Source organism: Anarhichas minor, unplaced genomic scaffold (genome assembly GCF_050575085.1).
Source record: "Anarhichas minor isolate MPS153535 unplaced genomic scaffold, ASM5057508v1 ptg000035l, whole genome shotgun sequence".
NCBI lineage: Eukaryota > Metazoa > Chordata > Actinopteri > Perciformes > Anarhichadidae > Anarhichas > Anarhichas minor.
The window spans coordinates 871195-1154701 of record NW_027466481.1 but is presented as its reverse complement, the minus strand read 5'-3'; the positions used below and the strand labels follow the sequence as shown (position 1 = coordinate 1154701).

The window sequence follows — 283507 nt, the reverse complement described above, 5'->3', positions numbered from 1 at the left end:
CAGTATTGCACATCTTTACTGCAATACATCCTGTATTTTTGGTCTGTTTATATTTCAGTTTTTAAATGATTTTATTTGTGTTTCTATGTTGGTATAATGCATTATTTTTGCCTTTTCTAAGCATTATCTCTGTGTTTCGAAAGGTGCTATATAAACAAACCTGCCATGTGCTAGATTATGTATTTTTGTAATAAAGCATCTGATTAGTATGTGTGATTTGAATTCTAATCTTTAAAGCAAAAATAATAATGACTATCACAGTTACAGACGGGGCAAGATTTGTATCAACACTTTACTAAGTCCCCAATCTTCTACAAGGGTCCTGTCAGTAGTGTTTCAAGTGTGAATAGTTAATGAAGCAGAAGTGTTCAGACCACTGAGCTCTATTAATACCAGCTTGTACTAGATATGTTAGCAAGTGTACAACTCTGATTAGTTCATCAAATACAACGTGAATCACAGCTGGCTAGAATCCATTATTTACTTACTATCACACGAGCGTTACACAAACAGAATACACAAGATCTATCGGCGGAACAATGATTGCTCTGCACAAAGTGTTGTTGTAGGTTTTGATTCTGTTTTGGCACCATAGGAAAAAAATGTTAGAATTTGCAAAGATGATAGCTGCTACACTATTAGTTTTGCGTCACAACAGTCCCGTAAATTGTGACATGAATAGTTACACTCTGGCTATTTAGTACTTGACCCACGTCTACTCCAGCTGAGACATCTAGTGCACACTGATCTGAGCTTTCGGTTTGTTGACGAGGTTTTATCTTTGGTTATGAGACGTGAAGCCAAAGAAGTTGGTGGAGTGGCGTGTGGATTCTACTTTTTTCAGTCCATCCCTGCCATGTAGCTAATATTAGCTAGTCAGCTGTCTGCAAACGCAAGGCTGGTGCCTTGAAACACAAATAGCAGGAGCAGACGAATCAGTAAGTGGACTTTATGCTCGGCCTGTGATGAATCTGATGATTAAAGTGGATGTCTCTCCTTTAAGCATTTGGTACCGACAGTCCACAGTCGTATGGGATAACCTGTATCTTTTGAAAATGCATGATGATGACAGCCTTGCAGGAGGTGCAGGTATTTCACTATTCTTATTTTGTACTATGAAGTAGTACAAAATAAGACATCTAATGAGATCAGACGACGCAAAACACTACATTGACAACTAGCTTTTGCTGTGCTGTATGCCGAAGTATGTGCGTGTGTCAAGAACACCACTCACAAAGGAGGCAGCAGCAGAGACCGGGGCCGAGGCAGAGATGTTGGTGGGAGTCGTGGATGGCAGCGAGCTGTGGGAGCTGGGCGGACTGGGTTCGAGGGGGTCAGAGCTGAGTCTGCGTCCAGATGACGAAGGCACCTCTATGGGCAGACAGGAGGCGGAGGAAGGGGGAGAGGAGCCCCCGAGGTGAGTAGCTGAGGGTGAGCTGACTAGACCAAAGGGCATCAGGAGAGAGGGAGAGCTGCCCGTAGAGATAACCGACACGGAGCTCAGGTCTAGTAGATCCGTCACCGACATGGACTCGTCTCCTGGCCTGGGGAACAGAGGGAGAGGAAGTGAGAGTGAGTGAGACAGAGACGCATACACAGAAAGCCTGTGAGACAAAGACACAGAGAAAAGGAACCACTTGTTTGGTTAAAGAGCAACTAATATTAGTTTGAACTTGGCTACGTAAAAACATCATATTGGAATTCTAAATTAAGTTGGTGTTCCCCTTAAGCATGCCTGCACACACACACAAACAATACAAAACTCTCCGATAAGCATGTAATTACACATGAACACTCACAGTAGGCCGTTCATGTGTTCGGTGGTGGGGGAGACATAGTCATCGTCTTCACTAGTGAGGCCCAGCTCAGTGCCGTAACACTGGTGTACGATGTGCCACAGCTCTTTGGGGGACAGTGACTGTAAAATAAACACAATATTTATATTCAGAAGTTGATCAGGATCAATAACTGATTACTGATGGGCGACATCCAACCAGTCAAGACTCAATATCAGAATAACAAGGGTCATGCATCACACAATATTTTAGAAACAATGACGTTAAAAGAGTCAATCAACATGTTGAGCTGCATGATGACAAATTGAAACATTCATATTAGCAAATAAGTTAAAGTTAACACCTCTGATTATAATCACAATATACTATTTGCGGTTTGTTCTTAGGCAGTGACTGAAGTGTTTTGTTTGACAGCCTTTTGCAGGACCACTAAGTCAATACCTTTCAGCTAGACGCCTGTGTCCATGTGCTTTCATGCTACGCCGCTGTGTTTCTGCACCAGCGCTGTCCAAATAAAAATGTCTTCATCCAAACGCAGCAAATAACAGTGATTTAAATCACTCTCCGAAGCCTGCGTTTGTGGCCGTCTCACTGCTTCTCGACACCCTGTTCTATTCTAAGATGGTAACTACTAGCCGTGTTAGAACAGGCAGGAAGGTGGGAGAGAAGATTGTACCTTGTCCAACAGGGCGTTCTGCCACAGACGGAAAATCATCATGAAGCTGCGATCCCTCGCTCCGAAAGATGTGAAGAAGTGCTGAGAGGGGGAATATCAGCGGGACAGGAAGGAAGAAAGAAAGAAAGAAGAAAAATGTGATTTGACTGCTGGTTTCCGTCTGTCGGGATGTTTGCTTTGTCAGTCAGTGGAGATAAAAGTTGAGTCAGCTCACTTCATACTGCTTCACTAGCAAAAAAGGGTAATTTACAGTAAACAATATCAACAGCTAACACGCCATGCTTTTGCAGCAGCAGTTAACTTTAATTGTAAAGGATAGAGAATGTGTTAAAGTCTTAAAGTCTTTGAAAATGGGCCAAAAGTCGGGCTCGATGTTATTTGTCCTGGAGGCCGACCTTCTCATTGTCAGTGCTGATCTGGATGGCGTTTGGGATGAGCTTGGCAGTCTTCTCCTTGGTCATAGAGGTCACGTCTTTCAGCAGGATAGTGATCTGGAACGAGGAGGAGGGAGATTTACTGTGTGTGTGTGTGTGTGTGTGTGTGTCTGTGTGCTACACTCTTATCTCACCAAATGGCCTGAGCGTATCTATATTGAACTGCAAACAAGTGCATTAAAACGACTTCTTATCTGATTGCAGGTGTGACATTAACCAGGCTTACCACAGGCTTTTTTGATCGATTGTGCGCGTGTGAATGTGTACACAGTGTGCGCATGTCTTACAGTGGTTTCCCAGCGAAAGATGTTACTGTAGAAACAGAGCCAATTCTCCGACAGATAGAGGCGGCCCTGAAGCAGTATGTCCTTCTGCAGAGCGCAAGAGTAGTCTGCGGAGAGAAACAGGAAAAGAAGAGGTCAATTAAAAAAGAAAGAGAGAGAAAAATCATTTCAACAATTCAGGAGGTTGATTTGTAAGTGAGGGGTTTGATAAGTATCTAATCTTCTTGGGTGTTTGGTGCCACACGTGTAGCTCGCTTTATCACATGAGCTCTGCACACACGCCAACATGCTTTTGACACTCACCCACTATAAGTCGCTCTGTGTCAGGAAGTTTCTTAAAGAGTTTACGAAAATCCTCGTTCCGCTGTTTGTACGTCGGACTGAGAACCTGAGGTTGAGAACGGGAAAGAGAAAGGAGAACATGGTATTCCACTTCACAACTAGCCTGTTACAAGCCTTGGGCTAGACTGGGATGTTTCGGTTAAATAGCTAACGGATAAACTGTGTTCTTCAATGCTTAACATTTTAACCGTGTGGTGAAAAAGTCCAATGAGAGGTTGTTAATGTATACTTACGTTGTACCAGCTCTGCATTTTCTGTAAAGAAAAGAACAGCATATTTAGTCGTGAACAGCGCTCACACTTCTCTGCAACAATACAAAAAAATAATGAGGAGAATCTATCGGCATACATCTGGTAAAGTAACGCACTTCGATATCTGTGTGCATGAGATCCTGCCACACCAGTCCCGAGGCTGAGCTTTTTTTTTTTATGTAACATTGAGGTATTGGAGGTTGGAGTTTTCAGCACTTCTCCATTTTAAAAAGGTATGTGTCACTGACCAGCTGTAACGAACAGTCGTTAGTATAATAACGAGTTCCTTTCACAACAATGGGCCTGAAACAAAAGAGATGCGAAACCTCCAACAGAACCCTCCGTCACACGGAACTACAAACACTAGAAGTCAATGTACAAAGAGCAAACACGCTGACATTGTAACAGCTCGAATGTCGAAAATGGAAGGTAAAGAAAATGCAAAACAAACATTTACATTCACTCAGCAGTGGAATGCCCCCCCACACCTCACCTAGAAACACTTGGTATTCAACTCTGTTGTTTTTAGGGGGAGATAGCAGGTTAAAGGTGTACGCACATAGAAGTGGTGTGCATCATCTGAAAGCTGGGAACCTGAAGAATAAGGTTCTAGTTCTATAAAACAATTAACTGATTCATTAAAATGAATTGTGAAAGTGTAAAAGCGCTTAGAACATTAACATAGAAGTACATGATGGCCAGTCTCCATTATGTGTCATAGGTTGTTGCAGCAATAATTGGGTTGACATTTGGAGATTTCTGCAAGAATTTGCATTGTTATTGGAAGCCATCCACCCTCTGAATGCTAAAGGTCTCTAGTTTGTAGTTTTAAAGTTTCATGCGGATGTGATTATCCCAGAGGTCACAACATCGTATTAAGTGACGTCAAGTCTTAAAAAAAAAAAAAAAAAAAGGAGGACTCATGGGGACCAACATCATCACACATGAATAGAAAGAGCCTCAGCTTTACAGTCATACCCACGTTATGCAATTCCAAGACAGAAATATTTAAATACACCATTTTAGAAAAGGCAAAAATACTTTAAACACATGTTTGGTTTCGTCATGTCATTGCTCACTGGGATCACATGAAAAAGATACGAGTCTTTTACTCGCACACATAAAGCTCACACAGCAATCCTACTGCATCTAAAGACCTCCTGGCAGCAGTTCAGCTCTCTCGACATATTACTTAGATCAGGGACGTTCTAGTTACCTTTGCATTGCGGCTGAAGTGGCGAGAAGCAAGCGGGTAGGCGGATGTGAGGGAGGAGGCCGAGGGTATGGAGGGCAGGGGGCTATCTGAACCTCCTCCTCCACCTCCTCCTCCGCCGCCGCCGCCACCTCCTCCGCCTCCTCCTCCCCCGCCGCCTCCTCCTCCGCTCTTCTCTCCTCCTCCCTCGCCCTCGCTGGCCCTGCCACCCCCGAGAACCCTGCGCCGCAGGGAGGGAGAGCTGCCGGGGGTGCTGCGTGGAGAGTTACTGGCCGTACTGGAGACAAAAAAAAGACACGGAGAGAGGGAGAAGTGAGGAAACTCTTTCATATTTTATTGCTCAATTTTGCTCTAATATCTTTAATGACATGCTATGAAGACAGGCTGCGGGCGTTTCCTATTTGACAATAGTGAGTCATCTCAAACTGCCTCCTGAAGACCAAAGAAATATGTTCAGCCAGTGTTATCAGCATAAATGATTTTGATTTTAAATGGTCTGACAATAAGCCTCGGGGACAAAGCGGCATCATTTCTCCTCATTGTTTACAGTCAAAATAAGAGTCGTCTTTGTCTCTCTACGTTTGCACATAATGTCCGACCTAAATGCAGTTTTCAAATACATCGTTTAAATATGCTGCCTCAATTTCAACGTTCAAGTAGCAGTTTTAAAAGTGTCTTAAGTGTTCAAACTAATATATTAACTTGTAAATTTACATTACTGGCAGTTTTCTGCTATCATTCCTTGCCAACAGTGTTGAAATATTTGTTTTCATATTCTTCATATCCACTATAACGATCTGTTCCTCTTGACTAAAGTAGGCGGATCGGTCCATTTTGTGAGACATCAATATTTATTTGGTTAAATTAGGTAAAAATTCAAACAAATGGCATTAACTCTGTCCCTGTAAACTTGGTCGCAGCTCACAGTGACAGGAACTGGAGTGGAAACAGAAATTAGTCAGAAATCATCATCACCTCCTGCGCAACACACCACTGATGGCAGGGACAAGAAACTGTGCCATTACGCCACGTTATCTATTAGAGAGATGTGGTAACGATAAGTGCAACACTCAGCCAGCAGTCGCTCTGGAAAGCAGAAGGCAGCCAGACTTGTGACCGCCCTGTCCGTTGGAATTTAACATGGATTAGTTGTTCAAATGAATTATCCATTTATGTTGTCGCATTATGACAACATCACAAACATCTTCCTCCATGTTCTTGCAGCGCAACAATGATGTTTTTAATTAACAGATTTGAAACAACCTCTTATTTGTGTTGTAAACAAGCAAAAATCCAGACTAGGATACACGGACAGGGTATCCATCGACCTGGCTGCCTTCTGCTTACAACAGGACTCCTCACTGAGTGTTGCACTAATTGTTATCCTGTCTCTCTAATTGATAACAAAGTATCGAACAGGTTCCCCGGCATCACATCACGTGTTTCCACGCAATGATGAGTTCGAATCCCGTTAAAAACATTTTTTTTTTTTTTAACTGTTAAATGTGCTAAAGGGTTCTTCTAAGTGACACGTGTTTACCCAAAATACGATTCTGTGTTTTTAGCAAGTTCATTACTTCAGAAGGGCAACTTCTAACTAACAATGTCGCGTGTTGTTTATGTTTTAACACATAAACAACACGTTTCCCACTCCAACAATCAAAATCCGGTACGTTTTGACCATAGATTGTGTACGGGAAGGTTTTGACACCGAAACACCGGCTATACCCAAAAACAATCCAGTCCAGCACACTCGATGACCGGACACAACACGTGACAAACGCGGTCCATTTAGGAAGCACTGTTGTGCATGGGTGGAGGGTCTGCCGCGGTCAGTGTGACCAAAACGAGAACCGATAGCACGAACACAAACACACGGCTAGCAATCAGTTAATACAAGCTCATGCCAGCCCGCGGCTGCACACCTGTGCTTTTTGCATAAAACTATGTGCGACCCACCCGTGCGATCAGACGGATTTGCAAACGCTGTGACCACATCCAAACGTACCACGAGCAGGCTGTATGACGAGCAGACGGACCACCGCATAGCACAATGCTACCATCACACTACAGGAGACTGTTTAAGTCACTTACTCGAACATGTCGTGAGGCGATCCAAATGATATCCACAAAAACACACCACACGCGCGCGTTGCTGTCAACTATTGTATCAATATGGTGATCCTGGTGTCTGTGTCTGTGTGTGCGCGCGGCTAAAGCAAGCCCGACGCTACAGGGGTGTATGTCCGCTCTTTCTGCCTTGTTTTCTTCGCTTATCGTCGGGGTAGAAAAGCGCCCATTCGTCCACCGTCCCGCGGTCGGATATTAATTTCTCATTGTCGCTGACGGGCCCCCCTGCACCTCGCAGCCAGGTACCGGACGTACCGCGGCTACCCCTATGCCGTTAGCAGGACCCGATAACGGGCTGCAGTCTCTGCGTCCATCCGTAATCCTTTGCAACAAGGGAGAGGGTGGAGGGGAGGAGGAGGCAGGAGGGAGGAGGGAGGAGGCGGCTCCATGCGTGTGAGTGAGGCCTTGCTGTGAGGTGGAGCTGAACCGATAAGGATGATAAGGCAGAGTCCAAACTGAGAGGTTTTATCTGAGTTCGGAGGGACCAGTACTTCACAGACAAGATGTCACGAGAACATTTACCAACACTGTTATCTTTGCAATGAATGCCTTGGTCATTATTGAAGCTATTCTATCCTAATCTCAATCTATATGTTCCAAACAATCTGAATATGTAAAACATAAAAAGGGATGTTATTAAATTGCTAATCATTTCTGATAAATACCTTTATACTATCAAATAGAGGCCCTTAAGTGAAAAAGAAAACACGACTAGCATCGTAAAAATAAGTAACTAGAGACCATGGCGGCCTGTTGTGAATCCACCTGGACGAAGCCCAGAGCTCACGCAATCCCTTAACCCTCAATCTCTCCGTCCATCCCTCTGGATTAGAGTCCACATCATAATCCAGGCTGGGCTGAGCCAGGCCGACATCTCTACCATTCAGGCTCCCTCTGTGTAATCTGTTTTTCTGAGGTTCACCAAAGGCCCATAATAATGTCAAGAGTTTACTGGGCTGGGTGGACACTGAGAAATGGGCAAGAAAGAGACTGAACGCAGCTGGGAAGAATGGCTGAAAAAAAAGTGACAGGAAGTGGGTATAAAGATATAAAAGGTGTTGCTCTTATGCCGTTTCCTTCCTGCCAACAGAATGTCTCTTATTTCAACAGAGCAAGAAAACAGCTCTATATCTTGATTTGGGCTAATTTAGGAGATTGTAGCTTCTTCTTGCACACACATGGTGCAAAATCCAAAGAGCCTCGGGTACGCACACTATCCAATATATATACTGTATATATGTAAAACAAACTAGTGGATAAGACTATAAAAGTTGATCACTGAAAACGGGTTCAAAGTAAATAAAGGAAATGAGACACTAGCCAGCAACAGTGGAAGAAACTCCGGCCGAAAAATGGATCAATAATTATGGAGTGAATGTAAACAAGAATACGTAATCCACATGGATACAGTGTGGCAGAAAGACAAAGAGGTCACAAATACAATCAATCACAATCAGTCAACCGGTCACTGAGTTGTTGATGTGGCTGTGCTAAACATCCATGGCAATTATGTCATAGTTTGTCTCTCAGTGTGTCTACATCTTTGTAGTTTTGAAATAAAGACACCGGCTCCAGGCTTATTGTGACAATTTCACATGTTTACATCAAAGTAAAATGAATAAAGTCTCTGCATGCATATAGTGGAGTTAGCCTTTCAGCTGTACTGTATATAGACAATGAATCTGTGCTAGTTAAGCATAGCAAGTGAAGGCAGCTTTACCTTAGCGAGTCTGGTAACTGATGCATTCAAAGGGCAATAGAAAGTACAAATGTATTTGTATTTCAACCCAAACTTTCAAACACTGGGATCAAATAGTGCAGACATTTAGAAACTGCGCAGATTCCATCAGAAACAGTTATGCCTTTATTAACAATGTTCCATCTAGAAAACTATTTTGATATTAACTTCGTAGATAGTTTAAAAGATTTAGTCGTAAAAAACAGACATAGAGACCTGAACCGTTTCATCAATGTAGCAGATTTGTCACTTCTGGCCAGAGATGTCCTCAAATAAAATCGCTCAATTGCTTAAGGTGGAAACTGACAAGATACAACTAAATACAACCTTGAACACCACAACATTTGTTGAGGAGCTACAGCCACTCAAGCTCAGCTACTTGGATCTTTTGTCTGAACACCATCACTGACATCTCCACTGAGTAGGGCCTACTAGACGCTCACTCTGCATGAAGACTGAGACAAGTCTGTGCACTTGTCTGTTTAAGGAGCCTTCATAGCGGGCCTGGCTTTAGGGCATGATCGGGATAAACTGCAGCATATTGGCTCTGTTCAGACGTGTTCACCTCTCTGACTAACATAACAGTCTGAATAGTCAAGACGTCCTCCTGTACTCAATATCAAACATACTTGAACATGATCATACGCTGTGAGCCGTTGCATTAAGTTTAATAACACTTTGTCCCCACTGACAAGATGAAAGTAGAGTGTGAATATTGCCCCGACACAAATCAAAGATGAGAAGATCCAATGGTTTCTGTTTCACAATTAATCTCCAATGCATCTCGAGTGGCCTTTGTTTCAGCTCCACACAGCTGATTTTATCTGAAAGAAACTTTCCACTGTTGAGTAAGAAAAATAAACATTTGCAATAAGACTGTAGGGGCAGTTAAGCGCCTCCTCTTTGGGGAAGACGTTACAGACGTGTCCAGGTTGTTTGGAAAATGCAAATCAATCTTCTGCGTCTTGGGGAGCTTGCTCTACAGACATGTCAAAGTCCTCAATGTGTTTATCTTGCAGTCATAAGTTTGAATTTAAAGTTGTTCTGAAGTTAGAGTTGAAAACACAGGATTGGATGATCAAAGATTAATTTTAGTGCTAAATGTAAATGGGGGTATTTCTTTATTTTGTGGCTAATCTGATTTTTTTTGTCTTTTATATAATATATATTTTTTATGGTTTACATAACCCTTGGCACTTCTTTGCTTGGGTGTTACTCCAAAAAGGCATATTAAAAATGTACCACACATCGTTTAACCCTAAATCTGTCCATAGCTTTGTATATTTCACTTTAAAAAGACTGTCAAACAATCATTTGAGGAGTCACAGCTAGGATATTAAGCTTCATTAATATTCAGCAAAACAGTATAACTGGGTCAATAAAATGATGTGTAAATAAAGAGGACAAGGGCACAGCTGTTCACATGGAGCACAAGGGGAGAATCACCCTCTGCTTGCCCTCTGCAGTGGGGCCCAGAACAGCATCTGATTGGACTCACATGACATCATCAGATTAAGAGCCCACTCCTATTGGCTGCAGGTGATGTCATGCTTCAGAAGAAGAATAAATGGCGCATGAACCCCGCCTCTAGCTCCTTATGACTGATCCAGCTCTATTTTTTTTTTCCTCACTGCCACAACAGCAGTCTGACTTTCTTTGTGTACAGTTTATATAACATTGCTGTTTTGCAATTTTTAATAAGGCAATCTTTCTTGAAAGCTAACACTGTTCTTTTAAAATACTAATTGCAGGGCATATGAAGTATGTATATTTTCTACAGGGTAGCAAGGACATTTCTAGCTCATCATTGAAATTCAACCAGTGTTAACCTCACTTCTTATCTGTCGTCATAGAGCACCATAAATCAACTCAAGTCGGGATTTTAACATTGTAATCTGTCCTCACTAGTTCTAGCCATTAGCTAATTAACTCCACCCTGCTCCAAAATAGTTGACCTCATGTAGCATTTAAAAAAAAAAAAAAGTCGACCAAGCGTAAATCTGTCAGATGTAAGGCCTTTTAACTCTCCACCAACGTGCACAAATGAGCGGCTCCTCACTCCAGTCAGTCACTGCAGCCAGATCTGCTCTCAGAGGGCCTGAATGCAAATTGGCTGAGGTTGTGCAGAGCTACAAGCGTAGAATACCCATGAGACCGGCGAGCATATAGTGCTGAGGGAGTGGTTGCTCTGTTCTGAGCCACTGAACCCCGATGTGTGGTGCTGTAAGATAAGACCATCCTCAAAGAGAGAATCGTCAACCAAATGAATGAAGGTTAAAAAAAAAACACATTGGGGCTTCATGAACAAATGCTGCACACGAGTGCTACATTTCATTTTTGATTTCATTAACTGGCTGGTTATTGGAGATGAATCCAGCACACTAACCTGCAGCTCTCCCAGTCGGAGTCTCTGCTGAGCAGGCTCCTGAAGGACCAACGGGAGCGCCGGCTGGGAGAGGGACTACGAGACCAGGAGCGTGACGGTGGCAGGAGGAGGTCCTGTGAAGGGGTTTCCTGACCTTGCTCTTCCCCCTCTACCTGACTGGCCACAGAGTTGGAGGGCGAGGGGCTCCGATGTTGAATGGCAGCCTTCGCCGGAGTCTCCTCTATTACAATTTGAGGCATTTTACCCCATTGCCGCTTAGGAGTGCAGCCTTGCTCCTCCTCGTTTCGTTTCTTGGCACGGGTCCTGCTGCGGTGGGATCGACTGTGGCGACTAGAGCGTGGCGGTCTGGGGCTCGGTGAGCGAGACCAGGACTCTGTATCCGAGGACGGGGGCAGGATAGTCAGCGTTGGGACGGGAATGGGCTGAGTTGAAGTGATGCGCTCTGGGGCCACGGGAGAGGACATAGTCATCTTCAGAGCTTAAATGTATCTTTCAGTCAAGTCAAGGGCACAAACTAAGGGTTTGTTGCATCTTGAGAGTTGAGACTGAACCACGACGGACCGAGATGGCCCAATCATGCTTTCGTTTGATACATTTTAGAAACAGGATGGGTAAACGTATCAAAAACTCCCTTCGGACAAATCAGCTTTGCCATTTTAAGTAACGCTAACCATGAGTTAAGATGATTTCGATAATATTTCCTGTGAACTCAAAAAAGTGTCTTTCCATCAGGCAAGTAAAATCCCCCAAAAGTGGTTAAACCACAGAGCAGTTCACAGATGTAGGTGTTCCTTTACGATCAAAAATGAGGCAACAGGAAGCTGGGAGGTAGTCCCACAATTTCACAGGCCTTTGTGTTCATTAGGCAATCCTTTTCCAGTTGTCCAGACTCTGTGCATGCTGACCACAGAGTGACTAAAATGCTCTATCATCCATTTCTGTGTCAAGTTTACGGGCTTCACACCTTCCTCTGTCCAGTGTCACTCTCTGTCTTCGGTACTCCTCCCCTCTCCTCCCTTTGGCAGACTTCAAGCTTTCATTTGCATAACCATGCTCATCTTTGCAAGAGTTGAAGTCTCAGACAAAAGACAGATCTGTGTCAGGAAGTAGCTACCTGAGGAGTGACAAGAGCAGAAACTTTGCATTCAACCATACACCCGACTACTACTTTTCTTTTATTCTCAAACTATAAATTGTTTTACTTTCCAACTGAAACAAATGACTGCGAGACTAGGGCTATTTCTGTCTGGTCTTTGATACTGTACGCTCTGCCAGTTCTGGGAATATGAGGTATCATATGATGATGATGTATGTAATGAAATATTGTTCCCGTTAGAGGGCAGATCAATAGGATTTATTTATGGTGGGGTAGGTTGTGTTACATGTATACTTTTACCTAGGTTTGGGGAATTTAAATTACTTCAGCTCCATATTTCAAACTTTTCTCCCTTCACGTAACTCAGAAACAGCCTAAACTGGTTGGAAAGGACACCATCCCACTGCATTTATCACCAAGAGAAATCTAAACCCACGTCCCTGCAAGGAAAGCCCATAAAGATCAGACCCGTGGCAAAAAAAAAAAGCAGGTGCTCTACATAAATGCCAGAGTTTTCAAACCACACAATATCCCACAGCCACTGTCAAACACTGGAGCAGACATGAACAACACCTTTTGAAAATACATATTTCATACAGCCAATAAAAACGTCGAATTGCCACTATATCAAGGCCATAACTATGTAAACACACTGCAGATGCGTCCTCCAACAGGGAAGGGAGGTGAGGGTGTGTGTGTGTCACGCCATTGTTTGCCATCAAAGCAGACACTTCCAAGGCAAGGACCCAAGCACGTCTGAGAGTATTTGCTGTGATCTGTTTGAACAAGACAAATCTTGGCACCGACTTGTTTGTCCAGAGTAATCCACCATAATCCCCCAGCATGGTCTTTACTCTTTGGTACAAACAAGCCTGATCTTTTTTTGCCATAAAACACAGGCCACGTTAAAAAGGTATTATCGCACACAATCTCACACGGACCCACAGCCATTTCAGACGCGGGACGCTACGGTACAAAACCAGCAAATACAAGTTGCAGCGTGTGAAGCAAGTATTCAGGAACAGCTGTTCCTGTGATATCGGGTCTACTATTCAAAAGTGTTGTTGATCTGTGAATGATCTGCAACAACTGATATCTGTTTTCCTGCGCAGTTCAACGGATTGTGTGCAGTTTAACACACGAGGACAAAAGGCTTGCAGAACCGGGTTTCATATATATATTTATATGGCACAGAAAAAGAAACAACTTTTAGCAGTGGAGACAGAAGTTGGCTCTCCTACCTCCCATTGGATGAGTTTCCTCCGTTTCGGTTATCTTGCTCGGCCTCGAAAACAAGCCGAGCGACGGTGCGGGAGGCAATGTTAAAATCCACTTTTTCACAGGAACACATCAACATTCTTTGTTGCGTAAAAAAAGCATCTGTCGGCTGCAGCTAACGGTTAGCCTTCAGCCAGCTAACGCTAAACACAACCAAAGTGTAGCGGACGTTAGCCCCGACCTCCGAAGGCCGACAGCTCACTAAAGATGGCTAGCAGGCTTTAACTGCCAGCACATAAAATACTCCGCCGATGTCTTCCATTTCCTCTTTTAAAACCCACTGCGATATAAAACACTGTTATCAAACAAAATATAAAGCTAACGACCACAGTTAGCTTAGCAGTAACAGCGTGCTAACTTGGTTTTAAAGTAACACAATACTTTTTTTGTCGAAAAGTGAAAAGGAACGGCAATCAGTCGGCTTATTAACTTAGTACGTGTGGGGGGTACAATCAGCTTTATTAAAAAAAAAACATTAACCCTGCAACGAATTTCTAATAATACATAAAGCCGCCGACTTTTCAAATAGTGGCATTTTAAAATGTATGAAAGTAAAGCCATTATTATGTAATCAAATATACACAGCCACCAGCAAAAGAAGACGACCACCCCTCCAACCAACTTTATGGTACAGTCCGGGAAAATAACTGTCCAGAGGATGTTGCGAAAGAAGAAGACGAGTCAGTGTGTTGACATCAAACAAACTCACACCATTGGACATGTGTTTTATCCTTCAACAACTATAACCTCCCGATTAAGTTAAAACAAATCATCCACGTTGTAGGCGTGAATTGGGCCTGTTGTCACATGTCGCAGAGATACACATGAAGCGGTCCCATGCCAGTAATCGGATTTTTATATAATAAACATGATGTCACCTTAACGGGTTTTCTCAGTAACCTACATAATAAACAGTTTAAACTTAATGTCTGAGTTTATTTGAAGGGAGCTGTTATGTGACCGAAATCAATGGGCATACCGATTGCGACCCCTTGTGTCTAACACGGTCCCGTGCAGTCATTGGGATATTTGTAACCTGATAACTTGCCTCATCATTACCTCACTACATTGCTTTAACACTTTAGTTGAGGATTGTGAGTCCCTATAAAGCAGATATTCTCTTTTTTTTAGGAGCAACAAAAACGGCAGTGTGGTATAGTGTGTGTGGCATATAAGCATATTCATCTCACCTCTCGCCTCCTGCAGTAGCATCGCTTCATATGGTGTCATGGACTATTATTGTTAGGATGCAGCCTGTAAGAGATTGGATATCCTCTCCTCCAGGACACATACAGTAACCAGGGCCAATGACAATTCACCTTGTCTGAAGCTGAAAACAAAAGAACATACATTGACAAGACTTTTTCAAATGAACTCTGAGATTTTAACATACTGGTGCAAATGGGTTTAAAATCCACCCATAGATTATACAGATGAACTGAAATGTGAAAGTGAACATGGTCGATTTTAGGCTGATTCTTTTTATTATTGATTAATTGTTCAATTCATTTTCCAGAGTTATTGAGAAAGTAATAGTACGTTTTCCCTTTTAAAATAATGTGTGTTAACGATGAAAAATGCCCAAAGTGACATCTTCAAATTATTTGTTTTGTCTGACCAATAATCCAAAACCCAAAGATATTCTGCTTTTTATCACATAGCAACACAAATCTATTTCTAAGCCGCAGCTTAGATTTGTGTTGATCAGCTAATTGATTAATTGACAAATTATTTCAGCTCTCGTGGATTGAAAATAATGCTTGCAGTTTTAGTGTACTGCAGGCACTACTTCAACTTTATCAAATTCTGGTGCTTAAACGCCATCCTGTGTAACCACTTGTTTCAGTCTGATTTGCATAATGCTGAGAGGCTGCGCACTCAATGTACCAGACTTTTAAAAGAAATACACATTATGGCAGAAATCCTCATATTTTAACAACTAAACTTTAGAAGCTATTGAACAGAGAAATGTACAGCCCTGATAGAAATAAAGTCAGAGTTACCATCAACATTTTTAAAGGTATAAATAGTATTTAAGTAATAACATATATCCTGAAATGCTATTGTTGTAATGTAATTGCCTTTACCTGTCTGTCAATTTTGCTTTTCAGCCAGCAGTTTGCCTCTGGATCCTTTCAAATCGATGGCAGAGCATCACAATGACTTAGCAATTTCAAATTCTCCATAGGTTCACCAGGCATCCTCTGTCTACTCACTCAGTGTGACCGACTCCTGCAATCAACACGTCACCGTCTCAGAGAACCAACGTCCGTGTTACACATGCAGCCAAGAGGGCGAGAAACTGCTGCAGGATACAGGGAGTTGTGTTGCTGAGCACCTCAGGCTGCTGAATCGGGGGGACTGGAAACTCGATCTGTGCTAAAAATAAAGAAACATCGCCAGCATAGCCAGAAAGGAGGTGTGTCACTCTCTGTGTGTATACGTGTGTGGGGTCACAAAGGTGCAGCCCACCCCCCTATATACACAGCACACCTTATCATATGTCAACATTTCCTTAAAGCTTCCCTTCGTGTATGTGTGCCAATCCAAGGTCTTTCTCTCAACCTCTCTTGGTCACACGTGTTCATTTCAAGGATTGATCCGGCTGATTTTTTTATTGTCATTATCATTCGCAGGCTACCACAAGGTTAAAAGAGGCAAGGACCCTTATCAAGTGCTTCACTGTGTCATCTGGTTACAGCACATGACCTCCAGCGCAGCCAAGACAAGCACATAAACACAGCCTGGCTGGCAGGAACACAGTTTATACCCATGTACGCTGTACATCTTTTTTTATGTTTGTACGACCTCAGAGGGGGCCATGTTTAATTTGATCTGACATGTGACAAGGTATCCCCCCCCCCCCCCCCTTAACAACTCATTACATTCATCACGTCAACCTGCTGACTGTACTGTCCACGTGAATCTCTTTGTCACTGTAGTCAGCAGTCAAGTTGAGGCCTTCGGTCAATGTCAATGTTTTATCAGCCTTGACTTCAGGGGCCTTGTTTTTCTGACCGGCAAACTGGCATTGACTGGCTGTCAGACCCTTCGATGGCAGATATCAAAACTGATAAGAAGAGAGGCTGTGTAGTTACAAGATTAGACCTTTTATGGTTTTAGTAATCGAACCAGACGGAAATGTAATGAGTGAATGATTTATTGATATAAATTAATTAATAAAGTTTGAAGCAGCCCCCGCAGAGGAAAATCAGTTTTTATTTACTGATACCAAATTCATGGTTTGGTGATTCACCAAACAAGATTGATAAAGAAGGAATAACAAAGAGTCCTAATTGTCAGTTCAGCACATTCAAATATACAGTAACTATGACTATGATTGTATTGGCTACAGAGCAAGAAGTAAACAAAGAAACAAATGAAGCTTGTGTTTGTATAATTGTGGTGATGAGAACATTTTCAAATCTTTAAGTCTAATAGGAAATGAGCACAATCGTTTCCATAACACAAAACAAGTTACCACAGGACACATTTAATGTGTTTAGCACATACTTGATGTTCAGTACACAATCCCTAGCATTTGCTGTCTTTTAAACTAAAGAAGCTTTAGATTTAAGCAAAAAACTAATTGAGAAGAGTGATATTGAACTCTTAAAGAGATCCCCTTTGAATTTAAGATTTTGCATCTTTTCCGGTGAGATCTGTGGGTCAGAAAGCAAGGCTGGAAAGAGTCTGTCAATTTTCAAACAACCCAATCACACTTTGACAAGACAAGATAAACAGAAAACATCGCACTTATCAGATTGTTACTGGACAGCAAACAACTCAACATCCGTCACGTCCGTGACTGCATCTGGACATGCACGTCTAATCTAATAACTTAACATTGGAAACACTGGAGCAAACGCTTCTCTGCTTGTGTGTCCTTGAGCGAAGAACTGAATCTCTGCTGCAGGGTTCTCTAGCTGACCATGACCTCTGACCTGTGGGCAGGGACAGGAGATCAAAGCATTTACAAACAAAGAAAAAGCTTAGGTATAGCTATCCCTTTACGCCCTGCATGTGTTCGTCTGAAAGGATTTGTTTAACAAAACCTGTCGGGGACGATTTTGCATGCAAGACCTGCTACTTCTGTTTTTTATTCAATAACAAATACAAAAGTATGAATACATTTTGGTAAAGATAATATTAAGGCACGCAAAGTTAAAGCACCACTAAAAAAAGAAAAACATAGACATTTTTTGGGGATGCTGGAAAGTTTCCCTGAGAGAACTTACCTAAATCAACATGTTTGTAGTCCGGCTTCAGACGGTCAAGCTGTAGTCACGGATCAAGTGTCAACATCTCAGGTTTCCTGAAGGATTTCAACACTCACAACTTCCAACTCTGCTGGATTCACACGCTCTAATTATAGCTGGCTTAAAGTCAGAAGGGACTGCAGGGGAGACTTAAAACTACTGCAAAGAAACACGGACACTCAAGGGTTTTTTTTCAGCAAACATTTTCTATGTTCCGAGGCTTTCAGTCGTTTTTGGCCCTTGTGAAATGCAAGATTGCTGAACTAATGGACTGACACTGGAATAAAGGGTGAACTGTCATGAAGACCACAGAATTAATCAGGGATCAGGAGGCATTATGTCAGTAATGTGATCGCAAACTCCACAGATCTTTCTCCAGGTCTTCACAGGTTTATGTCGAGGAAAGTTCAACATTTTATCCAACAACTGGCCACAAGTCGCTCCAGCAGAAATGATTTGCCTCTTTACTCTTTTAGTTGTCTTCAATCTTTTAGGTAAGTCCAAAATCATTAATATCCTTACCTTTAGTTATGAGAAGCTATTGATGTTGGTGGTTGAAGTTGTGTGTTTTACAGTAAGTTTCTTTCTTTTCAGGGTTCTCAGAGCTTTCTCTCATAAAATAAAATACATTTTTTTAAAAGGGGTTATATTTTAATCACTGTAACAGGCTATTAATAGACTATAAAGTGCATTTATATTAAAACAGTTTAAGGTCTCGAACACTCAATCTCAAGCAATGCAGTCACTGTAAATTAAATGTGAAAACTCTCTCATATGAAAACTTAAATGAATAAGTAAGTAAGTGAATCTGTCTTTATTTTTATTTTTTAATAAATCATATACATTCCTAATTGATGATATTTCCACTGAACCTGCCTTTTGTGAAGCACTAAAGAAGTGAGACTGAGACTAATTCACACGTTCCTCAATACACATTTGTTTTGGTGTTCAATGAAACTCTCAGGCAATAATCTTGAACATAGGAGACAGACTTCATCAGATAAAATGGGAAGCTGTTATACTCTGAGACATGGAATCTTTATTTGTTTTTGGGCTGATAAATAATCTAAAAATATAGTATTCATTCATATCAAATTAAATATAAATGAAATAAAAAATGTGGACTACTTTTTCATGTTGATCACTGTAACTAGACTGTAATATTTATTTTCCTGTTTGTTTTATTTATATCTTCTATCTTATTTAGCCGTATTTAAATCATAATAATGTCTTTTTATATTGCCGTGTTTCTTCCAAATTGTTCCCTTTGCTTTGTCGTAGAAAGGTGCTACACAAATAAATAGAAAATATATTTTCACCACATTATGTTAAAAATATAGATATACAATTTTGTTAAGTTATTCCTTAAACATATTCTCCTGGAGATAAAGTTTATGATGATTGAAAGGTTGTCACTATAATAATACACTTGCATGTTCGTCGTCTCTTACTTCTCCCCTCTTTGTCTCCTTTACCTCTGCTTCTTGTTTTTACATAACTTTCTACTTCTGTGTCTTCATCTCTTCTTCCTCTCCCTCTTTAGTGTCTCAGTGCCATGGCGGCTGTGCGGAGGTGGACTCCCTGACTGAAGCCGTGGCAGGAGAAGGTTTCCTGCTGGGCTGCATCTCCTGTAAGATAAGAGAGGAGGTGTCTGCCCGGAGCACCGTGGACTGGCACTTCAAACCGCTGGGAGAGGAGGAGTTCAGGCATGTGAGTCCACCAAAGTCTTTGAGAGAGCTTTTACATCTGGTTTGGGGTTTGAGAATGAAAAGGGCTCTCTTTTACCATCAAGGTGTCTGGAGTGACTCTGAAACTGTGCAATGAAGTATTATCAAAGATGGAAGAACATTTTGTTAGGCCTCTTGTTTTAACTACTTTTAAGTCTTTCATTACTTCTCTACGTTTGTAATATGTCAGCTCTCTGTGAACTTTGGAAACTGTTAACTGGTCATTAAATACAAGAAATACAGATGTAAGCCGTTTGTTAGTATTTTTATATTGCAATTATATATATATATATAAAATGTGCAAACATATATTCATTTTAAATGAGCTTTTGCATTGAACCAGATAAATACCATATTATTACTCACACATTAATACAATATTTGTCGTGGTTCTTCTGTTTTAGGACATGCTACATTGTCCACCATTTGATTTACTATATTACTACAGTAGGCATATGCAGTATAAAGGAAGTTGTAGTAGTGTAGAGGGTCCTCAAACCTTCCTTGAATTACAGGAATATTCATAAAATAATATCCATTCTTTTCCATGACTCAGATTTTCCACTATGACCACCCCAGTGCCGAAATCCTCCATGAAGATTTCAGCGACCGTCTGGAGTGGCATGGGACAAAAACCAGAGACATTCAGATAGGAGCCATTTACATTCATAACGTCATCTTCAATGACACGGGGACGTACCGCTGCACAATCAAACGCACCCTCTTCCTGCCGCAGTATGATCAGCTGGTCGCTGTGGTGAAGGAGGTGGAGCTCAACGTGGTGGCTGTAGGTAAGGTGGGGTGTACCTGTGAAAAGGCTGTTGAGTCATCAATGCACAAGCAGCATTATTCTGTTGTAGCTGGTTGTGGTGAAGATAATTTTACCTTATATACAGTTTAATCTAGTGGTTCCCAACCTAGGGGTCGGCACCCTCATGACGAGATGAATCTCGTGGGGTTGTGAGATGATTGTTATGAAACAAGAGAGTTCTCCCACACTGATTTGTATTTTTCTCTAATCTGACTCAAGTAAAGAAGTAAAAAATACACTAGTTGCAGAAAGAATCATTAAACGGAGAGATTCAAGTAAAGAATAAGCACCTCAAAACTGTATTTAAGTGCAGTACTTTAGTGAATATACTAAACAATCCACCACTATCTGTAAGTTTTCTTCTCCATGTATTATCTCTCTAAAAACTGCATTGACCTTTTTCCTGGTGAGACAATTTTGTCATTCCATCATTTAATACCTAAATATAAGACCTTGGGTCCCTGTCCTCTCAGTTGCAAATGTTACACCAATTAATCAGTGTGTGGGTCCAGAGGACTTTCTGCGTAAGATTAGATGATAACCCGGTGAAAAAGGTCCACGGTCAATTTCATTCCACTGCTTCTATCAAACAGCCAATCTCTCAGGAGAAGGGCATTTCTAAAAGGAAAGACAGAGTGGAGAGTGTTTTGTCAAGGACAATTTTTCAGTACTTTATCAGAGTCAGGCCTTTACTATTTGTGTGTGGGCATGTGAATCCTTCCCAAAGACTTTACAAAAAGGACGAAGAGTCAACAGCCCCACTAGAAGCTCTGTGAGGCCGTAACTCATTGTAAAGAAAGACAAATTGTTGATGTTGAAAATTAAAATGTTGACCTGATGGTGGAATAAAAAGTCAGGGGTCCTCCAAAGTACAGAAACAATGTGCGAAATACCCCCGAGACCCCTTGATTGACACTTCAGACCCCCTGAAATCCTCAATAGCAAAATTTATTGTGTGTTAAGTCTGTGTTTGAACGGGTATTTAGCACACTGTTCACAGAGATCATGAACGAGCAGCACCAAATTGTATTGTATTAACTCTGTAGGATTCCTCCTCTGGGGAACATGAAAACCAAACAAAATTGGGCCAATCCGTCGTGTAGATGTTGAACTATTTCTGTGGCTAAATTAACATTTTTGTCCAAACGGCACTCGAGGTCACCAAAGTCACCAAAGTAATTTAATCATTTAGAATGGATCTGGGTTTTCAATTTGTCACTTTCTTGGTTCGTTTTCTGAAGGCACAAAGGGGAGCCTGGATGGAGTTGATGAGGGACAAACAAGAAGCAGTTACTACATTTGCCACGCAAGCAAACTTGATCAAAAACACAATTCAGCAACAACAGAGGCAGCCAAACTCTTTGTGCATGTTATGATCTTTTCCAACATGACATATTGTTTTACAAGCTGGTCACAAGCAAGCAAGACAACCCTGAAACCTATTGAGTCCCTTTACAAACAGACACTTAAAAACAGTTGAACGAAAGGCCAACAGCTATCTCCATTGCAATATAGTGCAAAAGTCCAATCTGTTTAATTTCGATAGTTTTAAACATTTTGCAGATGCTTGTTGTCTTTAAGGTTCTACATGCACCTCCCACACCGAATCACTTCATAATGCGGAAGGATAGTAGCGGCAGGGTAACAAGACACACCTGAGGGGACAAGTTTGGGCAAACAGTCTTCTCAGTCAGAGCCACCCACTACTAGAACAGTTCTCCTCTTGAGTTAAGAGAAAGCACTAATTACCCAATCTTTAAACAAAAACTGAAGAGATGGTTTAACGCAAAACAAACCTGCAATCACGAGTAATCATATTACCTCATCTCTGGCACTGCCATTATATACTCTCATTGATTTTACAAATCTGCTGCTTTTGTAGTGTATTTATGTATTTTATTGTATTGTATCATATTCTGTTGTATTGTGTGGTACAGTGTTGTACTATAGTGTTTGCTGTTGAATTGTACTGATAATATTAGGCCACTAAATTGTAATAACCTGCCCAGAGACTACAGATGGAAATTAGCTCTCTAGCTACCTCGGATGAAACTAAAATGTTGATTAATGTGCACTGTCCCTGGTGAATAAATAAATTAATAAAAATATTTTTTGCAGTCAGCATCTAGTGGCCATTTAAGAAACTGCAGCTCCAAACAATTAGCATCTTAATTTAGCCGTGCTGGTTGCCAGTTGATGTTTTCCTCCCCTGAAGCAATGCTGGCTGACCCCTTCAAGATCAGCCATGAATGCATTTCATGAATGAAGGAAGACACACTCTTAAACCTGGTGGACTTCCTCTGTAATTCTTCACTGTTTCTTCCTCTTTCCCAGCCAATCGGGAGCTGACAGTGGTGATCGCAGAGATTATGATGTACGTGCTGATCGTGGTTCTGCAGCTGTGGCTCGTTGTGGTTCTGGTCTACTGTTACAAGAAGATTTCGGAGGAGCACGAAGCTCGGGATGCCCGTAAAGCTCTCAAGGCTCAGGCAGAGTGAGTCATTTGTCTTTAATGTGAAGTATTACTAAGGTGATTCATTTCAGATCAATTGTTACGCCTTTAATCAATATACTGGGGTCAAGGGTCTTAATAGATGCCATACGTTTTAATACAGTATACTATGTACAGGGTTGGGCATTAACTGATTGCATATCAGATTACCAAAAATAAGAAACTATAATCAGCAAAATGTACAATCAGATTATAGTTTCATTGTCAAGTATTACTTCTTTAAAATATACGTTAATGCCATGTTTTCGTTAAAGGTGCAATATATGTTTGATTTTGAATTTATCCAAAAGTATTCAGATTAGTTTAAAAAAGTTGTAATCCAACAGATTATGTTACAAATTGCAAAAAAATTGACATGTAATTTGTATTTAGTTACATGACTACAAGACCCAACCCTGACTTTGTATAAATATTGTTAATTTTGAAATTGTCTTCACCACCATCAGCTTGATTTAGCAAACATGTATGTACATATTTTTTACAATGATGTTTAATGATAAACTTTCTCGCTGCCGTTTCTTACATCTAAATAATCCACCTTTTCTTCTTCTTTTTTATTTGTAGGCTGGTAGAATCAAAAGACATCTGTGACGGGGTGCAGCTAGAGTGACGTCACCGGTGAGTTACATTTATCTTTACTGGCCTGGACAACATCTGATTTAGGAAAATGTGATAATATGACGCATGTGAAAGCATGCTTTTTGCCTTTACTGTTTTGTTTTTTTACTTTTTACTTTGTATCCGACAGGTAAAATGATCATCTCTGCAGGAGTCAAGCTTCATTACAGTACCATGATATTGCTAACAAAGACACAATTACAGTATAAGACGTGGATTTTGAACGCCTTGGTCTCGCTCAGTCGTATATGCAACCTGTAGGATGAAGTGTAAATAGAAGCAGATGGCAATAAGCAGATCTCCTTTAGATGTCAGTGAAACAGGTATTAAAGTATTGAACGTTTGATATTTGTGGATTTGTAAAAGTTTTTAATTGAATGGCTTAAGCTGAGGTGGGTAAATATTCTGGGTTTAACGCAGCTTTTGTAGCAACTAAGTTCCTCGCTCGCACCTTATTTGACTACGCAACAGAAACGGCAAAAAAAAAACATCTTTTCAATGTTTTTATAATAATTCAAAAATTACAAGTAATAAATAGAGAGGAGGCCTCTATGTGTTGAATTATGACCGATGTCTTATTACCAAATGAGAGTTATTCAATGTCATTAATATGACCCTCCAGGTTTCTGATCTTTATATCTTTATATCTTAAGATTTTAATGTGAGAGAGTGGATACAGCAACTCTGACTTTGTGACATTGACGTCTCTACCTGTGAGCAGGATGTCTTTATTACCAGCATCAACAGGCAAAAACACTGTTCTAGTCAAACTAAACTTATCCGTGTTTGTAAATGTATCTGAATAAAAAAAAATTTTTTGTCCACTGCACTGCACTACTGCATTTACTATGCAGGTAAAGTCTTAAACGCAGAAACGAATGACCTTATTGTTGTTAACGTTGACGATGCTCCACTGTTGAAGGATTACATTTGTTTTTCCGGATGTTGCCTGCCATGTTTATTTGTGCAAATTCTGTGTAATGTGTTTTTAAAAATATACTTTGTCTGAAGATGTTTTGGGGGAAATACAACATTGATTTCTTGACTTTGCTGTGTCTAGTACAAACTAGGGCTGACCCCCCTAGTTGATCAGTAGATTAGTCGCCTGAGATTTCTTTAGTCATTTAAAAATACTTTTCCATGCTGAAGGACTTACAGTATTTCCAAGAAACTTATGAGCACATCTGACGGTAAACACAAGATTTGAAGTGATGCTTTTGTGTCTTTCTTTGTGGAGAGTTTTACTGACTGATAAGTCAAGAATCTAAAAATCAAAATCATACAAGTGAAGAACTTCTTTGGCCGTGGAGAGCCCTAGTACAAACATATACACTTGCATACATCTGTATCTTAAATACCACTTTTTTGTAGGTTTCAGGCCACAAACACACACACACACACACACACACACACACACACACACACACACACCAGCGAGCTAAAGGACATTTGGAGGTGATTGTATTGTAACTCAATCTAGTCTGAGCTGTGTTGCAGACAGTCCAAACTACCTCCGGTCTGAATGCAGCTTTGTTCTGCTTCTGCAGCCTGACATCGGCACCTCGTGCCCCCCCCCTGCAAAATGTGAACATGTTTTAACATCAGACAATACAACCAACCACATGCACTCTTCACAAACTGGGTGTTAACACTATTAAAACTATTAAAACTATCTACAAGTAAATCTTTACATTTGTTCGTCCCTGATTACTTGTGGGCAGTCTTATAAATAAATACATTAAAGCCAATTTGACATATTTGTCTCATGATTTTCATGACTCGTAGCAGATAAACACTTCAGGTCTTATGCAAAAACAATATAACTCCAAACATGGTCATCTACACTAAAGCTGCTACACTACTGCCTCACTACACTGAGCTGTTGTCCTTGCCCTGTGACCTCCTCATTTCATTAAAAGTGTTGACAAGTTGAACATGCTGCATATCTCTTCCACGTAAAAGCTCGAGCATGAAGGAGGGCACATTATGACCAAGACAAGGGGGGGGGGTATAGCTTCTTTTGGAGGTCTAGTTTGCAACCAGCTTCTTCTAGTCCTGCTGGAGATACATGACTTGAAGTGATCGATCATCTCAGCAGCAACTGATTCCAGATCCTTGAAAGGTAGGCTTTTCTTTCTCCTGAACGAAGCTTGAATAACACATAATTTGTGGGAGACAATGTCTATATCACATCACTTTCACTCTCCTAACACCACGAGTAACTCTGAAAAGGTGCTTATCCAGCATTCAAGCTCAGGTTTGTTGGGCAGGAGTCAAAGAATATATTTCTAATATCTTATTTTGACACATGACGACATATCAAAGTGTCACTTAAATACATAATTAGAAATTCAGGATAAATGGGTTGTATTTAAAATCACTGTGAGTTGTGGGTAATTTTCTCACTCATTCTATCAAAGTTGATTCGAACAGAAAACATTTTAGCAGCTTGTGAATTCAATAATCTCCAACTCAGAAACCACGATCTTCTTATTTGTCTGTTGCTTCTTGGGCTGTTGTGAGCCGGTTAGGGGGAATAATTTAGATATTAACTTAATAATAATAATAATACAATGGTGAAATATAGAATCATTTCTGCATAGATCAAGTAGGGGCGTTATCAATCTTTTTCGTATGGTCTCCTCTTCCTCCTCAGTTGCAGTTTTCTGAACGTCCAGCAGAGGTCAGGCATGTCCCACATCAACACCACCGAGCTGCAGTCGCTCCTGCTCTCCTTCCTGCAGCACTGCCTCAACAGCACCAGAATACTGTCTCCACAGTTGCCTCAGAACTACACTACCCAGCAGGCTGCGCACCACGTGGCTGGAGCCAGGGCCCACGGCGAGTCTCAGGGCATGATGTACATCCTTCTGGTGGTTGGCATGTTCAGCTTCTTCACATTCGGCATCATGTTCAGCTACATTCGCTCCAAGAAGCTGGAGAGCTCTCAGGATCCGTACCACCAGTACATCGCCCACGACTGGACCAAGGTGTCGACTCCGTCCTGGGCCGTGGCTCAGGCGCTGCACAGGGAAGCTGCCGGTAACGGAGCCAGCAGCAAGGAGGCCGTCGTCATCTGCAACCCTGCAACACTGGAGCAGCTGCCAGACTAGAATGAGACATTTAAACATCACACAGTCAAAGATGTAAAACTCTGGAACACAAGGACTTTGATTACCTTTACTTTTAATGTCACACAGCAACTACATCTTACAGTGTTAGGTTTGAATTTTCAGACCAGGAACTTCATAGAAACAACACAATCGTAAAATTGTCTCATGTTGTAATCTTTCCTTGTCAACACGTGGAGTTCCTCTCACTTTACAGTCCCGCAACCATGATTGCACCAAAACTGCTCTTCCCCGAACACCTGCTGACAATCCTGCTTATCTGGACAACAGCAGGAACACAGAGTAGAACTGGTAAAGTAGCACCTTTGTCTCCGACTTTGATTCAGAGTTTTCAGAAATAAGCAGGTGAACAAGTCTGTCTGAAGTATTGCTCCATGGACTGTAACGTTTGTTTGAAATTAAGAAAATAAAAATAAACCGCTGATCTCAAATCATTTTCTGTTCACTAAGATTTAGAGAGTTAGTGTTTCAATCTGAGCAAATTCTTCATCCAGGACATCAGGCCTTGTTTGGTATTTTTAGGCTTAGTTACTGCGTTGGCTCTTTTCTTCTCCTCCTTCTCCTTCTTCTTCTCCCTCTCCTCTTCTCTCTCTCTCTGCTGCTCCAGTCTGCGTTGGCGGGCTCCTTTCTCAGCGCGGTCAACCTCTCGTGACAGACTGAAGTGAACCATTTGCATGTTGAGCATCGGTACGATGAGGTTGTAATTGTCCACAGTCTTGTTGAGTTTCATCAACTCCTCCTCTACAGATGCACACAGCTGCTCCCACTGGCTGTGCTGTTTGGGGGTGATGGGGTCACCGAGCCTGGCCCTCCCCGTCAGTAACCTATTTCGGATGTGAGCAGCGGCCTCTCGGATGTCGCGCTGTGTGACGACCCAGGATGGCTGGTAACCATTGTCTATGAGGATGCGGTTGAGGTTGTGGGTCATAGGATCAGCGTATGGATTGTACTCAAACTTGTTGAGGGGCTTTCCAGCTCCACTCAGGTTCCTGAAGTCTCCTCGGGCCATGGACTCCTGGATCAGGTCCTCCACGAGCCGTTCCACAGCCTGGGTGATCTTGATCTTTCGGCTGCGCTGACGGATGTCCCGTTCCACCAGCGCCCCCTCTGCAGCGGCTGCCCTCTCGTGCTCCCTCTGCCGGTAGTTCAAAACCTGCTCGGATGCCCGGTCGACACGAATCTGCCGGTACTGACGCTCACGCTGGCTGGGCGTGCCCGAACCCACACCCTCGTAGTTGAGGTAGTGTCTGTGTGGAAGTGCTGTACCTCTTAACTTATCCTCATCGTCCACGTCCATTCCTCCATCAGGTTGCTTGGTCTTGCTCTGATGTGCCAGCACAGCACGGTAGGCCTCCTCAACCTGCGCAAACAGCGTTGCATCTGCAGTCGGAGCCCCCGAGTCCGGGTGATAGATTTTGGCGAGGCGCAAGTAGGCCTCTTTGACCTGCACAGGACTGCTCTCTCCCTTGCCCGGCAGTTGCAGAAGCCTGTAGCTCTGTAGCAGGCTGCGGCTGATCTGGTGCACGGAGCTGAGCGCTCTGAGCAACAGGGACCCTCGAGACAGGACGAGCAGAAAACGGCCATGGTAGAAGTCACTGCGGGTAACCAGGAGGTGGAAAGTGCAACTCATTTCTGGCACACTCCTGTGGATTTGAAAAGCAACTTATTTAAAAAAGACAACCAGTCATATAAATGATGTCCAAAGAAAGGAAACTCATTCAGGTAGGAGATATCTTACGGAAATAAAGTCAATATTTTGTCAGGAAGAAATGATGTATCCGAATATAACAGAAGTACAAATGGATGTTTTGCAATCTTAATTGGGTTTGGATTCACCTTTTATATTTTGGCTCTTTTTGGTGATACTTGTGTCTCAATGTCATCTGTCTGCAAACCAATTTGGGGGTGATAAAGAAATATTGATTAAAATATAGAGGGTACCTCAGTGTATTTCACTTTTCATGATAATGAATTTCCTTGTTAACACATTTATAATGCTGGTAGTTTATATTTTTCACTAACATTTACCACATTTTAAAATGACGTCTCACTTAACATGTTTTGTTGACTTTATATCCTCATTGCTCGGGGCCTCACAGACCTCTTAGCTTTGTGTGTAAATATATTTGCAATATGTATTTCTACAATATTTTATATTTTCTTTTGACCTTATTAAAACCCAATTTGTATAACATTACTGAAGTGGGAACCCATATTTTTGTCATAAAATGGGATTATATGCATTTGATGAAGGTGACAGTACATGTCATTTACTATAAGTAATAAAATAAGGATATTTCTCATGTGTTATGTAAATTGGGCTTTGCATGGACAAATACAATGTATATATCATGTATTTACCAAGAGTCATTTAAAGAAAAATAAATGCATAAAGAGAAGTGTCAACAGTAATCACATTCATGTAGCTTATGAAATATTAATATAATACAAAAATCACAGTACATGCACATTTTGAGATACATTTTCCCTTTAAGGCTCGAGATTACACGTTGGTCACACAAATCCACATCAATACCTGCTGACGTTACATGAGCAAAACAACTGAGTTTAACGTTGATGGGTGAGTCGCTGCTAGCTGGTTAACGGACCGACTAGAGGTGAACTAAACTAACGTTAATCCAGAACAACACATTAAACACCAATGAACACTGACAACTGAAGAAAACAAGCCTGTTTACGGGACGAAGGCAAGTTAACGTTACATGACCGACAACTTTAAACCCTGAAGACAACCAGGAGGTCACCTGTGTGTGTGGCTTGTTGTTACATACGGGGACCTTCGTCTTCTTCTTCTTCTTCTTCTTCGTGTATCATTTCTATGCATTTGTGTTGTTCTACCGCCCTCTATCGCTCTGTTCTGAATACTGCAGACACGTAGACCCCGTAGACCCGAAGGGGTGCAGTACAGGAAACGTCAGTTAATGAGGAAACACTATTCGAGAGGAGCAGACTTCTACTAAAGTCCTGTCAACTATACGAAGAATTATTTGCAGCCATTAGATAACAATGGACGGACTCTGACAGCTGAAGCTACAAGCTGTTTTAAAAAGGTTTGTGAAACAGCATTTAACAACCTTTTTTTCTTACTTTCACTTTCAAAGGTTTAACTTCCTGTTGAGCTTAAACTTTGACGCTAATGTGTGGAAAAAAAAACAGTTATCTTAACTAATTATTAACTAAATATACTAATGATACAGTAACTAACACAAGCATCTAAATTGCTCTGACAAGCCATTTTAGTAAAACAGAACCTAGAATAAAGGTAAAGACAGCGAGAGAGATGAAATGTGTATTAACATGAATTAAGCCACCCATACGTAGTAGTTAACATTACCTCCATCTTTATCTGCTGCAACATGAAAGTGATGAACACATTAATGCATCAATAATTATAATCCAGTGAAATAGCCTGTAATAGTACTTTTAATTGTGGTACTTATGTACTTTTACTTGTAACTATTTCTACCATGGTATTACTATTTTTACTTAAGTTAAAGATCTGAGTACCTCTTTCAGCACTGATGGTAGGACTGTTAGGATACCCTATATAGTTTAGTGTATCTACTCAATAAATTATATCTGGGAACCATTATATAGATATTAGCAAATGCACTTTTCATTGCAAAGTTATATAACTAATTCTACTATCTAACTATTTCTTCATATATTGTTTTTCCTGACCTTTAAAGCGGACATAATCTGTTAGTTAATTGAAAAGCAGATAGAAAATTAAACTGTTAAATATTTTAATAATCATTGTTTAAGTCATTTATCAAGCAGAAATGCCAAACATTGTCTGATTTAAGGATTTGCTGCTTTTCTATGTAATATTACCATCGACTGTAGAATATTACCGGAAAGTAAATAACTTTGGGTTGTGGACTCACTTTGGGCCCTAGGTGATGGGCATTTTATGCTTTGCACTACTCTTGCAGCTTTTTTTTTTTTTTGCACGGACTTTTATAAACTGTTTAAGATTGACAAATTCCTTCATGGACATTTTTTTATTGATTTCTTTTCTTGGGCTGAACATGGATATGAGACGACAGAGGTATGCACAAAGTCTAAGAACAATATATTGTTCTGAAGTCTTAATTGGACCTTTATTTTTACAGCTACTTCATCCTCAGTAGCAGCAACTGATGTGAACACAATGGCAGAAGGTAGGTGCACAGATGTTATGTACACAGTCATCTCACTGTTACTCACGAGTTCAGGTTGTCTACGACATAAAAGAAAAGAACGTGCAACTTATTGAACAAATGTGGTAACAAAACATATTCAGTGTATAAAAGAAAGAAATGTGTTCTTAAAAATGTATAAACTTTGCAAAAACAAAATACAGTGGAGAGATTTTGCAGATTATCAGTTCAGTTCTTTGATTTTATTTATTCAGTAATGCACCAATTCTGCAGCTGAAAACAGTCAATAACAAATGCAATATTTACTCCTGTTTCACTAAGGTTTGCAAAACAAACTACAGTGCCCAGCTGTTTTAGGACTTCTTTAGCCTTTTTAAAAACTATTTATTTGATTGACATCTCCAATAAGAACACATAAGCTTGGGGCTGAGTGCCACAGACGAAATGAACACTTGAGTCACTTTTGCTCTAAAACACAGTTGTATGTGTGATGTTTGTGTTTCACACATGCAGTTGAAATGCTTCAATAAATGCAATACACAAACAACTGAACAATAGAAATCACTGTTACAGAATCTTAATAACTTTTCTTAAAAGTCGCAAATTGTCGGTAATTTTATATTTGAAGAATCTCCGTTATCTACACTTTGAATTATATAAGTAGGAGTTTTAAAGCATCTTGTAATGAAACTTCTCTTCTAAAGAAATGTATTTTCACTGTTTCCTCAGGGGAGCACTTTGTGGAAAAACATCAAGTCAATCTGATCAAGAGAGTGAGCAACATTGCACCCTTTTTGGATGAGCTCCTCCACAAAAACATCATCCAACAAGATAGTTATGATGAAATCAAGGCTCTGCCTACCTCTCAGGAGAAGATGACGGCGCTCTTTAGTGGGCCTTTGGAATCCAGCGGAGGTCAAGGAAAAGCGATGTTCTACAGATTCCTGAATAAACATGAGCCAGATCTAATCGATGAGCTCAGTGGAACAGAAGTGCCAGTGAGTAAATCCTTAGTGATGTAAAGCGTTTTAAGAAGTGTGGAGATCACAGGTGGAACCTCTCATATAGTCAGTTTTTGAGACTCAATAGGTAAATACAATTGAGAATCAAATCTTATATGAATGTGATATAACAAATATTTTGTGAAAACAAGTCAAACTTTGGGTAATATTTCTAAAATCCCTAAAGGATCCTCCACTAGAAAATGGGATTTACTCGTCTCCTGTCGGCCTAAAAAGCGTAGCTCTGAACAGTTTACAGCGTGTTCCCTTATGAAGGTCAGCAGCTGTAGTCACATTCACACACGTCACAATGGATTTAAACACAGTCACGAAAACATCAATAGAAACTTCTCAAACTACTTTTGCTGCATAACTGAAAATCAGCATATTGCAAAACATCATAGATTAGCTGTAACTGTGCTGGAGAGATGAGCACCGACCACATGACGTGCATTTATTTGCTGTTTTGATGATGTTGGTTTAGAGCGCTGCCTAAACTTCAGTCCATAATCTCCCATAAGTGTTCCACTGAGTTGACCTGGTGTCTGAAAGTCAGAGCCTGTGATTCACATCATTTTACATGTGAACCATCCAATGACCCATCATGCTCTGTGTGGAGGAATTCAAGCTTTTCCTTTACAGAACAGTGGTTCTCATGAACATGTTTCCTTTATGAACATATAATTGGAATTTTCCAGGTGGAAACAATGATGACTGTTAAAGAGCTGCTTTTGGAAACTCTCAATGATTTGAGCTCCGAGGAGTTAAAGAAATTCAAGTGGTTGCTGCAGTTCATCTTCCTCCACTGGGGCCTTCCACAAATCTCATGGATACAACTGGATACGGCACACAGGACAAACGACCTGGTGGATGTGATGATGGAGATATGGAATCAACAGTCTGTGGAGGTGACCAAGGAGGTTCTCATGGACATGAACAGGACTGATCTGGTGCAGAGGCTGTCAGAGACCAGCTCAGAACCTAAAGGTAAGATTAAGATAACGGTCACATTAATGATATTTAATATGCACGGTTACAAATACAGCAGCTTATAGTATAAAGCAATGCAACAACACTATATAGGCCCACCATGACAGCAAAACTACCAAAGAGTTGAAAGAACACCTCTCAAACACATTCTCAACAAAAACTGAACTTTATAAGCTTCACAGAGTTAGTTGTTCGTTGTCTTGTTGAAGCGTCTACTTTAACTAATTAAATATACTTGTGCATACAAAATAAAGACCACATGTTAAATTAGACAAATATTACTTCAGAGGTGAATGTTTTGGATTTCAACTTCAAAGTGAAGATGTTCTGAGGGGTTCATGAGTCTGTTGACTTGTCTCCGTGGGCGGAGGCTTTATGTTCTCGGGTTGTCCATACGTACTTCCATCTGGTCCATTGTCGTGAACGTGATGTCTCAGGAACGCCTGGAGGGAATTTCTTCAAATTTGGCACAAACGTCCACCTGGACTCAAGGATGAACTGATTAGATGTTGGTGGTCAAAGGTCACTCTGACCTCATAAAACACGTGTTTGGCCATAACTCAACAATTCATATGTTAACTACTAGGGGTGCAACGGATCACAAAGCTCACGGTTCGGATCGGATCACGGTTTTTGAGTCACGGATCTTTTTTTGGATCAGCAAAGAAAAGGGGAGGAGACAAATGTAACTTCTTAAGTGCCGCAATGATACCTTGTTGTTGTTGTTGTTGATACACACATACACACACTCTCCCTCTTACCACAGTTTGTTGATTTTAGATAGTGTGCTCATAATTGTGTAGTATTTGTTGTTAGTTTTAGATATTAGTTGACTAGATCATTGTTATTGGTACTTAATAAGCTCTGTTGTACTTTAAAGAACAGCTGTCTGTGATAACTTGGTGCATGTGTATTGTGGTGGTAACTGGATATGTGGCCCGTGCTCAGATTCAAACCTTCACTTTCACTCTGAATGTTAAATAGTATTTGACTATTGACATTGTGAGTGAATACTAATCATGAGACTTAGTTTATAGTTTGGTCATTGGTCCCTGTTCGCAGGGTAGTGCCCCGTTATTATTACAAATTGTGAATAATCTTACTGACATTAATAATTCTATTGATGTCAATAATTCAGTTTTTCATATTTGCTGTTAGTTCAAACACGCTCCTTTTCGTTCCCAACATTTTCAACAGACATGGATGTAAACTGCATCTCGACTAGTTTCTAGACTAGAAATACAACTGAGAGTCAGTAACTCTAGTTTGTACATTTTGTGGTTTCAAAAGTCTCTCAACATCTATTCTTTGAAAACATTTGTCTTTATTGGGACACATGATCTTGTTTGTGTTTTGGTCCATTAAATGTGTGTATTTTTATTTCATTATCACCAGTCTTGTATTGTATATAACCCAATATGAATTTGGTTAATGTTGTCAACATAATTTCACATGAATCTGTTGAATATTATTTATTGAACTTGAAGAAAAATGATTCCTCAAAGCCATGAAGTTACTGTAATTTACATTTCAGTCTCGCAAATAAGAAGTTAGTTTATTTTTATTATGTTATTCAGTAGATTTTCTGTTCATTATGCGATCAATCCTTAACATTATAGCTCTTGTAGTCTGACAGTGTGTTATTATAAAGCCTGGTGTTAAATCAATCATCTATATTTATTTTCTCCTCAGAGAAACACACTGTGGATGAACATTGGCCTGGACTGATCCAGAAAGTGAGTAATGTCACATCTGTCTGACTTTAAACTAAAGCTGAAACAATTAATCAATCAGTTGATCAACAGAAAATAAATCACAACTATTATGACAATCTCTTAATCGTAGTTTTTGTTTAGCACAAATGTCAAATATTGTTGAGAAGATCTTCTTTTCTCTGTTCTGTTTCATTGTAAACTGAATATTTTTAGATTTGGGCTGTTGAGTCAGACAGAACAAGACTTTTAAAGATGTCAACGGGGACTTTAGGGAATTGTGATCTTTAATCTTTATAGACCAAACAATGAATCGATCAATTTAGAAAATAATCGTCACATTCATCAATAATAAGAATGATAGTTAACTGAAATGAGTGCACAGGAGTAAGAGTAAGTAGGAATCTGATGAATCTCAAGTACTGCAGGTGGATTTTATATTATGTTCTTAAAAGGATTAATGTATTTATGTTATTTTATAAATGTTTCTTAATTTTATTTATATGAAGGCACATTATTGATTGATTGAAATGTTGTTCATCTCACTTGTTCTTGGAGTTGCACGGGGTTGGGAGGGAGCAATGGAGAAGGACATAAGATGTATTTGTAGATATTTGTACACTGATTGTTTTGTATATTGAAAAATAAAAATTGCAAGTCATTAAACTATGAAAATAATAATAAGTTGCAGCGATACTTTAGACAATACAGCTTTTATTCAATAGATGTAGATTCAAAATGATCCTCACCTTAAATATTATAAATGATGAACAAAACCAACTTCATTTTTCATCAGAAGGTTTTTTCAGAACTGAACGGGTAGTGTGTATGAGATGAATTGGACAAATATTATCAATCATATCATGACCTTGTGTGATATGGCTGATGTACTCTACCACATCCACGTTTATAAAACAGACATTGATGAAATGTGAACAGAAAATGTTTTTCACTTTTCTCTCATGAACATTTCCTTTGAATACATCAGGTGGAAACGATGGCGTCTGTTATAGAGCTGCTTTTGGAAACGCTGGCTGGTTTGAGTGACGAGGAGCTCAAGATGTTCAAGCATGTCCTCTGGAGTCAAACTGACTTCTACAGTTACTCCTCATACATCTCATTGATGCTGTTCAGGGTAACAGACAATCAGGACATGATGTTTTTAATGGTGCTGATCTACGGCCAACAGTCTGTAAACAAGATCAAGGAGGTTTTAAAGATGATGAACCGGACTGATCTGGTGCAGAGGTTGTCACACAGCAGCTCAGGACCCAAAAGTAAGACAACAAAGACAAAAACATCTTAAAACCATGAAACTGCTACTTCACATGTACGTCATAAGTTGTGTCATAAGCTTCTTCTCTTTTCATTATGAATACTATGATTGATAATGTAGAGAAAAGACATCATGTTGTGTTCAAAATATATTATGACTATGAAGTATGAAAAATATTTTTGTATAGGAGACAACAATCACTGTTGTGGTGGTTTAAGTGTAATATTGTGTTGTGTAGATTTTATAAAAAGCAATGTTGCCTGTGAACAATGTTTATTGTCAGACGTTAGATCAATCACTCATGACGTTTACTACTTTTCTCCTCAGAGAAACTCTCTGATGAACACAGATCTGCACTGATCCAGAGAGTGAGTAATGTCACATCTGTCTGACTTCATACAACACAGCTTTTATTCAACCAATGCTGCTTAAAAAATGTTGTCATCTTTAGCATTTAAAAACATGATAAGACCCAAATTCGTGATTTACTTATTTATTTTATAAATGTATTGATTTTTTCAGGTAGCAACAAAAGCAGCTGTTAAACAGCTGCTTTTGGAAACCTTGAATGATTTAGATCATTCTGAGTTAAAGAAATTCCAGGAGTTCCTGCAGTTGATCGTCTCACAGAAGAACCTCCCAGACATCTCATCAATGTTGAGACGAACAGCAGACAGTGAAGAAACAGTGGATCTGATGATGCAGCTCTACGGCCATCAGTCTGTGGATTTAACCAGGGAGGTTGTTGAGAAGATGAACAGAACTGATCTAAAGTGGAGGTGGTCAGAGAGCAGCTCAGCACTCAAAGGTAAGACAAAGATAAACAACACATGACATAATCGTGTCTCAAAATTGAAAGTTTAAAGGTATAATATACAGTTACACTGTTTGTCAACACAACATTCAAAACTCGCCCCTCCAGCTCAACGAGTGAGAGAGAGAGAGAGAGAGAGAGAGAGAGAGAGAGAGAGAGAGAGAGAGAGAGAGAGACCACAGCAGTGGTCGAGCGAGCTAGAGAGTGAATGAAGGGACCTTGAGAGTCTTTTGGGATTTTTATTGTATCAGTCTTTAGTCCAGTGAAATAGCCTGTAATAGTACTTTTACTTTGGTACTTATGTACTTTTACTTGTAACAGTATTTCTACCATGGTATTACTATTTTTACCTAAATTAAAGATCTGAGTACCTCTTTCATCACTGATGATAGGACTGTTAGGATACCCTATATAGTTTAGTATATCTAGTCAATAAATGATATCTGTGAACCATTATATAGATATTAGAAAATGCACTTTTCATTGCAAAATTATTTAACTAATTCTACTATCGAACCATTTTGTTTTTTCTGAGCTGTAAAGCGGATATAATCTGTTAATTAATTTAAATTGATTATCTAGAAACACAGAATCTGACTCTGAAACCTCCTAATTTAACAGTTGGTCTGCTTCAGTACAGAACTCTATCTACCAGCACATCTGAAGCTCACCAATTAACATGTGAAATATTTTTTTATTGGTTCAATAAAACACAAACTTTGGACTGACTAGCTGTTCTCCCGTGCCTCCAGTCATTATGCTCAGCTAAGCTAAATATCTAAATGTATTTAGATACAAAATGTCATTAAGATCAAAACGATGTGAGAGCTTTACAGAAAGACATTTGGAGGAAACATCTCATAAATATAAAAAGTATCTTTCAGATGTAGTTTAAATCCAAAATTGTAAATTCACAACTTGAATAAATAAATACATAATTGAAACATCAAAATGAACACTTGAGTCACTTTTGCTCTAAAACACAGTTGTATGTGTGATGTTTGTGTTTCACGCATGCAGTTAAAATGCTTCAATGAATTCAATACACAAACAACTGAACTATAGAAATCACTGTTACAGAATCTTAATAACTTTTCTTAAAAAATCCATGTCGCAAATTGTATTTTTTTAATATTTGAAGAATCTCAGTTATCTACACTTTGAATTATATAAGTAGGAGTTTTAAAGCATCTTGTAATGAAACTTCTCTTCTAAAGAAATGTATTTTCACTGTTTCCTCAGGGGAGCACTTTGTGGAAAAACATCAAGTCAATCTGATCAAGAGAGTGAGCAACATTGCACCCTTTTTGGATGAGCTCCTCCACGAAAACATCATCCAACAAGATAGTTATGATGAAATCAAGGCTCTGCCTACCTCTCAGGAGAAGATGACGGCGCTCTTTAGTGGGCCTTTGGAATCCAGCGGAGGTCAAGGAAAAGCGATGTTCTACAGATTCCTGAATAAACATGAGCCAGATCTAATCGATGAGCTCAGTGGAACAGAAGTGCCAGTGAGTAAATCCTTAGTGATGTAAAGCATTTTAAGAAGTGTGGAGATCACAGGTGGAACCTCTCATATAGTCAGTTTTTGAGACTCAATAGGTAAATACAATTGAGAATCAAATTTTAAGTGTATGTGATAAAACAAATATTTTTTTTAATACAAATCAAACTGGGTAATATTTCTAAACTCCCTAAAGGATCCTCTACTAGAAAATGGGATTTACTCGTCTCCTGTCGGCCTAAAAAGCGTAGCTCTGAACAGTTTACAGCGTGTTCCCTTATGAAGGTCAGCAGCTGTAGTCACATTCACACACGTCACAATGGATTTAAACAGAGTCACGAAAACATCAATAGAAACTTCTCAAACTACTTTTTCTGCATAACTGAAAATCAGCATATTGCAAAACATCATAGATTAGCTGGAACTGTGCTGGAGAGATGAGCACCTACCACATGACGTGCATTTATTTGCTGTTTTGATGATGTTGGTTTAGAGCGCTGCCTAAACTTCAGTCCTAAATCTCCCATAAGTGTTCCACTGAGTTGACCTGGTGTCTGAAAGTCAGAGCCTATGATTCACATCATTTTACATGTGAACCATCCAATGACCCATCATGCTCTGTGTGGAGGAATTCAAGCTTTTCCTTTACAGAACAGTGGTTCTCATGAACATGTTTCCTTTATGAACATATAATTGGAATTTTCCAGGTGGAAACAATGATGACTGTTAAAGAGCTGCTTTTGGAAACTCTCAATGATTTGAGCTCCGAGGAGTTAAAGAAATTCAAGTGGTTGCTGCAGTTCAACTTCCTCCACTGGGGCCTTCCACAAATCTCATGGATACAACTGGATACGGCACACAGGACAAACGACCTGGTGGATGTGATGATGGAGATATGGAATCAACAGTCTGTGGAGGTGACCAAGGAGGTTCTCATGGACATGAACAGGACTGATCTGGTGCAGAGGCTGTCAGAGACCAGCTCAGAACCCAAAGGTAAGATAAAGATAACGGTCACATTAATGATATTTAATATGCACGGTTACAAATACAACAGCTTATAGTATAAAGCAATGCAACAACAGCATATAGGCCCACCATGACAGCAAAACTACCAAAGAGTAGAAAGAACACCTCTCAAACACATTCTCAACAAAAACTGAACTTTATAAGCTTCACAGAGTTAGTTGTTCGTTGTCTTGTTGAAGCGTCTACTTTAACTAATTAAATATACTTGTGCATACAAAATAAAGACCACATGTTAAATTAGACAAATATTACTTCAGAGGTGAATGTTTTGGATTTCAACTTCAAAGTGAAGATGTTCTGAGGGGTTCATGAGTCTGTTGACTTGTCGCCGTGGGCGGAGGCTTTATGTTCTCGGGTTGTCCATACGTACTTCCATCTGGTCCATTGTCGTGAACGTGATGTCTCAGGAACGCCTGGAGGGAATTTCTTCAAATTTGGCACAAACGTCCACCTGGACTCAAGGATGAACTGATTAGATGTTGGTGGTCAAAGGTCACTCTGACCTCATAAAACACATAACTCAAGAATTCATATGCTAATTATGGTTATGGGAGAATATGCTGAAGTGATGACATTTTCGACAGACATGGATGTAAACTGCATCTTGACTAGTTTCTTGACTAGAAATACAACTGAGAGTCAGTAACTCTAGTTTGTGAATTTTGTGGTTTCAAAAGTCTCTCAACATCTATTCTTTAAAAACATTTTTCTTTATTGGGACACATGATCTTGTTTGTGTTTTGGTCCATTAAATGTGTGTATTTTTATCTCATTATCACCAGTCTTGTATTGTATATAACCCAATATGAATTTGGTTAATGTTGTCAACATAATTTCACATGAATCTGTTGAATATTATTCATTGAACTTGAAGAAAAATTATTCCTCAAAGCCATGAAGTTACTGTAATTTACATTTCAGTCTAGCAGATAAGAAGTTAGTTTATTTTTAAGATGGTATTCAGTAGATTTTCTGTTCATTATGCGATCAATCCTTAACATTATAGCTCTTGTAGTCTGACAGTGTGTTATTATAAAGCCTGGTGTTAAATCAATCATCTATATTTATTTTCTCCTCAGAGAAACACACTGTGGATGAACATTGGCCTGGACTGATCCAGAAAGTGAGTAATGTCACATCTGTCTGACTTTAAACTAAAGCTGAAACAATTAATCAATCAGTTGATCAACAGAAAATAAATAACTATTTTGACAATCTCTTAATCGTTTCAGTACTTTTTGTTAAGCAAAAATGTCAAATATTGTTGAGAAGATTTTCTTCTTTTCTCTGTTCTGTTTCATTGTAAACTGAATATTTTGGGGTTTGGGCTGTTGAGTCAGACAGAACAAGACTTTTAAAGATGTTAACGTGGACTTTAGGGAATTGTGATCTTTAATCTTTATAGACCAAACAATGAATCGATCAATTTAGAAAATAATCGTCACATTCATCAATAATAAGAATGATAGTTAACTGAAATGAGTGCACAGGAGTAAGAGTAAGTAGGAAGCTGATGAATCTCAAGTACTCCAGGTGGATTTTATATTATGTTCTAAAGGATTAATGTATTTATGTTATTTTATTTATATTTCATAATATTATTTCTATGAAGGCACATTATTGATTGATTGAAATGTTGTTCATCCCACTTGTTCTTGGAGTTGGGGAAGGACATAAGGTGTATTTATAGATATTTGTACACTGATTGTTTTGTGTATTGAAAAATAAAAATTGCAAGTCATTAAACTATGAAAATAATAATAAGTTGCAGAGCGGCTTTAGACAATACAGCTTTTATTCAATAGATGTAGATTCAAAATGATCCTCACCTTAAATATTATAAATGATGAACAAAACCAACTTCATTTTTCATCAGAAGGTTTTTTCAGAACTGAACGGGTAGTGTGTATGAGATGAATTGTACAAATATTATCAATCATATCATGACCTTGTGTGATATGGCTGATGTACTCTACCACATCCACGTTTATAAAACAGACATTGATGAAATGTGAACAGAACATTTTTTTCACTTGTGCCTCATGAACATTTCCTTTGAATACATCAGGTGGAAACGATGGCGTCTGTTATAGAGCTGCTTTTGGAAACGCTGGCTGGTTTGAGTGACGAGGAGCTCAAGAAGTTCAAGTATGTCCTCTGGAGTCAAACTGACTTCAGCAGACACTCCTCAGACATCCAATTGATGCTGTTCAGGGTAACAGACAAGCAGGACATGGTGTTTTTAATGGTGCTGAGCTACGGCCAACAGTCTGTGAACAAGACCAAGGAGGTTTTAAAGAAGATGAACCGGACTGATCTGGTGCAGAGGTTGTCACACAGCAGCTCAGGACCCAAAAGTAAGACAACAAAGACAAAAACATCTTAAAACCATGAAACTGCTACTTCACACGTATGTCATAAGTTGTGTCATAAGCTTCTTCTCTTTTCATTATGAATAATATGATTGATAATGTAGAAAAGACACATCATGTTGTGTACAAAATATATTGTATGACTGATATGAAGTATGACAAATATTTTGAGAGAGGAGACAACAATGACTGTTGTGGTTTAAGTGTAATATTGTGTTGTGTAGATTTTATAAAAAGCAATGTTGCCTGTGAACAATGTTTATTGTCAGACGTTAGATCAATCACTCATGACTTTTACTACTTTTCTCCTCAGAGAAACTCTCTGATGAACACAGATCTGCACTGATCCAGAGAGTGAGTAATGTCACATCTGTCTGACTTCACACAACACAGCTTTTATTCAACCAATGCAAAGTCATGTTTAACATTTTTTTTAAATCATTAGACCCAAAGTCATGATTTAATTATTCATTGATTTTATGAATCTATTGATTTTTTTTTCAGGTAGCAACAAAAGTAGCTGTTAAACAGCTGCTTTTAAAAACCCTGAAGGGTTTTGATTATTTGGAATTAATGAAATTCCAGGAGTTCCTGCAGTTGATCGTCTCACAGAAGAACCTCCCAGACATCTCATCAATGTTGAGACAAACAGCAGACAGTGAAGAAACAGTGGATCTGATGATGAAGTTCTACGGCCATCAGTCTGTGGATTTAACCAGGGAGGTTGTTGAGAAGATGAACAGAACTGATCTAAAGTGGAGGTGGCCAAAAGGTAAATTAGCTTGAGATCCAAATCTATCATCCCCAATGTGTAATATAAAACTGGTGGCAGAGATCAATAAATAAATAAGTCAACACCTCGTAGACAGTCTCAAAAATATTGAAAGTTTAAAAGGTATAATATGTAGTCACACTGTTTGTAAACACAGCATTCGAATTTGGCCACTCCTATCCGGCTCAAGAACTGAAAGCGAGAGGGAGAGGGAGAGGGGGAAGGAGAGAGACCGCAGCAGTGGTCGAGCGAGCTAAAGATGAACATCAACCTTCACTATCAGAGAGCGTGAGTCTGACTTTACACATCACAACTTTCATTCAATAGATGCAGATTGAAAACCAGCCTGTTCTTGAACATTATAAATGATAATACAAACCAAACCAAGTGTTTTACATTGGTTCTCATGGCGTTAAGATTGAGCTCTTAATTAAGTAATAATGTTATCCACCATTGATGTTAAGATAGAAATGTTAAATGTCAAGTAGAGAACACAGTTCCTTTGAGCTACTGTAACAGAAACCAGATGTTGTGTTAGATCAGATGGTAGTAATCAGTTTACTGAGTTAAAGGGTTGAAGGATGAAGGGAATCATCTTTTGCTTTGAAGTGCTAAACGAATAAATACAAATACAATACCTTATATTTATGAAGAAAACAAGGTAAAACAAACAATAGAACAGATATTAGTGTATCATTGTATTGAGTGATCATGCAGAAAAATAACATAAATCTTATTACATCTTTACGATACGTCTAAAACACTGACAAGGAACATTTTTCCTCACCACAGTGGAGATATAACATGAATACACTCTGATTATTTTTAATCCATCAGGAAGCAACCATGACATCAGTTCAGGAGAAGCTTTTGGAAACACTACAAGATTTAAATTACGAGGATCTCGAGAAATTCAAACATGTCCTGCAGTACACTAGAATGAAGAAAGATCTCCCAAGAATCCCAAGACAGCGATTGGAGACGGCAGACAGAGATAAAATGGTGAAGCTGATGATGGAGACCTACGGCCAACAGTCTGTGGAGGTGACAGAGGAGGTTTTAAAGAAGATGAACAGGAAAGATCTGGTAGAGAGGTTGTCAGAACTCACCTTAGGACTCTCAGGTAAGATAATGAATACAAAAACTTTCACATTATACAATATGTTTCTCAGAAAATAGATCTTAGAATTCATAATAATCAAACTTATTTATTCCCTAATGTGACATATTAAAGAATAGAGGGTAGGCAGCAATTCAACAACACCACATTTATTAGTTCAACTGCAGAAATCACGGAATTGACATCATTACTGACCACATTTTGGTCCTGAGGCACAAGGAAAAACAAGTGAGTCGTAATCTCAGAAAAACAAAGTACAAAACTCTCTTTGTCGAGAAAAAGACTCAGAGGGGCCAAGGTATAGCTACCACTGAGCTGACGAAACAATCTGGCGATGAGAGTGAAGGAAGCCGGGGTATTTGAGCTGCATGTGCCTGAAGGTCTGATTGCAGGTAGGTGCGGAGATGAGCCCAGGTGCCGGGTGATGGAAGCCGCGCCCATGGCACACACACACATACACACACACACACACACACACAGAAAGAACAGAGGGGAGACACTAAGACAAGGGCTGGAGTCACAGCGGAGCCGTGACAGATATGGTGTCCAATGTTTCTTTCTTTCTCCCTCTTTGTGATTGGAGATTTTAGTGTTATTTTGCAATTAATTCTTTATACATTTTATTCAAAGGCAACTTAATCTGACAAGTTTGATTTTGAATCTGTCAGTCAACGAGTAATTTTCTGTTTTCTTTCTCCTCAGAGGAACATCCATCTAAACCAATCAAGAACGTGAGTAGTGTCAGATCAGACACACTTTACACAACACAGCTTTCATTTAATTGTTACAGGTTGAAAATAATCCTCATGTTGACAGTAAAGTGGTGGAAACCGTGTTTAAACCAGAAACATCACATCTGCTGTATAAGTGATGAGACCATGTGATCAGGTGGCTCATTCCTGCTTTTTGTAGCAAAGTGTGAGAGAACGTTAGAGACAGTCAGTGAAGCAAATTACTCATATCGGTGTTGTGATGATGCTACAGAGATTAGCACATATAGTAATCTTAAACTCAAAATGTGTCATTGTGCCTGATGTGGTAAATATACATTGTTACAATACTCTTAATGACTTGCTTAATGTTTCATTTCTACAATGGCGATATTACATAAATGCACACTCATTACTTTTAATCCATCAGGAAGTAACCATGACATCAGTTCGGGAGAAGCTTTTGGAAACACTAGAAGATCTAAGTTACGGGGAGCTTGAGCAATTCAAGCTCGTCCTGCAGCGCACTAGAACGAAGAAAGGCCTCCCAAGAATGTCAAGACAGAGAATGGAGACGGCAGACAGAGATGGAATAGTGGAGATGATGATGGAGATCTACAGGCAGCAGTCTGTGGAGGTGACCAGTGAAGTTTTAATGGAGATGAACAGGAGTGATCTGGTGAAGAGGTTGTCAGACTTCAGCTCAGGATCCAAAGGTAAGTTGTGGGGAAAAATCTGTCCCTTTTTTCTTATTTTCAATTTATTAATGATTAGCTATGCTACTGGCTCAATGGATGCACATCCAATGATGGATTGCCAATAAATGAGGGTGCCGGTCACAGATTGCTGGAAGCAGAATCCGCTGATCTGATCACCGATGAGGGGGTCTGTTTGAAGCCTTTTGTCATCGCGGGTCAACAAGCGATTCTGTGTGCGCGTGTGCGTGTGAGTGTGTGTGTAGATTTCAACATCACGGACAAATGGGAGAAATCCCGGTTAGATATTATCTGTGTTTATTTGAGTTTAAAATTAATTGATAGGCAGGCTATATAAAGAATGACATCATGAATGCTCAACATTTATGTTTCCTTTCGGTTGGAGCTACGTCATCAGCGATTTCAGTGACTGCATACTCGCCATCATTGTCATTAGACCTGCTAGGTTTCAGAAGGGCTGTACCGAGTACTTCATGTTAACGTTGACATTTGAATCCGAAAACAATATTTTTGGATGTTTATTCATTCTACATGAGTCAGTGTTTGTTTGCCCGTTATTAATTCTGCAGCAGGACACCACTTTGCTCTCGAGTGCGGCACGGCAGCCTCGGCATACAGCACGGAGCAGAGGAGAGGCGAAGTGGATTAAACGCTGTCGTACCGGTTACAAACCGGTAGTGAATATTATAGCCTACTATTTGTTGGGATCTATCAGGAGCGTGTTTGGTTATCAGCAAATATGAAAACTAAATTATTGACATAAATAGAATTATTGATGTCAATAACATTATTAACAATTATTAATAATAACGGGGCACCACCCTGAGAACAGGGACCTTAAGGAGTGAGCAAAACTACCCAAAATGGCGGATGTAGTCTAGTACGTCATGAAACATAATTTTTTATTTTTTTTAAATCTTCTGTGTCTTCACAAGGGCCTTCAGGAAGTTTAGAGCTTGAGGGTTGTGGAAGCATCATTGTAAGTCCTTCCATTTGTTTTATTTTTTCCTTCAAGGTATGTCGCAAAAAGAAACATCTTCACAAAATGTTTTAAATGATTGTTCTCTGCAGAAGGACTCCAGTGACTGGACTAAACTTGAACCTGAAGTGAACAGTGCAGGTGCAGATGAGGCTCCAACTTACAGGTAAAATATAACGTCCTAACTACTGCGTCACAGCAAACTGGAGCTGGAGGGAAACCAATGCAATATGAGAATTATAGTGGCAATACTTTTCACACTCTCTCGTTTTCTTTTTCATGACTTAGCCTACAGTCTGAAGCAGGACACTTTGAATGCAGCGTCTCTGGCTTGCGCTGGATCTGTAAGGGAAAGGTCCGCTTTCAGTACCACTTCAGCTCTGTGGAGGAACACATGGAGCGGATCAACAGCATGCAATACATGCCTGCAGGTCCCCTAATGAACATCACAGTCCTTGCTGGGAAGTTAGATGAAGTGCACCTGCCACACTGGATCTGCATAGGTAAGTGGACATGAGGAAATATTAACATAAAATGAACTGACCTTTTTATATTTCAGACAGCATGTTTTACAAATACTGATGCAGTGCATTTCTACTCACTAATTCTCTGTGCTTTTGTTTTGTACAGATGACAACCCTACGATATTAGACAAGTTTGCAGTCCTGCACATAGATGACTGTGGAGATGTTGTGGAAAATGTGTCTGAGGTCACATCGTCCCATGTCAAGCTGTGTGAACCAGTATTCTCTCTAAAAATGGCCATATTGAGATTTTTGGGCCTTTTAGTGGAAATATACTGTAACGTGTTAATATACAAGACCGACACAGATTTCCTCACACTCCATGCTTATCTGATCCCACGAGATCCTGGTCGACAACAGGTAATTTCATATCTTACTATCAATACCAATAATAATCAGATTTAGCTTGATAAACTCACAACACAGATAACAACATTGGCTGCTTTAACCTTGTAGCATCTTTGTGTTGAAAATGTTTGTTTTTTTTCTACAGGAATTGGACAAGAGAAATGAATCCTACGGATACAGAGCAATCCGAAAGTCACATCCAGAGACGTCTCTGAAACTGAATGATAGTTTCATCTTAACCACAGATTTGGACGGTGCAGAAATTGATCCTGAGGTACGTTTTTCACTGCTCCTCTATGTCTAAAGTGAACTGTGTTTTAGAAATGAGTTGGATACTATAGTACAAGTACAATATTTTAAACAAGAAAACATGACAAAATGACTGAACTTAGCAAACATACTGAAGTTTAAACTTCCTAAAACATTTGTGGTTTCAAGGCTTGTAAAATAAACACTCCACACAAGCTGTGTGACATTATAGGCTCGTTTCTTTCTCCAGCTGCTGTAGTGATGAAGTCTCAAGACTTGTCCACCCTCAAGGATCGCTTCTGTTCTGTTCAATCTTTCTAAATAAAAATACATTCAAATACATCTGCAATCATGTCCACCATTTTACCAATATACAGCATTTATATTCATATGTTTTGTCACTGTCTCTTTGATGTAAGTGAAATTACCACCACAATCTTTTTTATCTGAAAAACATGAGAAAAACGGGGGGAAAGATATTCTGATGCACTTTAGCTCAAAGTCTAACTTATTTCCCTTTTTCATTTTTATTTCCTTCACAGATGTTAAAGCTCAGGAACGAAAACCCAAATTTCTTCGAAGTGTTCATTGACAATCCAGACAAAAAGTTCAAGCTCCAGCTCACAAAAGAAAATGAGCGTCAACCAGTATGGACCCGTACAATTCGAAAAAGTCAGTTTAAGATAATATCACAATAATTTATCTACACTGCATAAGTACCACTTTCATTTGATTGAATATGCATCATGTAAGATAAAGGCAGTAAATCAGCTACATATATATTTTATTTATCTCTGCATTTTATTTTCAGATGAATACCAAAGCACTGTTCATTCACAAGGTAAGACATTTCTAATCATTTGTATTTAGAAGAAGTGCACTTTGGATGTCAGCCTGTGGAAAAGCTCTGCTAAGAATGACCCAAAAAACACCAAATCCAACAAGCTGGTATTTAACTCCACACTAGCTGACTGTTTAATGTTAGAATTAGGATTGATCCTAATCTATATTCTCCACACCTTGCTAAAGTTAAAATGTATAATAATAAAAAAATACAATAGCTGAACATTTCGTTGCCCGCCAACCGACCACACCTGAGTGGAGGCCACCACCAGCTGCAGTACTGAAAACAAAGAAAGACAGAATTAAAAGAACTAAAATTATCACTACAACAGTTGAAATCAGAAGGAAGTTTGGGGATATATGGATGTACAGTAACTGTTATTTAAGTGCATGTTAACACACTGAATGATCCCACCTGTATTTCCAGTATCTGCACATTTTCCTGGTAAATTATCAAAGCTGTTAACCGCTGGATTAATTATAAAACACCAATATTAATAATGTTCAAGCCTTTCCTGCTTACAGTATTATTACCTGACTGTATCGAAACAAAGTCCTGCTGAGCATGTACTCGTTAACATTTATGATCAAATTTTACAATGTTTTTCAGTAAAACAACCAAAACTATAACTTCAGATTAAACAAAATCAACTGTCCAACTCAAACAGTGACAAACCATTTAAGATCAACAGGGGACACTTGATTGGTGCTTTAACTTTATTTATTTTTTACTAGTAAGGCGGTTTGAATGTCACTTTGCAATTCACCCTTTCATTTTTAGAATCTTAAAGAAACTGATGTCACCAGATATTAACCTGAATCAAAATGTATTTTTCATCCCTTCTGCCCTCAGGGGAGCACTTTGTGGACAAACACCGGTGTGATCTGATCGAGCGAGTGAGCAATATAAATACCATCTTGGATAATCTTCTGACCGAAGGTGTAATCTCACAAGAAGATTATGACACAATGAGTGTCATCCCAACCACTCAGGAGAAGATGAGGAAGCTCTACAGAGGTCCCCTGAAAGCTGCTGGACATGACGGCAAAGACGTCTTCTACAAAATCCTCGAGGAGAAGGAGTCCTATCTTGTTGCTGATCTCAAGAGGAAGGGCTCATAAATACTTTGGTTGAATTCGCCTTTTTGACCAAGACTCTGGCTACCTGAACATGATATTTTTACACATTATATCAAGCATTTATGAAGATATTCCTCCTGGTGCTATATCTAAGTTTGTATGTATGTATTGTTTTTAAAGATAATACAAGGAACTTTCTTTTTATGTTGATTTTGGCGGTCCCTGTGGACAAAAGAGGAAGTGTTTCCAATAACCAGATTCCCTTTAACAAACTCATTTTACTGCAGCAGAGTCTGACAGTCTGCCCCGCTCAGACCTGGTTCTGGTTCTCCCCTGCCTCCCTTACCTCCAGCAGGCCCAGCAATAGACCTGGGCCTCTGACCCGCTGGCACCAATGACAACCATTGAGAATAACTTTATAGAAACAGCCAATCCTCTTGCTGATGGTCTCGTTTACTTATGTGGGTCATAGAGAGGATCAGTATCAAAGAGACTTTCATCAGCAGTTCAAAGTTCCTCAACTTTAAGCTTGGCTTTTTGTCACTGATAATGTAAAAGTAATCAAACATTTTATCTAAGATGTATTAAATATGTTATGTATATTTTTTTATCTAAATGACATTCAGGTTTTCACAAGTCTGCAGACAGAACAGAAACAGTGTTATTGTGTTATTGGAGCAGACCTTTTTTGTCTCTGATTTTTTTATTTTACTCAAATATATTAATTATGACGATGCCCTTTTAAAAAAACGTTTTTGCATATTGTCTAATTTTGTACAGCATTTGTTGCTTTTCAATAAATAAATCGTCTTGCTATGACTTCATTATTATGTCTGGTATCTTGTTTAACGTATTGCTCACTCATCTAACAACACTTTGAGTCATTTTGGTCTGAATGTACGTTCTGCATTTCATGAATCTAATGTGTGTCTCTTTAGCAGCTAAATGCTCCTCAATGGTCATCAGCTGGTCTCTGTGTCTTTCTGCTGTTTGTTGATGAGCAGGTAGAGTAAAGTGGGATTTTACCCACAGGTACATAAAAGAAACCCCAAATGAAAAGAAACTTCTTTAACATTGTTTATCATTTGGGCTTTTATTACGATTAAATCATGAGAATTGAGAAAGACGCTCCATGAAACGACAGCTTTGCAGGAAACATTCATGATTAAATATGCAGATGATTCTGTAATGAGTTCATTCATGGAGTCAGAGTCTGGCCATGGCTCTGTTGTTGGAGAAGCTGATCCCTATACTGTACTACTATGTAAATATCAATACATCTGAGCTCTCATATTGTTAGTGTTTGTATGTGTGCCTAACTCGTACAGTCTGCTACACTTACACATTAAAACATATGTTTCAGTATTTCTTTGAGGAGAAAAAGGTTTCAGTTCATTGACAAACACAAAACCACCAAATACACAAGCTCATACTTAACGGCTGATTGTTTAATGTTAGAATTAGGTTGGATCCTACAATATTTCTGTCCACACCTTGCAAAAGTTAAAATGTATGATAATATAATGTACAATAACTGAACGTGTCTCTGCCGGCCCATCTTTGACTCTATTCCACCATCAGCTGCAGTACTCAAAACAAAGAAAGACTGAATTAAAAAACTATACCATTTAAAATCTAAATTAAAGTTAACAAGATGAATAAAACTAAAGTTATCTGAACTAAAACAAGCATTTCTAACATATACGGTCACATGTACTGTCAACAATAAGCTAAATATGGATTTTGGTCAATACATTACATACTTTGCACCAGGTGACAACATTACTTGTTTTTTCACGTTTGGTTCTCAAACCACAGTTAAAGTTATGTCAGACTGACTTAATGATTAAAAAAATATTTTTTTAATACCTCAGGGTATTAAATTCATTCAATGTTCAAATTAATTTAAAAACATTACCTCAAGCACGAGAACTCGGAGCACAAGCTCTAAACTTGTGAAAATGCTCTCAACAAACTTTAAACCCCAAAGAAAATCAGGAGGTCACCTGTGTGTCTTCTTCTTCTTCTTCTTCTTCTTCTTCTTCTTCTTGTATCATTTTTATGCATTTGTGTTGTTCTACCGCCCTCTATCGCTCTATTCTGAATACTGCAGACAGGTAGACCCCGTAGACCTGAAGGGGTGCAGTACAGGAAACGTCAGTTAATGAGGAAACACTATTCGAGAGGAGCAGACTTCTACTAAAGTCCTGTCAACTATACGAAGAATTATTTGCAGCCATTAGATACCAATGGACGGACTCTGACAGCTGAAGCTACAAGCTGTGTTAAAAAGGTTTGTAAAACAGCATTTGACAACCTTCTTTTCTTACTTTCACTTTCATAGGTTTAACTTTCTGTCGAGCTTAAACGTTGACGCTAATGTGTGAAAAAAACACTAAGCTTATCTAAATATTAACAGCCTAAATATACTAATGATACAGTAACTAACTTAAGTATCTAAATTGCTCTGACAAGCCATTTTAGTAAAACAAACTAATAAAAGGTAAAGACAACGAGAGGGATGAAATATGTATTATCATGAATTAAGCCACCCATATACTTTAACATTACCTCCACCTGAGTGACGCCGAGATCGAAAAGTGGCCGATGGTGCTGTTGTTCAGCGGTATATACACCGATGCCTGGAGTGGTATGCCACTCCTTTTCTAACATCATACATCGTTTCCTGAAGGCAGGTGCCGTTTGAAAGTTCATATTAGTGAACTTTATATATAGTGACTATATGCCGTTGAATCAGAGTGGTATGCCAATTGCAAATCTGCAAATTGCTTAGATTTACGAACAGAGATGCAATGTATACATTGGCCATAACATCAGTTTCAGGGCACATCAGCAAATACTGAATCACTCTATTGTCATTTGAAAAGCCTTTCATATATCCGAACAAGACAATGGACGAGATAAAATAGATACATTCCTTTATTTAAGACGCTGTGTTGCGTTACTTTGTCAATGAAGTCAGAAAAAATACATTTACGGCATCACTGTTCTTGAATCAAACCAATTTGCATTAAATGTGCATATGCATCAGGAGGTGGCACTGGTGTGCCTGTCTGACAGTCAAGTGGAACCTGCCTTCAGCAAACGGTATTTGCCAGTTGGAACAGGAGAGGCATACCACTGCAGGGATACATGCCGCTGAACAACAGTAGCATGCCATCGGCCACTACCCTATAGTTTAGTATATCTAGTCAATAAATTATATCTGGGAACCTTTATATAGCCATTAGAAAATGCAACTAATTCTACTAGCTAACTATTTCTTCATAGATTGTTTTTCCTGAGCTTTAAAGTGGAGATAATCTGTTAGATAATTGAAAAGCAGATATTAAATTGAATTGTTAAGTATTTTAATAATCATTGTTTAAGTCATTTATCAAGCAGAAATGACAAACATTGTCTGATTTAAGGATTTGCTGCTTTTCTCTGTAATATTACCATCGACTGTAGAATATTACTGGAGAATAAATAACTTTGGGTTGTGGACTCACTTTGGGCCCGAGGTGATGGGCATTTTATGCTTTGCACTTCTCTTGTAGCTTATTTTTGCACGGGCCTTTAAAAGCTGTTTAAGATTGATTAATTCCTTCATGGACTTTTTTTTATTGATTTCTTTTCTTGGGCTGAACATTTGACTTCATCATTTAACTGAGCCTCCTAGTGTGTGGTGTATACTCTGTTTTAAAGGTGCCATGTAAATAAAGTTATTATTATTATTATTATATGGATATGAGACGACAGAGGTATGCACAAAGTCTAAGAACAATATATTGTTCTGAAGTCTTAATTGGACCTTTATTTTTACAGCTACTTCATCCTCAGTAGCAGCAACTGATGTGAACACAATGGCAGAAGGTAGGTGCACAGATGATATGTACACAGTCATCTCACTGTTACTCACCGAGTTCAGGTTGTCTACGACATAAAAGAAAAGAACGTGCAACTTATTGAATAAATGTGGTAACAAAACATATTCAGTGTATAGAAGAAAGAAATGTGTTCTTAAAAATGTATAAACTTTGCAAAAACAAAATACAGTGGAGAGATTTTGCAGATTATCAGTTCAGTTCTTTGATTTTATTCACTCAGTAATGCACCAATTCTGCAGCTGAAAACAATCAATAACAAATGCAATATTTACTCCTGTTTCACTAAGGTTTGCAAAACAAACTACAGTGCCCAGCTGTTTTAGGACTTCTTTAGCCTTTTTAAAAACTATTTATTTGATTGACATCTCCAATAAGAACACATAAGCTTGGGGCTGAGTGCCACAGACGAAATGAACACTTGAGTCACTTTTGCTCTAAAACACAGTTGTATGTGTGATGTTTGTGTTTCACACATGCAGTTGAAATGCTTCAATAAATGCAATACACAAACAACTGAACTATAGAAATCACTGTTACAGAATCTTAATAACTTTTCTTAAAAGTCGCAAATTGTCGGTAATTTTATATTTGAAGAATCTCCGTTATCTACACTTTGAATTATATAAGTAGGAGTTTTAAAGCATCTTGTAATGAAACTTCTCTTCAAAAGAAATGTATTTTCACTGTTTCCTCAGGGGAGCACTTTGTGGAAAAACATCAAGTCAATCTGATCAAGAGAGTGAGCAACATTGCACCCTTTTTGGATGAGCTCCTCCACAAAAACATCATCCAACAAGATAGTTATGATGAAATCAAGGCTCTGCCTACCTCTCAGGAGAAGATGACGGCGCTCTTTAGTGGGCCTTTGGAATCCAGCGGAGGTCAAGGAAAAGCGATGTTCTACAGATTCCTGAATGAACATGAGCCAGATCTAATCGATGAGCTCAGAGGAACAGAAGTGCCAGTGAGTAAATCCTTAGTGATATAACGCATTTTAAGAAGTGTGGAGATCACAGGTGGAACCTCTCATATAGTCAGTTTTTGAGACTCAATAGGTAAATACAATTGAGAATCAAATCTTATATGAATGTGATATAACAAATATTTTGTGAATACAAGTCAAACTTTGGGTAATATTTCTAAAATCCCTAAAGGATCCTCCACTAGAAAATGGGATTTACTCGTCTCCTGTCGGCCTAAAAAGCGTAGCTCTGAACAGTTTACAGCGTGTTCCCTTATGAAGGTCAGCAGCTGTAGTCACATTCACACACGTCACAATGGATTTAAACAGAGTCACGAAAACATCAATAGAAACTACTTTTGCTGCATAACTGAAAATCGTCAGATTGCAAAACATCATAAATTAGCTGTAACTGTGCTGGAGAGATGAGCACCTACCACATGACGTGCATTTATTTGCTGTTTTGATGATGTTGGTTTAGAGCGCTGCCTAAACTTCAGTCCTAAATCTCCCATAAGTGTTCCACTGAGTTGACCTGGTGTCTGAAAGTCAGAGCCTGTGATTCACATCATTTTACATGTGAACCATTCAATGACCCATCATGCTCTGTGTGGAGGAATTCAAGCTTTTCCTTTACAGAACAGTGGTTCTCATGAACATGTTTCCTTTATGAACATATAATTGGAATTTTCCAGGTGGAAACAATGATGACTGCTAAAGAGCTGCTTTTGGAAACTCTCAATGATTTGAGCTCCGAGGAGTTAAAGAAATTCAAGTGGTTGCTGCAGTTCATCTTCCTCCACTGTGGCCTTCCACGAAGCTCATGGATACAACTGCTTACGGCACACAGGACAAACGACCTGGTGGATGTGATGATGGAGATATGGAATCAACAGTCTGTGGAGGTGACCAAGGAGGTTTTCATGGACATGAACAGGACTGATCTGGTGCAGAGGCTGTCAGAGACCAGCTCAGAACCCAAAGGTAAGATTAAGATAACGGTCACATTAATAATATTTAATATGCACGGTTACAAATACAGCAGCTTATAGTATAAAGCAATGCAACAACAGCATATAGGCCCACCATGACAGCAAAGCTACCAAAGAGTAGAAAGAACACCTCTCAAACACATTCTCAACAAAAACTGAACTTTATAAGCTTCACAGAGTTAGTTGTTCGTTGTCTTTTTGAAGCGTCTACTTTAACTAATTAAATATACTTGTGCATACAAAATAAAGACCACATGTTAAATTAGACAAATATTACTTCAGAGGTGAATGTTTTGGATTTCAACTTCAAAGTGAAGACGTTCTGAGGGGTTCATGAGTCTGTTGACTTGTCTCCGTGGGCGGAGGCTTTATGTTCTCGGGTTGTCCATACGTACTTCCATCTGGTCCATTGTCGTGAACGTGATGTCTCAGGAACGCCTGGAGGGAATTTCTTCAAATTTGGCACAAACGTCCACCTGGACTCAAGGATGAAGTGATTAGATGTTGGTGGTCAAAGGTCACTCTGACCTCATAAAACACGTGTTTGGCCATAACTCAACAATTCATATGTTAACTACTAGGGGTGCAACGGATCACAAAGCTCACGGTTCGGATCGGATCACGGTTTTTGAGTCACGGATCTTTTTTTGGATCAGCAAAGAAAAGGGGAGGAGACAAATGTAACTTCTTAAGTGCCGCAATGATACCTTGTTGTTGTTGTTGTTGATACACACATACACACACTCTCCCTCTTACCACAGTTTGTTGAGTTTAGATAGTGTGCTCATAATTGTGTAGTATTTGTTGTTAGTTTTAGATATTAGTTGACTAGATCATTGTTATTGGTACTTAATAAGCTCTGTTGTACTTTAAAGAACAGCTGTCTGTGATAACTTGGTGCATGTGTATTGTGGTGGTAACTGGATATGTGGCCCGTGCTCAGATTCAAACCTTCACTTTCACTCTGAATGTTAAATAGTATTTGACTATTGACATTGTGAGTGAATACTAATCATGAGACTTAGTTTATAGTTTGGTCATTGGTCCCTGTTCGCAGGGTAGTGCCCCGTTATTATTACAAATTGTGAATAATCTTACTGACATTAATAATTCTATTGATGTCAATAATTCAGTTTTTCATATTTGCTGTTAGCTCAAACATGCTCCTTTTCGTTCCCAACATTTTCAACAGACATGGATGTAAACTGCATCTTGACTAGTTTCTTGACTAGAAATACAACTGAGAGTCAGTAACTCTAGTTTGTACATTTTGTGCTTTCAAAAGTCTCTCAACATCTATTCTTAAAAAACATTTGTCTTTATTGGGACACATGATCTTGTTTGTGTTTTGGTCCATTAAATGTGTGTATTTTTATCTCATTATCACCAGTCTTGTATTGTATATAACCCAATAATAATTTGGTTAATGTTGTCAACATAATTTCACATGAATCTGTTGAATATTATTCATTGAACTTGAAGAAAAATGATTCCTCAAAGCCATGTAGTTACTGTAATTTACATTTCAGTCTCGCAAATAAGAAGTTAGTTTATTTTTATTATGTTATTCAGTAGATTTTCTGTTCATTATGCGATCAATCCTTAACATTATAGTTGTTGTAGTCTGACAGTGTGTTATTATAAAGCCTGGTGTTGAATCAATCATCTATATTTATTTTCTCCTCAGAGAAACACACTGAGGATGAACATTGGCCTGGACTGATCCAGAAAGTGAGTAATGTCACATCTGTCTGACTTTAAACTAAAGCTGAAACTATTAATCAATCAGTTGATCAACAGAAAATAAATCACAACTATTATGACAATCTCTTAATCGTAGTTTTTGTTTAGCACAAATGTCAAATATTGTTGAGAAGATTTTCTTCTTTTCTCTGTTCTGTTTCATTGTAAACTGAATATTTTTGGGTTTGGGCTGTTGAGTCAGACAGAACAAGACTTTTAAAGATGTCAACGGGGACTTTAGGGAATTGTGATCTTTAATCTTTATAGACCAAACAATGAATCGATCAATTTAGAAAATAATCGTCACATTCATCAATAATAAGAATGATAGTTAACTGAAATGAGTGCACAGGAGTAAGAGTAAGTAGGAATCTGATGAATCTCAAGTACCCCAGGTGGATTTTATATTATGTTCTTAAAAGGATTAATGTATTTATGTTATTTTATAAATGTTTCTTAATTTTATTTATATGAAGGCACATTATTGATTGATTGAAATGTTGTTCATCCCACTTGTTCTTGGAGTTGGGGAAGGACATAAGATGTATTTATAGATATTTGTACACTGATTGTTTTGTATATTGAAAAATAAAAATTGCAAGTCATTAAACTATGAAAATAATAATAAGTTGCAGCGCTACTTTAGACAATACAGCTTTCATTCAATAGATGTAGATTCAAAATGATCCTCACCTTAAATATTATAAATGATGAACAAAACCAACTTCATTTTTCATCAGAAGTTTTTTTCAGAACTGAACGGGTAGTGTGTATGAGATGAATTGGACAAATACTATCAATCATATCATGACCTTGTGTGATATGGCTGATGTACTCTACCACATCCACGTTTATAAAACAGACATTGATGAAATGTGAACAGAAAATGTTTTTCACTTTTCTCTCATGAACATTTCCTTTGAATACATCAGGTGGAAACGATGGCGTCTGTTATAGAGCTGCTTTTGGAAACGCTGGCTGGTTTGAGTGACGAGGAGCTCAAGAAGTTCAAGTATGTCCTCTTTAGTAAAACTCACTTCCACAGACGCTCCTCAGACATCCAATTGATGCTGTCAGAGGTAACAGACAAGCAGGAAATGGTGTTTTTAATGGTGCTGATCTACGGCCAACAGTCTGTGAACAAGACCAAGGAGGTTTTAAAGAAGATGAACCGGACTGATCTGGTGCAGATGTTGTCACACAGCAGCTCAGGACCCAAAAGTAAGACAACAAAGACAAAAACATCTTAAAACCATGAAACTGCTACTTCACACGTATGTCATAAGTTGTGTCATCAGCTTCTTCTCTTTTCATTATGAATACTGTGATTGATAATGTAGAGAAAAGACATCATCTTGTGTACAAAATATATTATGACTATGAAGTATGACAAATATTTTTGTATAGGAGACAACAATCACTGTTGTGGTGGTTTAAGTGTAATATTGTGTTGTGTAGATTTTATAAAAAGCAATGTTGCCTGTGAACAATGTTTATTGTCAGACGTTAGATCAATCACTCATGACTTTTACTACTTTTCTCCTCAGAGAAACTCTCTGATGAACACAGATCTGCACTGATCCAGAGAGTGAGTAATGTCACATCTGTCTGACTTCATACAACACAGCTTTTATTCAACCAATGCTGCTTAAAAAATGTTGTCATCTTTAGCATTTAAAAACATGATAAGACCCAAATTCGTGATTTACTTATTTATTTTATAAATGTATTGATTTTTTCAGGCAGCAACAAAAGCAGCTGTTAAACAGCTGCTTTTGGAAACCTTGAATGATTTAGATCATTCTGAGTTAAAAAAATTCCAGGAGTTCCTGCAGTTGATCGTCTCACAGAAGAAGCTCCCAGACATCTCATCAATGTTGACACAAACAGCAGACAGTGAAGAAACAGTGGATGTGATGATGCAGCTCTACGGCCATCAGTCTGTGGATTTAACCAGGGAGGTTGTTGAGAAGATGAACAGAACTGATCTAATGTGGAGGTGGTCAGAGAGCAGCTCAGCACTCAAAGGTAAGACAAAGATAAACAACACATGACATAATCGTGTCTCAAAATTGAAAGTCTAAAGGTATAATATACAGTCACACTGTTTGTAAACACAACATTCAAAACTCGCCCCTCCAGCTCAACGAGTGAGAGAGAGAGAGAGAGAGAGAGAGAGAGAGACCACAGCAGTGGTCGAGCGAGCTAGAGAGTGAATGAAGGGACCTTGAGAGTCTTTTGGGATTTTTATTGTATCAGTCTTTAGTCCAGTGAAATAGCCTGTAATAGTACTTTTACTTTGGTACTTATGTACTTTTACTTGTAACAGTATTTCTACCATGGTATTACTATTTTTACCTAAATTAAAGATCTGAGTACCTCTTTCAGCACTGATGATAGGACTGTTAGGATACCCTATATACTTTAGTATATCTAGTCAATAAATTATATCTGTGAACCATTATATAGATATTAGAAAATGCACTTTTCATTGCAAAATTATTTAACTAATTCTACTATCGAACCATTTTGTTTTTTCTGAGCTGTAAAGCGGATATAATCTGTTAATTAATTTAAATTGATTATCTAGAAAAACAGAATCTGACTCTGAAACCTCCTAATTTAACAGTTAGTCTGGCTCAGTACAGAACTCTATCTACCAGCACATCTGAAGCTCACCAATTAACATGTGAAATATTTTTTTATTGGTTCAATAAAACACAAACTTTGGACTGACTAGCTGTTCTCCCGTGCCTCCAGTCATTATGCTCAGCTAAGCTAAATATCTAAATGTATTTAACAAAATGTCATTAAAATCAAAAAGATGTGAGAGCTTTACAGAAAGACATTTGGAGGAAACATGTCATAAATATAAAATGTATCTTTCAGATGTAGTTTAAATCCAAAATTGTAAATTCACAACTTGAATAAAAATATAAATGAAACATCAAAATTAACACTTGAGTCACTTTTGCTCTAAAATACAGTTGTATGTGTGATGTTTGTGTTTCACGCATGCAGTTAAAATGCTTCAATGAATGCAATACACAAACAACTGAACTATAGAAATCACTGTTACAGAATCTCAATAACTTTTCTTAAAAAATCCATGTCGCAAATTGTATTTTTTTAATATTTGAAGAATCTCAGTTATCTACACTTTGAATTATATAAGTAGGAGTTTTAAAGCATCTTGTAATGAAACTTCTCTTCAAAAGAAATGTATTTTCACTGTTTCCTCAGGGGAGCACTTTGTGGAAAAACATCAAGTCAATCTGATCAAGAGAGTGAGCAACATTGCACCCTTTTTGGATGAGCTCCTCCACGAAAACATCATCCAACAAGATAGTTATGATGAAATCAAGGCTCTGCCTACCTCTCAGGAGAAGATGACGGCGCTCTTTAGTGGGCCTTTGGAATCCAGCGGAGGTCAAGGAAAAGCGATGTTCTACAGATTCCTGAATAAACATGAGCCAGATCTAATCGATGAGCTCAGTGGAACAGAAGTGCCAGTGAGTAAATCCTTAGTGATGTAAAGCGTTTTAAGAAGTGTGGATATCACAGGTGGAACCTCTCATATAGTCAGTTTTTGAGACTCAATAGGTAAATACAATTGAGAATCAAATCTTGTGTGAATGTGATATAACAAATATTTTGTGAATACAAGTCAAACTTTGGGTAATATTTCTAAAATCCCTAAAGGATCCTCCACTAGAAAATGGCATTTACTCGTCTCCTGTCGGCCTAATAAGCGTAGCTCTGAACAGTTTACAGCGTGTTCCCTTATGAAGGACAGCAGCTGTAGTCACATTCACACACGTCACAATGGATTTAAACACAGTCACGAAAACATCAATAGAAACTTCTCAAACTACTTTTTCTGCATAACTGAAAATCGTCATATTGCAAAACATCATAAATTAGCTGCAACTGTGCTGGAGAGATGAGCACCTACCACATGACGTGCATTTATTTGCTGTTTTGATGATGTTGGTTTCGAGCGCTGCCTAAACTTCAGTCCTAAATCTCCCATAAGTGTTCCACTGAGTTGACCTGGTGTCTGAAAGTCAGAGCCTATGATTCACATTATTTTACATGTGAACCATTCAATGACCCATCATGCTCTGTGTGGAGGAATTCAAGCTTTTTCTTTACAGAACAGTGGTTCTCATGAACATGTTTCCTTTACAAACACATAATTGGAATTTTCCAGGTGGAAACAATGATGACTGTTAAAGAGCTGCTTTTGGAGCTTCTGCTCTATGATTTGAGCTACAAGGAGTTAAAGAAATTCAAGTGGTTGCTGCAGTTCAACTTCCTCCACTGGGGCCTTCCACAAATCTCATGGAGTCGACTGCTTACGGCAGACTGGACAGACGACCTGGTGGATGTGATGGTGGAGATATGGAATCAACAGTCTGTGGAGGTGACCAAGGAGCTTCTCATGGACATGAACAGGACTGATCTGGTGCAGAAGCTGTCAGAGACCAGCTCAGGACCCAAAGGTAAGATAAAGATAACGGTCACATTAATAATATTTAATATGCACGGTTACAAATACAGCAGCTTATAGTATAAAGCAATGCAACAACATCATATAGGCCCACCATGACAGCAAAGCTACCAAAGAGTAGAAAGAACACCTCTCAAACACATTCTCAACAAAAACTGAACTTTATAAGCTTCACAGAGTTAGTTGTTCGTTGTCTTGTTGAAGCGTCTACTTTAACTAATTAAATATACTTGTGCATACAAAATAAAGACCACATGTTAAATTAGACAAATATTACTTCAGAGGTGAATGTTTTGGATTTCAACTTCAAAGTGAAGACGTTCTGAGGGGTTCATGAGTCTGTTGACTTGTCTCCGTGGGCGGAGGCTTTATGTTCTCGGGTTGTCCATACGTACTTCCATCTGGTCCATTGTCGTGAACGTGATGTCTCAGGAACGCCTGGAGGGAATTTCTTCAAATTTGGCACAAACGTCCACCTGGACTCAAGGATGAAGTGATTAGATGTTGGTGGTCAAAGGTCACTCTGACCTCATAAAACACGTGTTTGGCCATAACTCAACAATTCATATGCTAACTACTAGGGGTGCAACGGATCACAAAGCTCACGGTTCGGATCGGATCACGGTTTTTGAGTCACGGATCTTTTTTTGGATCAGCAAAGAAAAGGGGAGGAGACAAATGTAACTTCTTAAGTGCCGCAATGATACCTTGTTGTTGTTGTTGTTGATACACACATACACACACTCTCCCTCTTACCACAGTTTGTTGATTTTAGATAGTGTGCTCATAATTGTGTAGTATTTGTTGTTAGTTTTAGATATTAGTTGACTAGATCATTGTTATTGGTACTTAATAAGCTCTGTTGTACTTTAAAGAACAGCTGTCTGTGATAACTTGGTGCATGTGTATTGTGGTGGTAACTGGATATGTGGCCCGTGCTCAGATTCAAACCTTCACTTTCACTCTGAATGTTAAATAGTATTTGACTATTGACATTGTGAGTGAATACTAATCATGAGACTTAGTTTATAGTTTGGTTATTGGTCCCTGTTCGCAGGGTAGTGCCCCGTTATTATTACAAATTGTGAATAATCTTACTGACATTAATAATTCTATTGATGTCAATAATTCAGTTTTTCATATTTGCTGTTAGTTCAAACACGCTCCTTTTCGTTCCCAACATTTTCGACAGACATGGATGTAAACTGCATCTTGACTAGTTTCTTGACTAGAAATACAACTGAGAGTCAGTAACTCTAGTTTGTACATTTTGTGCTTTCAAAAGTCTCTCAACATCTATTCTTTGAAAACATTTGTCTTTATTGGGACACATGATCTTGTTTGTGTTTTGGTCCATTAAATGTGTGTATTTTTATCTCATTATCACCAGTCTTGTATTGTATATAACCCAATAATAATTTGGTTAATGTTGTCAACATAATTTCACATGAATCTGTTGAATATTATTCATTGAACTTGAAGAAAAATGATTCCTCAAAGCCATGAAGTTACTGTAATTTACATTTCAGTCTCGCAAATAAGAAGTTAGTTTATTTTTATTATGTTATTCAGTAGATTTTCTGTTCATTATGCGATCAATCCTTAACATTATAGTTCTTGTAGTCTGACAGTGTGTTATTATAAAGCCTGGTGTTAAATCAATCATCTATATTTATTTTCTCCTCAGAGAAACACACTGAGGATGAACATTGGCCTGGACTGATCCAGAAAGTGAGTAATGTCACATCTGTCTGACTTTAAACTAAAGCTGAAACAATTAATCAATCAGTTGATCAACAGAAAATAAATCACAACTATTATGACAATCTCTTAATCGTAGTTTTTGTTTAGCACAAATGTCAAATATTGTTGAGAAGATTTTCTTCTTTTCTCTGTTCTGTTTCATTGTAAACTGAATATTTTGGGGTTTGGGCTGTTGAGTCAGACAGAACAAGACTTTTAAAGATGTCAACGGGGACTTTAGGGAATTGTGATCTTTAATCTTTATAGACCAAACAATGAATCGATCAATTTAGAAAATAATCGTCACATTCATCAATAATAAGAATGATAGTTAACTGAAATGAGTGCACAGGAGTAAGAGTAAGTAGGAAGCTGATGAATCTCAAGTACTCCAGGTTGGTTTTATATTATGTTCTTAAAAGGATTAATGTATTTATGTTATTTTATAAATGTTTCTTAATTTTATTTATATGAAGGCACATTATTGATTGATTGAAATGTAGTTTATCCCACTTGTTCTTGGAGTTGGGGAAGGACATAAGGTGTATTTATAGATATTTGTACACTGATTGTTTTTATATTGAAAAATAAAAATTGCAAGTCATTAAACTATGAAAATAATAATAAGTTGCAGCGCTACTTTAGACAATACAGCTTTTATTTAATAGATGTAGATTCAAAATGATCCTCACCTTAAATATTATAAATGATGAACAAAACCAACTTCATTTTTCATCAGAAGGTTTTGTCAGAACTGAACGGGTAGTGTGTATGAGATGAATTGTACAAATACTATCAATCATATCATGACCTTGTGTGATATGGCTGATGTACTCTACCACATCCACGTTTCTAAAACAGACATTGATGAAATGTGAACAGAACATTTTTCACTTGTGCCTCATGAACATTTCCTTTGAATACATCAGGTGGAAACGATGGCGTCTGTTATAGAGCTGCTGTTGGAAACGCTGGCTGGTTTGAGTGACGAGGAGCTCAAGATGTTCAAGCATGTCCTCTGGAGTCAAACTCACTTCCACAGACGCTCCTCAGACATCCAATTGATGCTGTTCAAGGTAACAGACAAGCAGAACATGGTGTTTTTAATGGTGCTGATCTACGGCCAACAGTCTGTGAACAACATCAAGGAGGTTTTAAAGATGATGAACCGGACTGATCTGGTGCAGAGGTTGTCACACAGCAGCTCAGGACCCAACAGTAAGACAACAAAGACAAAAACATCTTAAAACCATGAAACTGCTACTTCACACGTATGTCATAAGTTGTGTCATAAGCTTCTTCTCTTTTCATTATGAATACTATGATTGATAATGTAGAGAAAAGACATCATCTTGTGTACAAAATATATTATGACTATGAAGTATGACAAATATTTTTGTATAGGAGACAACAATCACTGTTGTGGTGGTTTAAGTGTAATATTGTGTTGTGTAGATTTTATAAAAAGCAATGTTGCCTGTGAACAATGTTTATTGTCAGACGTTAGATCAATCACTCATGACTTTTACTACTTTTCTCCTCAGAGAAACTCTCTGATGAACACAGATCTGCACTGATCCAGAGAGTGAGTAATGTCACATCTGTCTGACTTCATACAACACAGCTTTTATTCAACCAATGCTGCTTAAAAAATGTTGTCATCTTTAGCATTTAAAAACATGATAAGACCCAAATTCGTGATTTACTTATTTATTTTATAAATGTATTGATTTTTTCAGGTAGCAACAAAAGTAGCTGTTAAACAGCTGCTTTTGGAAACCTTGAATGATTTAGATCATTCTGAGTTAAAAAAATTCCAGGAGTGCCTGCAGTTGATCGTCTCACAGAAGAAGCTCCCAGACATCTCATCAATGTTGACACAAACAGCAGACAGTGAAGAAACAGTGGATGTGATGATGCAGCTCTACGGCCATCAGTCTGTGGATTTAACCAGGGAGGTTGTTGAGAAGATGAACAGAACTGATCTAATGTGGAGGTGGTCAGAGAGCAGCTCAGCACTCAAAGGTAAGACAAAGATAAACAACACATGATATAATCGTGTCTCAAAATTGAAAGTCTAAAGGTATAATATACAGTCACACTGTTTGTAAACACAACATTCAAAACTCGCCCCTCCAGCTCAACGAGTGAGAGAGAGAGAGAGAGAGAGAGAGAGAGAGAGAGAGAGAGAGAGACCACAGCAGTGGTCGAGCGAGCTAGAGAGTGAATGAAGGGACCTTGAGAGTCTTTTGGGATTTTTATTGTATCAGTCTTTAGTCCAGTGAAATAGCCTGTAATAGTACTTTTACTTTGGTACTTATGTACTTTTACTTGTAACAGTATTTCTACCATGGTATTACTATTTTTACCTAAATTAAAGATCTGAGTACCTCTTTCAGCACTGATGATAGGACTGTTAGGATACCCTATATACTTTAGTATATCTAGTCAATAAATTATATCTGTGAACCATTATATAGATATTAGAAAATGCACTTTTCATTGCAAAATTATTTAACTAATTCTACTATCGAACCATTTTGTTTTTTCTGAGCTGTAAAGCGGATATAATCTGTTAGTTAATTTAAATTGATTATCTAGAAAAACAGAATCTGACTCTGAAACCTCCTAATTTAACAGTTAGTCTGGCTCAGTACAGAACTCTATCTACCAGCACATCTGAAGCTCAACAATTAACATGTGAAATATTTTTTTATTGGTTCAATAAAACACAAACTTTGGACTGACTAGCTGTTCTCCCGTGCCTCCAGTCATTATGCTCAGCTAAGCTAAATATCTAAATGTATTTAACAAAATGTCATTAAAATCAAAAAGATGTGAGAGCTTTACAGAAAGACATTTGGAGGAAACATGTCATAAATATAAAATGTATCTTTCAGATGTAGTTTAAATCCAAAATTGTAAATTCACAACTTGTGAATAAAAATATAAATGAAACATCAAAATGAACACTTGAGTCACTTTTGCTCTAAAACACAGTTGTATGTGTGATGTTTGTGTTTCACGCATGCAGTTAAAATGCTTCAATGAATGCAATACACAAACAACTGAACTGTAGAAATCACTGTTACAGAATCTTAATAACTTTTCTTAAAAAATCCATGTCGCAAATTGTATTTTTTTAATATTTGAAGAATCTCAGTTATCTACACTTTGAATTATATAAGTAGGAGTTTTAAAGCATCTTGTAATGAAACTTCTCTTCTAAAGAAATGTATTTTCACTGTTTCCTCAGGGGAGCACTTTGTGGAAAAACATCAAGTCAATCTGATCAAGAGAGTGAGCAACATTGCACCCTTTTTGGATGAGCTCCTCCACAAAAACATCATCCAACAAGATAGTTATGATGAAATCAAGGCTCTGCCTACCTCTCAGGAGAAGATGACGGCGCTCTTTAGTGGGCCTTTGGAATCCAGCGGAGGTCAAGGAAAAGCGATGTTCTACAGATTCCTGAATAAACATGAGCCAGATCTAATCGATGAGCTCAGTGGAACAGAAGTGCCAGTGAGTAAATCCTTAGTGATGTAAAGCATTTTAAGAAGTGTGGAGATCACAGGTGGAACCTCTCATATAGTCAGTTTTTGAGACTCAATAGGTAAATACAATTGAGAATCAAATCTTGTGTGAATGTGATATAACAAATATTTTGTGAATACAAGTCAAACTTTGGGTAATATTTCTAAAATCCCTAAAGGATCCTCCACTAGAAAATGGCATTTACTCGTCTCCTGTCGGCCTAAAAAGCGTAGCTCTGAACAGTTTACAGCGTGTTCCCTTATGAAGGACAGCAGCTGTAGTCACATTCACACACGTCACAATGGATTTAAACAGTCACGAAAACATCAAAAGAAACTTCTCAAACTACTTTTTCTGCATAACTGAAAATCGTCATATTACAAAACATCATAAATTAGCTGTAACTGTGCTGGAGAGATGAGCACCTACCACATGACGTGCATTTATTTGCTGTTTTGATGATGTTGGTTTCGAGCGCTGCCTAAACTTCAGTCCATAATCTCCCATAAGTGTTCCACTGAGTTGACCTGGTGTCTGAAAGTCAGAGCCTATGATTCACATCATTTTACATGTGAACCATTCAATGACCCATCATGCTCTGTGTGGAGGAATTCAAGCTTTTTCTTTACAGAACAGTGGTTCTCATGAACATGTTTCCTTTACAAACACATAATTGGAATTTTCCAGGTGGAAACAATGATGACTGTTAAAGAGCTGCTTTTGGAAACTCTCTACGATTTGAGCTCCGAGGAGTTAAAGAAATTCAAGTGGTTGCTGCAGTTCAACTTCCTCCACTGGGGCCTTCCACAAATCTCATGGATACAACTGGATATGGCAGACGAGACAGACGACCTGGTGGATGTGATGATGAAGATATGGGGTCAACAGCCTGTGGAGGTGACCAAGGAGGTTTTCATGGACATGAACAGGACTGATCTGGTGCAGAGGCTGTCAGAGACCAGCTCAGGACCCAAAGGTAAGATAAAGATAACGGTCACATTAATGATATTTAATATGCACGGTTACAAATACAGCAGCTTATAGTATAAAGCAATGCAACAACATCATATAGGCCCACCATGACAGCAAAGCTACCAAAGAGTTGAAAGAACACCTCTCAAACACATTCTCAACAAAAACTGAACTTTATAAGCTTCACAGAGTTAGTTGTTCGTTGTCTTTTTGAAGCGTCTACTTTAACTAATTAAATATACTTGTGCATACAAAATAAAGACCACATGTTAAATTAGACAAATATTACTTCAGAGGTGAATGTTTTGGATTTCAACTTCAAAGTGAAGACGTTCTGAGGGGTTCATGAGTCTGTTGACTTGTCTCCGTGGGCGGAGGCTTTATGTTCTCGGGTTGTCCATACGTACTTCCATCTGGTCCATTGTCGTGAACGTGATGTCTCAGGAACGCCTGGAGGGAATTTCTTCAAATTTGGCACAAACGTCCACCTGGACTCAAGGATGAAGTGATTAGATGTTGGTGGTCAAAGGTCACTCTGACCTCATAAAACACGTGTTTGGCCATAACTCAACAATTCATATGCTAACTACTAGGGGTGCAACGGATCACAAAGCTCACGGTTCGGATCGGATCACGGTTTTTGAGTCACGGATCTTTTTTTGGATCAGCAAAGAAAAGGGGAGGAGACAAATGTAACTTCTTAAGTGCCGCAATGATACCTTGTTGTTGTTGTTGTTGATACACACATACACACACTCTCCCTCTTACCACAGTTTGTTGAGTTTAGATAGTGTGCTCATAATTGTGTAGTATTTGTTGTTAGTTTTAGATATTAGTTGACTAGATCATTGTTATTGGTACTTAATAAGCTCTGTTGTACTTTAAAGAACAGCTGTCTGTGATAACTTGGTGCATGTGTATTGTGGTGGTAACTGGATATGTGGCCCGTGCTCAGATTCAAACCTTCACTTTCACTCTGAATGTTAAATAGTATTTGACTATTGACATTGTGAGTGAATACTAATCATGAGACTTAGTTTATAGTTTGGTCATTGGTCCCTGTTCGCAGGGTAGTGCCCCGTTATTATTACAAATTGTGAATAATCTTACTGACATTAATAATTCTATTGATGTCAATAATTCAGTTTTTCATATTTGCTGTTAGTTCAAACACGCTCCTTTTCGTTCCCAACATTTTCGACAGACATGGATGTAAACTGCATCTTGACTAGTTTCTTGACTAGAAATACAACTGAGAGTCAGTAACTCTAGTTTGTACATTTTGTAGTTTCAAAAGTCTCTCAACATCTATTCTTTAAAAACATTTGTCTTTATTGGGACACATGATCTTGTTTGTGTTTTGGTCCATTAAATGTGTGTATTTTTATCTCATTATCACCAGTCTTGTATTGTATATAACCCAATAATAATTTGGTTAATGTTGTCAACATAATTTCACATGAATCTGTTGAATATTATTCATTGAACTTGAAGAAAAATGATTCCTCAAAGCCATGAAGTTACTGTAATTTACATTTCAGTCTCGCAAATAAGAAGTTAGTTTATTTTTATTATGTTATTCAGTAGATTTTCTGTTCATTATGCGATCAATCCTTAACATTATAGTTGTTGTAGTCTGACAGTGTGTTATTATAAAGCCTGGTGTTAAATCAATCATCTATATTTATTTTCTCCTCAGAGAAACACACTGAGGATGAACATTGGCCTGGACTGATCCAGAAAGTGAGTAATGTCACATCTGTCTGACTTTAAACTAAAGCTGAAACAATTAATCAATCAGTTTATTTACAGAAAATAAATCACAACTATTTTGACAATCTCTTAATCGTAGTTTTTGTTTAGCACAAATGTCAAATATTGTTGAGAAGATTTTCTTCTTTTCTCTGTTCTGTTTCATTGTAAACTGAATATTTTGGGGTTTGGGCTGTTGAGTCAGACAGAACAAGACTTTTAACGGGGACTTTAGGGAATTGTGATCTTTAATCTTTATAGACCAAACAATGAATCGATCAATTTAGAAAATAATCGTCACATTCATCAATAATAAGAATGATAGTTAACTGAAATGAGTGCACAGGAGTAAGAGTAAGTAGGAAGCTGATGAATCTCAAGTACTCCAGGTTGGTTTTATATTATGTTCTTAAAAGGATTAATGTATTTATGTTATTTTATAAATGTTTCTTAATTTTATTTATATGAAGGCACATTATTGATTGATTGAAATGTAGTTTATCCCACTTGTTCTTGGAGTTGGGGAAGGACATAAGATGTATTTATAGATATTTGTACACTGATTGTTTTTTATATTGAAAAATAAAAATTGCAAGTCATTAAACTATGAAAATAATAATAAGTTGCAGCGCTACTTTAGACAATACAGCTTTCATTCAATAGATGTAGATTCAAAATGATCCTCACCTTAAATATTATAAATGATGAACAAAACCAACTTCATTTTTCATCAGAAGGTTTTTTCAGAACTGAACGGGTAGTGTGTATGAGATGAATTGGACAAATACTATCAATCATATCATGACCTTGTGTGATATGGCTGATGTACTCTACCACATCCACGTTTATAAAACAGACATTGATGAAATGTGAACAGAAAAATCAAATTTTTTGCACTTGTGCCTCATGAACATTTCCTTTGAATACATCAGGTGGAAACGATGGCGTCTGTTATAGAGCTGCTTTTGGAAACGCTGGCTGGTTTGAGTGACGAGGAGCTCAAGATGTTCAAGTATGTCCTCTGGAGTCAAACTGACTTCAGCAGACACTCCTCAGACATCCAATTGATGCTGTTCAGGGTAACAGACAAGCAGGACATGGTGTTTTTAATGGTGCTGAACTACGGCCAACAGTCTGTGAACAAGACCATGGAGGTTTTAAAGAAGATGAACCGGACTGATCTGGTGCAGAGGTTGTCACACAGCAGCTCAGGACCCAAAAGTAAGACAACAAAGACAAAAACATCTTAAAACCATGAAACTGCTACTTCACATGTACGTCATAAGTTGTGTCATAAGCTTCTTCTCTTTTCATTATGAATAATATGATTGATAATGTAGAGAAGACACATCATCTTGTGTACAAAATATATTGTATGACTGATATGAAGTATGACAAATATTTTGGGAGAAGAGACAACAATGACTGTTGTGGTTTAAGTGTAATATTGTGTTGTGTAGATTTTATAAAAAGCAATGTTGCCTGTGAACAATGTTTATTGTCAGACGTTAGATCAATCACTCATGACTTTTACTACTTTTCTCCTCAGAGAAACTCTCTGATGAACACAGATCTGCACTGATCCAGAGAGTGAGTAATGTCACATCTGTCTGACTTCATACAACACAGCTTTTATTCAACCAATGCTGCTTAAAAAATGTTGTCATCTTTAACATTTAAAAACATGATAAGACCCAAAGTCATGATTTACTTATTTATTTTATAAATGTATTGATTTTTTCAGGTAGCAACAAAAGCAGCTGTTAAACAGCTGCTTTTGGAAATCTTGAATGATTTAGATCATTCTGAGTTAAAAAAATTCCAGGAGTTCCTGCAGTTGATCGTCTCACAGAAGAAGCTCCCAGACATCTCATCAATGTTGACACAAACAGCAGACAGTGAAGAAACAGTGGATGTGATGATGCAGCTCTACGGCCATCAGTCTGTGGATTTAACCAGGGAGGTTGTTGAGAAGATGAACAGAACTGATCTAAAGTGGAGGTGGCCAGAGAGCAGCTCAGGACTCAAAGGTAAGACAAAGATAAACAACACATGACATAATCGTGTCTCAAAATTGAAAGTCTAAAGGTATAATATGCAGTTACACTGTTTGTAAACACAACATTCAAAATGTGCCCCTCCAGTTTAACGAGTAAGAGAGAGAGAGAGAGAGAGAGAGAGAGAGAGAGAGAGAGAGAGAGAGAGAGAGAGAGAGAGACCACAGCAGTGGTCGAGTGAGCTAGAGAGTGAATGAAGGGACCTTGAGAGGGACTGTCTTTTGAGATTTTTATTGTATCAGTCTATACATTGTCTTTTGGGAAATTGCTGCATATTATACCTTTTAATGAGTTTAGTATTTGTTGCAGGGCTTTTGTCATTCTGTAGTGAATTTGTTTTATTCCCTTTTGAAGCATCTAAACCCCATTAAAGTCAATCTTACTCTCTATGTTTAGTTAGGTTTTATTCCCCTGATTCATTTTAAATGTATTTTGTCCTCAGAAGAACACTCTGTGGATGAACATCAACCTTCACTATCAGAGAGCGTGAGTCTGACTTTACACATCACAGCTTTCATTTAATAGATGCAGATTGAAAACCATCCTGTTACCAACATTATGATCATCATTTATAATGTTTGTATCATCATTTATAATGTTAAACATTATAAATGATGATACAAACCAAACCAAGTGTTTTACATTGGTTCTCATGGCGTTAAGATTGAGCTCTTAAGTAATAATGTTATCCACCATTGATGTTAAAAATGCTAAATGTCAAGTAGAGAACACAGTTTCTTTGAGCCACTGTAACAGAAACCAGATGTTGTGTTAGATCAGATGGTAGTAATCAGTTTACTGGAGTTAAAGGGTTGAAGGATGAAGGGAATCATCTTTTGCTTTGATTTGCTAAACAAATAAATACAAATACAATACCTTATATTTATGAAGAAAACAAGGTAAAACAAACAATAGAACAGATATTAGTGTATCATTGTATTGAGTGATCATATTACATCTTTACGATACGCCAAAAACACTGACAAGGAATTTAATGTTTTATCTCTACAGTGGAGATATTACATGAATACCCTCTGATTAATAATAATAATAACTTTATTTATACATCACCTTTAAAAACAGAGTTTACAAAGTGCTTTGACAGACAAAGCAGCAAAAGCAAGGCAATAATAACAATAACAGAAAGCTCAGTGAGATACGATAAAAATAAACTAAGAAATAAAAAAATTAAATAGAAAAATGTAGTAAAATAATTTAGTAAAATCAATAAATAAAACAGAAAAGTGAAGACATCACATAAAAGCCAGTTTGTAGAAATTTGTTTTAAGAAGTGATTTAAAAGAGATTACTGAGGCCGAGGGGCCCTGATGGCAAAAGCACGGTCACCTTTAGTTCTCAGCCTCGACTGTGGAACAGCCAGAAGGGCCCCACCTGAGGATCTAAGGCTGCGAGCTGCTCATAGGGGGCCAACATTTCCTCTTTATATTTTGGAGCCAAACCCATACGAGCTTTAAAAGTGATCAGTAAAATCTTAAAATCAATTCTAAAACGAACAGGGAGCCAGTGAAGAGAAGCCAGGATTGGGGTGATTTGATGTCGTCTGTTAAAACCAGTGAGAAGCCGAGCTGCTGCGTTCTGAACTAGTTGGAGGCGAGAGAGTGACTTTTGGTTGATGCCAGAAAGAAGGGAGTTACAGTAATCAAGTCTTGAAAAGATGAATGCATGAATAACTTTTTCCAGGTCAGGGGGAGAGAGCACTCCTTTGATTTTGAGGATGGTTCTAATTTGAAGAAAACAGGACTGTACAACGTTTGTGATTTGAAGCTGAAATCTGAATCAAATACTACTCATATGTTTCTGGCAGTGGACTTTATGTTAACAGACAGGGGGCCAAGGGCACTTTTAATGGGAGTGATTGGGTTGGGGGGACTAAATATTATGATTTTGAGTTATTGAGTTGAAGAAAATGTTGTGCCATCCAACAGTTGATGTCAATAAGACTTTACTTTTAATCCATCAGGAAGTAACCATGACATCAGTTCGGGAGAAGCTTTTGGAAACACTAGAAGATCTAAGTTACGGGGAGCTTGAGGAATTCAAGCTCGTTCTGCAGCGCACTAGAATGAAGAAAGGCCTCCCAGGAATGTCAAGACAGAGAATGGAGACGGCAGACAGAGATGAAATAGTGAAGCTGATGATGGAGATCTACAGGCAGCAGTCTGTGGAGGTGACCAGTGAAGTTTTAATGGAGATGAACAGGAGTGATCTGGTGAAGAGGTTGTCAGACTTCAGCTCAGGATCCAAAGGTAAGTTGTGTGGAAAAATCTGTCCCTTTTTTCTTATTTTCAATTTATTAATGATTAGCTATGCTACTGGCTCAATGGATGCACATCCAATGATGGATTGCCAATAAATGAGGGTGCCGGTCACAGATTGCTGGAAGCAGAATCCGCCGATCTGATCACCGATGAGGGGGTCTGTTTGAAGCCTTTTCTCATCGCGGGTCAACAAGCGATTCTCCTCCTCTGCTCTTTGCATGCGTGTATGTGTGTGTGTTAGGGTTGCACGGTGTATCGATACTAAAAAGGTACCGCGGTACCTGTACGTTAAAAACGATACGATTTTGCATATTTTTAGTATCGATACTTTATTAAAATAGCGCGCGATCAGAGCGCACTCGCTGCTCCGCTCCCTGTCATGCTGCCTGCAGGCATTGACTGCAAGGGGGCGGGGCTGCCCAGCGCTCACACAGCAACAGGCAGCGCGCACTCACAGAGAGTGACAGCAGGGGAGACATGGCAGGAGCTTTTGCCGACCGTCCTCTGCTTGTTGGAAAACAAGATGCCAGAAGTATCATCTGGAAGTACTTTGGCTATATTGCAGACAGTGAAGGAAAGCCCACTGACATACAGAGACCCGTCTGCGAAACGTGTTTCAAAGCCACAGAGACAAAGGGAGGCAATACGTCTAACATGGCAAAGCACCTTAACAACAGACACCCCGAACTTTTTAAAGAGTTCAAAGAACGACAGGTAAGCAAATGTGATTATAAACATGAACACCCCCAAGCTCACCCATAGACAGCTAACACAAGTAGCCTTAGCCTAGTTTGACGACAAGCCTATATGATCATGAGGTCACAATGCTCACAAAAGTGTACTATATGAAACACAATTGATGCAAAATGGCTACATGCTGGTGGAGCCTGAGGGTGGATCTTGAACTAATTATTTTTATTTTTAGTTGAGGAAAAATAATTATTCCATGAAGTAAGATAAAATATGAAGTGAAAATATCAAACTCACTATGCAAGTAAATTAAGCATTGTTTATCCACCCACTCCCACAGACGGTCAGACAGATGCCAGCAGAGTCAGCAGCAATCATGGCACCATGTAGTTTTCATTAATATCTTGCTGTAGGCTAATACTAATATTAATGCCATTTGTTAAGTGTTCAAAAAGCTGGGCAGAAACAAGCTGGTAAAAAAGGGAACCGTACAGATGTTTTATTTATTACTATAATAGATAAATATACCAGTATCGTATCGAATTCTGGTATCGTATCGTAAGTATCGGGTATCGTGATACTTATGGCAGGTATCGTATCGAAGTCATAATTTTGGTATCGTGACAACCCTAGTGTGTGTGTGTGTGTGTGTGTGTGTGTGTGTGTGTGTGTGTGTGTGTGTGTGTGTCGGTCCTCGTGTCCTGGAAGATTTCAATGTCACGGACAAATGGGAGAAATCCCGGTTAGATATTATCTGTGTTTATTTGAGTTTAGAATGAATTGATAGGCAGGCTATAGAAAGAATGACATCATGAATGCTCAACATTTATGTTTCCTTTCGGTTGGAGCTACGTCATCAGCGATTTCAGTGACTGCATACTCGCCATCATTGTCATTAGACCTGCTAGGTTTCAGAAGGGCTGTACCGAATACCTCGAGGTTTACGTTGACATTTGAATCCTACAACAACATTTTTGGATGTTTATTCATTCTACATGAGTCAATGTTTGCCCTTTATTAATTCTGCAGCAGGACACCACTTTGCTCTCGAGTGCGGCACGGCAGCCTCGGCATACAGCACGGAGCAGAGGAGAGGCGAAGTGGATTAAACGTTGTCATACCGGTTACAAACCGGTAGTGAATATTATAGCCTACTATTTGTTGGGATCTATCAGGAGCGTGTTTGGTTATCAGCAAATATGAAAAATAAATAATAGACGGGCTTATTAATCAAGAATAAAACATTTATAACTGTTGTTATGAACTGCATACTAATGAATTATTAATGTAGGAACAATGCTTTATAAATGATGAATTAAGTGTTTACTCATACTTAACTAATGCTTCATTGTGTGTAGTTATTATAGTGTTACCAAATAAATTATTGGCATAAATAGAATTATTAATGTCAATACAATTATTAATAATAACAGGGCACCACCCTGAGAACAGGGACCAATAAGGAGTGAGAAAAACTACCCTAAATGGCGGATGTAGTCTAGTACGTCACATAACATAATTTTTTTTTAATTGTCTGTGTCTTCACAAGGGCCTTCAGGAAGTTTAGAGCTTGAGGGTTGTGGAAGCATCATTGTAAGTCCTTCCATTTATTTATTTTATTTATGGTATGTCACAGAAAGAAACATCTTCACTAATTGTTTTAAATGATTGTTCTCTGCAGAAGGACTCCAGTGACTGGACTAAACGTAAACCTGAAGTGAACAGTGCAGGTGCAGATGAGGCTCCAACTTACAGGTAGAATATAACGTCCTAACTACTGCGTCACAGCAAACTGGAGCTGGAGGGAAACCAATGCAATATGAGAATTATAGTGGCAATACTTTTCACACTCTCTCGTTTTCTTTTTCATGACTTAGCCTACAGTCTGAAGCAGGACACTTTGAATGCAGCGTCTCTGGCTTGCGCTGGATCTGTAAGGGAAAGGTCCGCTTTAAGTACCAGTTCAGCTCTGTGGAGGAACACATGGAGAGGATCAACAGCATGCAATACATGCCTGCAGGTCCCCTAATGAACATCACAGTCCTTGCTGGGAAGTTAGATGAAGTGCACCTGCCACACTGGATCTGCATAGGTAAGTGGACATGAGGAAATATTAACATAAAATGAACTGACTGTTTAAATTTCAGACAGCATGTTTTACAATAACTGATGCAGTGCTTTTCTCCTCACTAATTGTCTGTGCTTTTGTTTTGTACAGATGCCAACCCTACGATATTAGACAAGTTTGCAGTCCTGCACATAGATGACTGTGGAGATGTTGTGGAAAAAGTGTCTGAGGTCACATCGTCCCATGTCAAGCTGTGTGAACCAGTTTTCTCTCTAAAAATGCCCCTAGTGAGATTTTTGGGCCTTTCAGTGAAAATATACTGTAACGTGTTAATATACAAGACCGACAAGACATTCCTCACACTCCATGTTTATCTGATCCCACAAGATCCTGGTCTAGAACAGGTAATTTCATATCTTACTGTCAATACCAATAATAATCAGATTTAGCTTGATAAATACACAACACAGATAACAACATTGGCTGCTTTAACCTTGTAGCAACTTTGTGTTGAAAAGTTTTGTTTTTTTTCTTCAGGAATTGGACAAGAGAAATGAATCCTACGGATACAGAGCAATCAGAAAGCCACATCGAGAGACGTCCCTGAAAATGAATGACAGTTTCATCTTAACCACAGATTTGTTCGGTGCAAAAATTATTCCTGAGGTATGTTTTGAACTGCTCCTCAATTTCTAAAGTGAACTGTGTTTTAGAAATGAGTTGGATACTATAGTACAAGTATAATATTTTAAACAAGAAAACATGATGAAATGACTGAATTTAGCTTTAACTTACATGTTTGGTGACATAATGAAGTTTAATCTTCCTAAAACATTTGTGGTTTCAAGGCTTGTAAAATAAACACTCCACACAAGCTGTGTGACATTATAGGCTCGTTTCTTTCTCCAGCTGCTGTAGTGATGAAGTCTCAAGACCTGTCCCTCAAGGATCGCTTCTGTTCTGTTCAATCTTTCTAAATAAAAATACATTCAAATACATCTGCAATCATGACCACCATTTTACCAATATACAGCATTTATATTCATATGTTTTGTCACTGTCTCTTTGATGTAAGTGAAATTACCACCACAATCTGTTTTTATTTGAAAATCATGAGAAAAAGGGGGGAAAGATATTCTGGTGCACTTTAGCTCAAAGTCTAACTTATTTCCCTTTTTTATTTTTATTTCCTTCACAGAAATTAAAGCTCAGGTACGAAAACCCAAATTTCTTCGAAGTGTTCATTGGAAAAGAATTTGAGCTCCAGCTCACAAAAGAAAATGATCGTCAACCAGTATGGACCTGTACAGTTCGAAAAGGTCAATTTAAGTTAATATCACAAGAATTGATCTACACTGCATAAGTACCACTTTCATTTGATTGAATATGCATCATGTAAGATGAAGGCAGTAAATCAGCTTCATATATATTTTATTTATCTCTGCATGTTATTTTCAGATGACTACCAAAGCACTGTTCATTCACAAGGTAAGACATTTCTAATGAGTCGTATTAGGAGGAAGTGCACTTTTCATTGCAGAGTGTGTAAAAGCTCTGCTCTGTCCATCAGTCTGCTGAGACAGACACACCCCCAAAAACCAACACAGTGTCTTCTATCAAGAAGGTCGGAGGTCAGGGAGAAATCTGATGAATAACTTGCTGCATGTATATACATGCATTTAAAGTAATCAAATTACTTTAAGGTGCGATTCCAATTCAAGACATTTTTTGTCAAGTTCAGTGAACATCTCCTCACAGTCCGCTAGCTGTTTGTTCTGCATGTGTGCGCCATGGCTCTGTAAATAGGAAACAAACTAAATGGCTCGGGCCAAATCACACGTCGCTGTTCCAGCCAACTTGTTCTTGCGTGTGCACATGACAGGGGAAAGATGAAGGCAGTGGGAGTGAGAGGGCAGTTCTGAAGGAGTAGTGATGAGAGGAGTGTATTTGTTTGGGTGTTGGTGTAAAATCTTAACACTCTTTCTCCAGAATAGCGGACTCCACCTTTAAGTTCATCAATATCATCCCACCTGCATTCCCGGTATCCGCACATTGTAGTGGCAAATTATCAAATCTGCCAAAACCACTGGATTTATTATACAGTAAAAATATGAATAATCTTTAAGCCTTTGCAGCATTAAGACGTATTACCTGATAACAAAACAACGTCCTGCTGAGCCTGTACTTAATGTGGCTTGTCAATAAAATGTTTATATTTCTCAAATTAGTTTGAATTTACATTTTGCCTTTGGAAAACAACCAAAACTATGACTTTAGAGTAGACCTGGGCATTGTATGGCCCCCGGGCCATACCCAGCCCTTTGGCTGTCGCGGGACGTCAATGGGAAATTAGGAATAAAATGTAAATAAGTGTACATCATGCACGGAATACAGCTGCTTTGCTTTTATTTTGAAGTCGACTGTTTTTTTTAAATTTCCGTATGTTAGTACGTTCGTGAATGTGTGCGAGCAGCAGCATCACTGGCCCAATCCCAATCTCCACCCTTACAGACTCACACACTTTGAGGCGCGCTCCCGTAAAGTCCGTGAGGGTTTAGGGCTGTCCCACTGTCAAATCATCGAGTGTTTGAGGGCTCTCTCGCAGACATTTTGAGCCCTTTATGAACCCTTTCCGACTTAGCCTAAGGGAATTACCCACAAATCATTGCAATGTGACGTTAAACACGGGGTAACCAGTGGACGCATGGAGACGTAAAAAAAAAAAGGTAAACAAAGAGGATGGCACACGTGTTCAGCCTGTCATCTTCAATTTACACAGAAACATTAAGGGTTAAAGATGGAACAAAAAATAAACATGAAATCAGAAGATATTTATTTACTTATATATTCATCAAATATTTGATTTTGTCATTGAAGCCGTTTTGACAAAAACGAGTAAATAGATTATATGAAGTAACCTCTCAACCTGTGAGGAAAGAGCCTGGAATACTTTCAAATCAGGGAGTACAAAGTATAAAATAAATACCCACAATTATACATTATATTTTTTGTCGTTTTCATGGTAACGTGATATGTTGCAGCAAAGTGCTGTCACGTTCCTATTTCCACCATCTCAAGCCCTCACAGTCTCTCACACTCAACCACTTACCAGGTGACGTCAATTAAGTCCTTGAGGGTTTAGGGTTTAGGGGGGACATTGGGATTTATCTAACTATTTCTTCATAGATTGTTTTTCCTGAGCTTTAAAGTGGAGAGAATCTGTTAGATAATTGAAAAGCAGATATTAAATTGAATTGTTAAGTATTTTAATAATCATTGTTTAAGTCATTTATCAAGCAGAGATGACAAACATTGTCTGATTTAAGGATTTGCTGCTTTTCTCTGTAATATTACCATCGACTGTAGAATATTACTGGAGAATAAATAACTTTGGGTTGTGGACTCACTTTGGGCCCGAGGTGATGGGCATTTTATGCTTTGCACTTCTCTTGTAGCTTATTTTTGCACGGGCCTTTAAAAGCTGTTTAAGATTGATTAATTCCTTCATGGACTTTTTTTTATTGATTTATTTTCTTGGGCTGAACATTTGACTTCATCATTTAACTGAGCCTCCTAGTGTGTGGTGTATACTCTGTTTTTAAAGGTGCCATGTAAATAAAGTTATTATTATTATATGGATATGAGACGACAGAGGTATGCACAAAGTCTAAGAACAATATATTGTTCTGAAGTCTTAATTGTACCTTTATTTTTACAGCTACTTCATCCTCAGTAGCAGCAACTGATGTGAACACAATGGCAGAAGGTAGGTGCACAGATGTTATGTACACAGTCATCTCACTGTGCTTCGGGATTTAACCTTTTATATCTATTGTAGAATAGAATAGAATAGAAGAAAACTTTATCTTCCTGCAGAGTGAAAAATTGTCTTTAGCTCACCTAAACATAAAAGCATACAAAGCAACATATTGAACAAATGTGGTAACAAACCATATTGGAGTATAAAGGAAAGACATGTTAAGGGAAAAATGTAAATAAAATACTGAAAAATATGAATATGAATCATTCAAACGTAATATAAAATCAAGTTTGATTTTGTAGGTTTGCAGCTCAGTTTTGGGAGAGACTAATGATAAATGAGTAAAGGGGCATTTTAATCAATATTTACACCACCAGGATGACATTTCCTGTGGCAAACTGCCTCCCTCTACATTTATGATGACACTGACTCGCACAATGTGTTTTAAAACCAGGAAGAGGAAGTTGAGGACAAATTAAGTGCAGGAAAAGCATTTGAGAGACAAAGTCTGTGGCTTTCATTAGTTTTCTAATTGTGTCATTAAATATGATATTTTTACTTGCTGTCTGTATAGAACAACAGTAGCATGTATGTATGACCACTAGACCGGTCCATCGTTAAGCAATTTTAATTTTCCATAAATTTGTTTCAGCTGTGAGACCCTCAGCCGGAGCAGAAGGTGGCTGCACAGGTACTATGATGTCTTCTTAGCTCATTTAACTCATGCTGCCTGTGATCAGTCACTGATCAGATTGTTTAGAACATTAGAAATCCAGAATCTGACTTTGAAACCTTGTTGCTGATTTGCTGCATGGTTGTATATGTAGAACAGGTCTAACTTGTTCTCCAAACAGAGCACAGGCTCAGGAGTGATGAAAGGAACAGATGAGTGCTGCGTATTATTATTACACTTTAAATGAATAGTTTGAAACTTTGGGGAAATATTATTTTTTGGTGTTCTTTCTTGGAGTTGGATGAGAAGACCTCTGTGATGTTTGTGCATCAAGAAAATAACTTGAGCCTGGAGACATTTAGCTTAGCTTAGCATAAAGACTGGAAGTGAAGGGAAACAGTTAGCCTGGCTCCGTCCAGAGTTTAAAGATCTATGCTAAGCAAAACTAAATGTCTATGCTAAGCTAAGCTAAATGTCTATGCTAAGCTAAGCTAAATGTCTATTCTGAGCTAAGCTAAATGCCAATCTCACTCGTGGCAAGATGCCAATAAGTGCATTTCCCTAAAATGTCATCATAGATAAAATGTGGGAATGACATTTGGAGAAAACTTCATTTTGTGACAGTAAGATGTTCCCTTATTCATTAGCTGTAACAACATGTACTCGTCCTGGGACCCACATGCAGTTAAAAACACTTCAATGAATGCAATACACATGCTACTGAACTATAGAAATCACTGTTACTTAATCTGAAGTCCTTTTCTTAGAGTTGTATCAAGTTGGCTTCATGTTATCTCCAAATCTAATATATCATTGTCATTTTTCCTTCTTTCCTCAGGGGCGGACTTTGTAGATAAACATAGAGCCGTGCTGATCGATAGAGTGAACGAAATTCCATCCATTTTGGATGAGCTCCTCGACAAAAAAGTCATCACACAGGGGGCTTATGATGAAATCTTGGCTCTCCCTACCAACAGGGAGAAGATGAGGAAGCTCTACTCTGGTCCCCTGTATGCTGCTGGACCTGAAGGCAAAGAAGTCTTCTACAAAATCCTTGAGAGAACGGAGAAATATCTCGTTGATGATCTCAAGAAAAAGTGAATGTTGTGGTGAAATGTATCTTTAGACCAAATATACAGTCTAACTGGGCCCAATTTTGTAATACAATAACAACGGGGGAATTTAATGCTATGTCTCTGGATGGGTCAAACAAACACTGGTGTTTCCTCCAGGAGGCCGCAGTTTGTGCCGTGTGTGAAAAGAGAAGCCAATGTTGATTTATTTGTGACGTGACTTCCGTAGATATTTTAACGCAAAGATGGAAGTTTATTTTGAAAAGACAGTATGCATGTAACAAGCGAAAACAGACTTATGTTGCTGGACTTTTGCAGGAAAAACGCACGAAAAATGAGGAGTAACTTTTCGTAAGATATCAATAAAACGGGGATGAATTTATATCATTGTAGAAAGAGAGTGACATGAGAAGATCAATCTCATGTCTGTAAGTTAAATCAGCTATAATCACTCTTTTAAAGTGATTAGTGACTCGTCTAAAACATTTAAAAAAGGAATAACTTCAATAGAATCATTCTATACACTGTAGCTTCTTTACATTCGAATATAATTGTCTTTTGAAGATGAACAGGACATTTTTCAGTTTCCAGTAATGACTGTGTTGTTACTTTCGGTGCTGCTTTAGTATTGATCATGTTTTGATATTTGAGTCATTTTGTGGATGATCAGATGGAGTTATGATGGTAGCAGTCGCCCAATTGCAGATTCAGCTTCAGCAAAACCTTTGCCTATTGTGTTCAAATCAGGCCCATAGGAGTTTACAAGGCAGGTGTCCTTTCTCACAACACTGACCTGATGCATCAAGTGGATATGTTTTGCTGAACACAACATTATGCATTTGCCCTCTACATCCTCTAGTTGGAATGAGCATACTTATAAACGCACTGTTACAACTCCTTCATAGTGTCATATTGCTTTTCGGAGAATTATGATGATAAGTTCATAGTAGATGCAAAAGTACACTTATGTACAATATATTATGCTGAACATTGTTGCTCCTGAATGGATCACAGCCAACCCAATTATTTTCAACACAGCTCCTTGTCCTTGGTCATGGTGGCCACAGCATTAAAAGAATAAACTTCATAATTCTCAAAATTCTGACTCTTTGCTTTTTTATTAACAGCATTTACTTGTACTTTTACTTTCAATACTTAAGTACATTTAATATCAGAAAATTACTTTTGATACTTAAGTACAATAAATATCAGATACTTTAAGACTTTTACTTTTACTGGAGTCATTTTCCAGTAAGGTATCTTTACTTTTACTCAAGTATGGCTTTTGGGTACTTTATACACCACTGCTGATTTGGAGGCCCAACGTCCTTGCTGCAGAAGGTGCAGCTGCGCTCTCAGCCGGACCTGTAGATGCTCAGCACCTCAGCGAGCAGAGCTGGAAGCAGAGCTTTTCACAGAACTGAGCCAACGCTGCTGGTTCTGCTTCCACGAGCCGGAAAGATCCTGCAAGTACAGAAACACATTTCTTTTGTCATTTACCACAACGTAAACACAACTAGATCCACATTATTCAATGTGCTACATGTCACACTTACAGTATAAAGTGTAGTGATTGATGGAATGTTGCAGGGTGTGTGTGTGTGATCAATTCTCAGGTGTGATAAGTTATGTGCATTTCTTTTAGGTTAGTTGATATATCTAGCTTGAGAAGAGTTTGCTCAGTTGATTTGAAGTGTTTTTGACTTCAGACTACGGAGAAGTACAGTGCACTGGCCACAACAGACTGGTAGAACATCTCCAACATCTTGCTGCACACGTTGAAGGATCTCATGACCTCTCAGATCTATCCAATAATTAACCAACAATTGTTTTCTGTGAAGACACTATGGCATTTCTCCTGCTCTACTTGGATGGCGCACACAGGTGATGTTCTTGCTGCACCTATACAAATTCTGAGGGCCCTGGTCTGGATAACATCTAGCTGTTTAAGTGTGGTTTCTGATGCTGAACCATATGCTCTATACTACTATAATATAATCTGGATTTAATTAGAGCTTTGTAAATGTGCATTAGGGATGCAATGTCTGCTCCCCAGTCCAACCCTAACAGACATCTCATTATATTTATAGCTTTTTTACACTTATCACTAACGTTTTTAGTCTGCTGTCAAAGTGTACTCCTAAAAACCGAAATGACTCTACTATTTATAACTTGTTTTCATACAGATTCAGCTGAAAGCTTCCCCTAGTTCTCCGTCTCGTAAAGAACATTACTTTCGTTTTTTCAGATGAGAATTTAAATCCCCATTTCTTCCCCCATATTTCAACTTGTTTTATCTCTTCTATTGTGTTGTATTTGTGTTGTTCTACCGCCCTCTACCGCTCCGTTCTGAATACTGCAGACAGGTAGACCAGGTCGACCAGAAGGGGTGCAGTACAGGAAACGTGTTAATGAGGAAACACTATTCGAGAGGAGCAGACTTCTACTAAAGTAACTATACGACGAATTATACGACTGTCAACTATACGAAGAATTAGATAGATTAGATAACAATGGACGGACTCTGACGGCTGAAGCTACAAGCTGTTTTAAAAAGGTTTGTAAAACAGCATTTAACAACCTTTTTTTCTTACTTTCACTTTCAAAGGTTTAACTTTCTGTTGAGCTTAAACGTTGACACTAATGTGTGAAAAACACAGTTATCTTAACTAATTAATAACTAAATATACTAATGATACAGTAACTGACACAAGTATCTAAATTGCTCTGACAAGCCATTTTAGTAAAACAGAACCTAGAATAAAGGTAAAGACAACGAGAGAGATGAAATGTGTATTAACATGAATTAAGCCACCCATACGTAGTAGTTAACATTACCTCCATCTTTATCTGCTGCACCATGAAAGTGATGTACACATTAATGCATCAATAATTATAATCCAGTGAAATAGCCTGTAATAGCACTTTTAATTGTGGTACTTATGTACTTTTACTTGTAACAGTATTTCTACCATGGTATTACAATTTAAATTAAAGATCTGAGTACCTCTTTCAGCACTGATGGTAGGACTGTTAGGATATTCTATATAGTTTAGTATATCTAGTCAATAAATTATATCTGGGAACCATTATATAGATATTAGGAAATGCACTTTTCATTGCAAAGTTATATAACTAATTCTACTATCTAACTATTTCTTCATTGTTTTTCCTGAGCTTTAAAGTGGAGATAATATGTTAGTTAATTGAAAAGCAGATATTAAATTAAATTGTTAAGTATTTTAATAATCATTGTTTAAGTCATTTATCAAGCAGAAATGCCAAACATGGTCTGATTTAAGGATGTGCTGATTTTCTCTGTAATATTACCATCGACTGTAGAATATTACTGGAGAATAAATAACTTTGGGTTGTGGACTCACTTTGGGCCCTAGGTGATGGGCATTTTTCACTGTTTTCTGACATATTTCAGACTAAACACGTAATCGATTAATCAAAAAATAATCAGCAGATCAATCTATAATGAAAATAATCATTACTTTTAGTCATAGTGTACCTCAATCACTGTGTTTCCCTGTCTGACATAAGTAACTGTGTCAGGCTGAATTAATACAATATTGTAGCTTTAAATACGACCACACGCTGCTTTGCCTTTGTACCTCTTTAATGGATCAAAGCTGTGAATCAGAGGCTCATTTTATGCTTTGCACTTCTCTTGCAGCTTATTATTGCACAGGCCTTTATAAGCTGTTTAAGATTGATTAATTCCTTCATGGACATTTCTTTATTGATTCATTTTCTTGGGCTGAACATTTGACTTCATCATTTAACTGAGCCTCCTAGTGTGTGGTGTATACTCTGTTTTTAAAGGTGCCATGTAAATAAAGTTATTATTATTATTATTATATGGATATGAGACGACAGAGGTATGCACAAAGTCTAAGAACAATATATTGTTCTGAAGTCTTAATTGGACCTTTATTTTTACAGCTACTTCATCCTCAGTAGCAGCAACTGATGTGAACACAATGGCAGAAGGTAGGTGCACAGATGTTATGTACACAGTCATCTCACTGTTACTCACCGAGTTCAGGTTGTCTACGACATAAAAGAAAAGAACGTACAACTTATTGAACAAATGTGGTAACAAAACATATTCAGTGTATAGAACAGGGGTCTTCAACTAAAATTCCAAAAGGTCCAGATTGAGAAAATCTCCTCGGGCAAAGGTCCAAAACATTACAATAATATCTAACTCGCGCTATTTAGTGCCATATATATATATATATATATATATATATATAAATATATTCAAGAAGCCTAGTAGTAGTAACAATGTATCTGTGTAGTCAACAACTGTCAAATCAAATAAAGATAGTACACATCAATTATATTTTAACAAATTATTATTCTCAGTTTTCAAATTTAACTGGATGGATTATAAATAATACATAGAAATACATAAATAAATGTTCTTCTCATTTCAAGTACAATAAGAGCTGGATTAAAGAATAACTGACAGAAAGCTTTTGAAAATTGTGCATCTTAAAATAAAGTAATTCATTTTAGAAAAATTTATTTCACTGAATTGTCCTGCAGCTTTAAATTCAGTTCATTCAGGTGTGAAGTGATGTCAATAGAAAAGACACAATATTATATTTTTGTCATCTAAAAAGAGAAATGAGTGAGCATGGACTTTATGTGTGGTTATTAACACTTGTTTCAGCTCTATTCTCTCTGTTAACATCATTGTTGGTCAGTGAATTCATGTGTTATTCTGATCATTGGGCTCTTAGCTTTATTTTCTGTGTCTTCATTTCAGATGTGAGTGGGTACGTTTGTTCAAAACAGTTGTGCTTTGTCTCGTAGTGCGCTTTATTTGCCTCTTTTATCAATAGTTACGGTTTCTGAACATATGAGACATGTTGGTTTTAACTGCCTGTGGGAAGAATTAACATATAATAGTCTGTTCATTCTTGCTTATAAATTCTGTTCTCTCTTAACACATTTCTCTTTTTGGAGAACGTCTTGTGAGATAACTTCTCTGATTAGCTCAATTTTCCTGCTCTTCTTTCCATTTCCTCGTCTCTCCTCCGTGTGTCACGGTGTGTGTAAACCTCGCTCAAGACAGGAAACGTGTCAGAATACTCATATTTGATTGGCTGAGCTGTATCACGTGATGTGATTTACAACGCATTGGTCGTTGTGTTTCCTGCACCGCTGAACAAGTGCCATAACGGCTGAATAAGATGCGCCGGTTAAAGTACAAACTCGCTGCCAAATATGTGTGAGTCCAAACTATCGATTTTAGGTCCTGGGTCCGGATGCAACTGGGTCCGGATCCAGACCGCGGTCCGCCAGTTGGGGACCACTGGTATAGAAGAAAGAAATGTGTTCTTAAAAATGTATAAACTTTGCAAAAACAAAATCGTGGAGAGATTTTGCAGATTAGCAGTTCAGTTTTTTGATTTTATTTATTCAGTAATGCACCAATTCTGCAGCTCAAAATAGTCAATAACAAATGCAATATTTACTCCTGTTTCACTAAGGTTTGCAAAACAAACTACAGTGCCCAGCTGTTTTAGGACTTCTTTAGCCTTTAAAAAAAATGAAACTATATATACGTATATATATATATAACTGTATATTTGAAGAATCTCCGTCATCTACACTTTGAATTATATAAGTAGGAGTTTTAAAGCATCTTGTAATGAAACTTCTCTTCTAAAGAAATGTATTTTCACTGTTTCCTCAGGGGAGCACTTTGTGGAAAAACATCAAGTCAATCTGATCAAGAGAGTGAGCAACATTGCACCCTTTTTGGATGAGCTCCTCCACAAAAACATCATCCAACAAGATAGTTATGATGAAATCAAGGCTCTGCCTACCTCTCAGGAGAAGATGACGGCGCTCTTTAGTGGGCCTTTGGAATCCAGCGGAGGTCAAGGAAAAGCGATGTTCTACAGATTCCTGAATAAACATGAGCCAGATCTAATCGATGAGCTCAGAGGAACAGAAGTGCCAGTGAGTAAATCCTTAGTGATGTAAAGCATTTTAAGAAGTGTGGATATCACAGGTGGAACCTCTCATATAGTCAGTTTTTGAGACTCAATAGGTAAATACAATTGAGAATCAAATCTTATGTGAATGTGATATAACAAATATTTTTTGAATACAAGTCAAACTGGGTAATATTTCTAAAATCCCTAAAGGATCCTCCACTAGAAAATGGGATTTACTCGTCTCCTGTCGGCCTAAAAAGCGTAGCTCTGAACAGTTTACAGCGTGTTCCCTTATGAAGGACAGCAGCTGTAGTCACATTCACACACGTCACAATGGATTTAAACAGAGTCACGAAAACATCAATAGAAACTTCACAAACTACTTTTGCTGCATAACTGAAAATCGGCATATTGCAAAACATCATAGATTAGCTGTAACTGTGCTGGAGAGATGAGCACCTACCACATGACGTGCATTGATTTGCTGTTTTGATGATGTTGGTTTAGAGCGCTGCCTAAACTTCAGTCCATAATCTCCCATAAGTGTTCCACTGAGTTGACCTGGTGTCTGAAAGTCAGAGCCTATGATTCACATCATTTTACATGTGAACCATTCAATGACCCATCATGCTCTGTGTGGAGGAATTTAAGCTTTTCCTTTACAGAACTGTGGTTCTCATGAACATGTTTCCTTTATGAACATATAATTGGAATTTTCCAGGTGGAAACAATGATGACTGCTAAAGAGCTGCTTTTGGAAACTCTCAATGATTTGAGCTCCAAGGAGTTAAAGAAATTCAGGTGGTTGCTGCTGTTCAACTTCTTCCACTGGGGCCTTCCACAAATCTCATGTAGACGACTGGATAAGGCACAGAGGACAAACGACCTGGTGGATGTGATGGTGGAGATATGGGGTCAACAGTCTGTGGAGGTGACCAAGGAGGTTTTCATGGACATGAACAGGACTGATCTGGTGCAGAGGCTGTCAGAGACCAGCTCAGGACCCAAAGGTAAGATAAAGATAACGGTCACATTAATGATATTTAATATGCACGGTTACAAATACAGCAGCTTATAGTATAAAGCAATGCAACAACACCATATAGGCCCACCATGACAGCAAAACTACCAAAGAGTTGAAAGAACACCTCTCAAACACATTCTCAACAAAAACTGAACTTTATAAGCTTCACAGAGTTAGTTGTTGGTTGTCTTGTTGAAGCGTCTACTTTAACTAATTAAATATACTTGTGCATACAAAATAAAGACCACATGTTAAATTAGACAAATATTACTTCAGAGGTGTATGTTTTGGATTTCAACTTCAAAGTAAAGATGTTCTGAGGGGTTCATGAGTCTGTTGACTTGTCGCCGTGGGCGGAGGCTTTATGTTCTCGGGTTGTCCATACGTACTTCCATCTGGTCCATTGTTGTGAACGTGATGTCCCAGGTACACCTGGAGGGAATTTCTTCAAATATGGCACAAACGTCCACCTGGACTCAAGGATGAACTGATTAGACGTTGGTTGTCAAAGGTCACTCTGACCTCATAAAACACGTTTTTGGTCATAACTCAAGAGTTCATATGCTAATTATGATGATAGGATAAAAGCTGCAGGAGCTGTGGCCGGAAGGCCATCGGTGCCTGTCGTGGTGGCAACCTGAGAACCCGGTGGTGGACACCGGAGGTGAGGGGAGCCTCAAGCTGAAGAAGGAGGCCTTCAAGGCCTGGTTGGCTCAGGGGTCTCCTGAAGCAGCTGAGAGGTGCCGGCAGGCCAGAAGGGCTGCAGCTGCGGTGGTCGCGGATGCTAAAACTCAGGCATGGGAGGAGTTCGGGGTGGCCATGGAGAAGGACTTTCGGTTGGCCTCAAAGAGGTTCTGGCAAACCCCCCCAGGCTGTTCTCAGCAGGGGGGGATTGCTGACCTGGACCGGGGACATCGTCGGGTGGTGGAAAGAGCACATTGAGGAACTCCTAAACCCGACGAACATGTCCTCCGGAGAGGAGGCAGCGCCTGAAGACTTGGAGGGGGGGTGGGGGGGGGGGGGGGGGGGGCGGAGGCCGCTAAGGTAATCAAAAAGCTCCTTGGTGGCAAGGCGCCGGGGGTGGATGAGATCCGCCCTGAGATGCTGAAGGCGCTGGACACTGTTGGGCTGTCTTGGCTGACACGCCTCTTCAATGTCGCATGGGGGTCGGGATCAGTACCCATGGACTGGCAGACCGGGGTGGTGGTTCCCATCTTCAAAAAGGGGGACCGGAGAGTGTGCTCGAATTACCGGGGTATCACACTACTCAGCCTCCCGGGGAAGGCTTATGCCAGGGTGCTGGAAAGGAGACTCCGACCGTTTGTCGAACCTCGGATTCAAGAGGAGCAGTGCGGATTCCGTCCCGGCCGTGGAACAGTGGACCAGCTCTTTACCCTCGCAAGACTACTGGAGGGGTTCTGGGAGTTTGCCCAACCAGTCTACATGTGCTTTGTGGACTTGGAGAAGGATTTCGAACGGGTCCCTCGGGGGTTCTTGTGGGGGGTGCTGCGGGAGTATGGGGTGCCGGACCCGTTACAACGGGCTATCCGGTCTCTGTACGACTGCAGTAGGAGCTGTGTCCACATTCTCGGCAATAAGTCAGACACGTTCCCGGTGGGTGTTGGCCTCCGCCAGGGCTGCCCTTTGTCACCGGTCCTGTTCGTGACTTTCATGGACAGGATATCTAGGCGCAGCCGGGGGGTGGAAAACGTCAAGTTCGGGGGTCTCGGGATCGCCTCTCTGCTGTTTGCAGATGATGTGGTCCTGTTGGCCTCCTTGGATCGTGACCTCCAGCATTCACTGGGGCGGTTTGCAGACGAGTTTGAAGCGGCGGGGATGAGAGTTAGCACCTCCAAATCTGAGGCCATGGTGTTCTGCCGGAAACCGGTGGATTGCTCCCTCCAGGTGGGGACGGAGTTCCTACCGCAAGCGAAGGAGTTCAAGTATCTCGGGGTCTTGTTCACGAGTGAGGGTAAGATGGAGCGGGAGATCGACAGGCGGATCGGTGCGGCTGCAGCAGTAAAGCAGGCGCTGCACTGGACCGTCTTGGTGAAGATCTCAATTTACCAGTTGGTCTACGTTCCTACCCTCACCTATGGTCACGAAATCTGGGTCGTGACCGAAAGGACAAGGTCGTGGCTACAAGCGGCCGAAATGAGTTTCCTCTGTAGGGTGGCCGGGAACTTGGAGTTGAGCCGCTACTCCTTCGCGTCGAAAGGAGTCAGCTGAGATTGTTCGGGCATCTAATTAGGATGCCTCCTGGGCACCTCCCACTGGAGGTTTTTTGGGCATGCCCAACTGGGAGGAGACCCCGAGGAAGACCCAGAACACGCTGGAGTGATTATATCTCCCAGCTGGCCTGGGAACGCCTCGGGATCCCCCAGTATGAGCTGGAAAATGTTGCGGGGGAGAGGGAAGTCTGGGTCAGCCTGCTTGGCCTGCTGCCACCGCGACCCGACCCCGGATAAGCAGAGGAAAATGGATGGATGGATAAAATGATGAAGTGAAGACATTTTCTACAGACATGGATGTAAACTGCAATTTGACTAGTTTCTTGACTAGAAATACAACTGAGAGTCAGTAACTCTAGTTTGTAAATTGTGTGGTTTAACAAGTCTCTCAACATTACAGTCATTTAGCAGACGCTTTAATCCAAAGCGACTTACAATTCAGATTCTAACACATCGTAGGCACAGCAAAGGGAGCAATTTTTGGGGTGATGTGTCTTGCTGAAGGATACATCACCATGTGACTAGCGTAGCCGGGGATCGAACCGCCGATTCCTCTGATTGAAGGACGGCCCTGCTCTCCACTTAGCCATGGTCGCCCACAACATCTATTCTTCAAAAACATTTTTCTTTATTGGGACACATGATCTTGTTTGTTTTTTGGTCCATTAAATTTGTGTATTTTGATTTCATTATTACCAGTCTTGTATTGTATATAACCCAAAAGGAATTTGGTTAATGTTGTCTACATAATTTCACATGAATCTGTTGAATATTATTCATTGAACTTGAAGAAATATGATTCCTCAAAGCCATGAAGTTACTTTAATTTACATTTCAGTCTCGCAAATAAGAAGTTAGTTTATTTTTATTATGGTCTACAGTATATTTTCTGTTCATTATGCAATCAATCCTTAACATTATAGTTCTTGTAGTCTGACAGTGTGTTATTATAAAGCCTGGTGTTAAATCAATCATCTATATTTATTTTCTCCTCAGAGAAACACACTGAGGATGAACATCGGCCTGAACTGATCCAGAAAGTGAGTAATGTCACATCTGTCTGACTTTAAACTAAAGCTGAAACAATTAATCAATCAGTTGATCAACAGAAAATAAATCACAACTATTTGGACAATCTCTTAATCGTTTAAGTACTTTTTGTTTAACAAAAATGTCAAATATTGTTGAGAAGATCTTCTTCTTTTCTCTGTTCTGTTTCATTGTAAACTGAATATTTTTAGGTTTGGGCTGTTGAGTCAGACAGAACAAGACTTTTAAAGATGTCAACGGGGACTTCAGGGAATTGTGATCTTTAACCATTTTCTGACATTTTATAGACCAAAAATCTGTACTCCAGGTGGATTTTATATTTTGTTCTTAAAAGGGTTTATGTATTTATGTTATTTTATTTATATTTCTTAATTTTATTTCTATGAAGGCACATTATTGATTGAGTGAAATGTTGTTCATCCCACTTGTTCTTAGAGTTGCACGGGGTTGGGAGGGAGCAATGGAGAAGGACATAAGATGTATTTGTAGATAGTTGTACACTGATTGTTTTTTATATTGAAAAATAAAAAATGCAAGTCATTAAACTATATATATTAACATATTTTTCACTTTTGCCTCATGAACATTTCCTTTGAATATATCAGGTGGAAACGATGGCGTCTGTTATAGAGCTGCTTTTGGAAACGCTGGCTGGTTTGAGTGACGGGGAGCTCAAGAAGTTTAAGGATGTCTTCTGGAGTCGAACTGACTTCAGCAGACGCTCCACAGACATCCCATTGATGCTGTTAGAGGTAACAGACAAGCAGGACATGGTGTTTTTATTGGTGCTGATCTACAACCAACAGTCTGTGAACAACACCATGGCGGTTTTAAAGAAGATGAACCGGACTGATCTGGTGCAGAGGTTGTCACACAGCAGCTCAGGACCCAAAAGTAAGACAACAAAGACAAAAACATCTTAAAACCATGAAACAGCTACTTCACATGTACAGTATGTCATAAGTTGTCATAAGCTTCTTCTCTTTTCATTATGAATACTATGATTGATAATGTAGAGAAAAGACGTCATCTTGTGTACAAAATATATTGTATGACTGATATGAAGTATGAAAAATATTTTGAGAGAGGAGACAACAATGACTGTTGTGGTTTAAGTGTAATATTGTGTTGTGTAGACTTTATAAAAAGCAATGTTGCCTGTGAACGATATTTATTGTCAGACGTTAGATCAATCACTCATGACTTTTACTACTTTTCTCCTCAGAGAAACTCTCTGATGAACACAGATCTGCACTGATCCAGAGAGTGAGTAATGTCACATCTGTCTGACTTCACACAACACAGCTTTTATTCAACCAATGCAAAGTCATGTTTAACATTGTTTTTAAATCATTAGACCCAAAGTCATGATTTAATTATTCATTTATTTTATGAATCTATTGTTTGTTTTTTTCAGTTAGCAACAAAAGTAGCGGTGAGACAGCTGCTTTTACAAACCCTGAAGGGTATTGATTATTTGAAGTTAAAGAAATTCCAGGAGTTCCTGCAGTTGATCGTCTCACAGAAGAACCTCCCAGACATCTCATCAATGTTGAAAAAAAGCGCCAACAAAGCAAAAACAGTGGCTCTGATGATGCAGCTCTATGGCCATCAATCTGTGGATTTAACCAGGGAGGTTGTTGAGAAGATGAACAGAACTGATCTAAAGTGGAGGGGGTCAAAAGGTAAATTAGCTTGAGATCCAAATCTATCATCCCCAATGTGTAATATAAAACTGGTGGCAGAGATCAATAAATAAATAAGTCAACACCTCGTAGACAGTCTCAAAAATATTGAAAGTTTAAAAGGTATAATATGTAGTCACACTGTTTGTATTGTTAGGTTTTTAAGAACAAAGGATGAAGGAGCTTGCAGGCCGCAGGTACACTTCTGCTGCGAGCTTCTTACTGCGCACGCGCATCAGAAGAATGAGCTGGACCCGGTTCAAAATTAAAACAATATTTAATGTACTACACAAAGTTCACTTACAAACTGAATTAACTATCAATAGTAATGTTCTCGAGAGCAGAGACCACATACACGCATCTCCTCACAGTCCGGCGCGGCCAGTTAGCTGAAAATGAGAGCTGCAGTAATCTGAGGTAAACTCCCCAAAAACATTGTCTTTTGTATCCCATGAGAGTCGGAAAGTGTCCGATACTGTCATAAAACGTGTGAATGACCCTCCGTGGCGATTAGTGATTGGCTTCATTTGAATTCTGCCCCCTCCCATTATCGATCCCTTAGCAAAACATCTTGGCTCCTCGCAAAACATCTTGGACTCCTCCTCTCTGTCCTGCTGGTCAGCTTGGCATTTGACCGTCCCACTGGCCCCATCCTCCATCGATGAGGTCGCCTCAATTTGCTGCTGCATGTCTGACACCTCACTCAGAATCCCTATCTGACCCTCAAAACTATTCTTAGTGTTTTAATATCTACAGTGACTATACTTCTATGATTTAATACATTCAATGAGTTAATATACTGTAACATATAATATCCTCTATAAGTAAGAATATTGTGAACCTTTAATACATTCCATATGGAAACATATTGTGACTAACATATTTATTATTGTGACACTTCTACTCACCACTAGGGGTGTTATTTAATCCTACTAATAATGCGTTTAATACTGAAATTCTCCACAGTATACACAGCATTCGAATTTGGCCACTCCTATCCGGCTCAAGAACTGAAAGCGAGAGGGAGAGGGAGAGGGGGAAGGAGAGAGACCGCAGCAGTGGTCGAGCGAGCTAAAGATGAACATCAACCTTCACTATCAGAGAGCGTGAGTCTGACTTTACACATCACAACTTTCATTCAATAGATGCAGATTGAAAACCAGCCTGTTCTTGAACATTATAAATGATAATACAAACCAAACCAAGTGTTTTAAATTGGTTCTCATGGCGTTAAGATTGAGCTCTTAATTAAGAAATAATGTTATCCACCATTGATGTTACGATAGAAATGTTAAATGTCAAGTAGAGAACACAGTTTCTTTGAGCTACTGTAACAGAAACCAGATGTTGTGTTAGATCAGATGGTAGTAATCAGTTTACTGAGTTAAAGGGTTGAAGGATGAAGGGAATCATCTTTTGCTTTGATTTGCTAAACAAATAAATACAAATACAATACCTTATATTTATGAAGAAAACAAGGTAAAACAAACAATAGAACAGATATTAGTGTATCATTGTATTGAGTGATCATGCAGAAAAATAACATAAATCTTATTACATCTTTACGATACGTCTAAAACACTGACAAGGAACATTTTTCCTCACCACAGTGGAGATATAACATGAATACCCTCTGATTATTTTTAATCCATCAGGAAGCAACCATGACATCAGTTCAGGAGAAGCTTTTGGAAACACTACAAGATTTAAATTACGAGGATCTCGAGAAATTCAAACATGTCCTGCAGTACACTAGAATGAAGAAAGATCTCCCAAGAATCCCAAGACAGCGATTGGAGACGGCAGACAGAGATAAAATGGTGAAGCTGATGATGGAGACCTACGGCCAACAGTCTGTGGAGGTGACAGAGGAGGTTTTAAAGAAGATGAACAGGAAAGATCTGGTAGAGAGGTTGTCAGAACTCACCTTAGGACTCTCAGGTAAGATAATGAATACAAAAACTTTCACATTATACAATATGTTTCTCAGAAAATAGATCTTAGAATTCATAATAATCAAACTTATTTATTCCCTAATGTGACATATTAAAGAATAGAGGGTAGGCAGCAATTCAACAACACCACATTTATTAGTTCAACTGCAGAAATCACGGAATTGACATCATTACTGACCACATTTTGGTCCTGAGGCACAAGGAAAAACAAGTGAGTCGTAATCTCAGAAAAACAAAGTACAAAACTCTCTTTGTCGAGAAAAAGACTCAGAGGGGCCAAGGTATAGCTACCACTGAGCTGACGAAACAATCTGGCGATGAGAGTGAAGGAAGCCGGGGTATTTGAGCTGCATGTGCCTGAAGGTCTGATTGCAGGTAGGTGCGGAGATGAGCCCAGGTGCCGGGTGATGGAAGCCGCGCCCATGGCACACACACATACACACACACACACACACACACAGAAAGAACAGAGGGGAGACACTAAGACAAGGGCTGGAGTCACAGCGGAGCCGTGACAGATATGGTGTCCAATGTTTCTTTCTTTCTCCCTCTTTGTGATTGGAGATTTTAGTGTTATTTTGCAATTAATTCTTTATACATTTTATTCAAAGGCAACTTAATCTGACAAGTTTGATTTTGAATCTGTCAGTCAACGAGTCATTTTCTGTTTTCTTTCTCCTCAGAGGAACATCCATCTAAACCAATCAAGAACGTGAGTAGTGTCAGATCAGACACACTTTACACAACACAGCTTTCATTTAATTGTTACAGGTTGAAAATAATCCTCATGTTGACAGTAAAGTGGTGGAAACCGTGTTTAAACCAGAAACATCACATCTGCTGTATAAGTGATGAGAACATGTGATCAGGTGGCTCATTCCTGCTTTTTGTAGCAAAGTGTGAGAGAACGTTAGAGACAGTCAGTGAAGCAAATTACTCATATCGGTGTTGTGATGATGCTACAGAGATTAGCACATATAGTAATCTTAAACTCAAAATGTATCATTGTGCCTGATGTGGTAAATATACATTGTTACAATACTCTTAATGACTTGCTTAATGTTTCATTACTACAATGGCGATATTACATAAATGCACACTCATTACTTTTAATCCATCAGGAAGTAACCATGACATCAGTTCAGGAGAAGCTTTTGGAAACACTAGAAGATCTAAGTTACGGGGAGCTTGAGCAATTCAAGCTCGTCCTGCAGCGCACTAGAACGAAGAAAGGCCTCCCAAGAATGTCAAGACAGAGAATGGAGACGGCAGACAGAGATGGAATAGTGGAGATGATGATGGAGATCTACAGGCAGCAGTCTGTGGAGGTGACCAGTGAAGTTTTAATGGAGATGAACAGGAGTGATCTGGTGAAGAGGTTGTCAGACTTCAGCTCAGGATCCAAAGGTAAGTTGTGGGGAAAAATCTGTCCCTTTTTTCTTATTTTCAATTTATTAATGATTAGCTATGCTACTGGCTCAATGGATGCACATCCAATGATGGATTGCCAATAAATGAGGGTGCCGGTCACAGATTGCTGGAAGCAGAATCCGCTGATCTGATCACCGATGAGGGGGTCTGTTTGAAGCCTTTTGTCATCGCGGGTCAACAAGCGATTCTGTGTGCGCGTGTGCGTGTGAGTGTGTGTGTAGATTTCAACATCACGGACAAATGGGAGAAATCCCGGTTAGATATTATCTGTGTTTATTTGAGTTTAAAATTAATTGATAGGCAGGCTATATAAAGAATGACATCATGAATGCTCAACATTTATGTTTCCTTTCGGTTGGAGCTACGTCATCAGCGATTTCAGTGACTGCATACTCGCCATCATTGTCATTAGACCTGCTAGGTTTCAGAAGGGCTGTACCGAGTACTTCATGTTAACGTTGACATTTGAATCCGAAAACAATATTTTTGGATGTTTATTCATTCTACATGAGTCAGTGTTTGTTTGCCCGTTATTAATTCTGCAGCAGGACACCACTTTGCTCTCGAGTGCGGCACGGCAGCCTCGGCATACAGCACGGAGCAGAGGAGAGGCGAAGTGGATTAAACGCTGTCGTACCGGTTACAAACCGGTAGTGAATATTATAGCCTACTATTTGTTGGGATCTATCAGGAGCGTGTTTGGTTATCAGCAAATATGAAAACTAAATTATTGACATAAATAGAATTATTGATGTCAATAACATTATTAACAATTATTAATAATAACGGGGCACCACCCTGAGAACAGGGACCTTAAGGAGTGAGCAAAACTACCCAAAATGGCGGATGTAGTCTAGTACGTCATGAAACATAATTTTTTATTTTTTTTAAATCTTCTGTGTCTTCACAAGGGCCTTCAGGAAGTTTAGAGCTTGAGGGTTGTGGAAGCATCATTGTAAGTCCTTCCATTTGTTTTATTTTTTCCTTCAAGGTATGTCGCAAAAAGAAACATCTTCACAAAATGTTTTAAATGATTGTTCTCTGCAGAAGGACTCCAGTGACTGGACTAAACTTGAACCTGAAGTGAACAGTGCAGGTGCAGATGAGGCTCCAACTTACAGGTAAAATATAACGTCCTAACTACTGCGTCACAGCAAACTGGAGCTGGAGGGAAACCAATGCAATATGAGAATTATAGTGGCAATACTTTTCACACTCTCTCGTTTTCTTTTTCATGACTTAGCCTACAGTCTGAAGCAGGACACTTTGAATGCAGCGTCTCTGGCTTGCGCTGGATCTGTAAGGGAAAGGTCCGCTTTCAGTACCACTTCAGCTCTGTGGAGGAACACATGGAGCGGATCAACAGCATGCAATACATGCCTGCAGGTCCCCTAATGAACATCACAGTCCTTGCTGGGAAGTTAGATGAAGTGCACCTGCCACACTGGATCTGCATAGGTAAGTGGACATGAGGAAATATTAACATAAAATGAACTGACCTTTTTATATTTCAGACAGCATGTTTTACAAATACTGATGCAGTGCATTTCTACTCACTAATTCTCTGTGCTTTTGTTTTGTACAGATGACAACCCTACGATATTAGACAAGTTTGCAGTCCTGCACATAGATGACTGTGGAGATGTTGTGGAAAATGTGTCTGAGGTCACATCGTCCCATGTCAAGCTGTGTGAACCAGTATTCTCTCTAAAAATGGCCATATTGAGATTTTTGGGCCTTTTAGTGGAAATATACTGTAACGTGTTAATATACAAGACCGACACAGATTTCCTCACACTCCATGCTTATCTGATCCCACGAGATCCTGGTCTACAACAGGTAATTTCATATCTTACTATCAATACCAATAATAATCAGATTTAGCTTGATAAACTCACAACACAGATAACAACATTGGCTGCTTTAACCTTGTAGCATCTTTGTGTTGAAAATGTTTGTTTTTTTTCTACAGGAATTGGACAAGAGAAATGAATCCTACGGATACAGAGCAATCCGAAAGTCACATCCAGAGACGTCTCTGAAACTGAATGATAGTTTCATCTTAACCACAGATTTGGACGGTGCAGAAATTGATCCTGAGGTACGTTTTTCACTGCTCCTCTATGTCTAAAGTGAACTGTGTTTTAGAAATGAGTTGGATACTATAGTACAAGTACAATATTTTAAACAAGAAAACATGACAAAATGACTGAACTTAGCAAACATACTGAAGTTTAAACTTCCTAAAACATTTGTGGTTTCAAGGCTTGTAAAATAAACACTCCACACAAGCTGTGTGACATTATAGGCTCGTTTCTTTCTCCAGCTGCTGTAGTGATGAAGTCTCAAGACTTGTCCACCCTCAAGGATCGCTTCTGTTCTGTTCAATCTTTCTAAATAAAAATACATTCAAATACATCTGCAATCATGTCCACCATTTTACCAATATACAGCATTTATATTCATATGTTTTGTCACTGTCTCTTTGATGTAAGTGAAATTACCACCACAATCTTTTTTATCTGAAAAACATGAGAAAAACGGGGGGAAAGATATTCTGATGCACTTTAGCTCAAAGTCTAACTTATTTCCCTTTTTCATTTTTATTTCCTTCACAGATGTTAAAGCTCAGGAACGAAAACCCAAATTTCTTCGAAGTGTTCATTGACAATCCAGACAAAAAGTTCAAGCTCCAGCTCACAAAAGAAAATGAGCGTCAACCAGTATGGACCCGTACAATTCGAAAAAGTCAGTTTAAGATAATATCACAATAATTTATCTACACTGCATAAGTACCACTTTCATTTGATTGAATATGCATCATGTAAGATAAAGGCAGTAAATCAGCTACATATATATTTTATTTATCTCTGCATTTTATTTTCAGATGAATACCAAAGCACTGTTCATTCACAAGGTAAGACATTTCTAATCATTTGTATTTAGAAGAAGTGCACTTTGGATGTCAGCCTGTGGAAAAGCTCTGCTAAGAATGACCCACAAAACACCAAATCCAACAAGCTGGTATTTAACTCCACACTAGCTGACTGTTTAATGTTAGAATTAGGATTGATCCTAATCTATATTCTCCACACCTTGCTAAAGTTAAAATGTATAATAATAAAAAAATACAATAGCTGAACATTTCGTTGCCCGCCAACCGACCACACCTGAGTGGAGGCCACCACCAGCTGCAGTACTGAAAACAAAGAAAGACAGAATTAAAAGAACTAAAATTATCACTACAACAGTTGAAATCAGAAGGAAGTTTGGGGATATATGGATGTACAGTAACTGTTATTTAAGTGCATGTTAACACACTGAATGATCCCACCTGTATTTCCAGTATCTGCACATTTTCCTGGTAAATTATCAAAGCTGTTAACCGCTGGATTAATTATAAAACACCAATATTAATAATGTTCAAGCCTTTCCTGCTTACAGTATTATTACCTGACTGTATCGAAACAAAGTCCTGCTGAGCATGTACTCGTTAACATTTATGATCAAATTTTACAATGTTTTTCAGTAAAACAACCAAAACTATAACTTCAGATTAAACAAAATCAACTGTTCAACTCAAACAGTGACAAACCATTTAAGATCAACAGGGGACACTTGATTGGTGCTTTAACTTTATTTATTTGTATTTTACTATTAAGGCGGTTTGAATGTCACTTTGCAATTCACCCTTTCATTTTTAAAATCTTAAAGAAACTGATGTCACCAGATATTAACCTGAATCAAAATGTATTTTTCATCCCTTCTGCCCTCAGGGGAGCACTTTGTGGACAAACACCGGTGTGATCTGATCGAGCGAGTGAGCAATATAAATACCATCTTGGATAATCTTCTGACCGAAGGTGTAATCTCACAAGAAGATTATGACACAATGAGTGTCATCCCAACCACTCAGGAGAAGATGAGGAAGCTCTACAGAGGTCCCCTGAAAGCTGCTGGACATGACGGCAAAGACGTCTTCTTCAAAATCCTCGAGGAGAAGGAGTCCTATCTTGTTGCTGATCTCAAGAGGAAGGGCTCATAAATACTTCGGTTGAATTCGCCTTTTTGACCAAGACTCTGGCTACCTCAACATGATATTTTTACACATTATATCAAGCATTTATGAAGATATTCCTCCTGGTGCTATATCTAAGTTTGTATGTATGTATTGTTTTTAAAGATAATACAAGGAACTTTCTTTTTATGTTGATTTTGGCGGTCCCTGTGGACAAAAGAGGAAGTGTTTCCAATAACCAGTGTCCCTTTAACAAACTCATTTTACTGCAGCAGGGTCTGACAGTCTGCCCTGCTCAGACCTGGTTCTGGTTCTCCCCTGCCTCCCTTACCTCCAGCAGGCCCAGCAATAGACCTGGGCCTCTGACCCGCTGGCACCAATGACAACCATTGAGAATAACTTTATAGAAATAGCCAATCCTCTTGCTGATGGTCTCGTTTACTTATGTGGGTCATATAGAGGATCAGTATCAAAGAGACTTTCATCAGCAGTTCAAAGTTCCTCATAGTAACTTTAAGCTTGGCTTTTTGTCACTGATAATGTAAAAGTAATCAAACATTTTATCTAAGATGTATTAAATATGTTGTGTATATTTTTTTATCTAAATGACAATTCAGGTTTTCACAAGTCTGCAGACAGAACAGAAACAGTGTTATTGTGTTATTGGAGCAGACCTTTTTTGTCTCTGATTTTTTATTTTACTCAAATATATTAATTATGACGATGCCCTTTTAAAAAAACGTTTTTGCATATTGTCTAATTTTGTACAGCATTTGTTGCTTTTCAATAAATAAATCGTCTTGCTATGACTTCATTATTATGTCTGGTATCTTGTTTAACGTATTGCTCACTCATCTAACAACACTTTGACTCATTTTGGTCTGAATGTACGTTCTGCATTTCATGAATCTAATGTGTGTCTCTTTAGCAGCTAAATGCTCCTCAATGGTCATCAGCTGGTCTCTGTGTCTTTCTGCTGTTTGTTGATGAGCAGGTAGAGTAAAGTGGGATTTTACCCACAGGTACATAAAAGAAACCCCAAATGAAAAGAAACTTCTTTAACATTGTTTATCATTTGGGCTTTTATTACGATTAAATCATGAAAATTGAGAAAGACGCTCCATGAAACGACAGCTTTGCAGGAAACATTCATGATTAAATATGCAGATGATTCTGTAATGAGTTCATTCATGGAGTCAGAGTCTGGCCATGGCTCTGTTGTTGGAGAAGCTGATCCCTATACTGTACTACTATGTAAATATCAATACATCTGAGCTCTCATATTGTTAGTGTTTGTATGTGTGCCTAACTCGTACAGTCTGCTACACTTACACATTAAAACATATGTTTCAGTGTTTCTTTGAAGAGAAAAAGGTTTCAGTTCATTGACAAACACAAAACCACCAAATACACAAGCTCATACTTAACGGCTGATTGTTTAATGTTAGAATTAGGTTGGATCCTACAATATTTCTGTCCACACCTTGCAAAAGTTAAAATGTATGATAATAATATAATGTACAATAACTGAACGTGTCTCTGCCGGCCCATCTTTGACTCTATTCCACCATCAGCTGCAGTACTCAAAACAAAGAAAGACTGAATTAAAAAACTATACCATTTAAAATCTAAATTAAAGTTAACAAGATGAATAAAACTAAAGTTATCTGAACTAAAACAAGCATTTCTAACATATACGGTCACATGTACTGTCAACAATAAGCTAAATATGGATTTTGGTCAATACATTACATACTTTGCACCAGGTGACAACATTACTTGTTTTTTCACGTTTGGTTCTCAAACCACAGTTAAAGTTATGTCAGACTGACTTAATGATTAAAAAAAGAATTTTTTAATACCTCAGGGTATTAAATTCATTCAATGTTCAAATTAATTTAAAAACATTACCTCAAGCACGAGAACTCGGAGCACAAGCTCTAAACTTGTGAAAATGCTCTCAACAAACTTTAAACCCCAAAGAAAATCAGGAGGTCACCTGTGTGTCTTCTTCTTCTTCTTCTTCTTCTTCTTCTTCTTCTTCTTCTTCTTCTTCTTCTTCTTCTTCTTCTTCTTCTTCTTCTTCTTCTTGTATCATTTTTATGCATTTGTGTTGTTCTACCGCCCTCTATCGCTCTATTCTGAATACTGCAGACAGATAGACCAGTTAGACCTGAAGGGGTGCAGTACAGGAAACGTCAGTTAATGAGGAAACACTATTCGAGAGGAGCAGACTTCTACTAAAGTCCTGTCAACTATACGAAGAATTATTTGCAGCCATTAGATAACAATGGACGGACTCTGACAGCTGAAGCTACAAGCTGTGTTAAAAAGGTTTGTAAAACAGCATTTGACAACCTTTTTTTCTTACTTTCACTTTCAAAGGTTTAACTTTCTGTCGAGCTTAAACGTTGACGCTAATGTGTGAAAAAAACACTAAGCTTATCTAAATATTAACAGCCTAAATATACTAATGATACAGTAACTAACTTAAGTATCTAAATTGCTCTGACAAGCCATTTTAGTAAAACAGAAACTAATAAAAGGTAAAGACAACGAGAGAGATGAAATATGTATTATCATGAATTAAGCCACCCATATACTTTAACATTACCTCCACCTGAGTGACGCCGAGATCGAAAAGTGGCCGATGGTGCTGTTGTTCAGCGGTATATACACCGATGCCTGGAGTGGTATGCCACTCCTTTTCTAACATCATACATCGTTTCCTGAAGGCAGGTGCCGTTTGAAAGTTCATATTAGTGAACTTTATATATAGTGACTATATGCCGTTGAATCAGAGTGGTATGCCAATTGCAAATCTGCAAATTGCTTAGATTTACGAACAGAGATGCAATGTATACATTGGCCATAACATCAGTTTCAGGGCACATCAGCAAATACTGAATCACTCTATTGTCATTTGAAAAGCCTTTCATATATCCGAACAAGACAATGGACGAGATAAAATAGATACATTCCTTTATTTAAGACGCTGTGTTGCGTTACTTTGTCAATGAAGTCAGAAAAAATACATTTACGGCATCACTGTTCTTGAATCAAACAAATTTGCATTAAATGTGCATATGCATCAGGAGGTGGCACTGGTGTGCCTGTCTGACAGTCAAGTGGAACCTGCCTTCAGCAAACGGTATTTGCCAGTTGGAACAGGAGAGGCATACCACTGCAGGGATACATGCCGCTGAACAACAGTAGCATGCCATCGGCCACTACCCTATAGTTTAGTATATCTAGTCAATAAATTATATCTGGGAACCTTTATATAGCCATTAGAAAATGCAACTAATTCTACTAGCTAACTATTTCTTCATAGATTGTTTTTCCTGAGCTTTAAAGTGGAGATAATCTGTTAGATAATTGAAAAGCAGATATTAAATTGAATTGTTAAGTATTTTAATAATCATTGTTTAAGTCATTTATCAAGCAGAAATGACAAACATTGTCTGATTTAAGGATTTGCTGATTTTCTCTGTAATATTACCATCGACTGTAGAATATTACTGGAGAATAAATAACTTTGGGTTGTGGACTCACTTTGGGCCCGAGGTGATGGGCATTTTATGCTTTGCACTTCTCTTGTAGCTTATTTTTGCACGGGCCTTTAAAAGCTGTTTAAGATTGATTAATTCCTTCATGGACTTTTTTTTATTGATTTCTTTTCTTGGGCTGAACATTTGACTTCATCATTTAACTGAGCCTCCTAGTGTGTGGTGTATACTCTGTTTTTAAAGGTGCCATGTAAATAAAGTTATTATTATTATTATTATATGGATATGAGACGACAGAGGTATGCACAAAGTCTAAGAACAATATATTGTTCTGAAGTCTTAATTGGACCTTTATTTTTACAGCTACTTCATCCTCAGTAGCAGCAACTGATGTGAACACAATGGCAGAAGGTAGGAGCACAGATGTTATGTACACAGTCATCTCACTGTTACTCACCGAGTTCAGGTTGTCTACGACATAAAAGAAAAGAACGTGCAACTTATTGAATAAATGTGGTAACAAAACATATTCAGTGTATAGAAGAAAGAAATGTGTTCTTAAAAATGTATAAACTTTGCAAAAACAAAATACAGTGGAGAGATTTTGCAGATTATCAGTTCAGTTCTTTGATTTTATTCATTCAGTAATGCACCAATTCTGCAGCTGAAAACAGTCAATAACAAATGCAATATTTACTCCTGTTTCACTAAGGTTTGCAAAACAAACTACAGTGCCCAGCTGTTTTAGGACTTCTTTAGCCTTTTTAAAAACTATTTATTTGATTGACATCTCCAATAAGAACACATAAGCTTGGGGCTGAGTGCCACAGACGAAATGAACACTTGAGTCACTTTTGCTCTAAAACACAGTTGTATGTGTGATGTTTGTGTTTCACACATGCAGTTAAAATGCTTCAATAAATGCAATACACAAACAACTGAACTATAGAAATCACTGTTACAGAATCTTAATAACTTTTCTTAAAAGTCGCAAATTGTCGGTAATTTTATATTTGAAGAATCTCCGTTATCTACACTTTGAATTATATAAGTAGGAGTTTTAAAGCATCTTGTAATGAAACTTCTCTTCTAAAGAAATGTATTTTCACTGTTTCCTCAGGGGAGCACTTTGTGGAAAAACATCAAGTCAATCTGATCAAGAGAGTGAGCAACATTGCACCCTTTTTGGATGAGCTCCTCCACAAAAACATCATCCAACAAGATAGTTATGATGAAATCAAGGCTCTGCCTACCTCTCAGGAGAAGATGACGGCGCTCTTTAGTGGGCCTTTGGAATCCAGCGGAGGTCAAGGAAAAGAGATGTTCTACAGATTCCTGAATGAACATGAGCCAGATCTAATCGATGAGCTCAGTGGAACAGAAGTGCCAGTGAGTAAATCCTTAGTGATATAACGCATTTTAAGAAGTGTGGAGATCACAGGTGGAACCTCTCATATAGTCAGTTTTTGAGACTCAATAGGTAAATACAATTGAGAATCAAATCTTATATGAATGTGATATAACAAATATTTTGTGAATACAAGTCAAACTTTGGGTAATATTTCTAAAATCCCTAAAGGATCCTCCACTAGAAAATGGGATTTACTCGTCTCCTGTCGGCCTAAAAAGCGTAGCTCTGAACAGTTTACAGCGTGTTCCCTTATGAAGGACAGCAGCTGTAGTCACATTCACACACGTCACAATGGATTTAAACAGAGTCACGAAAACATCAATAGAAACTACTTTTGCTGCATAACTGAAAATCGTCAGATTGCAAAACATCATAAATTAGCTGTAACTGTGCTGGAGAGATGAGCACCTACCACATGACGTGCATTTATTTGCTGTTTTGATGATATTGGTTTCGAGCGCTGCCTAAACTTCAGTCCTAAATCTCCCATAAGTGTTCCACTGAGTTGACCTGGTGTCTGAAAGTCAGAGCCTATGATTCACATTATTTTACATGTGAACCATTCAATGACCCATCATGCTCTGTGTGGAGGAATTCAAGCACATTATTGATTGATTGAAATGTTGTTCATCCCACTTGTTCTTGGAGTTGGGGAAGGACATAAGATGTATTTATAGATATTTGTACACTGATTGTTTTGTATATTGAAAAATAAAAATTGCAAGTCATTAAACTATGAAAATAATAATAAGTTGCAGCGCTACTTTAGACAATACAGCTTTCATTCAATAGATGTAGATTCAAAATGATCCTCACCTTAAATATTATAAATGATGAACAAAACCAACTTCATTTTTCATCAGAAGTTTTTTTCAGAACTGAACGGGTAGTGTGTATGAGATGAATTGGACAAATACTATCAATCATATCATGACCTTGTGTGATATGGCTGATGTACTCTACCACATCCACGTTTATAAAACAGACATTGATGAAATGTGAATAGAAAATGTTTTTCACTTTTCTCTCATGAACATTTCCTTTGAATACATCAGGTGGAAACGATGGCGTCTGTTATAGAGCTGCTTTTGGAAACGCTGGCTGGTTTGAGTGACAAGGAGCTCAAGAAGTTCAAGGATGTCCTCTTTAGTAAAACTCACTTCCACAGACGCTCCTCAGACATCCAATTGATGCTGTTCGAGGTAACAGACAAGCAGGACATGGTGTTTTTAATGGTGCTGATCTACGGCCAACAGTCTGTGAACAACATCAAGGAGGTTTTAAAGATGATGAACCGGACTGATCTGGTGCAGATGTTGTCACACAGCAGCTCAGGACCCAAAAGTAAGACAACAAAGACAAAAACATCTTAAAACCATGAAACTGCTACTTCACACGTATGTCATAAGTTGTGTCATCAGCTTCTTCTCTTTTCATTATGAATACTATGATTGATAATGTAGAGAAAAGACATCATCTTGTGTACAAAATATATTATGACTATGAAGTATGACAAATATTTTTGTATAGGAGACAACAATCACTGTTGTGGTGGTTTAAGTGTAATATTGTGTTGTGTAGATTTTATAAAAAGCAATGTTGCCTGTGAACAATGTTTATTGTCAGACGTTAGATCAATCACTCATGACTTTTACTACTTTTCTCCTCAGAGAAACTCTCTGATGAACACAGATCTGCACTGATCCAGAGAGTGAGTAATGTCACATCTGTCTGACTTCATACAACACAGCTTTTATTCAACCAATGCTGCTTAAAAAATGTTGTCATCTTTAGCATTTAAAAACATGATAAGACCCAAATTCGTGATTTACTTATTTATTTTATAAATGTATTGATTTTTTCAGGTAGCAACAAAAGTAGCTGTTAAACAGCTGCTTTTGGAAACCTTGAATGATTTAGATCATTCTGAGTTAAAAAAATTCCAGGAGTTCCTGCAGTTGATCGTCTCACAGAAGAAGCTCCCAGACATCTCATCAATGTTGACACAAACAGCAGACAGTGAAGAAACAGTGGATGTGATGATGCAGCTCTACGGCCATCAGTCTGTGGATTTAACCAGGGAGGTTGTTGAGAAGATGAACAGAACTGATCTAAAGCGGAGGTGGTCAGAGAGCAGCTCAGCACTCAAAGGTAAGACAAAGATAAACAACACATGACATAATCGTGTCTCAAAATTGAAAGTCTAAAGGTATAATATACAGTCACACTGTTTGTAAACACAACATTCAAAACTCGCCCCTCCAGCTCAACGAGTGAGAGAGAGAGAGAGAGAGAGAGAGAGAGAGAGAGAGAGAGACCACAGCAGTGGTCGAGCGAGCTAGAGAGTGAATGAAGGGACCTTGAGAGTCTTTTGGGATTTTTATTGTATCAGTCTTTAGTCCAGTGAAATAGCCTGTAATAGTACTTTTACTTTGGTACTTATGTACTTTTACTTGTAACAGTATTTCTACCATGGTATTACTATTTTTACCTAAATTAAAGATCTGAGTACCTCTTTCATCACTGATGATAGGACTGTTAGGATACCCTATATACTTTAGTATATCTAGTCAATAAATTATATCTGTGAACCATTATATAGATATTAGAAAATGCACTTTTCATTGCAAAATTATTTAACTAATTCTACTATCGAACCATTTTGTTTTTTCTGAGCTGTAAAGCGGATATAATCTGTTAATTAATTTAAATTGATTATCTAGAAAAACAGAATCTGACTCTGAAACCTCCTAATTTAACAGTTAGTCTGCTTCAGTACAGAACTCTATCTACCAGCACATCTGAAGCTCACCAATTAACATGTGAAATATTTTTTTATTGGTTCAATAAAACACAAACTTTGGACTGACTAGCTGTTCTCCCGTGCCTCCAGTCATTATGCTCAGCTAAGCTAAATATCTAAATGTATTTAACAAAATGTCATTAAAATCAAAAAGATGTGAGAGCTTTACAGAAAGACATTTGGAGGAAACATGTCATAAATATAAAATGTATCTTTCAGATGTAGTTTAAATCCAAAATTGTAAATTCACAACTTGAATAAAAATATAAATGAAACATCAAAATGAACACTTGAGTCACTTTTGCTCTAAAACACAGTTGTATGTGTGATGTTTGTGTTTCACGCATGCAGTTAAAATGCTTCAATGAATGCAATACACAAACAACTGAACTGTAGAAATCACTGTTACAGAATCTCAATAACTTTTCTTAAAAAATCCATGTCGCAAATTGTATTTTTTTAATATTTGAAGAATCTCAGTTATCTACACTTTGAATTATATAAGTAGGAGTTTTAAAGCATCTTGTAATGAAACTTCTCTTCTAAAGAAATGTATTTTCACTGTTTCCTCAGGGGAGCACTTTGTGAAAAAACATCAAGTCAATCTGATCAAGAGAGTGAGCAACATTGCACCCTTTTTGGATGAGCTCCTCCACAAAAACATCATCCAACAAGATAGTTATGATGAAATCAAGGCTCTGCCTACCCCTCAGGAGAAGATGACGGCGCTCTTTAGTGGGCCTTTGGAATCCAGCGGAGGTCAAGGAAAAGCGATGTTCTACAGATTCCTGAATAAACATGAGCCAGATCTAATCGATGAGCTCAGTGGAACAGAAGTGCCAGTGAGTAAATCCTTAGTGATGTAAAGCATTTTAAGAAGTGTGGAGATCACAGGTGGAACCTCTCATATAGTCAGTTTTTGAGACTCAATAGGTAAATACAATTGAGAATCAAATCTTGTGTGAATGTGATATAACAAATATTTTGTGAATACAAGTCAAACTTTGGGTAATATTTCTAAAATCCCTAAAGGATCCTCCACTAGAAAATGGGATTTACTCGTCTCCTGTCGGCCTAAAAAGCGTAGCTCTGAACAGTTTACAGCGTGTTCCCTTATGAAGGTCAGCAGCTGTAGTCACATTCACACACGTCACAATGGATTTAAACAGAGTCACGAAAACATCAAAAGAAACTTCTCAAACTACTTTTTCTGCATAACTGAAAATCGTCATATTGCAAAACATCATAAATTAGCTGTAACTGTGCTGGAGAGATGAGCACCTACCACATGACGTGCATTTATTTGCTGTTTTGATGATGTTGGTTTAGAGCGCTGCCTAAACTTCAGTCCATAATCTCCCATAAGTGTTCCACTGAGTTGACCTGGTGTCTGAAAGTCAGAGCCTATGATTCACATCATTTTACATGTGAACCATTCAATGACCCATCATGCTCTGTGTGGAGGAATTCAAGCTTTTCCTTTACAGAACAGTGGTTCTCATGAACATGTTTCCTTTACAAACACATAATTGGAATTTTCCAGGTGGAAACAATGATGACTGTTAAAGAGCTGCTTTTGGAAACTCTCAATGATTTGAGCTCCGAGGAGTTAAAGAAATTCAAGTGGTTGCTGCAGTTCAACTTCCTCCACTGGGGCCTTCCACAAATCTCATGGAGACGACTGGATATGGCAGACGAGACAGACGACCTGGTGGATGTGATGATGGAGATATGGAATCAACAGTCTGTGGAGGTGACCAAGGAGGTTTTCATGGACATGAACAGGACTGATCTGGTGCAGAAGCTGTCAGAGACCAGCTCAGGACCCAAAGGTAAGATAAAGATAACGGTCACATTAATAATATTTAATATGCACGGTTACAAATACAGCAGCTTATAGTATAAAGCAATGCAACAACAGCATATAGGCCCACCATGACAGCAAAGCTACCAAAGAGTTGAAAGAACACCTCTCAAACACATTCTCAACAAAAACTGAACTTTATAAGCTTCACAGAGTTAATTGTTCGTTGTCTTTTTGAAGCGTCTACTTTAACTAATTAAATATACTTGTGCATACAAAATAAAGACCACATGTTAAATTAGACAAATATTACTTCAGAGGTGAATGTTTTGGATTTCAACTTCAAAGTGAAGACGTTCTGAGGGGTTCATGAGTCTGTTGACTTGTCTCCGTGGGCGGAGGCTTTATGTTCTCGGGTTGTCCATACGTACTTCCATCTGGTCCATTGTCGTGAACGTGATGTCTCAGGAACGCCTGGAGGGAATTTCTTCAGATTTGGCACAAACGTCCACCTGGACTCAAGGATGAAGTGATTAGATGTTGGTGGTCAAAGGTCACTCTGACCTCATAAAACACGTGTTTGGCCATAACTCAACAATTCATATGTTAACTACTAGGGGTGCAACGGATCACAAAGCTCACGGTTCGGATCGGATCACGGTTTTTGAGTCACGGATCTTTTTTTGGATCAGCAAAGAAAAGGGGAGGAGACAAATGTAACTTCTTAAGTGCCGCAATGATACCTTGTTGTTGTTGTTGTTGATACACACATACACACACTCTCCCTCTTACCACAGTTTGTTGATTTTAGATAGTGTGCTCATAATTGTGTAGTATTTGTTGTTAGTTTTAGATATTAGTTGACTAGATCATTGTTATTGGTACTTAATAAGCTCTGTTGTACTTTAAAGAACAGCTGTCTGTGATAACTTGGTGCATGTGTATTGTGGTGGTAACTGGATATGTGGCCCGTGCTCAGATTCAAACCTTCACTTTCACTCTGAATGTTAAATAGTATTTGACTATTGACATTGTGAGTGAATACTAATCATGAGACTTAGTTTATAGTTTGGTTATTGGTCCCTGTTCGCAGGGTAGTGCCCCGTTATTATTACAAATTGTGAATAATCTTACTGACATTAATAATTCTATTGATGTCAATAATTCAGTTTTTCATATTTGCTGTTAGTTCAAACATGCTCCTTTTCGTTCCCAACATTTTCGACAGACATGGATGTAAACTGCATCTTGACTAGTTTCTTGACTAGAAATACAACTGAGAGTCAGTAACTCTAGTTTGTACATTTTGTGGTTTCAAAAGTCTCTCAACATCTATTCTTTAAAAACATTTGTCTTTATTGGGACACATGATCTTGTTTGTGTTTTGGTCCATTAAATGTGTGTATTTTTATCTCATTATCACCAGTCTTGTATTGTATATAACCCAATAATAATTTGGTTAATGTTGTCAACATAATTTCACATGAATCTGTTGAATATTATTCATTGAACTTGAAGAAAAATGATTCCTCAAAGCCATGAAGTTACTGTAATTTACATTTCAGTCTCGCAAATAAGAAGTTAGTTTATTTTTATTATGTTATTCAGTAGATTTTCTGTTCATTATGCGATCAATCCTTAACATTATAGTTCTTGTAGTCTGACAGTGTGTTATTATAAAGCCTGGTGTTGAATCAATCATCTATATTTATTTTCTCCTCAGAGAAACACACTGAGGATGAACATTGGCCTGGACTGATCCAGAAAGTGAGTAATGTCACATCTGTCTGACTTTAAACTAAAGCTGAAACTATTAATCAATCAGTTGATCAACAGAAAATAAATCACAACTATTATGACAATCTCTTAATCGTAGTTTTTGTTTAGCACAAATGTCAAATATTGTTGAGAAGATTTTCTTCTTTTCTCTGTTCTGTTTCATTGTAAACTGAATATTTTTGGGTTTGGGCTGTTGAGTCAGACAGAACAAGACTTTTAAAGATGTCAACGGGGACTTTAGGGAATTGTGATCTTTAATCTTTATAGACCAAACAATGAATCGATCAATTTAGAAAATAATCGTCACATTCATCAATAATAAGAATGATAGTTAACTGAAATGAGTGCACAGGAGTAAGAGTAAGTAGGAATCTGATGAATCTCAAGTACCCCAGGTGGATTTTATATTATGTTCTTAAAAGGATTAATGTATTTATGTTATTTTATAAATGTTTCTTAATTTTATTTATATGAAGGCACATTATTGATTGATTGAAATGTTGTTCATCCCACTTGTTCTTGGAGTTGGGGAAGGACATAAGATGTATTTATAGATATTTGTACACTGATTGTTTTGTATATTGAAAAATAAAAATTGCAAGTCATTAAACTATGAAAATAATAATAAGTTGCAGCGCTACTTTAGACAATACAGCTTTTATTCAATAGATGTAGATTCAAAATGATCCTCACCTTAAATATTATAAATGATGAACAAAACCAACTTCATTTTTCATCAGAAGTTTTTTTCAGAACTGAACGGGTAGTGTGTATGAGATGAATTGGACAAATACTATCAATCATATCATGACCTTGTGTGATATGGCTGATGTACTCTACCACATCCACGTTTATAAAACAGACATTGATGAAATGTGAATAGAAAATGTTTTTCACTTTTCTCTCATGAACATTTCCTTTGAATACATCAGGTGGAAACGATGGCGTCTGTTATAGAGCTGCTTTTGGAAACGCTGGCTGGTTTGAGTGACGAGGAGCTCAAGAAGTTCAAGGATGTCCTCTGGAGTAAAACTCACTTCCACAGACGCTCCTCAGACATCCAATTGATGCTGTTCAGGGTAACAGACAAGCAGGACATGGTGTTTTTAATGGTGCTGATCTACGGCCAACAGTCTGTGAACAAGATCAAGGAGGTTTTAAAGATGATGAACCGGACTGATCTGGTGCAGAGGTTGTCACACAGCAGCTCAGGACCCAAAAGTAAGACAACAAAGACAAAAACATCTTAAAACCATGAAACTGCTACTTCACACGTACGTCATAAGTTGTGTCATAAGCTTCTTCTCTTTTCATTATGAATACTATGATTGATAATGTAGAGAAAAGACATCATCTTGTGTACAAAATATATTATGACTATGAAGTATGACAAATATTTTTGTATAGGAGACAACAATCACTGTTGTGGTGGTTTAAGTGTAATATTGTGTTGTGTAGATTTTATAAAAAGCAATGTTGCCTGTGAACAATATTTATTGTCAGACGTTAGATCAATCACTCATGACTTTTACTACTTTTCTCCTCAGAGAAACTCTCTGATGAACACAGATCTGCACTGATCCAGAGAGTGAGTGATGTCACATCTGTCTGACTTCATACAACACAGCTTTTATTCAACCAATGCTGCTTAAAAAATGTTGTCATCTTTAGCATTTAAAAACATGATAAGACCCAAATTCGTGATTTACTTATTTATTTTATAAATGTATTGATTTTTTTTTCAGGTAGCAACAAAAGTAGCTGTTAAACAGCTGCTTTTAAAAACCCTGAAGGGTTTTGATTATTTGGAATTAATGAAATTCCAGGAGTTCCTGCAGTTGATCGTCTCACAGAAGAAGCTCCCAGACATCTCATCAATGTTGACACAAACAGCAGACAGTGAAGAAACAGTGGATGTGATGGTGCAGCTCTACGGCCATCAGTCTGTGGATTTAACCAGGGAGGTTGTTGAGAAGATGAACAGAACTGATCTAATGTGGAGGTGGTCAGAGAGCAGCTCAGCACTCAAAGGTAAGACAAAGATAAACAACACATGACATAATCGTGTCTCAAAATTGAAAGTCTAAAGGTATAATATACAGTCACACTGTTTGTAAACACAACATTCAAAAGGAAGTGCACTTTTCATTGCAGAGTGTGTAAAAGCTCTGCTCTGTCCATCAGTCTGCTGAGACAGACACCCCAAAAATAAAAAAATAAAATAAAGATGAAGGCAGTGGGAAGTGAGAGGGCAGTTCTGAAGGAGCACTGATGAGAGGAGTGTATTTGTTTGGGTGTTGGTGTCAAATCTTAACACTCCTCCAGAATAACGGACTCCACCTTTAAGTTGATCAATATCATCCCACCTGCATTCCCGGTATCCGCACATTGTAGTGGCAAATTATCAAATCAGCCAAATTCACTGGATTTATTATACAGTAAAAATATGAATAATCTTTAAGCCTTTGCAGCATTAAGACGTATTACCTGATAACAAAACAACGTCCTGCTGAGCCTGTACTCGTTAATGTTTCTTGTCAATAAAATGTTTGTACTTCTCAAATGAGAATGATACGTATGTTTTACCTTTGGAAAACAACCACAACTATGACTTTAGATTAAACCAAATCAAGCCAATAAAATGGTTAATAAAATAATTTTAGATCAGCAGATGTTCGTGTTGTTAATTCTTTTTCTTTTTTCATCACCTAAATAAGTTTATTTTTCATTCCCTCTTTCCTCAGGGGAGCACTTTGTGGATAAACATAGAGCCGTGCTGATCGATAGAGTGAGCAACATTCCATCCACTTTGGATGAGCTCCTCAACAAACAAGTCATCACACAGGAGGCTTATGATGAAATCTTGGCTCTCCCTACCAACAGGGAGAAGATGAGGAAGCTCTACTCTGGTCCCCTGCATTCTGCTGGACATGAAGGCAAAGAAGTCTTCTACAAACTCCTTGAGAAAAAGGAGAAATATCTCATTGCTGAGCTCAAGAACTCTATCTGAACAAAAAAATATTTTTTATATTATAACAATGGGAAAATATTTATATTGGTGCTATGTCTCTGTGGGGGTTTTCTAAAAAAAAATATAAAATGCTTTTAAGTTCATATTAAAACAGCTGTTTCCCTTAATTTTCATGTAAATTGGTTTAAATGTGTATGAGGCGTGGTGCCTCTTCTGCCTGATCAGTGAGGATCATGATGAGATGAGTTTTACTTCAAGGTTGGAAACCAGATTCATCAAATGTTTATCAGACAATCATGTAAGAAATGAATGGAGGTTCTCACCAGACATGCAATGATTTTATCCAACAAACAACAAACGGAATGAAAGTGTTTTTAATCCAATTATTTCATGTAAATGACTGATTGGTGTGTTGATGTATAGAGCTTAGAAATGAGGGCTCATTTTTCCCTCCAGGTTTTTTTTCATTTTAAATGTGCTCATTGATTAGACATTTATTTATGCATGTGTTCAGAGGGATACTTTCTGATAATTTTCACAACATTGTGCTTCTTTCTCAAAACCTAACGTGATATTTACATAGTAGTACAGTATAGGGATCAGCTTCTCCAACAACAGGGTCATGGCCAGACTCTGACTCCCAGAATTAACTCATTACAGAATCATCTGCATATTTAATCATGAATGTTTCCTGCAAAGCTGCCGTTTCATGGAGCGTCTTTCTCAATTATTTTGATTTAATCGTAATAAAAGCCCAAATGATAAACAATGTTAAAGAAGTTTCTTTTCATTTGGGATTTCTTTTATGTACCTGTGGGTAAAATCCCACTTTACTCTACCTGCTCATCAACAAACAGCAGAAAGACCAGCTGATGACCATTGAGGAGCATTTAGCTGCTAAAGAGACACACATTAGATTCATGAAATGCAGAACGTACATTCAGACCAAAATGACTCAAAGTGTTGTTAGATGAGTGAGCAATACGTTAAACAAGATACCAGACATAATGAAGTCATAGCAAGACTATTTATTTATTGAAAAGCAACAAATGCTGTACAAAATTAGACAATATGCAAAAACATTTTTTTAAAAGGGCATCGTCATACGTCTTTTCAACGGAAAAATACTCACTGGGACGTGTAATCTCGAGCCTGTCCGGTTAAAGAGAAAATGTATCTCAAAATGTGCATGTACTGTGATTTTTGACACTAAAGTACAAGTACCACACGCACAGTACTTGAGTAAATGTACTTAGTTACATTCCACCACTAGTTTCTCCGCAGTATGTGAGCCAACACGTGACCAAAATCACCACAGAAAAAAATTTGTTGATACAAAAATTGCCCAAAAAATATCAATGATCATAAATACAGAATCATCTTTTCACAATATTCACTCAATAGTAAAAAATATATTTTTATTTTAAAGAATGAGCAAACACTTTTTCTTCAACCATCATTATTCAGAGTCAATCTTTCTCAAATTTGTGTTTTTATTTATAAGACACTTTCAGGTGAAGGGAATATTCTGATCATTCCAAGACCTACTTTAAAGTCAATTCACAGGTTCACTCTTCCTCAACTCGTCAATCTTCACATCTTCATCCTCCTACATGACTTACTAGTAAAGGTCCATTTTCAATAAGATTTAGGGGAACCAAATTATGGAATGACTTTTCCCACCTAACAAAAAAATGTTCCTCTATACAATGTTTCAAAAGAAGCTTTAAAGAAAATGTAATTGCTGTTTTGTCATTGCTTTTTTATGTATTATTGTTCATGTCTTCCTTGTTTTAGCTGTTATATTATATTTATAGTTGTTTCACTCTTAGGGACTTGTAGCATTACTATTGCTTAGGAGTTAATGCAGGTGGCAGTGGTGGGCCGTCAGGGCCTGCAAGGTCTTCTCTGCTGGCCTAAACAGAATCACAAAGCTATATCTATTTTATAATTTAATAATTTTTCTTAAATACACTACATGTATTATAATTAACATATTTTAAACAAACAATAAACATATTTTCCCCATTATCTTATTTTCTCATTGCACAGCTTCTGTCTTCCTCAGTTGCTCTGCTTCCAGTGCAGCTTGTTTTAAGTAGAGCTTTCATCCAATCAGATTTCACCTCTGTGTCTCTAGGTAAGAACAGAGGCAGAGGCCTGCAGACTCTCACCTGCATCCAGTGCAGTTTAAGTGAATGGGGACGATATTGTTGATTGTGTGAACATTATTGATAAATGTTTCTCTTTTCATCATTTTCTCAATGTGATTTGGACAATTTTGGATAAAATGTGCCTGTGGGGGGGGGGGCAACTTATTTAAAAAATATAAAGTATATGCACATGTGTTACTGCAAGTTAATAAACACGTTTGCTGACATTTGTTTTGCTGCTGTTAATGTTAACTGTCTTGATTGATTTCCTCTGCTTTAGGATTGCAATATATATATATATATATGTGTGAATGAAATGAAATAAAGTTATTGATAAATTAATTTAATTACAAGAACTATAACTGATCATAGTTGATCATCACGTGATGCAGCTCAGCCAATAAAATATGGGCATTCTGACTGAGTGAGATGTACCACACACCATGACACAGGGGGCTGAGATGAGGAAAGACATTGCAGAGCAGTACGTGCAATGTTCAAGTTGTGAAAGTAAAATCATAAGACGATCTCTTTGGGCCGCGACTTGTCATTAAGGAATGATGTTGGGTCCCACAGCCAGACCAGCTGAGAACCACTGTCCTCCATGAGCGCAGAAAACATTATGTTTTCCTGAATATAAGCTTCTGCATTTTCCAAATGCTCAAGTACTATTCAAACTGTCACAAGGACCGATACAGGAGAACATTCCTGCCCTCTGCAATAAGACTACAATAAATCACCTCTGTCCAAATCAATCACACAACTTCAACAGTCACACTGTTGTTGTTGTTTGTTAAATCTTCGCACTATTGTTTAGTTAGTTAATTTAATATTATTCTACACTGTAATGAATTGCTGTAAATTTACGGTGGATTCACAACAGTATCTTACAGTGTATCATAATAACTGTAACATACAGTCAAATGTTCATCCTTTGCATGTAAATTAACAGTTAATGCCGTCGGTTAACTATAGCGGCAGATAACTGTAATTTATCAGCATATTACAGTATTTTCTGTGTAGTGGTGGAAATACACTTCTCTAAGTTCAGTGAGTCACTATCCATCAACATGCTGCATCACACCTGCTAAGTAGATGAGCCTGGACAATTGGACTGTGCCATTCTACTACAGCAAGAGGGGTGTTCTCAGGAGCCACTACATCTACACCACAGAGGAGGAATGTCTTCTCCCCCCTGCAATCAACTATGGACTGGCCAGCATAGTATGAAGTTAGGAGATGGGGAGGCTGTGTCTCTTGTTCAGAAGAGCACTCACTGTGTTGATTTAACCTAAGTTCTGTTTAGTTATGTTGTACTTAGACTTTAGAGCAATTATGTTAAGTTTATATAGTTATTCTGATTTATCACTTTGGCTTTATTTTGTTACCCATCTTAATTATATACTTTGGGTGAATAAAATCCCTATTTTTCCCACTTTACCTGTCCCTCACACACACACGCACACACACACACACACATATATGTGGACACACTCCGAATGTCTTTGCACACACACTCTGTCCCACTCAAACAGTGATTCGCAGCTGCAGGGTTCATCGTTTGGGCGGAGTTAACCACCGAGTGAAGGTTACAAGTCGATCATCCTTCTCTGTCCCGTACAACACATCAGCTATAAATAACAAACATGACATTATTTCAAATGTGTCCTTTCAGTCTGACTCACACCAGAGCTGGTTCACTCAAAAGTCAGATTTAAGCCTCCTTTCCTGTAACTTTTAATCACCCTTCTTTTCCACAGTATAGTCACTAATAGAGGGTTTTTAGGTGATGCAGCACCCTGTGGTGGGCAGTTTGGTGGCCCACAGCAATCAGGCAGTAATGACCAAGAACCTGTCTCTAAAGTTTCAGCCACCTTAAAGGCTCAAAAAAGCGATTTTCTCATCAGCAATGGCTTCCAACATGGAGAAACTTTCTTTGGTTGTTTCCATTAGGGTATATCTGTGTCGTCACCTTTGTCCCTGCACCAATCAGGATTGAGCAAAGTGTCAATTAAAGTCTTACGTTTACAGATTTCTGTCTGATCTGATCAAACCACACTCACAAAATGACCTGATGGCATTTAGAGTTTTTGAGCATTGAACTCTAAGAAAGGATACCTTCACCCAATCAACTGTATTTAGCTTATTTAGCCATGTTTTTAAGGCAACGTTTGTGGTGTTTTTTAATGGGAACTAATCAATTCGATGTACTTCAGTTGATTTACGTACTAATCAGCTATGCAACAAAGTCAAAAACACTTCAAACAAACTGAGCAAACTCTTCTCAAGCTAGACATATCAACTAATCTAAAAGAAATGTATATAACTTATCACATCTGAGAATTGATCACACACACACCCTGCAACATTCCATCAATCACTACACTTTATAATATAAGTGTGACATGTAGCACATTAAATAATGTGGATTTAGTTGTGTTTACGTTGTGGTAAAGTTCTGTGAAAAGCTCTGCTTCCAGCTCTGCTCGCTGAGGTGCTGAGCATCTACAGGTCCGGCTGAGAGCGCAGCTGCACCTTCAGCAGCAAGGACGTTGGGCCTCCAAATCAGTCTGAACGGAGAGAAAGAGAGAAAAGACACACTTGTTAGTTGGTCAGAAACTTTCCACAACGTTTCATTTCCCCATCTTGCATTAATCAGCACACATCCTTCCTCAGCTGTCTGCATGTCCTGTCGGGCTGTGACACTCTTTTCCTGACAGAGCACCTCTTGAGATTTCACCTCTGAAAGGTTGAGCAGTATGAGTTTGTAGAGAAACATCAGGTAATTAAGATTCTTCTCCAACTCTTTATAATAACAATATATGTGCATATTGGTGTGTATATAGATTAAATGAGTGAACTCTTCTCTTGCTGAATGTGATATTTTGTTTTCATTCAACACAAATACACAATACAGAACATAGGTTCACAATTGCACCAGTTTGACCAAATCACTGATACTTTATGCTAATGTCACCCGGAATCGTCACCAGAGGGAGAATTGTACAGCACCTGTCAAAAGTGATAGTAAATCTTTTTACTTATTGGTCATAAAGAGAAATGGAGGTTCACTAATAATTTCCTTTAAAATGTTTATATTATGAGACGGTATTGCACCAAGAAACTGTTAAGAGTGAACCTCACTTTAACTAATGACCACTGGGAAGGTTTTCTAACCCGAAATGTATTTTCAGAAGAAGCATTAAGTTAATATAAGATGTATTGTGTGTTTGAGTCTGTATGTTACATTATGAAAGTGGCCTAAACCAATATTCTGGTTTGTGGAAAGTAAATAGGACATTGTTTTAAATAGCGTTGATGCTAAGTACATTCTGGTTCAAATAAAGCAAAATTGAGCAAACAATCTTTAAAAACGTGGTGTTTTTATTCATCAGAGGCATCCTGGTGACTGAGGAGGAATAGCTGACACTACATTTAGTCTTAAAGACAAGTTGAGACCATTAAAAGAGATTTTCCGAACTAAGTACTGTAGCATTATCAACACGAGATCCCTGGTGGTTGAACAGAATTTGAAGAGAAATCATTGAATATTTTTCCTATAAAAATTCTCCAAAATTATGCAAAAGCACATTCTTCCCAAATAACTGTTGTAGTATAACCAGGAGGAGCTCATTGATGTACGAAGTGATCTTTGTCACACTACACTTAATAACAGTGAAGTTATTGAATATTTATCCCGTGAAAAATTACCAGAAATTATGCAAAAATAATGAATCAACCTCTCAAATTCCTGTTTTGAGCTTGTGGTCTTTAGCCCCAAACTGCCATTATTTACCCTACAGCTCCCTCTAGAGCCACAAAAGGCACTGACGCAGCAGCTACTCTGCACCCTGATACCTGTAAACAGACTTTATGTGTAAAATCGCTGCAGTTCCACATTAAAATAGGACTCTGCTCTCAGCCTCCTTCCATCCGGCCGGATACAGATCCTCTAAGAGTAAAACGCTGAATACAGAACACCTCAGTAACATGTGCTGAACGTCAGACAAAAGGAGAGATACATAATCAATTCATGCCTCTCCTCACATTCATATAACATTACATATATAAATGTTTCTAAACTCTATTACATCATTATATTTGGCTTATATTACATTTTCAACACTCCATTCACTGAAAACGTCAGAACCACACATAGCAATCATAAGACTTTATTATAAATGTATATAGATTTCCAAATAGAAAACATTTTAGATGAACCTCCAAAAGTAAAGTTATTGTTGTTGGTCAGAATAAAAGTGATTAATAGCATATATACGGCATAAATGAAAGGTTCAACCTGCTTTAGAAGCAACACTTATGGAAAACCATTTATGATAAAGCATGTTTTAATTTATACTAAAATAATTCAGCTAAAAACAGACTTTCATTCCGTTTGTTGTTTGTTGGATAAAATCATTGCATGTCTGGTGAGAACCTCCATTCATTTCTTACATGATTGTCTGATAAACATTTGATGAATCTGGTTTTCAACCTTGAAGTAAAACTCATCTCATCATGATCCTCACTGATCAGGCAGAAGAGGCACCACACCTCATACACATTTAAACTAATTTAAAGGTAACATTAAGAGGAAACAGCTGTTCAAACATAAAGCCGAAAAGCTTTTTCGTTTTTAGAAAACCCGACAGAGACATAGCATTAAATTCCCCCGTTGTTATTGTATTACAAAATTTGGCCCAGTTAGACTGTATATTTGGTCTAAAGATACATTTCACCACAACATTCACTTCTTTTTCTTGAGATCAGCAACGAGATATTTCTCCGTTCTCTCAAGGGATTTGTAGAAGACTTCTTTGCCTTCAGGTCCAGCAGAATTCAGGGGACCAGAGTAGAGAGTCCTCATCTTCTCCCTGTTGGTAGGGATAGCCATGATTGCATCATAAGCCTCTTGCGTTGTGATGACTTCTTTCTCGAAGAGCTCATCCAAAATGGGTCCAATGCTGCTCACTCTATCGATCAGCACGGCTCTATGTTTATCCACAAAGTGCTCCCCTGAGGAAAGAAGGAAAAATAACAATGACATATTAGATTTGGAGATAACATGAAGCCAACTTGATACAACTCTAAGAAAAGGACTTCAGATTAAGTAACAGTGATTTCTATAGTTCAGTAGCATGTGTATTGCATTCATTGAAGTGTTTTTAACTGCATGTGGGTCCCAGGACGAGTACATGTTGTTACAGCTAATGAATAAGGAACATCTTACTGTCACAAAATGAAGTTTTCTCCAAATGTCATTCCCACATTTTATCTATGATGACATTTTGGGGAAATGCACTTATTGGCATCTTGCCAAGAGTGAGATTGGCATTTAGCTTAGCTTAGCATAGACATTTAGCTTAGCTTAGCATAGACATTTAGCTTAGTTTAGATTTGTAAACTCTGGACGGAGCCAGGCTAACTGTTTCCCTTCACTTCCAGTCTTTATGCTAAGCTAAGCTAAATGTCTCCAGGCTCAAGTTCTTTTCTTGATGCACAAACATCACAGAGGTCTTCTCATCCAACTCCAAGAAAGAACACCAAAAAACAATATTTCCCCAAAGTTTCAAACTATTCATTTAAAGTGTAATAATATTACGCAGCACTCATCTGTTCCTTTCATCACTCCTGAGCCTGTGCTCTGTTTGGAGAACAAGTTAGACCTGTTCTACATATACAACCATGCAGCAAATCAGCAACAAGGTTTCAAAGTCAGATTCTGGATTTCTAATGTTCTAAACAATCTGATCAGTGACTGATCACAGGCAGCATGAGTTAAATGAGCTAAGAAGACATCATAGTACCTGTGCAGCCACCTTCTGCTCCGGCTGAGGGGCTCACAGCTGAAACAAATGTATGGAAAATTAAAATTGCTTAACGATGGACCGGTCTAGTGTTCATACATACATACTACTGTTGTTCTATACAGACAGCAAGTAAAAATATCATATTTAATCATAAAATTAGAAAACTAATGAAAGCCACAGACTTTGTCTCTCAAATGCTTTTCCTGCACTTAATTTGTCCTCAACTTCCTCTTCCTGGTTTTAAAACACATTGTGCGAGTCAGTGTCATCATAAATGTAGAGGGAGGCAGTTTGCCACAGGAAATGTCATCCTGGTGGTGTAAATATTGATTAAAATGCCTTTATCATTTATCATTAGTCTCTCCCAAAACTGAGCTGCCAACCTGCAAAATCAAACTTGATTTTATATTACGTTTGAATGATTCATATTCATATTTTTCCCGTAACATTTTTTCAATATGTTTTATGTTTAGGTGAGCTAAAGACAAATTTTCACTCTACAGGAAGATAAAGTTGTATTCTATTCTAAACTTCTATTCTACAATAGATATAAAAGGTTAAATCCCGAAGCACCGTTTTTCAACTTAACATTTACATCGTAATGCTGGAAATACTGTAAAACAACTCGATGTAACTCATTTTTCTACAACAGCTAATCTGTAATGTCTCATGTTAACAAAAAGTGTAAAAAACGACTCACTGTCACTGGAACCGGGGTTTGAGGACTGTTCACTAATCTCTTTCTCTGCAAAAATAGAAAGACACTATTAGATGATGGATGACGTCAACAACAAACATGATGGAATTACAACTTGAGTTACAGGTTTAATGTGGGAAACATTCTGTGATTTATAAACTGGGATCTTGGGTTTGTGCATAAGATGACGTATTACTTTATGGTTTATGTACAATGTGGTGGTTCAGTTTTCTTCAAGTCTGTCTTAAAATGATAATCACATGTTCATATGTACATTAAAACTGTTTGTTTTTTATGTTGGACAAACTAAAAGAGCCTTAAAGATTTCCATATCTGAACACAAAACTGCAACGTGCCCGAACACATGCTAATTAAAACATTATTGTACAGGAGAGCGTTTTGTATTCCTGCTCAACCAGTTCTCCTCCTGTTCATACTGGTTGGTAAAGGAGCACATTCAACGTGTGTGATGTGAGACAAAATACACAGTTCTTGTTCTGTGTTAACATGTTCATCATGTTTAATTAATTGTGAACTGGCCGTCTGTGCAAATTTTAGTGCGTTTAGGTGTAAAACCACTTCATCAATTTGTAAAATATAAGAATATTATGTTTTTGCCAGATAGACCTTTTTCACGGTTGTGGTAGAAAAGCACAGGTGGACTAAATTAATAAAATGTATTATAGCTGCATTCAACCAAGGGGAGGCCCTATATTGTGCACGCTGGCTCACTGGAAAAGCTTACAGGGACACTTAATATAATTAATATCAATAATACCTGTGCTTTTCCTACTATGGCCAATCAAAATGTCTGTTTTTTTTTATTTCATACAGTAATCGTGTCTCAGTGAGCTGTACTGAATGATTCAATAAAGACGGGAGGGGGGGACATGACTGCAATGGTCTGCAGATCGGGCGGGTCCCCGTATTTGTGTCTGGAAGCAGCAACGCTTACAGTAAAAAGCCCTTTTTGATGCCCAATGAGCAAGAACACGTGATGAAGTGCATATAAGCTGCCCTACCACCCTGCTTCATGCATCTGGTGCCCTTTATATTTCTTTATTTCACCCTCAGACAGTTGAGTCTGACACTGCTCCAAAGCGAAAGTAAAAAATAAGGCGGGTTGTTTCAAACTATTTTTTTCACTTTAAATTTCAACTTCATTAAGTTAATGTAGAAAATATGCTATGCTGCAAAATTACCACCTTTCCAATTAAACGTGGTCATTTGTCGCGTAATTATCTGCAAGCACACTTTTAAGGGTTTAACGATAGAATATAGATTCTGCTCTCATTCCACATCAAAACCATGAAGCCGTGAGATATTTACCGAGTTGTTCTGCTTCCTTGTGGCAGCCGATCTCTTTCAATAACTTTACAACCACTGCAGGAGCCCCGGTCTCGGTAAAAGTTGAAACCAAGACATCTGTGACCACTATATAGTTTTTATCCTCCACCTGGTTGCGTTTGACCCGCGGCTCTTCTTTACGGTCCAAAAGCTCGTCGCGTAACAGCTCAAAGTTTTCCTTTGACAGGTTCGCCAACGCGCCTTTAATCAACTGTTTTGCGGTTTTGGGGGCCATGTCTCAGCGAAAGATCTCGGACTGTAGAGCAAATGTTTCGATATCAGCAGAGGAAGAAGAATAAGGTTCTCTTCCTTATGATGTAACTACATATACATGCAGAGATACATATGATGCCTTCAGGGGCTGTCGGAAAATCTTATGCTCAAGATATATTGATAAATAACATCATTGATAATAATTATTATAGTTGAATGTAAAAAATTATAATTACAATTATAGTAATTAATTAATTAATTAATTAATTGAAAGTGAACTTAACCCTCCTGTTGTGTTCCATGTTTTCGCTCTGAACATTTTCTGTCGATTTAATCTGATTGGCATAATGTTCCATTCATTCTGTCACACTGAGCATCTGTACACACAAAATGAATTTAGAGCATTTACATTAAAGTCTGGGTGTTTTATTTTACACCTGAGATTGTCCCGGGCAAAAATGAATGAGATTACAATTAGCGTTTAGTTCAGGCTCATGTCCATTCATCAGATGGACACACTTCCTCTCCCAGACCCCCACATGCAAAGGTGTTTGAGTGCACGCACACACACACACACACACACACACACACACACACACACACACACACACACCTCAATCCCCTTCTTGGCTTTCATGGCAACCCACCAGGGAACCCTTCCCTTCACAGTAATGAAGAAACTAACCTGGTGGAAGAAACATGTCACCCAGTGCAACGATGTGACTCATTTATGTGTTTTTAATGGTGTTACAATGAAGCTCTGCACAGAATGATACGATAGAAGACTAGCAGGCTTTGGATACACAGACAATAATAGTTCACTTTTGTCTTTTCATGGGAGTGATTGAGCGTTAAGAGAAATATAGGATATTGGTATGCAGCAAATGTGCAGAAGAATATTACAAAGGCTCATCTACTTCCGACCCACAGACAGAAACTAAAGCTGCAAAGCTTGTGGTCAAGATGTGATGCACCAATAAGACAAAGCTGGAGCCTCTGGCCTGCTTACACTCCACTGAATGGAGTGTTGTTCATGCTGCAGCCACAGACGTGGTTTATAGCCAACAAGAACACACAATTGCTTTAAACAAATGTTTTTACGAGCACATAAGACTATCCCAATTACCTTTGTACCTTTGCAACAGACTGTAAGGCATTATAAATGATACTTTAGTGGTGATGGAAATTTAAAACAGCGTATTTGATTCAAATTCACTCCTGATTTATTTTTAGTTCATAAGAGGTTTGCAGTATGATTTAAATATTCAGAATTATTCCCATTATTACCCAAAATTGAGACTTTGTCAGTGTTTCGGTTCATTTCATGAAGATGCAAAAACATGTTTAATTCAAAAGAGGAATAAAAAAAATACATAATTTTGCATTGACTGTTAATTGTAAAAATAAATGTCATTTCTAAAAAATGGCTACTTTTATGATGATTGTGCGCGTGTAAAGCTCTGGTTGGGAGGTGGACGTTGGTCTGCCGTGTCAGCAGTGTACTTTTCTCTCTCATCCCATGGCTTTATGGTTGCTGTAAGGCTGTGAGTGGGAGGAGCTTAGCGAACGGCTAATGATAATATTTCCGACAGCATTTGAAAGCAGCACTTCTTTTTCGGCGGGAAATCATGTAACCTGAACCTTTACGCGTAGACCCTTCTAGAAGAAATTTAAAAAATAAAATAGAAAAATACAGTCATGTGGAGACTTTCCTCTGAAGCGTCACATGAAGCGACGTCTGTTTCTGATGACGGCGACTCTGATCACAGCTGGATCAGATGTCAGTCGGCTTTAACAGCTGGAGAGACTTTTGAGAAGTTTGTGTCTGCACACATGATGACTTAGGAGCGAGAAAGGATCTCTGAGGAGCCATGAGCGAGGACGCACGAGAACAGCCTTCCAGGAAGTTTTTTAACGGCCGACATGCCCCCTCATTGTTCATCATTCATTCATTGATTTTAATGTAAAGTGTCTTTGAGTACTATGAAAAGCGCTATATAAATAAAATGTATTATTATTATTATTATTATCAGTTATGTGATTGGATGCTGTAGCCGATCGGACTGATCTGATTTTTTTTAAACATCACTGGAGTTTCATAGAGTGAAGACAGATCACAGATTAAACTCAAGCTTTATATTTGATTAGTTTTCTGATTCACCGTCTGGTTTAAATAAATGTCCATTGTAGGTCTGAACAACAAAAGGACCACAAACAACTTTCTTCATTTATTAGAAAGATTTGTCTTTCCATGATCTGATATTTCCCTCAATAACTTTTATTATGGATACAATTAAAGTCAGAGAGAGCTGGAGAGACGAAACACTTTTTACATCATTTATCATCATTTCATTCAGTCACGTGAGGCTGATCATTCCTGAGTGTTTGATGAGTTATATCATTTCATTTAACCTGAAAGATGGAGCCGAATAAATTCATTCCAGTGTTCAAGAGAAACCATAATCATATTCTGGGTTAATTAATAATGAGGTCACAATCACAATTTCAAAACATACAGATGCAAATAAGTCCTAAATAAGACAAAAAGCATTCCGCCTGTAATCGGATGCGCTTAAAAACAGGACACAGAACACAGTATAAATACCACAGAACACAGTATAAATACCACAGAACACAGTATAAATACCACAGACTGTATAAAAACTCAATGCAGTTTGTTAAAGAGGTAACAGGCTACAGAGAGAAAACACCTCTACTCTGACAGTGATAATAACTGTCTTTATATGAGCATTACAATCTCCACAACATATCACTTGTACATCAAATGTAATTCTTCAAGTAAAGTGATTGAAAGTTTTGCCATTCTAATAGTTCCCACTCTATCTCTGTGAATACTATCATATCCTTTACTGACAAAGTCTAATGCTGGTTTAAGCCATGTTTCCTGAACACACATGATTTCTGGTTTCTTTTTAAGGTTTTTAATGAATCCTTTGAACTCTTGTCCATTTGCTAACAAGCTTCTTGCGTTCCATTGTAGTACAATCATACTGTCCCCTGGGCCTCCTGCTTCCCATCTTCTCCGAGTCTTTTATTAATATGCTTCCAAGGTACATCTTTTTACCCCCAAAAATGTCTCAGCTCCCTTCACTATTATTTAGATTTTCTCTGTTTATTGTTGACTTGGTGAGTAGCACATTATGGGGTAATAGTAATGATGACAATGGAATAGTGATAGAAGAATTAATGGAGATAAAAAACCAGGAAAATGGAACTGGAAAAAGATTTAAGAACAGGGACAGGGTCAGCAACAGACCTTACTTTAGTATCATAAAATGATAAAAAAGAATGAATGGGATTAAAAGAGAGTTTGGGTATCCAGTCCTAAATGATGGTGAAAGCAGAGATGTTGGCCAAAACCTTTGTTAGAATACATAGTTCAGATAATATTAGTGAAGAGGGTAAAAGGGGAAGGGAAACTACAGTAGTGTAAATGAATATTTCTTACAGCAAGAGGAAGATACTAGTGATCTGCTAAACAAGCCTACAAAAACAGAACTAAGCCGATGTCTCAAGAAAACCAAAATGTCGGCACCAGGCAAGGATCAGATTTGTTATATAATGTTAAGCAATCTAAGTGAATCTTCTAAGGATATACAGTATTACTCAAATTATATAATAAAGTTTGGGAGGGTGGGAAATTGCCTCAAAGCTGGAAGGAGGCCACTGTAGTCCCGATACGCAAACCCGGTAAAGATTGCACAAACCCAGGGAACTATAGACCAATAGCTTTAACATCAAATATCTGCAAAATAATGGAGAAAATGATAAATGAAAGATTCATATATTATATAGAAAGTAAAGGATATATAAATACCAGAGTGGTTTCAGGAAAGGGAGAATGGATCCAGCTTTGTTTAGAACATGAAATTAGGAAAGCACAGATAAACAAAGAAAGTGTTTGCTGTCTTCTTTGACAGAGAGAAGGCATATGATATGATGTGGAGGATAAGGTTATTAATTAGACTTTGCAAGTTGGGTAAAGGGTCGAATGTTGGATAAAGGATTTTTTATTAAAACGATGTATAGAAGTCAGGGTAGGAAAGAGCTATTCGGGAAAGTTTGGTATTGAAAATGGAACACCTCAAGGTAGTATTGTCAGTCCATTACTATTCTCCATAATGATAAATGATGTGTTCAGTGAAATTGAAAATGGGATGGGATTGTCACTATTTGCAGATGATGGGGCAATTTGGAAGAGGGGAAGAAATGTGGAATTTATAGTAAAGAAACTGCAGAGAGACATTTTGAAGGTAGAAGAGTCATATCAATGGGGTTTTAAAAGATAAGACAAAGACAATGTTCTTTACAAGGAGACAAATTGGTGGTGAAGTAAAACTGAAACTATATAATCATGAATTAAATATTTAGTTCTGTGGTTTGACGAAAGGATGACATAGGCTGTACATATTAATAAAGTAGAGAATAAATGTAAAAAAGTATTAAATATAATGAGGTGTTTGGTGGGAGGTGAATGGGGGGCAGATAGAACTGCTTTGAAAGCCAAATACAGTGGATTAGTTATATAGATTATGGTTGTGTGGTGTATGGATCAGCAGCAAGCACGTCTCTCAAAAAACTGGATACTATTCAATATCAGTCAATGAGAATATGCACCGGTGCCTTTAAAACAACCCCAACGGCTGCATTACAGGTGGAAATTGGTGAAATGCCGCTAGAACTACGAAGAACACAGTTAGCATCGAGTTCTTGGGCTAAACTACAGGGACACAGCAAAGAACATCCAACACAGGAAACTTTAAAACGTTGCTGGGAAAAGGAGAGGAGGGAGACAAGAAGCTTTGGTTGGACAGTAGCACAGAAAGCAACAGAACTTGAGCTGAATTAAACTCCAGTCCAACAGTTATTACCAACAATATCACCGTGGATACTTCCTGATGCAAAAGTAGATTTTACATTATTAAAAATGAAGAACAAGGGTCGAGCGGATCATTTCAATTGGCATACAATACAGGCACATATCGACAGTACAGTTATATCCAGGTTTTCACAGATGCATCAAAGAATTTAGGAAACAAGGAGTGGCATTTATTGTTCCAGAATTTAATAATAAAATAGGTAAAATGGTCACTGAGGGAGTATCAGTGTACACAGGGGAAATGTTGGCAATAATGTTAGCACTACAGGGGATAGAGGACACAAGACCATTGAGGGCAATCATTTGTTCGGATTCAAGTTCGTCATTAGCCAGCTTACAGAACAGCCATTCAGAGAGTAGACCAGACATCCTTATTGAAATACAACAAACATTATACAGAATTCAAATGATGGGTCTGACAGTCATATTCCTATGGGTACCAGCACATATTGGGGTCAAAGGAAATTAAATGGCAGATAAAGCGGCAAAAGAGGCCACAAAAAATAGCTGCACTAATGTTACAGTCAGCTTCAGTAAATCAGAAACAAAAAGTATCATTAAACAGAGGTTGAAGGAAAGGTGGCAGAAGCAATGGGAAGAAGACAGGAAAGGACGATGGTTTTACCGAGTTCAGAGGAAAGTGGGAGAAATGAGATGTGCAGGAAGGAACAGGAGAGAGGAAACGGGAAGATCAAGGCTTAGATTTGGACACACTGGCCTAAACAGTATGCTTCAAAGAATAGGTAAACAGGAAACAGGAAAATGCGACTATTGTGGGCAAGAGGAAACAATAGAACATGTTATTGTGCAATGTCAGAAACATGAGCAGGAAAGAGGGCAGCTGATTGGAGACCTCGGCAAGATGGAGGTACGGTTGGATGTAGTGGATATTGTGCAAAATAACTCAAAACGTGAGTGTTATCAAGTATTATTTCAATATCTTAGATTAATTGATATAATTATTAAGAAAATGTGAGCCCGTTGTTGTGTTTTGTTATGTTTTTTTCTTGTCTTTTTTAATTGAAATTGTCATATAAGTACTGGACATCCTGATCCACACCAGTTGGTGGCGGTAATTAATTGTTTGCCAACCGCCAATAAACAATAAGAAGAAAGAAGAAAGAAGAAGAAAGCAGACCTTCTTTTTCTTATAGGCGTAATCTCAATTTTAGGCGGGCAATTATGTAACTTGAACTGTTACGCGTAGACCTTCCAGAAGAAATTTAAAAAAATAGAAAAATATAATAAAAAAAAAAAATGGTCCAGACTACAATCAAACGCGCGCTGAGGCACGCGCTGGGGAATCTGAGTAAGACCGAATTTCTTACGTTTTGTCAGGAGCTGAGGGACCGCAGAGAGGAGCCGCGGGTCCTCTACAGTCAGGTGGAGGATAAAAGCGTTTTGCAGATCACAAACCTGCTGGTTTCAACCTTCACCGAGCCCAACGCGCTTCAAGTGGCTCTGGATTTACTGAGGCTGATAAACTGCAACGAGGAGGCGGAGACACTGAGTGAGTAAACAATGGTGACTGAAGTGCATTAAAAAGTATCCAGGGCTGCCTGCAGGACGCTGTGCGTGTGCTCCATACTGTAACTGTAGGCTACCACTTCCTGCTGTAATCCTTAAAGCGGCTACAATCAATACATTTATAATAACAATGTATCAAATTCATTATTCATTCATTAGGTGGCAAGAAACACGACAGGTTGCTCCACAGATGTAATAATGTAAATATAAATACATACGCTTAGGGAAGTTTAAACACTATGGAAAGAATATATATACACCGATAGGCTACACTGAAACATGTATTTGTAGGAGCCATGTATTTGATTCGTGTTTAAGTACAACGTGCCTCCAAGCACTAAGTGTTGTTTTGGTACAAGCCAGCTGGCCTCAGCCACGTTTATGTTCATGCCAGTAATCACAGGTGTTGCTGATTGGGGAAAAGAAGCAAACACTATATTTCACTTTATTTGTAGTGACTATAAGTCTGGTACTTTAGCCTCTCTACTGGCTGCAAATTGGTAAGAATTGTTTAGGCATGTGCTCAGAAGAACAATACACAAAGTTACCAATGCTTTATATCATGGCGTTTATTTTCCCTCTGGTGTCCAGTGTCACTTCTAATAGGTTTGATGTTAAAGTTAAAACAGATACAGATACAGTCAAAACCCCTGTGATGAACCTAAAAGTGTCTGAGGCCAGCTGGCTTGTACCAAAACACCACCTAGTGCTTGGAGGCATATTGCACCTAAACACAAATCAAATACATGGCTCCTAAAATGAGTTCAAGCATGAAAATCCCAAAGGACATTGGGACAGTCATTTTTTAAACTGTATTAATTGGTTAAAAGTCTTGTAAAGTCAATAGTGCAGGTCAGTAGTGTGTATATTGGTGGGGTCTATGTCGATCTGCCTTTCACCGTATCATCTGTCTCTACAGATTCCAAAACCAAAGCCTGTGTGGACGTAAGTTGAAAATTGAAATATTCAAGTACTCTCTTTAAAATATTGGTAGTTCAAATGATACTGGTGTTGTCATTTTCGTTCCTCTTCTTCAGAAAGGTGACCCTACCTTCCGTAAGACCTCGACCGGGGAGTTGGAGACGAAGCCCTCCCAGGAGGCTCTGAACCAAGCTGCTCGACCCGGAGGTCCTCCTGTGTCGGTGAAGACGCCAGAGGAGGTGGAGGCTGAGGCGAAGGCACGCGTCCTCTCGGAGGGCGGGGACGCTCGCAACGAATGGCTGGTTCTGAGCAGGTGTACGATTCAGTTTGGCCAGTACAAAGGTCAAAGCTTCAAATGGCTGTTGGAGAATGATGTGGGCTACACTGCCTGGTGGCTGGCTGGTCACCAGAAGCAGCGACAGGACACAATGGGTCAGAACTCGATGACGGTCAACAAGGTACTGCAAAGAAACAGGACATGCTGTCTGCCTTCTGACATTTGCAAGCTCCCAAAAGTTTTTAGTTTCAAGGTATTATATATTATATATAAGACAAAACACACAGAAAACAAAGTTAAAGATGAACTTGACTGATACCATTATATATTTATTTTTTCAAATTTTCCATTTCGCAATTATATTGTTTTAGTGAATTCTTTTGGCCGCGATAATCATGTAGTAAAAATCTGATATTGTGACAGCCCTAACGTCAACACACACCACTGTGCACCTACTAATCCCACTTTAAGAACTGATATCCTCCTATAACACCAGTTTTAGTTGTGTTTTTATAGAACTGTATACAGTATATGTGTATTAAGGAGTCGTTTCTGTGTATTTGTCTCAGATTTTCTTGAGGAACAAACTAAGTGTTTTTAATTGAATTAAATATGAACCGTGTAGCTTTATTAATAACATCAATTTCATTGTTCATGTCTTGTCATTTGAAGGATTCTTTGACCCGATACGCAATTGCTTACCCTGAGGTTTTGAAAGAAGTCAGATTTCCTCGCGGGTACGACAGATCCCTCCAGTCAGGCCAAGAAGGAGAGGCCCTTGTTGGATTTGGTCTTCACAGGTCGGACACGCTGCAGGATCTGTACGAGTCGACGGACAAGGACAAGATCAGGTTTGGTAGAACGCATTAGTAAACGGCGGTGGATCTTGGCGTTAGCAACGCTGGCAGACATTAAAGGCCACCCGCTCTACCCTTTTCTACACAGCTATGTCAACTTCCTCCGGAGCATGAGGTCAAGCTGCGACCCAGGGACCAAAATGGACGTCGCTGTCAGATACATTTTGCAGCGTGACCAAAATCTGGCCACAAACAGGCCGACCACCAGCTTTGCCCATCGAGCAGTCAGAAAGAAAGGGGTCCAGAGCACCACATGCCAGCCAACCACTGCCTCAAGGTCTGTGTGGTGAAATATGTGCTGTTAAAGACCTCTGTCTCCTAAAGGTTTTCCATATCAATGTCTACTGCAGACTTGCTGAAGTAACTCTAAAGTGTCTGTTGAATTGCTTTGGCATTTTGTCTTTTGTTCGAATCCATCTCACATGAAGTACTACCATTCCCCAAATAGTGCTTTTTATTTCAAGTGATCTAGATTTATCCACTTCTTTCTTCTTTTAAAAGGAAACTGCAGCGACTTAGTGAAGAAACGATGTATCACACTATTGTGTCATGCAAACAACTATTCCCTATCTATCCATAGCTAGATGCCATTTAATGGGAGTAAATCTGAACCCCCAAAAACCATATATCATAATAGGGTTTTATAAATTCCCAAATATCAATAACAGTATTGGTCTCAAAAGTCCAGTATTGCCCGGACTATTCCCCACACCTTCACTTTGTAGAGCGTGCTTTACACTAAAGGATCGTCTTTTTCTAAAACAATACTTAGATCCCTTTGTAATGTGCATCTAATGTGAGTGAGGGGGAGGACAAAGTCCACTGCCCTTGTTCTGTGCACAAAAACGAATCTAAAGCTAATACGAGGCTTCAGCAGATCAAGTGGGAATCCTCCACAGTTACAGAAACATAATTCCCTCTTTATGTTATAATCCTTCCACTTCAGCTCAGTAGAGAAACCTTTTCCGGGGAATCACAAAGAGGAGATTATTCCAACTAAAAGAGCTATAACTTTGGAAGAATTGAAAAATGTGAACCTGTCCTTTTAAAAATGTGTCGAGGAAACCCCGATGACGTAATCAGAGTCATTTTCTCAGACACCAGAAAGCTCCTCCACACGTTGTACCACGTTTTTATAAAAATACTGCTCATGGCGTTTAAACTGAACTTAATGTGTATAATCGGTAGTGTGTCTCTTGTAGATAATTTGATGATGAATGCATCGCCCCGTCTCACTCCACTGTCCTCTGCCTCCCCTCCAGGCCTGTACGGAGGACGCCGAAAAAGAGCTGGAGGAGGACATCATTCCCCCCGCCGCCCCGTTAGTGACCCTCGTTCTCTTTGGAAGTCAGCGGCCTGTCGTCCTCTTCAGACTAAAATAATAAAGGAGTCATAAGTTGTTTTCACCAGTCAAAAGATTATTTTTAAATGACAGGTCTCGTATGCTGTACAGATTGTAAAGCCCCTTCAGGTAAATTTGTGATATTGGGCTATGAATAAAATTGACCAAAACATTATTTATTAACATTAATAAACCCCTTTTATTACAACTCTTGTGCTGTTTTATTACAACTCTTGTGCTGTAAATGGTGCCTTATTTTTTTTTAACAGTATGAACACATTGTTATTTATTGAAAGAGCATTTTCTGTAATGCAATCCTTCTTTTTAGGTAAAGGTAATGTAAAAACGGCCTGCTTACATACAGTAAAACGTACTTAGGCCTTCGTCTACATGAAGCTTGTTTTGGTTGTTTTTTAGACAATAAAAGGTTAATTTATACAAACTAATATATTGTGGAAATAGGATCAATGTTGATAAATACCTATGATTTTTAAGAAATAATGTGAGCCACAGAGGGAAAAGACCCAAGAAAGACTTTATTATGACAAAGTACAAAATATTGATTCGTGATTTGAAGTTGGTTTCTGCAGACGGCTCTCTTATGACAATATTCTCTCTGGATAGTTCATCATTTATGGTGCGACAATGTCCGTGTCCTGGATGAGCACACGTGTGTCGATGCATCGAGTGTTTCCCTGAGGACAAAGACAACGACACTCGCTCATTAATGAATAACGGTATAGTTGATAGTTTATGTCTTATATCGACGTTATACAGCGACCGCCTTCATCCGGAGATGTTGCTTTGTGAGATGTAAAACCAATGCGTACCGTCTCCCACCATGCTGAATCCTGCTGCTCATGAGGGCCTTACATCTGTAAACATTTCAGAACATTTTACTTTGAATAGTAACTCTACTCTTTGCACAATGTTGACAACTTCCGTGCATGCAGGACAAAACCATTTTTGAGGTCAACTCACTGTCAAAGCGGGATGTTTAATGTCCTCAAGTTGTCATTCTGACTGTGAAAAAAAACAGAAACAAATGTTAAATGTTAAACAGCACTGACACATTTACTGCATACTGTTTATTCCTTAGTAAACATTAATCTGGGTCATTGCCAAAGAATTCATTAGATTCCCAGATTGTTTATTCAAATTAATTTCAACCGTAAGAAAGGCAGCCCAGCCACGCTTTACGTAATTTCCAGGAAACTAAATTCAGCTGCTGTGTAGACGTGAAGAGCAAGAAACAACGTATTGATGATTCTTCAGCTGTAGTGCACAGACTATGTTCACAATAAACAATAGCAGTGTAAAAAAAATAGTTTTTTTGGTGATTTTATGGCAAACATGTAAAAAAAATACTATTCAACAGAGAGTAGCAATCTTGTCTTCTAAAGGCTATAAACTGAATATGTAAAAACAAAATCTGACTTTTGTTTAGACTCTCAAACATCAAGATCAGCGTTAAAACTCCAGTGTGTGCCAGCCTCTACTCTACTTGTAACGACATGTAAGCAGACACACTGGAAACATTTAAAAATGAAAGTAAAATCGGAAGTCACTGTATTTCTTTTGTTTGTTCATATCGTCCGAGCAGGAATCACTTTGCTATTTATTTTGGGGTTATAGACAAATGTGGTTTACAAACAGCAGTAATAACATGATATTTATGTTGCAATTAACCACGGACACACACAGTATCCTGGAGGCTGTACGGCGGCTTATCTCACCAAGTCTCTCCGCCTCTTCGTTGAGGCTAATCTGTCTCAGTATTTCCACGGACACTTGAACAGCAACGGGCTCGGTAAAAGTGGAAACTAGGACGCTCACGACTTCTAAGCGGCTTCTACCCTCCACCCTGTTGCGCCTGACTTGCGGCTCTTCTCTGCGGTCCAGAAGATCGTGGCAGAACCTTTCGAAGTTCTGACTCGACAGGTCCTCCATCATGTCCACTAAAGCCATCTTAATTGTTTTGGGAGGCATTTCGTAAACCTATTAACGGTGAAGAGACCTGCATTTATTTATTTTCCCGTTTAGGCAGCAGGCGGTCGATATATTCCTTCAATGTAGCGATGAATCCACCCAAGTTTGACACATTCAGGAAGGACGCGTTCAATGCCGATATCCGAGTATCGAAATTATGAAACCCCACGTGTCAATGTTACATAAGCCTTACTGTAACACGTCCTCTCGTCACGTAAACGCTCTGTACCTACGACGAGCAGCACTTGAAAGCAGCAATAGATAAGGAAGAGCTTGTGGCCTATATGTGATATACTAGCACTATGTATAGGGTTATAGCCAGCCTCGAGCCGCTATAGGCTAAACGGTTTACTCTCTATGCATGTATACTCCTAAAATAACCAAAACAATACAAATCTATATATAAATATATCATACTTGCAGCTTCACACAGATTGATTTGACCAGTAACCGAATATCATCTCAGTTTAATTACATTAGCAGACCACTGGCTCAGCTCCTGCAGTTAACTTCTTCTATCAACTACATGTGAAATATAAATGTGTAATATATAAAACTTAAAAATATTATATAATATTTCAATTCAACAAAAAGTATTCAATATTTTGATGTTAAAGGCAGAATCCAGACTAAAAAGTGTGTGTGTGTGTGTGTGTGTGTGTGTGTGTGTGTGTAATGAGACTCTTCACACAATTCTATGTTTATATACAGTTTATTTACACAAAACAATCATCACACAGGCTAAAACGTTCACAGTGCGTGCCTGGAAATTATCTCAGTTTACGTTATTCTGACTAGCAACAGAGGTAGACATGAGTTTTGTATCAAAACAATTATAATATAAATGCACAAAACTCTACAAAACGGTCATATAAACACTATTTACACATCGATTCCTTCGTAGACACCCATCAAATGAAAATATGGCCCCTGACGTTGCAAAAGAAGTATCTTTAAACCTTTAAGTAGCTTTAAATGCCCCATGTGCTGCAGTTATTTAGCCCTGAGGTGCCATGTGTTTATGGGTCAGGTATTGGGAGACCGATCCATCATTTAAGAAAAGACTGGATATGAATTTATGAGTTTTTGGTTATTTGACTCCCTGAAGTACAGCATGTATAAACCGGCTGTCTGTGACATAATCCCCCCATGAGGATACTGTTCAGCGAGAGCTCGAGGAGGCAGCGTTCCCTTTGTAGACTGTGGGCCTAGTACTCCTGGTAGTCGTGTTAACCGTTTTCCTACTGAGACGCCCACGTTTCGCTGCTGTGCTCCGATGCCGCTGGCACCCCGGGGCACGACGGCCACGACTCTGTGTTTGTGGGCACAACGTTCAGACTGGTCAGCACCTCCTGTGCCGTCTTTCCCAGCATGCCCTGTATGTCGCAGACGAAGCGGTAGACGTAGCGTTTGCCCGCCGTCTTGTGGATGATGTTCTTGTGGTAGTAGTAGCGCAGGCCACGGCTCAACTTCTCGTAGTTCATCTTGGGTTTGTTCTTGCACTGGCCCCAGCGCTTAGCCACCTGTGGGATTAACAAAACAAAAAAACACAGATGAATGTGTGTTTGTATCTCAAAAAAACAATGAATAACCATGTAGCAAATGTGGAAGTAGTACTTAGATCCTTTACTTAAGTGCCTAAACAACAATGCAAAAACAATCCAAAGTCCTGCATTCAAAGTCCTACATAACAAAAGGTAGATGTACTGCAACTATCACACGTATGTAGCATGTTACAGTTGTAGCTGCTTGAGGTGGAGCTGGTTTTAACTACTTTATATACTGTTATAATACACGCTAGTTTAGTCCAGTGGTTTATAATCCGGGGGTCTGGCGTCTCCAAAGGGTCACAAGATAAATGTGAGCAGTCGTGAGATGATTCACTTAACGCTCCCTGAAATCTAACTCCCCATTTGTCAAATGTATTCAATCATTTTACCATTATTTGTGAGTTCGATGAAACAAGGGGACCAAACTAACCTTAACTAAATACTTTGTGTTACATTACAAAGGTAATTTGTACCGATTCGATCAACAACAACAACAAAAAGCTAGCTAGCTTTTAGCAAGCAATTCAACATTCATTGATGTTAATAATGTAATGATGCTGGTAGCGAAGCGTTTAGTGGAGCTTTGAACAGTGTCAACGTAATTCTCTTTGTTTAGCTACATGGCACGGTTTTTAAAGGAAGGACAATTTTACCTCTTTGGGCTTTGAACATTGATTTAACAATGCATTTTATTTTAATCTAAAAGGTAAGTATTAGTTGTTAAAAAGTACAATATTTCCCTCTGAAATGTACTGTTATATAAGTTTAAGTAAATGTACTTTCTTTCCACTACTGCCATGTAGTACTCCAAAACAAGAGATGTCCTCACCTCTGAGGGGTCGGACATCTTAAACTCCCATCCATCTCCCGTCCAGCAGATGAAGGTGCGACAGGCAGAGTCCAGAAGTAGCTCCAGTAGAAACTGCCACAACTGGATTGGACCAGAACCTGAAAGAATGAATCAAATTGTATTTATTTGGTTACAGAACTGTTGAGTTTTGGTTAACCTGTTATAATCAGGTTAACCAAAACCTGATTATAACAGAAAACATAAAATCATCTGAATTATTACATGTAACACATGTACTTTAGTTACTGTTTGAGTAACTTGAAAAAGTCAGAAAAATGGCCACTATGAGTGTTTTACTATATTTATTTTACTATCAGAATATTATTGCTAATGCATTAATATGGAGGTAGTATTTTAATGTTGTAGTTCGTCAACGTGGTGCTATTTTCTATAATTTATACACTTTTTTTAGAGCAGCTCAGAAGAGATGAGAGATCAAACCTGGATAAGTTGACATTCCCGTCATGTGGCCCTCCCTGTCTAGCCTCTGGGGGTGTGTGTTCTTGCGTTTGACCACACGGGGGCAGTACTGCTCTGAGGACTGAGGGCCGGGGGCCGGAGGTGGGTGGGGTGGGGGGGCGGTGAAGCTGGGAGAGGAGTACTCAGGCCAGAAAGAAGAGGGCTGCCTCTGTCCGTCAGAGTCGTACAGTTCAGCCGAGTGACACGAGTAGCTCTGATCTGTCTCACCTGGAACAAAGAGACGGGATTACACACTGAACTGCAAGAGTTAGACCAGTCACGGGGTGTTTTTAACATCCACAGGTGAAACGACTTACTTTGTAATGTATTTGATCCCTTTGCGGTTAGAAAGGGGCTGTGGCTGCCCTCCACGGCCGGGCTGAACTGTCCGTTCTGGGGCACCAGGCTCTGGTACGTCTGTGGAGACTCCTGGTATCCAGTTTGTGACTGGTCTACTGTCAGTCCATCTGTACATCAAACAGAAAGTTAGTTACAAAAACAAATCCCTTTAAAAAAAAAGAAAAAGTACTTTAAATACAGTATGAGTATGAGCTCACCATGTGAGTACGAGGTCCACCAGTTGAACTCCTGGTACGAGTCCAGGTTGAAGAGAGAGGTGTCGCCGCCACTCACTGCAGGAAAAATAAAAAGAGCAACAAACAAATGTGAGACAAGTCTAAAACGTGGCTTGTTGCAGCAACCATAAGGGGTATGTTTGTTATTGAGGTTTCACCTTTAGTGTCATAAGGCTGAGAAGCTTTGGGTGGCTCTGGGTATCTGCTTTCTGCGACATATTGCTGCTGCTGCTGCTGCTGCTGCACGGGGGCTTTACTGTCTAACAGAAAAGATAGGTCTTCAGGGTAGTCTGGAGGTTAAACACAATGCAGACAGATGGAGTCAGTAGGTGATGATGAAGGCAGGATAGAGGGAGAGTTCATGCTCGAAGAAGGAACACAGCAATTGTTTTACTCTAATTAAAGTTCTTTGGTTGATTTCATCTCTACTGGGCCAGCTATTATGGTTCCCATTTAATTCAGCACATGTCTACTGTGTAGTGAATGTGCTTTGAGATCATATGGTCCTTTAAGCTGGAGGTCTATTACAGCTCAGCTCAGCAAAGAGTCATGAAGAGATGCAAGATGGGGTGAATTTGTAAGTTTGTTGGTTTTTATCTTAAAGGTGGATGTTGACACACACACACAAAAAGCTGCTTGTTTACTGTCAAATCAGCACCAGGCACTCAGGTTTTTTCAGCTCTATGGATGGGGGCAGCTTGGAGGAAACGAGGGAGGGAGGGGTAGGAAGAGACGGGAGGAAACGCCAGCGGAGGGAGTGTGACAGAGTAGTGATGGAGGTCTGGGGAAGGGGGAGGGGGGTTACTCTAAATCTGTTGGAGGAGGAAGTCTGGAGGAAAGGATTAGGGAAGACAGAGAGGGGAGTGTCTTTAACCTGACCACCCTGTTTCTGTCTGTCTTTGCCTACCTCAGCCCATTCAAGAGTTATTCACACTCACACACACACACACACACAGCAGCACCCCAGGGTTTGAGCGAGAGTCCCCGGGTGTCAAGGTCTCATCGAGAAACCTCTGACAGATGTGATGATACAGTCTGCGCAAATATTTCCTCTGTCCTTCAGCTGCTCAGGTTCAGAGGAAACAGATTGCGCAAACATAAAAAACAAAAACATAACTCTGTCAGGGCATCGCTGAGAGTTTAAACCTTGTGCCATCATGGGTCATGATGCGTAACTTGTGTTGGAGGAAAAAGAAAATACAAAATCAAGTGAAAGTGATTCTCTGAACTCACCATAAGATGCAAAGTCAAAGCCAGCCGGCACTTCCTGTGTCCTGAAGTCTTCTGTGTAATATCCAGTCTGGCAAATCTCCATCTGTGTTGAAAGAGTCGTGATTACAACTTTCATCATCATGGCAACTCTCCATGTTGATCAAAATCTAGAGGCAAAGGCAACATGAAAAGCCTTGCACTAAATATTGTTTTGAAAATTAAAAATGTAATACTTTTATACATACTTGAAATAAGGAACACATAAGATTGAATTTGATCATCAACCGTTTTTTTAAATGATCGTTTGTTCAAAGTCATGGTATCATGCAGTAGTACAGCTGTGAGGCCTATTTAAAAAAAAACTTAATTTCTGATGTATGTCTGTGGAGAAAAGTCAGACATGAGACATGAGTCACCTGATGCACAGCAACCTTTCTTTGTTAAAGATCTACAGTTACATGATCTGTTTCACAATGATTTGTCTTTTTAGTGTGATTCTCTTACAACTGAACTCGAGTGCATTGCCTATGTTATTGAACGCACCATCAAGGATTATCTCAGATAAAAAGAGACTTATTATTTTCATTCTCAAAAAACATTTGTCTAGTTGTTAGTTTACAAAATGTAAGAAAATAGTTCAAAAACCCATCATATTTCCCAACCAAACTCCTGCTATATGAACCCAATAGTTGCCTTTATTGTGATTTTCTGTATTCCATTAAATGAAATTAAAACCTACCTTTATTTTCGAGTCTTTGCTGTCTGTGTTTCTGTCTCCAGGTTTGGTGATAGTGTCCCAGTACATCTCTTTCTATCTCGCACAGATTTACACACTTTATTTACCGGCTACACGCACAACAACGAGTGGTCAGTCTCCGGCCGGAACGGTCCCGTTATAAACGCAGCGGAGGTGGGAGGGGCGCGTGCCCGCGCTCGGCGTCGTGACCAGTTTGTTTAACAGAACGTGACGTCAGTCGCACCCCCCCTTTCAACAACAAAAAAAAATCTAAACACTCATTCATAAAATACTCACTGACACCGTAATGTTCCGGCAAAAATATATCACGAGGAGTTTGAATGATTAGTGGAGGAAGAAGTATTAAGAACTTAAAGTTAAGTATCAATATCAAACTGTAAACATAAAAAAGAATTAGCAACAGAAATGACCAATCAAAAGTAGAGGCTATAGGCAGCAGAATGACCCCTGTCATTAAATGCTTCAGTATCCGAGTATTATTAACATTACAATTAACGCCCAGCCTGTCCAGCTACCATACTTTATAAAGTGAAGCTACTGGTTGGTGGAATATAACATTTTATTTACTTATTAAGCCTAAATGTTTTGAGTGTAAACTTTTAATCTGAAAAAGAACTGTTAGTGAATAAAAAGTATATATTTTCCTGTTACATACTGTAGTATAAGTATCTAAAATAAAAAATATTCGAGCAAATACATTAAAATTGTGCTTAAGTACTACAGTAATTGAGTAAATGTTGGCTATTTAGTTACTTTCCACTACCTATGAGATCATAAATATATGTGTAGGATTTTTTATTGATAGCAAAAATTGACATTAAGGGAAAATTATTGATAAACAGAAAATAATCTAAATAAACTCACAAAAAGAATAAAAAGAATAGAGCTGAAGTTATTCAGCAATAAACAGTTGAGGCAACCATTCTGATTAACATGTTAAAGGCATTTCTTATTTTCAGACTTTTTATAGATTCAACGATGAATTGATTCATCGAGAACATAACCAGTGACAATGAAAATTACCATTACTTGTAGCCCTAAAAACATCTCATAAAGTGTTTATGATACATGAAAACCCATGCCTGCTACAGCAATAGCAACCATAACACATGGTAGTTAGCCAGTCAACTCAAGTAATTATTGATATATTGCCTAATAGGCCTATAAATGGATATCAAGGGGAAGCATATTTCTACAACTTTACGCCTATTGAGGATTTAGTAAAAAAAATCCTAAGAGGAAAACCATAAGAATTGATTACACGCTGAATAATAGGCAGTCAAAACAAGCATCCGTGTTATTTTTATTCTCGGAATGGCCTCAACGTCTTCCAAAGCTGATGCGGTCACTCTGATTGTCTGACAGGCGGGACTAAATAACTGAGCCACAGTTTGGGTGGAGATGAAGTGCAGGCGTTTGAAATCAGAGCAGTCGGTTTCTAATGAGGTGGGAGGAAGAAAAAAACAAAAAAAACGCTGTATCTTTCGAAACCATTCGACAAAACAATGGCCCGTAAAAAGCACACACAAACACAAGCACACACACACACACGTACACACAAGTACTCGCTGAAGAAAGACTGAAATCACGGCGTGAGTGGCTGCAGCAGATAAGGCCGAGCCCAGGGCCTTGTATAAACAAACAACTCACACTCACACACACACACACACACACGCACACACACACACACACACACACACAGCTCCATCTGGAAAAGTGGAGCTGGCTGAAATCGTGCGCGTCGGTGGGAGACGGGAGTCGTGATTGGGAGCCCCACCTCGAGACCTCGAGACGAGGACACAACCGGGATAAGGTTACACAACACGAGGTGATTAACAACCGTCTGCAGTGAACGATCAGGAATCCACCTGGGAAAATGACACTGTGGGTCACAGCTGAAGTTAACTGTCACGGAGCAGTAAGCCCGCAAACAGCGTCAAATTAAAATAATACAAGTTTTAATGGCACTCTGGAGCAGACGGTTCATGAAAACAGTCGTCGATGAATAAATGCTTCGGAAGTGTTTATTCCCAAGATTGAACTTAAATATGTCATAGTGTTCAGCAGTCAGCTGGTGGAGAAAGTATTTGGATCATTTAGTAAAGTAAAAGTAATACACCGTGAATATGTCAATACATCAGGAAAAAATGCACACGAAGTATCAGACGTATAGAAAAATGTCCTTTGTGACAGTTTTATTATAAGATTATATAACTATTTACTGATCCCCAGGCAGAAATAAAGAAAAATAAGAATTGAATAAGAGTTAAATAAGAGTAGGAAAGAATGAAATAAGAGCAATTAAGGACAAAGTTATGAGGTAAGTGATGGTTAAAGTTGCATGGTAATAGCAGCAAGTCTGTAAACATTGTACATCAGAATAATATATTCTGTAATTAAGTAATGATACTTAGTGTTGTATTAAAATGGAAACATAATAGAGTATGTGATGTGGTAAGACATGATAGTGCAGTACAGTATGAGGTGTCGTAGTACAACGTAATAATAGTATTACAGTAATATAGTGCAGCTACAGCAGAATATTAATGTAATATGGTATTTTATCCAGTATAGTACAGTAAAATATATCATTGGAATGTTGCATCACTACAAAAGCAGGGTCTTATGGAGATTTAGTTTGTATTGAACAGCAAATAAAGATTATTTGCAAGTTTGAATTTAACTGCTGATTGTTTTTTCCATTATTCAATATTTTCGTTTGTAAAAAAAAAATTGTGAGAAACGCCATCACAATGAGCCCAAAGTAACACCTTCAATGTTTGTTTTGCCCAACCAACAGTCCAAACCTCCAGATTATTAAGAATAAATTAAAATAATTTAAAGGATAAACAGCAAATCTTCAGATTGGTGAAGCTGGAAGCAGGAAGTGCATGGTTAACTTCGAAATCACAAACGATTATCAAATGACTGCCAATAAACATTTCTGCTAATGAACTGTACAAACTGTTTGTTTAATGTATAATTTAGCATCATATTTTATAAGCTATTCATATGTTTTGTATGCAAAAATGTTAATTTGAAAAGAAACTAAAGCTGTAAATGTAGTGAAGTAAAGAGATCAATATTTCCCTCTGAGATGGAATGGAGTAGAAGTAGAAAGTGGCATGAAAAGAAAATACTCGAAGTGCAAGTATCTCAAATGTAAGTACAATACTTGGGTAAATGTATTTAGTTACATTCCACTACAGCCTGTTCCCATATGTCGGTTTTAAAGCCATTTAATTTGTCTCACTTTACAACTTCCTTTGGCCTTTTTGTATGAAGTTGTGAAGCAGTTTACTTCACTCCCAACAACTGTTGCCAAGGATACAAAGTGACTTATTTTCTAGTATTCAATATTGTTAGATTATCCTCAACACAATCAGATTGAACAAAAATACTACACAAGTGCCATACTGTTGACTATTGTTACCACTGGCGTAAGGACTGAATGTAACAGGAAGTGAGGCTGAAAATGGAATTACCTGTAGAAATGGCTTTGCTGATGCACTTTAAAGGATCCTTTGGACCGGATGAACTGAATAGCTCTGTGTTTGTTCATGTTCAACAAAATGATCTTCGACGATGGAGAATAAAGTTACCTGCTTTAAAAATCCTGTGACATTCTGTTATTTTCATGAACATTCAGGAAGTTGAATGATGTAAAACAAAAGTCAGGTGCCGAATGAAAACAAGCTTTTGCTTGCTGTGCTGTAATCATTCCTCCTATTCATACTGGACACTTACACATTGAGAAAGCTTTTTCAAGTAGAGTCATGGAACAAAATCTACAGTCCTCAGTAATGTGCTTAAGTTGATCTGAAGTTAATGGCTTCAGCAGTGGGAGTTAGACAAATCAAGGATATCTTCCAAAGTTTCAGTGTTTTTAACAATAAGCCAAGTTTGTACACCTGTTCAGTAATATCTTGAGCTGTTCCAGTGAAGGAGTTAGATCCTCAAGCACCATTTTTATGTATTTTGACCCTATATGCTGGTATGTAATGTGCCATTTTAGACATTAATGGCATGTTTCCAAAAGCACAGGTCTTGATATAGATTGTCTTTTTTTTTGTTTAACCATAAAAGCTATTTTTACTCTGAAACTTTAAAGGCATTCAGTAGTCAGTGGCCCTCTTTCATTTCCACTGTGGTTAAACTATTGCAAAACATTAAGAATCTGTTTTAAGTTAGAGATTGTGAGTTTCTACGAAGTTCTTCTGCCTTCCAATATGATTCTATATCTAAGGCGCCGCGCACACACACAAACAAACAACAGAGGTTTTTGTTTTTCCTTCTGAGCAGTAAATGTCGGTTTCATGAGAAGCAGTGTCGGTGCTTTCAGTGTTAAAAGAGTGACTTCACTTCCCAATTTAGAGAAAGAGAGAGAGAGAGAGAGAGAGAGAGAGAGAGAGAGAGAGAGAGAGAGAGAGAGAGAGAGAGAAAAAAACGTGTCATCCGGTTATGGTCTGTGAGCAAAAAAAAATTGCAACTGCAATGGTTTGCGCCATAGAGCCAATGCACCCCTGCATGCATTGAAGTGCGGTTAGAAGGCTAAATTAGCTGCGACATTTACAAAAACGACTAAATGACAAAGACTGCGAGGCTGCTGCAATGGACTGTACGATAAAGGTAAGTGTTTAAGAGTTTTTAACGCTGGTGAGAATGACAGGCGGCCACCCACATCAGAGTCTGCTGAGTGAGAGAGTCAAGGCGGTGATGCGAGTTCCCCACTCTTTCCTTCTTGTACAAAATTTCCTCTTCCTTCCCGTTCGTGGTTGTATGTCGGCTCTATAATAACACAACTAACCACTACATCTTTACACTCACATATAAACACTAATTGGTGGCCGGTTACACGCGTTAAAGAGGATTTCCAAACGCGTTTCGACTTTTTTTTTCTTCTTTTCTTCTAATTGCCGTGTTTAATGGGAGCTGCACCCCGCACTATCCACGGAACCGCAGCGCAACAACACAAATAATTCACACGAAGAGTGAAATTAGAGAACTTTTAGGAGGGGTTGACAAACATTTAACGAAGTTAATGGAGGGATGCTGGGTTTTATTGGTGCGCACAAGGCAGGTGTCCCTGAAGGCGCCATGGACCAACTTGGATACAGCGAGAGCCCCTTTTTGAAAGGAGCAGAATCCATTTCCATCAGATGACTGGTATTTCACATTTCACACTGTTACAACTATACAACTGTTCATCTTCTCCGGACGACCACCGCGCAGTCATTGTTTCTATTATTAAAATGTAGAATTAAAGGCCTTCAGGTCAGGACTTCAAATCGAAAAGCACCTTTTAATAAAATTAACAATAAAAACGGATTATTGCGCAACGAGAGAAAAAGACAAACGTTTGTATTCGAGGATGTAGATCACAAATATACAAATTCATGTTTTTTTAACGAATGTGCGTCTTTTCAACATTGGCCTGTAGTCTTTTATTTCTATTTGTGCATTAAATATTCTTACAACCCTCTGAATAAGCTCTCCTAACTTCAACGCAACATTAATACCGTCATTATGAATGAATATATTACAACGAATGACTTGCTATTTCAACCAAAATTAATTTCTTAATCCTAACTGCAATAGTATAAAGATGTATTATAATAAAACGGGGCCTCAGTGGATCGAGGAACTAATACTTGTACTCATGTCTGTCTTGTTTAATTTCTAAAGAGATATTTGGGTATTTTTGACTGTTACATAATTCAAGTTTGAGTTACATTATTCAATCGTATTTTTTAATCGTGTTGCGACTTGAAGAGGTAATTAAAGGGCCAGTGCAGGGAAATGGTGACATCCTGAAACGAAAAGCTAAATAGTTCATTTAGCCCGTTAAAAAGTGTGTTGTATTCTATTATTTAGGTTTTGGGTGTTTACATTGTGGCACACATACTGGATTATTCGTTGATAAAAAAAACAACGTATTTCTTCAGATACTGTGTCGCAGCAGTTCGTGCGTTTGAGGTTATTTTAAGTATAATTTATAGCTGCAAACGGGAGCACTTGTCAGGTGTCGTTATCTGAACTCAGCAGGCTTCCTGTCTCAAACCTCAGACTTTCCGCACTCATTTCCGCTCATGGACTAAAGAAGAAAAGAAAAGAAAAAATGTCGAAAGGGCAACAAAGCCTCTCCAGCAAGAAACGGAGTGGACTAACTGAGGCGTTGCATTGTTGTTTTTTTTAACTCTACATTGTCCGCTCACACAGGCTGGGAGGTGACGGAGGCCCGGGCCCTGCAGAGGCCCGCGTGCTGCTAGGCTCCGAGCTGTGGAAACCGCACCGTTGTTTGTGCAGCAGAAAAGCGCAGCTGCTCGCGCCATGCCTTCACTTTTACTTCTGCTTTCTGCAACTCGCCTCAGACATGGCGAGCACAGAGGGCTGTGCTTTTTTGCACAACTTGATCTCTGGCCATGGTGTTGTGTAGGCTGCACCTTGTTTTGAGAGAGTTCAGAGGTTTCAGGCCATTTTAATATCGTCCCCTATAGTCTTGGTCGGAGTTTACACCGACACAGTTGACATATTTATTAAAATATCCTTCAAGTATCTATCTAGAAGCCATTTGTGGTAGATCCAAATGTCAACAGGAGCTGAGCAACAGCTTAAAACTATCTTAATTTATGGAAACACAGTGAAGAAGAGAGTGAGAAATAACAGACCCACAAATCATTCGGTTATTATCATCAATACTTATAGTAATGCTATAGTTTTAATAGTCAGATCAGTTGAGTATCTGTCTCCAACGTTTAAAATCTATCTGAGATGTCACAAAATCTTCATCAGTCCAGGGCAACACACTACTGTTTGATGATGAACAAAAAGAGCATGAATGAAATGAGCATTACTCATAATGCTGCTTCGGCTAGGAGGGAGGATAATGTTACCAAATCAGCTTATTTAACACATAAATGAAGTCATTTGTGTTTCCAAAGCAGACTTTAAATCAATCATATCATTGGTGGATGCAAGTAAGTTGATGTTAACTACATCCTCGGTTTAGGGCAGCAGTTCCTAACACTTTTGGCATGTGGCCCCTTAAATCAAAGCAATGTTTTATGTTACCAGTAGAGCTGAAACGATTAGTTGATTGATCCGTTTGTCGATTGACAGAATCTGAGACTATTTTGATTGGAGATTAGTTGTTTCAGTTGGAAAGATAGTTCCACCTTCTGAAAGCAAAAGCTTGCTTTTACGTGTCAAAACCGAATCTCTTTGCTGATCTTTTTTTACTTTTGGTTAGATCAAATAAAACATTTCATGACGTCAACTCTGGCTTTAGAAGATCAGAAGTTTTCTGATGTTTTACAGAGCAAATGATTAATCCAGAAAAGAATCAGCAGGTTCATCAGTACTGAAAATAATCAGCTGCAGCCCAATAGATGTGGTTCCCAAATTAGGCTGCAGCCAGGCAAAAAAATAGGTCACCCAAGCTGCTGCTCTATATACATCTAACAGCAAAAAACAATTTCACTTAACCTGTTTTTGTCTGAGCTAATTGTATGATCTAAAGTCCCTGGCATTAAAAATGAAAAGGCTCTGGGCTTTAAAACAGTGCCAACTCCCTCCATGTCAATTCATAACATAACTTGTACTATCTAAGCTGTGTTAAAACCCCCCAAAAATAACAGAGTATAAGCTGTTGAAGTGTCTAATCTAAAAAGGTATTTCTAAAGATATGGACGTCCATGTCGTAAACATCACTCTCTCAGCTCTTGGTTTGGGCAAGACTGCATGATGCAACCCGCAAAGCTGCTGACTTGAAGCCATGTTAAAAAGGTCTCCCAGGGCTTCATGCTCGCGCTTTTGCAGCAAGTGAAAAGTGTTTACTATCAAACTGAAGAAAACCGCCGTAAACTTTAGGACATCGAGGCACAAGCACAGCGTCAGCCTCAAGAAGGTCATGTTTTCTAAAAAAACTTGTTTTGTGTCACTGAGCAACAGGCTGAAACACATAGAACAGGAAGTCAGTTGTGGCATTAGCGGTCAGGCCACATTTTGGTAAATTTGTATCAGTGTGCAGAGGAGAGAGAGAGAGAGAGAGAGAGAGAGAGAGCGAGAGAGAGAGAGAGAGAGAGAGAGCGAGAGAGAGAGAGAGCAAGGGGAAGATAAAGAAAGAGCGGGAGTGCATGTTTGCGGTTGTGAAAGCATGAGCTTGTCACTCAATGTACAAAACTGAATGTGATGAGCGGCTGCGAGTCACGATAATATCAACAGTTTGAGTGCTGAGCACCCAAAAAACGAATCTTTCACCACGACATACAACTATTAAACTATCATGTCTTCTCATGACAGTTTTATCAGCCGTCTGTTTCACTTCTGCACAGAGAAAAGGGGCCTCTGAAGGCAGCCAGTGTGTGAGAGGAGGACTGGGGGAAAGAGGACAACATGACAGAAGTAAAACAAAGCTGAGGAAGAAGAAAACAGGGAGTGCGGTCGAAAGCAAGCTGAGCAGGACAATACGAAGTCCTGTGAAACACTTCTGTCACTTAAAAAAATGCACATGTTTTTTAATCAAAAAAAATGCCTCAAGTAACGTCACTTGAGTCAGCGTCGATTTGGGCAGAGGACTACAAATTTGAAAGCGAAAATAATCTGGAGGTTTGGAATTAGACAGAAGTAGGCTAGACCTCGCTGCTTTAGGCTGCATTAACTGCTACTCGCATAACGCAGCCGGATCTAACCGAACCATATAGACCAAACTGTCGGTGTTCAAGTTGCATTCTGGGTAATGAAGGCTCCATGTTTGTAACAAGGAATAAAAATGCATAGAATTCAACATCGGGAGTTTAACAAGTTTACAGGAGTACAATGGAAAGTCTTTTGATTTACGACATAACATGTTATATGGTTTCATCATTTGTGTCTTTAAATCTTAAGCAACTAATATCAAGTAAAGTTTGATTTGAAAAGGTTTTCTGTTTGTTTTTTTGACTAAAAACTTTTGCTTTAAAAAAAAGGGCGTATCCATTACACATCAGTAAATGCTCCATGAAGCAACATCAGCAGGTTGCTGAAATCTTACACACTGCTGACTTCTCTATCAGTCGGTCTGCAGCTTCGAGGAAATGCCAAACTGTGTGCCACGCATTAAGATGTGGTTTACAATGCTCAGGCAACAATTGAGCTAAAAAAAAACACAGGCAAAAAACAAACAAAAAGAAAAACACAATGCGAAGGCGGCACTTCAATCAAGGCTATAGTCTTCTTTCTGTCCAATGAACCCGACCCCCTCTTCTCCCCTGACCACACGCCTTTAGGGTTGTTTTCCAGCTTTGAAATGACCCGAATTTTTACATTGTGCCCCCCCCCCCCCCGCCTCCTCCACTTCCTCTCCCTTGGCCTGTGCCAAAAGGTTCCTCTGCACATGGCGGCCAGGTTTCCTGTAGGCCACCGACAAAGCACGGCACTGACGTACAGGGCCCAAAGACAATGCTCAACTCCTCTAAACAAACACGCACTTGCACCCACTTAGACTGCCGTGGTCGCATCGCACATGCACTCGTCTTAATGTGAGAAGCAGACGGAACAACAGGTCCGGCGTTTGCCCTCACGACTGCGTGGGATGAAAGTGCCATCTTTGGGTGGCTTTGAGGCCTCGCTGTAGATGCTGAACACAGGAAGACGGACTTAATTCTCAATTAGACTCCACCTTTAGCTAACACCCCCCCCCCCCCTGCAACCCCAATCCTAACGACAAAATAAAGCTGTGGTTAAGGTTACTGATGTTAAGATTAGACAGCCTCCTCACTGCCTGAAGAGTTTACTTGTGATTTCACTCCTGAGTATGGAGTGGTTTGATAACCACCTTTCTCTCTGGTTCTTTACATTTAACATACCTCTAACGTTTTAATCAAATCACAGGGCAATGTTTTGTTTAAAAGGTTAGAAAAGAAAGCATGTGATCAGAAGATTGCCAGTTTAAACCTTTACACAGACAAAAAACAACAACTTTTGAGTGGAGAAAAGTGAACGCGAAATGGTCCCAACTCTGTTCAAGTACCTCTGAGCAAGTCACGGGTTCAATTCAAGAGCACTGCTAAAAAGACGTGTGTGTGCATATAATATAATAAGCAGATATGATTTCCTGTAACTTCTTTTGGTATAATTCTCTGCAAATTATGGTTACTAATTTGTTGATTCACAAACAAATTCCAAAGGGACAAAATGTACAAAGAAATTCTGATGAACTTTAAAAAGGGAAATCTGGTAATATCCACACTGTAAAAAAGTAATAGTTTAAAACTTCAGATAAAAGTCTATTGTGCCGTTATTACTCTTACAGCTAATGAGAATTTACTTCTATTCACTGAAGTGTCTTGTGGAGTAAACAGAGTCCGTATGTGGAAAAAGACAGTTTCCACAGGCTGTGACCCGGCACATTTAATGGCAGACACTGACCGCTGTGTCTTTGTTTGACAGGAAGCGCTGTCCGTGGTGAGCGAGGACCAGCCCATATTCGAGCCGCCCTACACCGCAGTGCACATGAAGGCCGAGATGACGTCGCCCGGCGGGTTCAGCCACGCCTCCAAGCAGAGTCCCGAGCCCACCGAGCCGGAGTGGGTCGGGTCAGCGGCTCAAAATCCTGGCAAAAGAGAACACGTCAATGGAACCAGGTGAGTCAGGGCAGGCCGGGGCCACAGGGGAGCACAGGTTCCCGGACCATCTGACTGTAGATTTGTCACGGTCCATGTTAACATTTTGGGGTTTTTCCAGACCCTAAAAATGTTTGTTTATTGTTCTCTTACCAAATACAACCCTGCGTCCCTTCTTGCTTTCCATTACCATCCATCATAAGTGGAAATGTTTGAATTCCAAATATGGTGTTTTAACTATAGCTGAAGGATTACATAACGCCAGTGGTGGAAAGTTACCAGGTACATTTACACATACTTGTACTCTGAGAATTTCCATTGTCTGCTACTCTAGACTTCTTATACTCCACTACATTTCAGAGAGAAATAATGTGCTTTTAACTCCACTACATTTATGTGACAGTTATAATTACTAGTACGTTTTCAGAGCAAGTTTTTACTTTAAGAAAACAAACACAAAAGATTGTTAAAGATGAAACCAGTGGTTCTCAACCTGTTTGACCTGTGAACCTTCACAAGAAAACAGGGTCTACTTGGGGCCCTTATGTTTATGATGTTTATGAGTTGTTTGAAGTTCAAATGGTTCAATGTTTTACAACAAAAAAAAATCCAAAAGTCCAAAGAATTAAAGAAAATGTGTTTGAACTTTGTTTTTTCTTCTCTCTGTTATTAATCGTGTTACGGACCCTCAGATTTAAAACTAGCTCCACCTCTTAAAATGCTACATACCTATTAATGCAATCTAATAAGGTCATTTTACTTTTGTACTTTTATGTAAGAAAAGGATCTGAGTTTTTCTGAGATATAAAAATTCAACTCTCAGTGATCCCTCAGGTGGAATAAACCAGTTACAGCGGGCAGATACTGGGTGTAAATATATTACATCTAATCTGTACGTAAAAAATAGTTATTGTGGTGCAAATCATTGTAATGTAGTGATACTTAAATATCCACTTAGTATACACACACTTTAAACAAAGTTTGAACTAACATTCAGCTGTTTAGCCGGCTCCAGGTTACCACCCGCCTACACTTTATAGGCCTTTTCACTGGAATCGTGTTGCTGTGAAGCATTATGGGACTAAATGCATCTCTGGTCAGCTCTTGCAAATGGTGTAAGAGGAAATAAACTTGCACCCAGTTGAAACTGTGAAATCTACTGCCAGATTAGCAGTCACATTAAACATGTAAATATTTGAGATGACAGCATTTGTTAGACCTGGATATATTGAATTGTACTAACACTGATTAGCTCTTACACGTTTTACAAGATATCTTAACGATGGAATTACACTTTTCTCCTGCTGCCTGCTCTAGCCGTGAATCCCCTGTGGACTGCAGCGTCACCAAGCGCTCCCGACACATGAGCAACGACGGGGCCCCGATGCCGTACCAGTCCTCGTACCCGGAGCCTCGCGTCAGCCCCCAGACGGCCACCCCACCCACCAGCGCCACAGAGGAGAAGAGGGTCATCGTGCCGGCAGGTGAGCTGTGTCACTTAACCTTCAATCACCCTAACCCTCCTCCCACAAGACAGTTTCCTAAGAGCTGGAACACACTCGGCTTGTGCAATATCAATAAGTGAATCAGAGACGAGCACAGCGTGGGTTTTTCCACATACTACCATCATTACTCTCCAGTGCCGTAAATAAACAATAGCAGGTTTCCAGTTGTCTGCTTGTGCATGACATCAGGTGTAAAATGAAAGCTATTTAAAAAGTCCAAACTGTGACTTTAGCGCTCAGCACTGATGTTAACAAGAGAGAGAGCGAGAGAGACAAGCAGGAATAGATGCGTGATGAGCAGGTGGGGACATTTTCTAAAATCATCCTGCTTCCTGTAGCTACATCTGAAATCACATTATTGATTGTTCTCAGGCCAAAACACATCAAAACTACTACTAGCAATACTACTGCTACTGCTGTTTGAGTAGCTGTCAAAAACGACAGTGCCCAGCTGCTTTAGGAAGTTATCAAGCCTTTTTAAAACAGGAAACTATAGATAAGAATAATTTAAAAGTCGACTAACACATACGGCTTTGTCAACTTATCGATTAGTTGATTTAATCGACAGATCTGTAAAATTGAGTTTCTCCACGAAGAGTCACACGAAAGCAAAACTATGCATTTTGTGTTTAGACGTGTTCATAAGTTACAAAGTGCTTCGCATAGCAAACAAAGAACTCACAAAACATGAAAACACAGGAAAAGAATAACAGTACTTGGAAACGTTCCCTAAATAACAAGAGTCAGATGAAATCAGAGAACAAGGTGTGATAAAGGTTTCAAGCTCAGATTTAAAGGAAGCCTTATGAGCACTCAGGACTGATGTTATAAACAATTTGTGTCCCATTTTTGAAGATTTCGGGGCTAAGAGCTTAGGGCTGAGTGCCACAGGAAGTGTATTGAGAGATGAACTAAGGCATTTTCATAGGGGTTTGTTGACAATATGAAAAGTGTAGAATAACATCTGCCTTATCCTTAAGAACATAGAATATCTTGTAGTATCTTTGGTACAGGTGAACTGTGGGCAGAGGCTTTCCCTTTTTCTTAGCAGAGGACAATCACTGAAATACAACTTAGAGTAAAGACAGTGATGTGTCACGACTATCCAAGTAGTCACAGTCCGGGTTTCATCCTCACTATGAATCACTGGTCCAACCATCTGAAAACCAACCTGATGACGTATTTTACGGTCTCTCTCTTGCACAGTTCCCATACTGTGACACCCATTACTGAAGCAGTTCAAAGCAGCACGTTTCAGTGAGTCAGTCTCTCTCTGGAGGGATGCCACCTCAGACGATATAAATCTCAGCTCCGTGGAATCAAACGAGTTTCGTCGAGGAGTCACCAGCACCCAGTTGTTCTGCTTCATAATACACGGATGTTGCATCACAGTGGCATGTGTTCACCATGGACAATCAGGACACGAGGGCGTGGTGGCCTCTGTTCACGAATAACGCTCCTGCCTAATATTACGGGCAATTCACAGTCATTGTTTGCTACTGGAAATGAGCTTACCTTCCTGAATCAGACTAGTGCTGCAACAAGGCATTGGCATCAATTTCAACAAGGGCTGGGCAGTGTGGAAAGAATGAAATATCAAGATATTTTTTACATTATTATTGCCTTAGATTTATCAGTGAAGAAATACATTTTCCTATTCTAATAAAGAGTAATAAAAAAAACGTGTAGATGTGTAAAAGTATTCAGTATCATTATGATTATTTATATACTGCCAATAGGATTTTTCCCAACCTTTCAACCAATTCCTGCCTTAATATAACCATTTACACCATAACACCTTAGTGTCGATATTGTCTTGCAATAGCGGAGCTTGTAAGGATGTAAAGAAAACATATTGTGTTGATAAAACATGTCCTTACGGGTGTCATTACATTTCCAGTAAAAGATTTTTGTTGTTGCAAATATCTAAAAGAACAGGGTTGAAAATGTAAAAAGGATATCCAATGTAATATAAGATATCAAATCGGCAGTATAGCGATGAAATGTAATTCAACTATATGTAGTAAGACAGCAAATTGTTCCTTTGCCGACATTTTTAGAATTTGAAGATGAAAAATGCTTCATTTAAAGACAATAATAATGAAACAAGAGCGCTTTAACACATACTCTCTCAAACTAGAAGGGCACTCGGAGAGAGCAGACCTCCGCCACGGCAAAGTCACCCGTCTCACAATGTTAACGAAAGTGTAAAATGATTTGTGTATCTGCTTCAAAACTTAATGGGCTCTTCTTTTAGCCCATGCTACACCAATACAGGGCCAGTAGTTTTTCTGTGATCCTGCTCACAAACCGACCAACCAAACCGAAAACATAACCTCCATGGCTGCGGTAAATATCAGTGTGCACATAAAAAAAAACACATCAGAAAAACACATCAGAACAATTGCACAGGCTGAGTGATGTTTTCTTTAACTCAAATACAATGTTAATATGTATATTTCTTCAATATTTAAATGTATATCCATTGGGCAAACACATGCAACAATGCATATAAAAAAAAATGTAATCCAAATATTTTATGCAATTAACTGTATTAGACTGTTTGGCATTACATGAATAAAAGCCCTTCACATGTCTAAAAATAAACTAATTTTGTTAGCTTTTAATTGCAGTTTGCTTGAAATCCTTAATTTTGACAATAGAAATGTGTAAAACAATAAAAGTAAAGTGGAATACAATATTATAGGCAAGTAGTTTGACTAAACCAGGCTTGGTTTTCACAGAATGAGTATACCCACCCAACTTCACCATCAGTATGAAAAGTATCACAACTGGTCCTCACATCTGAGTTGTTTCCGGTGTTATTCAGCACTTTCATATCCTACAAACAAATTGCCCGAGGGCTCTTCAGATTATTTCTGTGTGACGCTCCTCCCACCATCTTCCAGACGTTTTTCTTTTTTTGATTAAAGAAACCAACGACATCTCTCACAATGTAAAAGGCCAGATAATGTACACTAGATAGCTACAGTAAAGGATGATTTACATGTTTTCATCCAACAAAACGCAGCATGGATTTGGTATTAAGTATTACAGCCAGCCACAACTGGCTAATAAAGACCCTCCCAGACACGTGTTATATTATAAAAAGATATTTTTAGATATTTAAATCTAAAAGCTGAAGCCTCCTTTAAGCTGAAGCCTCCTATAAAAACCATCCCCCAGATAAACGATTTGTGACGTCACAAAATGATCTTGTACATACGAGTCATAAACTGAGATTTAAGGTGAGAATAGAGCTAAAAGATGTTTATCTTTAAAAAAAAAAAAAAGAAAAAAAAAAAAAGAAAGTCCTCTAACAATATGAGACACTGTTATAAATATATCTAGTCTTTTTCTGATCATTGTTGTGCCTCTGATACTAGATCCAGAGGTTTGGACACAGGACCATGTGCGGCAGTGGCTGGACTGGGCCATCAAGGAGTACGTCCTGGAGGAAGTGGACGTCATGCTCTTCCAGGCGCTGGACGGCAAGGCCCTTTGCAAGATGACCAAGGACGACATGATGCGTCTCACGTCGGCCTACAACGCAGACATCCTGCTCTCTCACCTCAGTTACCTCCGGCAGAGTAAGACTCGCCTCGTGTCCGAGATATCTCTCTCTCTCTCTCTCTCTCTCTCTTCAGCTGATAACATTGTTCGGTTCTCCCAAGTGATCTCAACAATGTAAAAAGGTTTTCATTGTTCTGTGGCGACAAATATATTTACCTGCGCGTTATCATAAATAAAATCAGAGAAAGATATGTCGCGCTGAAATGATTCAACAATAACAAGTTTAGTCAATGGACAGAACATTGATGTTAAACGACTGAAACAGTGAACCGATTAATCAAAAAAGGACAAACATTTGCTGGTTCAGCTTCTCAAACTTGAGGATTTACTGTTTTTTATTGATGTTTTGGACACTTTATCGGACAAAACAAGCGTTTTTTTTATGTTGCATATGAGTATTTTCACAATTTTCTGAAATTATATACACTTGACTATTAATCTATTATTCAGGAAAATAAAGTAATTGCCTTAAAATATATCAGCATGTGAATTTGTTGAAGTTTTGAACTTTATTTAAAAACGAAAATCAAATTCCACTGAGGTACCGTGGTCAGAGGATGTGGACAAAATAATAGCAACAATTTGCAATACAGTACAGGGGCACTTACGAGGTCCTGTTGAGGCTGGAAGAACACGATGCCATTTGAGGCTGAAGTTTGTCATGTTGTTGCCGTCTTCATTAAGTGTTGTGACCACTGTTCCTCTTTGCTAGTGCAGGTTTCCTGTATATAATATGTTGTCATCATTTCTGATACTTGCCACATTACATCATTTTGCAGCGTTATCGCTTCTGCAAATCAGTGTAACAAATGCAGCTAAAAGGAGACAGTCACCACGTTCTAGTCGGGTTTGTAAGGCAACATTACGACGTACAAGTGGTGGACAAAATGCCAGCAACATCTGACCGGTCCTACAGCAAAACCCCAACGGAGTCCTCAACAGAATCAAATCAACACCTCTAGTCTTTCCGTCTATTCTTTAGTAGAAAATACCATTGATGACACTGAAATTATACTCTGGTATGATTGATGTCTGTTGTATTCCATCTTAAAAAATATATAATCTTGACTTTTTTTTCCGTTTTCTGCTTCAGGTAGCCCTACGTTCTCATACTCCACAACTCCTACCAACACCACACCACCACTACCACCACCACCTCCACCACAACAACCCAGACTACAGGTGAAAGCAGGTGAGATCATCGACTCCATTAAAAAGCCCCTCTGGGGCCAACAATTGCTTATCTAAAGATCCAGCAGTTACGGTGCAACGTTGTCATTAATTTGGAGTCGTGTTTCTGAACATCTTCTGAATATTCACTCTCTTTTAGCTCGGTTTTTGGTCTCTGCTCACTCCTGAGGGAAATATCTGGCTCTTACCTTGCTTACTGTGTCCGTCTACTGTTTGGTGCAGGGCAGGTTGTGCCATGAGGGGATTTTAAGTTTTTTCAAGGTTAAATTATTACTCAATTAATTGTTATTATAGCTTAAAATTGGAGAATGGAAATATAGGAGAGTTGAGAGTTTGTCATGGCTCCTTGAGTGATGGAATTTTATTCAAAAAAGAGAAATTACAGTTCAACTTAAATGTTCAAAAAACATATATATATTCTTTTTTTTTTAAAAGTTTCTTCATAGTCATGACTATCATACAGTATATGCAGTTATACATCAATTACATTCCGTTTTTTTGTCATATTTAGTAGTGGACAGTAAATATTACCAGTAATTAAGTACATTCTCTCAAGTACCACAACCAAATTTTAAGTACAAATTTTAAGTACTTAAAAACAAGTGGTTCCCACCATTTTGGCCTCGTTTCTCATTTAAAAAAAAAAAATAAAAAAAAAAACAGTGTAGTTGGGACCCCTTGTCTTGTTGCTGACGTCTTTAAGTTGTGAGCAAGCGAAAGAGACAATTTTCCTCAAAACTTCTAAATTGTTTCATTTAAATCATAGTTTGAGGCCCAAAGAGGTCAAATCATTCACAAATTATCATAAAAAGCAAATATTTGAGAAAAGTCCCAAAAAAAATATGGTTATAGTTCACTGGACTACACCCTTTAAATGTATATAAAGTTGTAAAAACCAGCTCCTTCTGAACCGGCTACAATAGTAAAATGACATTACACATTGATTAATCTGTATGAACAATCTTATATCATCATATGAATATATCAGGCACACGGGCCATTTGCCTGCATCAAGTGTACTTTTAGCTGATGATACTTTTAAGCATGAAGCTTGAATGCAATACTTTTACATCGTTGAATTGGTACTTTTACTTCAGTAAAGAATCCAAGTATTTTCTCTACAGCTCATCATGATACATAGTAAGTGCCCAAAAAAAGTGAATAAGTCACTTTTCATTGCATTAGGACTTAAAGACTTGACTCATCAGGTTTTAAACGAATGATAAAAATACATTTTTTTCAGTTTTTCAATTCTCATTGCCACCACCCATTAGTCATACAGTCAATATCTGTCTGAGTGTGTCTGGGTGTGAGTCAAAGCTCAGAATTCAGGGACACATTCTCAAGCCAAACACAAAATAAGAGCAAACATCTTGAATGATTTAGGGATATAAAAATAATGTGTTGAGTTTCAGAACCGTGTTGCATAGTTTCAAGAGTCAAAAAGAATCTTTGGCCCAACACTGGCCTCAGTTGACAAAACACTGATGAGTTTAAAACTCAACAGGCAGTTTCAGACAGGAAACAGCTGCACCGGCGCAGGAAATGGGGGGTATGGGTCCTGCTCCTGGGACACAATTCACAATCTTGTGGCAACAGGGGTGGCCCGGACAAAAGAAACTTTTTGGGTCATCAAATTCATTCAGACCTCCAAACTCTTAGCGTCTTGGTCTCCATTTACTGACTTCCTTCCTACTACAGCTGAACCAGCCTACTGTCCACTTCAAAGCCTTTTCATGCCACGTGCAGGGCAAAGTCTAGTATCATCCTTGTATTTTTTGTGTGCAGAGATCGGTTTTGAGGAGATCAGCTGCAGGAACAGCTGGGCGGCAAACACCATGAGTGCAGTGCCAAAAGGTAGGACAACAACAAAAACAAGGATGACATGAAATTAATCAGGACACATTTTTCATGCATGAACAACCAAATGGTCTTACGTAGAAATTGTAAATCCTAAACTAGGCCACAGCTGAGAACTAAACCATTACACATAAGTAACTTCATTTTGATTTGTAGGTCCCTCCATGGAGCACCAACACAGCTCAAGAGTTACAGAGCCTGCTGCAAGAATTGTCCAAGGTATGAAGGCCTTGTACCAAGTATTTTCATAACACATGGACCTTCACAGCAGGCCAATTCCTGCAAACTCACATTGTGCTGGAAAGGATTGCTCAAAGCTCAGGAGCTTTATACGAAACGATCGCAATGTTTCCCAATAATAGTTCAGTTCCAGGAGATGTGTAAACAAGACTTGAGAGTGTAAAGCCATGCCAGCTGCTCTGAGGCTGATGGGAAGGTCATTAGGTTCGTTGGTATTTAATCATACACCAAATGACGATGTAAGATGAAAAGTTAAGGGAACACCGTTGTTAAAATCCATCCAAAAATTGTACGGATGAAAGTCGTTGACCGACAAACTGACATTGCCTTCCCGAGAACCATGCCGCTAGTATTTCATTTTGACTGAACCCACCATTAGAGTGGGATGAATCTGTTCTGCACCACGTCATTATTAGTCAACGTCGAAGCTGCAGTAGCAACTGCTAGCAGCAGGTCATTTGTTTTTCATGACAAATACATTTTAGAGGGTCGGAGTTAATATTTCTGAGCACAACAGCCGACCTGATTGAGTCACTGAACAAATCGGGGACGTGGGAGCTGTGATTTGAATATTCCACTTCATTAAAACGAGCGCTTACTTTAAGTACTGGCACAACAGGACCAGAATTGTGATGCATGTGATGTCAACATGGAAAGATGTTCTTTCTAATCCTGAAGGAACTTGACATGAAGTGTAGGAGGATTTACGAACATTAAGGTTAAAAAGTAGAATAAAGTAAGAAAGGTGTAAAAAATGTTTTGATATGCCTTTTTTTCTTTGCAGACCCGTATCAGACATTAGGGCCCATAAGCAGTCGACTTGCCAACCCAGGTAAGAATCTAAGTACCACAAGACAAACCAACAAGGATCACACAAATGAGGCCTTTACACTGTCTGCTTTGGTAACATGACAGAAAAAGAAAGCAAGCAAGTGCTGGCACACATGCACTTAATTTCCAAAATGGAGTAAACATCAAGCAACACCTGTTGTGTCAGCAGAATTGCATCACGCTTACACTGAGACGAAATCTGGCTTCCCTCTCATCAAAATGACTGTTTGCCCTGCTGTTTCCTCACAGAAGGCCAAGCCCTCAGCTCATCCAAGAACCGAACAGCCAAACAAAGTCCATACAAGCTCCCTGACCCCAGCGCTCACAGGCCTGTGGGTAGGTTTCTGCCCGATGTCTGTCACTTCCTCCAAGCCACACAGTGAAAAGGTCACATTTGGTGAAAAAAAAAAAAAAAAGCCGGAATATTACTAGGACAGAGACAATAAAACTCCTAAGAACTTTTTGAAAAGAAAAACGGAGGCGCTGTCCAAGGTCCTGGAATAACTGGACGCATCAAATGGAACTGAAATCTTATTGTTTTGGTCTCCTTTATTCAAAGCTCTACTGCTAACTTTAAAAGGTTGACTGGTATCTACACACAGATGATCAAGTCATCCAAACTGTTCCAATATATTTTAAAATAATTAAGATGCTTAGAAACATTTCTCACAGCTACTATGTGTACATTTCCTGTCTTTCTTTGTGTGACCAACCAATGAAGTCGGTAACAGATTCCTTAACTCTTCCTTTTCCCCTCCCAGGTTCGGGGCAGATCCAGCTGTGGCAGTTCCTGCTGGAGCTGCTGTCCGACAGCAACAACGCCGGCATCATCACCTGGGAGGGCACCAACGGCGAGTTCAAGATGACCGACCCGGACGAGGTGGCCAAGCGCTGGGGCGAGCGCAAGAGCAAGCCCAACATGAACTACGACAAGCTGAGCCGCGCTCTGCGCTACTACTACGACAAGAACATCATGACCAAGGTGCACGGAAAGCGCTACGCCTACAAGTTTGACTTCCAAGGCATCTCGCAGGCACACCAGAATCACTCAGCGGAAGGCGGGATTGTTAAGTACCAGACTGAGATGTCTTACGTGCAGCCCTACCACAGCCACCAGCCCAAAATGAACTTCATGGGTGGCCATCCTGCACCTATGCCAGTCTCCCCCGGCAACTTCTTCAGCCCGCCGTCGACGTACTGGAACTCACCCAACAGCCCAATCTATCCTGGGTCAGCCATGACCAGGCATCCCACCACCCACTCCCACCTGAGCTCGTACTACTGAGGACGACGCCTTTCACACCGGAACGGGATAACGCGAGAGAGGAACCCAAATGTACTGGAAAACACATTTACTCCATTCAGGATGCACCTGAGCTGAACCCGGTCTGAAATGGATGTATGACGCCAGGGGTCTGATTTTATAAGGGCGTTGTTTTTGTTTTAGTCACATTCCTTCTTAAAAATGGATAAAACTCGAGGGGTTAAATAACTGCGAGGAATGCAAGGGATCGGTATTGTAAGCCTCCCAAGATTTTTATAAATATACTGATTAACGGTTATTCAGATGTTATGAAACCAAGTTTATTTTGTAAGTACCTTGTTTGATGTGTACCCGTCGTAAAGCCATTGCCTTTACTGTGCGAGTAGCCAACGGTTTTGAAACTGTTATTTGACACTTTTCGTCGAAACTACAGATATCACATTCAAAGACCTGACATTTGTAAAAGAAAAATTGTATAGAATGATGGTTATGTAGCAATATAACATTTACTCACGATGTAAAGCTAATAAACGATGCTTGTATCTGAAAATTGGCTCCTGTGAGTTTTATCATTTACAGATTCGGTAAAGAAACTTGGCTTTTTGTTAACTGACAAAATGCTTTTAGTTTGTACTTTGTTAAAAGAATAAAATCTGTTAAATATTATGCTAAAGCCAGCAGCGGGTTAGTTTACAGTAGCTTAACACAAAGAATAGAGACATAGCCCGACTATGTCCAAAGTAACTTCTAAAGCTCACTAATTTAAACATTATCCATATGAGATATTTAATTAAGCTAAGCTCTGGGTTAGACCCGATAGCAAAGTGGTTAGGACGCAAATGCCCGGAGCAGTTATTCCCTGATCTGATTCCCTACATTTCCTGTCTCTCTCTCCACTATCTCAACCAAATAAATGGCAGAAAATGCCCAAAAAATAAGCAGCTGCTGCTAAATATTGAACGAACAGATATAAAAGTGATGTCAATCTTCTCATCTAACCGTCAGCAAGAAAGTGAATAAGCTTATTCCTCAAAATGAACTATTCCTTTAAAAGAAAGGATTGATGTAGGGTTTAATGTTGCAAGTGACAAATAAAGGCAATCACGTAATGAGCCATCAGGACTGAATTTCTCAATGTACAAACAGATTTATTGGTCAAAACCAACGATTTCTTCATATATTGTGTGAGGTTCTGTGACCTCCTCCATCTCCACAACAGCAGAGCCCGTCACCTGCTTCTCTTCACCGTCCACCTCAACCCACGCCACTCCTTCGCCTCCGAACAGCCACTCGAACTCCTCCACTGTGTCCTCCACCTTACCGGTCAGAGACACTGCCATCGCTTCAGGCTGTGAAACCGTCGTCCACTCAGTGACCTCTCTGGTCGTCTCTTTTTGTGGAGCTGCTGTGGTGGTGGTGGAGACCTTCTTCCTTTTTGAGGCTGTGCTGGGTTTCACTTTAGGCTCTATTGTCCACGGCCGGCTGCTGATTATTTTAGTCACTGGAAAACGTTGAATATTAGAGATTAGAATATATTCAAAACTATCAATCCAGTTCCTTACATGTCAAAACATTAGAATACATTTAATCTCGCAGTGGGTTCCCGGGATGGCATATTTTTTTATAGCACCTTTAAAAAAAAAATGTTACACGGTGCTTTACAAAACAAGAACAAATCACAGACATACAGCATATTGAGACAAGAGGTACACATAATGACACGAAAGCCAGTTTGCCTTTAAAAGGATGAGGCTGGTGCTTTTCAGCTGCAGGAACGTGTACGTGGGATTGACTCAAAATAAACCGCAACAATGTTGCTTATTTATGGGTTTTTAATCATTTTTAAACAATGGAATTCTACTTCACAGAGAAATAAGCTACAGCAGGCTTTGGCTACACAGACAACACTTGTTAAAATCAAGTGGTTGTTGGTTTTGATCTTTTCATGGGATTCGTTGACAATAAGTAATTTCTCCAGCGATATCCTTTAATGGTAATAAGATATGATTAATCATGGAAAATAAGGGAAGCAATGACTCACCGGTGGAAGCAGCAGAGCTACAGTTGGAGTCGCAGCAGGTGCACACCAGGTCTGGTCCATACAGCTCAACCCATCTGAGAAAAACAATGATGGAGAGCTGATCCCTTTTGAGCCAAGACTTGTACAGCACGGTTAAACTGTGTTTCTAACTCAATTTCTCCACACAAAACAAAAAACTAACTTTCTTGTTTGAGTGTTGTAGTTGCAGGACTTTGCTGTGGGTGTGGGGACAGAGCTGCCCAAAGACATGGAGCAGTGCATGTAGATATGCTACAGGAGATCAGAAAACAATATTTACAATCAGTTAAAAAGTTGTTAAAGTATTTAATCACAGTATTAAAACAAAAACTGGATCAGCAAAGAGATTAGACAATTTTTGCGAAGGTGATAACTTGAAGAATTTTTGCTCACCTGGCTGGTCATTCCCGTGAAGTAGAAGGCATCCACAGAGAATCTCACAGCATTGCTTTTGTATGGGATGAATCTGGAGCGACTGTCCTTGCTTTCAACCATACACCTTTATCAGAGGGAGAGAAAACCTGACCATTACATATGCTCTTCTTTTGTACACAGCTCTTTCTGTTAAAATAAAATCAGAGCAACAATAAATATCAAGGTCTTCAGTTTGTGTGAGAGGGAGGTGTTTGTTACCCAAAGTTTTGCACAACTGGAAACTGAGGTGTGGATGTGTGAGACTTCTCGGGAGTTGCGTAACACAAGTGGACGTACAGTCTTTTGTTTCGGGACATGAACCGAGCCTCTGCCTCAAAGTACATGGACTTCCCGAGCACGTACTGATCCGACGGCGAAAGCTTTTCCCACTGAGCTGAAAGAAAGAAGGAAGCAGTCAGGCAACAACAGCTGCAGCGGTAGCAGATTCAAGAGTTCTCCCTCATTCATGCAGTCCAGTTCAAATTTAAAGACCGAGTGATTTAATAAAAATGGCTTGTTAGATGATATTCAAAGGCTGAGGCACATGATACCGACCAGAATTTCCTTAAAGGACAAGTGTGTAGGATTTCTGGGGATCTATTGGCAGGAATGAAATATATTCATTATTATTATTATTTCTAGTAGTCTTGAGAAGACAAACTAACATCTCTGACATGCTTGGAAAGGGAAGGGTGAGCGGAGGGATATTCAGTTATAGGCAATCTGCAACCTCACCACTAGATGCCACAATATTCTACACACTGGTCCTCGAAACCCTAAATTTGTATTTAATCCTTCAATGGTTTTCTCTGCAAATTTTGGAGATGGCATTTCTATTGGTACTTTAGTTTCAGAGGGATTGCTGCAAAAAATACATCTTATTTTTCTTAAATATTTTTTTCTCTTACTTTTTACGGGTGGAACCATTAAAAGGACCAAGGCCATAAATCCATTTTCCAAAAGTTCTAATTGCATGGTCTCTTCCATTCTCAAACTCCGACGCTTTTCGAGAGCCCATAGAAGAGTCAGTCGATAATAAAATACATTTTTTGCAGGGTTTACCATTTCGAGGAGTCAGAATGAATTTTGCTCTTTTCCTCATTGGTGTGACGATCTTGCGCAGCCGCATCTTTGGTGTGTATTCGGAGTATTGGTACCTAAACATTTAAACATATTGTTCAGATTTAATAAAACAGCTCCAATAGCTGATTTCTATGTTACAAGGTTGTAAAAAAAAAAAAAAAAAAAAAAAAAAAACTTGGCACATAATCTTTTCTGGTCTGGATCCAGTCTCACCTGTTATAATAACATGCAACAGGCAGGGAGAACGGAACAGCTCGCCTGATCGGTCCTTGGAGCCTTAATGGATCATATTGTAGCGTGTTTGAATAGGCCACATGGTTATTAATTATCTGCAAACAAAAAACAAATCAGCTGAAATGTATCCTTCCTTTAACAAGACTGCTTTTAAAAAATGTGCTATATAAATAAAGTTAGTATAATTATTGTTGTTATTAATCCATCATATAAATGTTGAGATATTTCATTTTGGACCAAAGTGGTGGACCACCAAACAGACCGAGATTGCTGGTCCCTGCAGCCACCTCGCTAGCAGTTTATCCCTGTTATCATGGCTAAAATCCTTTAGCACAGCGGAAGATATTAGGCTGTTGTTAAAGCTCACCGTGCGTTTGGTTCCACACATGCCAACGTCGTATTCAAAATAAAGGTAATCCCTCGTGGATTTACTGGCTAGGCATGTCCCCAGTTTGACTTGAGAGTCCGGCTCACCGGTGCCTAAAATGCTCCTCTGCACCTGCACGACCATCTTGTTGAGCTCGCACGAAGTGCTCACGGGATCACCCGTAGCTCGGGGCGGACTGGCGTTAGCCCGAACCGGGGGCAGGGTTCCCCGTACGGGCAGAGTCGGTGTGTCCCTCCGGGAAACATTTCTCGTCACCTGGGTCGTTTGTTTTAATGCCTCGAACGTCGGTGGCGTTCCTCCGTCGGTGGAGGACAACAGGGGCAGCATGAACAGCAGTAACGGGTAAACCATGCCTGTAAGTCTGATGTTTTTTATTTTACGGTTAACAATTCAACCTTATCTGAAGAGTATTATCACTGATGACGTTCTCCTTAGTTTGGGGCCTAATTAACAGCACCTGGTGAAGAAGAGCAAGCAAACGGAAACGAAATGGCGACACACACCTGTTGAGAAACAACTTGATGCGACAAGTAGTCCAACTCCTAACAGGTATATTGTTCGTACTTAAACTTATGATTTATCATACTTCTGTTTGTGTAACGAGTAAAATGTCATCCTATTGTACTTATAAACCATTTAAAACCCATTTTATATGAAGAAAAGCACAAGAGGAAGTAATAACCTCAGTGATGGCTCCTCTCTAATCAGGGGAGCCAATTTCCGGTGAGCTCACTGGGACATGTTTATTCTATGACAAGTCAAAATAGCTTCCATGGTGTGAAGGTTTAGAAAGCATTAAATTATATAAATAAAAAATGTGTAATGTATCCCTCTTGAAAAGTCTAATGGGATAAAGTTAACTTCTTCATGTGCAAATAAATAAACATTACTTTTAGTTATTATACTTCAAGTCTGTTTACTAAACATGTTCATCCTTATGGTTTATTGGATTATTTAAAGTTGGATGATATCGACTTAAATGTGTGATAGGGAAAATGTAAATGTTTTTCTGAACTTATCTTTAATATATATTGTTTTCAAACAGTGGGTGAACAATTAATTTGACATTTAATTATTCTCAATATGTCTTGTATTTGCTTCTCCTACTTTGCTCGTACTTTTTTCAAAATAGAATGTCAGCACTGATATAATAAGCACCTCCATCTCTTTGCATACAAATTGTGAGAAGTTGACTGATAAGTGGATAGAGGTAGTTTATTTTCTTCGTTTTAATGAAATTATAAATCATGGGAACACAAGCTAAACATGTTACACTCATCCCCACTCTCCACTTCAAAAACAGCTGCAACCAGACACACACCTTTAGTTAGCAATAATCAGAGAAAAATATATCTATTTTTTTCCATCTCACAAACATAGTAAAACAAACCTCAGTTTAGCCAGAGACATTACAGAAAGGAGACGGAGCATGAAAGTCAGGTTCCTGTTTCTGTGTTTACGTGGGTTTTACCATCACTCTCAAGGAGACTAGCAACAGGACCAGAGTCTATTAACTCCCATGGGAGAAGTGAACATTTATTAATAGTCACACAAGTAGAGATTGGACATTCTGACACTGAAATGACATTTTTCAGACCGACACATACGGAGAAAATTCACTTTGTTTGCGACCTTTCTGTGTCTGTACTCTTGTGTCAGCAACAGAATCTCGTGAGATCCGGCAGCTAACGCCCGAGCAAAATAATTTGAATTATGCTAAATATGGCGGTTAGCCGTCCAATGTTAAAAGAATCTGCTTTTATCCATCCACCATTTCAAACCTCTGGCGGAGCTCGTAATGCGACATCCTTTGTAACAGAGCAACTTTGGTTTAGCACAGATTAGTGCACTTAAAGGAATGGAGCACAATGTCAGTCCATTAGAGGGCAGACTCCACTTCATGTGTGTTAAACTAGTTCTCTTCCACATATTTTACAATTCAGCAAACGGAGTATGAAATACGAAGTGTGAGTAATGTGCCAGTCCAGTAAGAGGTAGCAGGTACTACAGCATCGTTGCACAGGTGTGTGTTGCAGCATTCATTGGTGAAGGTGAAGTTGAGTCCCATGGTGTGTTTTTCTCCCGTGACTCCACACAGGGAGGGCCGGACGCAGCTCTTCTCATACAACACCACACGGAAGTCTCCTTAAAAACCATCACAAACATCAGTTTAAGAGAGACTCTCACAGACACTCGCTCAAAAAAACAAAAACACACTGACACATTTCCGCCCATGTTGCGTGTCTCGGTTCTTTTTCTCAGTTTTGATTCATTTGAATTTTGTTCAGTGACTTGAGGCGCGCTCACCTTTCTCGCCCACAGCTCTGCTGGACAGACAGACCTGCCCGGGTGGACACCTGAGAGGGAATCTGATGCAGTCCAGAGGTGAGATGGCAGGGAACACGCAGGTGTAACAGAAGAGGGGAGCTGAAGGACAGAAGTGTTGTTTGAAACCACAACATTTCTTAAGTTTAGTTTTGCAGAGGAGCTTAAATTATGATCCAAAACATGATTAATTTCAAACTGTACGATCCGTTGCTCTGAATTTAAATACTCAAGTTATAAGTTGAAAACATAAGTGTATGATTATTATCAGTGGTAATGACTCTCCTTGTCTTATGATAGTAAGATGATGCATTTGAAGTCATCACCTTGGACAAAATTGGCTCTCTTACGACTTATAGACCGCACAGTTAATCAGTTGATTGAGAAAATAATTCTGAGATTAATCACCTCTAAAAAAAATTGTTGGTTGCAGCCCGACTATTTGCTATTACTGCACAAGCTAAAGTATTTCTGTTGGCAATAGCATGTATGTTCGGAGCATATGTACACACAAGCAAACGCATAAACACACACTTGTAATTTGTCCACTTACCCACAGCAGGAAGTAAACAAAGGAGAAGCAGAGAGCAAACCAGCTCCGACATTATTGAGCGTTTCCGTCTCACAGGGAGAAAATATGCTTGCAGCTTGAATTTTCAGTCCTTTAACGTCGACTCTTTCTTGTTACATTCTAGAATAAACCAGTTTTCATCCCAAACACAAGCAATCTCTTAAATTATCCATCTTTATGCATTTAAGTCAGTTTCCCGAGTTTCCTCCTGGCTTTCTGCGCTTCCTCGGCCGGCCCAGCTGCAGAGATCTGAAGGGAAATGTCCTCTGGTTTCTCTTGATATTCTGTTTGTGGACTCCAAGAACTTCCACACCCAAACTTATCATTCAATTAGGCTGTTAGGTTCCCGGTGACAGTCATGACCCATTGAGATTTGAGGGAATCAATAGGGCTCTCTGAGGGAACTGCACTCTAGTTTAGGTTGTAAAATGTCCACTTATGTCATGTGTATTTTACAGATACAAGACACGCGGCGTGCACTCAGATAACACAGGGCAGGTTTATTAAATCAGGTCTTATTTGTTAATGAAAGACGTTGCGTTTGGAAGGAGGGCTGTCAAGTGACATGCAGTCCCATGACTAGATATCTGAGAATTTCTGGAAAGGATGTTAAATTCACAGGCAGCTTTTGTTCACAAAAAGGCAAGTTTTTCAGTTTATATCTTTAAATATACGGTAAGACTTGTTTAATAAGGAAATAAATGTGTTTTAGTGAAAAAATCTGATAATCTCGTTAGATAAGATAATCATATTAGACACTACTTCTTTTCTGTTTCTACTTTAACTGTATAAGGCCATTGTTCCTATCATGGTCATATTTTATTGCGGTAAATTAGACCACGATGAAAGGGTTATGGCAAATAAAATGTTGCCATAAGTAGTACAGGTCATTAGTCAAAGCTTACTTAAGTTACCTGAGAAGAATCCTCCGATGTCAACAGAAGAGTCTCACACTCTTTGCAGTGCATCACATTTTACTCATCTTGAACCCGTACATTTTGCACATGACTGCTCCTTATTTCCCACAACACACAAAGCTCATGTCTGTCATATTGCTGCAGCCCTACTGAGTACAAGACATGACGGGTCGTCTTTTGCCCGCCTCCTGCTGGAGGACAGAGGGCATGGCTCGCTTGTCGACCTGCTGCCGCCTCATGCGGAAGACAGCAGCATCCACCTGAGCCGCTCCTCTCTTGCCGTGCTGGTCGTCCAGCAGCTGCAGACAGGTGCGCTGCAGTCCGGCCAGCTCCCCCTCACAGGACGTTAGACATCGCCTCAGCACTGCACTGCCCTGAGACACACACAGGAAATACATTCAGCCCGGTTTGGTTTGTTTGAGACAGTCAGCAGGCGACAAAAGGACAGGTTGGTGTTCGACCACCGAGTGCTTTTTTTAAATATATGGTGTGAACATCTGCAATGCATGTTTTGGGTTTGTCTTTATTTTCACACGTGAGGTGAGAAACTCCTCCTATTGTATAGGAAGGACAACTTCTAGCTAAGTTTAAAGATAAGAATGTTTGTTTACTGTTATTTCCTGTATTCAGGTCAGTGTTCACCTGACTCATAATGTGTTGAGGCAGTATCAAGAGACAAGTCCCGCTTTGGTTTAGATTAGTGATGCAGATTGTTGTCTGTAGAGGTGCCAGTGCAAGCTGACATAATATTTCCCTTTTTCTCAGAAATGTTTATTTGTCAACTGACTGTTTTCAAATTCCGGCACCACTTTCTAAGGCAATCTTTATCATTCATAACTTGTAGTTAGTGGCTTCACAAATGCTTAATAAACAACTCATAAACTTCAGTAATAAATCGTATAACAACTTGTAGGTCGCCAGGTTGTGAAAAAATAAACTGGAGCTGCACTAATCAATGACTCAAACCCCCTTAATGAAATATGAAGAAGAGGGTGGTAGCCACATTCCTATCCTCCTCATTTATGTGTATGTTTGCACGTATATAAATAGATATTTTGGTAGGACTAAACACCTGTATGAGATGAGCAGCCTCAGGTAACTGTGTCCCTGGATGTCTCTGATAAACCTGCACCAGAGGCCTGTTGAGTTTCTCTCTGGACTGTATGTCACCGCTGTACTCCGGACCCTGTAAACACACAACAACAACACAAGCATAACTTCACCTTGTGCACATTGTCTCTGAATCTCCAATACATTCACTGATCCTGTTCCACATACACACCAACTAACCTGCACTCTGCCGTGGCTGTTATGAATACAGTTAATTTCCCTCTGCTTGCGAAACATGGCCTGCCTGGTGGCTGCCGACATCAAAGTCAGGTTTTGCTACAAAAGACAGAATGAAATAGAAATATTATTCTGATACTAAAATGGTGTCAAGAGTATTTTTGTATTGATGTTTAACACGTTATATTTGTCTCTACCTGCAGACTGATTGTCTCTGCAATTTTTTTCACCAGGCCATCGTTGACGCTGCGGTGAACAGCTTTCTGCCTGGTGATGGCACTGGTTAGCATCTGTCTGATGTTTTCCCTCAGTAGCTGTGACTGTTTGACTGTCGAAGTGGACGACTCTAACACCTGTTTACATTCTGCAAGAAGATAAGTCAGTGATCTAAAATATTGTGTTTAAATTAAACAAGTTATGGTGGAGGGGATATCCTAAAGTAACCTCTTCCTGTATCTCCTAATATGATCTGCTCTGAGACTGTAAGCAGGTACGTTATTAGCGATGAAAGTATTCAATGTTTTATAGAGAGATACTATGATAATGATGGAAATACACATATTTACACTCTGAACATATTCAGTAGTTACTCAGCCCTTTGTAAGACATAATAAAGGACAGTTAGGGACACTAAGGGACACAAGCAATTCATTTCATTAAATAGAGTGAAGGCGTACAGTCTTGCACAGTTTTTAGCCATGCTAGCGATGTGGCTCTAGGTCCACCATTTTGTGCCGGACTGAAAAACAACTATTGGATGGATTGCCATGAAATTTGCTGCAGACAAATAACTTTGGTGAGCCCTTAACTTTTAAGTTAGCACCAACATAAGGTCTGTAATTTTCTTTATGACCAAATAAAACTAATGACATTTCCATCAGCCTCAGCTATACTTTGTTTTTTAGTGCTGATTAAAAATGTTAGCATGCTAACATACTAAACTAAGATGGTGGACCTTGTAAACATTAGCATTGTCATTATGAGCACATTATCACACATATGAACTTTTAAGTAAATTAACATCCTGAGTCTTAAACTCAACAAATACCAATGTTTCAAATGTTTCAAAAATGTGTTGAAAATGAATCCCCTTCTGTTGTCTTGCTTTGAGTAATTAGTCTTTTCTCCTTGCAGCACGATTGGCTGCAGGCATTGACACCGTTTGACTTCATGTCCTGAGTGTACCTGGAGTGAAGGGGCTGACGGGGTCTATTCTGTTGAAGGTCTGAGCAGCCCGGCCGGGTCCTCCAGCAGAGCTTCTGTGAGGCAGCAGATCCAGGACAAGAGCCCTCTCACCGGCACAGTCCAGCAGCTGTCTGCTGCTCCGACCCAGGGCCTGGAAGACACAGAGCAGGGGGCCATAAAAAAGACACACTAGGGCTGCAGCTAACGATTATTTTCAAATATTGATTCATCTGCCAATTATGTAAGAAAAGAAAAGCAGCACATTCTCCCACTGAGAGCTGAAACAAGAAGATATTTAATTGTTTTCCTTTGACAGAATTACTCAAATGATTCATCAATTATCACAATAGTTGCCAATTCATTTTTCAGCTCCAGAACAAACTCCAGAACTGACTTTGTGTTTGGCTTCCTGGTAGGAAGATTCACTCCAAGTTCCCTTGTTTCTTTGAAGTCATTTTCACTGTGCAACTTATATTTTCTATGTAGCTTGTTAAACTGTTTTCTTATGAAGAGGGCTTTATTGTAAGAGTGAATGACATTATCATAATAGGTCTTGGCAGCTACGCACTAGAATTGATTTTACTTTGCATTCATATAATTTGATCTCTGTTCAAAAGGAAACTTTAGGAGGTTATTGGTGCGTGAAGGCTTTGGCAGCGTCGTTTTTCCTCCATCACTCGTGCCAGTAAATCACATGGAAGGGCAAGTGGAACAGAGAGAAAGAAACAGACACAGTGGGGGGGGGGGGGGGGGGATGAGTCAACTGATGCAGACAGAACAGTGACGTTGTAAATCACCTGTAGCAGGGTCAGTGTGTTTCTCAGCACTTCCTCCAGATCCCGTTTCAACTGGGCCAGCTCTCTTCTCTCCCACAACAACAAGTAATCAGCACCGTCTCTCTCCTGCAACAGAGCGGACCTGTCAGCAAACACATCTCCTCTCTTTAAGCTCGCAATGCAGAGCTCAATATATTAATCCACCCGTCGTATCACTTACACCACGTGTGGTGTTGGATTGAGCTGGAATGGCAGTGAAAACGTAACATACTTTTTATCGTAAATATTGAAAGGATTTCACAATGATTCGATATCAGCAGTACTTTGTCTGAATAAGTGAGTAATAATAATGTGTGAGGCGCGTGTGACTATAACAAAACTTTTGTAGTTTTTTTGAGTTTCCTGCATGTTTCTGCAGGTGAAATCAAAACATTACCTGTGCAGAAAATAAACTAAGAATTGACTAAATTATCTATTTATTTAGAGCTAAATCATAAATATATTATTTGTATCCTTAGATAAACATAAGAAAGTCCAAAATCTAGTGATTGAGACCAAAAGTTCAAATATTTAAGATCTGTGCAACTTGAGCCTCGACTCAAATGCAACACCACAGTGATCCCTGTGGAGAAACTATTTTTGGTGTTTTTCAGAACAAAACAAAACAGCGATATATGATTCAGTGTTCTCCTGGATCGCCTGGTTATATGACTGTATTCCTCACACTATTGCCCAAAGAACACAGCACAGTGTCGGGAAAAGATTTGAGCAAAGAGACGAGAGTAAACTTAACGGTTTCAGCAGGGGACGGCCTCCTGGTCCTCCCCTCCGAGCTCCTCCTGTTGACGGTCAGATCGGTCCTGAGGCTGCGCAGCATCCTCTCCAGGTGACCCCTCTCCCTCTCCAGCTTGATGCCCTCCTGGGTCGTCCGGCCGGCCTGCCTGCGCAACTGGCCCTCCACCTCCCGCACCCTCCGCATGTACTCAGAGGCCACGGCCACACTGGCCCCTGCACACTGCTCACGCAAGCTGCTCGGCGGGAACGGGGCCACAGACTTTCTTTGGGAGCCACTAGGGAACTTCAGAAGAGCGTTAGATGACGACTTCTGAATGTCTGAGTGAGTGATGGAAAGTTATCAAACAACTACACAAATACCATGCAAGTACAATTTTGGAGGTACTAGTACTTGACTAGTAGTTTCCATTTTATGAAACTTTATACTTCTACTCCACTGCATCTCAGAGAGAACTAATATTATGCTTTTTACAACTTTAAATCTATTTAACAGCTTTAATAATTACTTTACAGATTACGATTTGTATTTACAAAACACATAAGCAGCCTCTAAAATATAGACTCAACTATGTTAATGCATCTGTAATAACAATCAAATAATGTAATGAATGTACTTTAACACTAGCCTTTCAGTATAATGAATGGGCCTACTTATGACTGATAATAGGCTTCTTAGACTTGCCAATGCAGGACTTTTAGGCTACTTGTGAGTTACTGTGTACTGTGGTATATTCTGTACGTAAGATATATAGGTCTACTTCTCCATTTGAAGACATTACTTTATCCCAAATGAGTCAGATCAGTGAAGTGCTTCCTGTCCTCAGTGTTCAGGTCGCCTATAGCCTGCAGGCAGCGCATCTCTCTGCACGCCTGTGCTTTCTCACCGTCGCTCCTGCGGTTTTCGGCCTTTGCATCTTATTTTTGCAGACGCAGTCACGACTCTCTCCGCATTCCTGCGCTGTGATCTTATCTTCCGTCGTTTCCGTTGTGCCCTCCGTGCGCTTCGGGGTGAAACTGGCGGTGGCGCTGCAGCTCCGGGGAAAGCTGCAAGTTCCGGACCGACCGGCTCGAGTCTCCCGCACCAGGCGCTCCGCCCGCTGGATGGTGCGGACCGTTCCATCGCGCCAAGACTCCGGTCCGATGGTGACGAAACCGAGGGGAACCGACTGGACCTGCATTCCTTCACATCCACTGTCCTCTCTAAATATCATGAATCTTTCTAATTAATAGCATTTATCTACCGAGAAGCATCCGGAGTGAGAACTTTGTGAGAACTGTTGAGGTATGAACTCCATAGCAACGGTTCCTGAAGTAACAAGAAACTCAAAGCTATTAGGTGATTGGCTAGAGAGAAGACGGGGGGTGATGTCACTCAACACCGGCTCTTATTGTCAAATCCCCATTCATTGTCCCCATAGACAAAAGTCACGTGATTCAGAGTTGAAGCACGTGTACAGGTTGAATCTATCAAAACTCTGTAAAACGTACAACTAACTAGAAAATATGTTTTTTTGATGAAAAGTCAAAGTTATAAGCCTGTGAAATTAAACGCTTTTTTTAAAGATAAGTTAACTACGACTCCCAGGATGCATTTCGGCAAGAAATATCCAATCACAGATCTTAGAATTCTGTTCTAACGCTAACGGCAGGTAAAAGAACGGGTAATCCCTTTACTTTATTTGTAGATACATTTAGGAACTTTAGCGTCGTGTTTGGCTCATATATTTAAAGTTCAAATGTTTTAAATTCACGACTAGGATGCTCTGAAAAATGCTTTTTCATAGCAACGGCGGGAGAGGCTCCTGGGTATTGTAGGCTATTTTGACCCGTCAATTACGCACGACCCATGCGCACAACATGATTTAAACGCCTATATGATCCTTAAATTATCCGGGATATTTCTGATTTTACATTTATTTGACACTATCCATTTCCCTGGAATTATAACTTATATGATAACATGTGACGAAAACAATTGATAGATTAAAGAAAAAAGTGAAATGCAGAATGGGGAAAAACACTTCCGGAACCAGCGCAACCACCAAGCATGTATGATAGTTCACGAAATAACAGCGTCTATAGACATAAGTACTTTGGATCAGAGTGTTTAATTCTCTTGAGCTAAACAAAAAAAAAAAAAAAACAGGAAATGTCTCCAGTAATGAAGTCCCATACTAACTAACATTACTAAACATGTACACATTTAAGATGTAAAAAAAGTGTGACATAAAAGCCAAAAAGGAAAGAGGTTAAAAATATAATTTTGGTCCAAAATATTTCCCTCCAGAAGTGCTATGATAGCACTGTAAACAAAAAAAGACAGTTCTGTACCATAAAGTGAAAAGACAAACACAATAAAGAAACTGCAAATAAGTTACATTTAGATTTAAAGCTATTTCATACCCGCGCCTGTCCTAAAGGACACAATTAATGCTACTCAGGATCCACCAACATTCATACCATTCAGAAATGTTTGTATCAACAATCCTACTGCATGAAATGAGATCCAATCACTGCCCGATCATTAGACCCACTACATTCAAAACATAACTAAATACAGTAATCTGGTGATTTTAAATCAAGTATTAAACATCCAGTTATAAGAACTTGACATCCCTCCACACTGAAAAGCAGGTTGTATGAGTCTCTTAAGTCTGAAATTACTGATTCACTCCAGAGAATCAAGTAGTTATTGTGGAAAATTGCCTAAACAAGACGGGTCTGCAAATGCAAACCTCAAAAATGTAGAGAGATAAATATAAATAGACTTAATGTTCACCACGATAAATATGCTGCAGAGGCAAAACGGTGGTGTAGAAAGTGCAAAAGAGATCTTCCTTCTCCGTGCAGTTAGTTTGCATCTCGTGCGTACAGTCGTCGTCCTACATCATAGTGTGTGTTTGACGGCCGTCAGAGGTTCACGTTTGTTCTGCAGGTTCTGCTGCAGCTCTCTGAACAGATTGTCACGCTCCTCAGCATCCAACAGGATTTGCTGAAGAAAAATAAAAGACGTCAGTCACCATCGCAAGTATTCATGATGAATTTTCAGACACATGACATACTTTTTTTAGCAGGATATATTTATTGTTGCATTTTGCCGTTTCGTGGTATTGGTTAGCAATCCCAGAAAATATACAGTATTCCCAATTTATCCTTTACTGTAAGTGCTGCACTTTATTCTTTTTCAGTTAGAAGTAGATGAGTTTTTAGAATTACCTTCTAACTCGTTACTATTGTTGAGAAATTAACAACATTATTTTTCTTGATAAGACTGAGAGTCTATTAAAAGCTGGAGGATCTGACATTAAAAGCTGCCACTGATATTTAGGATTGTTTAAGGTTTTTCATTTAAGAAACAAATGTTGAAACTACCCCTCCAAAAACAAAAAGTGCTGTGTTTTTTGCAAAGAAATGTCATATTTTGTAGCATGCCGTCATGTATGAACTTAAAATAAAATATTTCTTTGGGGAGAGAGAAATTTAGGACTACAACTAATTTCATAATTGATTTATCTGCCAAATATTTTTACTGTGAAATTTTCCATGTCGTTTTGTCCGACCAACCCAAAGACAGAAAATCCTCACATTTCAAATTATTTAGCATATCAAAAACACTGGTGTCAAACTAACGTGGACGATGTGTTCCACACACTGAATATTGAGACAACAAGCATCAGATTCCTGCACTTTACCTCTATGAGTTTGTCTCTCTTCTCCAGGCTGTCCCTCAGTTTCCTCTCCTCTCTCTCTCGGTCCTCTATGTCGTTCCGCCGGGTTCTATCGGCCTCCTTCTTCTCCTTCTGCTTCTCCCTCAGCTCCCGCCGAGTGTCGCTGAGTTGCTCCGTCAGAGAGGACACGGTCTGACTGTGACTCCCCTGCTGATTCTGGGGAAGAGGAAAAGGGAATCGGTAAAAAGGCTGAGATGCTGTGTTGTCTGTGTGTGCTAGTTAGCTAAGCTTTGCATGAAGACTGCAAACGGGGGGAAACCGCTAGCCCGGCTCTGTCCAAAACCTGCCTTCCAGCACATCTACAGCTATCTAAATGATGACTGAAACAATTAATCAATTATCAAAATAGTTGCTTATAGTTAGTACTTAGTGGATTATTTTTTCTGTCGATCGATTACCAACTAATTGTTTCAGCTGTACTCCACACCATGCAATCAAGGTTTTAAATCAAAATTAGAAAAACTATTAAATATTATTTTCTGTAATATCAAAGTCTAAATCTATATAAGTGTTCCATGTCAAGAAGTTGCAGGTGAAAAAAATCATTCTCAACTCACAATGTGTAGGCAGCCTTTTGTTTTTTCCAGTTTTCTCTTCATTGTAAACAACATTCAAATCCCCTCCCCGTGCTAATATCTCACCTGCACCATGTCCTGGTACTCCTGCAGGGCTGTGGTGAGTTTGGTGACCTCCATGCACAAGGTGGCGCCATTTCCCTCCGTGTCTCCTACAAAACCCTGACCAATCAGAGAGAGCATGGAGGAAAATGACATGTTGTGAGTAACAGTTTCCCTCATTTAATAATACAGAGAGAAGGAAAGCTCTGAAACTTTATATCAAAGGTGGAAGACATTCAATTAACACTTTATATCCCTTTGAAAAGGGAGGGAGACAGACCTCTCCTCCCATACTAGCCAGAAATTACACCCTCGTATATTACCTGCACATCTTTCTGACAGCTCGCCAGCTCCTGGATCAGAGCCTCCTTCTCCTGCAGGACAGTGGCGAGGGCGCAGTCCCTCTGTCTCCACACCTCCCTCTCTTTCTCCACCTCCTTCAGCCGTCGCTCCTTCTCCTCCAGAGCCACTCGCAGCTCCTGCAGCAAAGGCAAAACACAGTTCTATCTAAATCAAAGTTCCAAGTGCATGTAGAGTGAACTGTGCACGGGACAAAGTACAAATGTACACCGTGTCTGAAGGTAGTAAGAATTTGTTTTGAACTGCAATGCATGCACTTCCATCCCCGGTTTCTAATGTTGTGCGTGTGTTCGTACGTTGATGATATCCTGGTTGCACTGCAGCACGGCGTTGAGTGTGTCGAGGTCTCCCTCTCGGCCTCTTCCAGCCTTCCGCAGTGCCTCGATCTCTTTCTCCATGCTCTTCTCCTTCGCCGTCGCTTCGGACCTCACAGTCTGCAGGGCGGCCTACAGATCACAAAACATTGTCATGCGAGACGTCCAGTTTAGATTTAAATACAACGTCTGTAGAGCTGAAACAATTCGTCGATTAACTGATAGACAGAAAATGTGTTGCCAAATGTTTTGATTATCGAATAATCACGCGAGTACATTTTCAAGCACAAATACCAAACATAAAACATTAAAAACATTGATTTGGACTTTTGGAAGTTGTAACATTCATTTTTCACTATTTTCTGACATTTCATAGACCGAACGACAAATCCATAAATCGTAAAAAAAAAACTAAAAAAAACCCAGGAAGACCGCTTGGTTCTAAAGGAGGTGTAGCATTTATCCTGTGACAAACTTACTTATGCTGCCTGCACATTTACTGTTCACTGCTTATCAGACCAGGGTTTCTGCAGGGTCCATTAAGTTCAATTTAATACCAAACAAAATGTTAATTTATACCAAATTGAAGATCATACCGGCCAAAATATGAAAGTGTAACTGGAAACCGGTAACGGTATGGCCTAGAATTTATCGCTGCTTTCAGTACCTCTCAGAAGAATATAACAATCATTTCTAATAAATAATTAAATCAATGCAACGTGAACCCCTGATAAGCAGAGAAAACAAATTATTGATTAAAGGTTTTTTTTGATTCTCAATTTTTTTAATCTGTATAGAAACTATAGTCAGGTGCCGGTGTGAAGACTGAAACAGGTTTTTCTTGCTGTAAACATCCAAATTCATAATTTACTTCAAACAAGATGTTGATCTTTGTGTGATTTAATGACAGAATGGAGTCAACTCAAAACACAGTGTGTAATGTCAGCCATACTCTCTCCACAGAGCTGGAGGAAATTGCTGAAATGCTACTGCTGGACTGGTAAAAACCTCCTACAGGCCTGAGGTAAAAATACCAATCACAGGACCTGCTCTGCTCATACAGAAACCTCCAGGGACAGCAGCATGGAGTCTGACGACTATCAGCAAAAGTCTGTCTGCTCATGCCGATTACTGCTACGCTTCAGTGAGAGGGTGTGTCATCACAAGCAGACATAAGCATGTCAATAGTCAGGGTGGAGAAGGACAGAGTCGACTCTAACCTTGTTGTCAGATTGAGTTTCCTTCAGATTCTCAGTCAGCTTGTTGGCCAGCTCTGTGCCTGCTGCCTCCTCCACACACAGCCTTCTGATCAGACCCATGCACTCCTGGAAGAGAGGAAACATCTGTCTGAACACACTCCTCTAACAGCACTGTAGCTAGGGGGGGGAAAACATTTTAACTGCAGTTTTTTAACTGCAGTTGACAGATTTAAGGCTTATCTAAGTGCAGATTTTTGTAAGAGTCAAGCATAAATAAGCTAACAAGTTACTGGCTGTGGTTTCCCATCCAACACACAAATATGGGTGTGGTTGCTATTGATCATCTCATCAATCTGCTTGTTATGAAAAAATACATTTGTATTTATTTACATATTTAAAAATAAAAGAAGCTATTAGTGTGACACAACATAAACCCACGGGTAAGAGTGCAACAGGGACTCTGTTCTACAGTCACTTATTGATAATCTTTAATATTCTGTAATCCATTCAAGCACCCTTGACGGTCCCGTTTGCTTTAACCACTATGACGTTGATCCAGAGTGACTTACAATGAGAGCAACATTCCAATGAAGTCCCTGCTGTAAATCATCAACCTACCAAGTAGCTAAAAATAAAAGCAGCCATGATCAAAGCTTAAAAAAAACAAACCATACTTCAGCGTCAACGGTAAAATGTAGTGAACCGACAAAGCAGCTTTGACGCTGCCACTTTAAGGGCGTACAGTGACTTTGCAGACAAACAACATTCCTGTGAGCTTTGAAGAGGATCTCACTGCTGTGTGCATGACTGAGTCCCGTCTCCCCTCATCACCTCACCCACCTGGATCACGCGCTCCCGGCTGTGCAGGGAGTGACCGAGGCTCTGCAGCAGGGAGCTGCCACCCTCCTCCTGGAGCAACTGGAGGACAGAAGGAAACAAATGACGATGGTTTCTTTTAAAACGTCAAACTGTGTCACTGAAACAATCCGGGAGTAGAGCCGAGTAAATTATACGGCAGAATCTAAGGCCTGGGTTTAGGTGCTGCAGCTACGGATTATTGAAAACATTAGAAAAACAGTAAAAAAAAAAAAAATCATCGGATGTCAGCCCAAACATAATATAACGCACAATCAAAAAGACCAATTCTTCTACTTATAAACTTATTTTTTTAAATTCCGGTTAAATTTTCTTCAGTATATCAACTTAACATCTGCAGCTCTACTGGGTTTCATTTTAAAGGTTTCGATATTGGATATTATGAATTGATTCAATTTAAAATTGAAAACAAGCAAATCTTTGGACAATGGAAACGTGAGGATATTTTAAACTATATTTGACATTTTAAAGTTTTGAGGAATACCTCTGCTGCTTGTCGGTCAGGACCTGTAGCTCTCAGTCGGAAAATTTTATTTGAATTTTCCTCTCTGCCATTCCGGTCTACTGTGTTCTTGGCGTAAAGGCAACATTTATACTTTACCACGTGGATAATTGCAAATTTCACTCGGCTGCAAGACTTTGGGCACGTTTATGCTGAAATGTCATTGGCGCAATATCTTTTTTTAAATATAAATCGGACCTTGAGACGGAGCCGACAGCGGCTGGAAGCGGCCACAACCCTTTCATTGTGGGTTTGCTGATCAGTGTGTTGTTAGTCCCAGCTGTCACATTCAGTTCAGCACATAACTATGCACAATACATAAGGTTAATAGGTCAGCAGGCTTTAATTTAAGACAGAGTTATCAGGTTATGGTTTTTAATGAGATAGTCATGAACTGTGAATCACAGCTGAGCCGATGAATCCATGAAAAGATTTGTTCTACGGTGTGCTGATCACTTTAAATGTTTAAACCTGCAGCTATACTCCCACGTACTTCACATTCATTCTTCCTAATATTCAAAACGAGGGGCGTTGTGGCTTTGTGCTCACATGAGACGCAGGGATCGGGTTATGTGGACTCTACAAAGCAACTGAGGTGCTTTTTAATGATTTTCTCTGTCATAAGACTACTGAGCCCGGGGCAAACTCCACCGGTCGGGGAGGATTCCAGAGAGAGGCTGTGTGTGTGTGTGTGTGTATCTCTTTATCTGCACTTGTAAATGAGGAAACGCAGACACACCCTTCAATGGACACAAAAGTACATCCACCCTCCATTCCTTTATAACGCTGCATTTGTGCTACGTCAACATTCACAGTGTGGTTTATGGAGCCGTTTGGACATGTGACTGTGTGATGTTGCACTGTGAAAAAAAACCTGTTTTTCTTTTGTAAGAGAAAAAAAAAAAAAAAGGTTGGGAGGCAATTATCTCTCATGACAGCTGGTTAAAAATAACGCGTGTGTGTATATAAACGTCTGGTACATCACAACTTCACTGACATCAACATATAATGGTCTCTAAGTGGAGTGTGTGAGAGGACAAACTGAATACTTACAGGGACCCAGTCGTCTGATCCATTGATTTCGATTTGTTGGCGCCTCCCATGTTTTAGCTCGGCCTCCAGGGTCCTGATTTGGGCCACAGCCTGGTCCAGCTGGCCTCGCAGGTGCCTGACAACGTGGTGAACCCTGCCAGTAGTGCTCTGAAATGATTTAGTTGTGGTACTATTTAGTGAAAACACAGGTGAAATGTGTCGCTCTGATCTTGTCGTACTGCTGGACTGACCTCGGTTGCTCCCGGATTACCTGTTGCAGCAAACTGTGTCAATATTTACAGCGCGCACACACACAGCATCTGGTCAGAGTCCTTCCATTTGTATATAGTACATGTTAGTAGTCGAGGGCAAGCTCAGACAGGAAGGAGAAACACTCACCTCTCGATGAAGAGGCATGAACTCGTCCCTCAGCTCTGACAGCACATCCCCGTCCTCTTCGTTCATTTCCTCCCCTCCGTTCTCCACACTCCCGAAGCGCAGCACCCTGTTCACCGAGGGGAACGCCGTCCCTCCAACTGTCCCCGAGTACTTCCTGTCCAGAACTGGGATCCTACTCCCCGATGGCGAACCGACCGGCTTTCCTTCAATGCCCCTCAGCTCCATCAGCAAAAAGTTGGTCGACCGAACACCCGGCGGGTCGAACGGGTCGTTGCCATCAAGAGAGTCCATAGACTGAAAGGACTCGGTGCGGGAGGACTCCTGTAAGGACAGGGTGGACCCCCCTAGTGAAGAAGGCATGGAGCTGCAGGATGTCACCCTCTGCCAGTGGAGGGGCATGCTCTGGGATTTGTCCCGCGACAACGCCAACGGGGAGAAGGATTGGAGAGGCAAACGGCGAGGGACCCCACAAACTGACTCGTAATTCGAGTCGGACACCCGCAGAGAATCACAGCCTTCACATCCTTTGCCCTTCCTGCATCTTTTCCCCGTTCTTATAAAATACGGGCACATGTCCCACTTCTCGGACCAGCACTCGTACTCCGAGAGTGCCATATTCTCCTTGAGCATCTCCCTGTAGCCCTCCTTCTCCGCCTCTCCGTCCTCCTCGCTGGTGCTGCCCCTGCTCTGGACGTCCCGCGGGTGTCTCTGGTAGTAGTTTTGGCGCACCCACTGTCGGATCTTGTCCCTCTCCTGCGTCAGCTTGTGAAGCCTCTCGGACGAGAGCACCCTCACCCTGGCTATCACCGAGTCGAACTTGAACACCCGCTCGAGGACGCACACGCATTTGCCACATACGAACTCCGCCTGCCCGCTGCCTCGGGTTACAGACTGCCCCAGTATGTGAGTCAAGACCGAGAGCAGGTCCATCCCTTTGGACGGGGAGCTCAGGGAAACCTGGGAGAGCGACACCGAGGAACCCAGAGACAACGTGCTGCCTGTGAAGAGTAAAAGAAAGTTCAGTCATTTCTTTACTTCATTTTAAACTTCCTCTTTACTTGCTCCAGACTCACCCCAGGGGCTGCTCTGCGAGGACCGGGACAGGCTTCCTCCTCTCACAGACCCTGTCGGGGTCTGAGCCTGATCAGTATTCTTATTTTGGGCCCCAAACAGCCACCGCCTTTGGTTTCCCTGGAGAGTGCCGCCACACATTCGGCACAGGTCATGTTTACCTCTGGAGGACATCGTGGACAGAGAGGGCTGATACTTTTCACCTCGTTGTTGGAAATTCTCTGTGAATTAAAAGCAGAAAAAAAAAAAAAACAGAGATGCATTTACAGACACGGTTTCCAGCCTGAGAGGTGAGATGACATGCGAGCGCCTCACAGAGCCGCTAACTTGGCTGTAAACTAAACAGTATTTCACATAAGATTGTTATGTTTAATGCTATATAGTTTTTACCTCTTTAGGTCTCCAAAATTATTCAAATTAAACCAATGAAAATCCCTCTTAAATCAAAGTAATCACAAATCTTAGATATAAAACTTATAATAACGACCCGAGGAGAAGTTTTCAATCTTCAATCAAAAGGTGAGATATTTTAAGATGTCACATTGGCTTTTGCATGGGAACATGTGACGGGCATTCGATACACCAGACGATTAATCCAGAAAATAACTGCTAGATTTATAAATTGATATTGAAACAAAACAATCTCTCCTCAGAGATTTATTATGTCTGTATACGTCTATTTACCCGTCTTAAATAATTGTCTCGTTTCCAAATACTATCAGCAATTCACAAGCAAAAAAAGGAACTCTAACAGTCATAAACGTGGCCCAGCAGATTGATCTGGTGGGTTGAGAACCACTGGATTTACACATATTCATTATAGGAGAGAAGCTAGAGAAAGTAGCTTCCTAAGCTGGCAGTGACTTTTGCTCTTAAAAAGCTGAACAGACATATTTCTCCAGCTCTCTTCACATTTAAAACGGGTCAGATAAAGTGTGATTGAACTATCTTATCCCAGTGTGACATGGTGAGCGTCTCCTTGTCGCTTTGATTAATGGTTTACTTTCATCTCTTCCCTGAGTGGATGTTTTGGCCGGTTTACAGCCGCTCACAGCTGCTGGGTGTTTACAGCAGCTTCCCACAGGGCGGGACACGTCGACCATGAGCCACGCCGACAGTGAATTCAGTCAGACTGTCGATGCATGAAACTCTCTCTGTAACGTTCAGAGTCTCCATGAACCGTTCCCCACTCATAACGCATATATGAGACATCCTTCAACCATTTCACCCGTTTAAGAATAAATAACACGTATGGATTTAACTTTAAAATGTGTGGGAGGTTTGTTTGCGTACAGGAAACCATGAATTAAAACACATACACGCTATAAACTGCGAGCTTTGACTGCTCGAACACAACAATTAAAAGCTTTTTTTTTCTCTTTTTCCGGGAACTGCAAACAGCATGCAACGTTTCCAAAAAGGGACAACCCTTCATCGTCCAGTGGAAAACAGTTGAACTACAGTGCATCTGGTGCTATTTTAAGCGACTGAAGTGCAGCGATTCAATGTGAAAGTAACGTCCGCGTGTCAAAGTGGAGCAGCAGGAACATAATAACCGTGAGCCTTCACCGCCACCGGTTCAGAGCAGTCTTCACTTCACAAACACACAATATATAAGCTTCCACGTAACGTCTACGTTCGAGTCCTCCGGGCTTCCTGCAGCTGACTAAAGTTTAATTAAAGTCCGACACGCGAGGGAGAAATCTTCCCTGTTGTCTCATACTTAATAAGTGAAGCGCTTAAAGTCACACATGAAATAAAGATTGAAGGCTGAGGTAAAGTTTCTTACTTAAAAATCTCCACCGGGAGCTGAGCCGGAGCCGCGTTGCACCACACCGGAGGAGCACAGGAAGAGAGGAGGGTGTCACCTTGCTGGCGTCATGGCTCATACCTGTTTAGAGCAGCGCGAGCACGCGGTGAGCGCGAGGAGGCGGGTTGACACAGTAGGGGGGGAGAGACCGGCGACCTGTATCACCAATCAACCCATTGTTTATTATCAATCTGGCTGTGAGCGCGTTCACGTAAAGGGGCGGTGCTTGCAGCTTATTGACCAATCACAAACATGGAACATTTTAAAACCCAAAAGGTAAACTGTAAGACTATAAGACTATAACTATATGAGACAAATACTAAGAAGTTTAAACACATAATTCAGGCTGAAAGTAACAGTTTAACTAACTACCAAATGCAGGAAAGACACCTGGCAAAAAATAATTGCAGACTGTGTGAATGTGTAAATAAATAGATTTATAATACCGCTTCTTCAATAGAGGACAATAGATCTGACTATAATTACATGGACAAGGACTAACACATATCAATTATGGTAAAAGGGGAATGGAGCAAAAAACAGAAATCCTTTTTATTTGCATAACTATAAAATATGTATATATTTTAAAATAGAATGTATTAATTGGATAAAGTCCCTTTTTTTCTATTACCTCACAATCCATAACTCGAGCGCTATGAATTAGGACATTCAATTTGTTTAATTGATTGATCACACCCCCTATATGCTGCTTTCATCTGTTCATGTGTAAAGGGAAAACTAGTCAACATGTAGGCATACAGTCTACAGTCAGAGCCAGTGAGCATTATCTAGTGCCTGTTTCAGGACATGCTGCACAAACATTTTAACTTTCAACAATGAAACTGGATCATTATAGATCAATCTGAAAGTGTTCAAATAAATCTGAAACAGGGACAGACAATAACAAAAACTACATATCATATAAAATGTCCAGTTTTTATTTAGTTGTTTCTGTTTTAACTCAATCCTGTGGTCAGTTTTGAGGTGCACTTCATGATTGCAGTATGTATATTTAAATGTGCTAATTTGTGTTATTGCAGCAGCTTTACAATAGACTGCAGTCCAATGCAACAACATCGCATACTACAGTGTCAAAAGAGTTGAAACAGCACCTCTGACAATGTCATCATCAATTAAAAATGTGAAGTTTGATAAGGGAATTATGTACATTACAATGAAAGTGGGTTTGTATTCCTGTGGATTTTTTGCTGGTTATAAAGTGTGATTTGTTACAACATATCTCAGATGTGAGAACCGCAAAAAAGCTAATCACGAATTTCTGACAATGCCTTTGGGAAATATTTAATTTTTTGAAAGGAAAAGGTAAAAATAAGACAATAAGTTTGTATGGCGAGGGCAAAAGTTTCATAAAATAAAGAAAATAGACAAATAATTTAGCGATTGGTGTTCCGATAAAAGACTTTAATGCAGATATAAAACCCAAGATTTCAGATATTCTTAAAGGATCAATTAATACAAAGTGACATCAGAAACATCACTCAACAACTCTCCATCCTGCCTAAAAGTTTCAATCTAAAGTGGAGGACAGTTCAGTTTTCCTTCACACTTCAGAGTACCATAGACTTCCACCAGAGGGAAGTGATTGATCAGTCAACGCTCATGTATGGCCACAATGTGTGGCTCATTGGGTCACTTCAGACTGTCCCTTGCAATTTAAGGACCATCTGAGAATGATGGGAATGGACTAAAAAAGACCACAGAGTTTTGGTCAAATATGGAAGCTTTTTTTTGTTGGGGGGGGGGGGGGGGGGGGGGGGGGGGGTTTGGAGGAAAGCAAAAACAAGCAGATACAAAAATTAAATTAAAAGCGGTTTCAAATTCAAAGTCTGACTGTGGATAAACATTTATGCCAACTTTTCTTTAGCTAATTTGTTTTAGTTACATCTGAATACCTGACAAATTCTCATTGGACAAATGGACCCTGTAATTCTGCCTTTTAGTCATAATTTGGCATATTTACTGGAGAAAGGAATATGTGAAATATATCTGCACTCCCAACATTTAAACATTGGTTAAATTAACTCATTAGAATGCATCATAAGGAAAGAATCCACTATAATCTATCAAGGAAACCCACAATATTATGATATGGAAATCTTAATCTTGTCTAATATATCTGTCTAACCTTCATAAAGGGAAGAAGCTTGTAGAAAACTATGTTGCTATTTGAAATAGGATTTTGGTTTGTATGGTTGCTGTCTTGTTTAAAAGTAAAATAAATAAAATGTGTCTATTTCAGTTGAATGATACTTTGCATTGACATCTCTCACACTTGTTTGTTTTCATGTCAGCCACTTCTCTATGCAGCTCGTGAACACGGTGTAGTTCGAGTGCCATTGAACGTGCTTCACTCCGGAGTGAACGCACACCGTCACGTCGCCACGGTCCTCCAGCGCCTTCAGCCCAAACGTGTCGCTCTTGTAAAACTTTCATAGGGAGAGAAGAAGAAAAGGAAGGGTTACTACAAAATAGAAAGAGAGAGAGAGAGAGAGAGAGAGAGAGAGAGATATGTCGGCCGTTCAACAGAGGACCTAAAGTATAAATGAAACTGGGTTTCCAGTCGATACAGAAGTGACACAACAGTATACTAGTTTGCAACTTACCTCCTGTTTCCTCATTTCAACAATTTTTTCATTGCTGTCATAGAATCCAAACTGGCTGTTTAGAAAAGAGGAAACAGTCAGTTCAGGTGAAGTGGTGTCAAAGCCTTTTGCTGCAGTTTTGGCCACAGTAACCACTTCATTGTCCGGCACTAAACCAAGGGTGTCATTTCCACTGTGGATGAGTGGGACGTGTCCTTCTCACATGCATATTTTTCCAGTTTTTGTTGTAGTAGTATAAGACACAGGCACATTAAAATGACAGAGAATCAACAGTGTGTGCTAGAATTATAAAACTTTGATGAAACCTGGACTGCCACGGTGTGATGACGCCATCATCTGGTCCTCCAATCAGCACAAGCTTCTTGATGCGCAGGAAGTTTTCCCTCCATGCTGAGGAGGGGAAATGGAGACATGCATGACTTCACATTTTATACTGTACATCCACAAGTATGCTGCACACAACGGCCACAACACTAATTCATTCCCTTACCTTTCATGTCGATGTGAGGTCTCTCGCCGTTAAGAATCGGCAGAAAGTTGTTGTTTCGCAGGTAGCAGGACCTATGGTGAGGGTCTGTGGAGAAAACATAAATATATATAAATATATATAAATTTGTTGTGGTATCTTTTCGAGGGGGAATGTAATGCCACGGGCAGTTAAAATGGATTATTTTCAGCTTTTCAAATCATCATTCTCACCATTCCAGTAGTCACAGATCGACAGATTATGTCCCATTGTGTTGTAGCAAATACGAAACACTGTCTTCTTTAAGCATGGAAATATCCACAGGTAGTCTGTATCTGTGGAGTGAGGCAGAATTTATAAATGTAGTATCTATTATAAATCAATACTGTTTAAAGTTCTAGTGAATTAACTTGACACTCCTGAAATGTCACAATTCCCTGGAGGATTAATGGCTACACAGACATGCTTAAAATGTGAACTAGAGCTCGCTGACCTCCATACTGCCCGGCCTGTGGTGATGACAGCGAAATGAAGGTGTGCACGTTGTGGTGTGGAGTCACGGAGAGAAGTGCTCGACAAATTAGACCACCTTAGAAAGGAAAGGCCACAACGTCAAGAGAGTTCTGACAAATCAGGACTTAATATACAATCTGATGCGGTGATACTTTGATAATTTAATCCCTCGGTAGAGATGCATCTTGTATGTTAAGAAGATATGACTGTGGTTACAAAGTGGGTGCCTCCCACTGCATGTGTTGCTACGTGTATAGAAATCCCAGAAATAGCATGGCTGGTAAAACATATCAGCACTTTTGGGTGAAAATCTCCTTAAAGCCAAAAGTTGAAAGAAACAACTGTTATTTTTACTTGACCAGCAGTTTTTTCCAAAGATCCGATTTTGTATGATTTTAAATGAATAGGGCCCATTGGAGGAGATGTCTTTGGAATGATATATATACTGTAAATACACTAATGAAAATTTTGAAAAATGAAAACAAGTACACAGCTGTATATTAGACCTGAGGTTAGAAGTTAAATGTTTTCTGACTCTACTTTAGAGTACATAGAAACATATGATGTAAGAACATACTGTAAACTGCAGCGTTGAACTGTGAACTTGGGTGGTTAAAAATGGTATTATCTTGGTATGCTTGAAATGTGGAAGTGAAAGTTGAAGGCCTGTGTTATATCCAACTTTAACGTGTGTGTGTGTGTGTGTGTGTGTGTGTGTGTGTGTGTGTGTGTGTGTTTGTATAATGAGCAGGAGAGACCTAGTGAAAGGCCAATAAGACCGTCAAGGTCATGAAATCAACAGCCTTTCCCTCTGCAACGTATTTATTTTGGACTGTATATTCCTACGTATACTCATGGTGGTTATTTTGTTAAACTGACCTTCAGGAAACAGACACTCTGTCCCCATTCTCCTGTTGTCCTTGCACTCAGCATGTACACATTGTCAATCATCTACGTTTGACTAACATTATTTCACAGTGAGAGTGTGTCTATGACAGACTGAGTGTCGCCTCTCTAACACTCAGTTCATTAGGCTCACCTGGCTCAAACTAGTGGAGTCAGTACAGCAACAACTTCTACCGTCATGAAGGTTTTAATGTTCTGTTTGGGGTGCTGTTGACCTGTACTGCATTATACAGAGGTTTTTTATTATTTTGTCCACTCCATTTTTGTAATTGAGGGTAAGTTAAACCATCAAGAGCGATTGGGGGTTGAAAAGTATCCTTTTAGACTGACAGCCATTCACAACTATTGGTAATATAGAGACTCCAGTTAACTAAACAGAGGACTCAGTTACAATCCTACATTATCAGACTCATGATGTCAGATATATTGTCTCATTTTATTCCACATATTCTTAGTCCTACTCAAAGCCTGATGCCTACATTACCCACAAGGCAACTTGGCGGCCGATAGTCGAGTCAGCGATTCACAGGCATTCAGGTGTGTTGTGGTAGCAGCGGCTAATGTAGCCTCTAGCCTGCAGTGAGGTCTCTTCTGTCTAACTCCACACCCTCAGATTTTTGTTTTCATTTTCAAACTCGTAGTCTTCAGCACAATCTGACCCGCTGACTCGAGTTGTTTTCTGTCACAAAAATAATTGTATCTTTTTTCTTATGAGCTCCTATTTCTTTTTAAAGCTGATGCTTTAGTGATAACTTTTAATGTGTTTAACTCTGCTCTTGCATTCCTAATTGGCCCGAGATAAATACTCAAAGACTTCTTATTACATAAAGAATGTCAGTGTGCACACAGTGTGAGTACTACGTGAGTGGGAGAGAGGACCTTGAGAGAAGCACAGCAGATGGACGCCATCAGGAGCTTTTTGCACGATGGAGTCAAAGGCTTTGCTGAAGTCTTGGACCTGCTTCCATAATGGCCTCAGACTGGCCAGGTCATCATACAAGTCGATCACCGACACCTCGGTCCCTGGATGCACCTGGGAATGACATTTAAAAAAGGAACTGAGAGACAGAAACATAGTAAACAGCGATTAAATCAACTGTCAGCAAACTATCAGCGTGATTACTGATAATGTTATCAGCCAACTCAGCTCCTCCAAAATAAAACGGATCCTGAGGAATAGAAAATGACAGGGGAACAGAAACCATCACCTTGAAACCGCTTGCTGTTTTTCACTTCACTTGAAATCTGACTGCTTTTAGAATATTCTCACCTATTGCAGATCTAAATTCCAAAATAAATTCAATTAATGAAAACTTTGCGATTAAGTGGGAAGTTGACCGCTCGGACAGTCCAAGTGATCAATATTTATCCTCACTGATGAGTATGACATGAAAAAACAACAAGATACTCAATGGTTAATAATACATTTACTCGAGGACAGTTTTGAGGTACTTGTACTCAACTTGAGTTTTATACTTTTACTCCACTTTTACTCCACTTTGTCACTGGCAAATATTATACTATTTCTCCTCTACATTTATTTGATAACTTAGGTCACCTGTACTTTGTAGATTCTGGTTATTAATACACAATATAATCAACTTATGCAATATGATATATTATTATACATTACTATAACCTACCCAGCCCTACCCTTAGGCTACCAGCTGCAACATTAACACATTTAGTAAATCCCAAAGTTAAACACTGTTTGCATATTTGCACGCTATCTTTTCAGACGTCCTACCTTGGTTATGTAAAGAGACATCGTCTTAAACTGTTTTGGTCCATCAAAAATGCCATGCACGATGATGACAGGCCGGTACCCGTCGATGCGAACCCCTGACAGCAGCAGCAGCAGCAGCACCGGTGATCCTCGGAAAATGTGTGGAGTGTTCATGTCTCTGCGCCGGGCAGACTGGAGGACCGAGAGAAGGACCGGAGACAGGATTTCGCCTCGGGGATGATGAGGTCTTAATTAAACAGTCCTGATGAGTAGCCTACTGATGAGTACTTATCGATTTCTTTCAACTTTTGTTTGCACACTTGGAGAGTATGCGCGCGCTTCCGTCCTCATCACTAGTGTGTCGTGTTTTCTTAAATGGTGTCTAAGATCACATCCGCTTTCGATATTCAGTTAGTGCTAACGACTCACCCAGCTAAATGTAAACGAGTATCACTTAGTCATTTAACATTGTATTATACTACTATACTAATAATAATACAGATAATAATAATAATAGCAAAGTAAAATATTTTTACAATAGTACATGATTATGACTATGTAGTAATTACTATAATTAGTATTACTATAATTAGTATTATGATTATTGATATTATTATTTTTAATTAGGCTGCAGTTTACCAATATCTGCAGCACCATTTTTGCCTACATTTACTCAATTGTAAGAGCCATTTTGTTATTGTTTTGTTTTGTAGAACCTCCCACCTCTTGGGAGCAGAGCCGCTGTCATTTAGTCCACAGGTGAATGCAGGGTCACTTGAGTGAGACCTGTTGCTGAAAAGCAGGAGCAAACAGTTTTTGACATTTAATGAATGTAGTTATGATTTATTTTGTCTATGTAGATGAAATGGATTATGACAGAGAAAGTGGTTGTCCTCTGTTTGTGTGAGAAATAAAATGCCTATATTGGAAACTGGACTTTATGGCATGCGTCTAAACAAACAATCAGCAACCGTGGTGACTTTTTTAATAAGCAACGGGGTCACTACAATAGCCTACTCAAGTACAATGTTGAGGTACCTGTAGCCTACTTTACTTTAGTGTTTACATTTTCTTCTACTCCTCTACTCTGAGGCAAATATTGTACTTTTTACTGCACAAAATGTACTTGATAACTTTAGCACGTTTAGCCTTTAATGTACTTACAACAACCCTGCCACAAATAATCTTTACAGTTACTTCCTGTAATTCGCGGCATTATTACGTTACGTTACGTTTTTTTCTCATTTTCCAATACATGGCAAAAAAAATGAAGACAGCTATTTAGTCCTCCAATGCACTTCGTGTCAAATATCTTTCATCGTTAACAAAAAAAACGGTGCTGTGCCAGATAATAGCATATAATAAATGTATACATATTGGGCAGTGGGCACATATTCAAAACGATAAAGCCTCATTTGTATTTTAAATATACAATTTCAATGAACTAATACAAAATGCAAAAACTAATTGTGACATATTTTCGTTATTTAGCCTGTTCACTAGTGTCAACCCTTAAAATGATCAAATACCGCTCTGTTGTTGTTTTTCAATCGGCCGCATGGGGGCAGTAAGCGCGGGAGCTTCTACGTTGACGCAGCATTTTTACATGACGTGTTTCCGCTTCCGACATCAGCGCGCGTTGAGCTAAGTTAGCAAAACATGTGTTGATAATTGTGTTTATGTTGTGTTTTATTTGGGGAAATAAATCTACAAATATATGTTTATACATGGCGATGGAGGGATGTATCGATTAAGTTTCCTGACCGGAAGCTCGTGAGCTACAAGTGAAGCTAACGGTTATTTTGTAGCTGGAGTTAGCGGAGTTAGCTAGCTAACAGCCTGCTACTTCTACCACAACAACGTAAGTTACTTAAGCATTGACATAAATAGTCCTAAAGTACTTAAAAGTAACGTTACTCATAAAGCCAAATGGTCCATTTCAGAATAATTATGTTATTGATGACAATTCTTGATGCTTTCGTGTGTTCAGCACTTTAATGTTGCAGCTGCTACCAGTTGAGCTAATTTTTCATTCAACGCTATTTACTGGGTCGCTTGTGAAATTCAATGACGTTTTATCTATATTTATTTGTTGATTATATGATATATTATTAACCTGTACCTACAAACACTTAAGTTATTAAATACATGTAGTGGAGTAAAGGTATTCTGCTATAACGTCTACTTTTATGATGCCTATAATAGGTTTTCTGATGGTGTTGGTTCAATTATATTTATTAGCATTTAGTTAGTGATGTGTTGTACTGGACTGCATTGTAATGGGAGGTGTTTCTAATATCCCACCAACCTCCTGTATGTAAATTGGAAGGACATAATATAGTCCAGTACCACCGACTGGTACTATACACTGTTTGCATAGGGTTGTTGTGGTACATGTAGTGCAAGAGTGCAACTGTTAGTGTACTCAGTCTATTATATATTTATATACGGTCTAAGTAATGCAATGTACGGGCATTAGACCCTTGCTGGGTTGTTTATTTCGGACTGGGAACAGGTTATGGTTGCCGGCTTTGGTGTAGCCGGCAGCTTCTTACACCTTCACCTGGATTGTGGATAACCATGTTTTTGTGTTGTGCTCCCTCATCAGGCACCATGGCAAATCTAGAGCAGTGGGTGAATGACCGTCTCCATGACATCCTCGGGTTGAGTGACAGATATGTGTCTCAATTCATGATCGGCACTGCGCGGAAAGCCTCGAGTTCTCAAGACTTTGTGGATCGTCTCGAGCAGACTGGCACGATTGACATCGAACCGAGTGTGGTTGCGTTCGCGCAAGAGCTCTTCGACAAGGTATATTCTATCGTCATTTCTTTATTTATTTATTTATAAATATGAATTTTAAAATCATTAAACAGTACGGTAGTTGCTTGCATTTTCAGTACGGCACGTTATGGTGTGAATTAAACCTCTAACAATCTTTTACCGCTGCACGTGTTACAGATTCCTCGCAAGCAGGTTGTTGAGAAACCTGCCCGGGCGATGGAACGGGAAGCCATTGAAATGGACAAGAGGAATCGGACTTACACGTTACTGGAGGACAGCGACAGTGATGTAGAAGCTGTGAAGGAAACGGAGAAAGGGAAGAAGAAAAAGGACAAAGACAGAGGAAACAGGAGGAAGCACATCAGAAAGAAGAAAGAGAGCGCGTCGTCTAGTGAGGACGAAGCACCTATAAGGTAATCCAGATATTTTATGCTGATTTTATTTTGCCTGTTTATTTTGCCTTTTAAGCTAATATAAAATTAAATCGAATCTAAATGTTGTACAGAAGCCGCAGTTTGATGCATTTTCTTTTCCAATATCAGGGGCAATTCAGGCCAAGGGGACGCCAATTCTCCCAAGAAAGAAGAAGAAGAAGAGGAAGAGTGGGAGAAGGAGGAGAGAGAGCGACAGCAGGACATCGAAGAGAGAGATGCGTTTGCTGAGCGAGTGAAGCTGAAAGACAAAGACAAGACCCGTAACATAACAGAGAGGACGGACAAAAAGGTAGGAGAAGTGGGAATTACAATACAGCTCATGCATCTTTTTCAAAGATGACCCACAATGCCATGCAGGTAAACACCTTCGTTGTGTTATTTTTCTCTCCAGGCTTATGAGGAAGCTCAGAAGAGGCTGAAGATGGCTGAAGACGACCAGAAGAACATGGTAGACCAGTTTCTACTTCATCTTCGTATTTTGTCGCAATCACGTGAATACTTCTTAATTGCTGCTCTCCTGGGAGTTAGAATATGATGTTACCAGAGTTCAAACTGTGTACTGAAGTTTCTGATCCTTTGTTTTCCTCTTTCCTTCTGTAGTTGCCGGAGTTGAGGAAGCGCTCTCGCTGGGATTATCTAAAGAAGAGAGAGTCAGAGAAGATGGAGGACCTGGAGGCAGAGATCAATGACGACGAGTACCTTTTCCATACAGAGGAGCTGACAGAGAGGGAGCAAAAGGAGTTGGACTACAAACGCACCCTGCGGGACCTGGCTAAAGATTACAAAAAGGCCGGTGCCAAGGAACATGAGGAGAGGAAGAACAGATACTACATGCCAGAAGAGAAGAGAAACAAGGTAGGGGCGAGGGATGTCACATACTGACACAACGTGCAGAAACAGTCACCCACTCAAGTGTGCATTGGTTCCATTGTTCACCTCGTTCCCTCCCTCTCCCCGCTGACCAGGAGGTGCCCCAGAGGGACCTGGAGCTGGAGGAAAGTCCCATGGAGCTGGGAGGAGAGCAAGGCCGCTGGGAGGAGGAGAGGCTGAAGACGGCCTCCCTCAGCTTCGGCGCCAAGAGGGAGCGAGAGCAAGGGATGAGGCAGGAGCAGGATAGGTACCAGCTGATCCTGGAGGAGGAGGAGATGATCGAATTTGTCAGCACTGCCATGACCATGAAGGGAACTAGGACGGAGCAGGTGGGGTTCATTTGGTAGCGTCTGAGTCGTTTGAGTTGCATTGTGGGAAGTGCGTGGTGTTACACTATTGTGCCGGACCAAAGGCAGCTCCGTTATCATGTAAACACTGCAGGAGTTGCTACACTCTCATTCTAGTTCTCTCAGTCTCAGTGTGGTCCACACGGGAGCTGTTGCTGAGTCAAGGGCGACACCTAGTGGTAAAATTCGGTATGTCGGTCCAAAGTGAACCCGTTCTTCTGACCCTGCTGTGTTCAGGATCAGGAGGCCCTGGCTCTGTCCCAGGCAGAGCTGAAGAAACAGTCCATGCAGGAGGTCCGTCGCAGCCTGCCCATCTTCCCCTACAGAGAGGACCTGCTAGCTGCCATCAGCGAGCACCAGATTCTCATCATTGAGGGGGAGACGGGCTCCGGAAAGACCACTCAGATTCCTCAGTACCTCCTGGAAGACGTGAGTGCAGAATCTAACAATAACAACATTAATATATACTGGCATTATAGATGACCAGCATACATAACTACAGTTCACTGAAATACTACAAGTCAGCATTACTGCATACTAATGAGGAAAAGTACAGATTAAAAAGTCAGTTATGATTCCACCCATCAACTTATTGTTTCTCTCTCAGGGCTACACAAACGGAAGCATGAAGATCGGATGTACACAGCCTCGCAGAGTGGCAGCCATGTCAGTTGCGTCCAGAGTGGCACAGGAAATGAGCGTCAAGCTCGGGAATGAGGTGAGCTAGGAACATAATCACGCCGATCCCATTTCTCTGTCACACACTTCAATAATAGTTTAATATTTATTCTAGATGGGTCAAACGGATGCAATGTTAGATCTGTACAGCAATGGTTTATGGTGTATGACACCATAAATCACATATTTGTGAACTGCTGTCTAATATTTCTATTTTCTCGCATGCTTTATTTATGTCAGAGTATTGTTGACTGTTTCCTGAATCAATGTTTTCACATTTCCTTCACTGCTTCATGCAGGTGGGTTACAGTATTCGTTTTGAGGACTGCACGTCAGAGAGAACAGTGCTCAAGTACATGACGGACGGCATGCTGCTCCGAGAGTTTCTCACCGAGCCCGACCTGGCCAGCTACAGGTAATGAATCATTCATCACTGTTCAGAAAATATTACTCATCACACGTTGCAAATTCAACTTTCAGTTTGGGACAAGTGTCTCTGAATCATCGGGCACTGTATTTACTTTATTATCTCTAACCTTCCACTGCTTGATTTCGACAAGTTTTTTTCTGCCCATAAACTTCCCACAGTTCCTCTCTGTCGTTTCTCACATTTCTAGTGATTATGTCCGTGCATGTTTTATTGAACACCTGTCGGTATCACTGTACGGGTCGTGCTCAATCCTGCCCTCTCCTCACAATTTCTGTCTCTCTCTCTCTCTTCCCCAAAGTGTGGTCCTCATAGATGAAGCCCATGAGCGAACGCTGCACACAGACATCCTGTTTGGTCTGATTAAGGACATCGCCAGGTTCAGGTCAGACCTGAAGGTGCTGGTGGCCAGCGCCACTCTGGACACCGAGCGCTTCTCCCGCTTCTTTGACGACGCGCCCGTCTTCAGGATCCCCGGCAGGAGGTTCCCCGTCGATATCTTCTACACTAAAGTAGGAACTAGCATATTCTTTCAATGCTTAATATCGTAGTTATTTCATTTCTTTTTAAATATTTGGTGATTAATTGCTGTTAGATGGAAAAGAAATGGGGATATAAAAACACTGAATGAAAAATAGCCTTCTTTTTTTCCTGGCTAAAACATTATTCCTAAACAATTTCTTTTGTTTTCTCACTCATTTATACACATTTGTACATTTGAAGAACATTTTGAAGAGAAATAAAGACCAAATGTTTCTCAGTCAGTTGGTCAAATGAGTCCAGACAATGACTGCTCCCAAAAACCAAACTGTCCTGTTGATCTCTATGTTGTGTTCTCAAGGCTCCAGAGGCAGACTACCTGGAAGCCTGCGTGGTGTCGGTGCTACAGATCCACGTCACACAGCCTATCGGAGACGTCCTGGTCTTCCTCACTGGACAGGTATAGTTTATATATCGAGCGTGGGCTTCTTCAAGAGTCTGGGCAAGTGATTCAAAGTTTTGGACCCGGTTATAATGGGAGATTGGTGGTCTCCTCCTCCTTATGTTGGGTGCATTTTCTGCATGTTGATTTTGAACAAAATAATTTCCCTCACAATTGCTTAGCTTAAAGAAAACCTTTTTTCCCCGTTTTTTCTGTTCTTACCTCGGGGACCAACATCTGTAGAATATTGTGAGGGTGCAGGCCATATTGATTTTTACACATGTATGTTAGCAGATGAGCTAAAGTCTCCTCTAATAATGCTCATAATCAGTTATTACTTCATGAGTTCTTTGTGACGCCAGAGAACATAAACACATCAGTGTCGGTAAAGAATGAAAAGATCTACAAGTGTGGGAGGAAGGGATGTTGCTCCGAAGGGTAGATTCTTCTTATTTTTCTTTGTGTGTCGGTCGACTCTTAAACCTCTTGTGCTTGTTGTAGGAGGAGATCGAAACGTGCTGCGAGCTGCTCCAGGAGCGATGCAGGCGGCTCGGCTCTAAGATAGCAGAGCTGCTGGTCCTTCCCATCTACGCCAACCTGCCGTCGGACATGCAGGCGAAGATCTTCAACCCCACTCCGCTGGGAGCCCGTAAGGTGAGACGATGTCCCCTTCCTGTGCAGAATACGTGGGGGACTGTTATTGTTTCCTAATACAATGACTCCTCTGGATGTGATAGGTCACTGCAGGATTAATATTTCACCGTGGCAGATAAAATGCTCAGTAGACTTTGACAACAAGTTTGTTTCTTTGAGACCTAAATGAAGACAATAGCTCTCTGCTATCTGTTTTCTGTATCGGTTGTGTCATAAATCAGATTAAATGTCTGCTGTTATTCACCACTAGAGGCTGCTGTAGTACAAAGACTTGATTTTGTATGGAGACAGATTAAAGTCTTGTCTTGATGTTTTCATCACGTCTTTCTTCCCGTTGTTACACAGCTGGATTTAATCTTCCTTCTAGTTTGTTTGAGCGTCGCTTACTCACTTTATCTCGCGGCACTGTGTGTTCTCTCCCTGTCAATCAAAGGTGGTGGTGGCTACCAACATAGCAGAAACCTCGCTGACCATAGATGGCATCATCTACGTCATTGACCCAGGCTTCTGCAAACAGAAGAGCTACAACGCTCGCACCGGCATGGAGTCACTCATCGTTACGCCCTGCTCACGGGTAACTGCTCTCTGTTCTTGTTACAGCGGGGAGGTGTCGTGTAGTGAACGCACATGTTTTCATTCTCTCAGGCTACAAGTTGTGATATTGTGTATGAGGACTTAAGTCCAAGTGTTGCGTTTCCTGTCTGCATTGTCCGCCTCTGTATTGGTTTCTAAATGTTTTGTCACCTCCTTCTGTTTTTTTTTTCTATTTCTCTCTCAGGCTTCGGCCAACCAGAGGGCAGGCCGTGCAGGCAGAGTGGCTGCTGGGAAATGTTTCAGGCTTTACACAGCCTGGGCCTTTAAACACGAGATGGAGGAATCGACGGTGCCCGAGATTCAGAGGACCAACTTGGGGAATGTAGTCCTGCTGCTGAAGAGTTTAGGTGAGGAGCGGAGGGGCTCATATAATGACTAATAAGATGATGGCGTGGTGTTATTTGGTGGCTGTGGGTGTCTAATAAGCTAATACTTTTTGCTTGTAGGCATCAATGACCTCATTCACTTTGACTTCATGGACCCGCCTCCTCATGAGACTCTGGTGTTAGCGCTGGAGCAGCTCTACGCCCTGGGAGCGCTCAACCACCTGGGAGAGCTCACCAAGGTACAAACCCAGGGCCTGCACTCATTATCAGCTATAGCTGACATCTTTATAATAACTGTGTAGCAAATGGAAATGTGAAAACAATGGGAAAGGGGTGGAATTGTGAATTGGGTCGCAATGGTTTGTCATGATTGAAAAGTGGGTCCCCAGACAAAAAACTGGTATAGACCTCCAACAATCATTCAAGTTCCCACAATTATTGTCCTAATAACCAGTTACAACAAGCAGCGTGTTAATTGTTCCCCCCCCCACTCCATCCTGTTGATCCAGTCAAATCAACAGGATCATAAGCAAACAGAACGAACATATTTTACATTCTGAACGTCACAGAAAACATACTATATTCTTTGCTTTGGCACGTATAATCCATGTCCATCGTCACAATGTTCGTCTGTGTGTTTGCGTGGCGTTCTGTACATACCCGAGGCTACTGATGCTGTTTCCTGGCAGCATTGAAGAGTCGCTTCCTTGTCGAAAAGTGCTGATGCATGAGATGACTCACTCACTACTTCAAGCATTAATCTCCACTCTCGTCTTGTTTATCAGTGATTATCAAGGATGTGGGGATGTTTTTCAGGGAGTGTGTCTGACATTGCATCATTGGTGACTGCCATAGTGCCGGTTATTGTTTATTTAATGAATGACGAGTCAAATGTCTTCAACTGTTTGCTCTTGTTTGTCGGGGTTCAGCTGGGTCGCAGGATGGCTGAGCTCCCGGTGGACCCCATGCTGAGCAAGATGGTCCTGGCCTCTGAACAGTAAGTCTCCAGTCTGATAAAGTCTTCAGTCTATGTTCATTTGACAGGATGCATGACCTGTATGAAGTATAAGATGCATTCAATCAATTACAGACATTGGTTTTCCTACATGTACCAAACTCCTCCAGGCTTTGTGCTCACACTTTTTCAATAAGGTTTGTGTTGACAGGTTATAGATGAGGATGTATATAAACGATAACAGACAAGTCAAAATAATATTTAAATGATATAAAGAGCAAAATCTGACTTATATTTGTTGTAAATATGGGTTTGAGGATCAATTCTTCACGCAGGAGAATATTCATAATGTATCTCTAAGGGAGGAATTGATTCATAAGGTTAAATGTGACATGAGATCTGGAGTAAACCAAAGCTGCGTACTTATTGTGAAATAGACAATGAGCTCAGATTTGGCCTGGTATACTTCCTCTTTATTTTGACACAGTTCTGTGCTTTTGAAGACGGAAGTTGAACTCGTCCAGTGTGTGTGAGCTGCATGCATTAATGACATTAGTGTGATTTAATTTTTTACTGCCCTTTGTATTGTTAACTTTGTGACATGTTTGTTGAATGATAAAAAGGAAACTAGTAAGTTGCTGAATAAGGATGACGCACGCACATAAAGAAAATGCTGACTCTTGGCCTGAGAGAAATTCCCAATTTATTGAGTGGATGCCGTTTAGGGAGATTGTATAAGTAAGGGGTGGAGATTACTGTTTCTCTACCTTCTCTTTATTCCTCTCTGCATGTTTTATATACTTCTGTTTATATTTTCCTTCCCTTTCAAGGTACAAGTGTTCAGAGGAAGTGTTGACGATAGCCGCCATGCTGTCAGTAAACAACTCTATTTTCTACCGGCCCAAAGACAAAGTGGTTCACGCCGACAACGCCAGAATGAACTTTGTGGTGCCGGGAGGAGACCACCTGGTGCTGCTCAACGTCTACACACAGGTACCAGCTGCTAACAGCAGTTAGAGCTAAATAACACTTACCAATCTAATGCGATCCAATCAACCTGCAATAAATCCTGTCTGTATAAAGCTTATAATGCATAACTGTCAGTGAGGTTTTCTTTCAGCTCTACATAAATCTTAGTGTTGCTATTTATTGAGCACTAGGAATTGCGTTAGTGCTCATGATTTGTGTCTAAAAGCAACTGTTACAGTTTACAGTTATCAAACCTTTTTGGCTTTCATGACAATCCATCCAATAGTTATCGGGACATTTCCCTCAAAACCTGCTGGTGGCGCGAGAGGAAAAGTCCCGGGATCACCAAAGTCATTAGGATTCATCCTCAGGGGAACATGAATGTGTGTACAAAATCTCAATCCATCCAATAGTTGTTGAGATATTTCAGTCTGGACTAAAGTGGTTGACCTGCCATCCTGAGCATGGCTGAAACAGAGATTAGAGAAAAGACAACGCACAACTTTTTATGTAGCAGAACTATGTTTTTCTGCTTTGTCTCCAGTTATAAATCGCGATCCCTCAGATTTATCCTGCAACCCCTTGTGGGAACCACTGTTTTAGTCCAGAGCGCAGGTGTTATGCTAACAGCCGCTCATGGTGTCTTTGTCCCGCAGTGGTTGGAGAGCGGCTACTCCACGCAGTGGTGCTACGAGAACTTCATCCAGTTCCGCTCCATGAGAAGAGCCCGGGATGTCAGGGACCAGCTGGAGGGTCTGATGGATCGCATTGAGGTGGAGGTGGTGAGCTCCCAGGGAGACAGCTTGCCCATTCGCAAGGTCAGTGAGACGGAGAAAGGCCCTCTTGAGTTTTACCACAGCTCCCTGACAAAAACATGGAACCTTGATTGATGAGTCTTTGTGAACATGGCTGCTCGTTGGTTTGATCACGTCAGATTGAATGTTATGCAGGCAGAGGTGAGTTGGGCTGTAACTGTCAAAGGGAGGAAGTTGTAACTACGACAATGGTGAAAAGCAGATATAAAAGCACTGAAGAGTTCAACCTGTGGCACGCAAGAGCGACTCAAAAACATGGTGAAGATGGTGCCTCGAACACCGGTTGTCAATATTTGCTCCTTTTTTTGTTGTTGACTCCACCTCAGGCTTTAACACATGGCTCAATGAGTGACAAGAGTTTGAAACCTGACCCAGTGAGGGACCCGACTAATAATGCACGGAAGACCGCAAGCTGTTTGCGTTAGCTTTAACCGTCAGCATGATCATACTTTGGAATATCCTGTTGTACCCTCAAGTTGAATTTAATCCTGTATGTCTCCATAAGGAGGTGAAAGGTCACCCTCAGATACAGCAAGTTTTAGCTCAACAACACTAAGCGGGTGGATGCTTCCTGGCACAAGAGAGTTTTATCAAGATAATAATAATAATAATATATCAATTTTCAAAATACCCAAAGACGCTTTACAAGGCAGAGACAAACAGAACAAACAAACAAACAGAAAAAGATACTGAGGTTTAAAAAAAAATGATCTCGTTCTTCAAATTAAAAGTACAACGAACAGTCAGCGAACAGAGGCTGTGTGATCAGCCTTCTCATATCAGGGTCCGTGTGTTGTGAACGCACCCCTAAACCACTTGAGATAAGAAAGGGCGTTTGTTTTAATAGTCGGGTTACACCTTCTTTCATCACATGCTGCCTTTGCCTGTGTCGAATGTCCTGCAGCCAAATAGGCAAAAGCAATCCTGTAACTTATTTTGTTGTATTAAAATAAAGGTTAATACATAATTAAACAAATATAGAGCTAATATCTAAGGGGGAAAAAAGGGTATTGTTGTTAATATTTCTTTCTTTTATGAGACTTTAAACATTTATTAGTCTTTGAGTTTTATCCATAAAGTGGCTTTAGTAGCATCGTGTGTGTTCCTTGTTGTAAGCATGGAGGCGTCGCTGACGTCTCCATGCTTACATGCAAACACAACGAAAGTGAGTGAGTCGTTTAAAAATGTTTTCTGTATTTTAAGGCGAAATGACAAATGTAGATTTGCTTTTCCCACCTGCACGACTAGTGCACGACAGATGTTGTCAGTCAGCCGGTTTTCATTTTCACGCTGTCCCTTTTAAGCATTAGTTTCTTGAACGCACCCAACATCACCTGGCCTAGATTCCAGCAGGTGTGAACAGTTTGTGTGCATCTGTGAAAACACGGTTGGAGAAGCAGGTCTGACAGCTGGACTTGGATCAGCGGCTCTGTGCTGTGTTCATTTTTTAAGGGAAAGTCCTGATGAAGTAAAAGTAATAATCATCAAAGCTCTTACTGCTGAACTGAAAACAAAAACTATCTAACTTAAGTTAGTTGTTGAAGTTTCTAGAATGTGCCTCTAGCATCCAGAATGATGCGACACGTTTGAGTGATTCAGCATTTACTTGTCACACCCGTTAAGTGAACGGTGTGACGACTGAAGTCAGATAAAAATACTATTGTTGCTGTCCAATGAAAACCATGTAGCTTTTTTGGGTGGAGAAAATCATCCTACTTCTCAAGCAATGTATTAAAAACCCAATAGCTTAGTTTGAAAACAAATGCGTTGTTACAAAGCTGAAAATGCTTTTTTTTCTTTGCTCTTGAGAGACATGGTTTTCACAGGACAGCGACAATATGCGGTACTTAATAGACTGACAACAAGCAAGTCACAGCATGTTATCCTTTGTGCGATTCCTCTTTGATTGTTAAACAAGTTATACCTCAAAACTCAGCCCCTGACTTTACGATCTATTTTAATAAACCCCTCTCTTGTCCCTCTCCCAGGCGGTGACGGCGGGATATTTCTACCACACGGCGCGACTGAGCAAAGGCGGCTACAAGACAGTGAAGCACCAGCAGACGGTCTACGTGCACCCCAACAGCTGTCTGTTCGAGGAGCAGCCGCGCTGGATCATCTACCACGAGCTGGTCTTCACCACCAAGGAGTTCATGAGACAGGTCTGACGTCGTACTGTTTGCTTTTAAATACTCGCCAAAAATCTCCCGCAAATATTTGCAGAGTTTGGAGAGAATAGGTAGCAGTCTGCTTTTCATAAGCTTGTCGGCTGATGTGGAAGACAAACATGAAACACAGAAAGAGCTGTTGTTTAAAATGTAAATAACATGGTGACACAGAAAGCTTCCACGGAATAGTGTGTTGTGGGTATGACACAGCACATTAAAGAGGAAGTGTTCCTGGACAATAGTTAACTGCCTCTTTATATCCCCACACATCGATTAATCTCTCTCTATCCCTCTCCCTCTGCACACAGGTGATTGAGATAGACAGCGGCTGGCTGCTTGAAGTGGCTCCTCACTACTACAAGAGCAAAGAGCTGGAGGACAGCAGCAGCAAGAAGATGCCCCGCAAGCAGGGCAAAGCTAAGGAGGAGCTGGGCTAAAGAGAGGGCCGAGGCAGGGGGGACAGATGGTGAAGATAAACAGTGCAGGGGGCACACTCCTTGCCCCTCTCAGGGCAGGGTAAAAGTAAATACAATGACTTTGATTTTTATAAAAATAAAGAAGAAAAGTGTGGAATTGTGGTTGCAGCTACATTTGTCTTCAGTTGTAGCTTGAGATGGCATTTTGGACCACATTTTGGCCATGTGGAGCAGAGGGACGGGTCCAGTGGGAAGTGAGTGACAAAGTCACTCACTGGGTTAATCATAAACCGGCTGTGTCAGCTGGGCCACAACAAGGAAACATGAATGCACTTGGATCTGAGTTTCCTGATCTGAGACTGCAGCGGCGCCGACTCTCTGGGTGGGTCCCACAGCTCATTGAAGAACGAGACGATAGCTTTGTTTTCCAGGTGCTTTTCAATGACCACCAAGCTCTTTGTTGAGTCCAATTGTGTATTTGTGAAACCAGCACACTGTTAAAGTGTGCAAATTACAGGGGAAGCTGAAAAGACTAATTTCTAAATAACGAGTTTCACTCTCGTGTGAGGCTCCGTAACGTGTTCATTTTCATTTTTTTTTCTACAGCAATAAAGTTTTTACAACCACTTTGTTTTGTGACCTGGTTTGCTGGTTTGACCTGGTCTTATTATTTACTACCTTTCAACTCAGGTTTCTTTGTTGTTATAATTGCACCAGGAAGTTTACTACAGTTGTATTTAGGCGCAGCATTTGAAGAGGCTCCTGTCGTCCTCTTGTCATGCTGCTTGTGCAACAAAAGGACTGTGTTTTTGAGAGAAGTTTTACAAAACCAATATCAAAGCATCCAAAGATACAGATGTGACCTCTTTAACTCATTTTTAACTATTTAAAAAACAACAAAAAACTTTTTTTTTTTTTGCTAATTGTCAACTTGTAAGCCAATGCAAAATATGAGCTGTTTGACAAAGCAAACAACTTCTTATGCTGTTAATATTCAAATCAGTTCTGGCCCTAACATGCATTCAATTAAGTCTGGTTTTGATGGAAAGGGTGGAACTGGGACTGTGCTGCGATGACAGTCTAACTTACACTGCTGGTCTTGTTTGGGAGGTAAACCCACAAAGTGTAAAGAGAGCGGTGCAGCTATGACAGGTATGAGGCGCTCGTACCTGTAGTGTTGATGGCACTGGAGAATGCAGCGACAGTGGAATTTCCCCAACAGTCACTGCTGCTGTTCTTGATTCATATCGCACAAAGTCGCATAGAGTAAAACTCTTATGTGCTATCATGTGGCGCTCCACGCCACTAATATCTGACATTAAACAGCTATACGAGTTTGATTCTCAAATGTAATCAACCAATAAGAGCATGCAGCTGTAGTCACACAGAGCTGCCTCTAATGATGTGTATTCTGCTACGTGTGGGCACGCATAAGATACCTGATTTTCTACAAATGCAACACACAGACACAATAACAAAAAAATACCTGGCTCACCTGAGCAGGTCCAACTGGTCTGACCAGAGAAGAGAAAAGGGGAGGAGGAAGAGGCAACGAGGAGGAGGAGGGTTCAGAGGAGGCAGTGCTGTGTTACAATTAGAAAACAAGATATGAGAGGAAAGAGACGAGAACTGCAGAGCGAACTAAAGACTTCCAGCGTGAAGCTTTAAGCTGCCTTTCTTTCCGTAATGAAGTTTGGTGCATGTTTCTACTGCACTGGTACACAAAAGGATTATTCTACTTGTGAGGTCATCTCTTGACGACGTGATCCGATATTCATCTACCTCAGCAGGTCAGTGTGTGTGTGTGTACAAGTCTAATAATTTACTTTCCTGTTCTTTGTCAAAAAAAAAGTTTTCTCTTTGTCGGCAAACTTATTTTAAAGCCCCTAAATCCTTAATAAACAGAAACTTACAACTAAACTTTAACTTGTTGCAAATGTCAAAATGCATTTTCCACAATTTGAAGGAAATCAGCTGCTAAAATGTTGACTGTGTGCCTCCTGCCGGGTAAAAACGTTTGAGTTAATGACTGACTTTGTGAGTTAGATGGGTATGATGTATGGTTTGCTACGACATTTCAAAACAATGAAACTGTGACCCACTAGTGTCATCTTTGGAGTAGTTTTAATTCACAAGTTTCAACCCACTAAGACCACCGGATATATTTACTCACGTGAAGAACTTCCAGTTCGGCAGTTCCCGTGTTTGCTGATGATTCTGTGAAAGCCTATTAAACAAATACAGCCACACATTATCAAGGCAAAAGCACCACATGCATGTTGAATAGATAAAATAAAATCAACAGACAGCATTTTAATACAATAGAGATGTTGGATAGCAAGAGATAAGGCATTTATTGCTTCATCATCATGAAACAGCAATGCAGGCTGTGCAGGTACATTCCTGCAGTCTGTTTCCTGCTCTGCTGGTTTCTGTGAGCCAATAAACTTATCAAAGCTTTAATATTCCTCAGCTCCTGTTGGGGAACCGTGAATCTGATTCCAGTCTATCTCTAACATCATCCCACCAGCATGAGCGATGACAGGGAGGGACGCAGGCCTGACGGCCACGGAGCCAGCCAGGCCCCCAACGTCAAACCCAAGCTCAGCCAGAAAGAGAGGAACAGCAAGGAGGACATGTCGAAGAAGGAGAAGCCTGCGAAAGTGAGGAGATCGAGGAGCACCAACGGGGCGGAAAGGGGCAGAGGGAGAGAACGAGACCGGCACCACGGAGAGAGGAGGCAGCGGGGGAGGAGTGAGGAGGCCCGGGGACGGGACAGGACAGAGGGAGAGAGCGCCAGGAGGAAGGTGAAGCCCCCTGAGGATGATGTGGAGGACACCGAGTGCGCTGTGTGTTTCTGCACCTACGATAACATCTTCAGGACCCCAAAGCTGCTGGCGTGCGGTCACACCTTCTGCCTGGAGTGCCTTGCTCGCATCAACGTGACCTCTCCCGAGCTCAAGACGCTGTGCTGCCCGGTGTGTCGCGAGATGACCGTGCTCCCCCACGGCCGGGACCTGCCCCGCCTGGGCAACAACCAGGACATCATAGGCAAGCTCCCACCAGACATGCAGAGGGCGCTGTCCATCCGATTCAAGCGCAGCAAGGGCAAACTGCTCCTGAAGAACCCCCCTCCAACTGGCCCGACAAAGTCTCTCATCCTGCCTAAAAAGAGCCAGGATGCTCCGGTGACAGCAGGGGGTGACCTCCACTTGAGTGCACTGCAGCAGGGAGTAGCCCCAACCACTGTGGTGGACGTAGGCAGGCCTCCGAGCAGGGTCAGAGGTCGCCTGCGCAGGCTGTTCCGCTCGGACCAGTGCTACTACGCCGTGGTGGCATCGATCATCACCATCACTGTGGCGCTCATGCTGGTGGGGATTCTGGCCTTTGTGATCGTGCCGAATTTGAACAGGCCTGGTAATGTGGGGAACCAAACGTCACAACGTCCCCCAGACTCCGGGGGCTAGAAACCGGAAAGGGGGAGGACAGGCTGTAGAGATATCACACAAAAGTTGTTGTGGTTTTCAGTGATCCTTTTGCCTCCTTGTGTGCTCTTGGTGAAGGAAAGGCTAAGCATATAGGGACACATTCCGTCCGGTTCACATGCAGTGAAGAAATGAAGGAAGGGCAGCAACATTCTTTAGACAGAGGACACACAGGCTCGATGTTGCACATATGGGCAATAAACTACAGCAAACCTGTATGGTTGTTTGTTGTTGTTTTTTTGCTCTTTCCTGAACATGTTTGTCGTTACTGTGAAAGCCAGACATACTGTATACGTGTAAAGGAACTGTCCACAATGATTAATCAGCTGCAAATGATGAAATGCACTAAACTCTGTGATGAAAGGACTTGTGTGTCTTTTGAGTGCATCAGGCTGATTTCAACAATCAGTTCAGGGTTTCTATAGACCAACTCCTTGTACATAGCCAAAGATGATTTATGTATTTATATATACGTATTTTCTCTTTTCACTCATAACAATGGTTTTTTTATTTCCCATTGTATCATTAAATAAAATATTTTTCTAGATTTTGAAAGGTCATTGCTCCGTATTTCCAAAACACATGATAAAAAGACAGTGGGGACTTCCTGTCCATTCTCCTGACACTTGTCCTATATTTAGTGAAAACTGATTTTTTTTTGCAAAATGCCTTTCAGGGAACCTGCATGTGTTCTTTAGACACCTGATAGCCACTGGTGGTGTAAATAAACCGGTGAACAGGGGGGCTTGAATTCAGAATTTTTACCCAGCCGCTCCTCTCTGTTGTTTGCCTGACAAACCTGTCTGACAGCATACGTTCATAGCATTTTACTGAGCTACTAAAGGGCGGCGGTTTGCAGTATTGACAGTGAGCCAATTAGGCTAATATGCCATCCAACTCTTTGGTGTGGGATGGCCAAAACATGTGGGAGGGTAAATCATGAAAGACCACGACAAACTGCAGGAATAACATAAGAGAAATAAGTTCAGTCATATGTTAAGACTTTCATGCAGCCTTTTATCTTATGTGCTACATCTGAGTGTTCAGTAGCCACCTTTAAACTTAAAGCCAAGTTAAAAATAACAGGATAAATGTTGGATAGTGATGCAGTATTTAGTATTTAAAACCAATAAAAAAATGACGACACATTTTATGCCACTTCATTTATCTGATGGTTACTTTGCAGATTAAGACTTTACATAAAAAGCTGAGGATGATGATCAGCCAAGAAGTGTTCAGATCATCTATCAGTAATGTACATTAATGTAAAATATACTCCATGACAATTAGAAATCCTGCATTTGTAATAGTATCAAAAGTACTCATTCTGCAGAAAAAATGGCCTGTGTGACTGAGCTATTACCATCCTTTTATTATTAACATTGAAGCATCACTGAATAAGCAGCGTGTTTTGTTGTAGCTTGTCAAGCTGCAGCTTGTTTTAACCGTATGTACAAAACAAGGTTGTGAAATGATTTGTGTTCTAAAAATGAAAATGATGCTCGATAAAGTTGTGTTGTATTTGTATTATATTTTCTTCTTTTTGTTGCCAAAATGAAACCAACTTATGTGGAACTACTAAGTAACATAATAGACATGAAACATGACATGCCACCGTTGCTATTTTTGTATTGTGGGTTACAAGCCACAAAAGGTACCAAATGTAAAATGTGAAAAGTTATCAGTAAATGTGAAGGGGAAAAAGTACACGTTTTCTTCTGAAATATAGTGGAGTAGAGGTACAATGTATATGGAGAAATTGAAATACTACCTACAAGTATCTCGAAACGCAGTAAAGCCTACTTGAGTTCATGTAATTACAATCCACCACTGTGATCAGTCTAGAAAATAGGTTGTATTGCACCTTTTGCTGATACTTCTCCACATGCAGGACTTTTACTGAGTGCTTTCTCCACCATTGCTTAAAGACACACCCACCTGAGCCCCCTCCCCGGACTATCGCGGCAAATATGGTCGGGTGCATTAGAGCAGAAAGGATCCCCCCCCCACCCCTCCTTACGCAAATTTACCTTTAGGCCTATACGTTATGTGACAGCTTGGATAGAGGTGGAACTTTAGAACACTTAAAGCAGACATGAAACAGAAGTCTGTTGTGGATATTATCGACCACCATGGCTTCCACTCCCTCCGCCTCTGCCTTGACGGCTGTTCTACGGTGTCGGGGGAATATCTTGACCAGAAATCCGCCGACCAAGCGGCCCTCCACCTCGGCCTACAACCTCGCGCTGACCGCCGGCTCGCCAGCTGAGCGCACCCGGTCATACCAGGCGTTAGCGTGGGAGGCTTTTCTGCAAGGAGACCGTGTTCTGGTGGGAAGAAGGCTGACTGTGGCGTATAAGTCGCCGAGGGTGGATGGCAAAACGTCTGGAGAAAAAGATTCTAGGGAAACTAATAAATTATGTCACCCAAAACTTTCGCAATCCGCATTGGACCCGCACTCAGCCGTGCACGGTGTCCAAAACGCGCTGGCACGTCAGCTGACACGCAGACCGACATCTAGCCTGCCTCGAATAGAGAAATGCTCTCAAATTAAACAAAAGATCAAATACGAGACATATGCTATCTGTAAAATAGTATTTAGTGAGAACACCGGTGAATTCACAGTTTTGAAAGTGTCCATAACGTCCCCATGTTTGCTAGAAAGTGCAGGACAAATACCGTCTATCGTGTTTACTGGCTGGTTAACGGCGAAGAGCACCTGCTTGTCTTTGGCTGCTCTGGTGTCAGAATGTATGTGTTTGAAGCTGGCGGTGTTGTGGAGGTCCAGCAGCAGCCCTCGTGACGCTCTACAGCATCAGACCACCAGAGACAAAGCCCTGCAGGTGAGCGTGATGAGACTTAATGTGGTACCTTTAAAATGAGAACTGTGTTACTATAGACCACGTGACATGGTTTTTTTTTTTTACACGTCATCTTTCAGGCAAATGGACAAACCCACAATCCCATTGACCTCACTTGCTCCAAGGACAACTCAGACTCTGGACAAATGATCCCGGAGGACAGACCTGACTGAGAGTCCAAGGCCGCAGCACCAAACATACACACTGTGATCTATCCTTATTTACTGACTTTTACAGGGCTTTCACAATGCACAAGGCACATTTGGACTTCAACCCAGTGAACTGAGAAAACAACAGGTTGTTTTAGAGCATTTCTCTGTCTTTTAGGGAAAGTAGGCAATACTGGAACAATAAAAACCTGAGAAACATGAAACACATGCATTGTACATTTTACTTAAAGTAGTATAGGTCTCCTGGTGGACAATTAAAATAATGGCAGTGGCCTACATTTATTGTTACGCATGTACGATTTGCACAAAAACTTATTTTACAAACATGGAATGGAGTGAAAGTAAAACATCTTACAAGACATACATATTAAAATCCAGTCTCAGTAAAACATGTATAAATGTGGAGGAATTACTGAAAGATTAACTCGTTTTCTTTCCACTTATAGAACTTATAAGCAGGGTATAAGTATTCAGATATTTTATAAGTAGCAGTACAACAATGAAAAAATGTGTTGCATTCAAAATCTTCTAAGGACTCATTATCTGCCTGTCATGATATTTTATGATATTATATATTATTTTATTAGCAGCGGTGGAATGCAAGTACATTTAACATTCAAGTACTGTGCTAAACAGTACAGTTTGGTGGCACTATACTTGAGTATTTAAATTGTATACTCCTTTATATTTTTACATATTGTACTTTTTACTCTACACGCCTATTTATTTGACAGATAGTCACTTTAATAAATAAGATCAGTATATGAAATATGACGCATTGTTATAATTGCTATTTGTAGAAAAGAAAATCAGTATTCTTCACCTCAGTACTTTTACTTGGGGTCCTAATACTTCTTCCACTTCTGAGGACTGGATTTGTATTACTGAATAAACGTGTAATACAACTTTTAATGTTGTAGTTGATTGAAGTTTAGCTAATTTTAACTAATTCAAATTGAGTTTAGTACTTGAAGTTACTAAGTTACTTTTCACCAACACCAGACATAAATATATATATATATATATATAATTTTTCAAGCAAAAAAAACCAGAATATAACAGTTAAAAAAACACTCAAGATAGTTTTTTTTCAAAATTATATATATATATATATATCAATATATATATATAATTTTTCTAAACTATCTGTAGGGTGTTTTTTTAACTGTCATATTCTGTTTTTTTTGCTTGTTATCAGGTAGAAGAAAATAAATATTTCTCCATTGAACAAAAAATTGCCCTTTTCCCCCTTATTCCCCCTTAATACATGTTTACAAAGACATCAGACGCTGTTGTTTACTAATTAGCTCTGCAGAGAGCCGCTCCTACGTCAAAGTGTTACGTAATTTCTCACTCAAGGTGACAGTTAGGGCGGGACTTCCCGTAACTGCTCGCTACCCAGGAAGTCGTCGTGTTACTTTTCCTCCTCCTCCTCCTCCTCCTCCTCTTCCAGGCTTGTGAGAAACTAGAGAAACCAAAGGGGTGCAAAGTTGGTTTTGTAGCCGAGAAACTAGCAGGGGGACCGTTTCACACCGGCTCCGAACCGTCCTCTCGGCTCCGGTCGTTCACCTTGTCAGCGAAGAACTGTGCAGAAGAAGAAGACACGCTCAAAGAGGTGAGGGCTAATTTCAGCACGCTCCTCCTCAAGCTACAGTACTTACAGTCTGTCGGGTCTAACCTGTCTGCCGATCACCTGAGAGGACAGCGAGCTAAACAAAAAATCTGTTTGTGGTTGTTTTTCAGTCTTCATAACAAACGGTTTGGCGTATTTAGCGAGGCAGCCACAGGTGATAAGAGAAAATCGATCAGAGACAGTTTGGTGATTCATCACTCCGGGTCACATGAAGCAACTTCTGACGAAATAGACATTTACATAAACTGATTTCCTGCTTTCAAACTCTTTTAAAACATTTTTTTTTTTTTAAACAATGTTGCCACTTTGTTGTCACTTTTATTGCAACCTTTTTGTTTTTTTTCTAAAAGTACATTGTGTTCTTATTTATTTCAGAAGGAAGAGGATATTGAAAGTTGGGGATCTGTCAGAATCGCAACTTTACTCCAAAGATGACTCCTGTCCTTCGTCATATTGCGTCCATCTTCGCCCTCATCGACACTGTTTTGTGTCATTATAACTTCGGTGACTTCGCAGTGAGCCAACAAAGTGTGGCTCCAGATCTCTGATTATGTGCTTGTGATGATACACGAGCTGCCCTCGTCATTTCCCATTCCTATTGTCTGTAACAAGGACGCCATCGTTCTACTCGGACCCCGTCCTCCTACTCCACCCTCCGAGTTTCTGGGCCATGCTCCGCAAGAAAGGCTCTCTCATTATTTGTGGCACGTTCCTGTTTATAACCTGGAACGCCATACTGGTGCTTCTGCTCTGGGGCAGACCCCCACCCGGCCAGCCGGGCGAGCCTGGCCGAGAGCAGAGAGAAGTGCCCGAAAGGCCCACTAATGATGTGGTGGGAGATGTGCTCCGAATGGCCGACACGTTCGAGGCAGAGCTTGAACTGCAGAAAAACATCCTGCTGCAGATCAAGAACCAGCAGTCTCTGTGGGAGCCGTCAAACAGAAACGGTCCAAAGGTTGTCGTCCCGGGTCAGCCTGTCATTCCCATCCTGGTAATCGCCTGTAACAGGGTCACGGTGAGGCGATGCTTGGACAAACTCCTGGAGCTCCGTCCTTCTGCGGAGCTTTTCCCAATCGTAGTGAGTCAGGACTGTGGGCACGCCGACACTGCCGAGGTGATCCGTTCCTATGGAAATCAAGTGATTCACCTGAAGCAGCCGGACTTGTCGGACGTCGCGGTGCGACCAGAACACAAGAAGTTTCAGGGTTACTACAAAATCTCCAGGCATTACCGCTGGGCTCTCAACCAGGTGTTCAAGACCCTCTCTCATTCCTCTGCTGTGATTGTGGAGGATGACCTCGAGGTAAACATCAAATTGCTCCATTTAATCATTTTCATATTGAATGTTACATCAGATTCAGAAGCCCAAGGTTGTATTTAACCTGCATCAATATAAAAACAATGCATATGCTCATATATTTGACAGCTTTGAAATTAAGTTAATTTAACTTGTTAACAGGGGTCACTGTAAACTGAAATTGAATTGTTCATCTCCTACTCTAGGTGGCGCCAGACTTCTTTGAGTACTTCCAAGCCTTGCTGCCACTCCTGAAATCGGACCCCAGCCTGTGGTGCGTGTCGGCCTGGAATGACAATGGCCGGGACGGGTACGTGGATCCAGGCAAGGCTGACCTGCTCTACAGGACAGACTTCTTTCCTGGTCTGGGGTGGATGCTCCTCCGGGAGCTGTGGGAGGAGCTGGAGCCCAAGTGGCCCGCTTCATTCTGGGACGACTGGATGCGTCAGCCGGAGCAGCGCCGCGACCGCGCCTGTATACGGCCAGAGATCTCACGAACTTTGACATTTGGCCGGAAAGGAGTGAGTCTGGGTCAGTTTTATGACAGGTACCTGCGATACATTAAACTAAACACCGAATTTGTGCCTTTCACCAAGTTAGACCTGAGTTACTTGAAGGAGGAGACGTACAGGGAACATTTTGAGAAGGATGTTTACAGTGCTCCCGTGGTTACATATGAAGATGTTAAGCAGCTGAAAGGAACTGGGCCCTTCCGCCTTCAATACACAAGAAAAGACAGTTTCAAAGTGCTGGCCAAAAACCTGGGGGTCATGGAGGACTTGAAGTCTGGAGTCCCGAGGACAGGATACAGAGGGGTTGTCAGTTTCATCTCAAGAGGACGCAGAATCTACTTGGCCCCTCCTCCAGGATGGACCAAGTATGATCCCACCTGGAGCTGATAATCCAGAAGAAAGTTTATGTGCTATATCTCTGAATGTCAGTGGGGGAAAAGCATTCCTGACCAAAGACTGACTGTCTTTGACTGAATGATATGTACTTTAGAATATTCTCTCTAATAATGCAGAATGGATTGTCTTTCTGGTGTTGGGGTTATTGCCAATGCTACTCAGGTCTTTTTCATTATCCTACAGCCTAAACTGTCTGTTAGACAAGACTGCTGCAAGATCTATTTTTATATTCTGCTAATTGTGCACATGACATTCATTTATGCATTCAATGCAATTACCTAGTTTGCCACTTTTGTGTTAATTATTTGCAAATTTCTGATGTTTATGTCTGGTGCAGATATGAAAATATAATCTGTGGTATGGTTGCTTATGGTGGTGGTGACAGGTCATAACTGAAGTATAATCCGTCATTTGATTCTCATTGTTTGTCTTCTATGAAAATCGGTTCTTCCTGCTAAATTAATGTAGTTGAATGATTTTCCAATGTAGTACAACTTGCAGGTTTTTTACCTGTTTGTATATTTTTGGAATTAAAAAAATACACAATTTTGCTTTTTTTTTGCTCAACTAATGTACACAATGCCAGCAATGTAAACCGGACACCTATTATTGTCATACATATAACTCAATTTACATAAAGTGCAAATTCAAAATATACACATGCCCAAAGTTTACAAAAGTTTACAAAGATACCAAATATGTGACACTGAAGTTTGGGGGAAATGCTTGATGCACAAGTCATTCAGGGTATTTTCATGTGACTAAATGATGGAGCCATTGGTTTGGATATTCTAGTGTATCAATGATATAACAATGAAGAGTATAGTTTAGTAATAATGAAAGACTTCTATGAAGATAGTGATGCCACACAGCAGTTTATAAATTAGATGTACACGCATACAGTATAACGGTTGGGGTTATGTCTGTCTACGGTAGCCGCCGTGGCCCAAACCTGTTGGCGCTTTCCGTTTCCAAACTGATGCGCCTCAGTTTACTTCATTTGTAATGATGATGTGAGACCGAAACTGCTAGCTAGCTAGCCTAGCTAAAGTAATGAGGAACCGGTAAGAGATGGAGGAAAATACACATGTGATGGGGGGACATACTGACGGGCCTTTTACTGTTAATAATAGCTATTTATTCTCACCTGTTTGCTGTAGTTAAAGTAACCGTTTAATGGCGGCGTTAGCCTGTTAGCGTACACGGCTGCAGGCTAGGCTAGCTGTGCAGTGGGTTCGTGTTTCGATGTGATTTGATATGGCACGCTGCAAACGCGACAACACTCGCCTACTCTGGAAGCATTTCCTCCTTTATCCCTGTTGAATAACACAACCAAGCTTTTAGCAGGACCCGGGCTTTTTTTAGGTTTAATTAGCCATCACGTCTGCTGGCAGAAGCAACCTTTACAGCTAACGCCTCTTACTAGCGAAACTGTGTGTGGCACTGGAATGGAGCCAGGCGACTTGCGTGAGAGCCCCGCCGGCTCCGGGGAGTCTGATGCGGGGGACTGGAGGGAGGTTACTCCCGGTGGGGACGAGGAGGTCAAAACTGCCGAAACTAATGGGACAACACCAGAGACGGCGCTCAGGGACACCTGCGAGGAAGGTGATAAACAATTACACAGCCCCTACGAGGAGGAACTGGACCCCAGAATCCAGGTATGACAACTACTGTTACTGGTCTTCTAACCTCCATTAAGTTAGATGGACACATTAATCAGCCAGGGTGTAGTTATGTTAACGGGTCTAGATTGGGTAATACTGCAATCATTTGGGGTTAAGCTTAATTGAGAGGTTGCCAACGTAATGTGTCTAATATATGTATAATTCGTTCTAATCCGGTAGTCAGATCAAAAGTGATTATCATTCACCGACATGCCGACGTACATTTCACACCAGCTCCAGTTCGTGCAGCCTGTGCATTACCATTGCACTCAAACCACTCCAGAGTTATTGCATTTAACTGTAATGATTATACATGAGATATTTGAAGCTAATTTCACTCAGTCTCTGTGTGTTAGAAGATTATACAATGTATGTTTGTCTAGTTGTTGATAAGGGCCTAAAGCAGTTTTTCCCCCCCACAGGAAGAGTTGGAGCATCTCAATGAAGCCAGTGCAGAAATCAACAGACTGGAGCTGCAGTTGGATGTAAGTTAAAAAAAAAAAAAAACACTCTGTTTAGTCTTCCTACACATAACTGAAGAATATGGAAAACAGATTGCATAAAATCACTTTGATTTTGACAAAACAAAACTCCTGAGAAATGTGAAAAGAACACTGACTAACACCCTAGGAATTGCTTGCTCTCTCTGTTGAATATTTTATTAGCTTTCCCAGACTGTCCTCATCAATATGATAATTTTTGTTTTCAATTTCTCTAAGCATTACGTCTGGAAAAAGTCACAACTCTTAAAAGGGAAAAATGTTCTGGTACCGATAGTTCGACACTCGAGTGACTCGTTTGCTCACTTGCAGCCACTCGCCTCCCATTACATTACAGTTAAATCTAATCTTTCATACATTTACCGTCCAGGATGCCAGAACAGGCTACCGGAAGATCCTCACAGAGTCTGCCAGGAAGCTCAATGCTCAGAGCTCTCAGCTCGGTGGCTGCATTGAGAAAGCAAGACCCTACTATGAAGCTCGTCGCCTTGCGAAAGAGGTACACAACAAATGATTATGTGTGCTCTGTCTAAATGTGTCCCATGTGTTTAAAATGCTGACCTCAGTATAAACAAGGTGTTCTGAAGTGCCCTTAGACTGAGCACTTATTCCCTGTCAGATCCAGGAGTGTAGTCAAAATGGGATCTGATCGTTCAGACAGCATTTGAAGGTGGTCAGGGGCGCATTTGTCCACATACGTAGTGTAGTGTTACTGCATTCCTGACCGCACTGAAGGAGTGTTCCTAGTTGTTTATAGATTTGTACACACTGTTCTTTACCTACGTCAGACAATGTAGACAAGATTTTGAGGGTCACATCTTCTTTATTTTGCAGCAATTTCAGTTTTCAACTCCTACAAGTTAATCTGAGCAGCAAAGAGAGCTCTGATCACAGCCAGTCATTCATTGTGAGCTGCGGTCTATCTTAATTGGATGTAGCCCTGCACACAATCTGGATACCGGATACTTTTTGTTTTGTTCCTGCAGGAGCACTATGTGCGTGACGGTCTTTATTAACAGTTAAATATATACATTTATATAAAAGGCAATTGATTATTTTCATTTACTTACCTGTTTCTACATTTATTGGCCTTATGGACTTACCTTTATTAAACTTTTAAATCAAAAACTTTGATTTACAAATACAGTTTGGCTTGTTAATCGTCTTACAGAGCAGGGTGTGGCGTCCTTGTCTTATTCCACTTCTGCAGGCTGTAAACATTTAGTCTGCTCTCTATAGGCACAACAGGAGACCCAGAAGGCAGCTTTGAGCTATGAGAGAGCAGTCTCTATGCACACAGCTGCCAGGGAGATGGTCTATGTGGCAGAGCAGGGTCTGATGGCTGATGGCAAGAACACCCTGGATCCCACCTGGCAGGAGATGCTCAACCATGCTACCTCCAAGGTAACAAAGAGGAGGAGGGACACTTGCTATACACACACAGACACATGTACAGTAGGTACAGGATGGTTCTGGTGTCTCAGAAGATAAACACTTCCTGGAAAGTACAGAGAACAAAAAAATCATCTAAAACACGGTGGATAGTAAGGGTGTAACGATACATTGATCTGGATCTTTAAATCGAATCCATGATCAACTATCCAAAGTCATCAGTGCAAAGTGGAAACATTGATACTCATTATCGTCGTTAAGATACGCCTTTATTTTGAAATTCCCATGGCACACCTGTGTCACCATTTCAGTCCAAACGCATCCGTTTCCCACAGAGCCCACTAATAACATTGTCTAATCATATTTGAGATGTTTTTTGTGAGTTGATATGAATTGTGGTGACTCTTGATTTACACCCCTAGTAGATAGTGACATAGGAATACTACAAGAGGCTTAATCAGTGTAAGTCCATGCCTTGTTTTTTATTGAGCATTTTTAAATGTAGAGTCTTGTTTAAAGAATAATCCACTGATTTATCGTTGTACCCTATACCACTGTCAGAAAGTTAAATAACGATCAAACTTCCGTGGTGTTAATAATTGAATAAAGAGAGAGATGGATGTCTTGTACTCATGAACACACAGGCTTCGGATTGGTGTGTGTGTGTGGTGTTAACATCCTGCTCCTGCGTGTCCCTCGCAGGTGAACGAAGCCGAGGAGGAGCGACTTCGCAGTGAAAGGGAGCACATGCGCGTCACACACGCCTGTCAGGAGGCCGAGGCTCGGGTTCAGATGCTGCAAAAGTCCCTCAAAAGAGTCATTGTGAAATCCAAACCCTACTTCGAGCTCAAGGCCCAGTTCAACCACATTCTGGAGGTAATGCCGACTCAAGGAGTTTGTGAAACCGCAAGATGCTCTGTGCATTGTACTCTGTCACTCCCAGTTTCCCATCCTCTCAAGAAAAATGCAGTCATTTAGTTGTGTTGTAAATGTGCTGCAGGTCACTGGTAGGTAATCCACCTGTTTGGCATAAAATCAATGTTGAAATTGATGATGAAAGTTGCTGTGCCCTCTGTGTGACTCCAGGAGAACAAGGCCATAGTGCTGCAGCTGGAACAGCACGTAGCCAAAGTGAAGACCCGCTACTCCATCGCCTTACGAAACCTGGAGAAAATCAGTGAGCAGATTCACGCTCAGAGGGGGAGGGGCCCGGCAGAGGGAGGGCGCACCACTCTCTGCGGTGGGCGGAGCCCCCCCGTTGGAGCCGAGTCCGACATCAGAGTTCAGAAAGAAGGCGGAGCCTGCGGCGGTGGTGCGACGGGGCAGGGTCGGGTGGACGCAGCCATCGACCTGGAGAAATACAAGGAGAATGAGAAGGAGAGGGAGAGGGAGCGGGCGGGGTCGGATTCCCTTTCGGTCTTCAGCCTGCAGACCATCGCTTCCGACTTGGAGAAATATGACTCCATTGAGCACCTCGGGAACCTCAGCGATGTCGGGAGCGTAACTGGGGATGAGGGCGAGAAAGAGAGAGGCGGAGTGATGGATAGAAGAGACAAGCTGGCTGAAGCAACCGCCAAAGAGCGCCAGCAGCAGTTCTACAAGCAGCATCACCGAAGCTTCAGTTTGTGAGGCTGTCATAGATATAAACATGCTATAAACACTGCAGAAGCAAAGTGAGTTATCAAAATAAACTACCAATTAGGGTAAGCATCCCGAACACATAGGTACCAACCAAAGTATAAGTCAGTGAATAGCTGTAAAACTGGATTGCTGCAGTTGTAGGTGTACGATATGAGTTGATGGTGTAAATAAGCACACGTATGTTGACTGACAATACATTATTCTAACGCTGACACTGATCAATAGTTAATATTCCTGCCTGGTTACAACACTACTGGAAGCTAAAGAGCTTTCAACACTCCAGGACAAGTATACTGTATATTGAGGGATTCTGGGTAGAATTTGTTCCTTGAGCATGAAGGAACAGCGAAGAATGATCAAAAGACAACATTGATCTAACGTGGTGAGACTAGTGAAAACAAAACCCTCCATTGTTTCCCCTCCCAGTCGTGTCGAGTCTTATCAGCGATTGCTTCAAGGTAGGGCTGGGTTGCAGGGTCTCTCCATAGACACTCGTATCCACCCTCATCAAGTTAGTGTGCAAGGAAAAATGACAAAAGCGATTCTCTGTCAGCGCAGGGTGAAAGCATGTTTGAAATCACATTTCATATATTTATTTCCAGTAACATGCTGCAAGCAGTGTTTTGGTCATTTTAGCACGAGAGAATGCGTTTATTGAAAGTTCCTGAAATGAATGGAGTCTGAAGATGATAATGAGTCCTTCCACTCAGACAGCATGCGCTCCTTGTTCGCTATCTAAACAGACACTTATGACATGTATTCAGGGCTCTATGCTGAAAGTAAAACTGAAACCATTAAAGCTAAGACGATGAAGCTGCAGCCATGTTTTCTTTTTAATGTCGTATGGCGCAAAAACCTTTCCCCAACTTTGCGTTATTCGGATATTGTTTACATGTGTACGAGTGGATTTCTTCGGCAGCAAATGCATTTCCTCTTTTGTTTGCCTTTTTAAAAACAGTTTGCCCGTGTTGTGATTTGAAGTGTGCCTTGATACAGAACAAGTAACACATTTAGCATGAGTGGCACTTTGCTGTAATCTCATCTGTAGTTGTGTTTAGAACCATTTCATTCATTTGTGTGTCTGCGCCCTTTTTATGATTTTTGGAACGCTAATAATCTAAGTCACCCAGGCGCCGAATCCTTGAAGACTTGAAGAGTTCTGATTTCTGTATTTTCTTTTTATGATACTGTACTTTGATTTGCTGAGTGTGAGACGCGAAACGACGAAGTCAAGATATGACTTGTAAATGTATGTAATTATTACAAAGCTGGAAAATACAGCTACATGTGTTAATGGACGTGAATGTTGGTTGTACATATGTTTTCTGGATGCTCACAGTTTGTCATGTGTATTTAAATCATCGTTGCAGTTAATCTGAGAAAACCTCACCTTTACTTCTGTCTTAACAATTAGTCTTCACCCTATTAATGGCATTTGTGATTTAGTCAGAATGTCACTTTCCAATTTATGCATTGTCATATCTATAATCAATAAACCAAATCATACTTCTTGGGCTTGCGAGGTTCTCATATTGTCCTATTTAACTGATCTCTTGTAGGGCTTATTGTAGAATTACATGCGGAGCGGCAGGTTAGGATGTGAGTTCCTGTTTGATGCAGGAAGAGGGATGGTGAGAGACAGAGGGAGAGGTTACGTCTTCCCCAGCCTTCCTTCAATTATTCAGCAGAAATATAAATATGAAGCAGGATCTCAGAATAGATGGCAGAAGAGGAGCAGAGGATGGTGGGAAAGACAAATGTGGGGGGAATGAAAGAGGCGATGCGCTTTGACTTCATAGATGACCAGTGTTGTAGAAATGACTGCTGCTTCGTCGACTTAACTCCAAAGAGCTTTGGAGCAAAAAAAAAGGCTTAACAATGTAGTGAGTGTTAATACCACAGCGCCATATCTGCACCTCCATCCATGTCTAGTCCTCCTACCGTGATATGATTATTAACGGTGGGATGAATCCACAAGCTTATCATAAACCCAAAGCCCCCTCCTAAGATTCATTCTGATATTTCACTGTCGTGGGCCCAGACCTTAGCGCGTTTCATCTTGGGAAGAGAGGGACTGTTACGCACGGTGCGTCTCCATCATGACGTCGTGTATTAGCTCAAGATTGTAGGAGAGGAGAGAGAAAAAAAAAAAGGAGGGAGGGGAGTGTGGTGAATCGGTGTTTCGTCGTTTTATGGGGATGCGTTTGTATATAGTGCATGTATTTTGTTTTGTATGGATTTTTCTCGTTTCTTACTTTTTGCCATGCGTAACTGCAATACATGAAGAAAGATAAACCCGGGATGAGATACGGTTTTGTTTTTGTAACGTTCTGTTTACGAACGGAGCAGCTTGCACATTTATAGCCATACTAATATAGCCATAATTATCGTTGTAGAGATGCATCTTTTTACCAAATAATCCGACATTGGGCTTTCCCTGGCGGATCCACCCCGGAGGACGCACTGCTACCTTGACTGAGCGCATCGAAACTAATAGTAAGTACACATGCTACGGCTTCGCTTCAGGCGGCTAGACAGATGCTACTATTACTGTAGGTCGCAATATGAGACTACGTGTATTCAGAAAATGCCCCATTTGCCATGCAGGATGATCTAGACAGATGTCATAGTCGGTCTTCAATTTGTATGCAAAGGTAATTGTTTTTTCAACGGTTCACAGGCCAGATTTGTTTTGAGTACCTTCTCGCAAGAATCCTCTCTGCGTTAACGTTTTGGTGCTCTAAGAGGAGAGGATGACAGGGGGAGATTTTTGCACCTTTTTAAATTTATAATTTTTGTAACAAACGTAGCCGGTTTAAAGACACGATCATTTATTCAAGACGCCACTTTTGAGATCCACTCCTATGAGGACTGCACGGGCTTGTTAGTATGGTCGGCCTTCCTCTACAGGCCATCACGGATTCCCTTGTCAACAGCCGACAAGTAACTATACCGGCAGCATACGGTTGGTGGCACCCTTACTGTGACCCTCACGTCTCAATAGTTCATGCTCAGCCACGCACAAAACACAGCATCACGAGTATGTGCGTGTGTACTCCGTGTGGATCTGCTCAGAGCTTATAAAAAAAGAAAACTGCTTCTCTGCATGAATCTGTCTTTGGGTGCTGAAATGGACCGGATCGTCCCTGTTCCATTGCAGCTTCCGGCATTATAAACACACACGGAAGTAGGCAGTGCCTGTGCAACATTAGAGCTGGATGTGGATGATGGGCTGTAGGTGTTTTTTTGTTGCAACGCGGTGTTTCGCGGGGCTGCAGTGTTTTGGAGCAGTGAAGGCGCTGTCCGTGGTGCTGAAGTCTTAATTGCATTTAAAGCTTGAGGCTCGTCGACTGCCCCCCCCCCCCCCCCCCCCCTCCCCCCCCCCCCCCCCCCGTCTGCTCAGTCCCGCTGCAGCCACGTCGCCGTTGGAGTTAGCTGGCTTTATGCTGGATAGGCTGCTTCATCCGTGCTACACTCACTCGCATATTTTGCTTTTATCTGGCTCAGTGTGTGATCGCTGATATTAATGACTCCATGCTGGGCTGTCCTTCCACCCCCCCTCCTCCCCCCCTTTTCTCTTTACTGCCTCCCCTCCATCCCTCACAGGACAAAAGCCCACACTGTAAACTGCCAACACACGCACGGATAATACACAATCTCCGGTGGTGTCTACCTCCTGCATGCGTCTTGTCAGTGAACTCTAAAAATAAACTGGATAATGCTAATGAAGTATCCAGCAGAGTTTGTCTGTCTTCCACAAGCAAGCCTCGCTGCCATCTGTCTCCCTCACTGTGGTGCTTTGCTTTGTTATGCCCCCCTACCCACACACACACTTCACCACACACACACCCTCCACCCTCTTGCTGCCTTGTTGAGTGTGAGAGTGCATGGATGTGTTTATATGTTTGCTCATAAAGCAACATTTATTATTCAAAACTGCAAAATGAGCAGCTATAGTGTGTTTATCATTGATACAGTTGTGCCGTGTGTGTTCCCCTGCCTGCCAGCGCTCCAGGCGCTGTGGCTCACGGGACTCGAGGGTCTTTTGACTTTTTGCTAGTTAGCGTATCACACTCATTCTGTACTCATGAAATCTGCACGTCAGGCAGCAAGTGTGGTGACCAAGTGGCCTGCCATTTAGCCATCTTTGTAAAGCAAACAGAGTCATTGAGTTTGGTTTTTGCTGGGAGGATATGTTCACTTTGTTATTTGTTGATTTTACAGATACTGTTTGTTGATTTGATTGTAAAATCAGAGGAACTCCTCTGTTTACAGATCTTGGGGAGCACTACTGCATATGTACAAAAAACTGCATAATGCCTTTTGAGCTGTGTGAAGAAGATAAATTACCTCAAGTGATGTCAACAGTGAGGTTGCACTGTGGGTAATGTAGGCCCAATGTTTTGACAAGGAAGAGGAATGCTTGGAATTAAAAAAAATCAGTGGTTCTGCTGCATCAACCCTTTTCAATTTTTTTTGAAACTGTCCATTGTAAGTCGGACAGTGTTGGCATATAGGAGTGCCTGGGTGTGGTGGGTCGTTGTACCTTTAAATTCTGTCAACACACATAACAGCACCTTTTCTACAGTCTGCAAGCTGTTCCAGAAACTTTTCTACCCTGAACTGAAGAAAACTCAGAAATCCATTGAGCTCGCCTTGGCGTGAAATGTTTCTGTGGGCAGCCGCTTTGCAAAAATCCGTACCATCAAAACCTGAGATGAAGCTTCGTATACTTGGCTTTTGAAAGGAAGCCAAGCTGGCTATCAACTGCCTGTCTGCACTGTAAATACAAACTGAGGCAGGGAGAGAAAAGTGGACTCATCTTGCAGCTCGTCCTCTCTGTGCACAGTCAGGCAGGTTGAAAAGGGAGCGTTTGTGCCAAAGAGTTGATGCATCCCTTTTTCAGAAGGACAGTCAGTAGTGGACCGACTGAGAGTGTTGCATTAATATAAGAGTGTTTTTCTCAGTAACCCTTTTCTCTTTGTCTCCCGATTCCTCTTCTGTCTTTCTTCGAAAAAGCCTCAATTTCCTCGACATACTTTAAAAAAAACCTCTCTCTTCCTTCTCTTTCAGATCCAGAGATGGCTCGACTATTGTTCCTGATTATTCTCTATGCTCTTCCATCTCTCGTTGTGCCCATACATAATTCATCAACTGGAGGTAATTTGTGTGTGTTTGTGACTGAATATGTGTGTGAATCTGTATGTGTGGACAGAAGTAACTCCGCAGAGATTGGTAAGTGACCTGAATGAAGCGCTGTAAGTTTTGCAGGGAGGAAGGCATCAGTTAAATTGACAGTATGTTGAGTTGCTGTAATGTTTCTACATTATCTGGAGAAAGAGCTCTCCCTCTCTGCTCTTCTTGTCCTTGATTGTTCTTCCTCTTTCTTTTGTTTTTTTCAGGCTGCGCTATCATCCGGCCTCCCAGGGATGGGGGGATCCGCTACAGAGGCCTGACACAAGAACAGGTACAGAGAATGCTGTTACTGCTCTGAATGTAAATCACACAGCCCCACCTGTCAAATCAAGCATGTTAAACCACAGCTGGCTTGGAAGATTTTCAAAATACATAACACAGAATTGGAAGTAATAAGCAGCTAATACTCACTGTGATGTAATTTCTTCCTAATTGAATTGAACATAGAAGATGACAGCCTGAGAAAATAAAAATGTGCGACAATAACAACACAAATTAGCTGGTGATTATTACTCCATATGATGAAGGATATTTCAGCTAGCGATATAATAACATTGACTAATGATGTAACAATGTCCAAGAATAATATTTTAAGATGTCATGATATCAGCTGACATTATTAGTACACCATAAGTCAAAAGTAAGTTGCATTATTGCGCTTAAAAAAGGAATAGTTAGATGTATTTTGGAAAATACAGATATTTTCTTTATTTCTGAGACGAGACGATGGATACCAATCTCAAGTCTGTGCACTAAATATGCTGATTTACACAAATTTCTGCCAAATTTAGCCTGATATATCCTTGGAAATTTGGGATCTCCATTACAATTTAAAATGCTTGACTTCTACTGACTGACCCAGTGGCAGGTGAGTAAGATTAAAACAAATCCCCTGACTTTATGGATTTAACATAACAAATGCATACAGCCGGTTTAATCAGATGAAATAATAAATGCCTCTAGTCCTCCCTTAATATTCTGCTCATCTGAAAATGAGTTGTAAATTACAACAAACAAAGCAACAAACATATATTGTGCATCTTGCTTTTTTGCCATTTAGTTTGATATAGAATGCATTACTGTTTGTTAGTCTAAAGATCCCCTCCAGACATTATTTAAGACATATACAAAATACTCTGCTTTTAATAATGACTACTCTCAGTGCATGTGCACTGGAGGTTTCAAGTTTCCACATCACAACTGCGTGAGTTGCATAATGGACAATGATAGGCTTCCAAATTAGTTGCGATGTGGCAAAAGTCATGCTCCTATATGTTCATGTGTTAAACTGAGGGTTGAGGTGAGCACAGATAAACTCTCCTTCTTCAGCAGATGAATGTGAAAACAGACGCTGTACAAGCGTCATTCTGCACAGTGAAGCTCAAACATTCAGCTGAAGTAACAATACATTCTTGAGTGGCGAGGGACGATAAAGCTCACAAGATTGTAATGAATTCTGTTCTGCAGCAAAACTGAAAATAGAGGGAGAGGGATTGGTGCAGTTTCAAAGTGTTGAAGCTGAGCCAGTCAAACGATTGAAATCTAATTGCAGCGCTCTGGACGTATGCACACAATGACGTGCACAAGGCGAGAGTTGGCCCCCCATAACAGCCCATTTGTCCTGCTTGGCTGAGCTGCCTCTCTAGGGGGGAAAAACAACTTTATCCTGTTGTGGTTGCATGAATACGAGTAACCCATCATTTCTAAAGAAAGACCAAACTAAATCACCATTACATCTAAACTTGTATTACTTTTTGATAGGCATGCGGAACACAGAGATGGGTTAGTTAGTTAAATCAACATATTTTACACCCTTCAGGGACATGCTGATGGGTGACACCAAAAACCAAAATGTCTGTGCACCTCCGTGCACACACGTGTCCAACACACACACACACACACACACACACACACACACACACACACACACACACACACATACACACACACACCTCAACAGGAAGTTGAAACGTAAAGCTGGGCTATCCTGCTTACTGCCCTCCTCTCCCAACCAGAGAGAAGGTGTAATTCAAAATGTGACAGCCCATCAATTCAGACTATATTGCCATAAAGTGTTCTTCCTAGTAAAACTTTATTGCCACAGCCATATGGCATCAGAGTCTATTCCATTGAGGCAGACTGAAGAGGGGCCCTGAGTGAATGAGGAAAAACTGGTAAAAGAGAGCATCAATCATGCTTTAATCACTGTCCCTTCTTCTCCCAATCTCTTGTCTGTTCGTGTTTCCCTTACAGATCCGCAGTGTGCAGATCCTCCCCGTGGATTATGAGATAGAATACATCTGCAGAGGAAACCGAGAGATCGTGGGACCCAAGGTCAGGAAGTGCTTACCCAACGGCACATGGACGGACATGACGCTGCACAGCAGATGCTGTAAGTCCTTTTTTTGTCATGTGTTTCATCCCCCCTTTAATCCCTCCACTCTTCCTCATCTCATCTCTTTTCAAAACAATTCTTGTTTAAATGACTTCTTACGTGTTCTGACTCAGCATCAAATGAAGTTACAATAAAATAAAAGCCCATAAACACAGAGGGAAAGTGCTCACTCCTATTTTAGAAGACTGAGGTTGGAGTCATTTCAATGGACAGTAAATTAGGTCTAATGCAATGCAAGTCCAATATTCACTCTGTTTTAGCTCGGTTTTTGGTCTCCTATATCTCCTGAGGGAGGTATCTGGCTCTTGCAGCTGCTGTCTGTCTGCTGTTTGGTGCTGAGCAGATAGTTTAAAGTGGTTTTTTTAGAGCTTTTTTTTGATGAAAACAGCTGCAACCAATAACAGCAAAATGAGAGTTAATCAAAACAATAAAGTTGTGTCAGCTCAGCTAAACAGAATATTTTAAGAATATATATTATAGTGCTTTAAATAGTTGCTGTTGATGTTGTAGAGCTGGGCTTTATGGAATAAATAAAAGCTGATGTTTAACCTCAGAGACCCGCACGTTTTGGAATTGCCAGGATCAGGTATGACTGGAAAGCTGACTTGTGGATTCAATAAGCTCAATTGTGTTCATGTATGATGATGTTAGTCCCCACAGCGGCGTTTTTTTCATTTTTAACTTTACGTCACTGTATAAAATGTGATAAGATGTGTGGCTTTCCTGTATATATTGACAATAAGGTGGTTTCTGAATAATGTCCAGTTCAGATGTGCTAGTCATTCAATTGCCGAAAAATGCTATTCTCACAGGATTCTCCAGATGTAAATCACAGCATATATATGTGTTCCTCAAGGTACTGGTGTCTTAATGTGGTATTTTAATCTTTTTTTTTTTAATCAATAATCGAGTGGCTGAATTTTACCCCCAAATTTGCTTGATAAATGGGGTCAACCCAAATACCCATGAACTGCTGCAACAACTTATGAGACAGAAGAAAGCATAGGAATGGCCATCATATACTTCATAATGCTCATACTTATACACCTTCACAGTTTGTTTTAATGAATGAATTTAACTTATGATTTATAATTAGAACAACTTGACACACTGTGCTAAACTGCATCTCAACTGTATCTTCAGGTTCCCAGCTTTCAGATGATATGCACCACTTCTATGTGGCATGTACTGCTGACATGCTATCTCCCCCTAAAGATCCACTGTCCTCCCCTAAGAAAGACAAAATAGGTTAATAAAGAATAAAACAAGAAAACACGTGTGGAGTCTCCCACATGCCTTTTGGTGAACTACAAATGCGTTCCCTTATGCACCACTTGTTAGTTTTTATGCTGGAGGCATTATGTTTTGGGTTGTCCGTCCATATTTGATATGAAATTTTGATAGAATCGATATGCTAATTATCACAGTTTCACACAAACGTGATGACATTTTGAACATACATGGATGTAAACTGGAACTTGACTGGTTGGTAGAGGCAAACAACCATGAGGCGGTCATTTTTTAATGAATTTTTTAACATTTCTTTTCATTTCAATACGTAAATTTAGGCTATTATGGATAGGTCCCTTACATGAAATGAATTAACTTCATTCATGATCTAGATAACAATATGTGTGAGGTGGGATTATTTTGTCACACATTTTGGTTGAATGGTCACAAATGAATTCAGTGAAAGTTTTTCTCTTGCTGTACCGGTGACATGCCACCAACCAGAGCTTGTAAACATACATTGTCAATACTTTGTTTTGTTGAATTCTGATGAATAGGTTTGATATTTTGTGTTTCCTGCTGAGTAGTTTTTTAGTGTTTACTCTGAGGTATGTGTGCCTGATGAAGGGCTAAATTAACACATGTCAATATGAATTTATCCGTGATACCCCAATAGAGAATAGTTTGGGCTGAAACTTGCTGGGTATTGATTTGGAGTGCTCATTGTGTTTAAAGAATAATGGAGCTAGCGTTCGTGAAAACCAACAGTTTCCTATTGGACGGTGAGGCCTGAATGTAATTTCGACTCATATCACACCTACAGTTCCTCTGCAAATACTGAGAATAAGGCCAGAGATCTAATCAAATCCCCGTAATATCTCCTGTTTTTGTTCTTTCAGGTCACATTCAACATCAGTGAAATTGTTTTTCCCCCCCAAGAGTACATTCTCCAAAGCAGGCTTTTTGTTTTCTCTGGCTTATGTAAGAGCACAAGCTGCAATGTGCAGATTGAAGTTTTATTATGTGCTCACATGCTGGAAGCAAGATTCAACAAACTCGGCAGCTAAACAAATTATATTCGAGAGCTTGGCCATTTTGTCAGAAAATATCAAACCAAGAGAAATGGAGGCTGCGAGCGAACATCACAAATGTGGGCTGAGACCTTTCTTACAGGTCTAAACACATTTTACATTGTGTCTGTGTTGTATTAAACGCAAGAGGAGGAAAATGTCCAGATGCATGCAGGAGCACCTGCAAATAGAACTTTAACACATGAACGACTTCTCAGAGGCAAAGCTGCTCAAGAAGCAGAAGTAATCTCCTCAGTCTCAGATGTTGGAAAAACATTTTTACCTTATTGCTCATTTCCATCCTGTTTTTCCACTTCTGTACTGCTTGTTCACATGTTGGATAACGACGGTACAGTACGCATCGTTTCAACGCTGTCTTCCTGAGGAGCCAATGTCAGCAGCAGCAGCAATAACCAGAGGAGAGGAAAAACCTTGAAGAACAGATCTATTGCTTTTGTCACGAGGCTGGAGTTTGTGACTAACAGTGCTAATCGTTTATGTAACCTCATTACTTCACGTTTAGTGCTTATTAGAAAATCTTATCATGCTGACACACTAAAACTAAATCGGTAAACATGCCCTGTGAACGTCAGTCAGCTTGTTAGCATTGTCATTGTGTCATTAGCATTTAACTACTTCAGTAAAATTACCTGCATTTATGTTGATTTCTTTTGGCTGGATGACACAGTTGGAGTTGTGCTTCAGGAAATGAACCGTTTTTTTTTAGCTGATTGTATTTGCCAGGCCTGGAGAGAAGGCAGAATATTACACAAAAATAAAGAAATCAGTCAAACTAGCTGCTAGCATGGCTGCAGACTTTTTAAGTCTACTGATCCTTTAGTAAAGCCCCCCCCCCCCCCCCCCCCCCAAAAAAGTATGATTCCATCCTAGACTGTTTTAAAACTTTGGTCATGATAAAAGCTAACTAACGGGTTAGCTGAAGTAACTAAATTCTAAGTAACTGAAGTATTAAAGCATGTTCCAAGAGTTTTCTCTGACCTGCAGCGGATTTTTCTAACAGATGAACAAGCTCCCCCTGACTCTGTGGGTGCACCATTGGACTGTAGACTACATATTGTGTACACTGGGGCTCTGATAGAAATCACAGACTAACATACTATGCATACTAAGTATGACATCAAATTGAGTGTGTTGTGCGTTCGGACTGCATAGTAAGTGGAGTGTGAGAACAGGAGACACGCCTGGATGTAAAGGACTACTAGATTAGCAAGAATGTGAATGCACTGCAGCAGCTCTTCATACTGTCATGGCGGACTGCGAGGCAGTTAAGAGGGAAAACCTGAGAGCTAACATGTATGACGTACTGTAGAAAACCTTTTCTAACACTAAGATATTTAATAATTTAAATTTGCCTTGAAATAATACTGGAAAATATTAAATTGTGTGGAAGAGATAATGTTGATTTACATTTGTGATCAACAATTTCCATTCAACATTAGCTCGGACCGGTACTGTGGTGATCCATACAGTTATGTGATGCAGAGAGTTCGTATTGCTTACTGCAGGGAGAACAGTCTGCTGGTAATGGCATACTTAGTGGGTATTTTAGTGAGCAGTGTGTATACTCATTGAGCATGTATGCAGTAGGTTAGTATGCTATTTCGAACATAATCTCGTTCTGAAATGTAGTCTTCCATGTTTCAGTTGGCCCTTTGGGTTTTCATTTGACAAAATTACATTTTATCACCAATTTAATATAAATAATGGACAAATAAAAGTGTTGAAACACATTACAGCTATTGCCTCATCTCCAGCGTCTTAGTGTCTTTCAGCTCAATGTTTTTGATTAAACTTTTTCATCCAGTTTAATTCCTCTCATCAACCCTGTTTCCAGACGCAGCGGGCAGCAGCTCTGATAAAAACCCACTGTCGACTACCTGAAGAGGAAGTTAGCGATTAACTGGTGAACAGTGTGAAGCATATCGCAGCTACAGAGACAGATATTTACCGCTGGAGTTAGTGGAGACTAAAACTGAACGTACGCTCATCAAGTGCCCAGAAACACGAGTCTAAATGAATGCTGATGTCTGCTCTGCTGCTTGTCTAAGTAACATGTAACAGTAATAACTTTATAAGATGTTAATATATCAATGTTGTGTTTGTGTGCTGGTCATTTGGCAACTCTCATTGAGCTTTTGGACAATCTTAATTCCTCATCCAAAGCACTTTGACCTCTGATACGTGTTTGTGTTACTGCGACTCCGTCTCCCGGTTATTATGCATTTACCTCTCTATAACTCCCCGTGTCTCGGCCTCCCTCTCTTTTGTGGTTCTTCTGGTTCCCAGTGCTGCTGTGCCTGCGGGTGTGGACCTCCCTGGAGAACGGCCGGGTGACGGTGAAGCCCCCCGGTCAGCCAGTGGAGGGGACCGTGCTCCATTACAGCTGCCACGCCGGCTTCATCCTGGAGGGCAGAAACATCAGCCATTGCACTAAACTGGGCAAGTGGGATGCGCCCAAACCCACCTGCCTCTGTGAGTATCTAAGCCAGTGTGACGAAATGAGATTTTACATTAAGCTTCCAATTACAGTGGATTTAAGAAAATAATGTGGTGTGGTGGGATGCCTTGTCTCGGGGGAGACTCAGTAAGGGTCTGCAGGCTAAATGACAACATAGACGGTGATTAATGACGTCTACATTACCGCTGCAGCCAGAGAAACAGTCAGCGAACATTTTAACCACAGGGACCAACTTTGTATCAATGCTTCTGATATAAATTCTCAATATCAATCAAGTAGAAACAAATAAATCTGAAATTGGTATGGGTGATTCTTTGCGTTGTGAGAAACCTTTTTTGTTTACCACTGAAGAAAAGATTAAGAAAAAGATACATTTTTTTAAAGATTTACTGTCACTTTTAGAGCTGAAGCGATCATTCATAGACTGACAAGTAATCTGGAACTATTTTGATAATCAATTAATTGTGTAACTCGATTTCCCCCCCAAAAAAGCCAATCATTCTCTGGTTCCAGATTCTCAAATGTGACGACTAGACGCTTTTCTTTGTCGTATATGAAACTAAAGTGAATGTTTTTGAGTTAATGAAATAAAACAAGCGATTTAATGTCATTACCTTGGCCTTTGCTAAATATTATAGGCATTCTGACATTTTAAAGTGAAAATCGATTCATGTATTTAAATCCCTAACTGATCCTTTATTGGCAGAAACGTTCCTTGTATTCAAATAAACAGACGACATCCCCTTCATTACACAGAGATGGTTCACTTGTGCAGCCGTGCCTCACAGAAATGGGAACATGAGGTTTTAAAGATGACGGATAATTACAAACACATGCTCTCCCAATGGCGAAGCGCGGTTGCTAGGCAATAAATGATCCAACCAATCAGAGCATGAGGGTAGTTCATACGGTGGTTGGCACAATCAGGTAAAAAAAACAAAACAATGGTGAACACCTGATGTCCCACACATTAAACTATGTGTACACTGGATAAACACGCAATGAACATATACGACGAGAGTGCGAGCGGATATTTGCGATATCATCGACACCCGAGAGCGTTCGTTCCTCGCTTACGACAGTTGGCAGGTCTGAAAAGATTTGTCCAAAATTAGGACAAATAAATGAGGATTTACTGAAAGATTTGAGATTGCCAACTGGTCATCATCAGAGGAGGAGTTGGCATGGCAACCAACTAAAGTTGCTATGGGAATGGTTGCATTAAAAGAGATGAGAGAGGGAACTATCAGCACAGTAGGACTGGGCAACTGAGGAGTAGGTGACATATTGCGTAATAGTTTTTAAAAATAATCTAGAAGATGCTCTAGAATTCTCTCGTGTGCTCTGATTGTTTATTTCTTCTATGTTGTTGCTTTGAGATTGTCTGTGGTACCGACACTAAATATAACTATAGATTTGAATATACTATATTTTTGTGGTGTTCCTGTAAACGTAGGATTACATAATATTAACAACAGGAAAGTACTGCTCAGCATCCAGTGCTCAGGACAAATACAATGATGTGTTGCTGCCATCTAGTGGAGGGAAATTATTTTCTTTTTTTTGCTTTACTGCACCATTTTCTTTTTACAAATTATACATTAACACGGTGAATAATTCAATTAAAAAAACATCAGGATCTCCCATCAAATTCAATGTACAATGATCTTTTCCTTCTTGTTAAATGTTCTGTTTCCACTTGAGTTGCATTTTTTAATCAACTGTTCTTTTTTGCTTCTTTTTGTGTGTTTGCCGGCCAAAGATGACAGAAACTACACAGGTATAGGAATCTTTCTTTCTTATTATCATGTCCATGATAGCCAAGTCTTACTACAATGCAATAGTTAATTAGTTATGCTTATTATTGTGTGGTGTGCCCAGCCAGCATGGACTTATGTGTCACTAAAACATTAAACATTTGTACATTAACTATGCACAAAAACGTATACAAAACAAGGTTTCATGCAAAAAATAAAAATCAGAAATGAAGGACATTTCACTGAAATGTGTATCCCTTAATAAAATATCATGTAATCATTATGAATAACACGTGAAATGTCTCACCCAGAACACATAACCGTTGTTTGTATAGCTAATGGTAATGTACCTGAACGTAACTGTGCTCACAGAGATCTTTTATTTAAACGTCAGGCTTTACAACACTGTGCTGCAGATGCAATGTGTGCTCTAACCACAAGAGGGCAGCAGCAGCCTAAAGCACTGACGTGTGGCTGGAAATAAAATCTGACTTCACAGGGAAAAGGAAACTTCTTCTATGAACAGCTTGTCCAATTAAAGATGATTTTTTTTCTGCCTTGAGAAACAAGATCATTGAAGTTGTACACACAGTTAAATAAATTACTTTTCGTATCTAATATTAGAGCACATACATTTTTATCTGACAGCGTTCCCATCAGCTCCCCCACCTGCCAAGGAACACGAGGAACATGTTTCTACTCCCGAGTGTTGAGCAAATCCTTCTTTTATGAATCAAAAGCACAGAGAGAGAAGATTAAGACTATATAATCTGCTCAGGAGCATCTTTAGTGAGGTAGCATTTTCAACTCATCTCATCCACACTAAACCCCCTTATGTCTTTAGTTAATTTTAATTTCAAAGTTTTAATGAAAATTGCATATTAGTTTGATCGCTCTTGCAACACACGCCCCTGCCCTCCAGAGTTAGAGAAAGGTGGAATTTTGAAAATGAAGAAGGTTAGCTGTGAGTTTGTCACCTAAATATAATCAGGTGTGGAATATTCCGCTCACGAACCCCAGTCCGACACACGGCGCTGTTAGACCTGCAGTTTGCAACAGGTCCTTTCTGAAAATGACCTTATGCGCCCCGGCAGCTTTTCCTGGAAAAATAATGAGTCAAAACATCAACTGTAGTGCAGACGTTTTATCTGATCAAGGCAAAGGATGATGAATACATGCGTTACTGTTGCACGATGGCTCACCCTCTTGCACGGTTATGTCACCACATTAGGAATTGGCAAGATATTGAATCATACACGAGCTGCAATCCTTGGATGGATCACAACGCTCACGGATGAATTAGGCATAGACCTGTTTCATGAGACGAACACACCTGTTCACTCACACACATGCTACTCATGCACACACACTGTGCAGAAACTAAACTTCAGATATAGTTTCAGGCAAGTAATCCCAGAAGTTGCTGATAAAAAAACTTTCCAAATGTCACGGACAGACTTGACAAACACATAATTAACAAAGCAGCAGAGAACACTGTTTCCTCAAATAGAAATTTCCATCTTCTGTCTCAATAGTGACCTCCTTCTGGGTCTGCTCTCTCTCTCTCTCTCTCTGTCTCTCTCTCCACTGCATGTGCCATCACCACCCACTTACTGCCTCCTCAGCGGGAGAAAGGTTAATACCCTGCTCCTGTCTGTGTCTGCTCTACCCTGTGTGTGTGTGTGTGTGTGTGTGTGTGTGTGTGTGTGTGTGCGCACACATATATGCAGTAGGATTGCATTTCTAGTTTCTGTTTCCTCCAAGTGCTGTATAACAAAACCACCAGAGTCAAAAGAAACAAAGCAGCAAACAAGTTATTATATATACTAAATAAACTCTGTATATACTGTATGTATATGTCACGTATGTACTCAGTATTATACAGTATATTTATATTATTCTATTTAATAATCTATCTAATCTTTTTGGGAAGATTGTTTTTTAGAATGTAGAAGCACTCACATTCATTAAAGCAAAAGGATGGCATAGTTCTAAATATATATATACAGTATATATATATATATTTATTTATTTTAGCTGTTATTTGAAAAGCAGTAATGCATTAGTCCATGTCCCATTTGTGATCAAAACATTGTGTTTATGTAAACTAAAAACTTTTAGTGAGATTACATTTATTTTGTCTTTTTGACAAAGACACAACCTGGTAGTTACTAACAAATGTTACTCAAACAGGAATAAAGACAGCATTTGTTGGAGACTGTTTTCAGTGGTGGACTAATACAGGTTTGGTGCACTGGGGAGTATTTACAGCAGCAGGACAGTGTCTGTGGGACTGACTCAAAATAAACTACAGTACCCCTGTTCATCGAAATCAAAGCACATGAAGGCTCATTGATGTGTTTTTTTTTCATAGTTTTGACAACAATAGAATCCAGCTGCCGTACAAAGTAAGAGCTTTATGAAACAGAGGAATGAGATATATCAGCCGTCGGCCACACAGACAGCACCACTAGTAGTGGTAAAGCTGGATTAATTCATTGTTGGTTTTTGGTCCTTTCATGGGATTTGTTGAAAATAAGACAAAACATGGCCGCCCTCATCCTCTAAAAAATGGGCTGTATCATTGGGATTTTAGCAGTGCTTTAATCTTGGCATGTGAGTCATCTGTTCGGTCGCACGTGACAACAAATGGATTTTTAAAGCTGATGAATTCAGTCTAAAACACTGTGATATAGCAGAAAATATTCCTTCTTCACATCTATGTTCATAAAAGTGGTTACCAAACGTTGCTATAAAGCTTATGCCCTAGTGGCAGGGTATTCTTTACAGTCGAACAATGAACTTGTTATTCTCAACTCCCCTCCACCCTGATACCCAGGCATGATATATTACTCTAATAACCGAGGCGCTGCAGAGTATTGGAAACTAGTGTGTGTTGAGCTGCTGCTGCTGCTGCTGCTGCTGCTGGACAACTTATGTAATGATGATGCTGTATCGAAGTTACAGCTTTTTACTGCATGATGAACTATATCTTTATAGCATGCTGGCCAACATTTATGCTCCTATAAATTGTTCTTCCAATAATTCTGGCGCTGCAATGTGTAAATACATGCTGCGTTTTCACCTTGCCCATCTGGCACAACAAGCAAAGTCGGACAAGCAAAAAGATTGCCTTATGAAACACTCTTTGACCAAAGTCTCACCTCTACACAAAGAAACGGGTTCTGACTCGTACAGTCAGCATTGTGGGAAGACAAAACCCTCACTGAATAAAATGCCAGCGTCTTGCGAATTTAAAACAGTCTGATTGATTTTACTCAATACATTTTGTCATCACAATCATTTTCACAATGATTCAGATTGAATAACAAGCGCTCTGCAAGTGGAGGACAGAGTAATCAGCTGTTACAAAAAGGGAACATTCAAAAACGGTATGTTCCCCCTCTGACAACGTCTGCCAGGAAGAAAAACAGGCCATTTCCCTGAAGGATGCCCAGTGTGCAAACTGCAGACACACACACACAAGCGTACAGTACGAGGCCGGCTCAGCAACATGTTACAGCACTCGTGTCTCCGTTGCATCTCCTCCAGGCTGTGCCACAGTTAATGTCTCCTCTGAATGTGGTATTTTGCCACCACCGGGGGTTGTTAACACTGTACTCTCCCATGCTGGTGCGTCTCGCATGTGTCGGCTGTAGGATTACGGAGCGAAAAAAAAAAAGGAATATAAAGTTCACGGCTGAATAATTGATAGCGCGTTGGATGGGCCACTGGGTGGAAGTGGAAGGCAAATGCCAGCCGATGATCACTACACTCACCTCAGCCTGTGAGGCCTTGTTAGCAGCTGGATCTTAATAGCTCTCTGCTACATGGAAATATCCAGATAATGAGATTTGGGTAATGAACCAGGGTGATATAATAGTCATACTCCATCGCCATAACTAGAGTGTTTTTAATTTAGAAATAATGGTCTTCTTTTCAATTGCTGCAGTAAGTAATTTTCAAAAGGGAACTTTAACACTGACATTACATTGCAATTAGAACGCTTGCACGGGGACTACAAAAACCAGAGCATGAAATGAAATAACAGTATTGTTTGCAAAGTAAAGATCTCAGGTAACGAGCTGTTAACCTTTAACATCCCTTAAAAGATTCATCAAAATCAAATGAAGTTGGCAGACGTGTCTCCAAAAACATCAAAAATCCATTTTAGAAGATGACTTTCGGATCATTCTTTTTCTTTGTGGTGGAAAATGCTTAACTTTAATTTGTTTTCCTTTATTTAAGATCACATTACAGCAGCTGTTCACGCAGTCGTCTTTAGTTAGATACTTAGAATGATCCGTCTTTTCTGTTTTTAAGGTCTGATTTTAGAACACAAAAATAGAACGTGCGGCTTTTCATTTGAGATGAAGAAAGCAAAAAATATTTTGTTAAATAAATAAAACTAATTTAGAAAGAAGGGTGTTTTCTCCAAAATGTATTCAAATGTATTTTCCTGAAGCCTCATGTAGAAGGGGATTCTTTCCATTATAAATATTTAAAAAATGATATCATACCACTCTTCTATAGATGGGATGTCTGGTTTAAGCCATTTATTTGTAATTGCCTTATAGCAGCTACACTCAACATTTCAAATAAGTATTTTGTTTGTTGTATTTGTGGTCGTATGTTGTAATTCTTGCCCTAAATGTAGTCACCAATTCTGTATAAATCGCGTGACTCTTCATTTTGAACTGTAAAGGCTCAAAGGCCATCGTGCCTGACTTTGTGTGTACTTGTTATATGTGTCAGATGGTGCGGGTGCATGCTCGCATGTCTTTGTGTGTCGGAGTTACAAATAGGGACTGTGCTGGATGTGAACAGAGGATTCAAACAGGTGTGCAGGGGAGCCCAGTTTCTCTCTTATCTACACTAACTGCATTGCTGTTTCCAGAAATAAAATGGAATGAAGTCAGCCCTGACTGATATACTGCCTGCCACATTTCTTGCTGATTTCTCAAAGCAGCTTCTGCAGCACTGTATGGACTTGGCCGTGGAGAGGAGGCAGAGATGAAACGGTCTATGAATTAGCAGAGGTGGTTACAGAGCCGGGTTGCTCACTGCTCGTGTGTGCTGGGCCATGTAATGGAGCTAATGATTTGCAGGTCAAGCAGCAGCTAGGTATCTGTGTTAAAGCCAGGCTAAAAGTTACATGTTTCTGTACAGGCATTCATGCTCCCCAGAGGATAAATCCTCCTTACTTTGGAGATCCTCTGACTCTTCTTTGTGGGTGGATTGCCATGAAATTTGGTTCCCACATTCAAGTCCCCCTCAGGATGAATAACAAAGATTTATTTTAATTATTATTTACCTTCCTCTGTTAATTAAAATGCAAATGTGTCCAATGCTTTGGTTCAAACCTGCAAAGCTAGAGGCATTCTCATAAGCCTCAGCTGTACTCATGTTTATTGCTAATTAGCAACTTGCTAAGATGGTTGTTGCATGCACTACATCACTGCTGACACTGCTTTGATTATTTTACGTTACTTACCACACAGCTGCCGGGTCAATATATTAATCAATACAAGACATTGCTTTTCACCATGTCGCCCAAGTCCTACCGAGACTGCAAAAGAACCAAATCCATGCGCACTTGGCATAAACAAATCTGACTCTCTGGTGACGTCACATTTGGCCTCCTGGAGCTGATGCATTGATCATAAATTGGTTATGGACCCGCTAGCCTGCAGCGTGAGCCAATTGCCAGCTGCAGCAAGTGGTGGGAGTAAAAGGAGCCAAATGCAAAGAGGAACATGTGACCAAAAAACAAAAAAAGAGGTCGTGTGGGACTGTGGTGGAATAGATGCACTGTTTTCAGTTAAGCACAGCGTGTAACTCATTAGAAAACCATTGAGGAGATTTTGCCCAGAGCCCCCTCCTAACCACTCATCTCTCTCTCTCTCTCTCTCCCCCCTCTCTCTTTCTCAGCATACATTTCAGACTTGTCCTGGCTCACTCTCCCTCTCTCTCTCTCCCTCTCTGTCTCTCTCTCACACACACAAACACATACACGCACACACTTCTCAGTCTGCCGGTGCTGCAGTGGATCAGACGCAGAGCTCAGGCGCGCCTGCTTTTCCGCGGCAAATCGTCTCATCTGTTGGAATACGGCTGCGTTAAAGGGGGGGGGGGGGGGGGAGATGCTGTCTGCTATGTTCTGCTGCTTCAGCTCTCAGTTCACTCTCCGGTTGTTGTTGTTGTTGGGTTTTTTCTAGCTGCAGCTCCCAATCCACACTCATTTGACCCGGTTGACGTGTTCTGCGCGGACTCCACTCTCTAATTCGCGCGTCCTATTTTCTTTCTTTTGGAGCGTAAGCCAATATTCATGATCGATTGCAGGCAGAAAGCGATGCGTTAGTTCAGTCGCGCCGAATGCGTGGACTTGCGGAGATATGGCTCGGATTGCAGGATTGAAACTTGACTGCCGAGCATCTCGAGGCGAGCAGCAGCGTCCTCACATGATCGCTCCGAGTCTGAACTGTGTTTGACTTCGTCCCCCCCCCCAAAAAAAAAAATCCAGCATGTTATGTATAATTAACCATGCATTATGCTAAATTATACGCCGACTCAAGTATTTACTCGATTCGCTAAACACTTGCAATTAAAAGTAAATAGCTGCAACGTCAAATCCAAACTGGGTCCAGTTTAAAGGAGCCGGACACGTGTTGAGCTCACTTACGTTTTAGTTGCGAAATAAATCAAAAATAGGCTTTGACCCGCGCCTGGCTCGCGCTGCAGCACCGGGAGGGAACCTGCTCCAGTTCAGCTCACCTTGAACCATGCCGGTGGCCTGCAGAAGTCCTCCGCGGGTAACTCGCGCGGCCCGCGGCCAAGCGACGTTCCTCCTCCGGGCATCTCTCACCGCACTTCTCCTCTTCTGGCCTCGGCCATCCGCAGGCAAGAAGAAGCTGTACATCGGAGCGCTGTTCCCCATGAGCGGAGGCTGGCCCGGCGGCCAGGCGTGCATGCCCTCCGCTCAGATGGCCCTGGATCTGGTGAACAACAGGAGCGACATCCTGCCCGACTACGAGCTGGAGCTCATCCACTACGACAGCATGGTGAGTGCATGTGGATGGGGAGTCAGAGGAGGTGCGCGCTCAAGTGATGTGCGGTGTCAGTCAGTGAGGGGGTCTCATCATCCGCCTCTCAAATTATCACGAGGAGCAACTGACTCTCTTGTGTCATTTTAAGTGTGCCGAAAGTCATCTGTCACATCTGTTTGTGATGTGTTTCATTTTGATGCTTCCTGAACAATGTTTCCTGACTTTATGGAGCTAATTATATTTTCCACCTTGGTTTTTATTTTTAGAATCGTGGCAGGTATATTAAATGTCACTTTGCCAAAATCAACAGGGCAGGGCTGCGAGTTTAGGAACACCTGCCTGCCTTTTCCCAAGTCACAGTTCTCAAAGAGGAGCTTTCATTAAAAAGGTCACCCCGCTGATAAGTAACCCTCAAGTCTCCACTCTGCCTCACAAAGGGGGCTCCCGTGCAATGTACAGTGCTGGATAGTGTTAAATGAACAAACACACCTCCTGCTTGTTGCTCATCAATCATTAATCACGGTGGTATTTTAAAATGTCAACATTATCAACGACTATAAATCCAATATCCGCCCCCTGACTGGTTTCATTTCCCCTGGCTGCCCCAGATTACCACCCACTACGCTGACATAGACTTTAATTAAAAAAGCACATTATTTATCTCTGTAAAAAAAACTAAAATGCTCTTGCTATTTACGCCTTGTTGCTACCTGTCCTAATTGCTATTCTGAAAGTTTTTCCTCCAAGAGAAAACCATTTTTCTCATCAGCGGGATGAGTGGAGACGCAGGAAAACAATTACTGGATATCCCCTCTGTTGGGTTATTATCAATCATGCTGCAGGACAGATGCCTGGAGAGCGGCCGGGGCACCAAACAGTTAACTGTACTGGGACTGGTTAGAAATATGCTACGAGCTTTATTCTGATTGGTGTACAAGGCTCTGCATTGGAATCCTGTTAAACAGAATAGCAGGGGGAGAGCGAATATGTGTGTGTGTGTGTGTGTGTGTGTGTGTGAGAGAGGGAGAGAGAGTTGGCATGGCAACACAGTTACTCGTGAAGCAAACCACAGAAACAAATAAGATTTCAGCTCTGTGAAAGTATGTGTGCAAATTCATATGCTGGATGTATGCAGAGCTGATAGTGCAGTGCATGCTTATTCCCAATGTGTCGCGCATACACCTTGTTCTTTGCAATCAAATGCTGAACAGATCAAACGTGTGCGTGCATCCTGTGATTACAAGTCTACTGAAGCGGGCAGCTGCAGATGTAGCTGCCGTATATAAACATAAAGATAAAGCAATGGCATGAGCACATTTCATAGGGATTGGGGGAAAACATCACTCCTCCTCGTGCTTCAGGAGTCACTGGCGCCTCCGGCTCGATAAATAGATGCAGATCCGCTGAATATAACAGCTCAAAGAGGCTGGTAGAACATTGTCTGAGCAACGCTGGCTAATTCCTTGAATTTAGTCCAGGAGGGAATTTATTGCTCCTGCTTAGGGTACAGTGTGTTTGGAATGAGTGTTTCTTTTTTTTTTTTACCTTCTCATTGCAAACACGTCTCACCTGGGTGGAATAGTAATGAGGATCTTACTCTCTGAGAGGTTGAAAAGCTATTATATGGAAAGGGATTAATTAGCTATGATATTTACATGCAGTTATGACGGCTCACGCCTCATTCTTGTTTGGTCAGAGAGCGAATCTCGAATAACTCTTTTGTTTGACTGGGAGATTAAGACAAGGGCGTAACTGGCCCTTTGTTTGCATCTCAAGATCAAAGCCGGAGAAGTGTAATTACGCAGCAGAGTCTCTTGACCCGAATTTATCACGATGCCGAACGTTTTTGTTATCGCGTCTTTCAAGTCTAGCTCGTAAACAGCAGCATTGAGAAAACGGCACGCGTTAAAGTTTGACTTGGATTTGGTAGACAGGTGCCTCAACACACATTCCCACACCGTGACCATTCGATTTGGGAGTATCAAGCGATGTCCTCAGCTTGTTCAACATCATACAATATTCATGAAGCTCAACACTTAATCCCAGCCTGTCCCTTTAATGGATGCAGATACCCCGTGGTAGCAGAACGGCTTGTTTCTCTGGCTATTCTGGCGACAGCATCAGACTATTTACAGCCTTCTGAGATCTACACACACACACGGACAGACGCGTACACACACACACACACACATGCAGTACGTGCAGACACACACACTCCGCGCAGGCCGTTGCCATGGATATATCAAAGCCGAGACTGCAAACTTTGATCAATTATTAACAGTGATGGAGTGAGACAGTGGAGATACAGAGAAATGGTGAAACAAGGTGCTTCCCTCACTCTTGTCCTTTATTTTAATTGGCAGCCGTGACACCATTTCCCCATTCACTGTGGCATAACCAGTATTCATCACTGGTCCCCATGCATGTCATGCATTGGCATACAAGCCTGAATGCGGGCGACAGATGTAATTATGAGGAAATTAGGAGATGTAGCTGCGCATGCTTTGAGATGCAACACATAGGCTGTCCCCCAGGCCCTTATCTTATCCCCTCTTCACACTCTTTTTATATTATTCAATCTGGAGTGTAATTAGAGAGTGTATTAGGACGAGCCAATGTCTTCTCCCGCTCTCCTCAGCCCAGGGAACATTGGGTTTCTTTCAAAGGTCCTCACGAGCTGGGTTTGACTGATTGAAAAGGCTGCATAGGCATGTTAACGACAACACTGTTATTGGCTCGGGGAATTTCAGCACCAAGGACAGCGAGAGAGGTGGCGGTGCTATGTCACGTATGTGTGCACATGTAGCTGTACGAGTGCATTTTTTATGACTGGTACACACACTGGTATGCACTAATCTCTTTCTCTGTGTGTGTGTGTGGGTGTGTGTACTTGTTCATCTACCTTTGTGAGCACCAAATTGAGTTCACCTTCAGAGTGAGGGCGTTATTGGACAGTCCTCACTTTTTCAAAGGCCTCAGACTTAAAGGGTTTAGGTTGGAATTAGGTTGAGGTGAGGGTAAGGGTTGAGGTTAGGCATTTAGTGGATGTGGTTAAGTTGAGGGTAAGGGGCTAGGGGATGCGTTATGTCGAAGAGTGTCCTCTCAAAGGTAGAAGCACAGCGATGTGTGTGTGTGTCGGTAAATGTGTATGTGAATGGCATCGGGAGCCGTCAATCCAGGCGCTCTCATGAGCAAAGGAGGGCTAGAAATGAAAGTAAAATGGTGATGACTCCAGGGGGTTGTAGAAGACAGACCTCCAAGAATAGCAGAGATTCTTCAACCTTTATGGCATACCTGCCAACACCCCTGTTTTCCCTCTCTATGTTTTTTTCTTAAGGGATACTGCGTGCTTTTTCACCTCTTACTGCCCCGTGTTTCCCTTTTTGTTTACCAAAAGGGTTTTTTAAATTTATTTTTTACGCTCGTCAAAACACAAGGTTCAGGTATGGAGTCTGATGCAGCTTTGTTCAAGAATAGACCTTCGTTATATCCCTGAACTGTCTGTCAGTAACTCTAAAGGGTGTAGCGACTGAATTAATTCCATGAAACACCAAAGTCAATCGAAGCTTTTGCAATTTCCGGTTCCATGCATATTAAGGAAAATGTGACCCCGTAAGTTCAAAGATCTAAGGCAGACTTATTTAATATGTGACACGGGATAAAGCATTTTAAGGGCGTTTGTCCACTAGTGATTGGTTTGCCATTCATTTGAATGCTTCTCTAACTATATTGTCAGTTTGGTCAGACATTAATCCAAAAATGTATCTTTAAAATTATATATAAAGATATATTTTTCAATATAAGATAAAAAATGATATTGACTAACCATGTCAAGAGGTAACAGTTTATTGTGTAGGAGAAAATAATGACTTAACCTCTACAAGCTCAGAATCTGCATTGCTCCGGCGAAGGAGGTCGTGTTTTCGGTTCGGCATGGCTTTGGCAGAAGTCTGTGCTCTCCGAGTGCCCGTCTGATTTAATTCTAATTCCTACACGTTATAAGCTGCGAGTAATTTGGAAAATGTATGCAAACAAGCCGTTATTGAACGCTGTGTGAGGTTGGATTGTAATGACATATTTAATATACTTAAAAGATATTCAGCAAAGAATTAGCCCTCATCAGAGTGTAGTTAAAACACTGTAACACCAGAAAGCTAACAAGCTTCTTCTCAGCATGCAGCCAGCCCACAGACACAGTGACAGGGAACACAAACAACCTCCAGGAAAAGCTGTATTTAAAAAAGGTCTGTGCGTCAATCTGCAGCTCCCCTCGCTCGAAGATAACACAGGAATTCATTTTCATGAGGCAGAAGGCAACCGACAGGCTGCAGCTGATTTTACCAGAGAGGAGGAAGTGATCTGTGAAATCAGCTGGGGAAGAAGTGATTGATCGGGAGGAAAAACCTGCAGCCTCTCGGCCCCCGCGTTGTACAAGGTTGCCTATTCCTATATGACGTCAATATTGTGAAGCTGCTTACCCAGTCGATACGAATGCAGGTAACCCAGTGGTTTGAGGATGGTTAGCAGTGCATGGGGATAGACTCAGGGAATCTTTTTTACAAGCATGGATTCCAAAACTCTAGTTTAGCCGAGTCCGAAGACATTCATTCCAGGTTTTTCTAGTACTTCTATTGCCGCAGGTTTTGGTGATCAAGCCAAACTGCCCTTTGTGGTGGAGCGTAAATTGAAACAGATAAACTTGTACAGATACATTTGACAGGTTTCAGTTATCCTCTATTGTGTACTCTGCTGCGCATTGGAGGATTTTTATGAAAAGGCGTTTTCTTTTAACCACAGTGACCAAAAAGACGAGACTCTGCTGTATCGATAGGTATATTACATGCTCTTATTCATGTATATTTTGATAGTAACAGTCTATGAAAGTCAGTGATAAAAACTTGCAAAAAGTATTCATAGAAAATCCTCAAACTTCTCTTGCAGCATAATCTAATTTCTGTCCAGCTGATCAAATTGAATACATTTTGCCAAATATACACTAAACTAACTTAGACAAATGTAGAATAAAGGTTTATTCTTTACCTTGGGAATACATAACTGTGGCAAAATATCCAAAAGTCAAGGTATACTTACAAGCTTCCTCCAAAGCTTCTTCACATCAAAATCTAGGGTTCAGTGTTGAGTAAGCGAGCTTACGTCTGTAACCCTCTCCTCCTCTCTGCTTGAGGCCTGAGGCTACATTAGCCACTGCTAGCATAACACACCTGAATCTCTGAAGGAACTATCAGCAGTCAAGTTGAATTTTTGGTAACCAAGAAAACATGCTGTATCTATTCTTGATATATATATATATATATGAAATATCTTGTGATAGAAGACTTTGGCCATATCGCCCAGCCCTAAGTCCACCCAGGCTTCACCCTGTAGCGCAAATTATAGCTGTAAGGTGTAGGTGGCTGCAAACGGCATTATTTCAAAAGTTATTGAATGCAAGCGGTTCAGAAGCTTTAAGAAATCACTGAGTGGAGCGTCAGCACATAAACAAATATTAAGTGTGGACGCAGGTTAAGCTGACAGATAAAACCCTGCTGTGCCCTTTTCTCCCGATCAGGTCACCTCACAGTATTATTCCACAGCGGGTGCTGAAGCTCCCGCTGATTCTGCGCCCATGCAGGAGACTTTACAGATGCTGTGACCTTTTCTACCCTCTACAGTGATCACCTTGACGACATGCACAGTTTAAACAAACTAAAGGTCCCAAAAAATAAAAGTAATTTAAGCAGAATTCCCTACATGGATTTGGACCAATGGAGAAAACCATACAGAGACTTTAATTGGGTTCAGATTGAATTATCTAAGTGCATGACAACATCCTGACTTTCTCTGCGACGACATGACACCACTATAATCCCACCCAATCTCGAGTTAATGGAAAACACGTCAATCAATAAGAAGCCCGGCTATTCCGCATATTCCCTGGTTCTTGAGTGGTGATTACCTCTTCAGAGAGAGAGCAGAGGGCCGCCTCAAAGAGACTATTCAGCCGCCGATACGAACCCCCCAATTAGGAGCCATATTGGTCGCCGCCATCATCCGCCGCGGTTCGATTGTTTGTGACACTCATCTGGAGTGTATTTTTTTTAAAACTGTGCATGTGCACGTGTTTGTGTTTGCGAGCCACATCTCCTCTTCCACGGTGAATCATTGGATGTGTCAGGCCAGTTTATCAGTGAGTCTGATGAGCAGCGCGGCGGTGACGGCCTGTCGGTAATCTGGCTGACAGAGCAGTGATGGATCATTCCAGCTGCACTCTCGCCACCCAGACATGCTGTAAATGACTTCATTGGAGGGTCGTAATGACTTGTGATGGCTGCTGTCGTGGTCGTCGGGCTCGCTTTTGTTTGGTTTCGGCCTGTCTTTCTGTTTTTATGTCTTGATCTGTGGACAGCGTGTTGTGTGTCGATGATACATACTGGCTGTGTGGACGTGAACTCTTCGCTTTCCTTACTTCCAGCTTGTCTTCTCCCTTCACATTTGCATCTGCGTGTTGGGTGATCCCTGCTACTTTTGTGCCATTTCTTTCCCTGTACTTCCGTGACCTTGTCTGTTCTGTTCTTTGCATTTCCCTCACTCGTCCTCTTTTTGTATTACTTTCCTTTTCTCTTCACATTTGCATTGGCCTTTTAGTTCTTCTATGTCATTTCCCTTTACTTTATCTTCTGTTTTCCTCTTCCATCCCCCACGCTCCATTCCTTATTTGTTCCTCACCCTCTGCTCCCATTTCATCTGTCTCCCTCACCCTTATCTGTCCCACTTCCCCCGCTCTGATTCATTCCCCCTTTTCCCTCTCTCTCTTTCAATCACCTCAAGTAACTTCTCATCCTTACTATTGATCTGTTCATCCGTCCATCCATTAAACACTTTGTCATTTTGTCCTTCCAGTGTGACCCCGGAGAAGCCACCAAGTTGCTGTATGACCTTCTGTACACCGAGCCCATCAAGATCGTCCTGATGCCCGGCTGCAGCGGCGTCTCCACGCTGGTGGCCGAAGCTGCTCGCATGTGGAACCTCATAGTGGTGGGTGTCTCTTACTGTTCATGCCCAAGTGCACACTTTCAGGACATTTCTTTTCAATCCCCAGTCATTTTAACCCAGAGTATTTTTTAATTGTTGAAGGCGGGGTGCGCACGGAGAGATGTGAGACGTAAGCTGCAACTGGCGTCAACATTTGTACCTCTTCTTCATCATTACTCAGTCAAATCCGAACACACAGACACGATACACATATTTTTAGACATGACTTACACTTCCAGAGGACATATAATTTATTTAGTCTCCAATATCCATTGCGAATAAACATCAATGAATCTGCTTGGAAATCATAGGAAAAAGATGGTCCTTAAATCCTTTGCATTTCGCTGTGGTGATTTTATATATATATATATATATATATATATATTTATATATATATATTGTTTTGTTGATGCACACTGTTCATTGGCGGGTTTTTTTTTTGGCCTTAAGAATCATCACATATAAGTTTTCTTCAGTATCAAAGTAATCCAGCGATAGTTGGCATGCTTTTAATGCTGCCAGTGGTGGGCTATATCTCCTCTTACCTCTGGAAGTATCCAGTTATGTTTTGGTTGAGTGGTTTTCAGATGCTGAGATTTCAGCTGCCACATCCAAAACAATGCAGGTGGATGGAATTTTGTTTATGGGATTTACATCATCGAGACATGACATTTAAAAATTCAACATCTCTCTCCAGTGTCCCTGTTCCTCTTGATATCCACAGAGCACACTGTCAACAGTTTTCATATCGAGACTATTTCTTCGGTTTCACAGCAGGGTCTGTGGATTCATTAGGTGGAGGCTGAAATCTTAGAGATATACATCTCAAAACCTGAACACATAAAAACCAAAACTACCCTGCATGGTAGCTCTGTATAAATGCCATTTACAATTCAGACCCTTTGGTTCAAAACGTCTTAAGTAACGGCACTGATCCTCCGCAGGGAACTAGGGCGAGATGCCAAACAAACAGCGAAGAAGACCTTACGTCCCATGTGTCTGTCTGTGATCGTCTTTTTCATTACAGATAGCACAGGGAGGGATATGAGCTGATAAGAAACCTTTGAAACTGACACTGAAAGCTCTGTGTTGTTACTCCCTCCGTTTTGTGCAGGCAACCGATGTAAAAATGACTGTGGAGGCTATTGGAAGCTGACATTTATCTAAATGGTAATCTTTTGCACTTGTGGTAATTATACTAATTCCCCAAATCAATGCTGTAGTTGTTTATTGATTTTCAAATACCTCACACGCCGCCTTTAATTAACGGCACTTAACACAACACTTTACCTGGCGGTTTCACAATACTGCATTGACGGCGACACTACGTGCAGGACAGAACATATTGTTTGACGTCATATTCTGCATCATAATACATTTATAACAAGTACAAGCGCATCCCAGATCTCTGAATCAGTGAGGGATCTCATGCTGTCTTCTGCTGCTGCTGTTTTTCAGAAACACTTTTTATGCCTTCATCAGTTAGTTTATTTAGTTTATCTCATTCTCTGTCTCCTCTTGATCTGCCTCTCTGTCACTCACACTGCTCCGCTTATTAGCTTTGTCCTGTAATTGAAGTTCCATCCAGAGATTAGTCATCGAGAACAATCAGTTCTAGTGTTTGGCATCTGCCCCTCTTTCTCATTTCTGGTCCCCCTCTCTTTGTCCCCCTTTCTTTCCTCATCATTAAAAACTCTTTCTCACATTTTGACTCTTTGCATTCCTCTTTGCTCTGTCTATCGTTGCTCCCTGGAGCTGGCACGCTCTATTTCAGCCCCCTTTTTTCCTTACTTCCTTCCTTCCTTCCTTCCTCCTTTCCGTCACATACCGTCTTTCTCTCCCACTCTCCATTTCCGCCTCGCTCCCTCAGCTCGAGCAGTCGATTCTCCCCGCACACAAAGGGATCTGTCTCTCTTTACTACACGCCACCACTGGTACAACCTCCTAACCGCCACACTCAATTATTTCTGTATGCTGCCTGCCTGCAGAAGCCTCCTCGCATGTCAAACAGCCTCATCAGCTCGCCGGGGGAGGCAAAAGCAACCTCCGTTTCTGGACGCTGATCAAGAAGGGGCTCTCGATCGGCTCCTCTTGGCACAGTGTTAATTTGATACCCTATCTCCCTTTCTAAAAGCACTGTAAGCCGTAGACAGGCATTGATCTACTACTACAAGGCTACCGGAGAACTGAGGAACTGAGAATTGTTTGTGGTTTTTGGGAAGCTTTCAATGTGGAACTTTGCCTGTCTGTTGCTGACTGCTGCTACATCGGTCTATTTCTGCCACAGCTTTCTGCTTTTTGCTCCATTTTAGTTTTGTCACTGTTTTTGTGTCTGGTGGAGGTTTATTTGAGTGTTAGCACAGGGAAAAGGTGCAGCTCCTTGTTTGGGGATTTATGGCTTTTGACAATTAAATGATTAAATTCTACAGGCGTGGTGCTAATGTAACCCTTGCCAAAACCAGATTGCAAAAACTATAAAATGGGTCTATAGGTGACGTCATAGAAACAACGTCCATTTTTATACAGTGTATGGTTTTAGCTATGCTCAGGTGATGCCCTGACGTTACCTCTAGCACCTTTCCTCTAACCTTTTAGTTAAATAGCTTGATGTCAAATGGATGTATTGGCTTGAAATTGTGGACAGACATGCAAAACGAATGCCATTCCTATCAGCCTCAGCTGTACTTTGTGTTTGTCGCAAATTAGCAAACGTTAGCATTCTAAACCAAGATGGTGAACCTGGTAACTATTAACTGCCAAACATCAGCAGTGTCATTCTAAGCATGTTAGCATGTACATGCTGTTAGCATGGCTGAAGACTCTCACTAACAAGAATCCATTTACATGCATTGGATTAATGCAACTTTGGTGCTCGAGTGAGTATTTACGGGAGAAGGACGGTGTGTGTGTGTGTGTGTGTGTGTGTGTGTGTGTGTGTGTGTGGGATTGACACAGAATAAAAACAATGGCTGTCTTCATGGTAATGAAGGAACACGTCAGACGTTAGACAGCTGTCACAATGGCTACTTTTGTTTTTGCACATTGTTGTTCTTTCCCCCGTTTTTTCAGTCATAAACATCTCGTGTCATGTCAAATTCCTGCTGTTCCACATCTGTCTTGTAGTGGCCCCCAGTAGCCGTGTTTTCAGAAACCAATTTTAATAGCATCGCATTAGAAAATAAGGAATTAAAAAGTATTCAAGCTGGCTTCAGGTGGTTTTTGCCTTTGCCAAAAAAGAGTTGACGTGCTAAATAGATTATGGAAACAAATTATTTTCTGACCTTAATGAAAATATGTTTTTCTGTCAATTAACTCCCGTCACAGTCAGCGTGTGCTCATGTATGTTATGAACACCTAGCACGTTTATTACTGAGCATGTGTCACCCTCCGAAGCTGCTGGTTTCTCCACATCTTTCAATGCCGCGCCCAGATCAGCTGTCACGTCCTGATTCGCTCCCCTTCCTTCGTATTGACGCCTCCGTCTACCTGCCTGTGCCCACAGGGATTTGTTATTGTGGGGAGTCCCCATTGTACATGCCATTTGTCATCTAACATCAAACCCCCTCGCTCCCATTGGTTAACTTCCCAGGGTTGAGTCGGTAATGGTGCCGGGGAGGACGCTATGCTGTCTGTATCTGTAATGTAACTCCACGTTCCTCGTTGTAAAGGAGACCCATTAAGGATTTTATTAGTTTATTAGTCACTATGAAACTAATTGTTAGAGCAACTCTCAGTTTCTCCCTGTCTCCGTCTGGATTTTCCACCAATCCACCTCATCCCTGCTGTTTTGGACACACATCGAAGCAGTCTGCGTCTTGTGGGATTTGTGCCTGAAATTAAAATTTTATGGGTCCAAAAGAAAGAAGCAGATGATCACAACAATAATTAGATCCTTTTTTTGTTAGTTCGGTTTGTAATCGCAGAATGTGTCATCACAATTTCACGGCAACGTATGCATGGTAAATCCTGCATGCAGTGTTTCATTTTTGTTGTTGAAATTAAAGTGTTTATCTGCACACCTGATAAGCCTGAGGGAAGCTAAAAGGAGGGAGCGGGTGTGGATGAAAATGAGAAAATGGGAGCGGGGATTGTCTCTCTGGTTCTCAGTCTTTTTGCTGGCTTTCCTCTCTGTTGTTCGCTGTTTGAACCAGTCGCCATCAAAGAACACTGTGTACAGGGGAGGAACAAGAGAGTCCAGATTTGAATACATTTTGATTGAAGTCTGTTCTACTACTGATGGACCGTCAGAAGTATATTTCCCCCCGAAACTTCTCTATCATTCCTGCCTTATTTTTACCTCTTTTTTTAATTTCCTTATGTTTCCCAGCTGTCCTACGGCTCCAGCTCGCCGGCCCTGTCCAACCGCCAGCGCTTCCCCACCTTTTTCCGCACCCACCCGTCTGCCACCCTTCACAACCCCACCAGGGTGCGGCTCTTCCAGAAGTGGAAGTGGACCCGCATCGCCACCATCCAGCAGACCACCGAAGTCTTCACCTCAGTCAGTACCTTTAATCTCACCATCTCACCTTCAATTTTACACCTTCGTTTTATCTCCAACTCTGTCTTTAATCTTCTTCACTTGATTTTTTTTTTATCATTCTTCCTTACTTCCTTGCTCCATCATTTCTGGTAAAGTGTCGGGTTTCCTTATTGCCTGTCTGCCGCCGTAGGTTTGTTTATGAGAGCTGTTGTGTTCTTAGGCCATGCAATATTTCTTCAATCTCTCCAGGCGATTGATTGAGGAGCTTTGAAGTAATTTGTTGTGTGAGTATTGGTTGTGATCAATATTGATCAGGCCATATATCTCTACCAGGCAGGGAGGTCGATACCATGACACTTGAGTTGGTTCCTGTAATGGAGGTTAATGATCGCGCTCCCACGTTCTTTCCTCTACCTTCAGACATTCTTCTTTTCTGCTTTCAACTTGTGTTTTGTCTAAAAATCTATTGTTTATCGAACACACCGTCTATCCCTCTTTTGACATTTCTCATATACGCTTCAGATTTTCTCTCTGTCTCTACAGACTTTATGCTTTCCTTTTGTCTTTCTCTACAATCTCAAGCCGGCACCTCTCTCTGTCTCAGTTCAGCTGCCTCTCTAACCTCCCCCTCTCTCCCCCCCCCCCCTCTCCCTGTCTGTCTCCCTCTGTCCTTCCCTTTCATCTCGCAGACTCTAGACGATCTGGAGCAAAGGACGAAGGAGGCAGGCATCGAGATCAGCGTTCGCCAGAGTTTCCTCACCGACCCGGCTGTCGCTGTCAAGAACCTCAAGGTGCTTTGATTAAAAATTCACCTCAGCTGCTGGTCGTATTTCTTCCCCCTCCTCCTTCCTTCTCCGACTCACAGCTGCACACGATGCCATTAGCATAGAGGCGATTTGATAGAGGAAATTAATGCGCCATGCTAATTAGCAGCTCCCGAACAGCAGTACGTGCCGTCCTGCGAAGCAGCAGGAACTTTGGCCCGCTGCGCTGCCACATCAAGCTGCTATAGTGAAGCTATATTGTTGCTCCTAATGAAACTAAGCAATGTTTTGTCTTCATGTTTTGACGCAGCGCCAAGATGCGAGGATCATTGTGGGGCTCTTTTATGAGACCGAAGCCAGGAAGGTGTTTTGTGAGGTTAGTTCCTTTTCTCGCTCAATGGATCCCAATAGACTAAACCTGACTTGGCTATTAGCAGAAATTGAGCTCTGTAATTAGCTGGTGGAATATCTGAATGGATATCCTTGTTTGGCAGTGATACAACATGCTCAACCCATCGCTGGGAATAATTCTCCTCATGCTTATTTATCATTCTCTCCCTCCCTTCATCCACCCTCCATGTCTGCCTCCCTCCCTCCCTGCTGCAGGTGTTCAAGGAGAAGCTCTACGGGAAGAAGGTTGTGTGGTTCCTGATAGGCTGGTATGCAGACAACTGGTACAAGATCAAAGACCCAGCTATCAACTGTACAGTGGAGAACATGACGGAGGCCGTGGAGGGACACGTGACCACCGAGATCGTCATGCTGAACCCCGAGACGGTCCGCGGCGTCTCCAACATGGTGCGAACACACAAAACACTATTATCTCCCCCTCTACCATAATAATTATATTAAATTATGTTAATCCGGGGAAAGGAATTGCAACATTAACAGCTTCAAACATCTTCTTTGTTCCTGTAATCGACAGAAAATAACGTCTTATGAAGAATCTATCACAATGCAAAATACTTAAGGCTCTTAGGCCCAATGCAATTGTTTAATGAGCGTATAATGACATCAAATAGTGCTCTGTCATACAAGTACACATGGGAAATGGAGTTCCCGATTGTATTTCCCAATGTGCAAATACATGGGAAGCTGAAAATACAACATATCACAGAAACTGGGGATCGTATTGATGAGTCAATACAGAAAGCAATCAGGGAATCCAAATAATTACATACGAGAAGTAATAAAAGGAAGGAAATCATTGCACAGACGTCTGTAAATCCGTCATGAAGGTGCTGTGCTTACAACCCTCAAACGCATTAGTAAACTCCATTAACTGATTTTAATGGAAAAATACCAGATTCTCACAAAAGAAACACGTTGCTTGACACTAATTATCACCAGTATTTCATGTCTCCATGCACCCAAAAGGTGACAAAGAAATGATGATAAATTGCAAATGTGATGCTGATTATGTACCAGAGTCTACAAAGTAATATTTATTTGCAAGACCTGCAAAACCGATGGAACATTCGCCTGTTATCATTATTGTGAGCACGTTAGCGTGTTGATTTTCTGCTGTGCTGAAGTCAAGCCTCTAACTCTTGGGGCCCTATTTGAATGATCTACAACACAAAGCAAAATGTTCATTTAGGTTGTGTCCGGCTACACTTTTGCTAGTTAACCGGCGCATTAGCTGAGTGCAAAGTAGTGCGCAAGGGGCAAAGGGGTTGTATTTAGTCTCTTAATTAATCATAGCTTGTTTTGGGCGTAACATAAATCAAACCAATGTGTCATTTCCCATTCCCTTGCATTGCTATTTAAATGCCGGATTCTGCAAATTGGACAATTGAGCAGTTTTCTGCAGTAAAAATGATGTTTTTGAAAGGCTAAACACCAGCAAATAGTATAATAATAAAGAAGAATACTGTCGCCTGATTTTTATATCTGGAGTTACTGATTAAGAGGGCACTCTGTTTAGTATTTGTCTCTGTCCATTGACGGGGGATGCTGAATTAATGTTGTCGTGATATATTGTGGAGGGAGGGAATGGCCAGGTGTGTGGTCCTTGGCCGGTGGACTCTCTGCCATCTGCCAATCAACAGTCCCATCAGTAATTCAATTTGACTGCATATGAGCACATGCACCGACAACCTATTTAACTGGGGAGGAAAGCGCTGTTATGCGTCTGACCACACCTCATTTTAAGACCAACACGCCCACGGGGTGCACAGATTGGTGCATTTGCTACTTAAGCAACGTGTCGGGAGCTTGGTGTGAAAATGACAACTGCGTCGGTCTGAAAAAAAGCAATGACAAGTTGCGCTGCGACACCCTAAAGATAGGGCCTCGAGTGTGTTTAATAATCAAAATAAACAGACAAATTCCTAGATGTTTTTTTTTGCTGAATTAAAAATAAATAATAAGCCTTAAAACACAGTACAATATGATATTATTGCTGTTTTCTGTAATGTCCCTGCACTACATTTTCTATCTTCCTTCTTGGATTTTCTGTTCATGTAGTTTCAGCTCTTGTGATCAACATTACTGTTTCTAGCTATTCAGCTCTTCTTATCCGTATCCCGAACAAACGTCTTCCGCCGCCATCCATCTAAAATGTCATCGATTCCCACGAGATTAGATCTTGTGTGTGTTTAGAACAGTGATGTCACAGCTTGATTGAACTGTTTGTGACCTGAATCAATATTATGTTTCATAAACCTCTGATGCAGAAAATAGATGTTCAATACTGCCACACTCTGTATGAGCGTCTTCCTTTATAATTTTGCCTCTCAGGTAGCAGTCGTTCTCCGTTTCTATTTCGCCCGTCGCTCTCTCCTCTGTTCACCTTCTCTAATCCTCTTAAACTGTCTCTTCCTCTCTAAGTCTCTCCCATTGTTCGACCCTCTCTGACTCTGCTGGTCTGTGGTGGATCATCCTTTCATTCTTCTTGTTTACCCACCTTTCCCTTCTCCTTCTCATTCCCTCATCCCCACCTTTTCCACCACCATCCCCCTCCTTCTCCCCCCCCCCCCACCCCGCGCCCCTCCTTCCTTCTCTCACACTTCATCAGCAGCTGTTGTTTATATTCATAGAGCACCTGCCGCTACCTGCTGATTTAGCTGTTGCTGCGCTGCTCAACGGGTGATAAGAATTACAGCCTCAACTCTTGCTCACAGTCAATCTATTCAAATTCAATTTCCACGTTTGAGATTGGCATATTTCTTCTAGATAGAGCGTTCAGATGAAGCTGGTGTGCCAGTACTGCAGGGTCTGCAGGAGCACATTGTCAGCTAGTTTTCAGTAGGTGGTGGCAGATTTAAATGCCAAATGCCAAGGTGGAATTTCAATGAGCTAAATTTGACAAGACTGAATTGGGGGTGTGTGGGCCCTCACTGGCCTCAGAGAATCCACAGGGACACCTTGATGGTTGGTAGCAATAATCGCCCGTCACACATGTCTCCTCACTTTCAGAGTGAGATCATGTTTATTGGTGTTTCATTACTAAAACGCCTCAATTGAGAAAAGGAACATATTGGATTCAAGTTGAAAATCACTTCTATTCTTCTCAAAGCAACAGAGATGCTACAGGATCAGTCCGAGTTGCTCTGGGGCCACATCTCAAAATACTACATTTGTTTTTATTCTTTAACTTCCTAATTCCCAGCTGCATCCAGATGTGGGGTGAATTATACTTGTATTAAATTAGTTAAAAGGAAGAAAGTAATAATCAACCGCCGATATAGAAACAGCATTTCTCCTTTGGCTAATTTCCTTAAGTTGCAAAAGGAGCATCTGCAATATTACAATAAACTGCCTCTGTATGAATCAAACATGGAAACAAATATCTTTAGCTCCCTCCTTAAGTCAGTGCAGCTTGTTTTCAGGAATTATTCAACATTTTGGGAGTTAGATAAGAAGATACCTCTCTTACGTCTCTACATTAGATGCAAAGCTCTGCCGGGGTTCATTCGTGGTCCCTCAGCCTCGATTCCATCATGGGGGTTAACAATGTTGTAACATTTGTTTGTGTTCACTTTAAAGCTCTTAAAAACTTGGTTTAAAATATTAAATCTAAAGAAAATCTCTCTTATAAAATAACCCAAACTCTCCAGGAGATCAAACCCTTGCTTCCGTTTACAGTCTCCTCTTTGCCTTTGAGTAATAGACTTATTAATGTCTAATATTATTCATTTCTGCAGCATTGCATTTCTTCAGAAGGACTCCTCTTTGATATCTTTTCTATCCTGCGTCTATTAGACATCGCAGGAATTTATCGCCGCCTTGATGTCCCGTCTGGGTGGGAAGAACCCCGAGGATACCGGCGGGTTTCAGGAGGCCCCGCTAGCCTACGATGCAGTGTGGGCTCTGGCCCTTGCCCTCAATAAGACCGTGGCACCGCTGAAGGCCAAGGGCCGACGACTGGAGGATTTCAATTACAACAACCATGACATCACCTCCGAGATCTACAGGGCCCTCAACACGAGCTCCTTTGAAGGTGTTTCGGTACGTGAAAAAAAGAAGTACAGAAAATAAAAAGTGTTTATGCTCCCATTGATGTTTATGATATATGAATATGCAGTGTTTAGAAATAGTCCTTGTGGACGATATAAGGATCTGAGTGTCCTCTATTTCTGCAAGGAAAATCATAATAATTGAATTTAGTTCAGTAAAGTAACTACTAACTGTTCACACACTCTCCCTGGACACCTTGTTAGTCACGCCTCTAAAATCTACTGCAATCCAGCACAACAGCTCTGCCACATATTGTGCCTTTATGAAGCTTATAATGTTCAGTTTTTGTTAAATCTTTGAGAGAGGTGTTCATTTAACCTCATGAACTCCCCTAGGACGCCGGCATTCAGAGGATGTATGACTTTCCTGGGTTTATTCACAATAAGGGGTTTTCTGAGCAGTTTCCAGAACAGAAGTGCTCGCCATCCAATGGCTGAAAATTCTTGCAGAAATCTCCAAATGTAAAAAAAAAACATGATGTTCCTCAAGGTCTTATTGTGGTATTTTGGAAGGATTTTTGATAAAAAAGGACAAATGTTGCTCTAAATCTGTGTTTTCCGAACACTCAATGCACATTACACTTCAACATTCACTCATTCACATTCATACACTGATGTTGGACCGAACCGGTGATCTTCCGATTAGTGGACGACCCGCTCTTCCTCCTGAGCCACAGTCGCCCTTATGAGACATACGTGAGCATGAAATACCTCCATCCTATTGTTTTTAAGCGCGTATACACTTTCACAGTTTATTTTAATTAATTCTGATTTATTACTAGAAAAACATGCTGAGCTGCATCTCAATTAATCTTCGGTTCCCAGCTTTCAGATGATGTGATGATCCCCCCCCCCCCCCCCTCAAAAATGGACTAAAATGGGTTTCTCGCAGTATAACGCAGTCCAGTTTAAGACTACTGCAAACAACAGTACAATCTCAACAATAAAGATATAGTTGAGTTGATACCCCTCTTACAGTTTCAACAAGAACTGAACATTATAGACTTTTTAAAGGTAGAAGTTATGTCTGAGCTATTTGGTTGCATTAGATTGTACAGGTGCACGATATAAAGTGGCAACTGATACGTGATAAAGGCAACTTGGGGCTTATTTTGTCGTGTTATCCATCATTACTGTTCATTATGATAACATTTGGGATCAACGATGGGTCAAGATAAGCCTCATGATGATCAAAGTAAACAGCTTATCCCGGTTATTTAAACGTCTTTATTTGGAGATAAATATCGTAGCTTAGCATACACAAATGAGATCGGTATTAAGCTTCTCATCCAACTCTTGGTTAGAAAGCAAATAAGTGTATTTATCAAAAATGTCAAAGTAGTCCTTTAATCATTTGCAGTTAAAAACAACACTTCCTCCTGTCTGTGTCTCAGGGCCAAGTGGTGTTTGACGCCCAGGGATCCAGGATGGCAATGACTCTTATCGAGCAACTGCAAGGTAAAAACACTCCCACACTGGCCTCCCACAGATGTTGTACTGCAGTTAACAGTAAATGCCACTCTATCATAAGAAGAAAAAAAACAATATCCCAGCCGACTGTGTTCCTCATGTATCGATTGTTGCTTTCAGCTCATTTCAGAGCAAAGCCTCTTTTTTGGGAGGGGATTGTTTGCGGGATTCACTGCCGATTGGTCTCCGTATCCTATAATTGCACGCGCGAATGCGCTTGATGCAGGAATGTGTTGACTCAAGGCTTCGCTCTAATTGGGCACAAGCCTCCGTTTTAAGCCGTTTCTGGAAATGGCATCCTATTTGTCACCAGTAAGTTAATGAGTTTCCCCGCACAGGATAAGGTTGAGGATTATTTTCTACCTCTGTTCCCTTTGGCGTCCTAAAGGATGAGGATTTATAATCCTGCCTCTTTCCCCTCACACTCTGTCTCATATTTCCTGTTGTGGTGTCGAGGTAATTTGACATCCACAATGAGACGACCTGACTTGCATCCCTGAATCACTGTGGGACCTCATCAGTATTCCTGGTCAAGACTGCCACATAAGCTCCTTTTTTTTCTCCTTCTTTTTCTCCTTCCTTCTCCCCTTGGTGCTTCTTTGTTTGCCCTTCTTTATGCACCTTTTCATCCCTCATTCCTTTTATCTGTTCATTGTGTGCCTTTTCTGTACCATTAATATGAAAGCACAGGAATGATGGAGAAATAGCTAGAAAGTGGTTTTATGAATAGAAAGCAAAACTCCCCCAAAACCACCAGGGAAGGTAATTAATTACACAAGCGTCACTAATTAAACTTTCTTTCTCTCTGACTTTTGTGCTTTTATTTTACTCGCTCACTATATTTTTTTGCTTTTCTTTCTGTCCCAATCATCTAGGAGGCAGTTACAAGAAGATCGGTTACTATGACAGCTCTCAGAAGAACCTCTCCTGGTTTGGCAATGATGTTTGGATAGGTGAGATGGAGTTCGTGACACTGTCTTCGCCCAGCTTCCCGTGTCTATGTTTATGTACTGTCTGTCATGCTGTGAGTCATCGGGGTTCACATCTCTGGACCTTGACATTAGACCTCCTCGGTGTGGCTCAATTTAGACTTTTCCTCCTGTGTAAATGACATACAATCACGCTGGATTTTCTCTAACCCCTAATTGGGTTGAAGCTAGTTATTTGGAGGCTGATGCGCGACCAAAAAGAGCCGCCTCTCCAACATGTGTTAAAATGTTGGCGGAGCAGAAGCACAGCAACCAAACTGGGCAGCAGCTAAGTTTTACTGGCTAATCCGGGAGCTTTTTAAATGTCTAACACTGTGGGTTCACCCTGAGACACGATCAAGACAACTGCGCCTCCCCAACACTGCCCCGTTATCTGTCGGGTACAACTTCTGTTTAGCCCAGATTTGTTAACATGGCAAACTGAAACCATTAAAAGTATGCCTTAATAGCTATTAGCAGTTCCTGTTTGCAATGAACCCACTTATGTACGGACAACTATCACTGCGTTACTTCGATACTGAGGTTTTGGAGTATAAGGAGCATATTTTTTCTCTGATTTCTAAGCAGATTCATGGATGTCGATTTGTGATGCACATTGGAGATAATGAGATCCTCAGAAAGTGCTAAATCTAAAGATATGTGTGTGTGCAGATCATGTCTGTAGGTTTAGATTTGACTGTGAGCTGTGACTTCGAGAAAGAGGGCAAGTTTAGAAGCAAACTGCAGAAATCGGGCGCTTTGTAAAGGATTTTAAACCTTAATTGCCTCCATGAGCTGTGTGTCACAGCCACTGCTGCAGCTCCAACTGCTGACCGAGTTGGTAAGTGGGGCAAACCAAATACAAGACCTTCCTGTTGTTTTACGAACTCCGGCACACACCTGTCTTTTTCACCTTTGCCTCACGTCTCGCCCTGCACACCTCGAGCCTCACAACCAAACTTTGTTTTTAAGTCCTTCTGCCAAATGAAGGAGCTCGAGCTCACGTCACACAAACCAGAACCTTCTCTCTGACTCCTGCTGTCCGTATTCTAGTTTTCTGTGAAAACCTATTTCTGCTGATTTTCCTCAGACACCAAGACCAATTCTGTGGTTGTTTACTGGCCCGTCCCTCCCTGGAGAGGTGACATACTTGTGTCTGGACAGAGTGTGCCACTAATCAATCCTGCACGCCTCGGTGGTCCGTAGAGAGACGCCTTTTTTTAGGCTTTTAAGGAAATGATCAGTTGCCAAGGCTTAATAACTGAACCCAGAAGAGGTAGCGATTCCAGGTCAGCATCAGTGGCGAGGGACAGGTGACTTGTATACATGTAGGCATCATGTCCTTCACCAGGTTGGCTGCCAGCTCTTTAGTTTGGCTCGTCTCAACATGGCTGGCTCGGTGTTAGCCCAGTTAAAACCTGCGGGGTTGAAACTGACTCCCTCTCCTACTCAGAGGTGAGTTTTGTTGACTGGGTTTCACTGTTTACCAAATAAAGACAGGGGGGGGGGGTTCTCCGAGCTGACAGGGTGGAGCACACACGGGGGGGTTCGCAACTTAACCCCGCCGTTTGTTTCCCCGCGTGTTTACCAGGCGCCTCACTTTCTCGCTCTATTCACGATCACCCTAACAACCACTTCAGCTCTCATGCTCTTCTTCTAATCGCTGTGGCAACTGTTATAGAGCTGCGTCTCCATGGCAACACCCTGTCCTGATTCCTTGATCAAGGACGGAGGAGAGTTTAAACGCATCGACTGAACGGACGGTCGACACATGTGCACACACAGACACACGCGACGTTAATTATTACTGTTCCATGTTTCATTCATTCACATATACAGTCTTCCTCTTTTATGCTTAATAATAATAGTAATACATGTGTGCTTTATGTCAAATAGTATATGAGATATTTAAACTAATTAACTAATAGTTGTCAAACTAAATATAAAAATAGAAAGATAAAAATAAAATAACAAAACTTGAAGTCATATTCCATAAAGCAAAGGCAGAAAAAATGTTTGAGATGTTTCTTAAAAGAGTGAGAAACAGTTGTTCAGTCACATCAGTAGAGGTGATTCATTAGATTCCGCGTAGCTTCTTCTGGGACATTCGGTCCACTTTGTCCTGCTCACTGCAACTCCACATGGACTCGTTTCTTTTGTGGAGACGTGAAGTTTAGCAGAAACAGAAATATTGAATACACGATATTATATTACTTTTCAAAAAAACAACAAACCTTATGGACACATGTGAAGCGTGCCACGGTACATACTTTTGAGAAGGCTGAACTTTTAGTTATTAGCGTTGTCACAACAGGATTTGAATGAGGTTTTCTTACTTCTGGAGTTCCGGTGCCCTCTTCTACATGTTTCTGGTTAAAACCCTGGTGGTGTCACACCTGGTCCTAGCTTTCAAAACACATACAGTATATACGTGACGAGTTCAGGTCACTGCACATTTGTGCTATTCAACACATCGACATGCTATCAGGACTGAAGGCTCTCGTGTATGTAGCTCATGTGGTAGATAATATGCTGTAAATTGCACAGATGGACAAACACTTCTCGTTCTCGAAACACTCTCAGAAACAACACGTTTTCTTTATGCCACATGTGGAAAGCATAAATTGAAGCGTATGCGTATACAGGGTATCTGCAGGTTAAAAAGCATTGCATTCAGTTGGCTTTAAAAATGGAATTGAAAAGTCTTTAACTTTATTCACAAAAGTCTAAAATATTTGATCTTGCCTGCCATAAAAATATGTTATCTTGCCAGCCAGAGACAGTGATGTTAGTTCTAAAATGTTTTTCTATCCGATTGTGGTCTTTTGGGATCCACTTATAAACTAGCGGTGTGATTGTTGCGCCAGTGGATTGTGCGCGCAGGAAGTTGTTTAATCAGCAGCATCAGACCTGAAGCAAACACTGTTGCTACTGCTCGCTACAGTAGCTAGGAAGCTCATCGTGTGCAACTGTTGATTTTAGGAAAAACTTGGACGATTTTCTTGTGGTTATCCGGGTCCAAGTCGCATTACCAACATTGACTATATCATTAGGAATGATTGTGGCATACTGCTGGGAAGTGCTAAAATAAATGATTCAAGGCCATATCGTCCCTTCTGGTTTTCCAAACATACTTCGGCCGCTATGATCATGCGACGTATAGATTGCATCCCATGTGGCATTAAAACGTCTGCAGAAAGAGTCCTGCTTATATCGTCATTCCTCAGTCAGATGACACCAGACGCCGCTCGGTTGTGTTACGTCAGTGACAAGCATCTAAACAGAGAGCATGATGGGCGTTCTGACACCCTGCGACCCTCGAGGGGGCGACACTCTGGCACTTTTCTCTGACATCTGACACATCAGCTTCACGCGGCGCTGACGCTCCTGCTCTGCTTCCCCTCTGACATGCACACACACACACACTCTGTCACCCTCTATTTCTCTCGCACACACGCACACACACACACACACACACACACACATCAAACAGACATTAATCCCACTGTATGCACACATGAATGCTTCCCTGCACTCAAATGCACCCTCATGAGCATTCATGCTTACTGTATAGGTGCTTATCATGCATGCATATATATATACAGGTACAGTCCATATTGGCATACTCGGGAGTGTACACACACACCTACACACACACACACACAAATCTGTGAGCAGTCCCAGATTTCGACAGACAGATAGTCCGAGGCTGTTAAGGGGAAAAACGAGGCTCCCTGTCCATCTGCCCCTCTCTGAACCGTCCTCACTGAGGAATCCTTCGGGTTTAGAGCTACACAAGCGTAAATAGTTTGTATAACCACACACACTTTTATACTCTTAATCAAAACCAAAGTTGTCTACTTGCTTACTACGTTACGTTTCAGTATAAAAACGAAATGCAGTTGGTTGTATGTTTTACTTCTCTGTGCTTCAGCATTATCAATATTTGATGGAGGTTCAGGAGTTCATGCACTGATGCTAACCCGTGCTCATGTATACATGTGTGCACTACTGCACTGTAAGCAGTTGTGGAAGAAGTATTTGAATCATTTACTTCAGTAAAAGTAGCAATCTAGGTCAACGGATTATATGTATTTAGATTACGTAATCAGATTACAAAAGTAGCTATAATCAACTCAGATTACATTTGAAAAGTGTGCAGTCAGATTATAGTCACGTTGTCAAGGATTACCTGATTTTTTTATAAAATATACGTTAATGCCAACATGTTTTTGTGAGGTTCATTTGATTTGACCAATTCTAAATGAACTGTCTAATATTCTACTTTATATACAAGTAAGTTGCCAGTTTTGTTCACGGTGAACTAACTGATATTTGTTTTTGTTTTTAAATGATGATTGATGGATAATGGCGTCTTCATTCCTCTTTATTTACATTGAAAATGGATGATGAACATTTTGAGTAAGTAAATTTAGTTTTGCTTGCACCTCAATAATCAGGAAAAATAAAAAACCGTATGCAGAGCTGTTGACCACAATACTTTTGTTTGGTAAAATAAAAACAGATATTGATGTTGTAAAAATGGATGATGCACATAGATTGAGAGTGGGCTGTTAACATTCTGATTGGCTACTTGGAGAAAAAAAAGGATCTTCAGGATAAACTGCAATTACGTGACATTGAGAGACGATGGCGAGAAAATGGCATCAGAAACCTTTCCTCTCCTCACATTTCTCTCTCTTTCTCTCTCCATCCAGGTGCTGGACCTCCGGCTGATCGGACGGTGGTGATCGAAGAGTACAGGTTCTTGTCTCAGAAGCTGTTTGCAGCTGTGTCCGTCTTCGCTGGCCTCGGCATCCTGTTCGGTATCGTCTGCCTAACCTTCAACATCTACAACGGCAACGTCCGGTGAGTTTAAATAAAAAATCTGTATGTGTGTTCATTAGAGCTGCAACAATTAATTGATCGGCAGAATTTTTACCGGCAAGTGTTGTAAGAATGGCACTATTTAATGGTTTCAGCTTCTCAAATAGAAAGATGGTTGCTTTTCTTGGCTCTAAAATTATAGTAAATTGGATATTTTTGGCTTTTGGAGTGTCGTTTGCACAAAAGAAGGAATTTAACAACACTTGGGCTTGTTTGAGTATTTTTTATCATTTTCTGATGTTTTATAGAGCATAGCAATTAAACGGTTAATCCAGAAAATAAAAATAATCATAGTTGCAGCCCTTGTATTCATTATTATACTCTAACGTCTTGTCATGTTTTTTGCTTTTCTGCTCTTCATGTTTGTCCTTGAGTGATATCTCGGAACATCCACCCGTCCCCATTAAGAGGAATTTTTAAAAAGATGGAAGTAATGCGGGTCTCAGAGCTTCTCGAGTTTAAGTGCTACAAAGTTGTTGATTTGGGTGTGGCTTTTCTCAAACTAGCATCTGGTTTCATTGTCACAGTTTAAGCATAGCCCGAGACCAAATGCAAATAGACCTCCTTAAAAAACTGCCTTTTGATCTTGGATTTCTAAGCCTAATACATGTCTGTGAACCAGTTGCAGCATATCTCTGATGTCTTTTGAACATAGTATATTTATGTTTGACCCGGGTCAAAGTGATTTAAAGTCCCCATAAATCCATGAGCTTACCAGGAGTTTTTCCTAAAGCTGGAGTGGTTTGTTCCTTTGGGGATCTCCGGCTGCCTCCGGTGTGCCAACCGGGCCTTCAAATCATATTTATTCAGTAAGCTGTTTTCACAAAATGAGTTTGCCACCAACTGCCATGTTGGGAGACAAAAAACAAAACCAGTTTTAAAAAGAAAGAAAATATTAAACGCAATCACAGTCTTAAAGGAGCAATCCTTTAAAAAGCACTGCGACACAGTTTAACGGTTATATTCAGGGTTTCCCACGGTCATGAAATTCCTGAAAAAGTTATGAAATTAGAAAAACTGTTTTCCAGGCCTGGAAATGGTTTGAATATGAATATACATTGTTTTGGCTATTGTTTAAAATATGATCTTGAAAATCACAAAACATGTCTAACGTTACGAGAGGGTCTGGGTTCTCTGGCTGCTCGGGTTAGGCCTTGCGTCCCCCTGTTGCTCTGTCCCTGGTGCTTCCAGGCAGGGTTTCCCAGAGGCGCTCATTCGATTGTTGTCTCTTGGGGGTCTCGTTGCCTTTTTGTGGTTGCAGGTTGGCGGCTGACACTGTGCTGCAGGCGCCGCATCTTAACCAACATAAGCTCATAGTCTCGGTCGGCATCGCTGCTTTAAATTGCTTAAATTGAGTCACGGAAATGGGGGGAAATATTATGGAAAAGTTTCGAAAATTCATTAGTAAGTAGCTTACTACTTGTAGTAAATATTATAGTATATTACTATAATATATAGTATTATAGCAATACTATTAGTAGTAAATTAGCAACTGATTGCTAACAAGGGACAATTTGTTAATGCTGTGTTCACAACTTGTTTCCGCTGCCCCCGAGTGGACAACAAATATCACTTATTGCAAGTTTAAATATCTATCGCTAAGTCTGGTTATTGATGTGATCTTCTGATGCGTCCAGTGAAGCCACAGTAAAGTTTTAGCACAGAATATCTTCCTGTGATCTAAAACATCAACAGCAAACATCAGATTTCGGTCCCTTAAAATCACACAAGAACTTCTTTTTATTCAAACTATTCAACAATGATTCAGGGAGACATGCACATGGAAGAGAATTTGTTTTTCTTCTGATAGTAGCCTTGATTTAAAGCAACCACAAGCCGTGATGCATAAAACAGAGGGAAGCGGCACTCCACATCAGAAACGCACACTGAGCATCATATATCCATGGTATGTAACAGCATATGTAACAGTGTGTGTTCCGTATTGAAGGCTGTAGGAGTGTGTGGCTGTACAGTGAATAAGCAGTGTGACCTCGGGGCAACACAAGGACAGGTCAATGGGATGAAAGAATAAAAGACACACCTACTGCTGCAGGATGAGCTGGAGCTTAGCGGCTGAGGAAAGCTGCTGTGCCGGGTGGGTGGGTGTTATGGTAGAGTGCAGATTATATTAAAAACACACACATCTTAAATCTGGAGTTTTTGAGAGTATTATATTACCCAGATTGTCTCTAACGTAGCATTTATACAAACGCATTGTTTCAACAGGATAGAAATCAGTAGTGGTGGAATGCACATTTACTCAAGTACTATACTTAAGTACAATTTTCAGATGCTTTCTTGAGTATTTCCATTTTATGCTACTTTATACTTCTACTCAATGTAATGTACTACATTTATCTGACATTACTTTACATATTACTTGTTTTCATGCAGGACTTTTACTTTCACAGTGTGATATTAGTACTTTTACTTAAGTAAAGGATCTGAATACTTCTCTCACCATTGGAAATCACTGGACTTATTTTCATTTAAATGGGAAATAACTCATTGCTTCCTTTTCCTCTAAGCTCCTGTCTGAACCTCCAGATAGAGCACAGTGTACATGATTACCACAGCCACGCTTTAGTGCAGTCACCAGATTTAAAAAACTTTCATCTGGTGTCAAAGATGTAGGCTGGGAAATGTGGATCAGGAGCTTAAGTCACCCACAATGAATTGTTGCGGCCTTTCAAAAAGATACAGTATATACATAGTTTTTAAAGGACTGCTTCACCCAAATTACAAAAATACTTAGGTTTTGTCTGTCCAGGTTTTTGGATCTCTTGTCTTTCCAGAAACAGCGTTGCGTTACTGTGGATAATCCACAGGCTGTCAGTGTCAACTGCTCAGTCAGTGTCATTGAAACTACTTCTTTACTATGTTTGGTCCACCACTTCGGTCAAGACTGAAATATATCAACAAATATTCAACGAATTGCCATGAAATGTTGTACTGACATTCATAGTCCCCAGAGGATGAATCCTTCTCACTTTGGTGATCCCTGTTTTTTATTTTTTATTTTTTTTTATGGCGCCACCAGGATGTTGACATTTGTGTTTTTGAGTAAAAAGTCTAAACAACAGTTGGATTGATTGCCATGAAACACATTCATGCTCCTTTAGTGTTTCAACTAGCACCATCATAAAGTCATATTTTCTACTTTTCTAATAGTTATATGATGACTAAATACCTGCAAAACTAATGACATTCCAATCAGTTTAATGCGAACACTCTAAACTTAGATGTTGATCATTGTGAATATTATTGCCTGGTCCCAAATCCATTCTAACTCCATCCATAGATACTAGATACTACTTGTCACACTGTCTTAGAGTTTGGAATATCACTGTACAAAGCAGAATTCAATTTTTTTGGATTTTTTCAAGAAATTTCTGGAGCTGTTTCACCACCACAGTTCTTTAAATAACAGTTTTCCCAGCTGTGAGCAGATATCCCATTTCCTTTGTGCATTGCATTGTGGGAGTATAGTTACCATTAACCGCATCGTGCGAAAATCAACCGTAGTTGGTTTGCATTCAGTCTGATTTGAGTATACTTCAGTTTGTCTCTTTCATGGTTCCTTCTGCATTACAGTGTATTCCAGCTCAGTTCGTTTTGTATTCAGTTTCACAAATTTAATTTTTGTTTGTCACCTGTGATTATTTCTGTTGTGACAAACTGTTAATTTCACCTTTAATATGCATTGCACTGTTCAGCGCGTCATACTAATCAGACTAATGACTGTCAATCACACAAGGAGATGCCCAGGAAAGATAAACGATCCATATTTGGTCCTTTTGACCGCTAGATTGTCTGAATCAGGAAATAACGATGGTAAAATTATAAATTGTAAAACAACATGAGAGAAATTAACAACAATTGATAACATATCTAAGAGCAGACAGAAAGGCCACCAACACAATTAATCCCTATTTACCTGTAAAATTCGACAAATGTACCTTTAAGCAGAAATGATAATGAGCGGTGTTTTTCTGTCTTAATGCTTTTGTTTTTTTGTCCTGATGTGTGAATCTGTCACTGTTTCAGCTACATCCAGAACTCTCAGCCGTACCTGAACAACATGACAGCGGTGGGCTGCATGATGGCTCTGGCCGCAGTGTTCCCTCTGGGGATTGACGGCCACCACGTCCACAGATCTCAGTTTCCCGTCGTCTGCCAGGTAACAGGAGAAAGAGACAGACCGAGGTAGAGAGGAGCCAGACGGCACGATGAAGGCTGGGGATTGTCTGCAAATGTTTGGATTTCATTGATTTGACGCTTGCGCCAAAACAGTCATTTTTACAATGTGTTTAAAAGTAGCTTAGAGGAGGTGTAGAAGACATTGAATTCAGATTTATTAAAACATTTTAAGCATTTGTTCTTCTTCCTTAACTTTAAAATAATTCATGTTTTACACCTCGGTTTAATGGAAACCTGTTTTAACAATTTAACCCCTTATCGTCCAATTGAAATTACATTAACATCACTTTGCAGTCAAAAATAATATATGTTTTTATGTGTATTGTTAATACCATAAGGTAGTCTTGATTTAAGCAAACATGCAGTGTTGTTGCTTACAAGCCTTAGGCACACAAGGTGTTTTTAAAGGATGCAGCTAAACAGATCAAAGTGACATTTGCGAGTACTTTTACGCTCTGTTTTTAATGTGCTGCAGCTAAACAGCTCATTAAATAACTAACAAGCAAACTGACGTTGGCAGTGCACTTTTCACCGGTAAATGTTTGTTTGGCTGCTCGTTCAACAAGCTAAGTGAGGAGCTAAATGAGATGAGACATGAGCAGGAAAGCTAATGTTGTTTGTCTCTTGTGTTGCGTCAATGTAACGTCTGCCTGATAAAACCAAAACATTACTGCTTCATGGCGATACGGTTAAAAATGCAGTGATTTGATTGGCTGTATGGAAAAAGTGCTCCACCTACTGTACGTAGACGGAGAACATGGTGGTGCCTTCGTGAAACCAGCAACATTTTAATTTCTACCTTTTGGTTTCATGTAGCAGAAACATGTGATTTGATTTCATTTGGACTTTAATATAGTTTCCCTATTGTTGAAATTAGCTTAAAGGTTGGGAAAGTTATCTTATTTCACTGTGTCTTGACAGTGTCGCATATTGTACATATTGTGTATTATCTTGGTCCAGTTTTTACTTATAAACGCATGTTTTTATGGCTGCACTAATTAACATATTCTAGATGTAATGTTTATCATTTAAACACATTTCCCCAAAGTCCAGTCTCACAAATTTGGTATCTTTAAGAATTTCGGGATATCAACTAGAATTTTAAATGTTTATTTAAGTTTGACTGCACAGCATCAATTTGATGAAATGAAAAAAAAAAGCAGATTAACTTCAAACTATATATTTTCGTGTATAAAGATACGAACCTACTTTTCATTGTTGATATCACAGATTTAATTACGCTACATTTACATCCACTCAGATTCTTTTCTTCAGTTTTGGTATTCTGTGGCACAGACATGATTTGCCGGGTGCCAGAATAGCACAGACGATGGGATCCAGCACTAATGAGGAGTGGGAGTCCTTCCTCTCTCACCCATGTTGAGTCTTTTTGTTGGAGAGGCGAGAGGGAGATTTCCATTTCTGTCGTCTCTCTCCTCTTTGTCCCTGTCCAGTTATTCTCTCTCATGCTTTGTTCTGCCTCTCTCTTGCACTCTGCCTCTGACCTCCTACTCTGAATATGTTTTTTTTATGTTTCTGCTGCAATCTCTTCATTTCCTCAAAATTATATCGTCTCTTGTTTCTGCTAGCATCTATCTATCCATCCATCCATCCATCCATCCATCCATCATATAGTTAACTATATATATATATATATATATATATATATATATATATATATATATATATATATATATATACAGTATATGTATAGTAATTGTCCCACTTCTGAAACCAAAACTACACCCTTGAATAAAAAATGAATAAAGTAAAGTATGAAGTAGTGATTCAAATTCTCTCCTCCTCTCCTCACCCCTCTTCCAGTTCCGCCTGTGGCTCCTCGGCCTCGGCTTCAGCCTGGCATATGGCAGCATGTTCACCAAGATCTGGTGGGTCCACACCCTCTTCACGAAGAAGGACGAAAAGAAGGAGAAGAAGAAGGTAAGGAGGAAGAGTGCGGAGGGAGGGAGGGATAAGCCTCTCAGCGGTCTCAGGAGAGAGGAGAAAGGATGGGGGCGGGAGGCCGGGCCACGCAGCGTGTGTGGCGCCGGCTGATAAAAAAGTCAAGTCAAAAACTTTGCAGGCTTCCAAGCAACATAAGCTTCTAAGAGGCCAGCTCGGCATCATTCACTACTGCAGGGTTGTAGCGAGACAGCAGGGATAAGTGTGTTGGACACACAGTGACATAGATACTGTACTTTACACATGCACACACACACAAAGCACATGCGCCTACACACATGCAACATTTATGCACAGAAACATGCAGATTTGGGGCACAGACATAGCCCGGCCCCCGATACCAACGTCATCAGCTATATTTGCATACTGCCGTGTGTGTATTTTTGTGTGTGTGTGTGTGTGTGTGCCTCCTCTTGAAGATAGTGTATCCTGGAGCCAGCAAGATACTGCCAGTTTGAGATGTGTTGTGGGAATTTCTAAGACCAAATCAGAAGAATAAGAGATTAAGCCATTTATGGAATATTTATGAATATGGATGAGTATTAAAGTTCTATGCAGAAATCCAACCTTCGGGGGGTTTATTATTTGAGCCAAAGCACAACGAATCGGGTTGACTTTCAACTCTCTTCATGTCCACAGAAGGGCAATTTGCCAGAGAGCTCTGCATTAGTATTTAAAGAAACTTTCACAATTGGAGGGGAGAATGAGCGCCTTTCAAAAAATTGTCATGCAACTCAAGTGAACAGGCGCCCAGGACTGTGTAATGTGTTTTCGTCTTTATTTTATTTTCTCAGTTTTAGTCATTGCACGCTTGAATGGCCGTTAGTATGTTGGAGTAGCTGGGAGTAAGATGGCGTGGTAAGAGAGAGGAGGGAGCACAGTGGGAGACCTCATTTTGGTGACTTGTTTTTCGGTTACGGCTGTATTGCTTCCATTATAGGTTAAGCTAAGAATAATAGAGTTGATATCAGCTGGCCAAGGAAACTGTCCACACAAAGAGCAGTGTCATCTCAGTGTGTATAAATGACGGTTTCAGGTGGCAGCCCAAATAAAGCTACTGCAGCTCTCCGTGTGTTGCCACACACACACACACACACACACACACACACACACACACACACGCACACACACACACACTCCTGCTGCTCCTAAAATATACTTTGACACAGACACTTGTTCACACACCCAGAGACACACATCCAGAAAGACAATTCGCACCCAGTCATCCAGAAATCACAAGGACGCCTGTCGTATTATTTGTCCTGGTTGTTTGTCTTTGTTTGTGGACTGGCTGGTGATGCCCTTGGATAGTGATGACTGTTGTGCGTGTGTGTGTGTGTGTGTGTGTGTCTTTGCTCACACAGCAACACTTGGAGCCATGGAAACTCTACGCAACAGTTGGAGTGCTGCTGGCTATCGACTTCCTGTCACTCATGATCTGGCAGATTGTGGATCCTCTGCACGTTACGGTGGAGGTAGAGTACGAAAGACAGATGAGTTAATTTGTGTGTCATCGCCCGCTTGCAGTCGCTGTCATGAGTCAATAACGCAGTAATGAGACACCGCGAATGTTAAAAGGGAAAAAAGAAAAAAGAATTGAAATGTTCTTTCATTTTTAATCGTCTTACACTCAAGGAGCACAATCTAAAATAAGGATGGATGTCACAAAGCACAGACGAACAGCAGCACTATAAGGGCGACATTTACAACCTGAATAATTTCATGTATTTGTGTTCGTTTGATAGTGTAAACACTTTCAGCACTGTTAAAGGTACCCTGTGGCATTTGTTGCAAACAAAAATCAGCATTCATCAAGCAGCCAAGCAAACACGTTAAGTGAATTTCCTGCCTCATTAAACATTTATCTTCTAAAGGTCTCATGAAAATGTTTAACTTCATTTAACCTGCTTTAATCAATATTTTCAGCACAGAACAAAGGGACTCACTCGCTCACAACGTTCAATTGTCCACCAGCTCTGTGATGTATTTTGGTCTCTTAGAGCTCATTGTTTTGGTTTTACATGACGTTTACTGTGTGCTTCAGTCTGAGCTGCTCTCATCAACCTTCATGTCGTCGCTGTTGGGCAGAAACCTCGTATCTCCATATTCCGTCTTTTCTTTTCTTTTTTCATCAATCCGTGCTATTGGTCACCCTTTACCTCTGTCTGTGGGTTTTACACATATTGAATCAATGATAAGTATTACAAAGACTAAATCTTGTAACTCCATTGGATCCTCAAACTCTCAAATCTCATAAGTCAGCATCCCTCTTGCATGAAGTTTCGCTCACAGCAGAGCTGAAGGAAAACAGCGGCGAGGTGATTTCGTCCGACTTCATTTGAGGCAGTGTTTCACCATCGTCTCATAATGGCCCGCCACCGTTTCATAATGAACTGAAAATATTTAGATGTTTCCACCCCCTCACCCAGACCTCACCACTGGGTTAAAACTATGCAGTTTACCTGTTAAGCAAATGTATCTCTGATGGTATCGTTGTGATAACGCTGAGACTAGCATAGCTAGCGATGTGACCTCAGCGGCTCAACGGCGGTTCTTATCAATGACGGACAAAACATGTCCGTCAAGAACAATGTAACTCCATTTGAGCTTGATTTTGACAAACTATCTGAACATATGTAAAGACACAAAATAAAATATGAAGATGCTTCAGGTGTTCAGGTATTGTAAAAACATAGCTTTTTTGTGGTTTTGGACATACAAGGTTTCTGCCCGACAGCAATGATATGCATGTGTCATATGTCTTTTCAAAAAAAGTATGAAAGAAAAGCTCCCACAGATCAAATTTACACGACCTGCCGAGCACCAAATGGTAGACGAAGTCAGCGACTAGCTGACTAGAGCTGAAGGGGGACTACATTCATTATCAAGCCAGTGACACAACCACAAATACTTACAAGCTCAATCCACATCTGACTGGTGTTAAAGGAGGCTAAACATTTGGCTCTTTAGCAGATAAATACTCCACTAAGTTCACCAGCTAGTCGCATACTTTTTCTTTCTGCTATATGGTGATGAGCAGGTAGTGTACAGTGGACTTGTACAGCATTTTCAACTAAAACAGCTGTCTGCTGCAGCCAAAAAGGACAGTATGAGAGTGGTGAGAGTAAATCAAAACAGTACAGTTGTTGGACAGAAAACCAAAACAATTAGCCAAAAGATGCTAAAATGCTGCACGGATCTAAGCCTACAGGAACTGGCTAAATGGGATAAACCTCTGTGGGTTTATCATTAAGGGCGTCTCTTTTTTACTATCATGTTTCTAAATGTTATGATATGTCACTGCCACTCACTGTTGATATGCCTTCCTGCACAGGGGTGATATCATGAGAACACATGCATTTGTGTCCTCATGCCTGTGCTGGTAAAACTCCAGATTCAAACAATACAGTGACATCAAAATATTGATCCAATGTGCTAGTAGTTAAAAACTCCACAGGGCAGCTTTTACACATCTGTAACTTAATAATAATAATAACATTAATGTGTAGGAACAAGAGTAAACTGTTTACGTCATCATCGGCCCTAATCTGCACAGTGCTGACTTTAACTACCGCCAAGCCTTTTATTTAAATAGCTATATTTCATATTTGTTGGATATTTATCTGAGACTCATTTTAATTCAGTCGCATCTATATCTGACATACGGGACAGACCGGGGGGATCAACCGTGAAGTCACTTGGGCTTGTGCTTACTGTGCATTTTTACCTCTTCCTCCAGAATGCTGCTGTCTCATCGTTTCTTATTATCTCCCCCCCCGACTCTCTCCCTCTTCCCCTCTCTCTCTCTTTATCCTCCCATTCCTCTTCTTCTGTCTGCCGTGCGAGTAGAAGTTCACTAAGGAGACCCCTAAAGAAGATTTGGATGTCCTGATTCAGCCCTTGCTGGAGCACTGCAGCTCAGAGAAGATGAACACGTGGCTCGGTATCCGTCCTCTCTGTTTCTTTTTTACCCTCTCATATCTCAATCTGTCTCTTTATCACTCTTTGTCCTGCTCTGGTTTTGAATAATCTTTGTCACACACACATGGGCATATGCAGACACATATGCGTACACACACACGTCACCACCATTCACTCTGAATTAAACAGGCCTCATATCACAGCTTCCGCCAACCCCCCCCCCTTGCGTTTGATTCCTCTTTTCTCCCTCTTTGCTTCTCTTTTTGCCGGCCCACGCAGTCCCTCTCTCTCCCTGTCTGTCTGTCTTAGCGTGGCAGCTCTTATGAAAGTATAATGGTGCTGAAATTCAAATAATGTGGGTCACAAACTGGGCCATTGCCCCATAGCATTTCCTTTCTCAGAGGAGAAGAAATGGTGCTTTAATATCAGGCGGTATGAAGCGACAATGGACAGTCTGAAGAAGTGTCGAACTTACTCAGTCACAGAGCCTCTTTTCTTCTCTGCTTCTCTCTCTTTCACTTTTATGTTTTCTTTTCCCTGTCAGTCTAACTGGCTTTCAGCACATTCAACCATTTTGCACTTTAGTTTCTACTGCATCTACATTTTATGTTGTCTTCCTCTGCACTACTCGGTCGCACTCACTTGCTCCCTCAATGGCCACATCGAGCTGTTCACAATGTTACTACACAAGAAGCATCTTCTGTTTTCTGCTCGTTGATGTGCCGGTATGTCGATAAGACTGCATCTATCTCTACATCCTGCAAACGAGCACAACAAATGTGTTGTTGCGTCATAGGAAAGCCCACTGTGTGTGTGTGCTAACAGGTGTCTGTCAGTGTTAAGAAGATTGGAGCAGCTAACTTTTTATTATGCTCACCCTCAATTAAGATTTGACTCGAACTGTTTTGATACAATCACAGTTACCAATATGGAGACAAACAGGGACAAATGTTTTGTCAATTTAAAAGATGAAAAGCTTAAACTGTACGCTGACATGTAGAATGATAACACAACCAAACTTATTTATACATATATTTTTGTTTTATTTTCAGGGATCCAGTCTTCAGCTTTCATTTTACCATCAATAATTCTGTTTTTCATAATGACAAAAGATTTGGCCTCCATTTTTTCCATACAATACTGTGTACATCACTGTTGCACACATCATACTATATCATTTTCGTGTTGTCCCTGTTTCCCCTCTTCCTGTAGGTGTGGTTTATGGCTACAAGGGTCTGCTGCTGCTGCTGGGAATATTTCTGGCTTACGAGACCAAGTCTGTCTCCACAGAAAAGATCAACGACCATCGGGCCGTGGGGATGGCTATTTACAACGTCGCTGTGAGTCCAAAAAAAGAAATGACACCATCACGCCTCAACTCCTGTTTCTGGGTGCTGCTGTCTGCTAAGAGCAGTCTGTGGCACGCTGAATAACTTTAAAGTGGCAATAAATACGATTTTTATTGCCTCATAGTACAAAATGGCTGTAGTATATCTGTGTGTGTGTGTGGGGGGGTAATCAATGCCAGGGCCTCTTTGATTACTTTGCCTGGTGCTCAGCTTTTTTGCTGGCAGAAGCCACTTTCCTGCTCATTTCAGAGCAATGACCAGTGTGTCAAGACATTTCAGCTGCAAGAGCTTAAAAGCTTCTTTATTCTCAAAGGGCTACTCTGTGCAGCTCCTGCTGGTTGTTTATAAAAGTTAATGGAGTTCATAGATAACTTAATGCCCCCCTCAATGCTTGTGGTGTAGTTTCCTGGTTTGAGTAGATAACAGACTAGAATATTACCCTGAAATACTTCCTGTGCAGCTACAATTGAGTTTACATATTATACTGTTTTTTTAGTTTTTAGTTGCATGATCAAGGTTTCTGGATTCACCTCTTTGCATTGATCTTCAAAAATCATTAAACAAGAAGTCCACTGTGGGGCACAACAGAATATAAATGTATGCAGTTCCTCTCAGAAGAACCTCTGGGATGTGCTGAACATTACGGATTGATGATCTGGTATAAAATACAGAAAAGTACATGTTGGTATAATGATTGGTGGGAGCAATATGAGACACAGAAACAGGCTTATAAATATATAAAGTATTCAAGCTTTTCCACAAGTACGCCTTGAGATTTGATTCTCTAAAAAGCAGATCCCTGGACGCAGTGCTGTCCAAATGATAACACTGCCAGCACAGGCTGCTGTCTTGTATGAATCATGCATTTTGATTGCCTATGGTGCCTGTGGTGATATACAAATAGTCATATCCCAGGTCTCCTTTATAAACATGAAAATGTGTTCTCAATGGGACTTCCTGGTGAAATAAACGCTAAATAAAATCAATAAAATACGAAAAGGGTTTATCACAAACTTTCACTGTGCTGCAATGTCATGCAACTCTGGCATGACAGCATTTACATATACTATATATATATATATATATATATATGCAGTATATGTTTTTATTAGTATGGACCTGTTACCTTGTGGGGAATAGGTTTCAAATTGTACCCATTTAGCCGCTAAAGTACAGTGGTAAACGAAGCCGTCAGTCATAAACATTATTCTCCTCTTGTTAATAGCAAGTGAATCATCTTCAGCGGAGGCACCTGGGATGCACTTTACACTGGAATTGCTGCCATTATGTTCACTTTAGCCACTTTAGACAAACACTGGCAGCCATTCCCTGACACTCTTGACACAGTGTAACTTTGTAATTGATGTCAAATGTCTGGGAAAAGTGGTTTCTGTCAATTGAACACTTAAAGAGTTTTTTCTGCTCTGATCAAAAGGCAGGGAAATTTTTTATTTTAAATATTATTTTTAACTGCCATTTTGCCAGAATTTCCCGCACTCATCTTGATTCCCATTAACAACTAAAAACGGGGCATCTTAACGAGCCTCCGCATTTATTAGCTTATACTTAAGTAATTATTAAATGCATTGATCTCGCCTCCTCTGTCAAGCAGAGGATTTATCATTGATCTATCTTTCATGGTTATTTATGAGAGCATTAAATGCAGCTTGCGCTCTCATTTCATCACATGGTTCCGTAATGCGAGTCTAATGTTATTATTTTATGTTCTGATATACACATTTCAGTTTTATGATGATGTCAATAGTTAATGGTGTCTGTGAAGAGACCTCCTTCCTCTTTGCTAAGCTGTGAGCTCCAGGCCCTGATGAGATGACAATGTGGTGATTGTCAGCGCGCTGTTGCCACTTCAGTCATGACTTTTTAATGCTGTTTTCACATGGGAGCCCTCCGCAGAATGATAAACAGATGCCTAATGCTTTTATGGATGTGATTTTCCTCCCCTCTCATTCTCTCTCTCTCCATCTCTATTTTGTTCTCCACCTCTTCTACTCTTACTTCCCCTGCCGCCCTTCTTTCTCGCTGCCATGAACCTCACTCTTACTTTTTCCTCTTCCTTTATTCTTTAACTCCTCTTTGTCTCCGTTTCTCTCGCCTCCTGCAGGTGTTGTGTCTGATCACGGCTCCAGTGACCATGATCCTGTCCTCGCAGCAGGACGCCTCCTTTGCCTTTGCCGCTCTAGCAGTCGTCTTCTCTGCCTACATCACTCTGGTGGTGCTTTTCGTACCCAAGGTGCTTTGACTCGTCACCGACACCTCTAGGAAATGTTGCACACACTGAAAAGTACACTCGCATTGCAGTAAAACCAAAGTTCAAAACGTACCGGTCTTTAGGGAGAAGGTCCAGCCTGTACTACATGGTGCATGGAAATCAGAAACTTCTAAAACAGTCTGATATTTCCTATTTGATGTTTGGAGTGGTTGTGCCATCACATAAGAAGGCTACTTAAATGATCAAACCTTTAGTCTGTTAGTGATTTTACCACTACGGTAATAATCTGTGACGTAAGATAGTTAATAAAACAAGCTTTAAGATGTGTAGCTGCTTTAAACATTTGGTGTTGGGAAAAAAAAACAAGGTCCTCTGGCACAAACAAAGTGAGACATTTTAAGTGTCTGGCAGCAGCTACATTGATTTGTTTGGAATAAATAGAGGAAGAGCTGGGTAGTGCACATGAGCACTGCTGCAGAATGGGCAGACAGAGGAAAGAGTGCCACCTACAGAGATTCAAACTACATGGACAGAAAATCCAAGGAAAAAACAAACCCTCACAATGTCATCCTCACTGCTTGAATGTCTGGTCGTTTTTGGAGCGCAGTCCCAGAAAACGCACAGCAGTGAGCGCTGAGCACCAAAGATGTTGCCAAAATAAGCTTTCAAGTGCGAGAGATTTGGCTGCAAATATAAAAAAAAAATGTGTTATTATTCATTCAGCACACTGTACTCTCCTGATCTGTGTTGTTTATTGGCTTCCTGTTCCCGCGGCGGTCCAGATGCGGCGTCTCATCACGCGCGGCGAGTGGCAGTCGGAGCAACAGGACACTCTGAAGACCGGCTCGTCCACCAACAACAACGACGAGGAGAAATCCCGGCAGCTGGAGAGAGAGAACAGGGAGCTGCAAAAGATCATCCAGGAGGTGAAGACATCATATACGTTTTACATTATACAGACACATTCACGCCGTGTTTATTGTGAAACATGCATGTCCAAAGGCCAGACATTTAACTATACATATTCACTAATTAATTGCAATCAATTAGGGCTATCAATGCTAATAAATGCTAAATATAAGGTGAGGGGATTAAGTGTCACACCTCTATAACAGTCTCTCTCTCCTTGTGTTGTGTCTTTAGAAAGAGGAGAGGGTATCGGCGCTCCGCAACCAGCTGGCTGAGCGACAGGCTCTGCGCAACCGCCGCCGACCCTCCTCAGGCCAGAATCAGAACCACAACGCCCCGCCCCCCTCCCCCCAGCCGGATCCCAAGTCTCTGCTTCCCCCGCCCGGCTACCCAAACCCCACCACGGACAATCACGCCCTCCCGCCCTCCTTCTCAAACTCCTCCAACCTCTACCCGGCTGACAGCAAGATGAGCCGCAACCACTGTCACAACAGCCAGATCCCACTGCTGTATAAATAGGCGAGGCACTGGGAGAGGGTGGGGTGGGTGGGGTGGGTTGGGGTGGGAAGGGGAGACCGTCGCACAATACACACACACAGGGGACACAAAACACAATGGGACACTGTGACTTTCACTTGTTTCGGCGACGAGCACAGCGGTGTAGTGACACTGTTTTAAAATACGGCGTGGGAAGCACAAATAAGTGCACAGGAGTGCTTTACACTTGGCAGCTTCGGGGAGAGTCATGCAGGTAAACAACCGTCCTCACAGTTTTGATCTCACCGTGTTCAACCCAGCAACGAGGCACTACTGACTGGTCAGACTAGCAGCACTCGAGGTCGAGTGAACAGATAGATCTCTCAATCATTCCTCTCCCCCCCACCATTCGTTAT

General features: G+C 40.2%; 23 protein-coding genes and 4 long non-coding RNA genes across 43 annotated transcripts in view; 17 read left to right on the top strand and 10 right to left on the bottom strand.

The window, feature by feature from the left end:
• The window catches only part of gramd1a (GRAM domain containing 1A), a 24643-nt gene extending 10625 nt beyond the window's left edge, over positions 1-14018 (bottom strand). For 2 of the 4 annotated variants that reach the window (XM_076106635.1, XM_076106636.1), the window contains exons 1-10: positions 13588-14018; positions 11251-12364; positions 5000-5273; positions 3766-3786; positions 3494-3578; positions 3194-3297; positions 2868-2963; positions 2473-2553; positions 1800-1918; positions 1235-1544 (exon numbers count right to left, since the gene is read on the bottom strand). In XM_076106635.1, the coding sequence (XP_075962750.1) occupies positions 1235-1544; positions 1800-1918; positions 2473-2553; positions 2868-2963; positions 3194-3297; positions 3494-3578; positions 3766-3786; positions 5000-5273; positions 11251-11720 (1560 nt within the window). In that variant the 5' untranslated portion in view covers positions 11721-12364; positions 13588-14018. Of the gene's footprint in view, positions 1-1234; positions 1545-1799; positions 1919-2472; positions 2554-2867; positions 2964-3193; positions 3298-3493; positions 3579-3765; positions 3787-4999; positions 5274-7090; positions 7367-11250; positions 12365-13587 lie in introns of those variants that run through there. The other 2 variants (XM_076106637.1, XM_076106639.1) reach the window with 2 other exon arrangements.
• A 4316-nt stretch (positions 14019-18334) lies between these two features.
• LOC142965631 (sodium channel regulatory subunit beta-1) lies at positions 18335-23543 on the top strand. The gene is made up of 5 exons (XM_076106669.1): positions 18335-18377; positions 19427-19593; positions 20167-20401; positions 22756-22915; positions 23498-23543. The coding sequence occupies exons 1-5, from the start codon at positions 18335-18337 to the stop codon at positions 23541-23543; spliced, it is 651 nt and encodes a 216-aa protein (XP_075962784.1).
• A 2671-nt stretch (positions 23544-26214) lies between these two features.
• Positions 26215-26664, top strand: LOC142965632 (potassium voltage-gated channel subfamily E member 1-like). The gene has a single exon (XM_076106670.1). It carries the CDS (start codon positions 26242-26244, stop codon positions 26662-26664), a length of 423 nt encoding a protein of 140 aa, XP_075962785.1. The 5' UTR covers positions 26215-26241.
• dnajc28 (DnaJ (Hsp40) homolog, subfamily C, member 28) lies at positions 26531-29516 on the bottom strand. Of its 3 annotated transcripts, XR_012957717.1 has the most exons (3): positions 28519-29516; positions 26766-28325; positions 26531-26660 (listed from the first exon to the last, which is right to left on the bottom strand). XR_012957717.1 is itself a non-coding variant. In XM_076106667.1 (2 exons), exons 1-2 carry the CDS (start codon positions 28563-28565, stop codon positions 27143-27145), a joined length of 1230 nt encoding a protein of 409 aa, XP_075962782.1. In that variant the 5' UTR covers positions 28566-29516; the 3' UTR covers positions 26721-27142. The 3 variants fall into 3 exon arrangements, 2 of the variants coding, with proteins under 2 accessions (XP_075962782.1, XP_075962783.1); XM_076106667.1 differs by lacking the exon at positions 26531-26660 and having other exon boundaries at positions 26721-28325; XM_076106668.1 differs by lacking the exon at positions 26531-26660 and having other exon boundaries at positions 26721-28325; positions 29448-29505.
• Positions 29517-29588: 72 nt separating this feature from the next.
• On the top strand, positions 29589-49708 carry LOC142965629 (uncharacterized). 5 transcript variants are annotated; one of them, XM_076106663.1, is made up of 27 exons: positions 29591-29753; positions 30819-30866; positions 31575-31843; positions 32545-32833; positions 34529-34572; positions 35537-35825; positions 36152-36192; positions 36347-36632; positions 37881-38149; positions 38850-39138; positions 40251-40294; positions 41240-41528; positions 41857-41897; positions 42129-42315; positions 42473-42603; positions 43153-43438; positions 44138-44166; positions 44576-44861; positions 45431-45496; positions 45797-45840; positions 45933-46006; positions 46129-46343; positions 46471-46724; positions 46858-46986; positions 47504-47633; positions 47773-47802; positions 48658-49708. In XM_076106663.1, exons 2-27 carry the CDS (start codon positions 30857-30859, stop codon positions 48924-48926), a joined length of 4290 nt encoding a protein of 1429 aa, XP_075962778.1. In that variant the 5' UTR covers positions 29591-29753; positions 30819-30856; the 3' UTR covers positions 48927-49708. The 5 variants fall into 5 exon arrangements, with proteins under 5 accessions (XP_075962780.1, XP_075962778.1, XP_075962776.1 ...); XM_076106661.1 differs by having other exon boundaries at positions 42048-42315; XM_076106662.1 differs by lacking the exon at positions 45431-45496 and having other exon boundaries at positions 42048-42315.
• A 1296-nt stretch (positions 49709-51004) lies between these two features.
• Positions 51005-82686, top strand: LOC142965619 (uncharacterized). Of its 4 annotated transcripts, none has more exons than XM_076106647.1 (32): positions 51005-51177; positions 52713-52760; positions 53470-53738; positions 54431-54719; positions 56415-56458; positions 57403-57691; positions 58018-58058; positions 58213-58498; positions 59714-59982; positions 60684-60975; positions 62671-62714; positions 63656-63944; positions 64271-64311; positions 64466-64751; positions 65983-66251; positions 66951-67239; positions 68935-68978; positions 69920-70208; positions 70537-70577; positions 70813-71017; positions 71487-71530; positions 73026-73311; positions 75563-75606; positions 75695-75768; positions 75891-76105; positions 76232-76485; positions 76619-76747; positions 77280-77400; positions 77540-77569; positions 79800-79847; positions 80494-80532; positions 81353-82686. In XM_076106647.1, the coding sequence occupies exons 2-32, from the start codon at positions 52751-52753 to the stop codon at positions 81613-81615; spliced, it is 5133 nt and encodes a 1710-aa protein (XP_075962762.1). In that variant the 5' UTR covers positions 51005-51177; positions 52713-52750; the 3' UTR covers positions 81616-82686. The 4 variants fall into 4 exon arrangements, with proteins under 4 accessions (XP_075962762.1, XP_075962761.1, XP_075962760.1 ...); XM_076106646.1 differs by having other exon boundaries at positions 70732-71017; positions 71490-71530; XM_076106645.1 differs by having other exon boundaries at positions 70732-71017.
• Positions 82687-84062: 1376 nt separating this feature from the next.
• Positions 84063-87412, top strand: LOC142965623 (uncharacterized). Its single transcript, XR_012957716.1, has 3 exons — positions 84063-84144; positions 85539-85586; positions 87304-87412. It is a non-coding gene; the product is annotated as an uncharacterized LOC142965623 (long non-coding RNA).
• Positions 87413-92673: 5261 nt separating this feature from the next.
• Positions 92674-93393, top strand: LOC142965696 (uncharacterized). Its single transcript, XR_012957722.1, has 3 exons — positions 92674-92749; positions 93081-93121; positions 93354-93393. It is a non-coding gene; the product is annotated as an uncharacterized LOC142965696 (long non-coding RNA).
• A 1126-nt stretch (positions 93394-94519) lies between these two features.
• On the top strand, positions 94520-98810 carry LOC142965645 (uncharacterized). Its single transcript, XM_076106684.1, has 9 exons — positions 94520-94646; positions 95196-95481; positions 96179-96207; positions 96617-96902; positions 97472-97537; positions 97838-97881; positions 97974-98047; positions 98170-98384; positions 98512-98810. The coding sequence occupies exons 2-9, from the start codon at positions 95205-95207 to the stop codon at positions 98808-98810; spliced, it is 1290 nt and encodes a 429-aa protein (XP_075962799.1). The 5' UTR covers positions 94520-94646; positions 95196-95204.
• A 52-nt stretch (positions 98811-98862) lies between these two features.
• Positions 98863-116000, top strand: LOC142965622 (NACHT, LRR and PYD domains-containing protein 1a allele 5-like). 2 transcript variants are annotated; one of them, XM_076106652.1, is made up of 4 exons: positions 98863-99027; positions 99545-99674; positions 99814-99843; positions 114995-116000. In XM_076106652.1, the coding sequence occupies exons 1-4, from the start codon at positions 98878-98880 to the stop codon at positions 115258-115260; spliced, it is 576 nt and encodes a 191-aa protein (XP_075962767.1). In that variant the 5' UTR covers positions 98863-98877; the 3' UTR covers positions 115261-116000. The 2 variants fall into 2 exon arrangements, with proteins under 2 accessions (XP_075962767.1, XP_075962766.1); XM_076106651.1 differs by lacking the exon at positions 114995-116000 and adding an exon at positions 100703-101758.
• LOC142965621 (uncharacterized) lies at positions 103117-114322 on the top strand. The gene is made up of 12 exons (XM_076106649.1): positions 103117-103278; positions 104817-104864; positions 105574-105842; positions 106920-107208; positions 107535-107575; positions 107730-108015; positions 109241-109509; positions 110211-110499; positions 112195-112238; positions 113183-113471; positions 113798-113838; positions 113996-114322. Exons 2-12 carry the CDS (start codon positions 104855-104857, stop codon positions 114305-114307), a joined length of 2139 nt encoding a protein of 712 aa, XP_075962764.1. The 5' UTR covers positions 103117-103278; positions 104817-104854; the 3' UTR covers positions 114308-114322.
• A 5530-nt stretch (positions 116001-121530) lies between the features above and the next one.
• Positions 121531-125552, bottom strand: LOC142965725 (apoptosis-associated speck-like protein containing a CARD). 2 transcript variants are annotated; one of them, XR_012957729.1, is made up of 5 exons: positions 125211-125552; positions 123885-123929; positions 123182-123220; positions 121961-122390; positions 121531-121881 (listed from the first exon to the last, which is right to left on the bottom strand). XR_012957729.1 is itself a non-coding variant. In XM_076106793.1 (4 exons), the coding sequence occupies exons 1-4, from the start codon at positions 125461-125463 to the stop codon at positions 122122-122124; spliced, it is 606 nt and encodes a 201-aa protein (XP_075962908.1). In that variant the 5' UTR covers positions 125464-125552; the 3' UTR covers positions 121531-122121. The 2 variants fall into 2 exon arrangements, 1 of the variants encoding a protein (XP_075962908.1); XM_076106793.1 differs by having other exon boundaries at positions 121531-122390.
• A 5936-nt stretch (positions 125553-131488) lies between these two features.
• LOC142965724 (uncharacterized) lies at positions 131489-135465 on the top strand. Its single transcript, XM_076106792.1, has 6 exons — positions 131489-131851; positions 132788-132813; positions 132906-133247; positions 133739-133917; positions 134012-134200; positions 135186-135465. The coding sequence occupies exons 1-6, from the start codon at positions 131599-131601 to the stop codon at positions 135247-135249; spliced, it is 1053 nt and encodes a 350-aa protein (XP_075962907.1). The 5' UTR covers positions 131489-131598; the 3' UTR covers positions 135250-135465.
• A 321-nt stretch (positions 135466-135786) lies between these two features.
• LOC142965726 (apoptosis-associated speck-like protein containing a CARD) lies at positions 135787-137381 on the bottom strand. The gene is made up of 4 exons (XM_076106795.1): positions 137002-137381; positions 136247-136288; positions 136096-136140; positions 135787-135960 (listed from the first exon to the last, which is right to left on the bottom strand). Exons 1-2 carry the CDS (start codon positions 137252-137254, stop codon positions 136272-136274), a joined length of 270 nt encoding a protein of 89 aa, XP_075962910.1. The 5' UTR covers positions 137255-137381; the 3' UTR covers positions 135787-135960; positions 136096-136140; positions 136247-136271.
• Positions 137382-138495: 1114 nt separating this feature from the next.
• On the bottom strand, positions 138496-143219 carry etsrp (ETS1-related protein). The gene is made up of 8 exons (XM_076106683.1): positions 142640-143219; positions 141922-142003; positions 140847-140978; positions 140671-140745; positions 140431-140580; positions 140096-140341; positions 139634-139752; positions 138496-138777 (listed from the first exon to the last, which is right to left on the bottom strand). Exons 1-8 carry the CDS (start codon positions 142703-142705, stop codon positions 138496-138498), a joined length of 1152 nt encoding a protein of 383 aa, XP_075962798.1. The 5' UTR covers positions 142706-143219.
• Positions 143220-147124: 3905 nt separating this feature from the next.
• Positions 147125-164272, top strand: fli1rs (Fli-1 proto-oncogene, ETS transcription factor-related sequence). Of its 3 annotated transcripts, none has more exons than XM_076106711.1 (10): positions 147126-147286; positions 153086-153279; positions 154576-154742; positions 158150-158353; positions 159430-159528; positions 161316-161384; positions 161544-161606; positions 162412-162459; positions 162708-162794; positions 163220-164272. In XM_076106711.1, exons 1-10 carry the CDS (start codon positions 147269-147271, stop codon positions 163741-163743), a joined length of 1473 nt encoding a protein of 490 aa, XP_075962826.1. In that variant the 5' UTR covers positions 147126-147268; the 3' UTR covers positions 163744-164272. The 3 variants fall into 3 exon arrangements, with proteins under 3 accessions (XP_075962828.1, XP_075962826.1, XP_075962827.1); XM_076106712.1 differs by lacking the exon at positions 147126-147286 and adding an exon at positions 147461-147823; XM_076106713.1 differs by lacking the exon at positions 162708-162794 and having other exon boundaries at positions 147125-147286.
• A 598-nt stretch (positions 164273-164870) lies between these two features.
• zp3d.2 (zona pellucida glycoprotein 3d tandem duplicate 2) lies at positions 164871-168276 on the bottom strand. Its single transcript, XM_076106714.1, has 8 exons — positions 167880-168276; positions 167492-167607; positions 167258-167352; positions 166415-166589; positions 166175-166280; positions 165945-166033; positions 165764-165837; positions 164871-165223 (listed from the first exon to the last, which is right to left on the bottom strand). The coding sequence occupies exons 1-8, from the start codon at positions 168249-168251 to the stop codon at positions 164871-164873; spliced, it is 1380 nt and encodes a 459-aa protein (XP_075962829.1). The 5' UTR covers positions 168252-168276.
• A 3516-nt stretch (positions 168277-171792) lies between these two features.
• tektl1 (tektin like 1) lies at positions 171793-176934 on the bottom strand. The gene is made up of 8 exons (XM_076106871.1): positions 176641-176934; positions 175755-176039; positions 174983-175087; positions 174186-174336; positions 173198-173364; positions 173004-173099; positions 172786-172899; positions 171793-172087 (listed from the first exon to the last, which is right to left on the bottom strand). Exons 1-8 carry the CDS (start codon positions 176932-176934, stop codon positions 171860-171862), a joined length of 1440 nt encoding a protein of 479 aa, XP_075962986.1. The 3' UTR covers positions 171793-171859.
• Positions 176935-177845: 911 nt separating this feature from the next.
• LOC142965778 (uncharacterized) lies at positions 177846-187873 on the bottom strand. The gene is made up of 11 exons (XM_076106860.1): positions 187644-187873; positions 185857-186075; positions 184784-185781; positions 184406-184552; positions 182815-182892; positions 181996-182100; positions 180758-180907; positions 180425-180580; positions 180126-180221; positions 179449-179640; positions 177846-178748 (listed from the first exon to the last, which is right to left on the bottom strand). Exons 1-11 carry the CDS (start codon positions 187741-187743, stop codon positions 178644-178646), a joined length of 2346 nt encoding a protein of 781 aa, XP_075962975.1. The 5' UTR covers positions 187744-187873; the 3' UTR covers positions 177846-178643.
• Positions 187874-189065: 1192 nt separating this feature from the next.
• LOC142965671 (lysosomal thioesterase PPT2-like) lies at positions 189066-194257 on the bottom strand. Its single transcript, XM_076106719.1, has 8 exons — positions 193921-194257; positions 193053-193206; positions 191248-191343; positions 190988-191089; positions 190779-190862; positions 190594-190678; positions 190289-190343; positions 189066-190111 (listed from the first exon to the last, which is right to left on the bottom strand). Exons 1-8 carry the CDS (start codon positions 194071-194073, stop codon positions 189968-189970), a joined length of 873 nt encoding a protein of 290 aa, XP_075962834.1. The 5' UTR covers positions 194074-194257; the 3' UTR covers positions 189066-189967.
• Positions 194258-195509: 1252 nt separating this feature from the next.
• dhx16 (DEAH (Asp-Glu-Ala-His) box polypeptide 16) lies at positions 195510-207885 on the top strand. The gene is made up of 21 exons (XM_076106718.1): positions 195510-195760; positions 196508-196710; positions 196861-197096; positions 197226-197406; positions 197509-197565; positions 197718-197972; positions 198083-198316; positions 198572-198763; positions 198942-199052; positions 199312-199427; positions 199741-199951; positions 200281-200379; positions 200863-201015; positions 201449-201589; positions 201794-201956; positions 202056-202174; positions 202865-202932; positions 203721-203883; positions 204516-204677; positions 206663-206836; positions 207151-207885. The coding sequence occupies exons 2-21, from the start codon at positions 196513-196515 to the stop codon at positions 207277-207279; spliced, it is 3162 nt and encodes a 1053-aa protein (XP_075962833.1). The 5' UTR covers positions 195510-195760; positions 196508-196512; the 3' UTR covers positions 207280-207885.
• Positions 200132-205606, bottom strand: LOC142965672 (uncharacterized). The gene is made up of 3 exons (XR_012957718.1): positions 204114-205606; positions 201407-202989; positions 200132-201034 (listed from the first exon to the last, which is right to left on the bottom strand). It is a non-coding gene; the product is annotated as an uncharacterized LOC142965672 (long non-coding RNA).
• Positions 207886-208853: 968 nt separating the features above from the next.
• rnf183 (ring finger protein 183) lies at positions 208854-211804 on the top strand. Its single transcript, XM_076106853.1, has 2 exons — positions 208854-209048; positions 209732-211804. Exon 2 carries the CDS (start codon positions 209790-209792, stop codon positions 210723-210725), a length of 936 nt encoding a protein of 311 aa, XP_075962968.1. The 5' UTR covers positions 208854-209048; positions 209732-209789; the 3' UTR covers positions 210726-211804.
• Positions 211805-212477: 673 nt separating this feature from the next.
• On the top strand, positions 212478-213977 carry LOC142965740 (uncharacterized). The gene is made up of 2 exons (XR_012957731.1): positions 212478-213586; positions 213685-213977. It is a non-coding gene; the product is annotated as an uncharacterized LOC142965740 (long non-coding RNA).
• A 1065-nt stretch (positions 213978-215042) lies between these two features.
• On the top strand, positions 215043-218162 carry mgat1a (alpha-1,3-mannosyl-glycoprotein 2-beta-N-acetylglucosaminyltransferase a). Its single transcript, XM_076106798.1, has 3 exons — positions 215043-215389; positions 215783-216710; positions 216911-218162. The coding sequence occupies exons 2-3, from the start codon at positions 216078-216080 to the stop codon at positions 217601-217603; spliced, it is 1326 nt and encodes a 441-aa protein (XP_075962913.1). The 5' UTR covers positions 215043-215389; positions 215783-216077; the 3' UTR covers positions 217604-218162.
• Positions 218163-218566: 404 nt separating this feature from the next.
• On the top strand, positions 218567-224318 carry sh3bp5la (SH3-binding domain protein 5-like, a). The gene is made up of 6 exons (XM_076106788.1): positions 218567-219270; positions 219699-219761; positions 220147-220275; positions 221016-221180; positions 221871-222044; positions 222255-224318. Exons 1-6 carry the CDS (start codon positions 219061-219063, stop codon positions 222795-222797), a joined length of 1284 nt encoding a protein of 427 aa, XP_075962903.1. The 5' UTR covers positions 218567-219060; the 3' UTR covers positions 222798-224318.
• Positions 224319-227890: 3572 nt separating this feature from the next.
• Positions 227891-283133, top strand: gabbr1a (gamma-aminobutyric acid (GABA) B receptor, 1a). Its single transcript, XM_076106784.1, has 23 exons — positions 227891-227969; positions 228212-228276; positions 230259-230397; positions 235008-235193; positions 236942-236959; positions 243837-243997; positions 250883-251017; positions 255342-255512; positions 256184-256285; positions 256569-256634; positions 256865-257056; positions 260465-260710; positions 262113-262176; positions 263064-263141; positions 267875-268025; positions 272091-272223; positions 274068-274184; positions 275570-275680; positions 278055-278148; positions 279339-279466; positions 281598-281726; positions 282488-282631; positions 282849-283133. Exons 1-23 carry the CDS (start codon positions 227891-227893, stop codon positions 283131-283133), a joined length of 2994 nt encoding a protein of 997 aa, XP_075962899.1.
• The last annotated feature ends 374 nt before the right edge of the window (positions 283134-283507 follow it).

Excerpts from the sequence above, each read along its gene's own strand:
- LOC142965631 (XM_076106669.1), top strand. The coding sequence starts at position 18,335 with ATGATTTGCCTCTTTACTCTTTTAGTTGTCTTCAATCTTTTAG. Across the intron at positions 18,378-19,426 it reads AGTTGTCTTCAATCTTTTAG|TGTCTCAGTGCCATGGCGGC; the intron begins GTAAGTCCAAAA and ends CTCCCTCTTTAG. Across the intron at positions 22,916-23,497 it reads GCTCTCAAGGCTCAGGCAGA|GCTGGTAGAATCAAAAGACA; the intron begins GTGAGTCATTTG and ends TTTTATTTGTAG.
- LOC142965632 (XM_076106670.1), top strand. The coding sequence starts at position 26,242 with ATGTCCCACATCAACACCACCGAGCTGCAGTCGCTCCTGCTCTCCTTC.
- dnajc28 (XM_076106667.1), bottom strand. The coding sequence starts at position 28,565 with ATGACATTGAGACACAAGTATCACCAAAAAGAGCCAAAATATAAAAG. Across the intron at positions 28,326-28,518 it reads AAAGAGCCAAAATATAAAAG|GAGTGTGCCAGAAATGAGTT; the intron begins GTGAATCCAAAC and ends TCAAATCCACAG.
- LOC142965629 (XM_076106661.1), top strand. Across the intron at positions 41,898-42,047 it reads GATCTGCACTGATCCAGAGA|GTAGCAACAAAAGTAGCTGT; the intron begins GTGAGTAATGTC and ends TTTTTTTTTCAG. Across the intron at positions 45,497-45,796 it reads CAGCACGGAGCAGAGGAGAG|GGCCTTCAGGAAGTTTAGAG; the intron begins GCGAAGTGGATT and ends TGTCTTCACAAG.
- LOC142965619 (XM_076106645.1), top strand. Across the intron at positions 63,945-64,270 it reads CAGCAGCTCAGGACCCAACA|AGAAACTCTCTGATGAACAC; the intron begins GTAAGACAACAA and ends TTTTCTCCTCAG. Across the intron at positions 67,240-68,934 it reads GACCAGCTCAGGACCCAAAG|AGAAACACACTGAGGATGAA; the intron begins GTAAGATAAAGA and ends TTTTCTCCTCAG.
- LOC142965645 (XM_076106684.1), top strand. The coding sequence starts at position 95,205 with ATGACATCAGTTCAGGAGAAGCTTTTGGAAACACTACAAGATTTAAAT. Across the intron at positions 97,882-97,973 it reads AGGGTTGTGGAAGCATCATT|AAGGACTCCAGTGACTGGAC; the intron begins GTAAGTCCTTCC and ends TGTTCTCTGCAG. Across the intron at positions 98,048-98,169 it reads GATGAGGCTCCAACTTACAG|CCTACAGTCTGAAGCAGGAC; the intron begins GTAAAATATAAC and ends TTCATGACTTAG.
- LOC142965622 (XM_076106651.1), top strand. The coding sequence starts at position 98,878 with ATGTTTGTTTTTTTTCTACAGGAATTGGACAAGAGAAATGAATCCTAC. Across the intron at positions 99,028-99,544 it reads GTGCAGAAATTGATCCTGAG|ATGTTAAAGCTCAGGAACGA; the intron begins GTACGTTTTTCA and ends TTTCCTTCACAG. Across the intron at positions 99,844-100,702 it reads AAGCACTGTTCATTCACAAG|GGGAGCACTTTGTGGACAAA; the intron begins GTAAGACATTTC and ends TTCTGCCCTCAG.
- LOC142965621 (XM_076106649.1), top strand. Across the intron at positions 107,209-107,534 it reads CAGCAGCTCAGGACCCAAAA|AGAAACTCTCTGATGAACAC; the intron begins GTAAGACAACAA and ends TTTTCTCCTCAG. Across the intron at positions 109,510-110,210 it reads TCAGTGGAACAGAAGTGCCA|GTGGAAACAATGATGACTGT; the intron begins GTGAGTAAATCC and ends GGAATTTTCCAG.
- LOC142965725 (XM_076106793.1), bottom strand. The coding sequence starts at position 125,463 with ATGGCCCCCAAAACCGCAAAACAGTTGATTAAAGGCGCGTTGGCGAAC. Across the intron at positions 123,930-125,210 it reads CAAGGAAGCAGAACAACTCG|AGAAAGAGATTAGTGAACAG; the intron begins GTAAATATCTCA and ends CTATTTTTGCAG. Across the intron at positions 122,391-123,181 it reads AGCAGAAGGTGGCTGCACAG|GGGAGCACTTTGTGGATAAA; the intron begins GTACTATGATGT and ends TTCTTTCCTCAG.
- LOC142965724 (XM_076106792.1), top strand. The coding sequence starts at position 131,599 with ATGGTCCAGACTACAATCAAACGCGCGCTGAGGCACGCGCTGGGGAAT. Across the intron at positions 132,814-132,905 it reads AAACCAAAGCCTGTGTGGAC|AAAGGTGACCCTACCTTCCG; the intron begins GTAAGTTGAAAA and ends CCTCTTCTTCAG. Across the intron at positions 134,201-135,185 it reads CAGCCAACCACTGCCTCAAG|GCCTGTACGGAGGACGCCGA; the intron begins GTCTGTGTGGTG and ends CCTCCCCTCCAG.
- LOC142965726 (XM_076106795.1), bottom strand. The coding sequence starts at position 137,254 with ATGCCTCCCAAAACAATTAAGATGGCTTTAGTGGACATGATGGAGGAC.
- etsrp (XM_076106683.1), bottom strand. The coding sequence starts at position 142,705 with ATGTACTGGGACACTATCACCAAACCTGGAGACAGAAACACAGACAGC. Across the intron at positions 140,342-140,430 it reads GGGATCAAATACATTACAAA|GTGAGACAGATCAGAGCTAC; the intron begins GTAAGTCGTTTC and ends TCTTTGTTCCAG. Across the intron at positions 139,753-140,095 it reads GGGAATGTCAACTTATCCAG|GTTCTGGTCCAATCCAGTTG; the intron begins GTTTGATCTCTC and ends TCATTCTTTCAG.
- fli1rs (XM_076106711.1), top strand. Across the intron at positions 153,280-154,575 it reads GAACACGTCAATGGAACCAG|CCGTGAATCCCCTGTGGACT; the intron begins GTGAGTCAGGGC and ends TGCCTGCTCTAG. Across the intron at positions 154,743-158,149 it reads GAGGGTCATCGTGCCGGCAG|ATCCAGAGGTTTGGACACAG; the intron begins GTGAGCTGTGTC and ends CTCTGATACTAG.
- zp3d.2 (XM_076106714.1), bottom strand. The coding sequence starts at position 168,251 with ATGGTTTACCCGTTACTGCTGTTCATGCTGCCCCTGTTGTCCTCCACC. Across the intron at positions 166,281-166,414 it reads CCAGTTGTGCAAAACTTTGG|GTGTATGGTTGAAAGCAAGG; the intron begins GTAACAAACACC and ends CCTCTGATAAAG. Across the intron at positions 165,224-165,763 it reads TAGCTCTGCTGCTTCCACCG|TGACTAAAATAATCAGCAGC; the intron begins GTGAGTCATTGC and ends AACGTTTTCCAG.
- tektl1 (XM_076106871.1), bottom strand. The coding sequence starts at position 176,934 with ATGCAGGTCCAGTCGGTTCCCCTCGGTTTCGTCACCATCGGACCGGAG. Across the intron at positions 172,900-173,003 it reads ACAGCCACGGCAGAGTGCAG|GGTCCGGAGTACAGCGGTGA; the intron begins GTTAGTTGGTGT and ends GTGTGTTTACAG. Across the intron at positions 172,088-172,785 it reads AGGCTGCTCATCTCATACAG|GGCAGTGCAGTGCTGAGGCG; the intron begins GTGTTTAGTCCT and ends TGTGTGTCTCAG.
- LOC142965778 (XM_076106860.1), bottom strand. The coding sequence starts at position 187,743 with ATGAGCCATGACGCCAGCAAGGTGACACCCTCCTCTCTTCCTGTGCTC. Across the intron at positions 184,553-184,783 it reads TCATGCCTCTTCATCGAGAG|AGCACTACTGGCAGGGTTCA; the intron begins GTGAGTGTTTCT and ends AAATCATTTCAG. Across the intron at positions 179,641-180,125 it reads AGTACCAGGACATGGTGCAG|AATCAGCAGGGGAGTCACAG; the intron begins GTGAGATATTAG and ends CCTCTTCCCCAG.
- LOC142965671 (XM_076106719.1), bottom strand. The coding sequence starts at position 194,073 with ATGAACACTCCACACATTTTCCGAGGATCACCGGTGCTGCTGCTGCTG. Across the intron at positions 193,207-193,920 it reads TGTCTCTTTACATAACCAAG|GTGCATCCAGGGACCGAGGT; the intron begins GTAGGACGTCTG and ends TGTCATTCCCAG. Across the intron at positions 190,679-190,778 it reads ACCTCACATCGACATGAAAG|CATGGAGGGAAAACTTCCTG; the intron begins GTAAGGGAATGA and ends TCCCCTCCTCAG.
- dhx16 (XM_076106718.1), top strand. The coding sequence starts at position 196,513 with ATGGCAAATCTAGAGCAGTGGGTGAATGACCGTCTCCATGACATCCTC. Across the intron at positions 196,711-196,860 it reads CGCAAGAGCTCTTCGACAAG|ATTCCTCGCAAGCAGGTTGT; the intron begins GTATATTCTATC and ends CACGTGTTACAG. Across the intron at positions 199,053-199,311 it reads GCGTCAAGCTCGGGAATGAG|GTGGGTTACAGTATTCGTTT; the intron begins GTGAGCTAGGAA and ends TGCTTCATGCAG.
- rnf183 (XM_076106853.1), top strand. The coding sequence starts at position 209,790 with ATGAGCGATGACAGGGAGGGACGCAGGCCTGACGGCCACGGAGCCAGC.
- mgat1a (XM_076106798.1), top strand. The coding sequence starts at position 216,078 with ATGCTCCGCAAGAAAGGCTCTCTCATTATTTGTGGCACGTTCCTGTTT. Across the intron at positions 216,711-216,910 it reads TTGTGGAGGATGACCTCGAG|GTGGCGCCAGACTTCTTTGA; the intron begins GTAAACATCAAA and ends CTCCTACTCTAG.
- sh3bp5la (XM_076106788.1), top strand. The coding sequence starts at position 219,061 with ATGGAGCCAGGCGACTTGCGTGAGAGCCCCGCCGGCTCCGGGGAGTCT. Across the intron at positions 219,762-220,146 it reads GACTGGAGCTGCAGTTGGAT|GATGCCAGAACAGGCTACCG; the intron begins GTAAGTTAAAAA and ends TTTACCGTCCAG. Across the intron at positions 222,045-222,254 it reads AGTTCAACCACATTCTGGAG|GAGAACAAGGCCATAGTGCT; the intron begins GTAATGCCGACT and ends GTGTGACTCCAG.
- gabbr1a (XM_076106784.1), top strand. The coding sequence starts at position 227,891 with ATGGCTCGACTATTGTTCCTGATTATTCTCTATGCTCTTCCATCTCTC. Across the intron at positions 278,149-279,338 it reads GAAGATGAACACGTGGCTCG|GTGTGGTTTATGGCTACAAG; the intron begins GTATCCGTCCTC and ends CTCTTCCTGTAG. Across the intron at positions 282,632-282,848 it reads TGCAAAAGATCATCCAGGAG|AAAGAGGAGAGGGTATCGGC; the intron begins GTGAAGACATCA and ends TTGTGTCTTTAG.